Here is a 288358-nt window from a genome sequence, read left to right on the forward strand (position 1 = left end):
GGTAATTAAAGATTCTGAGGTTGGAGTAAAAGAAGATGTACCTGTTCCCTGGATAGACGAATTTATTTTCATTTAAAAATGTAAACCCCAAAGATGACTGTAACAGTACGTTTCCCTCTTCCACCCCAAACAACTGAATCCATTTACCTGGAGTTTGATCAAGTTACAGCACAGCAAATCCTGTTTAAAAACAGGCCCCTCCTTTTCCCTTTTTACTCTCATTTTACCGCTTTACAAAGCAAAACTCCAAACACTTTGTGAGTCACATATCACTACCAAATAAGTAGCAGTCATTGAATGGTGCCTCATAAAGGAGGCAGGAAACAGGAAAAGCTCAAAATAAAGCTGTTTGTAAATTAAAGAACTAAGGGGAAGAATGGATAGGAAATGAGCCCCTTATTTTTTCTTCAAAATTATTCTGATTAATGAGGAGAAAGATCAATAGTCTATCTGCAGCTGCCATTGGGAAGACAGGGTGAAGAGTGAATCCAGACCCAAGTATCCCCGTGGTGCCAACACATCACATTCTGCACAAGCTCGATATAATGAGCTGCAGAGTGAGATCTCATGCGACTGCACTACTTACCTGTCTGTCCATTTCGTCCTTCATTATAGCTTGATGTGATCAGCTATAGGGTACCAAAAGGAGAAATGTATGGCATATATTTGTGAGCAGTCAGAAGAAGGATTGCTTTCATTCCTGCAACACAGCTTTCCTCCTACTGTAACAAGAGCCCCAAATACTCTCAAATTTCTCTGTGCACTGCTGCTGCATGCAGCTCTGAAGTCATGTACATCGTTTCCACAAGACACGGCAACACCTGGGCCCATGGCCTGATGCAAAACATACTGAAAGCAGCAAAACATTCCCACTGACATTTCTGGATTTTGTTTTTCAATCAGCCCCTAAATGAAGTGCCTCAGATACTGCTGCTTCCTTTATTAATGTTTGGTTTGGGGACTTCATAATTACGTTTAGCAGCTTTTGTGGGCCAGCAGATTCCTAGGCAAAATGACCTGGCAGGCTGCTGAGGCCATTTCCACTGGTTTTGGAGCACTGCGTAAGGAGAGAATGACTGTTATTTGGATGGAGACCCTGGATGAAACAAGACAAGGCATCATGCTCCCATCCTCTTTGGCTTGCCCAGCGACAGGGAGAAAGTACCCAGCACTATTTCATTAAGGTCTTGGCATGTTCCTTAATCGCACTTGTCATAGTTACAGGCACAAAGGAAGCACTTATCCCCAGTCCCTTTTCCCATCTGCGGCCATTCATTTGCAGATCTGCCCAGAGATCAATCCACACTGGCAGGAGAGATAAGAGGGGACCCTGATGCTGGGCTTCAGAGATTACAGCAGCCAGGCATGCTCCAAGGGCCAATGCAGAGCCACAGAAGGGTATTGTGTTTTTGAGCATCCCCTGGTACATGCAGCCCAGAAACGCTATCACTGTTGGCCTGCTCCAGGCTCTGCAAAGACCTGATGGACACCAGCACTCAGATGCGGTTAGGGTGCGATTCCTCCTTTCTACGGCAACTGGGAACATACAAAGCAACACGCAGAGCAAGGCTAGTGCCAAAAAATATTACCGATACACATTTGTAAGAGAAAACTCTGCTTCCATTGCCAGCTCTCCAGAAGACACAGTCTTCTTTCTGGCATTACCCTGCTCCAAATGGGGAGGCAATCAAAGGGCTTTTAGCAGAAACCCATTAGCAAGAGGTACTGCTCCTGCAGCCACAGGAGTGACTAGCAGATAATGGGATACAGTTCTTAAAGAGCTGCCTCCTTGGCTATATATACATACATACATACATACATACAACATTGAGAAATGCTTCATGTGAGTATTTGTGAAATCAAGAAAAACAGATATACAATGCTCGTATTTAGACTTACTGAGGAAAATGCTTTCATTTGGTAGAGTACTTAACTGTATCCTTACACTTGGGCTTAAGCCGCCCCTAAAATTGGCTCGGGCTGCCACAAAACAACAGCTTAAACCAATTTAATTGCTGTCTGCTGCAATCCCACCCGCCTTCCCACCCCTGGTTGCACATTCCCCGTCTCCTTCCTTACGCCAGCTCTCGGTGCTTGTCTAACCCTGCTCTGAGCCATTTGTGAATGCAAACCAGACACACACCCGCGACACCCCAAACCCCATTCTTTTCTACCAATTTTGCATGCTGGAGTGACTCATCACCAGGTCAGATGCACACTAGAGCCAGTGTAAAGAAAGGGGTGGAATTGCTCAGTTGAGGCAGGGTGGGACCATCTGGCAGCTCATCGCTGTGGTCCTGCTCCCTCCACCTCCACCCATGCCATTCAATCCCATCCCTTGCTGAATTATCCAAATTCAAATTGGTTTCTGCAAGGTCAGTAAATCGAATCAGCTCAGCAAGAGTCCTTGCCAGCATGGAAATGCATGACTGGAGGTGAGAAGGGCTGCTCCCTTTCAACACCATGGAGCCATTAGATCAGCTAAGTGGTGGTGTCAAGCCGTACCCTCAGGCTTCTGCATGCATTTGAGTCCCTGTTACCCTAAGGCCCGAGCTACAGAAGTGGAGACAAAGCTTTACACTGAATAGGGCAAGGCACCCGCTGCAGCGAGGAGCTGAGCAATAACCATGCTGCTGCAACCGTGGCTACTCCTCCTTGTAGCAGCTGTCCTACCTGGTCATTCTAATAGCCCTGTTTTAAGATAAGGATACCAAGGACTAAGTCAGATCTTTCAGGAAGAGATGTAGGTTAATTTAAAGGAAATTCAAAGACACCGAAGCAGCCAGAACCTAATAAAAATAAATGGAAAGGGGAAAAAAAAAGCAGCAAAGCCCTACAGCAGGAAGGCAGCTGAAATTTCCGCCAGGATACCCTTCACTCACTGTCGATTTACCAGTGTTTTGTGACGTAGACAGAATCTTAAATATGAGGATAAATGCTCATCTGTAATGAAGTTTTCTGCATGCATTATGTAGCACTGTCTCTTCCACACTTCATATATAGCTGTCTGTACCTAAAAATAGAAATGATGCCTCATGTGCATTATCATATATTACAACCTCTGACGATGTGGTAAAGGAGAGGAAATGAGCAAAGGAAGTGGTGTGCTCCACCAGAGCATACGAACTTTGCAGGGCCTTGGTAAATCAGCTTTGGGCAAACCAGTGCTGTGAAATAGCCCAAAAAACATGTGGAAAAGCAAAATGATGATTGAAGAGACAGTAAACCGATGGGTTTGTTGCATGACAGAACAAAAGACCAAGTAATCCTGTGGAGAGCCTAAAAGACTAAAAAGAATCCTTGCACGCTTAAAACTGGAGTATTGCACAAAGTGGCATGGCAAAAGTAGAGAGAAGCAGAATAAACAGGCCAGAGCAGGCCTGCGGGGACGAAGATGACAGACAGGGGATTCCTGCAATGCTGAGGCCAAAGCCAGAGTCGAGCCCCAAAACTGCAAGAGATGGGAGGTTGGGGCTGGAACTGCTGATCTCTTCCCTTTTTCAAAATGTATCACCTTTGCATTGTTTGGGGGTTTTTTTTCCTTTTTGTTTTTTCTTCAAAAAAGAAGAAAATTCTTCTTCATTCTCACACATTTTATGAACTGATAAAATATCTTCAGGACTTGTTCTCATCAGTTTTTTCTTGTTTAGTATTTCAGACTGACCACTGTGCCTATGGGGCTAATGAGCTGTGACTGGCAATACAATTAAAGATAGATTCAATGGCATCCTAGCAGACAAAAGTGTTTTAATTAAACTGAAAGAAAATTGTTGTTTATCATAGAGTTAGCCAGGAACCCATATGAATAGAAGAAAGTAAGCCTTTTGATAGGAAAAATCAGTGCCACATCTAAGGGACAGGGAAACTGAAGTTTAATTCTTGTCTCTAGCAGATTTCCAACACGGCCCATTACTTTGGGCCAAGAGCATGTTTTGACTTGCCTTTTGGAAGACGTGGACAGTTCGGTCTCAGCCTCCTGGGAACTTCCTGGCTATTTTCGCTAGGGAGGGCTGAGCAGAGCCCGAAGGAGGCTCTGCGCTGCTTAGCATCAGAGCCAATTCCTAGTTCTCCCCACAACTTCATTTAATAGTAAAACTCAGAGGTCAGTCATTAAAAGGCCAAGCTAGATTTGAGTTAGCCAGGGTTACACTGAAAACTACAAGATTTATAAAAACCAGTTCCCTCTCTCAACCTGTTAATGCTCAAACAAATAGCAAAATTTGCTTTGACTTTACCAAGAGTAAAGTAAAGCCTCCAAATTTGCTATTTTAATCAACTTCAGGTAATTCTCATCAGCTTTGAAAGTAGTATAGTTTTGAGCAATGCCTGATTCATTGTGGAAGCAGCATATGGAGAGAGAAAGAATGGTAATGAATCAGTTCCTCCAAGATAGAAATATCACATATAGGCATTTCAAGGCCAGGTAGGCAGCATCCCCTACTGAAGTTGTGTAACACTTTTCATCTTAATACTATATCATCACTTGTTTCACTTTGTCAGCTTTTGCCGCTTGGTCTGAAAGCTCTCACTGGATGCCACAAGTTCATTGAGAAGATGCTTCTTCTGGTTTTATGCAAAGCATTTCAGTTTTCTTTAGACTTGTCAGGAAAAAAAAAAAAAAGAAAAAATATCTTTAATATTAACAATATATACACCTCCACAGCTGTGATGGTATACTTTATTTTCAGAGACCAATAAAACAATTACGTATGACCTATATAAAAGAGATAAGAAAACTAAAGTTGTTACACAACTGACAGGGTAGCCCATCTGTTAATGAGTTCACCATAATTGAGTGGGAAGTACCGAGGCAGAGGATCATTTACACAAGAACTGAATTTGATGCAAGGCCACCATTATCTCCCGATGGTCATCTCTCTTTTAATTCAGATTCAAAAGTTGCGGTGCTTTACAGGTCTCTCACACTTTCTGGGGGTGTCTTTTAAGCTGCATGTAAATCCCCCCCATTTACCATCAGCTTTCACCTGAAACAGAAAAAAACATCCTATGGTTTTATCCACTGAGGCACCTCCGGAGGCTTCAGTTGCTGCAACAAAACAGCTTTTTGTTTTGCAAAAAAGGCTCATTCGCAGAAATATTCGTAATCCTTTCTCTTTTTTCCCCTCCACTACGTGAGAAGTCAGGTCTCCTCCCAGACAAGGGCAGGAGGAAGCCAAGAGTGGGGCAAACCTGGGTGCCCCTCCTGTGGCCACCTCTCCGGAGGAAGACATCCCCAGCAGCAGCTGGGCAGCTGCAGCATCTCCCGAGTGGCAGAAGGCACCCCTCCTTCAGCACGATATGCCCGCTAAGGCGGCCCGAGGCACGCAAGTCCACAACCTCTGGTGATGCTGTCGCCTAAGTACGCATCAAGAATACACGGTTTTAATTGGAGCCAACTCGGGAAGAACAAGCACACGTTTAAGCTCAGAGAGCCAGTCTAAAGAAACTAAAAAAAAAGAATAAAAAAAGAGCTTCTTACAGCCAAATATCAACAAATAGAAAGGGAATCATGCCATTAGGCTGCTCTCCTTAATCTCAAGTAAAAGTCCTACTTACCCTGGCTCTAACTGTTGCTCCAGCACCCAACTTTTTTGGTAGTCTCCTATGCCTGACCTGGCCAGCACAGGATGCCTTCATCCCCTACCCGCTCCCCCTCCAGCTCCCACCTCGGGGGCTGCTTGTGGTGGCCATCAGCCCTCGAGGACAGGCCACTAAAAATCTCTGCAGCTCACTCCTCTGCTGCCAGGTTCTTTCCTCCTGGCAGAGGAGAGCTGCTCTGAGCACCAGAGCCAGGTTGAACTCAGCACATAGTAAATCAAAACCTCTCTTTGCTTATGCTACTAATGACACCTCAGATTACTAGCACTTAATTGAATTTACTTTTCAGTATGCTTTTTATGTTTTGTTTTTCTATCAGCTGAGACAATAAAAATCAATTCCTGTAGGGCAATTTCATTTAGGTTTATACGGTGTTTTATATTCAGATTTTCAATGCTGCAACATTTGAGTGGCAAATCCGTGGAGGACTGTTTTTTAAGTACTTCTATGAAATTAAAGCAGACCCATACTGAAGGTAGGCACTTTAACAAGCAAAATACTTTAAAAATAAATAAGTGTGAAGGAAAAACAACATCCTGGAGAAAAGTTATTTGGCCAACTGAAGCAGATCCATTAGAGAGATCTCATATACGTGCAAGAAATACAGTTACAGATATAAATATTTGGAGGACTGGTGACACAGATAAATAGTTATTTAATCACTTTTTTCTGTTGAGCTTTACATTAGACTTGATACAAGATACTGGTGAAATATTCCCCCTGGGCAAAACTACCTACCATATAAAAGGTCTTCGATTCTGAAAAAAGTCTTCACGTGCTCAGCTTTGTGCATCAAGGGCAGTTGTGCAGATTTACAAACTGTGTATAACTCGCAGTGCATGAATTTAACCATGGGACAGGTCAGTTGAGACTCTGCATGAGTCTTGTGGACTGTCCCTCCGGCTCAGGCAGGGTGGAGCAGTGTGAGAGCTGCTGCAGGGAGTAAGGGAAGACATCTGAACCATGAGCTAGCACCTTACCACTTCCCTGGAAAATTATTGACATAAACATATTTTACTTTTCCCAAAGGATTTAATAAAGATTTGGAGATATTTTTTTTCCCCTTGCTGATGGGCTTTGCTGATTTCTGGGAGCAGAAATGCTTCTTTGGAGGAACAGGCCTTTAAAAGACAAGTATTTCGTGTTCAGGAGTTCAGGATGGGGAGTGATTTTCATTTAGCAGTTTTTAATATTTCTAATAATTTTAATAGTTCTGATTAGGCTGTGTAATAACACATATGAATTAGCTGTCCATAGGCAACTAACATTTTAATAGGTCTCCCCCCACACTGGAACAAGGCAAGTCCATAAATTTCAGGGCTGTGTACTATGTGTCTAGTGGAAGTGGCTCATCCCTGTTTTGTCAAGGTGTAGTGCAATACTAGACAGGGAAAAGCTGCTCTGTACTTAGGGATCTTCATTTATGCCTGGAAGGTGACATTTTGATCCTTAATTCACCCATTTGTACAAGTTTATTTCTCCTAGACCTGCAGAAGGTTTCCAGTGACATTTGCCCCCTTTTTTAATTACTAAGTGCCTCACCATCAGTTCCCGTTAGTGTTATTTTCTTTATTTTACCCTGTGCAGTGCTGGAACCACCCTCATGGGCGGCACCACGGGTCGTTGCACGTCCACCCACCACCATGTTGTTGGGGGCACTTGGAGGTTGAACCAAACCCTCTTCGATCCTGGAGGTGCCAAGCGTGTGTCCAAAGCAGGCATGTGTATATGTATATAAAACGTGCATCAATACACATATATCACACATATATATACATAATATACATATATTTATACTCTCAGGTGGGCTGGGGAAGCACCAGGCTGGTACCTGATTTTAAGTTGGGTCTCGAAATTGTGAGTTTTCTTCTCCTCGGCACCTCTGCCCTGGCCCTCTGTATTGCCTCTCCTCCAGCCCTGTGTTGCTCTGCGTACGTGTCCTGGAGGCAGTGGTGGGATGAAGAAGGGCCTCGGTGAGGGTCACAGGGCTGTGGCCAGCAGCTGTCCCCTCTCCAGCCATCCCGAGCCTGGCTTAAAATAATATAGGAGAAGGATTTATAAATAAGAACACACGCAGCGTTACCCTTCAAAATACATTCATCCATTGGCTTGATATAACCTAAGAAAAGGCAGGGCACGTCCTCCGCAAATACGGTCCAGCCATCTGGGTAAGCGTTGTGTTGCCTCAGCTCTGCACACATTTGGCAGGCTCTGGAGGGGAGAAACTTCCTGCTTCTCAATTGTTTTCTTGCTACTGATTACATCTTTCCCCACTTCTCAAAAAAAATATCACTTCTAGATCCACATGCAGGCTCCCAGGCTCAGCCCACTGGGCTCCTGGGGGCATGGCAGGGGAGAGGCAGGGAGGGTGGGAAGAGAAGAGGAAAGGACCCATGCACAGAGACAGTGTGCACCAGGGGGTTGGTTTTTTTTTTAAAAGAAAAGAAAACCCGTTGCACCAAAAAAACCCACAACCAGTTTCCTAATATTGCATCTCAAGGCTCGCGATTGCTGAAGCTGTGCCATGAACACGCCGACTTCCTGGGTTTACGTGTTCCCATTCGCAAGCGGGAGCCTGGTACCCAGGGTGGAGGGGTGACAGTCCTGTCCTTGCGTGGAGATCTCGCGTGTCCTTGCGTTGTATGGGAGAGCAGTACCTGCTGGCAGTTTTGGCTCTACGTGTGGCTTCTGAATCCTGGAAAAATCCTTTTGGTTCTGTGTTAGATTGAAGTTGAACATGCCAGGGGCATGGTGGTACCTCTCGGGGGTCTGAGCGGTGGCAGGGGGGCTGCATGCGAGTGGGGGAGGAGGGGAGGGGGGGCTGGTCCCCTCAGCCCTTGGGAGCAGGGGTTTCTGCAGGGGGGACAAGCCAGGGGCTCTACCCTGAGCGAGCTGCAAGCTGGATTTAAAGCAGGTGCCAGCTGCCTCAGCTGCAGAGGGAGAACAGCATCACCCGGCAAGACACAGCCCCGTGTCCTCCTCCCGCTAGTTTTGCATCATTGCAGCACCAGCAGAACTGCCGCTGCTGAATTTGCCCGGGCAGGCTCAGGCCCAATGGCATCTGATGAGTGGGATCAAGAGGAGGAGAGGGAAGCCCCCTTGTTAGGGGGTTGCCCTCGTGGGACCAGGAGCAAGGGAGAAGGCACGAGTCCCTCGGCTTTGCCATTTAACACACCGACTTCCCGGGTTTACGTGTTCCCATTCACAGCCGGGAGCCTGGTACCCAGCGAGAACAGCGTGAAGCTGTCGGATCTGGATGAGGTGCAGCAGTATGTTTGCTCCAACGGTTCGGCATCCTGCAGCTAGCAGAGTACGCTTTGACCCAAGGGGGATGCTGCAGCATGTATACATCGCTACAGGAAATCTGTAGCGCGTGAGTGCAGTGTTTATTTCTGTAATTATTTTTCTTTTCATTTCTTCTTGGGGTTTGACTGCATCTCTTGTCCTTCTGCCTCCAGAGTTTCAGTGCCACTCTTTGAAAATTAGACAGAATTATTATGCCTAACAGCTCCAGCCAGCACATTAGCAGAGCTTGAGTGACTGCTGTCATTTTTTGTTTGCAGACTTTGCTCAATCTTTTTTACAAATTGAAAGAAAAAAGTTACGAATAGGATTATGTTTTTTAACACAAGTAAGTCCACACAGTACCACACTACTCAAGTAATAGAGTCTTCTTCTCCCACTAGAAAACTATTGATTAAAGATATTCAAATCTGTATTTATTTTAAAAAGATAAAATGGCAAATGTACCCAGTAATGAAATATAGTATTTAATGATGGATATTATGAAATAGAAGAGAATGAGATTATTTCTTTAAGCCTATCAATTATTCAATTATCATAAAAATGTATGTATATAAATAATTCCACGAGCCTTTCTGATTAGATTACCTTGATATGACAGAGCATGTTTTGATTATTCTTTGATGCTTTGCAATAAGGATTTAAATTCTAAGTAGATTTCAGGAAGATTTTCTTTTAAAACTGCAGCAAGAGCCTGTGGGTGGACAATACATAATGAAGCAGAACAGGAAATAGGAGAGACTTTTTAATTCACACAGTTATTTTCTTGCGTAAAAGATGATGAAGTTCCCACTGCACACAGATTTTTTGGAAAGTTTTGTTCTATTTATTAGATACGTAACATTCAGGGCATTTAATACAAACCATTTTGCTACTACTTACAATACTCCTCCTAGAAGACCAATGGAGAGTGCTGTTGTGAACTTTGATACCAGGAGACCTGCAGAGAGTATTTATGCCTTAGTGTAAGTGCTGAGCACCAGGAGCATTACGTGCTCTTTCACATAAAGGATGATAAAGCAGGTTTTCATCCCTCTTTTTGCAAAGATGGCAGCAATCTCAGGCGCTGGGGTGGGCTTTCCTTTCCTCCGTGAGATGTCAGTGCACCATGGTGAGACAGCAATGGGCTGTGAGGAGCCTGGAGCACAGGTGACTTTGGTGTTTGGTGTGTCGGTGGGCTTAGCAAGGGGTTTGGGTCCCTGAAGCCTGAGTGAAGAAGCAGATTTAGGAACTGGAGAGCAGCAGAGAAGGAGCAAGGATGAAGGTCACGTGGTCCAAAGGAAGAAGGAAGCAGGATTTTTGCAGGTCCTTGGTGTTGAGGAGTGATTGCTAGAGAAAGGCTCTTCTAATTGAGAGGTAACCCAGAAATGTAAATGGGAAGAGTTTGAAGATGGGCGAGAGCACAGTTAAGCTTTGCTACGAGCGAGCAAGGTGTTTCCAAAGCGCAATGGGCAAAAGCACTTTCTTTGCCTGGTTTATGACAAGTGGAGAAAGGAGCAGGGCTGTATTGAAATCTGTGTGGCTCCATTCATGTGAAGAGACTCCATTCAGGGTCTTACAAAGGGTATGAGTCAACTGCAAAGAAAGGAGGCATTTCACAGAAACTGAAGTGTGACCCTTTGTTTTTCCTGACCCCAAGGTCCTCAGTGACACAAAAGGGGACCCCAGCACTGATTCTGCAGCAACAAATGCCTGTTGTGAGTGAGTGTATTTGAGGACCAGTGACAATAAGGAATGACCCGAGGTCCTTGTTTCCAGCCCTTGTTTCCCAAGGGACTGCCAAGGGGGGAGTCCTGCGTGCAGCCCGGCACAGAGGTGGAGATGAGGGTGCCAGGAAGCTCTTCCTAGTGGAAGCATTTCCCTAGAAAACCTCTCCTGAAACGCATGATGTGACCATCCACATTTACTATTGGGACACCGGGATAGCGGTTTTTTTGGATTCGGTTCTGCAAAATCTATAGAAGTAAACACAGCTTTCATTTAGCCATTACGTGAAGTGGGATTTTTCTAATTCAGGACTGGCAAGGGATTAGGATGGCTTAGTAGCCTTGTCTTTATTTCAACCGTCCATTAGCCTGTGACTACTTTCTTTCACAACCAAAGTAGACATGAAAGGGATGTTTTGCTTTGCCCTTTTCATTATCCCGAAGTGCTGCAGGTCCCTATTAAAGTTCATGATGGAATTAGGGTGCAGAATGATGGATTTAAAGGTATCATAAAACTCTTCCTGGTAAATAGTAGTCCCCAAATATATTCCAGTTGTGACCTGAGAGAGGCTGCTGGAGGTGTCCCAAGCAGCCATGTGTTGGCTCTGCAGATCGTTTGAGCTGAGGAAATGCATTTGCATATGGATGTCATGCTAAGGAGGCAGGCCAGCCCGGATTTCATTACTGCTAATGACGTGTGTGGGAGAAGTGATTTAGTTTATAGCCAGTGCCAGGCGTGGCACAATGAGGAAGTACTTAATTCATACAAAGCTCTTTCTTGCTTCTAAGACCTAAAAATCAGGGGATTTCAGGAAGCTCCTGGAGGCCCAGTGTTATGTGACATGGTCTCGTTAGCACTAAGGGAAGAACAGAGCCCTGACTGAGGTGAAGGAAAGGTGGAGAAGGAAGCTTCAGGATTTAGCATTGATGTCGTGGAGGAAAGGATAGGAGAAGAAACGAAAGGGAATGAAAAGGAGAAGAGAAGAAAGAGCAACTGAGGATGGAAAACCAGCAGGCAGCTCTGGCTCTGCAGGAATCATGGCTGCGAAGGCTGGACCGTTGGACTTTGGAAGCACCAGAATTTTTACTCTGAGTCCTTGCTTTAGTCTGCCCAACTCAAAATGCAAGCATGTGCATTGGGCCTGGGGCAAGATGTCCAACTTCAGAGACAAGAGAAGTTTCTGCGAACGGGCAAGGAGAAAAGGGACCCCACATAACGCTGGGGGTAGAGTAACTGGGAGTTGCTGTGCTGTGAATCATTGCGTGGCATCTTTGTACTCCAGCGGACCCGCCGCTGCTTTTCCTGCTGCAGTGGGCACTGCTTTAGGCAAGGGGGAGCAGAGAGGGGCCTGGGGGCCCATTCTGGGCATGTACTTGGGGGGACAGAGATTACTATGCTCAGGCAACTTCAGGAAGAGCTATTTGAAATGGGATCAGTGTCTTGGGTGGCCTCTCAGCTGCGAGTAATGAATCAGTCAAGCAGAAGAAAGCAGCCAGAGAGAAGGAAAGGGTGAATGAGAAGGAGGAGTAAGTCAGAGGGATTAATGCTGGAGATAAGACAGCCAGCGAGAGGGAGCATGCTGTAACAGCATGCTGTAACAGCAGCTCAGAGCATGCACCGCACCCAGAGCCTGTGTTGGGCCAGAATTTAAAAGGTTGAGAGGGCCTTGAAGAGAGGCCCAATTTTGGGGTTTGTGGGGCCCAACACCTCTGGTGTTTCATACTTACATGGTATGGTTGCACAGGGTAGCAGGGAAGAAGGGCTGTGAGCTGCTGCCCGTTGCCTGGGCATGGGATATGACTGTGTATCCATCTGCAGCTCACAATATGAAAACCTGAGGAAAGATCTTTGAAGAGGAATTGTTCCTGCCTTATTCATGGCATGGCAGCTGGTTTTAATGGATTTTAACTGTTTGGCTGCAACCACTCACAATGCATGTAATCAAAAGGGTTATGAGCTGCTAAAACTCACTCCTGGAGCAGTCTGGAAATGCTGTCTCTGGAAATACAGGATAGGTTTGGGTACCTTAATTTAAGCTATGTTGTTCTGCAGTTTTCTGGAGAGGGAAATCAGCTGGTCAGTTGGACAGGGGGATATGAAGGACACTTCAATAATTCGTGAATGGGTAAATATAGTTTGGAGAGTTCCCTGATTTCAGCTTCATCTGAGTTGAACTCAAGAAGTATGGGACATATAGCTGGGGTTACTGGAAATTAAATATTGTTTACCTGATACTGCAATTGAATGCAGAAAAGCTGTAAGATGCCTTTAAAGAACAAAACCCAGTTTCAGCATTTGTGTGTCCCTGAGAAAATACGGAGATTTGCTGAAGTGATGGCCTTTATATGCTGTTTTAGGACAACTGTATGCTACTGAATGTTTTACTATGTGCGAATCATTTGAAAGACCTTCATACCCACTTGTAGGAGGGCAGCATGTGGGCTTCACCATCTAGAAGAAGTTAGAAAGATGGTTTGTCATAAAAGAGGAAGCAGGAATCAGCTAAATTTGCATTGCATCTGAAGAGCAAAAGTGAGACAGAATAACGTGCAATATTTTCTAGATGTAGGAAAAAGAAAAGGAGAAAAAGAGACTATGCCAATATATTGTTGTTCAGTGGGGCTCTGCTGGCAAACTGAATTCTCTTGGGGATGGCTCATTTCTCCTCAGCGACAACAGCAGGTTTCAAATAACGCTTCATATTTCCCAGGTTTAGCACATGAAGAAAAAGAATTTCTTGGGAGGCAAGTAGAGCAGATTTGCAAATAGAGGAGAATGTTTTATGGCCAGACTTGCAAACATTTGGCTCCTGCAGATGCCAGAAGACTCTGCATCTGCTTTAATCAACGTGGGTTGATCCTTTCTGATTATTTCTTTGAGATCCCCATGGTTCTTAAGGCAGTAGTTTTATATTATCTAGGACAAAGTGACTGTTCAGCTTCACACAGAGGGCAACTTACCTGCAAATTCAAACTGCGCAGCTTTTGATTGGTAAGAAAGGCAAGTGAGAGCTGATGAACTGAGAATAGTAATTTATTAAGAATTCTGTGATTCCCCCTCCAAGGTACCTCAGCTGTGTTTCAGTTACATCTTCATTAGAGATACCATAGGCTCTTCTGTTTATAATGTCTTCTTTATATTTTAGAAAAAAAAAATTAGTAGGAATTAAAGACTTCTTTTTTTCCAAGCAGGTTTAAAATGTACCTGGGAAATTACTGCATTTTGCTCAGATGAGTGTAAATAAAGGCTGTAGAGTGGCAGATATTTAAAGTAATTCATAAGAAATCTGAAATTGCCCATTAATTGTTGTCTCAGGGGATACAGGTCTTTTATGGCAGCAATCGCTTCAGCAGATGGGGTAAGAGGAGAAGTAATGCAGTTACTGTACTGGGCAAGATGCAGTTGTTCTTTTTAATCCTTTTATCCCTTTGTTGTATTTTTACAGCAGGAAGGTTCCCTTCAGATGTGGAGGTACTTCATGGCAAGTTGCATGGTGGAAGCAACTTCCAAGAGAAGCATGTGTAACAGTTGTCCTGAGAAGGTGCTCTGGCTCAGAGAAATCTGGTTTTGGGGTTTTGTTTTGTTTTATTTTTGAACTGTTATTGTTCTTTCACATTGGTATTTAGGATCTGTTGGCCTCAAAATGTTGTATGGCCAGGCTTGTAAACAGTTGGCTTCTGCAGACACCAAAAGACTCTGTTTGCTTTGATCGAAAGAGACTGATTATTTCTTTGAGATCCCTGTGGTTCTTGGGGCAGTAGTTATATACCACCTACAACAAAGTCAACATTCAGCTTCTCTTCACACACAGAGGACAACTCACCAATAAATTCAAGCTGTATGTGTGTTCAGTTATTAGCAAATGGCTGAGAGAAAAAAAAAACAGCCTGGAAATGCTGAGCAGCGCAGTGGTTGGCGTAGAGGCCCTGTGGTGTCACCTTGACTGCTTTAGTTTTCAGGATGGTTGGATTGGGTTGGAGCGTAATGGGATTGGGTCTCCCTGTATGTTTATACTGTCCCTATTGCAATGTATCTTCTTTAAGATAAGATCTTCTTTAAACATGAGGCAAGGAGAGAGGGGAGAGGGCAGGCAAGCACTGTGTATAGCATCTGTAACGTTTAATTATATGAGACAGGGATTTTCCAATATGCCTTGCAACACAAAGAACATTCAGATATCAGCATCACACTATATATTTTCTAAATCACAACACCCACACATTTCCTTAGCCAAGTAGAAGTTTTCCTCCTATGGCTGCGTATCTAAAATTAGCCTGAAGGTCAAATCTGAATAGTGATACTCTTGCCATTGAACGTGCTGGGAATGATTGGTGCAATGGGCTCAATTTTCCCATCGAAAACCTTCATTTATTTTTTTAAATAACAAACAGTTGCTTTTACAATTAAAGAGCTTGGAGAAAGGCAAAATGAGGCCGGCTGTATAAAATCATCATCAATATTCTGCTTTTACTGCAAGGCTATTTTTATAGCCAACTATTTTACATGTAACAAGATGGATATAGTGAAGCCATAGTATAAAAGATGTAGCAAGAGGCTTCTGAATAGCTGACCTGAGCACTGGCATGTGAAATAAAGGCGTTAAAATTTGGAAAATGTTTGTATATGAAAGATACACACAATGAAGAATTCTAAGTTAAGAAATGCATTGCTGAGAAGAAATGAATAGTTTAGGTCTAAAAATAGTTGCTTAACCTGGAGTTGTATTATGTGAGGACTATGCAGCCTATACTGCAAAAAGCACCGTCTTGCAAGAAGTGCATTTATCAGCCACAGTGTTTTATTGAGTGCTTTAATAATACAAGTGTACATCAACTGATCCACAGTCAAAAGTGGCAGGTCCCTAAGAAATTTACAAGCACTTTTTTTCTTTTAAGTAAATCAAAATACATATTAATTTGTTCAACGCAATAGCCTTTTGTGTGGGAAACAGAAGGCTAGTGATAAACACAGTCTTAGTAATGCACAGTGATTCTTGATTTTAAGCTTTTATACAAAACTTGTTCCCAGTAGCATGCACCCACCATTAAAGACTTCAGTACAAAAAAATAACCCTAAACACTACATTTAAGTAGAAACGAGATATAATTCTGAATTCATTTGTTTTCCCCAAAACCACATGAAAGAAAAAAAAAAAACCCCACACATTAATACAAAGCTTTGTGACAAAGCTCTATACTATTACAGATCCAACATTCTTTGCACTGATAACCAAAATTCCCTGCCTACATTTGAGGGAAACAACTTTCAAGTTAACAGAACAAAAAAACCCCAAAACAAATAAAAATAAAAATAAAACCAAAAGGAAAGGACAACCTTTTGTCACAAAATGGTTCAAAATTTAATAAAAAATAAGAATGAAGGGAAGGGCTATTGATGCACTTAGTGAATGTGCTTGCACAGGTCCAGCAAATCCTAGAGTAGGTTCCTATGTGGCATATCGCTTGGTCCACTGTCTGGCCATTCTGTCGTGCTCTGCTCTGTTAGTCATATACTGAGTGGCAATACTTCCAACCAGGGGGTCAGCTGGAAAGGAAACACAAACCGTGAAATACTCGTCAGCCTTGGAAGGATGAAAAAGTTATTCTTAGATCCACATTCATTCAGTTCTCTTAGGTTTAACTGTAAGAACAAGGTGCCTACATATACTAGTCCCATTTTGAAAGCATACAGGCAGAAAGGAAGAAGAGGATGGGGAGAAGTTGGCCGGCAATTAGCTATACATTTCTGGTAAACATAAAACTAAAACCATTTTCTAAAATTCTGCATCACAAACAGATGTTCCAATAATTTTATTTTGAGTTAAAAGTCACATTCAGGTGATAAGAATAAACATACTATGCATTTATGGTATTAGACTCCCACAAATATCTATACTATCACCTAAGAAGAGGATGGGCTCTAACTATTATCAGGTTCGATTTTTTTTTTTAAAATACTTTTAGTTTTAACGCATAAAGAAAGATAAGGAATTAGGACAGTAAGTACTATTTTCAAAGCAACAAAAGTTAATTCCAAACTTTGGGAATTGGTATTTAATTTATGAGATGTTTCTGAGCATTCATATGGCCAGAATGCTGCATGATTTGGTCTGAATGTACAAATTACTTCACAAATAATTAATCAAAAACAATCAGCCCTCTAAGAAAAACAAACCAAGACAAGGCTTTCCCAGAATTGACTACGTAATCAACATTTTTCTCTTTCAGACAACATTTTTCTCTTCTCAGAGAGATTTTCCCTTTTTTGGGGAAACCCATACTCTTGATATTTCTGCTGCAACAATGAATTTCCTGAGGTTGTACCATGCAAGTTCAGCAGCCCTGATACCATGTGTTTTCCTGACTTAGGACATACGAACATGAATTCTTCTGAAAGCCAGTTAATAATCAGCTTTGTAGTTGACTGAAGATGGTGCCATTGAACAATATGAATCTCAGCTTCCCCAGTACAGTCGTAATCTCAGTGTGGCATTTGCATTATTAACCACTGAAATTCCTGGGACTAGATGTCAGGCCTTCTGCAAAGCAGAATAAATCTGGGCTTGTTTGTTTGTTTGTTGATAAGAGTTTATGGTAGGAGAAATACATTGGTTTAGCCAAAAATCAATTGGTTGGCTTACTGCCAACATTACTGAATATTAGTGAATAACATCTAACAAAAAAATCTTTTGCTTTGAAAGTATACCCTGTACTTTCAGGCAGAGCCTGTGATTTGAATCTTAATTTTGCACCTTCTAAATTAGTAAGGCAAGTTATCACTATGACTGTGGTGTACTAAGTCCCTGTAGTCTCAGTCCTGCAAACACTTACTGCATATGCTTATCTTTAATATCTTAATATATCCAGAGGAGGTCACCAAGGCCTGGACTTTGCTATTTTTACATGCATGAGTGTCAAAGAAGCATATCTGATCTAAGATCCATTTAAAAAGTTTCATACTAGAAAGTATATCACCTTTAACTCCTCAGCCAAGGAGAAGAACTATATAGGGGATTACCAGAAGGATTTTGTTCTGTGCAAATAGAAGGCTAACAGTCTACGGGTGTTTAAGCAGCATTTAAGTTGTTCATGGCTGGAATGAGGTTTGAGAAGCACTGCTGGGTAAATGGGGAACTTGGGGAATGGGAAAGGGCAAAATGTCTCTCAGCAAAAAATTTAGGGAGTAGCCACAGGGGAACCTTGTCATAGTGTAACGTAGCTCAGGGATGAATAAGCCTGACAGCCCTGCTGTGAATTCCCACACCCTCCTTGGATGCAACACCACTGTGCGAAGAAACACTTTCACAGACGCATGGAGAAATGGAGACTAAGGGCTGAAGTTGGAAGGAATCCTTGCAGCAAAATTTGATGAATGCGCTGGTTTTCATGCTGTTGAGGAAGGTGGGGGTTGGCCTCTGAGGCATCTGGCTGTGATGGGCTGCAAGAATACCATGGCACTATCATCTGGAACGCAGCAAGTACTTAATGAGGTTTAGTGCGTATTTAAAGTGCTGCCGCTAAGATCTTTATAAACCCTTATGTGAGTCAGTGAAAAGTGATGTGCCGTAGTAAAGGTTTACCCAGTTCAAATCTGAAAGTCTTTTATGTGTGGGATGAATGTTTCTGTGAAAGCGTGTCTTTCACATTGAGAGCTGTAAATCAATTTCCTTGATATACTGAAAGGGTACTGAGGATCACATCATCATCACCAATCCTGGATGACAGATTACAATGTTTGGTTTCCTAGTGTGGGTTTCCATCTGTATCTCCTTTTGGGAGCAAGGAAGTATTTCAACAACATACATCTTTGGAAGGATTTGGAAGGTACAAGCTCTTCCTCTCACCTCCTCCCAGCGTGGGAGGGTATCTACTTTCTTTTGGGGTGGGGGAATCAGTGAGAGGAGTTCTTGATTAGGAAGTGGGGAAATCTGTTGAAGGCCGGTAATGTAGGGAATTGGGCTGTTTATTTTTCCATATGTTCAAGCCTTTGTCTTTGCAGTATTTTGTTTGGCAGTCGGGGAAAGAGTGGAGGTGATGGCCAGCAAGATGTCTGAGGTCTACATAGCTTTTGTCATAGGTGTGTAAATTCCCACCGAGAGAGTGACCTGTGAATCAACTATCATCTCGGGGTGCTTCCCTCGAGCCACTGCCTCCCTCCATCGGTGTCTGCCTATGTGAAGGAGGACTGCTGAAGCAAAGAGAGGTCCTTGCCTGCTGTAGCATGAGTAGGACCAGCTGCACCCACAGCCAGCTGCCGAGCTGACGCTACTAAAAGGTGCTCTCGGTAATAACAGGAGTAATGTTGTTCTTTGCAATTTGGCTATACATTTTATTGGTTATAACAATATTGAATAAAAGAACAAACCCATAGTTTGGCAAAACCACTTGCTCGTCTGAGAGTCCAAACTGAAGAAATAGAAAAACAGTTACTGCCAGAGAGGCCCAGCTATTTCACATCCCTGTCAGAGGGTCTGGAGGTGTGTTACCATTACATGTCGTTATTTATGAGGACTTTAACAAGGACTCTTCAACAGGTGTTTGAAGAGCTGGCTTTTTTTAGCAGTCCTGTGAAGCCATAAAACCATCAGAAGGCACAACTGCTTTCTTTGGGAAGTTGGGGCAGCTGGTGAGGAGGGAAATTTTAACTTCGGATCAGGGCCACCCAACCAGTGGCACACTGGCCAATTTGATACAGCACACTGCATTTGTGCCGGAGGACATAAGGATGGTGTGTCAACTCCAGAAATGCAAATGGTCCCTTTCTGCACCTGCATGGGCAGCTTCAAGCCCATGCCGTATTGTCCCCAGTGGAGGAGGGAGCCGGCTGGCAGGCCCAAGGAGACAGATCTCTCAACACTTAATGAGTCATGAATCACCATTGCCATGCAGTTCACGGGGATGGGCCATAAAATGGCGATTACAAGATAAATTGAAGCACCTTCATTAAAACAATTAAAAGATTTAATTCCCAACATGCACGAGCCCTGGTCATAGCGTCCAAGCCCTACAAAATATCAAATATGAGGAACAAACAATAGTTCCCATTTAACCCCCTAAACTAAGTAGCACATGGCTGAGCACCACCTGGTTCTCAGCCGGGCTGCACTATTTAAGGAGTATTGTGAAATCTCCATTATGGCCAAATGTCCAGTAGGGCCAAATATGTATTTATAAAACAACTGCTGTGTAAACTATCTAATTAAGAGATAAAAAGGAATACTGGATCTCAAAATCCATAACGGTACTCTTCCCATGTTTCCGTTTCTCATCACCGTAAAACTGTTTCTTATTTTCCATTTGTATGTATCTGTGGTTTTATTCTCGACGTTAGAAATTTGTTTCCATAACTAGCAAACTGCTCTAGCTTTTTCTTTTATTTTTGTCTCAGAAGTAGCGTGATTCATCAGTGAATCAGGGTTCATTTCAGAAATTCACTCCAAATGGGACTGTGTCCAAACGACAACGAAAACCAGGGGATCAGAATGTAAAGCTACACCAGAAATGTGTAATCAGGACAACCTAGTGAAAGAAATGAAAATAAACCCACAATAAATTAATAACAGTAACAACAGAACTCCGCAACTCCTAGCCTGCCAGGAGGTGCGTACTTTGGGACCTCTCAGATCACCAGATGCACGGTGCCTAGCTTGAGACCCAGGGGTACCCCATCCCTCAGGGCACTGGTGGCTGGAGAAGCCGGGATGAGGCAGAGTGACCCTGTGGGGCACTCGGCAGCACCGAAACCTGGAGGCAGCGTTGCGGGTGGTGCCGGCTGCAATAGCCACGCGTGGGGCGTCGTGCCGTGGCGCGTGCCGTCAGCTCACCAGAGAAGCTGCTGCAACTCTGTGGACCTGGAAATCTTTAAAGCCTCATAATTTACTGTTCGTTCTAGTCCCTGACTCTCACTTCTAGAAGTCCGCCCCAGGATGCCTCTATAACCTTTAGCTCGTTTAAAGAACATTTTTTATCCAATACTCTGATTAGTTCCATGTAAAATTGGAACACACCAGGAGTTACAGCATCAAATTTCATGTTAAAGGACAGCACAAGAGTAATGAAGATATATAAAAAAAGCACCAAATTAAGCAAGCATGGACAGAAGCTAAGATTCAGTGACGTAGCTTTCATGGAAAATGTCAATCAAGAGAACTAAAGTATGAAGAAAAGCTTCTGGATGATTTATAGGAGGACTGCAGCTGCTAAATCCCCCCTCACCTCACCATATGTAATCCTTATGTTATATCAGAATTCATGAAATTACCCTGTATTTAAATGTAGTTTTGAAAGCTGGGTGAACTGGAGCTTGTCCCTAGCTTAAAAAGGTTGGATGCACTGCTCTACAATGCCTTGTCATCTTCTTTTGCAGCCACTTAATATGACTGTATAAGGAAGAACATTTGTGTCTCATGTCTGTTGTAAGGCTAATCAAATTTACAGCCCAATTCTAGGGAGTTAATGCTATTGGGGATTTGGATGAGCTGAGGTTTGGTCATTACAAAATTTCAGCTGTGTTTAATGCTAGTTATACTGCTTTATCATTCAGAAGACAGACTATAATTCTTCTTTAAAACTACTTTTCCCCCAAATAAATGAAAATATATTGCTATACTGTATTTTTCTCCGCTTGTATTTTTACAGCTATTTCTATGTCAGCAAATAGCAATTTCAGAGCAGAATTCATCTCCTGGGCTTTTCAATGCTCTTTTAAAAATACAGGAAACATACTCCAGTGAAATAAAAAATGGAGATGGTATGTTTAACAGCTTGATTTCAATGTGCCTTCTCCATCAGCCACATCATATGCAATGAAATTCCAACTGGTAGTGCCAACATGGTTAAAGAGACACACATTTAGACTCAAAATGTACATTACGGGTGTTTGTATGCATTATATGTATATTTTTATGAGCATTTATAAACTAGAATTATATTTCTATTGGAGTATTTTACAGTTTTAATAGAGAACAGCTGATGGACCCAGTTACTACACCATCACAAGTGGGTTCTCAGAAAGATTTCTGGAGCACCTTAAAAAGTAAAAAAAAACCACAGCCCTTATAAAAATCTCACAGTTTCTTTAGCCAAATATTTACAATGTTGGTTTTTTTTTTTTTGGTCCAGGTTTAGATTCAGCTCTGTATCAGGGGGAATTCGAAAGAGCTGGCCTCCAGCTGAAGAAGCAGAATTAAACTGGAAGAATTTTCAAAGGTTAGATGCAACTTGAAAGGTCTTATTCCATCTCCTGAGCTATAAATGACTCCTTTCTCATAGCTGTGAAAGGCATCCCATTGAGAGGCTCTATGGAACTACCTGTACTGAAACATCAGTCTCCAATAATTAAATCTGCTTCCTTTTCTTTGGACAGGCTGTGTGAAATGTAGAAGAAAACAATCAAGTAATTTTTTAGTTATTTGGACTTCAGTTACACATTTAGAAGAGTTTTTGGTTTATGGAATACTAATTTTTTTTTTAGGGCTGCCTCTCTTTCCAAATATTCTGCTGTATTTCTTTTTCAATTAAAAAATAGGGAGTGCTTGGGTTTTTTGAGCTTTTTTTTAGGAAAAGTCCAGGTGGTCTGTATGTCATCTCTAGGATAGGTGCCTTGGAGTCATCTTTATACAGCAGTACAGGCAGGATTGGTTACCCTGAAATTAAACCTCCCCAAAAGAAAAGTTCATATTTTCAGTAGCTACATTTTGTTTGGTGATTTCAGTGCAAATAATAGCACTGTAGGACAGAATATATTCCCATATTGGCTTGTAGTGAAAGCCAAGTTTTCTGAATCCAATTTTTGTGGTTTTTTAATATTGTACCAACCTTTAAGAAATAGGTCCCAAAAGGCAAACTAAAAAAAAAAAAAAATTAAGATTGGGGAAAAAGCAGAAACTAATAAATCACTGAAACACCAGTTTTCTTAACAGCAAATGCTGACAGCTTGATGCACACCAAAAACATCCTCAAACTTAATTTAAAAAAAATATTTAATACCTAATTATATTTTCTTATGTTGTTTTCAGTGGCATCTGGGCTAGTGTTATAAGAAGACCAGTCAGTGAAAACTGCAGACAAAAGCAGTGAGAGACATGCTATACCAAATATGTCATAGAACAATTTAATACTCTGAGATGAAGGTATTAAGAGAAGATTAATTGTTTGTAAGTAATTTTATTTATAGTGTCACTTTGCCTCAGGAAGTTTCCATAGTTAGCCACGTGTCACCTGTTTTAAACTTAATGAACTCCTAGAAGACGACGTCAAGGATACTGTGAATCTTGATGTGGAAAATGAGGTATGTGAAATGCATCATGGTATCCTTCAGTGATCTTACAGCAGCAGCATTGCTCTCTTTTGCTATTGCTAATAATAATAATGTACGGACTAAGCAATTCTTTGGAGGGAGAGACAGATGAAGCACACTGACTTACTCCACTAACCTTGCAGCTTTGAAAAGAGTGCTCAAAATCAGCGCACAAGTGAAAACGAGTGCAGTGCAGCACTAATCCCTGTTTGTGCGGCAATAAAACTAGCCTCGCGGTTGGAAGTCTGATCAACACATGCGTAGGAACTGGAACAACAGAGTGATTCAAGTCAGAACAAAGGGCCGTAGCAGGGCTCTGAATTGTTTTACACACCCTACAAGCTGAACTACAATTTATTTCTGACTTTCATAAAATCACAGTTCCAACTATCCATATAGAATGTATTTAACCATCTACAAGGCTCTTTGAAAACTGTATGGATGAATGATAAAGTGATCAATAAACACTGTATAAAAAAAGAGAACTAATAAAATTAATTGTTTCAGTAAAGAAAAAAGGTAATCCTTAGAGGAGAAAGGAACAAATTCTAGAAAGGTCTAATGTCTACTAGGAAAAAAGTCAGTGAAGCTAATATCAATTTTAGCAATTATAGTTTACAGCAGAATTCATATGATATGGAGTAGAATGAAGTCTGCTTCTCATTTCAGGAACTAGTTTTGCAGCTTTGGTTGGTGACATCTCAACACTCAATAGAAAAATTCTAATATATATAGGCTACGTCAGTGCGCTAAAACCTCAAAATATTCCTGCCGAAATTGCCTTAGAGCTCATGTACCTCATTAGGCTGGCTACTATGGTTGACATGGCTTTGACAAATTGGACAACCATATGACCTTCAAGGGTTGCTCCCACCAAAGGGAAATAAGAAGAGATGCAGTAAGATATCCCTTGACATAGCATTCTTACATACCAGGGGATCCAGTGTGTTGGAGTTAGAAGAAACAAAGGCTGACTTTGTTATGACACTTCCCAGTTTCAGACAAAACCCAGGATTGTCTTTCCAGGTATAATATGGGAAATAAGTAAATACAGGGCAGATGCATAGGAACTTGAGACACAATCTTTGGAAACCGATCTGAATGTTTACACTAACCACCTCTGCATTTAGAGAACTAAGTGAAAACTGTGCTATACACTGTAGCTTAGAGACTGTGTAACTTTAAAGCCTAAGTTTACGAAAAGTTTTTGTCCCTACATAGGAAAGCTGACTTAACCTAGTGATCACTGTGCTAACGCAGGGCTAAAGGACTTCAAGTTTTGCACCAGGCTTCCTATGAAGCTGTGTTCACCAGTACATCCCACAGTCCTGGTCACTCAGTCATCCAGTCCTTGGCTACCTCTCTAGCTATACACCTAAAGTCTTCTTCCTGGGAGAAATCAGAGCAGGTGCAGGAGGAGAAAGGGAGGGTGAGATAAAGCATGGAAGACCCTGAGGTTTCGTTCTGTTGTATAGCCAAGGTGTAGCCACGGTGCACATCTGGGCAAGTAAGCAGTGAAGCGGTCATGTCGTACTGTTTGCAAGAGATGAAACTCTAGAGCATGAAGACTTCTTGGTCTTCATGGTTTGCAAGTAGTCATGATGACTCCAAGAAAGTGAAGTGGTCTTACAGTGATGCCTTAGTTTCCCATCTGTAAAACTGGACTAATGCTTCTCTATCACCCAGGATATTCTGAGAACAAATATGCTAAAAATTGCGAGGTATCTGGATACTGTGGTAAATGCGGCTGTGTAGACGTGTATCGTAAAGACACGGATATCCATGACTTGACTCTAAATTTTGAGCTCTGTAGAATTGTCAGAAACACCTTTGACTTCTGTTAGTTTGTACAATGATTGAAGTTACACAAATATTAAGGCATGTTTGACTTGATTCCAATGTCCAAACTGTTGTTTGGAGAAAAATGTTACCTATCTTCAAAAATAAAAGAGCTCTGCAAATCCAGTTTAGAACACATCCATTTACTAAAATACCCATTCTGGATACATAGAAGGAGAAATTCATTCCTCTCTCTGGACTTGCATTTGATTGCTGTCAGGCTACCTACCACAGATCTGTGTGAAATATGAGGCTGCCTAAGAAAAAGATGTTTCAGAAATAAGGAGTATGATCTGGCCCAATTTTATTAACAGGGCTCTTAAAGGAAAGCGTTGGCAGTGATTCATCTCTGTATCTTGCCAAGGGAAATCATTCTTGTTTAAAGAGTAAGGTTTTTTTCAGTCTTCAGTTTTTAGCAGGATTTCTATAAACTTCACTGGCTGACTGGGAGTTAGCTGAAGCAATCATGGATCAACGAGGCACAGTGTACTGATCTTGAAGAGTTGTCTTTAATTAAGGAAGAACGTGCACCTATTAGAAGTGCCAGCATGCTGGAACAATTAAAGTTCTGAAATAACACACTTCACTTTGATGCTTGGATGCATCTCAAAATTAAAAGCACAGATACATTAGCATGTATCTGTTCATAATAATGAACTCAGCTGAGAAACAGTCATTGTTACTAGAAAAAAATTAATAAAAAGGTGTTAGTAAATAAGGACTTGATATGAAAGATATTACATGGCACATGGCTTGATAACATTTGCAGAAAAAGTTACAGCAATATGCATTTACCTTGTGGGAGATGACTGTGAGTGGATAATAAGGAAATCACAGCACTCAGATCTCAAAATGCTGTCAAGCAACCAAAATGCTGAGATCCATAATGTAACTGGCATGTATCCACAGGGTCATAAATGTATTTTCAGAAAAACACTGGATGCTTTTTTTTGTCTGAAGATTTACTAAGGGAAGAATAGCTATTCTATAGGAATTCCAGTGTGTTTAGCATTTCTTTCTTTCACTGAAAGAAAAAATAACCAGTTTTCTTCTGGATTTGTTTTTTCTCACTTCCCACTAATCACCATCTCCAGGCAAAGGAGTGACCTATGGGTCTTACACATCCTGAACAAACAGGTTAATCCCAAAGGAACTGGGTGTAAAGGCATTCCCTGTGACCATGTTTTGTGCAGTGTTAGGCATCCTATAATCACATGTACCAAAGGTAGATTACTCTGCAAGAAAACCAGGAGGTCCAATAGGATCCACTTAGCATGTGGATTACTGGGGGACTGGGAGGGGAGCAAGTGTTACTGCATGGTCTGATCTTTGGTGGCATTTATACACAGAGGAAAATGAGTCCTAAAGGCATCTTCACTTTTAGTAGAAGGGTTTGAATGTGAGCAATACCAAAATCTTCAACTTAAACACATCAGGATCATTTTAGGTCAGATGCAGGAGGCATCTGAATCCTGCTCTTGAATTTATCCCTTTGTTCCTTTATTGCAATTAATCCTTGGAGTAACTAGAAAAGCCTACATATGTTATGAATGCTGCTTATTTTGGTTTAATCTGATTTTCTCCTTCTCGTCCTATTAAATCTCATTATTAATTTGACACATTTAAATCCAAAACTGTTATTAGGAATCCCAAACAAAATGTCAAAAGAATACAAGAGGCTTTTATTTACCAAAGCGGGGGGGGGGGGGGGGGGGGGGGGGGGGGGGGGCGGGGCGGTGATGAATTTTATCCCTACTAAAGGCCAACAGGACTCTTTTTCTTAGGCAGGGCCTGAAACAGGAATAGGAACTTAGGTGTGCCTCACATTAACACACCTCTTGCTGTTACCCAATAATAACACAAAAAAATAGTCAGGCCTCTCCATTGCCTCTCTGTACTTCCCTTTCTCCCAGGGAGCATGTGGAAGGAAGTCACAGGCTGTATCTGGCTCAGACGTGTCTAAGTTTATATCTGCATCAAGAGGCAGTGGAAGGAAAATGCCTGGAAACAAATTTGTTCAGGATTTTTGTTGGAAGGGCCCAGATCCTCTCCTTGATGGGGCTGGCTTCTTGGGGCTTTTCTGGGCTGCAGGCATGGATCGTTTGAGCCAGGTTGTGTGATCGCATGTTGGGACTGTGCCTCACATTGCCGTCTGCATCTGCGGTCCATACTATCCTGGAGGAGGCGTCCCAAAATGTTAGTGTGCTATAAATGTAGGAAATAGGTGCCATCTCAGCAGAGTATGGGGCAGGGACCTCTGAAGTCAGTCTCACTTCTAACGTGTACACTTGACAGGTTTCTGAAAGTCCAGCATGGTGAACTCTGATCCCTTGAGTGCTGCAGAATTTGCAGCAATACTGCCCTACCAAAAGAGGTATCCAATGAAGATGCTTGTACCAACACACTGTGGCTCAAGAAAATAGGAAAACCAGAGTGCCATCCTGCCCTGAAGATTCGTACAGGCCAGTTATGGCAATATTTCTGGAGGCTGATCACTGAGGTGACATGGGATATCATATGAAGGGAGCAGGGTGGTGCGAGCTCTGGCAATGACTGAGGAATCTGTGGGTAAGAAAATAACCTCATTTTAGCAACCACATGGACTATCCACTTCTAAATTAACTTCAGAACATGAATATAATTAGGCTTAATTACGAACAGGTTCTAATAGGACTAGAAGGAAAAACAGGTTAAAGTAAATAATTAGCATTCATCATGTAGGCAGCTTTAGCTCCTGGATTAGTTGCAATGAAGTTACATGGTAATGTTGAATAAAGATTGCATTTATGATACTTACAGCAATAATTTCATATTTATTAACAGGTAAAATAACTTTATTTGGAAATCCTATCTTTCCTGCGTGAGGGGTCACATTGACTCCATTGTCATGCCTGACTAAATGATAATCACTTTGCAAAATGATTTCAGGTGTTGGCATAAAAAGTCCTAAGACTGAGCCGTAGAAAAAAGCTATACAAGGTAGAGATGGAAAAGACATGGAAGGTCATGAAGGCATTCCTTCTGCTAGTATAATATTGTGTCTTACAGTAACTTCTACTTTCATGCCGCTTTATCTAATTGGTATTATAAAGACCCAAGCAATGAGGATTCCAGCCCTTGAGAATTTTCCAAAAATCTAATTCATCTTAAAGTTGCAAATGCTCCACTCCATAGAAGGGCCTTTTTCTAAGCCTTGTACAGATGGAAAATTCTACAAACAATTTACTAATCAGAGCTCTATTTCTGTATCCCATATGAATGTGAAATCTTACAGTACAGCCCATCCTCAACTTTGGGACAATTACACCACACATTTTGCTATTTAAGTAACTGTCTGCTACTCCAGTTAATGCACCTGAACTTAATTTGCTGTGAAAATAGGGATTCTGAAACACACACTGCATATAATTTGTTTTATTTGTTGCCTTTGACGGATCTGCAAAACTGTAAAAAACAAACAACCATTTCCTCCTCCCCTGCTGAATAATGTAGAAAATTAGCCACGCAAAATGAGAGAGACATGTCTTGCAGTAGTGTAGATCATCTCTGAAGGTAGAATCTTAACAACTCAGGAATACTAATTTCTGAAATCTTACTCAAGAAAGTGAGAGACTAAATGATTTAATAGCTAACTTACTTATATCCAGGATTATAAATTTTGCTTTTCAGGACTGACTCTACATTCTTGTGAATCTGCTAGAGAACCAAACGTAGCAGGCTTCTTTTCAGGAGCTTAAAGAATGTGGAGCAGTGCGATTTCTACAGTGAAACAAGAATAATTGTATTTTAAGAACAGGAAGAAGCAGCCTGAAAAATAGTTGTGCTAATCAGTGTCCTGAAGGTGGTTCATAGGCAGTTAGAAACATATGGCAAGAAATTTGAAAAATCTGTCCTTGCCTTCATGTTATAAAAGGTACACAGGAAAAAAAAACAACTCCCCAAACCCCACTTAGTAAAATGGAACAAAGTCTAAATGAAAAATCTGGGGTACAAAAATTGAGCAGGACTGATGCCAGTTTATTCCATCTTAGATTTGAGCTATTTGTACTAACCGGGAATAATGAATATTAGATTAAATTGTCATGAGATTAGAGAACTAAGTGTAGGAATACAGGTAAAATGTGATGTCTAAATTTATTGATTTTCTAGTTTTAATTATTTTTCCCTTAAATATATACAGTTCTATTAGTGAGAAAATATATCCAGTAGAATCCAGAAGTGTTGTATCTACTTCATTCAAAAGATTCTAATGTAATTAAGGACATGTCTGTATTGGCTAGAGAAAACCTGCATAAACCAAAGAAAATACATGTAATGACTGTAAATGATTGGAGTATATTTTGGAAGTAAAAGGCAGTTTACTTTGTATCTTGGAATTAATTCGAATTAAGCTAGGATTCGTATTTTATACATGAGAAATAACCAACAGCTTTATTTAAATACTTCACATTGTTAAACATTTAACATTGATGGCTTATTTTAGTCTTGGTTCACACAAAGATTTATTATGTGTATGCACTAAATTACCCGTCTTCTCTCTGAGGTAATGGGCATAGGAAACCTCCGCTGGTACTATTTTAAATTACACAAGTTTATTGGAAGGAAAATGAATTGTAACCTTTTGCATTTGTAGAATCCATCACTCGTGCATTTTCTCAAGTACTTTTGATTTAATGATGGGTAAGGTATAGCTCATAGAAACCCTGTGTTTCTTGAGCAGAACTGCACAAACTTTTAAAACCCCTGTATGTATATTTATCATATAGCTTTTATAAGCTTCATGTAAAAAAAAATAAAATCAAAATGCCAGGTGTATTTTCTTCCAGCTTTACTTCCATTTTGTGATAAGACTGAATTTTGTATGTTCTGGAAGCCCCTTTTGAGGAATAATAGAAATTAGGACCAGTTGAGGGTAGTGACAAGACTCTTTTCTCTCATGAGTGCCAATTACATCCCTTTATATTTATTTCTTGACACAGATGTACAAAGCCTCTTTACTGATTTGGGTTTTAGTCAATCTCTGATTTAATCAGATGACATTTAATAAACTGATGGTTGGGTATTATTATGTCTGAAGTTCAATTTTTTCTCACCTTGTCTTAAATAAAAACAAAATAGAAGTAGAAAACTTATTGAAAAGGACAAGAAATCATTAGCAGCACGATCAAACCTTTCCCATTTAGGGAATGGTTGAAAACTAAGCTTATTTCTTCTAGAAGAAAAGACAAAATAAGATGTGACAGGTAATGTTGTAAAGAAGATTATTAAAAAAAGTGGTCTTGCTTATCTTTTCCATAGTAAGAAAAGTACACAAACAAAAACCGAACATATTTAGCAAAAATTAAAAGGAAGTAGACGCTTCATACTCCAAATAGTTAAACACATCCAAGAATATAGTGTAGGAAGATTAGAAGGTGATTTAGGAAAATTAAAAGAGAATTAGAAAACACACTACTCATGGCACCACCTAAGTTACCATTGCAAAGGCTATTACTGCTCATGCTTCAACACATAATCTGATTGTTAGCTGTGGTTAGGAGGGAATTTCCTCTCCAGTATATTACTGTATGAGTAAAGTACTTTGAGGGAATTTTACACTTTTCACTGAACCACTGAGCAATGAGTAGTTACAGACAACGTACCTGACGGAACCGAGTTCTACTGGTTTTCTGCTAGAGAATGACTATACTCCTAGTGATTATTCTTTGTAGAGTTACAGATACATCAGATAAAAAAAGAATAAGGCAAGTGTGTGTGTGACTGGTATCTGGAGCCATAGCTAGTGACTGCTGTATGCCTTGGATACCACAAAATCCAGATTGCACATTTTATTTTTAAAAACTAATCTGTACCATTCACTTTCTAAATTACATAAACCCACTAATATTCTTATGTAAATAACTCCAGACACTTTTCAGAGAAAAAAATTACTCAGACTGTATACTTCTGAAACCATAATGGGGGTTTTAAAACTAAATATTTCTAAACAACCTTACTTCTATAGTTGTGTTATCTTTTTAATGATGTCTTGTGAGCTCGGAATAGCCTAAATCTAAACACATGAAATGCCTCTATGCTCACGAACAACGCTCTTCTACCCATAAGGTGTTGTCAGTGTGCAACTGAAAAGAGCAAAGATTTAGGCCAACATAAATAGTAATCCCGATCCAAGCCTCTTCCCCCGGCACACATAATTAGGAGATATTCCAAGACATATTTTCCTGAGAACTACTAAAGGGATGACAGTTCACAAATGTTTTTCCTGCTGTTATAATAATCCCCACAGTCATGGGTTCATGTTGAGGGGACTTACTCAGTTGATAAGAACAAAATCTTGTAACATTTTCATCAGCTCTTTATGGCAAAGCAAATTAATTCTCTTTCGATGCTTATCTATGCATCATTTTCATAATGTGCTGCTGCATTGCTTGCATTTACATATGTTTAATTTCATGTTTATAGATCACATCCACAGAGTTTAAGACATATAGGTGTATGTGTCTGCAAATATTTGAAGACCAGATGTATAGAAAGTCTCTTCCTGGCAGTGCAGAGAGACTCCTAGCAGGACTTTGGATGCCTAAATCCCATGGGAAGTACTGAAAACCCTGCTGGCTGGCTGCCGGCATCTTTAGGTGCCTAAATGCCTTTAACATATTGGTACTGTGTGCCCAGCTCAGAATATGAGAAACTCAAGAAACTGTAGTATAGATAGTATAGTACACTATCTTTCAAAAGGAATGGAAAGAGAAACCACTGACAGACTATCAATAATTTGTAAACATCAGCTCTAGAATATATGATACAATCAGTCTGAATATGTACCTATTACTTCAATAAATATACAGCAGGTTCTGCAAAATTGGCAGGGGAACATAAGAGTAAAGATAAATAGGTACTTTCTGGCAAAAAGAACTTTGTTGCAACTGATGGGGTCATTTTGCTCATGTGAATGAAGTTGATGGTGATGGGTCTTTTCCCAAAGCAATCCCACCTTTGACGCTGTTGTTCTGCACTCACTGAGAACAGAACAAAACCCATCAGTTTTATGCTGCATTTTCCTTTCATGCTCCTTTAGGACAACTTCTTAAGATGGCCTTCATGTAAAACATCCATCCACTCTGCTCCCAGTCCAGCAGCACCAAGACAGCAGAGCAAGCACACACTATATTTTGTATTTGCTAAGCAAAAGCCTGTGGAGTGAGCTCATTTCATTTGGAGACAACCCAAGGCAGAGATTTAAAAAGGGACAGAAAGGTTACGTTGCAACTTAGAACAAACCAAAAAAACATTACTACATGAATTGATTCCTCGCTGCTCTAACTTTTTTTACCATCTCTTACTTGCTGCCATGCTTGAGTGACATGGCATAGAGTATTTTCCTGCTCCAGATACAAAGAGAGCATTTTCCATTGTGCTGAAACAGCCCAGAAACCTGCCCGTTTCCTGACAGAGCACAGTACATAAACTCTGAAGAAAAGGGAAAAAACAGCTCCAAGCTAAAGAATATAAATAATCTCAGACAACAGAGCAATTTCATTGTTTACACGACCCTCTGCTGCTTATAAAAAGGATATATGGCAAAACGAGATTATTTTGTTGTATGTCTGATAGTACTGTGCTGTGACGTTGCACCTGGTGGCCTGTGGGTGCCAGGGAAGAATCAAAACAGCAGGGGTTAGCCAGCCTCATAAAATTGGACAAATTAAACATAATTTTGCCAATTTCTATGTATTTCATTCATTTTCCAGAATATTCATCACATTTGACAAATCTACTCAAATATGTTCTGGATTATTACAGAAGGAGTATTTATGATTTTCCTGTCTTCTATATGTCTTGACAAAAATGTTCTAAAAGGAAACAAAATTTCATTACAAACCAGCACAGAATACATTTGGGTACAGGAAAGACTAGGAGTCCTTTTTGATAAACTGAACAAAGCTGTTGAGCTCCTAAATGAGAAAGAAAAAAATCAGATTGGATTCTGAAGCAAAGTTTCTGATAGTGGCAAAATGTGCAGATTATGGCTTTAAAGAAAAAAATTACAAGAATGAGGAAAATAAGAAGTGGCTCATCCCTTGAACTTGCTGTCATCCAGAGGTTCTAAATTCACTTCACAACTGGGGGTGAGGGGAAAAGAAGGAATGATAATTGGGAAGTCTAAAAAATTGCAGAAGGAACATCTGACGTGAACTGGCACTGACAGAAAGCAGCCTCTGCTATGGAGAAGCACCAGATGAGGAGAAACATCATACACGCTTCCTGTTAGATCGAGATGTATAGAAGAACAGAGAGAAAAAAAGATACATCCAGTCTGCTGAGTGGTGAGGGGCACGGACCTGTTCTTCATTACCCAGGGCTGGGTAGCTATTTTAAAGTTTGAACATGGAAGCCAAACAGCAGAGCTGTGACCACAAGTCAGCCAAATCCTCACTTGGAGCCAAACGCTCCAGCATGGAACAGATTTTATTTTTACAGTTATATTACATTTTCCTTTATTAAGCTGCCTTAGATTTATTTTTAAACTTTTTTTTTTTGGACAGGCTAGTGCTTTCAAATCTCTCAGTAATTCTGAAAATAGATCTTTTTCATTGATACAGTGGACATCTATTAGTGTATTAAAATGCATGCTGGTATGGCTGGACCTTATCGGCTGAAAAAACAGAGCTATTCCTGTGGAACCTAATGTGTCGACACATGCTCGCTTTGCAAGTGGCCATGGCAATTTGGAATGTTAACGCCCCTGTACCAGAGATGATCAGTCCAAAGCAGAGTCAGGAGAATGGAGAGTGTCGGTGGGCATCACATTGAAGGCTGGCAGCCTCGCTCCAACTCCCAGTGGCAGATGGGTTTTCCTGAGAGGGTTCAAGGGAAGCTACTTCCCTTTGTCTGGGGTGTGCAGAAGGCAATTCCATGGGCTTTGCAGGGGGCAGGAGCTCCTGGCAGCATGGCAAGGGACTTCCTTAACTGGCTGATCTAGATTCACCTGTCAATACCTTACGCAAATTGGCAGAGATTAAGGAATTGCTACAAACAAGCATTTGGACGAAGCTTAAATTTCCCAAATACTAACACAAATTCAAAATGTGGAGGCGCTCAAAACTTTCTAAACGCCAGATCTATCCATGTTGCCCTTGCGCCCATACCCTGGGGCCTCCTGCTAAGCATGTGGGTACGCACCCCAGCCAGAGCGATGCCAACCCTGAGCGTCGGGGAAGGCTGCTGAAGGCAAACCTGCCAAGGGATGGGGCAGCGGCATTGCAGCAGGACACCAGCTTCTTTCCAAAAATGTGTACTGCTGGCTGAAAGGGAAACGGGCTGAGAAATCGAGACAGCATGCTAATTCAGTTCTTCCCCTCGCGTGTTGTCTGACTTAAGTCTCCCCACCTACCGCTGTTTTGCAAAGGGCCTGGAAACAGACAGCAGCAATTCTAGCAGCTTTGTAGCAGGGCAAATACCGTTCAGGCTTTTAGAGCTTTTATGCTTATGTTGAAAAGTCACTCTCCAAAGTGCTGTTTCAGATCCCACTGAGAATCAAAGATATGCATTAAATTACACTATTGAATCCTTTTCTGCAAAGGATGACAGAACTGGGATTTTATACTCTCAGCAGTAAAAGTACAGAACCTTACAAACCTTTAGGAAAATAACAAGGACAAAATAAAAAAAAAAAAAAAGGAAAAAAAATAGTGTAATAACTGCATCCCATCTCTAAAGTTTCCTAAATACCAGCACCCTCATGCAGGTAAGTGTGTTAATACTTTTTTGGCAGGAAATTTAGGCAAACCTAAATCATGCTAAACCACATGGATAACTTGTAATTGCAATAGAAAAACAACAATAGTATGCTATCCAAAATTGCCAGTTATACCTACTCTGTGATGAAAACAATAAAGTTTCTGGGGAAGATAAAGGCAAAACATAAGAATGACTCATATAAAGAAAGCCTGAAAGCAGGTCTCATGTCCCTTAGTGAGACAAGTAAAGATCCCCATAATCTTAGGATCTTGTTTGACTTTGTTTATCTATGCTTAGATGAATGTAAGTCATTAAAATGCAGAGCCACGTTACTTAATGTGGGTTAACAAAGTATGAAACCATCTAGTAAATACATGATTCATGGCAGTACTTGTGAAACACCAGCACATATACTTCTAACTGAGGTACATTATATTTGAAAACCACAATATGGGTTGCAAAGTTTTTTAACATAAGCAGTCTACTTTTCAGACGTGCTGAGCAACTGTAGCAGTCTCTGTCCAACTCATTTACTCTTATATTTACTGTGAGGACACGTCTCTTATATTTACTGTGAGGACATGTAGACTTCAATCTCAAACTACGTTCACAGCAAACTTTACCTGTAACACTGAACAAACCGTCTCACACTTTCTGGTGGGTTTAAAGGACAACAACAGACAAGCAGCTTTACACTGCTGATATAACATAACATGCCACTGAAGTGTCTGAGAGCAGAGTCAGACCAACTAACCTGGCTAGTGCTGACCCAGGTGAAGTGGGTACTGCTGTCAGTTATTTGTGCATTTCCTTTGCCAGAGGTTAATGCCCTTTTCTAAAAAAAAAAAAAAAAAAAAAGCTTTTTCTTTCTTTCACTCTTCCTTCCTTTTTTTCCTTTTCCCATCATTTCACTAGATTGGGTTGTAAAGCAGACAAAGAGTGAAAATGACAGGACTAAGAAAGAAATAACCTTTGGCAGGGCTGCCAGTGAGATAGGGACATCCAACAGGGAGCAGTAAATATTTCGGTGATGAATTATGACAGTGATGATGAGCGGGTTAGCCTGTCTAGCTGTACCTCATGCCCTGATGAACTCCACACGAGTCAGGCACGTTCAGGAAGGATGACTGCAGTGCAATGCTGGGGCATGAGAGGGCTGCGAGGACGAGCAGGGGAACGGAAAACCTCTCTTACAGAAGGAGGCCAATAGCCCTGGATCTGGTTAGTGTGCAGCAAATAAAGACCAGGAGGGAAGAGGATGGTTCTTCATTAATACATTGGGAATGAAAAACAGGAAAACAGTCACTCAAGCGATAGGATAAGAGTTGCTTAAAAACAAGTGGGTGTAAAATTCCCGCAAGTCAGTTCAGGCTAGCAGTCAGGCAGAGGTTTCTAAAGAGCAAAGCAAGCGAGGCTCTGTAGAGCCCCTCAGCAGTTACTTTGGTTACAGCTGCCAGCCAAGCACTCAGCCCAACCGGGCACATTTGTGGGAAAGCAATGTCGTGGCCGCTCCCCGACTCAGGCTGTCCCTCCTACCCTCTGTCTGCACCACTGTGCGCATCCCCATCGCAGGAGCTGGCAGCCAGGCACAGCCTGCCGCACGCAGGAGAGGGCCAGGAGCATCGCTGAAGCATTCGGTTTGGGAATGTCAATTGAGGGATAAAATCCCCACTGACTGCGGAACTTGTGTGTGGGAAAAACGGTAAGGAGCTAGAGGCGCAGGATACACCAAAAGGGAAGAGGCTGGTGTAAGGGAGATGTAGCAGGCTTTGTTCTGATGTCCTAATCAAGGCTTAGCTGCGTGTTATTAAGCAGACACGATTTGACGTTAGACTGTTCAGACATTGGGGATAATGAGGCCAGCCAAGTTCAGACTTTGAACATGTGAAGAAGGAGGCCACGTGAAGAAAAAAGTTGCAGTGCAGTCTCGTCGGTGTTTCAATTTCTTTTCTCTGAAGCATTTGCAAATGAGAATTTTCCTGGGGCTCAAGAACCTTTGGCAGGGCTGGGGTGGCAATGACCGACTGAGAACAGTAAGCATTTTAACCCAGATCAGCATCACCAGCTCTCTAAATATAAAAATAATTAATTTGTTTTTGTACTTCAAGCTCAGTAAAAATACAAAACCTCAGGGGCCATCCACACTTGAAAGCTCCTTTAGATTAAGGCAGTGTGGGAATTTACACTCCCTGGGCTCCACTTGAATACTTAAAGTACAGTTGACTTTTACTCCAAGTAAGACAGTTTTTCGTGACTTAATACATTTTCAAAGAGGGGAGTGTCCACATATGGAGTTACTCTGGAATAACTACCCACATAGGCAAGCCCTAGAAGCTAGCACTAGAAGTAAATATTTTCAGTGCTTGAGCACAGAGCCTATGAGCACTTACTCACATACTCGGTTTCATGCAGATAAACGTATCTATCAGGTTTCACAGGGCTGCTCATGCACGTGCCAAAATATTTACAGGATTGGGGCCCTGCTTTGTAGAAAGAGATGCGTACTGTGCCCCAGAGTGCCACCTTAAAGAAAAATACGAATCCCCGGATTGAATGCTAGTGTATCCCATCATCTCTCCCATCTCTCTGATACCATTCCAGTTGGCTCTCTTGCACTCCCAGATAATTCACACATGTTTACTCATACACAAATCCTACGGCACCCCTTCCCCCCATGAAAAAGTCAGCCAGCTGTTACAAAATTCAGACATTTCATTAACACAGTTTACTGGCTGATACTGCCAAGCAAAATAGAGACAATTAATAATAATCAGGACTGAAGGGTCTGAGACAGGTTATGAGTAAAGGATCGTATTAGTTGCTTAAAAAGGACAAACTCACTCCTGCCTGGAGTGATAGGGAACAAAGGGCGGTGATGTATAACCGGGGAGGAAAGAGACTCTCTCCGTGGCTTTTGTAGATTACTGTGTGAATGACAGGAGCGGCAGGAGCAAATACCTCTTTTCATTTGCTCAGCCTGCTGGAGAAGAATAGCAGCGCTTGCCAATGAAGCTGCAGCTGTGCTCCAGCTCCGTTTAATCACTGTGTATGACTGAGGGTTAATTAGCTGCCATTCTTACTTCTATTTGTTGTTCTAATGAAGATTTGCATAAATGTAAGACTAGGGGGTAACTGATACTTGATTTTTCCCTTCAGAGAGGTTCGGGGTGGAAAACTCGCCCATCCTGACTGTTTATGTTTGTGGGAGATTCAGTGTTGCCTTTCCATTTGACCTGATCTGCTTCTGGCTGATGAATGGTGAACAAAGAGTTCAAAGTTGCTTATCAAATCGAGACCCCTGTTGGGCTTCTGCCTTTAGAAAGGGGCAGACTAGTTAGATGAAGAGAGGATCGAGGGATTAGAAAACTACTCCCAGCTGACAGAGAGGAAAATACATGTATGCATGTTTCTGTATCCATATACATAGATATATATGTGATATATTTCAGCGATAGGTATCTCGATATATATATATATGTGATGTATATCTCTATTTATCTATCTATCTATCTACCTATCTATCTATCTACCTATCTATCCATCATGTTCAATCTGAATGGCAAGGAACCAATCATTTGTTAATGATAAAATGTCATAAAAAAATAATGGGACAGGCAGTACAAACAGAACAAGCTGTAGCGTATTAGGCAGTATGCTGAAAAGTAAGAACTTGTAAGTTTTTACAGGCCTTCTGTTGTACATCACTAACATTCAAAGTTCACTTTTTAATAAGAAAAGTATCTAACACAAAACAGGCAATCTCAAAGGAAGTAAAAAATGACTCAGCAGTTCACAGCTACCTGCCATCAGCTCCTCATAAGAGGGGAATTCACAATTCAAATCACAATTCAAATCAAGAAATTGCATTCATTCCTCCAAAAATTATAGAAAGATTTTAACATGAAGCAGTAACAACATCCAAAACTACTCTGTAATTAAAGAGAACGTTTGAAAATGAAATTTCATAAAATTGTTTTATTTACTATGGTCATGGGAATGCTCACAGCTACTGAAAGAAACTGAAGAGAAGAATAACCTTCCATTTTTAGTGTAACTTGTTGCATATGATAATATATTATGGGTAACTGTTTTCAGGGTTCCTCTTACACACTTGTTCAGCTAAAACTGCTGCTTGACAGCATCTGTAAAATAGTCTAAGGGAAAGAAGAAGATCGAGAGGGCAGAGGTAGTAAATTTCTAAATTTCAAATCACTACTGGAAAGTAGCCAGCTTTCAAGTTGACTGTATCCCTCCAAAGAGAGGTGACCACAAGTGAGCACATACTTACTGCCCATTTCTCAATCCCAACACAGCTTTGCAGTGTCTCTAGCTCTTTACCTGGTCTCTAAGACACATGAGCAAATATTAATTTGCTTTTCTTTACACTTCTGTCATCAATCCGCCTGACTTCCTACAGGCACCTCTGCATATTTTGGGATAGACACTACCGGAAATCAATCTTTCCGAGACCTAAGCAGAGAGCATCCAACACACCTGAAATAAATGTGCCTGAAATGGTAACACAGGGCTCCTCTACTGCTCCAGCTCTTAGATGGAAGGAACATCATGGGTTTTAACGCTATATACAGTAACAAACCCACATGAAAATAAAAGCAGTCAATTGCATTTTTGCCCACTTCCACCTTATTTTGAGCTTTGAAATAATTCAATCTTCTGTTACAGCTTTTGATTCTCACATTCTGCCCTTTGCAAAGCAATTTTAGCCCTTTGGTTGCGGAGAAAAATTTAAAAACAGGAAACCTAAAGGTTTAAGAACTAGATGGCAAATTAAAAAGATATTGAATTGTGCAATAAAAAACAAACCAGCAACAACCCTCACGACATGTAAACAGATCACTTAATTTTTCTTCAATGATTCTTCAGTAATTTCTATATACTACCATTTTCCAAGGCTACAGTGAGAATCATTCATTGGTAAATAGGGTAAGAGAAAGTGGAAATTACAGATCTAGTGGTCAATAGCAGAAAACAAATCTAAAAGAGCTGAGGGAAGAGGTTAAGTGCTATGCTAGTTAATAAGAATGACAGCTTGCTTTGAATACTCATACTGGCTGTCCAGGATATTGAATAAACCTCATTTAAATTAATTTTCATTATTTGTAGAGTCTGTGTTAGACATCTATCATTGTCAGCACTATTAATATTCTTTTCAGAGACCATATTATCAGCATATTTAAATGAAAGCTTTCCTTTTCAATATTTATTAATTCATTAATATTTCTTGGTACTAATATCCTGGTTGTAATACTCAAATTAGTGCCTACTACAAGGTATTTTCTACTGATTCAACTTTCTGAATTAGAAGATTTTTATTCTCAGGTACTAAAAATGCACTTGAGCTCCTGAAATTGTGCTTTCTTTCTATACTATGTCTTAATTTAAATGAATGGCATTTCAAATTTACATTTTTGTCTTTTTTTGGTAGGTAGCAGTAAAACAGTGCACTGACCACATCCTAGTAGCAGACCAAATATGAACTGCGAATGAACGCAAACGTGAAATTTAATTCGTCTTACCCGGATTGCAGTCTGTGAGGAGGGAGCAGATGGAGAGGAGAACTTTCGAAATGGTTAACGCTGGACTCCAGTTGTCTTTTAAAATGTCCAGGCAGATGACGCCTTGGCTGTTAATATTACAGTGGTAGATTCTTGTCCGAAATGTTACCTAGAAAAGACAGCGTGTGTAAGTACAATGGTGTTCAAGCCAATAATTACATGATTATTAAGCAATTAAAAAATTATACAAACTAACATTCTGCTTTAGTGGTTGAAATGACAGTACTCTGCTACTGTCAGTTAAAGACTGGGCAAGATAGGGACATTCAAAAGAAAATAAAGAAAATAAAGTCTGTCTCTTCCACTTGTGGCTAGCAGTGGAACTGGTTTGTGCAAGGTGAGAATGGGACATATTTCCCAAGCTTCCTCTTGCCTTGGTCTCATCAATCTCATTATTTTTGTATGGGGCCAAAAAAAACCTATTCCAGCCCCTGATGTGGACAACATTCATAACTCAGGCCCACAGCTACTTCACGCTTTGAAGGGAGGCAGAGGACAGATTCTTCTGCTGTCTTCATCAGTTCATCATTTGACCCAATAGATTAGGCTGGAAAAAAAATGTGGAGGCATCACATCAGTGACTCCTGGAAAAAGTAGAGTGAAATATCTTTGAGAAAGGGCGCTCAAATAAGATGTTTTTATTTTCACAATTTAAGTAAGTCACAGCTGAATCAGTAGAATTGCTTACAAATACTTTTTGGGGTTTTGTAGTTGATTTTGAGGATTTCTGTATCTATTTTATATTGTCTCATAGGTGATCCCATATGTAACAAACCAAGAAGATCACTTCTTTTAGCCCAGAATGACATGCTTCTGCTTCATGTTGAAGATACAGGCCTTTTATTTTAAAAGACGGTCAGCTATGAAAGTCCACATCATAGTTCAAAATGAATACTGGGGCTACTGGATAGGAAGGGACAGTATAAAAAAACATCTCTTGGGGGTCATCAAGGACTAATTTCTCCATCAGTTCTACCCAAATGACAAGTCAAACCAGATGTTTTTAATCACCTGTTCATAACTTCTAAAATTAAGATGCATGATTTCAGTGGTCTACACCAGCAATAACCCTGTCAACAGAGGGGCTGAGTAGGCAGGAGACAACAGCAGGCAAAGCACCCCCCAATTTAGGAAAGCTGTGCTCTTCACTAGAGTTGGACAGTGCTGATAACTGGGAGTGCTTATGCACCTATCCCTGCTCTACCACACAGATAAACCTGCTTCTGGAGTGTAATGGAAACTGATGACGGGCATGCTCCTGGTCTGATTTTATTCAATATCAGAAATCTCTGTGATTTCAGTGGGATTGAGATCAGGCCACTTATCAGAAGCAGAAGAGAGGATACAAGTGAAATAACACAGTACCTAGTTTACTTCTATTAAAAAAAACCCCCATACTCTAACACACTGAAAAATTCTGCCCCTTTGGATTAAATCAAGCAGTTTTAACAAAACAATGGAAAGAAAAGGTAGTAGATTTCTGGTATTAAAACACTACATTCAACAAGAAATACTTATTCTCATAAGTACTTTTCCACATAAATCTGGGAAAGAACTTTCAGAGCCCACTGTCATGCCCCAGTGAGTTTTGTAATCAAGATCCCAACAAAGCAAGTTCATCAGTTTTTAAGCACATCTATGTCTAAAGGTATTGCCAATTAATAGGGTAATTTAATTGTTTGCCACTCCATACCCTACATATTTGTAGGTTCTTTCCTTCTCCCCCCCCACTACAGTTGTGGTTTCGCCTATTGTTTTCCAGCCTAAGTGCTTCACTTCCGGAACTTTTATGAGAATTTAAAATATTTCTGGCACAATGAGCTCAATTCATCCAAACACTATAGCCAGATGATCTATTTTTTTCCTCTCATTAGGAGTCCACGCACATTCAGCATTTGTAGTGAAGGAAGTGTTCTGCAAGATCAAGAAAATAGTATTTAGTGATAAAATTAAATGTTTGTCTACAAAGGGAAGCTATTTTGAACAAGGAAGGTTACAAATCCACAAAAGTTGTAAACTACCTTACACAAACTCTAAGTGTCAGAAGTGTCCACAAAGGGAGGTGGTGTGGAGGAGCATCTTGAGAATTGTAGGTCAGTGCTCATTAAGTCCCCAGCTAGATTAACTCCAGGCACTCTTACCCTTGAGATATAAGCAAATCAGGGAATGCTTCCTAGCAGGATGTCCCATGACTCAGGCAAACAATTTAGCACCTACTTAATTTTAAGTACTGTATGCTCACTTCTCAGTACATTGGTGGAATAAAGTTTTTGCTTAATTCTTTTTCCTGAACAAAGGTGCTGCTTTCCTATGCTTCCATGATGAAAAATTTGAGGACTTTATTCAGTGGTATCTGAATACATCGAGTAATAAGATACATGTGGTCTCACTGAATGCAGGGGAAACACATGGAATCCATCGCACAGATTAAATTATACCCTCTAAATTATTTATAGACAGGTCAGTCTGAGCTTGTAACCTACTTAAGAGAAGGCCATCAATTTGAGTCTGTATTTTAACATGTAACTGTTTTGCTGTCAGCTGAGAGGACAGACACTTTGCCACATGTTCCCCTGCCTCAGTTGCTTTTGAAGCATTGAAGCAAGGACACTGGGAATTTGGCAGGATTCAGAGAGCCACTGGGATGAATGGAGGTAGTTCATGTGTTTCCTAAACTGTTCAACGCTCCATTGCCACCTTAGGCTATATGGTGGATAAATGTAGGTGGGACTATACCCCTTTGTAGTTGGAAGGCTATTTTTAGCAAATACTTAGACCTGAAATATAGCATTTTTTCACTATGAGCACATCTTAAACCCCTGACACCGAAGAAGGCGCCCACTCACAAGATAAAGGCTTGCTGCTTATCACTGATAAGTATGTCACTTATCGCCAAACATGCCAGTGCACTTTAAAATGCCTGCCTAAGTACACTGACACATTTTAATGACAAAAAAAATCAAAGTTTTCAGAATTTCAAAAGAAGCTGTATTAATGACAGCCTTAATACGCTTGGAACTGCGGACTGACATTGGCAGGTAACAGCGTTCTCACCCCAAAGCAGCACAGAGTACAACTGGGATGACATACTGCTTTCCTCATCCAGGTATTGCCTCAAATTGCAGCTAGTGCTGGAAATGCTGACATGTAACTTTCTGGATGTTGTGTTTACCATACCCACATTTTAAAGTTATGCAGGGTCGTTCCTATTATATGTGTAGAGAGAAACTAAGTGATAATACCATTCCAGGGGAACTACATTTTCTTTATTATGGTCATATTTTTACCTCTGATGCCACTTAAATCGTTCCTATAAATGGTGCACTCTAATTCTGTTTATCCCCTAATGAAAATACCTGAACAATCCCATGCAGGGGCTCAAGGGAGTGTGTGGGTGTATAGGAGAAGTTATCCTCAGACAATTGAATGGTAGAGGAGTAATTTATCTTTTTTTTGAACGATAAGTGTCCTCCATGGATTTACTCTCTTTGATTCTGCAGTTTTAAGAGGGTATCTCATTTTTGTTGAATAAAAGTGCAGGTCAGAAAAATGCAAATTACAGGAAACAGGGAAAAATGGGACTATCTTCTGAAAACTGTAGGAGTACTATAAACAAGCTTTTGAAAGGTAATGATAAGGAATTTATATTCAATCAGTTTTGGAAGTAAACAATAACAAACTCATCTGTTTATTGACTGCTGAATGCCAAACCGTTCTGAATACTGTAAAACAGAATTAAACAAATAAAAAACCCCTTTATACGGTCTCTAAGAAGAAAATGAGGTTATCTATTCAAAAGCGGGAGAAAAAATGATTAGAAGGAAAAGAAGTACACGTAAAGCTATGGCTGGCTGTTACTGAATAAGCTTTAGGACTGAAAAAAGACTGTTTATAAAACCTGGGAAGAGTGAATTAAGATGTATTTCAGTTGACTGATTGGAGGCAACTGGTTATAGGCAAGATAAATCACTCCTGGACCTCAGAGTGATTTTGAAGACCAGTTTTCCAGCACGATGTAGTCCTAAAATCACTCACTATCTCTCTTTTGCACTGAATGTTCCTCTGTTAGGTCTAAACCCAAGCAGCCACTGCAGCGCTGGCATCCACGTGTGTGACTTGCTTAACCTTTGCTGTGAGATTCAGAGACAGGCACGTAAAGGCACCACAGCTCTGAAAGGGCTGGTCCCACAAACACATCTCATGCACTTTCAGACTCCACTGAATTCAGTCGTAATTCTCTCCAAAAACATTATCAGGAGGAAGAAATGATTCTCCAGTTTTGCATATTAGCATGCAAGGGGTTACAGCGTGCACTCAGGAATTGCTTTCTTCAGCTTGTTTGGGTTCAAACCCTCACCTCCCGTTCCTCATTCCCCCCACTGAAGCCTGGTGACTGTGCAGGGAGAGATGAAAGATTCCCAGAGTCAACAGGAGAATAAACAAAACCAACCCCCTTTTGCTCGGCCAAGACTGGAAGCAGGGCTGAGATCCCAGGGCTCTCATTCCCGCAGTTTTGGGAAGTTCCTTTCAAGCTCTTTCATTTCTTACAAGGGTGCAATCCTGCATGCCTACCTGAGATGAAACTTCTGTCTTCCTCAAATATTCCCCAGGAGTTCTGTTTTAATAAAACTGCGGTGGCACTACCTGAAGTGGAAGAAGTTGTACTGCATACAGAAAAGGTTATATATATATTAAAAAATATGATGCCCTTTATGATGATGTTCATGTTGCTCAGGAGGGAGTAAGTAGTTCCCATCTCAGTTTGTCAGACTTTATGAGCAATAGATTTGTCTGCTTGAATAGAGAGAATAATAAAACCAAGATCAGGCCTACACTCTTCTAGTCATATTAGAAAAATACTCCCAAACAACCTAAATGAAAAATATCTATAGCTCTGAGTGACACGATGTTCATGCAACAACTTTTACACTAATTAGCATCCTTAAATCTGTTACAGAGTGCACTTCATTTTATCTATATCCAGCACTGAGGCTGCCTTTCTAAGGCAGGGTGGTCCATCTCTGGTTTGTAACTATAGATTTGCAGCATGCACATGAACAACTGCTGAGATACTTAGTGGATTATCACATAAAGTGCATAATAAATGACCAACCACATGATGCTCATTGTTAAAGAGCATGATTTAAATGTATGCCAAGAAATGAACTTCAGCCAGTTCTTAAAAAAACTTGCTCACACCTAATTTTAGTTGGTAAAGAACAGCTATAGTTTATTTTACTGAAGGAAAATATATGTCACCTGCTTGACTTACAGAGAAGTCTGATATGCAGACTACTCTGGGTTTCTGTGGTAAAATGCACCATGTGAGACATAGCTAGCCAAAAGTGCTAATAATTTAAAAGGGATATAATAGCATCCACGTGAGTTAACCTTTAATATTACTGAAAATGAAACAGTATGCCATATGAGTAATTATTAATTATATTCATGGTAATTATGAAGCTGAGTAACTACTAACACTGTGTCATTGAACAGACTGTTGCAGGGAAAAAAATACTGAATAAGCACAGCAATACTAAACAGCTACATTATATAAATGAACTCATTTTGCACACAGATTTAATAGCAGAAAAAGTAAAAAGGGACCTTGATAATCTTTGATATACCTGAGAGGGCAAATAAAAACTTATCCTAAACTGTACAAAGTTTTCTGAAAATAAAGGAAGAGCAGGAGAGAACAAGGGAAATGGATTACTGTTCAGGTTAGGGACGCTCAGAATAGAAACAATATTGCAAGATGCAAGGCATCAAAAGCTTTCTCTGACAAAGTCAATATGAGTTTTTATAAAATGATTTTCATTTAATCAGCATAATCTTTCTTACAATTAGTAATTCCGTATGGAAAGTCAGCAATAAAGTCCTTTTATAGAGAGGAAATTTTTTAAGATTTACTGTCCATTTAATTTTTATAAAATAAATCCTCCCTTTCGTAGTTGAAAGCATGCAGGCTGTACTGTCCTACACACATGCCTCTCTGAGCTTGCCAAAGCACTCCTTCATGTTTGCTTTAATGCAATCCAACTCTTCTCACCTAAGTGTGAGTAAGCCTAGCACATAGCAACGTTTTTATTCTACATGAAAACAATCGTATATCACCATGTGACAGACAGTACCCGGCATTTTACTGTTCTTCCTAACTCTGCTATGCTTCTGTAAGAAGGGAGCTCTGGGCTCTGCTGAGGGAATTGAGGCAGAGGCAAGCACTTCCACATCCTAAATTTTCTTCTAAGAAACCTGGGCTTTTTTTTTTTTTCCTTGCCCAATTTTAATATGCCTTTGGGTATTTAGGTGCTCCCTACATGAGAAATTCTAGGCAGGTTGACCTCGAAATCGTAGTTTTCTGTCCTAATCACTTCATCTGCTCTTATTCTATAGTAACGATGTACGTAAAATTCTTTCTCTCACATCTGTATATATATCTGTGGGTGTGAAAGAGGACAAGAAAGAACATCGATACATGATGTCTTTTTAGATAACGTGTGGATTTTATGCAGTAATAAAATGTACGTGATATGGCATAATTACGTAGTTTCTGAAACATCCAATAGACACCAGAAGCCCTCTTTTGAAAATGTATTTGACAGGCAGTATGCAAACCACTGCTGTGAGGCAGACATACTCCCCACAAGATGCCTCTACAGGCCCTTTTGAGGAGCTTCGTGTACTGGGTATTTATAGGAAATAGAAAGAAATTACGAACCACCTAAGTTTGGAGAGGGAAAACAGGAGGATTTTAGTTGGATAGGGACATTTTCATCAAGACTAAATAAATCAATACAAACTACTGATATAAATTAGTATATTAAAAACAGAGTGAAAAAGAAGGCTATTCATTAGAAGAAATGGCAATTCAATTTGGCAATTACTAGAAGAATTATCAGATAACTGAATCCAAAGGAAACCTCAGAGATTTACATGGTATTGTTCCCATCAGAAGTGACTTTTGCATTTATTCACAATAAAAGGTAGTTATTGATCCTTTCCTCAGCCTGACATGTACCTGCTTGCACCTCTGTCCTCCACTTTACGTCTCTGTGATTCTGTCATTTTGAGAGACGGTAAAGTTTCTAAAGGAGCCGCCTGGGTTTGACCTGTCCCGAGCCCTGCACCGCTGCATGCTGCCCTGTAGATTCAGTGTTACTTGAAGATACGGGACCTATGGAATGAACAGAGTTTCACTGCAGGTGGGAACCACACGCTGCGGTTCGTGTGCCTGGGAAGAGTCGCTCTGAGGAGAGCGGGACTCGGGCTGATACTGCTAGCTCTGACACCGGTCCGCTGGTGGGGGGTTGTCCATTTCTCCCTCTCAAAGACTCCCGTGCATCTGATTTCTGCCTGCGGCCACCCAAAGTCTTCGCTCGCTGGGAAGGCCTGCTGGCTCCATTTATTGTCATGGATAGAAGGATCCACGGGCTGCTCTCAGCGAGAAGACATAAATAGCAAGGCCGGGTGAAGAACAAGGGAGTGCGGAGGCACAGCGAAGGGTCCGGGGAAGGCAGCGGTGTGGGAGCGCCCCAGGTGAGGGACCACCAGACGGACCGTCAGGAGGAGGAGGATGGGGAGGGCAGGAGGCAGCTGAGAAAAGCTGTGAGCAGCACAGCACTGAGAGCTCATGTGATGTGACAGAGGCTACGAGAGAAGCATGACGAGGCAAATGAACATAAGGGATGACAGGAGACCATCGCATTTGAAGGCTGGTCATACGATGGCAATATCTGGGGGGGGGGACAAGAGAAGGCAGATTGAAGCCCTACCTGCACCAGGGTTGCAGAGGTGGTAAATAGCAATGATCACATAGGCTGTACTTCAGGTTATTCCGAGTTTGAGAGCTTCAAATGTAAATTGTGTTAATAGTGAGATATGCAAGTTAAAGTGTGGGTCTGCCTTGTAAGGTTCATTTTAACAATTTAGGTTAGAAATACCAAGGAATGCTTATTTCTTCTCATCTGCTCTTGTAAGTACTGTTTTTCTATTACACTGCAGATAACAGTGTCCTTAACGGCCAATCACATATAAAATAAGCATGAAAAAGTAGAGTAGAAGCTGGGAACAAAAAGAACTGCCCTCGTACATGAGGCAGAACTTATGAAACAGGTAGAAAGTTTCTACCACAAGAGAAGGATTCCACATAATGATATTTAGTGCATAGAGATTAGTGCTATATGACAATTACCTATAAAAAATTGAAGAGATGCTTAATATTGCCATTAAGACCAGATTCTATAGACACTGCATTATATTTACAAAGGAAAAAGACCCTCCTTGCAGTCCAACAGCTGATTTAAAACAGCTAAGCTTTCAAATGCTGAGAACAATTTTTCAGTCAGTCGATAGACATAGCAGATTTACAAGGAGGAAATGGAGTTTTCTGTTATTTTAATTTTGATTTAGGGCTGATTTAGCATGTTGCAGCTTTCAAGTCCTGCGAACCATTTTTCAGTCATCTGAGATTAAAGTCCCTAGCAAGATTAATTGTAGAGTTGGGATTAAGAGATTTTATAAATCACTCAAATTCAAAAATAAAGCTAGCAGAGTACTAGGATAATGATAGATATATCCATATTGTATCAGCTACAGCTGAATTGAATTGACACTCTAATAGACTGAATGCAGTCAAATATGAGAGTAGAAGTTATTAATAAAGATTATTCTTTATGAAAATGCAGACACCTCCGCAGTGACAATTCCTGAGGGGAAAGTTCTCCTGGAGAGCATTCATTTTTCTACAAACACCTGTATGAAAGACCCTGGTATGGCTTCCTGATTTGTCAAGGCTTCCTGCCCCAGAGGGACAGTATGCAGGATAATGAAATTACTCCCCTTCCTTCAGTAATGATAGTGAACATAATGATGCAGTGTTAATTTGTTGTTACTGCTAAACTTTAAAGGATCTCAGATCAAAAGTTTGCATACTTGGGTAACTCACCAATTTCTTCTGTGGACTGAGGACAGAAATTGAGCTGAAATTCTTTCTGTCAGATCAGGCTGACTAAAAGATGTGATACCTCCTAGTCATATACACGTGTGTGTGTGTGTGTATATAAGTATGTATACACATATGCACCCACAGATTACCCCCCCCCAGCTAAGAGACATCTATCTATGTGTAGCTATATATCCCATTCAATACCCCAACGAAAGAGACAGAGCAAGAGAGAGAGCTTTCCTTTGTTAAAGCCAAGGGGCAAAGTGTCTGAATCCATTAAGGATGAAAGGAAGATAGTTAGCAGGAAAAAGAAATCTCAAAGGTATTTCTAAAAATGGTTGAGGGGTCACTGAGGCACTGGAGAAATGTAAGGTTATTTCCTTGGCAGGCCGTCTAAGTATTTTTATTCATTTCTTTAAGTGGCTGCTCTGAACAGGGCACGGCTTTCTCTGTTCTTCAGCCCACTGCACCACAAGGGAGATGCTGTATTTTGGGGCTGAAGTGAAACCTCACCTTGTGACCAAGACTGAAGCCTCAGCAGCATCTGGCCTTCAGCAGAAGCTGAGATCACATCCACATCTACGCCTCACTTTGTCTGTTCCATACCTTCCTCCTGTCTGGCATCTCATAAAACCAACGTGATACTTAGGATGCAGCTGAAAAGAGAACGGCGATTCTGCAGGCTGCCTGCTTTCTTGCTGACTCAGCCAACTGGGTGCTCAGCTAATTTCCGCAGTGCTACAGAAGCTTCCTCACAGTGGAGGCGAGGAAGTATTTTTAATTGATTAGAGCCTCCCAGAAAGCCAAAGCTAATTTGTCAGTTCTCAGATGAGCTGTTCTAAAAATCATGTTCTCTGGTTGTAGAGATAAACTGGAGTTAGGCAGGGATGGCCCTCCATCACTCCTATTCAGGCTTCATCAGTCACACGTAGATAAACTTTTTTGGGGAAGAACAACTCCCTCCTCTGCATGAGCGTGCTGCAGTTGTGAGTGAAGCCAAATGCCATTGATTTAAAAGGAAAGCAGAGCTGAAAGGGTCAGTAACCTCTGGCTCGGAAAATCTGGAGTCCGGTTTCAAGGCATAAGACAAAGTTTGAAAGACTGAAATAGACTGACTTCAAAGGGGGGAAAAAATGAATATCACGACAGCAAATTATACTCCGACTTACCACATGGTATATTCTGTTTTGGTGAAGAATAACTTAGTTTGATATCACACTTATGGCTTAACTTTAGAGAGACACTGACAGGTAAGGACAGACAAAAAGAACCAGACAGACAGACCTGTAGGGGAAAGACTGGCTGGTGCAGACTGGAGGGGAAACCTGATGGCAGTGATGCTTGGCTATACAAAATGAGGAATGTGAACTGGACCACACAGTATAATTAGAGGATATACAGAATAGAGATAAAACTTTAAAATCTTAAGGGGATGTGATGTTGAAGGCTACAAAGGTGTAAAAACTGAAGAAATACATAAAAATGAAAGTTTGGATAGATACTTTTTCTTTGTTTAAACAAAACCTGAATGAATGAGTGATTCAATTTCTTCTATGTGATAAGGTGGGAAAGCAGGTTAACTATCTAGAAGAAATGAAAATTACTTTATATGTTTGTTAAAAATCCCCCCAATATAGGCCAAACATCTTTTCTTCACGTGCGAATGTGCTCTCAGATGTTTTAATTTTATTTTAGTTAATGTTTTCCAATATGCAGCAAGGTACATTGTTTATAGAAGGAATCTGGATCCTTTAGAAAACACAGAGAACTTTGTATAATACAAACCAAACAATGGTTACACCATGAATGTATTTTAATTATAATAATAAAAATAAAATATATTTATCCAGAATCCACTTTCAATATATTTTTCTTATTTTAAAAATTATTTTACCCTTCCCAACATCCATGTGCAACATACACATGCACGATAACAGAGTCCATAACATCTGAGCATAGATAAGGAAAAGGGATTGTGGAAATCTTTCTGCAGATTTTAATACACTTTGGATTAGGCCCTTTAACAGTAACTATGTTAACTGATATGGGCATTTGCCTTTGGAACCTCAGGCTGGGTCAAGTAATTGCATCTGGGAAATACAGTTTCTGTTTCTTCCCAGGTCTTTTGTGGTCACATTTTTGGAAGATCAATTTTGACAGTACTCATGTAAATGTTTCCTTACTTCATAGTAAAAAAGGGATGAAAATGGCCCACAGAAATCTCAGGAGTAATGTATGAATTCAATCATAGCGAGAAATGTGAATTAGACCCTTTCTGCTATGTACTTACAGGGAGGTAATCTTGCCAACACTCAGGAATACATTTTATGTCTTTCTCAGTACATTCCACAGTCTTGTACTTTATCTTTAGATTTTTTAAGATGATAAGGAGTGGGACTATACTCAGAAAAAAATCTAGGATGATCTATTCCCATAACCCTAGGACCCATGATTTTGAGAACAGCACCAAGTATCACAAATCTTGTGGTGAAGTAGAAGAGATGTCAACACGCAGTGACACAGATAGCACCGTATTGTGAGGCCATATGTTACGTTCCACATACTCACTACCTTTCTTTTGCTAGAAATAAGCGTGTGGAGAACATATTTAACCACCATTTTCCAACACTACCGACTGGCAGCAGCTTCCTTATGACAAGCCGTCATCCTCCCACGCTGCTTTATTCAAGGGATTTCCCAAACTATTTTACCTCTGAATCAGTTTCATAGGGTCTGGAAAGTAGGTGTAATGAAATAGCAACCGTTTGAGAGATCCTACAGCACGACTGAAAATAGGGGTCATTTACAACAGTGGACAAAGTAAATAGAATAAGAATCCATGTGTACAAAATACGCTAGCAACATAGTCGGTCATATCTGACATAGTCACCTCTGCACATGTACTCATTACTTTCTTTCAGATAACAATTTCCCTCATCATAAATACTGGCCTTTTAGTAATAAAATATGGCATCATCAACTCTCTCATCCTTTATCAAGCAGTACATCTTCATGTGATTTATATGCACACATTTCTTACAATGACAATTGGCATCAAGATAAAGGCAGACAAAAAGATCTGTTATAAAGCAGGACAAGAACCACCTCTTTGCTTGATATTTCATTAATAAGCAATGCACAGCTGCATTACTCATATCTCAAAATAATACAGTTACCAAACATAACTGAGTGTGGATTGAAAAAATCTTTACCTTGTGGTGAAACAGCAAACTGGACCTTCACCTTCTCTTTTAAAAGGATGCCTATTGCATATATTGCCTCAAGACTCAACAGATTCAACAGAGAGAATGACAAAAGATATCCCTCCAACTTGTATTTCACATCTAGTTCTTCACATATTAGGTTTGGATCTCTTAGAGAACTTCAAGTTCCATTTTATACTCAATAAATCCATTTAGTGGATATGCCAATATCCCCTAAATAATATAACTTTAATTTGCTGGTGGACTGAATGTAACCATTGCATTACAGCTACTACAAACAGACTAAGCCCAGCAAAGAAGCAAACAAAAGGGTCCTGTTAAGATGGACCTTGTATAGCAAGTAAGAAGTCTGGAGTGGCCTGGGCTGGGCGGGAGGCAGGAAGACTAGGGCATCACCCCAGCTCAGCGTGCCCAAAGCTTTAGCCAACTGAAGGAGAAGTTATAAAGTTTCAAATTCTTTCTTCACTGTGTAATCACAGTTACCTAATCAGAAAATGTGCAGTCAGCAAGGTGTACAACCCCTGCAAGACTTGTCATTGACCTCAAAGCTTCCCTAAACTGGAACACTAAAAGCGGGAAACAAAGTTAGACTACCTCTAATACTGCTATACTGACCCATCTTTAGGTGACTGGCTGGGAAAGTCCAATTTACAGAATGACAAGTACTTTGAATTCACATCTCTCATTCTTTTATTAAAACTTTTCCTGATAATATCAATGTTAACTGCTATAAACATTACTACTGTGGCATTAAAATTCTGTTTATAAAGACTTCTCTTTCAATAGCGTACTCATGGCAATCAAATAGGAATCAGCTACTCTCTCTTTTAATGCAATACCTTTCTATTATAGACCAGTGTGGCATACCAACCCTTTCACAAATGTGTCAAAAAGAAGGTAAATATTTTTGCTCCCATAGCTCCTCCCAGGAAGATGTTCTAGACCCTCACTCTCCACACTGGCAAGGTGCACAATTCACCTCTTTTCACTTTGTTTCATAAAAGACAGGCCCATCAATTTACTTGATTCTATTAACAGCCCTGTGGGGTAAATTTTCCCAGTTTCTGTTCCTGTTAGCAAACATGTAGTTAAGAATTGCATTCAGTCTTCCAGATAAGGTCTTGCAAGTGTCTTTATATGACATTGGTAATTCCTTATCTCTACAGGTGATGCCAGAGGATGCATCTTAGGAGTGTATTTGCCTTTTTTATAGATGCATTAGATGGATGGTTTGTAATAATCCTGTGATCACCCAATAAAGCCTCATTTTGACACCCTCCCTCAATTATTGCTACTGGTTGTCGATGCCACTCTGCACTACCGCAATTCATCCCATTTCTGTTTTTCCAGTCTTCATAATCACTAGATTTTTCCTGTTTGACATTCCGCGCCTATTCGACCATGGTAATGACTGGCCACCTTCGTGTTGTTAGTACAGTTCTACATCTGTGGTTAGTGTCATTATTGACAGCATTAGAAAATGAATCTGTAAGGAATTCCGTAAATCTCTGTCTTTCACTCCAGTTTCTTGCCTTTGCTGCTGTATTTCCACATTCTTCCAGAAAACAGATGTAAAGCAATTACTTATAACTTCATGAACAATAGTGTATCTTGCACCTGCAGAAGTAATTTATACAGGGTACTGCAAAAGGTGCGTATTTTTGTCAGACTGCCACAGACCCCTGATGAATGATAGGAAAGATTAAATATCTCCACCTGCTTATAAAGGGGTACAACTCCAATATAAATGCTTTCATATTAGAAACAAATCCAAATCAAACAAATAACTGCTGGAAATTATGCAACCATTTGCTAAATAAATCCATATCCATCCAGCTATACCAGTAACATGCAGGCAAATTTTAGGCAGTTATTTAAATTCTTCACATCCAAATACTCAGTTTAAATATTCATTATTGCCTTGAAAGTTTTATAGTTCATCCTACAATGATATACCAACATACACATTAAAAAATATCACGAGGACTCCTATCAGACTTTCAATATCCTCCTACTAACCTTAGGTGGTTTAAAAGGATAATCCGGTGAAAAGGTAATGTCAAGGAAGAAAACTCCACCTTCATATACAGACCCTGGAGGCCCCAGTATAGTTGACCTCCATTCATAAATGTTGTCTCCTTTGGGTCCAGCACTACAATAGAAAACAAAAATATAACATAATAACAACATATAATCAAGAATATACTGCATCAGTTACACTCTACTAGTAGTATCACTGGTTTTGCAGTAACACTACAGGTTAAAATTGTGTATCACATTCATTAAGTTAGTCCTGGATAAAACATGTAACTGGTGTCCTAAGCTCTGTCAGCGAAGTGATATATTCAGCCAGGATGAAGTATTAAAATCACATTATAAATTATTCAAATAAGCACAGAAAAATTCCCGACTGTCTTATGTCAAATATTTTAGTGGGCAGATGTGAAGTATTTACAGTGCAAGGATACAGAGACTTTGCTGAGATGTCTTGTCACTGTCTTGCCTCACAAGCCATCCTATTTTCACTTATCTCCTCATCCACCTACCTCATCAGTCAGTAGCAGTATAATTACACACATTATTATACAGCACAGACTGTACTAAAGACTGAGCAGGGTACAAACGACCTTGCAGCTGCACTTTCTAAGTTACTAACCTAAGGTCTCCAGTCACTAGTACAGAAGGCTGCTTTACTCTGCAATTGTTACCCTACCTTAAAAATATTAGAAACAGGAAGTGGGTTAAACTGTTGGATTATGTTAATTCAAAGTCCTCGTTTAAAAACACAGTACTGAAACAATATTTAAAATGTACAAAACATAATCCTGTATGTGAAACAAGAAAAATCTCTCACCCACACAGTCAATTCCTGACAAAATCAAATTAAAAACTAATAAAAGTTCTTGGACATGACTCTTCCAAAAGCCAACACAGCCTCCTTTCATACAACATAATGCTTGTCCATAGAAATACATATTTTACTCAGGGTGGCCTCTTAAGGAATATGAAGATTTCTTTTTTGGTTCACAGCCTGCTGATACCAGTCACTGATACAGGACCTGAATTTTAATTAGGATCAATTGGGATGGTGACTTCTAGATACCTGATTAATATTTTTCAGAGGAAGGCAGTGCTGGTAGATATTTCAAATAAGTGACGTGGTATTGTCTTAAGGCATTTCTTGTGAAACAATTCTTGTTACGTTTGCAATAAAGATTTCCACAGCATGCAGGGGTTTGTGAAATAACCCTGTGTGTAGAACAGATGAAAGCTCTTGGCTATGCTCCATGCCTCACAATGTACCCAAGGCATACAATTATTATACGACATCATGTCATGTTCACTGCTCAACTATTCATTTTGTTCACTGAAAGTTAATAAAACCCTCTTTCACCTGAAATTCCTTGGGCTCCCTTCATTAAAACTTCTGACTGCATGATTCCCGGCATATAACTGCGTGACTTAGTACTGCACAGTGTACTTCATTAGTCATGGTACCTACATCAATTTTCTGTAATAGCTGTTAATGCTTCTTGGCTTTCCAAACTACATGCTTTCTTAACAAAAATGGGTTACAGAGACTATAACATTATGGAACATTCATTTTCTATCGGCCATAGTAACAAAACTAGCAATTGTTTTAAAGATAAAATCTGGCTTTTTAAGTGTCACAATAGCAGAAGTGTTGCCATCCATATTTCACAGTGTCTATAATACATCAGGTTGCTAGCTGCCAAACAAATTTAATTTACCCAGTTCTCAGTTTGCATTAACCTTTGAATAATAAAGCACAGCTGAGACTGCTGTAAGAAACAAACCAGGGAATGAATAATTAAAAACATCTCCACTGCCTTTAGAAAGACCAATCCTGAGTCAACAGGGAAGGTTTAATTGTGACTGAACTAGGCATTAAGGGGCTAATTGAACTCTTTATAAGCCCAAATGAATGTGGTCCTACATCAGTGCTATGGTATACAAAGTTCATAGAAAGTAAAACCCTTAAAAAAAATAATCAGACAATTAGTTCAAATGGAAAAGGGGCAGTCTAAAATGTACATGAAAAAAAGCCCATAATATGTGAAGGAAATCCTTTCCCATTTTCTGTAGAGAAATGTTCTAATGCTTGGAGAAGCAATGACTCAGGTGATGCCAGCAGGTTAAAATGGAAGTGATATAAACGTCGATCCCAGAGAAATGGTTGGAAAAAGCAAGTAACAAAAGCAAGCCCTGTCTTTTTTAGACCTTATTTAGCCAGGAGGGGATGGTTGGGCCCTTTCTGGGTTTGAGCGAGGCTCACTTTTTTGATCAGAACTCTCTCTGATAGTGGCATTTTCATAACATATATTATTTTTATTTGTTTTGCCTATTTATTTAATTGCATTAACATTTGAAATGAGCAGTCATTAATTAGAATAGTTGGAAAATGCTCCATCTGCCAGTTGAACTGTTTCGGCACGTCCAGCTATAAGCCCAGCCTGATCACATTCTAAGGATGCTGATTAACATTAATTGAAGGTTTTCTTTGCAAATGAGAGATGAAGCTTTATTAAGTATTATTATTAATTTGAAGAATAGCTTGGATTGTATGGAGTGTGGGAAGACTGCTGTTATCGATGCTGCCTGTTAGAGTGCTTGCTGGCAGCGAGGTTGTTCAGCCGATGTAAAATACCGATCCATGTGCACAGGCAACAGCTGGTATTAAGGGCAACAGCATGCACAAGCATAACGTTTTTTCACTTGCACATTAATAATACAGAAAGTTTGACAGGTGTATTATCTTTGTTTTCCTTCTTTCCTAATTGTTAAGCCTTTTATTTATCCACATTATTGGCAACAAGAACGACAACTCATCAGGCTTCACCAGAGAAAACTCCCATATGTGCAAGACCTCAGCCAGAGCCTTATTCTATAAGGTTTATAATGCAAGAGGATTTAATTGCCCTTCTCTCTACATGGATATCTGCCCGGCACATTGAAGCCCAAATGTTTTACATTCAGTATGATTTATATTCCAGCTCTATTAATGTTACTGGCAATCAAACCACAGATCTCAAAGAAAGCAAACCAAACATCTCAGTGCCTGAAGTTCTGTTATCTTTGGAAGGACGGATTCAGATGTGCACCCGCTCGGCAAAGGGCAGGCTAAATCCGTCTTGAACTCAACTGACCGAGGGCCGGAGCAGAGGCGTGTTGTCTGCTACTAACCCGCTGCTAAATCAGTCGGCTTCAGGGCAGAAATAACGGTGGCGGTGGCAGCTCCGTGTGGAAGTGGCTGAACAGTAAGGATAAGGCGGTCAGGAGAAGGACAGGTCTGCTGTCAGACCAGCAGCACAGCCTCCCGGTTTGAGCCCTGGTGCTGAAACCCAAGTGAACCTGCAGGATGAGGCGATGACGGAGCCCAGCGAGAAGCACGCGGTGCGACTCTGGAGCTGGCACTCCCCACGCTTCCAGCGTGATCGCCCAAGTGGAATTTGTAGCATGGGACCGAGGAGGTGCAGCTGAGCATAAAGGCCCTGGAGACTTTAAGTTACCAATGGCTTGTCAAGAGCTAGCTCTCTGCTGTCACTATGCCCCTATAGCTGATGAGACGCTGCACAGAATATTGCCTGGTTTACCTGCTGTGGAGGCCTTGCTCACTGGAAGAGCTGGGGTGGATGGACATGGAGCCAGCCTTCTTCCTCTTCCAGAATGTGACATCAGTATGGGTGTATGAAATTCAGGACAAAGGAGTCAAGACATGTAAAACGGTCTCCTTTGCATTTCACTCTCCTTTGCCTCTCCTTACATACTTTAGTTCTGCCACTGCTTCCCACATACATGCTTGCAGGTGAAATGTATGCACATCAGTTACAGTTAGTAGCAAAATACTTTAAATGCTACTATAACTGAATTCATTTTGCTTTAAATATGCTTAACGTGCTGAGTACTTTCTATTCCCTCAACATGTTTTAGGCAGGCAGTCACTTGAAAGTAGTGCTGCTAAAAACTGCTTGGCCAGTACAATCCATTATAAACACCAAGCCTTCCCTGCATTTAGAATATCCTGAAATATTAAAATTTAAAATGATGTATTAGGAGAGTTGTGTGAGAACAACAGCATCTATGAGACATACGAGATGAAAACCTATCTGGAGAAGTTATGAAGGTACAGTTGATTTTTAGTTTTATCAGAGCTGCAATTTGTATAAAAATTTATTCAACTTCCAGAGAATAACCCAAAAAATAAAAATGCAGAAATTCAAAGAAACAACAGTATCCCATGTTTATCAAGGAGTCATATGGAATAAATTAGTCAAAATAATATTATTATTTTCTAATCTAACTTATGTTTCTTGATGAGGGATCCCCTACTTCCCCAGAGCCTGTAACTGGAGATAGCATAACCTTATACTGTAGAAAATGAGGGCTAGTTCAATGTCTTCCCTCCCATTCTTGGTCTCTGAATCTTGCTGGTATCCACATTTAAAGTGTAACTGTACTCTTTAACACAAGGGAAAGGCAAGTCTATAGCACAAACCAAGGAAGTAAGAAAAGGAATTGTAACTTAAATTGCCTTCTAGTTCCGACATGCTAATGGTGTGTGTGGGGAAGCGATCAGGCCAAATAAAACAGGAAAGCGAGACGGCTGGGAGGCCTTCCCATTCCTCAGGACTCAGAAAGAAATGGAAAGTTTCTTCTGGACTGGGTGAGTTTAAATTAATTTTTATCCTCATCCTTTGTTGCAGGTCAGAATAAAGCAGGACCAGGATATTATACAAACTTTGTCCACGAAGTTACTTTCCATGGCATTGTCTATGGCAATTAATTCTTATTACTGCATTACCTAATCTAAATTGCCTTAGCACACAGAAAAACACATCAGAACTGGGGTACTCCTGCACTAGGTGCAGTCCATGGAGGATGTAGACCCTCTCAACTAACTTCAGTAACATATGACAGCAGAAAGCAGAGGGGTACACCCAAGTCTCTTCCTTTCCTTTTATTACAGAGAGCCTTGACTTTAAGAGATTACCCTCTGAGGAGAGAAGCTCACCACAGAATTATCTCCATTTATAAGACATACAACAGTTTTTCTTACAATCCTGTTTCTTGCACATCTAACAGTTATGCTGGAGAAGATCCTGCCTCTAGCTGCCCTCTGTGAATGCTTCTGGGAAGCCAGTTGCCCAGCCAGCAAAGTGGATACGAAAGTATTGGAAGATTGGCAAAATAATTTAAGAGCACAGCTGGTGAGGGAAGAGGATGGATGTGACAAAACAGAAGACTGCAGATTCAGTTTTCAGTGAGATACGTCTCTGGAGAAGCTCATACAAATCTCATTAAAATAAACCCAGTACATACCTCTGCTCTCTGTTTTGAACATGGTGCCGGTACCGAAACTGGTCCTAAGCAAAAGCATTGCTTTGGTCTGTACCACAGATGGGGGCTGTCCCTGTGCTTGGGGACAGCCGCGAGACCAGCAGTGGGGCTGTGCTGGCAAAGCGGTTGCTGGGTAATCTCAGACTGGAAGAAGTCAGTCAGCAGGAGCTATGCTGACGCTAACATCACCCTGTGACTCAGACCCACCTGCGCACCCAGCCCAGCCCCGTCCAACAAAATGCAAAAACAGAGCCATTGAGGAGCATTGGCATCACAGCTCCGTGAGCAACCACAGTTCTCAACCCGCCTTTCCCACTGTTGTGTGCCAGTGGCTTTGGAACAGATACAGACAGTGCCAGCAGCACCGGTCATCTGCTGAATTTCTTCTGCTCTTCTCCCAGTTCTCTCCCCTCTCCATTCTGGAAGCCCACCTGATCCACCACCTCTTCAGCCTTCACCCTTTCTCTTCCCTTGTTACTGACAGTTTTTCTCGTAGAACCTGTATTTTGTATCTTCTGCTTGAGGGTGGTTTCCCTCCCACCCCCTCTCTGTATGGTGATAATTCATTGCTCCTTCTTCACGGTCCATGGAGGATCCTTCCTCCCTTCAGGTACATGCAGAACCCCCTCCCCTCAACATACCCTTTCTTTTTCTCTCAACAGCCATCAACACATCCTGCTATTTTTCACCTTTCTCCAGAAAGGAGGAGGGGGTGGAAAATAGTGCAGGGGGATTTTATTGCAGTACAGCAGTTACTCATTTTGCTTCTTTCCTTCCCTGTTGCCCTTCTTCTGAGACGTAGAAAATGAAGAGCAAGCAAGCAGAGCGGGTGCTGCAGCAACAGCGGCGTAGGGAAGGGAAAGGGAGTCACAGCTGCCTACCCAGATGCTACAGTGATATCAGTAGGTACTTTTATAAATGTATGTAATAAACAGTTGCCACTGCAGCCAAAGGAATACATTTCTACAAAACAAAACCAAAGAGATAGTAGCTAGCATTGAGACTGCCTGTGGCAATGGGCACAGTTGTATGGTTAATAACACCTCTGCTATGAATAAAATTAGCAGGCTAGCCTCCAAGAAGTAAAATCAAAGAACAATTAAAGAAATAAACCCCTTCAGAATTAGAGATAAGTGCTTAGTTCGGCTATAATATCGATGACTGCAACTCTGATCAAGAAATAAACCCTCCCCAAATTTGTACCTTTGGAATGCATAACCTTTTCTTCACTTCCTTTTTTTCCTGAAGATCTGCTGAAAACTCCTAAAATCGTCTTTCCTTTTTTTTACATTTATCCTCATCTCAATTCCTTCATCTAGATGGTGCAAAAAGTGCCATTATCAAAATACTGGAAGATGCTCATGGTTCTTACTCGTTATTATCTAGACCAAAGTTAGAAATTCTTCAGCATTAAATTTGAGGCCCAAGAAATCTGAATTACTCTAAGAAAATTAACAATATATATACATTTTTCAAGAGTTGTTCATTTTACTTTAACTAGACACTATATGTAGTGAAAAAGCTTGGCTTTCCATGATCTAACATGGAAATTTGCATCTATGCTAGATCCAGCATTTTTGGTCACCCTGCAATATTACTGGGAATTTATGTCTTACGTGTGTTGGAGTATCAGCATAATTAGATGAAATAAGCATGATTTTGGGGTAGGTATCTTTCATTAGACTTAATTATTCATAATGGAAACCGAGGGTGAAGCGACTGGGCCACTTGTAACCCAGAAACGTTTTGGCAGAAAGAGAAACTTCAGACAAATCCCTTACACCACTTAGTTTCCATTACAGTGAGAGAATTCAGCTGAAAAATTTGGATCAGACTTTCTTCCAGTTCTTCCAGTTTTCTGATTGAGACCATCTTTCCATAAGAAACTTTTTTAAAAAAAGTACTTTTAGGCAAGCGGTAAGGGAAGGAGGATATTAAGACATTTTTCTAACTCATGCTACAATTCTTTCAAAGTGGTTAAATCCTGCTTTTATCAAGTACTTTTTACTGAAGCCAGCTACCATTTTCATCTACTCTTTGGAACCAATATGTTTGCGGTAAATGCGATTGTAAAAATATCTAGGAAAACCGATCCCAATCACAAGATATTGCTTTTTATGCTTATTGAGAGTGACTGAATTCAGTACAGTACGGTATTTTTTCACTGTGAATCTTCTCTAGTTTTAGCATGGTGTTTCTAGAGGTCCATTTATCACCCAAAGCGATATGCAGTTTAACTCTGGGATTTCCTGCCGCTTCCTTGCAGCAAACCTGCAGCACACCAGGTCAGTGTGCTGAAATTCTGTATGAGTCAAATGCTTTTTTTCTTGTGATTAACTTTCTCTGCCCTCCTGTCACTGGAGCCATTAAAAATTATCGGCTGAAGCTGCTGAAGCTGTGTTGTGTTTAAAATTAGTAAGTTTTGGCCACAGTAAAAATAACAAAAAGATTAAGACCAAAGCGAATATTACTTCTTAGTTGATTTTATTATTCACTTCTAAATAATACCACTAAAAATTATTAAAAGTATCCTAGCACTTTAGCAGACTGGTATTATTCAAAAAGTACTTTGATGCTTTTGTTCTCTGAAGTCCTGTCTTCAGAGCGTTCCTGAGATAGAAACCATCATGAAGAGAACTGCTTCTTAATGCACAAAACAGTTATTTATATTATAGTATCTACAGCAATTTATTCATTGCAAACACCATTACACAGTGTATGATCACAGCATGCTGAGTATTCACAATGAGATTTTAAAAATGGCAATTTTGTTAAGTATTCTCCACTTTGTTCAGCTGAACAAAATTACATAAAACCCTTCACAGAAGGCTTTCCTTGTTCAGCGCCGGAAACAATCATTTGCCTCCTATTACACATCTATGGGTTCGATTCCCTTTTGCCACATCTTTTTCTTTCTTTTAAAGTAATACCACTAACTGTAGTTCCAGCTCTTTTATACCACCAGAAATGGACCGTATAGTTTAAATAAGATAAAATATTTATCAGCCTGATTTGCCTCGATGGCAAATTATGTCAAGCATGATTTGTAGCCATATTTTAGCAAAAGAGGAAAACACAAGTAACTAGGAATGAAAAACACTACAAAAAAAAATGAATAGATTGTCCCAGGACCTTGTAATATGACCTCCAACCTTGCAACTTGCCAAGTAATATTATTTCCATGTTACTCCTAATTTGCTTTTCCTTGAATTTTTTTTTTCTTTCCCAGGATTGCCATTTATTTTTCAAAACGTAACTACTTTTTAATTTCACAACATTCCCCTTTACCCACAACAGCTGTAATTTACCATTCTATCTTTTCTAAGTTAAACAGAAAACATGACACGCAACAGTGGGGTGGCACCATCAGGCACTATATTTTTAAATTCTAAATCTAATTTAAAAGGATGAGGTGACTGAGTGTGGACAGATAGCACAGAAACCCCATAGCAGCTGGAAGATTTAAGAGGTGTAGTAGGGAAGAAAGCACGCTTTAAAACAGCATTGACTTTTTAGTTTCTGTGGAAACCTTAGAGGCAACGCAGGAGAGAGAGGTAGACAAGGCTAAAGCAGACGAGCTCAAACAGACTAGAAAGACTTGTCACGAATGGGTGCAATATACTTGAAAGCTTTGGATTTGAAAACCATTTGATATGTTGATTTGATCACTTATAAAAAAATGATTCCAAACTCCTGCTCTTTATCACAAATGATGAAAAATGGAAAAAAACCCAACCCAAAACAAAACATGCACAACGTATTAGCGATGAATGGATCAGCTGAACTTCAGCTAACATCTCTCTCACTTTCTGATGAAGGACTGATGATTTCATGTAAGAAATTTTTAGAAGTCTCACCCAAAAAAGATCTCTACAGTATCTTACTTTAAGAAATATTAGTGTAAAGATAATTCTGCAGTAGTCAGCCATTTCAGTAATTGAGAATGATTTATACAGGATTATTTCTAATATATGTACACACACACTTTCTGATTATTATGAATACTATAAGCAAGGCAGTAATATTTTTCAATGACTGCATATTTTCTGTTCCTCACAAAGCTGGTTTTCTGTATAACCACTAGTCATTGTATCTTTCCCCTACTTGGAAATGATTTATCCAACTGCCTATAAAGAGGTTTGATTTGCTCAAGACTGTCATCTTTAATAATCCTGTCTACAGGCAGTTGTCTAAATAGGAGCCTGGAAATTTTGAAACCTTATGCAACAAGAATAATTTTGTAGCTTTTTTTCTGAAGGGGCCCGATTCTGAGATTTCCTTTTGTGACATTTTAGAGACTTTCGTTTCTACACATAAGCTGCCTGTAAAACTGTCCCAAAATATTTATGAGGGAAAGCAATGAGAAGAAAAGTTAAAGAATTAGTATTTACAAAGAGACATATCTCAAACATACATTACAGCTGTGTAACCAACAAGTCTGCTCTTCTGTCCATCCTGTAAACAGAGGAACAGGCTTGAATACAGACTCCCCTCGTTTCAGTGAGAGATTCACACATGCTTACACGTGAAATGCTTGCTTACACAAGGAAACAACTCTGTATTATGGTACAGATTAACTAACATGATGTTAAACACATTATAAAACAAGTCATTTCCTCCTGAGTAAACAAGCCTATAAAGCCAACAGGCACAGAAAAAGGAAATTTGATTCTGAAATCCATATACTTCAAAAGCAGATTCCTTTTATTTAGTCAATTTAGTTAAGAGGCTGTCTTATTTCTCCAGATCTCTGGTAAACAGAAGAAAACACACTTGGAAATTACTGGCAAACGGACATGTTTTCACAACATTTGTTCTTAATTTGAAATTATTCTCTTCAAATATGGAGACCAGCCATAGGTCCAAGGTGAAATAAACCTTAAAATGCCTCAACTTTTGATTGAGACTGATTGCCCCCACTGCAGCTCACATTCTGACTTACCAGAGGAAAACACTATTTATAGACAATTTTCTTTGCAGTGTCTGTGAGGACTGAGCAATTTACACCACTTGACTGACTAGTTGAAATAAACAGGGATCTGGCAGATTCTTGGGGAGCGTTTATGTGAGACTGGGACCCGGTAATGTGGCTTCTTCTACTTCATTAGAATATCATTAAGACTTTTTAATGTACTCCTTCCCTCAGGTGGGGGACTTATCTGGATCCATGACAGGGTGAACAGAAAATAAAATATACAGAAATCTCTCATTTTTCTATCAGGGTAATTTTCTCCTAGGATCTTTTGGGAGAGTCTTTGGGGCTGAGGTTAGGAAGGGTCTTATGTAGGACCGAGCTTTCTGTACTGAGGTTGCTGGAAATCCTCTCAAAGTCAGACCTGGAGTTACCAAGCGAACTTGCTAAAACAGTCCCAGAAACTGGTTATGCCACAGGCTTCACTATAAGAACGGGGTCATTCCAATGTGTTTTTCAGTAAAGGTGAGCTTATCTGCGACAACCGAGGCTACATTCTTCTCAGTACACAGACCTCCACTGTGTTCCCAGGATCAAGTCTTCTGATTAGAAACCCCTTCCCTATAAAATGGCTTAGTTTCATCCCTTGCTTTATTCAAAAGCATTAGGATGGAAAGATGTAAAGTGGTCCTGGGAAGGATGATGGCAAAATTGGTTCAAGAAAAGAAGGATGCTTGCTTGTCCTTTGAAAGCCGTAATGAACGCATATGGCTGGAAAGAGAAGTCCTCAGCCTGTGTTCTCAGGATGGGAAGGCAAACAACCGGTGTGCAGGTACCTGCTTGTGAAAACAGCCTTCACCTTAGAGCTGGAGTTGGGGAACTCAGAGGTCTGTAAAATCCCTCTCAAAGTTTCAAGTGACACTTTCACTGCTGTAGGCCTCACACATGATTCACTCTAGAAATGATGCCTTGTCTAATGAAGAATCAACATTTCTAATTAATAAGGGAGAACCAGCATTCTAATCTGTAAGTCGTAACCAACAACTCTATCGTAGAGGAATAAAACTTCATGTATGTAAGACCTGAGGTTTTTTATAACCACAGTGTATGTTGCCTACACCAAGATATAATACCAGCAACAGTTGAAATTGCCATTATAATTTCCTTGGCAGCAACAACTTGGAATCCTTACTCTCACAGATGTTTTTTGCATGAGAAAAATTACATTTGTGTTATTTTCTTTCCCATTTTCAGTTCCAGCTCATCTCCTTGGTTCAGCTGCCGGTGATACCTTCTCTCATCATTGTTTATTCACTCGTAGTATGACTGGTTGTGTGCATTAAGTGACAAATGACCAGTCTTTGAGTCACAGCTACTACCACAAGGAGAACCACAGAACACTGCACTAGTCATCCTGAAATTCGCAACACAAAAATAACATGTAGCTTAACCTATGAACACTAGAGTTATATTACTTATCTTCATCATGTGTTACTGCTTATCTTTATTATCCTAAACACACCTGTATAAGTCTTGTGTATTCAAAGCAAACAGCTGGAGCAAATGGCTATGAGCTACAGAAATGTTCATCTTGTGGTCTTTGGTTCAGCGCTCGCCTAGATGGCTTCTGTCCAAATTCTTCATACTTGGAGGCTCTTTGGTGGTCTGCATCAAATGAATAGGTTTTTTACAAATCTATTTCTTAGTGGACAAATGTCCCAAGTCATAAGAATATCATTGCTGATTGCAGCCTTGCTGGCAACTCTGAGTGGATGGAGGAGGAAATACTCTTTGGCTGCATGTACTAGCTCTTGGTTGAGGCCCTGAGAATGCTGCGGGAACACGTGCCAGACAGCTGCCTGTCTTTACTGGTTATTCACAGGTTAATTAGGAATGTATCTGTACTAATCACTGTAACGGTCAGTTGGGTACTCTTCCCAAACATCGCATTGGGTGGAAAAGTTTTAACAGAAAAACTTTTTTTCTAACACAGAGGGAAGGCATGGTGGAGATATTTCAAGTCATATTACTGTTTAAATAACTTGGGTATGATCAAGATCAGAAATGGTTCACCCGTACTGCTTGTGATAATTTAGCAGAAATCTAGCTGCCTGAGAAGGATTTAAATATACCACTTTATGTATTAAGAGGAAAAAGTGTTCCTCTGTCAGATCATATTGAATCACAACAGTGTGCATATGTATTCCTGTCACAGTTTCTGCACTTCTACTGGTTCTGATGCCTTCAAAAGAATCTTTTTTAAAATTAATGTACTTGCCAATTGTATGTTCTGGAAGGGAGAGCAGCTGTTTCCTCACAACTGTACACATAGCCTTTTGAAGAAATTTTGTTTATTAATGGTAATCTGTTTTTCATAGCTTCACAATTTCTTAGATAATAGGGTAAAACACAATTTTCCTTTCATGTTCTCTGTATACTGAAGAGACAGATGCAATTGCAAGAGACTACTTATGCTTAGGGCAAAACTTAGTACTGCTTAATGTGACTTAATGACTAAAAAATGTGTATCATTTATAGATGACATCTAGTACTCAGCTAAGATATTATTATGGTCAATGAGTACTCTTCTCTGCCAGTCAGTAAAAGGATTTGGAATTAAATCTGTTTTTATTTTACTTGTTCAAGTAGACGCACTGAAAGCAACCAAGCTAACCACATAAGTAACACAAATGGGATTTAATTCTTGCTCTTAATCTTTTTCTAGACAGAAGCTCACATATAACAATATATATTTTAACTTGAAACACAGAACTGAGAGAAAAAGGGAAAAAAAACCTCAGGACTGAAGAAAGGCTATTTTACAGCTACATAGACATGTAAACACCTCCAGGAACTTTGCTTAATAAGGCCAGCTACTTTCAGCTATCACTCCACGGCCCGTGACAGTCTTTGCATGAAAGCATTTCTTTCTCCCCCAGGCAACACTATCAAGTTAGTGCAGTTCCCTCGAAATACATAAATGCTGTATTTAAAGCTAAATGTATAGCATATGGAGGACTGGAGCTGCGCTCTGGAGAGCATGCCCCTCACCCCCCCGACAGCACTCAGCCACGCCAACAAATGTCCCTACAAAATGTGGCAAATATGACAGGGAAAATGTTAGAATGCAGAAATTTCCTGTAGGTTTTAACTTGTGTCAGGAGACACTCTTGTGTAATAGAGATACAGGGTCCACAACTGATCTTGAATTACCTCAGGACACGATGTACACAAAGAAGTAGTCAACTCAGCTGTGTTGAATGCGTGGGCACTGTTTCCCTTATGGGATACATTACTCAGCTTTCCCTAAAGATATCAAAGTGCTTTACATGTTCCTTTACCAAACTAGGTGCATTCAACCCCAGAGCAGAGAAGCTGTGAGTGACAGTCAACCTTCCTGGGAAGCGAAGGCTCAATTTAGTGCACTCAGGAGCTGATCCGGGGTTCAGCGATGCCAGTGATAAAACTCCCGCTGACTTCAATACGTTGAAATGCACAAAAAAGAGCACTTACGAGCCACTTGTAAGCACATAAAATGTGCATGCAGGTGTGCTTGCCATTTTAAAATCCCCTGTTTTTAGTCAGTCTTGTTTAAAAAAAAAGTCTTGCATGTGCAATTGTACATTCAAATTTATGTTGACCTACTTTAAATTGTTTTCATTTTATCATGTTAGGAAACATATTCTAAAACTGTATCCTCAGATGATCAAAAAACCACCACCCCAAACCTTCCAAATCAAAAAGCAGCAGGTGGTGGTCCGGTCCCCACAACCACCAAGCTTTGATGAAGGTTTTTCCATTACAGCAATGTTTTAGAATCATGCAAAAATATGAACCAAACTTGTCGGTTGACTTCCATTCCTATCACTTCTGTGGAGGTCTGAGATTGTGCAGAACAATTTAAATACAATTCTCTGACATTCAGAACTGAAATGTCAGTTCCAGTGTGAAATAAGAGAGTGCAGTAATTTGGGAAGTCTATTAACTTATTTGAAAAACTAGATTTACTACAGTTTCGGTGTACGTTCCTTCATAAGCTAATATTCCCTATTTAATGAATATTTCTATTTTCCTTTGCATTTTTACACTTATTTTCAACTAATTTTATCACTAATAGGGATTATTGTTGGCTTCAGGACTCAAATCTTACTACAATTTAAAAAATTGGAACACTTTTACATATAAGGTCACATGGAGTAGCAGTAGACACGAGAAAATGAATTAGCAAACTGAAGGAAAGATAATCAGTTTGGTTTCAAGGTTAACTTTCTGTTATTTATTGTAGGTTTTTGTTTTTTTTTTAAACTTCTAACAGTATGCCAATCCAGTGCTCCAGCTTGCTGTGCTACCACAGCAGAAACTGCACAAATAGAAACAATGTCTGAAAATCACAACCCCTTTCAGAAACCCACCCCTGCTCTGCAGCTACTCCCTCCTAAAAAATGTGGAGCAAAGAAATACCCTTTTTGTTGAAAATCAGGAAACTGAGGTCCTGGCAAACTGAAAGGTAAAGTAAATTTATCTTCCTCAAAAACATGACTGTGTGAATAAGAGGTGTGCACAAATGTAGAGCGGCCAGCTACCTCCTCGGATGTGACTGTAAATACTGTGTTTAAATACAGAATCATAATATTTACAAATAGAAATTACACACAGCGTGTCTTCCAAAATCTGTCTGCCATTGTCCAGAGGTTTTTGTGGGAAACAAACCAGCATAAACAGTGGGAAGTAAAAGTGGTTTAAAAATAATTTTATTTTTTGCAGATGAAGCAGTATTAGCAACATCAACAGCTACTACTCTTGTATTGACACTGCCGCCTTATTTTATTCTTCTTACTTTATCTTCATAAAACCAATAAATATATTTTACTTCACAAATAGAGGAAAGCCTGCAAAATACAACTTTTTCTCACTTTGCAAGCTTTGGAGAATTTATCTGAAAAAATATGACACTCAGAAGCCCAGAAGTTATGTCTGAACTTTCACGTATTTCCAAAAAATGACGAGAGAGATTTAGTGCAAGTTAGATGGCACTGCCACAAACACAATTTCAATTTATGGTTATCAATTTAGGCAAAATAGGATTTCCCAACGTTAATTAAAAGTTTTGTATTGACGTATCTCTTGTCCAAAAAATCAGATACTTTTTTCATCCCTTTTCATCTCTGTTTCCCTATTATAGCTACAAGTATTTTTCATTTGTGGGCTATAAAACATTACAGTTATTCATTACACATGGTATTGGCATACTTGTTATAGCTACCTAGTGTACATCTCAATACCAAAATACATTTCTCAGTTTAATACACTACTAATGAATCAAATAAAATACAAGTGGTTTGAGGCTTCAGCTGACACTTTAACTTATTACCCCGTAATCAGATCATGAGCAGAAGTGGCCTTGTACCTCTTACTCCATGTTCAGGCAGTTGCAGTGAAACTCACCATAATATTCTTGCTCTGTGGTTTATAATTAGTTCCGTATTTCAGAAAATGTATTTACATGCCCATTAATATTATTTTTTCAGGGGGGGTTCTGTTATGCTAGCCACCACAGATGCCCCAAAATAAACATCCAAAAAATGTATATTCAAATATACATCCAAAAATTTTTTTTAGCATTTTAAACAAAAGACTTTGCTTTGTTAAAATACTTCACACCACGCTTCCTCATCAGAGACTGACCCAGAACCAGAAACTCCTGACCAGGGAGCGGGGGCGGGCAGCTGTTCCTTGCCGAATAAATTTTCAAACCCTTTCACAACCCATGCTGAAGACGTTCTTCGTTCATTCAATAACATTACTTTAACAGGCACAGGGAAGAAAAAAGAGAAAGGTTTGGAGCAATGCCCAGTCCTTTGCTGTGGGCTCCCCTCCACTGCCGAGAAGAAGACCTGGACTCTAGGTGTTCGGGAATACTTTTATAAAGTTACTTCTCTGCAGTCACATGTAGCACAGCTTGCAGTCATTGCTCTACAATATTTAAAACTTAATAACATGTTGCTGCAAATACTTTCTACCAGGTGACGCCTATGAAAATATTCACAATACTATAAAGAGGAGTCATTAATTATCTTCAGGTCTTACAAAATGTTAGGACCTAGTACCAAAAATACACATGGACGTGAACAACAATGTTTTGTGCGCATAAAGCTACTTAAGGACACAAGCTCTTCAGGACTCAACACTTCCCAGCTGCAGCCTGCTGGTTTTGACAGCAAAATGAAAAGCTGCATTCCAGGAATTGAAATACATTTTTTTAATAGCGTTATTTTTCAGCCAGTACATTACCAGGAGGCATTAATAAGCAAGGCCTATTTAGTTCTGTTGGGCAATGAATAAACTCAGTTATCCAAGCATGGAATATTTCAGAACAAGTCCTAAGAGTTTCATGTTGGATTTTCAGGGGGTGTTCTAGAGCTTGAGGTGAAGGGACCAAAGTGACCTCCTCACCACAATGCCTCGGTGTGCTAGTGGCTGTCTGTCGTAATTGACTCTTTTAACTATAGAAATAGGTTCAGCCTCATTGCAATATATATATTCTGCATGGAGAGGAAAATGAGAAAACAGACTGTGGTACCTCTAATGAGTAGAATTCTTCAGTCCATATTCAGTCAGATTCACTGATTGTGAGGAATCTACTCTAAGCTGGGTGAGCAAAATCTCTGTCAATGGGTAGAATAAACACTATTTAGAGTGGAATCATTTGTAATATGCTTTAATTGGCAATTTTCCCCTAATGACTAATATAACATCTTTCATATGAGGATTCTGCTGCTCTGTGATTTTTTGTCCCTGTATTAAGAGATATGAAAACTGATGCACAGAATAAATTCTCTTAATAACAGTGCTTAGAATAATACATCCATTATCACAGGGATCACACTTGTCTCCTATAACTACATGAATGCAACCAGAGCAAGAAAGTAATATAAAACAGCCACAAACTTAAAATCAACATCTTTGCTTCAGAACAGATGGCAATATAAAATATGAATTAAGAGTAACATCACATAAATTAAGCAATAAACTTATATTGAATAGTAGAAGACACCTGACTGTTTAGGAGCTGTGCTTACACTTACAATGTTTCTTCTGCATGCAGGTATGGCCAGGAGGTTCAGTCAACAAAGAAGGAATTGCATATGTTTTTTGTAGGCTACTCAGTGGCTTGCAGACTAGACAGATTGACAATGCCAAAATGTCACTGAGGCTGTCTTTCAAAGGGACAGCTGAAGGAGTTCTGCACAAATGTAATCTGCTCCAGAGAAAAGGTAACATGAAATAATGAAGTCCAGTCGACTGGGGGCATCCCGGAGCTGGAACATACTCTCACAGAAAACTGCTGAGTGTTGATAAGGGGAGTTTCATTGGTAGCTATACTATACAGTTTAACTGGAAAGTCTCAACTGAAGAAAGTTTTAGTTCTTTATCTTTTAAAAACGCTTTTATATGCTCTGTTATTCTCACTTAAATTGGGCAGTACCTATCCCTCAAGGGTCTGTAATGGACCGATACCATCCAGTATCTTCATTGATGACATCGACAGTGGGATTGAGTGCACCCTTAGCACGTCTGTGGATGGCACAAAGCTGAGTGGTGCAGTTGATATGCTTGAGGGAAGGGATGCCATCCAGAGGGACCTCGACAGGCTCGAGGAGTGGGCCCACGTGAACCTCATGAAGTTCAACAAGGCCAAGTACAAGGTCATGCACCTAGGTTGTGGCAATCCCCAATAGTAACACAGACTGGGGTATGAATGGATTGAGAGCAGTCCTGCAGAGAAGAACTTGGGGATATTGAGGGATGCAGAATTGGACATGAGCTGGCAATGTGTGCTCACATCCCAGAAGGCCAACCGTCTCCTGGGCTGCATAAAAAGAATCGTGGCCAGCAGGTCGAGGGAGGTGGTCCTGCCCCTCTACTCCGCTCTGGTGAGACCCCACCTGCAGTACTGCGTCCAGCTCTGGAGTCCTCAGCACAGGAAAGACATGGACCTGTTGGAGCAGGTCCAGAGGAGGGCCACGAAAATGATCAGAGGGCTGGAACACCTCTCCTGTGAAGACAGGCTGAGAGAGTTGGGGTTGTTCAGGCTGGAGAAGAGAAGGCTCTGAGGAAACCTTATCGTGGCCTTTCAATACTTAAAGGGGGCTTGTCCTGGTTTTGGCTGGGATAGAGTTAATTTTCTTCCTAGTAGCTGGTATAGTGTTATGTTCTGGGTTCAGTACCAGAAGAATGTTGATAACACACTGATGTTTTCAGTTGTTGCTAAGTAGCGTTTATACTAAGTCAAGGATTTTTCAGCTTCTCATGCCCAGCCAGCGAGAAGGCTGGAGGGGCACAAGAAGTTGGGAGGGGACACAGCCAGGGCAGCTGACCCAAACTGGCCAATGGGGTATTCCATACCATGTGATGTCATGCTCAGGGATCGCTGCTTGGGAACTAACTGGGCATCGGTTGGTGAGTGGTGAGCAATTGCATTGTGCATCACTTGTTTTGTATATTCCAATCCTTTTGTTATTCTTGTCATTTTATTATTGTTGTTATTACCATTATTATTTTCTTCTTTTCTGTTCTATTAAACTGTTCTTATCTCAACCCACAAATTTTACTTTTTTTTTTCCGATTCTCTCCCCCATCTCACTGGGTGGGGGGGAAGTGAGTGAGGGGCTGCGTGGTGCTTAGTTGCTGGCTGGGGTTAAACCACGACAGGGCTTATAAGGAAGATGGAGAGATATATTTTACCAGGGCCTGTAGTGACAGGGCAAGGGGCAATGGTTTTAAACTGAAAGACGGTAGATGTGGACTGGATATATGGAAGAATTTTTTTTATGAGGGTGGTGAGGCACTGGAACAGGTTGCCCAGAGAAGTTGTGGATGCCCCATCCCTGGAACTGTTCAAGGCCAGCTTGGATGTGGCTTTGAGCAACCTGATCTGGTGAAAGATGTCCCTGCCCATGTCCCCTAGTCCAAGGGTGGGACTAGATGATCTTTAAAGGTCCCTTCTAATCCAAACCACTCTGGTTTTCTATGATTCTATCATGTTGCTCTGTATTAAAAAATAAACTGGACAATCATAAAACATCATACTCTATGAGGATATACACATTTCCAAGATTTCATTTTCACTAGAATAAACACCTACTCTTCTTTATGTTTCCCAGTGTGTTCTTATCAGAATATATACTCTTTCAAGAGTTCACCAGTACCAACTAAAGCTGCTTGTAGCAGAATGAAAAAACCTGCTTCTAATACATGAATATGTAAAAAAACCTCTCGTAAATTAAAGTAATGGGGCAAACATTGTCATGATACAATTCATTGACTTCAGTGGAGTTGTACTAGCTTACTTAAGGATTAAACTTGGCTCAGTAAGATCATTAGGAAAATAAAGGACTGCAGAAATAATTTTTTGAAATCATGAAAGTGGATTGTGTCAGACCACAATGGAGTAAAAATGTAAATAGCAGGATAAAGATAATTACACAAAACTCTGTATGGGTACCCAGACCAAAAATTGTCAGAATGTGATCTGATGTAAAGAAACACACATACACTACCATAAGAACAAGAATACAATAATTTCTCACAGGTTCAATGCAAAAGACATTTTCCCCTTAAAGAAAACCTTATAAAACGCTTCCTCCCTTCAGAGAAGGCAACTGAATGGAAGGGAATGAAAAGTGGTAGGTAAAACCTCTGCATCTCCAAACATTCTTCAAAGTTAGAAAATGAAAATGTTTCATTACAAGATAAGGAAAAAGACATAGCTGATCAAAGTCAGTCAACTCGCTTATTTATATCTCAGCAAACACCTCAGGTCTGCACTTTGTCAATCTGCAGAAAGCAAAAGATTTTTCTGACCTCATAAATTGGCAAGAAATGGCTTGTGTACTCATCTATTCAGCTCAGCAAATAGTGGGCACCATTTATCCTGGCTCTTACAGAACCAAATACACCTACCATGAGGTGATTGCTATGGAGTTTCTCAAAGTCGTTTAAGCAACTGGTACGTCACAGTGGTGTCATGTTGACTCTACTCTAATTGCCTGACATAGCTGAAGATGGTGACCACTGAATGCTACTATCGTCGCTATTCTGCAGAAATACTGACTCTGCACACACTTCTAAAAAATTGTCAGCAATGTCATATTAAAAAGTTATGAGGAGATGACACCTTGTTTATGACCTGGAGGTTTTGTTCAGCTTCCCAAATCATTTGCTATCTAGAGATCACCACTGAAAAGTTGCAATATAGTGCTGTATAAGCACAGAAGCATTTAAAGAGAATGCCACATCTAAATGTACAGGAGCAGCTGAATTTGTCCTGGTAATATATATTCACATTCACATTCATCAAGAATAACTTGGTATGTGAATAGGAAGTAAGGTGTTTATTCACTAGCCTAAATGAGATTTTGCAGTATCATATTCATTCCCTCTTAGCTAAGTATGCATGCTGGCAAGATCCATGTATGGATTATATGCTTGGACTAGACTGTGGACAGAAATTACTCTTTTTTAAATAATGTTAAGTTTCTTAAAAATATGTATCTTGAAAAAAACTCTTCTAAAATTTTCATTCTGTAGTTTAAAACTCCAGAGCCCCTCTCCCATTTGAACGGGGCATTTGAGAAATACAACTGTAATGTCTCCTGTTCTACGTCAAGACTGTCATGCCCATCCACTGACAGCGAGGCAAACATGTCAGACCTGTGGCTATAGAGGGAGAGTTTCTTCCATGTATTGTTTCTAAAATTAGTACAACTATTTTGCACCTTCTATATGCACCACCTCTGCAGAACAGATGTAACCTCAGACTCCTTTTCAGATAAGTTGGTCTTCTGTATCCTGATGATTTTCTTTAAAAAAATATCAGCATGGCCAATTAGCTCCACTACATTAATGCAACCTGTATAGTGAGCAGGACTGGCCACCAAGCAGATGCTGTGACACCTACCTTTTTAAGCAAAAATGAAAGGCTGTAAGAGAAGAATCACCTGTTTTTATTTAAGATTTCACATTACCTCTTCAATGGTTTCTGCATGCTGACAAGCAAACACATGACCTAGGCATCAGCAGCTAGAATTACCTATTCGCTGAAAGTGTGTATTTGCTGACTTAATGCGTTTAGCATTTGTCACATGCACAGAGGAGTTGACAAATACAATCTTCTTGTCCTTACTTAATAATTTTGTGGAGCAAGGGATGACTCAGTTCATTCTTCTTCCTTACTTTACTTGCTCCTAACTGTGGTAGCGTGCCAAAAACCAGCTCATAGCCATTTCCCTTCTCTAACACACAAAGTCAAAGTAAATTTCCAGCTGGCGAATGAAATGCAATGTTGATTAGGAATGCAATATATTTGAAACATTTGACCTTTAAAGCACAGAAACCCTTGCATTTGAAATATAGTAAGTTTGTCACATATCCACAAAGCCACATCAAATCAGGAAATGCAGTTGTTAGAGCTAATTAATGCTGACTTTGCAGTTTCCTGATTTTTTTATGTATGTGTCATAGTCCTAACTCTGTGGAAGAAACACTGCCAAGTACTTGACTTCCCAAATATGTTCTACTTTTAAACCACTATCCTCTTGTGGAATTATGTTATATATATTCCAATTATATTATGTTTAACTAAGATCTCTGATTTTACCTTCAAACTGACAAAGTGTATCAAAGAAAACATCTGAGAGCTTGACATTGAAATACACTAGATCTTACCAGTTTCATGCTATTGCTAATTGCTGTGTCAAAAGTCATCAAACTCTGAACTTCCTTCATACTATTTTCAGCTCATCCACTGAAAGACAAGTTCTAGAAAGAGCTTGACATTTTTTTCCTGTGCTGATACAAACTGATTTCTGTGCTCAGACATTGTCTATCAGGTGTCTAACAGTAAGAAGCACAAAAAATGAAACACTGAATATGAGAAGTGTTTAGTTATGTACCATTCGATCACTTAAATTCAGCTCATTTCCTCATTCTATGTAAGTGTGGAGTTAAATTCTCTCCATATGGAGGAAGGCTTATTCAGACCTTACGCTTCACAGATTACTGCACCAGTTAGTTCTTCCCAGGACTTTCTGCCTGGATCTGGGGGGAAAAAAAAGTTGTGAAAAAGGGGTAAGAGTTCAGGTACGCACAAGCTCTCCAGCTCTTCCTCTTGTGTTACAGGCTGCGACATGAAACATAGGGCTATGGTGATTAAAAAATAGCGGCACAATTTCTCTTACAAAGACTATTATGCCAGTGATAGGTTGAATATTATCCGTGTTGAATACAGGCAATTTGGCAGCACAGGCTCCTGGTAAACTGTATGATGTTTGGGATTCAGATTTTCCTCTTAGAGATTAAAAACATTCACCATTTGTACCAATCCTGCTTTAACAAGACTGGACAGAACTTTGTACCGATTTCAGTAAAAATTAGCTCTTCACAAACAAATACAGTTTTGTATTTTGTTTACTTGACTGCACGAGCATGTTTGCCAGTAGAGGGGGTATAGCTCACTCAACCGTTTCTCTTCCTAGAAGGGGCTGTCCAACTGAGGACAATATGAAACAGAAGAGGTAAACAGGAAAGCTGTGCAAATTTACATGCCTTTAGAAAGAGGAGCTGCAAGGGGAGAAGGGCTTCTGGAACACAAAAGAAAAAAGCAGTAGGAAAATAAATATTAATTTCAAGCTTCTAGCATTTTAATATAAGCCAACCAAATGACAGAAAAAATCACAAGTACCTTCAATTGATTTCAGACTGAAATCTCTTCTGTTAAGTATTTTAGCTCAACAGTGTACATATCCTACTTATTTTACAGAAATTTTGCCTGTTAAAAATTCCAGGAATAAAACCAAGAATCATGTAATTCAATGAGTTTCTGCATTACAGCAAGATAAGGTGTTGATGCATTCTCCTTGAGAAATGATGGGTAAAAAACTTAATACCATTATGTGAGTCCAATCTAGTTGAACTGGAACAGTTGTATGACACTTTGCTATGTCCCCATTGGTAACAGCAAATTCTGGTGAGGAAAATTCCCTCCAAAAATATGGAGCACAACTCAAAGACAGACAGAAGATGCATTTTTATGTTACAGAATTGCTGGCTGCCATCAAACCAACAGCAACTAGCTAAAGGAAATTTTTCAGCTTTCCAAAAATATGCTTCAAGAATGTTGACAAATATATGAGCTGCCATTAACAAGCAAGTTCAGGCTCAAACTACCAAACCAATCTCTCATTTAAGAGGCCTGGGGTTTTGAGTAACTATATTAGACATTTTTATGTGAAGACCTCACAAATACCTTTGAGGCCAAGGTGTGGCTGCCCAGCACTTCCCAAATTAGACTATTAGGTCATGATTCAAGAAAGCTCTTTAATAACTGCTTAATTACTAATCCAAATGCATGTGTGTTATCCTGACCTTCAAAGCCAGACTCCGGAAATGGCGGCACCCAACACAGGAAACCCTTTTTGAGTTTGCTCCAGCCCAGTAAGTGCAGCATGCCTTGCAGACCGTGTCCAGGAGGACGCCTGGTCAGTTTTGAATTCTGCAGAAGCTTTGTAACACTTCACAGAAATACCCATGTATTCTCAGACTCTTAACTGTAGCGTAGTTTAAGATAAAAAAACCTGCTACAATGTCTTAGAAAGTAAAAATGCTTTGTTATAGACCAAAGCAATTCATGTTTCAGAGACATAATATCCTGATGCTATATGCCAAGCTACTCCTATACTGTAAAAGTGAAATAAATTCTAGTGTTGAGTCTTACAGCCCATGGCTTCAAATGGAGTTAAAGGGGTGTAATTCCGGACAGCATTAGCTCAATTGTGGCCACTCAATTTGTATGACTAAAACCAGTACTAGATGGGCAACCGAGCACATCTGTTCTATTCATGTAAATGGCGGGGGGGGTATATACATCAATTTCGTGCATGTAATATAGGCATCTATCAGTTAAAGAAACAAAGTGTACCTGTGCTACCTAGTTCACTGTATCTCTGTTAATGATGTTCAAGGTAGTCCCAAGAGGTGCTTCTTTTTACAGGCCGCACACGCACGGGATGATTGTCAACCACAGGGATCCAAATATACTTAGAAATAATTTTGTCCATAGGAGGGAGTCTTTGCCCAGTGTACACTGCACAGCCACCTACCCAGCTGAAGGCTTATAAAACTCAAGTCTCCTTTTTCCTCTCAGAAACCAAAGGGAGGGAGGGAGGGAGGGAGGGAGGAAGCAAGGAAGGAAGGGGAGACATCGCTGCAGTAAAGAACAGAATTATTTATTTTCTCTCACTAGGCTGAACAGACACAAGTCCTGCCTGAGTGACTCTTTAATCTCCCCAGTTGCCCCTTTTTCCCTTTAATCTTTTGTAATTGCAATACTCTCAGACTGTTCTTCTCGCCTCTAGTAAACTGCACCTTGCAGCTCACATGCTACCCAGAAAGAGAGGATGAAAAACAAAGGCAGAAGGCCCCACTTTGCCCAGCAAAAGGTTACACAATTTTCTGGACCTAAAATGTATATCCATATTAAATTCTTTTCAAGTGCCAGGAGGCTAATTATATAATTAATAGAAGGTCTGACATTAAATGAGTTAATTTTGTTCTCCTCACTGTGGGTAACATCTAAATTTGAAATTTCCTCTCAAATCGTTAATTAATTTTTCTAATACAGACCGTAATTCCCCCAAGTGAAGGAAACCGAAGAGAAGCATGTTTGGAGCCCAGGAGTGCCGCTGCCTAACAAACTGCCGGGGTCAACGCTGAACAGAGGAACATCTACCTCTGCTGTAACTAAAGCAGTGGGGAGAACCATGGCCAGTTTGCTGCAAAAAGTTTAGATGATAGTTTCTGGAAAAAGCTGGGGGTAATCTGTTCAAAGGATATGTTCTGGCTTTAGGAACCCTGGCTGTATTTGTACCGGTCTGGATTGAAATCTGAGAGATGTGGGTTCAGTTCCTGGCTGTCACAGGCTCCTAGGTCATCAGACAGGGCAGAGGAGTCAATTAATTTCATTATGTCTCATTTCCAGTTGTAAAATGAAGATAAAAAGCTCCTTTATGAGGGGAAGAGAAGAGGCGGACCAATCACCTATGAAAATATTTAAGAATGAGTAACTGAAATGCTTCCATAACACCAAGTTAATAAACTTTCAGGAAAAAAAAAGCTCTTAATTTTTTAAAGAAAACAGAAGAAATCAGTATATATATATTTTTTTTTTTTTTTCCAGCAAAACCATCTGGTTTATTGAAGAAATATTTTTAGTTTAAAACAATGAATAGCAAATTTTACCCAGTTGTGCTCACTGAGGATTACCTACAAGTTCAAGGATTTGAAAAAATACATCTGTAATCTTGATTTAGACTTTGTCTCACACACAGGCTGCAGTTTCATGAGTAACATCACCTTATTTACTGCTACTGAGAGCAGCAGTCCTGCCCTCCCTGTTGTCCGTGATTGTGTGCTCCAGCGCCCTTGTTTGTGCTGGCATCAGTGCTCGGGCAGCTGTGCAGCTGGACTGAAAATTAATCTGACCACAGGAAAAAAAAGGGGTTTTTTCAGCTGAAGCAGCTCCCTGAACTGACAAGCCCTGTGCTGACACAGAGAGGGGCAGCAATGAATTACTGAAGGATAAAGCAGAGGGAGGGACAACCTCTTTCAGTGACCCCAGGGATTTAAATAGGCTTAAATCCATCATGAAACCACTTCCTCAGCCTTACCCCCACTGGCCAGAGGATCCTTTTATATCTTTGGTGCGGAAGAGAATCTTTGTACAGACAGAAAGCTAACAAGTTACTCCCCACAGATGCTATCGGTGCATACGTAGGAAATGCAAAGCTACTCAAGACAATTTGGCCTGGAATAAAACAGAGGTAAGCGACATTGCATTTACCATGGGACAGACTCTGCCCATGGTCAGTCACCACCACAGCATCACATGTGCTTGGCTTATGTCCCTTTTGGTAATACGCATTTTTACTTAGCATAAAATATATGGTAACTCAGTATTTTAAGTCCCCAAATAATGTTAGGAAAAGATTTATTTGACTCAAATTAATGCAGTAAAAGGGATCATAAAACTGATTTAATTAGGAAAAAAAAGTGGGTTTGGTCCACACAAAATAATTTGTCCAGGGAAGTACGGAAACATTCTAAAAGTAAAAATCTAAATATTCCTACAAGGGGTACCCAGCATTACAATTACAGCACTCCTAACATTTTTCCTTTCTATGCAACTTTGACAGAATACTGTTTTTAATACAAATACTACCATCATCAGGATAATCTCATACTTCATTTTGAAAAGACTCACTTTTCCTGAAATTCAATTTTGATAATAAATGTTTGGTCCTAGATAAACCTTTTATTTCTCAGACTCTGGTGAGAACTTACAAAAAGGGTCTCTAGTGACATTAGCTGCATATTCTTTGCAGATTTGTAAAATATTTTGCAACAGAACTGTTGTAGAAAGTAGAGTATCATTTCATTGAAAGTCGAACCATAATTCAGTAATATCCTCAACTTTAATTTTTAATGATGTCAATACCACATTGATACTTCAATGTTGTGTTGATTGCATTTCTAATACTCTTTTATGACCAGCTTAAAAATAACAGAGTAAGAACACTGTCTTCATGTGATTTAAAAACACCAACAACTGAAATGAATCTTCTGTGTAGTCATGCTTAAATCAATTAAATAGATCCAGATCTTAGGGAAGTTCTCTAATTATACTTCAATTATTACCCAAGCTTTAAAAAAATACAGAAAGAGAAAGAAAAAAGCTTGAAGTTATCAGGTGCCTCATCTTCCTTGTTATTACTTCGAATACGCAATGTTAAAAGACATCGTATGTTAAAAGACCCCAATAATGAGTTCTTCATTTATGCCAAGTGAGCCGATCATTTTCTTATGATGAAAGTATTTCTCTGAGCAGTAACACTTACTTAAATAGAAATATTCACAATCTTCTCCTCCATCTAATTAAAAGCACTCAGTCTGATTAAACATGAATCTGAACAGTGTTTTCCATCCCTATCCCTCCCTATTCCATTACAAATCAGTGCTCTCGAGTGAGTGGAGGCTCTTGTTTTAAGTACTGTCCCTACACTAATTTTATTTTTGTTATTTTAAGAGTTCTTAAAAATACTAGCTCAAGCGAAACATGAAGGTGTGAAGTCTTTCCATGAAGGCCTAACAGATGTTTGCCAGCTTATTGTTTCTAACACTTCAATAAATGACCACTTCCACAAAATGAAATAGGTAACATTTTGCGCTGTTGCTGAACGGTCGCATGGGCCATTCGGTAATTGGAAAGAAATTAGCTGACTCCCTCCGCAACACGTGTGCTCTTCTTAGACCTCACACAGCAGCTCGTCCTATGGCTCAGGGACTCGGGGCAAGTTCCAGACAGCAAACCCTTCATACGTCACGCTTCCCTTGCAGCCCCCGGGACCCCTGGATGGATGGTCTTCCAGTGGCGATGGCTCTGGGACAGCTACCTCGGCTGCCTGGCAACTACGGATGGATGTTAGTTTTCATCTGGTGCTTGTGACTTTCCCCCGACACAACATGGGGTCAGGCAGTGGTGGTGGCGGGGAAGTTGGCCTCGGCCGGTGACCGGACAGCCGGCTCAGCTTCGCCTCCTCCTCCTCCTCCTCTCGTTGCATCTCTAACTGCCGTGCTTGGCAGCAGCCAGAAGGTTTTAGAAGCCTTTGAATGGCTCTTGTCAGGCAGTCGTTTCTATAGATGGGGCTGGTAACCTGGCAGACCACAAGCAACTTTCCTGGAATTAAGGGTAACTGGAAGACCAGACTATGCTCTAAAACATAGAAAACGAAAGGGTACTAAAACAAAGACACCCCTGCAAGCACTCTGCATCGTGAGTATCAGAATAGGGCTGAGGTGGACACGGCTGAATTAACATACTACCTACACGTTTCCCATTTTTATTATACGAATTCACCTGGTTAACTTAGCTGTAAAAAACCCAAACAAGCCCTGCCACAAAGCCCAGTATTGCTACTTGTACTATCAATAAACTGAGCTTTTAAAACAGTTTTGTTTCAGCTAGTAGTGTTTGTAAACATGTCTGAAAGTCGTAATTCATTCTCATAATGTAAAAATAAAAATGTTTTTTAAAATACTGTTTTAATTTTTTTGAATGTTACCACTGTAAATACTTGAACAGGTTACTAAAAAAAGCCAAAATAAGACTTTGGTGCACCTTTTATTACTTACTATACCATTTGCTGTTAAATTTATAGTACGATGAAAAACCTTTTTGCTAAAACCCAAAGAATTAGGCATGCAGTATATTTTCAAAGGAAGTCCTAGTCCATGTGAACAAAACACCACACCGCCAGTTTAGCTCTCTGCAAAAATAGATGGCTAAAGATCGTGGCCTGCTAATGAAATCTTTTTTAATTTTGCCTGTGGAGCTCCCATTCACATCAGGCAGCCTGAGAGATGGTTGAGACACACATCCAAGAAATATGATAATTATTACTCTTCATAAAAGACAGAAAGCATAGCTGTAAGATTACCTTCTAAAATGCCTCCAGCTATCTGAATTTGCAGTAACACCCTTACAAGGGTAGAAGGTAACATCTCACAGTATCAGAGGCTGGGAGGGAAAGACAGGAGTTTAAAGGAAAATAGCAGCTCCTCTTTTTTGAATTTGCAGCCTAAAAAGTTTGAGGTAATTGTACAACTAACAGACCATGTTTAATCTTTGAAAGAACATTTGAGAGATCAAACACAGAAGCTGTAAATTACCAGTAATGACAGTAATCTTTTCATTTAACTATCAGTATATCAAACCACAAACTCACTGAACACAGTAATAACTCGAAGATAGGAATCTAAGGAGACTCAGCCTGTGTATTTATTTGGTTCTCAGGTACACTGTTAAGCTGGAAGAGACAAAAATGTTTGGTTTTCTCAGCAATAATAGGGATATACAAAGAGGTTCATGCAAGAACTGAGTGCCAAAATAATTACGTTTCCCAAACACTGCAGGTACAGAGCCAGGTGCAAAAGAGCATTTTATGCTGGAACACCGACATGAAGGGAACGGCTGAGGGTTATTTCAGTGCAGCTACCGAAACAAGGGGGAGCAGCCCAAAGGCTGATCTCGCTTGCGCTCCCATGCGTTCTGCCTGGCTGATCACAGCCTTGAGGGAAGAATGGGACCATGTGAAATATTGAGATGAGTAGCTCTGGGACACCTGGCTACGTCTTCTGTGCCACAGGCAGCACCCGTTGGTCTATTACTGGTATTCAAAACTCGGGATGTGAGCTCGGCATTTTTGAGAAAGTTTGCTGACATCATGTGTAAGCCTAGGAGTCTGGCCTGGGTCATACCTGAGAATTCTTCCCATGCAATTAATTTACTCACATGTGCATTATTTTGGTACCAAGACATTTCTACTTGGGAAAGGCTTAGTGAGCATATAACTACAGGGCTTTACTGATACCTGTAGCAGTCTAGTTACTTCCTTTTCTAAAGTAAAAAAATACACAAGCATAAGGAACCTCTGTATCAGTATAAGTGAACTACATGATGGCAACTGGTTTAAATACATGTATGGATTTAATTAATGTGATAACATTTTACAATGTAAATAATGCAAAAACAATCGATGATAACCAGCCATAATTTACTCTGTAACAAAATAAAAACAGGCAGTAAAACCATGTGCTATTTCAATTACAACTGCTTCTGTTTTTCCTGACGGTGAAGCACTTCATACAAATATTGCACTTTCAGTGCTCAGTGTTAAGAGTCTATAAGGGAGGATCAAGACCATACAGCAATCTGACTTTATTCTTCTCTTTTTTCTCTCCCTTGGAGTCTCTTTGTGAAAGCAGTATTCTCTAAAATTGTTTCACATCAATCAGAGCCCATGGTTTGCAATCTATACATCACATCCTTTTTAAGGCATGACTACTGTAACTTTCTTTAGATCTTTAACACTGCACTACACATCCACAAAGTCTACATTATGATCTAACTGAACACCATATCCATTTTTAATGGATGGGCTAACACCTCTCTTGCCTGTTTTTCTTCTTACGACATACACAGTGTCACTTACAGCTTGTGTCCAGTTTATTACTGAGTGACTGGGGATGTTTTCTGCAGCCGCAGGAGATTAGCATGTGTTTGGCATTAAATGTGCGAAGGGATTTGGGTCTAGCAATACTGAGGGTCATTACTTCTCATCCTAAATGCCTGGCATCCAGACGGAGCCTCTCAGGATTGGGTTAGATGCCTGAGGTCTCTGCCTGTGAGAGAATCGGATGCCTCGGAAAGGAATTCAGAGCAGACAGTAAGGCTGAGCGGGGAGCTGTTGAAACTAGCCAAGAGAAACACTAAGGGAAGGGTGTGCCTCAAATTCTTCTCCATTTGCAGCTTAGGTATCTTTTTTATGGCCTGCAAGGCAGTGCCTATGTCAGATAGGGTTTCAAAGCCCCAAATCCACCCTAACTTGTTCAAGTGCCTCGCTTCCTCCTTTCACAACCAAAACACAATAGATGCCTACTCTTTAAATACTGCTGTAGGTTCAGAATACAGAGGATGTGGGATTAATTCCTGGTTTAATGCCTTCTCTAGCCTGGCATGGTTCACACCTACACTTCTCACTTCCCAGCAGAATGTTCCAACCCCATTACGCTGGCGAAAAAACAGAGGTGGGAGAGAGGAAGGGGTTACTGGCCCCTTTCTGTCTAAATTGTGCCAGTACTGCAATGAAGGCAATTTACTTAGTTAAAGCAAAAGGCAGTTTACAGTAGCCTGTCGCTCTTTGGACAAAAGTCCGAAGTGTATTGTTTTTTAGATTATATTACCCATTACTTTCATACTCTTATTCCCTTGCTATGTGACAGTCTCTTGGGATTCTTCACAATTCTATTTAAATTCCAGGGACACACTGCTTAGCAGTGACATTCAATTAGTTCTCCACTTAATAAATAACTGTAAATAATTGAATATCTTTGTAAGTATTAAACATAGAATATATTCATTGTTAAAATTTAAAATCTTTAGTTATATGCTTGGAGCCAGTGAATGGCATTGTTCACATTAAAATAAAATCAAGGGATTACAACACGAATGCTTATGTTTAGAAATGGATCATTTGCAATTTCAGAAAATAGATAATTTACAAAGTTTGAAATAAAATGCATGATTGCATTGTTCTAGGCATTGAGGGACTGAACAAAAGGCTTCCGCTTTCTTATCAGCATCAATTATGGCATGCGTATGAATAATATGAATTGTGATTGAATCATTACTAACCATTTTTGCATAAATTTCCACTTTCACTTCACCAATATAACATTTTTATAAAAGATAAAATTATAATTCTTCTAAAAGCCATAAAGAAAAAACCACAGAGCTTGATCTGTGACAATTATTAAGAAGCAGATACAGATGATCTCTCTATCCCCAACAGTTACGGCTAATAACACTCCTGCGTCCTATTTCCCAGCCATCGCTCCCCACGCAGAAGGCCTTCACCTCAGTTTTGACGAAGCCAGAATTGGGACAAAGTTTTTCTTCTGCAGTCTCTTACGCTTTCAAGACAGTCAGAATCAGGGGACCAGGTCTGCCACACAAACTGGGTGCCAGCAGGATTTGTTCGCTCTTTCGAGAAGCCACAGTAGGTGCAGAAAGAGAAGCTGGCTTGCTTTTGGCCTGTGTTACAGGGATATACCCAGTTACACAGAAAACTGAATAGCATCTGGTGGGAGGACAGAAACTGTGGTGTTACGTGCGTGTGAGATGTAACCAGGCTGGGCACTGCAGCCTGTTAATGTAGGGAGGGGATGGGGGAAGAGTGATCAATCCTGTGTTAATTACGGAGCCAGCAGATCCTTCAGCAGCTAATACTTCTTTTGCCTGGAAGGTGACTTGAAACGGTGACAGCAAAAGATGATTACCATATAAACACTATAGATTTCTATACCTTTCAAACGTAAGCCTTAATTTGGACCAGGAAAAAGATGAGATTAAAAGAAACTTGCACTTAAAGCATATGATAACCAACCATCCAGAAAAAAAGTTTGATTATATGTATTGTGTTACTTAAGTGCTCTTTGAAGGCAGATGAGATGATGAAACATATGTTTAAATATGTCAAACGTGTTCAAGGAATATTTTAAACAGCTATTGTACACCAAGACGTCTTAAGGGATAAGCTCATGGGACCACAGACTTGGGCCCTCATTTCGAAGTGGGATACACTGAGAGGCTGGACTCTAGGTTGCATAAATCACTCCAGATATGCACATATGGGGACCAGGGACTCTAGCACAGCCTTTTTGCTACATCTTCAAGCAAAATTATTGTTTTTTCCAGAACTTATTTAACACACTGAAAGAACCCAGAGAATGCAGCAGGAATCAATGTAATACTGCATTTGATAGTGATTTCTCTCCATGTTTGTGCAGTTATCTCTCTAAGGATCATCTTTTGTGAGGTTTTCTTTAGGAGCGTCTGGATTGGTAAAAAGCTTTTAGTTTTTCTGTTCTCTGATGGTTATAATTTTTGTCATGTATCAAAGGGACTGCTGATGCATATAAATCATTAAACAAAATTTAATGAAGGACAATGCAGATGTTTAACTGTAAACACCTGCTATAAATCTTTGAAGGAACCCTGGGAAGTAGGGGGCACAGAGATTTATCAGGGTCTTACTTGTGGAGGCATCTTCATTTGAATAAAACTAAGCGAAGCATAAAGGAAAGATTTGTGAGACAAAAAAACTGTGTTATTACTACAAGGAGTTTTTTCTATCACATAAAAAAATGAGCAACAAGTGTAAGCTAGGTTTCCTGCTTTACTCAAATGAAAACAAAAAACTGCACAGTTACTTAATTACCTTCCAAAAGAAATTTTATATGAAGGTTCCAAATTTCTTTGTGCCACACAAAGGATAAAGCAGCCTAGGTGAACATTCAGACTTTTGGCACTCCCTGTAAAAATTAACTGTGTTAAGATGAAAACAGAGCCCTGCCCAGTAATAATGCCTGAAGATGCTGCATAGCCAATTCCAACCTACCAAAAGAGAAAAGAAATCACGTGTCCAAGAAACTTGCAGAAGACAAGGAAGAAGCTGATTACGGAGAGATGTTTTACAGTCCTGTTTTACAACCCAACAAGGACACTAGAAGGAACGCCTGATGATTGGAATAACTGCATAAACAAACACACTGATAATCAGTCAAGTTAACAGATAAATGAGTATGGCTTTCCTAGGGAATTCAGTTGTTTCGAAAGCTCAAATTATGGCAGATGGCTGTAGGATGTTCTCCATTACAGACCTGTGGTACCAAACTTAAAATATAACCTACTTATTCTACACCCTTGATTTAGGTGGATCTACCCTAGGAGTTGGATGGATTCCCCTTGAACATCCAGAGGTAGTGACACAGGGTCTTATCATCCAGAGCGCTGCCCTGATGTATCTGGGTTCTATGGTATTATTCAAAATGAAACAAGCGCTTCCTAAGTTTCCTCATGTTTAGCCATTCTGTATGACATTTGCCTTCTGAGCATTGCTTCCCTGTTGTTTTACCATGCTCGTGTGGTTTTATGCAGACGTGCTCATTTGCGCTGCAGCCTTCTTGTAGAGCATCTTTTGTAGGGTAGTATGAACGGCTGCTATGCAAATTGGGAAGCTCTTTATGGAGGACACCCCTTGTGATACTGCTTCCCACTACTTTCTGTGCACACTTCCGAAATTACAGCCAAGCCCTGTAATTTTGTATTCAGAAGCTACGTGCAGAGCTTTTTCCAACTCTAAGGATTCACTCCTTCCTGGAACTTGTAAGAGTATTAGCTTCTTAAAACCACATTTTTCAAAACAATTATTTAAGAAGGCCATTTTAGATATTGCTGTGGTGATTATTATGCCTTTCCATGAAGGTGCTGGCAACCAGCTTCATCCCATAGCGTATCAGGACCAACCCCACTGGCACATGCAGGCACAAATACGTACCTACACAAAGACACCTACAATCTCGGTAGTCCATGAAGATCTCTCCCTCCCCATGGTGCCGAGTATAGCCATCACCCTCAGAGGACCCGGGATGGGGAAGGGGTGTAGGTGCCATGACCCTTCAACCTCCCTATTGCCAAGCAGGTGGACCAGGTCCATGGAGCCCCAGGGAGGCACCGTACCCTGCCAGTGAGTTAGTGTGGGCCGGTGTCTTAGCACTTGCTATGGTCTCTTCTGCTTTTCTAGGATTTTTTATGGCTTTCTCCATGATGTTCAGCTCAGTACTAAGCAGGGACTGCAGTGAAACTTTTGGTGTGAATTTGTGGACTTCATTTCTTAGTTGGAGCGTTCTTCCTTTTGTAAAGGTAGTGCAAAAACCACGCCACATGTATGTAATGCTTTTTTTGGAATAGTCTTTACTAATCTTGAAAACGACTGCACCAAACTTCCTCATCACTGTTTTCTTTTATGGACACCATGCCCTACCAAGATGTAATTTGGTTTTCTTTTATATCCATTTTTTTCCCATAACTTTTTTACTGTAATGCTCAATAAATACTTAAGTGCCAGCATGAAGTGGATTATTGTTAACATGTTGCAAGAAAATTGCACAGTGCTAAAGCTTGCAATAAAACTAAGCAGAACGCCCACTGTTAATACACTGTAGTTAAGTGTATTAGCTGTTTTCAAAAGCATTAACTCCCACACAAATAGCAATGCTATTTTGTCCAATATATTATTATCAGACAGCGAAAATCAGTTGGGGACTATCTAAAGCCTTTATGCCCATATGTATTAAAACAAAATTGTTTCACAAAATTAGGAAATTGTGTGGGGACAGCACTTAAGATTTTACTAGGTGTAAACAAATAATAGTAATAAAAAATTATGAAATTACATACCAGTCGTACAAATGACTCTTCCCTGTTCCCCACCTGATATTCAAAATCATTGAAAAAAAATCTTTTTTTCTCCACCTCTCACTTTTTATTGTATTTTATGTCTCATTAGCTGGTGAGACTTCATAAATTTTGAGCTCTTGTACTTCTCCCTTCACCGGAGTGGGAAAACTAATATTGGATAAAAATGATACATAAGAAGAAGCAATTGTTAATGATCCTAACGCGGCAGTGGAAGCTCTTCATGAATTTACTGATCATCCTTTTGTTTCTACTTCCTGTTCATCTGTCTCAGCAGCGACATCATGAAAATAATAATAATTTGCACCCAGATTCTCAAAGTGGTTTGCAAATATTAATTAATTGCAAACCTAATTAAGCCTCTGAGACAGATTTTATGCTTCTATTGCACTCCAGAGACCTACGTGCATCTCTCCTTAAAGCGTATTTCTTCTCCTTATGGGGCTATTCAAACCCCTCTGAAGTTAAAGGGAAAAAAAAAGAAGAAAATTAAGGGCCAGGAGAGGGGGAGGGAGAGAAGGGGGGAGCAGGGGAGGGAGAGAGGGAAAGGGAAAGATAGATAGAACAAACCCCCTCTTATTTTACTAGGTGCTGTACTGGGCTCTACCTACCTGATAGAGGAAAAATGCTATGTTTTCATAGCATTTTCTGTTAGCAGTAATAAAGATGTAAAATAAAGCAGTAAAGATGACTATGTTTTGTCCTGAGGTACTGTTATGTGACAGAAGGTAAAAACATGACTAAAATGGTAAAACCTGTCAAACTGTGTCTTAATTTAACATGTTCTCAGATGACGACCATCATCTGGCACCCAGCAAGCTCTGCTTCACATGTGGCTGTGGTTTTGGGTTTGAGCTGAGCTGCAAGGCTGTGCTGTCACGCAATCGGGCATGCTGTCACATAGCAGGTGTAAACCCTGCCACATCCCCTTTCTGGTGTCAAACCATCACAAGCTCAAATAACAACTTTTCAACAACAACAACAACAACAACAACAACAACAACAACAGAGAAACTCTTGAAAATGTATCTTTTGGGGAAGCTACTGAGGATTTTCCTTTCTTTTTGGGAAGCATACTTTGGTATAAAGCCAGGATATGTGTCCCTTGGACTAACAATTATAAGAAATGCTTCTTTTACACCTCTTTTTGTTATGGTGGTCTTATTTCTCTTTCAGAAAATCCCTCATCCCTTTGAGGGATCAAAATATAGATAATACTGCTGGTTACCTTTTCCTCACTTTAACATCATAGGTAGTCTAGTCAGGTAATTCTGCCCTGCAAGCACTATTTTTCTGCCTTCAAAAATTAGGAAAGAATTATTTCAGTCCTAAAAAGCTGCTATTTAAGTCTCATCCCCTTACAATAAGAACAAGTACAAGAACAGGCCAATCAGAGCCAGCAAAACAATTAGCTTCAAATCTCAGATTGTTACCAAAATATCTGTTTGTCCTAATGGAAATACACATACTTCCACAACAGAGGTGGTTTACCAAAGGGAACAAAACTATGCAGTCCTCCAGATGTTTTACCAAAATTAAATATTCTCCCTGTAACAGCACACAGGCTGATGAAGAGCAACACAAGAACTAGAGCTCAAGCAATGTTTAGGACACTGCAGGAGTGCAGAAAATTCAAGTAAAACTGGGATGACAAGTTTAAGACATTTTCTTTAAAACTGAAGTAATTAAAAGTGTTTGAAATCACTTATCCTGACTAGCAGAATGTGAAAAAGTGAATACTCTTTGAAAACCTCAATCTTATTTTTAAAATTATTTTTTTTTTCCTTTCTTCACCTAATAGCCTTAAAGTGGACTGTGTAGTGGTCAAAAGGATTTACAAATAATCTATTCAATTAATTCTACCAAAAGCACACTCTATAATGAATATCTGACTTTTAAAATGAAAGCAACTTCTCTTGATATTTTGGTCAAATGTAGTAATTTGGTTTACTCATTTTGTTTCTGAGAAGAGTAGTTGAACAGCTGACAGCGGTTCTGCTCCTCCTAGCATTTCCACATTTTGGAATACAAAACCATGGATAATGTTTTAGAGGTGAAATTCATATGAGACAAAATAGCTGAATGCATTGAAGGATTTAATAAGATGATCAAAAGATAGAACAAAACAACGTGTAGCTTTTCCACCCAATCATTCCCTAAATCTGTAACCCCATTTTTTTTAATAAAAAGCAACTTACAGGCTTACAAATCAGAACATAATTCTTTAAGAAATTGAAAGCCTGAGATGTGAAGCTGTATCAGAGTCTTGCAGAAAGGGAGTTGTAATATGCTGGCAATGATCTCTGGAGCAGCAGATGGCAGGAGTAACTGTCTCTTACCTTTATTCACCATATGCCATTTGACTGATTAAACTGTATTTATGTAGCAAAAAATAATACAAAATAACACATGTAACTACAGCTCTTCAGTGCACATCATCCCACTAATTTTTTTGGTGTTCTGGTAATCCATCTGCAAACCTCACGCATTTTTGTCTAGGTTTCCCCTCCCTGCATGAACTTGCTTTATGTTTCTGCACCCCTGCAAAATAACACATACTCCAAACTGTTAAAGCTGTGACCTTCCTATCTGTCTGAGTAAACACAGCTGATTCTAGAAGAGGAGGGGAAACCTGTAGAAAGGATTGAGGCACTTCAGAAGGTCTTGGTAATTCAACAGGTGGCAACTTTCTTTCTCGGCAAGAATCTGTAGCGCCAAATAGTGTGGGATGAATACCACCGCATCTTTCATTTGAGAATGAGTTTCTTCTATTTTGACTGATTTGATTACCGCAGGGACCAGCCAGGTGAGCATCAGATCAGCTCGCCATGCACCTTACACATCCTTACATGATGGCTTTTCCCCTTCTCCTCCGGCTACCCAACACCTTCACTCCTCTTCCCCTTCTCCCCTGAATACCAGCCTTCATCCCCCCATCTCCTCCAGCAGCGGTCCCGCTCGCCTCCACGGCTAACACAGCACTGTCTGCCCACGACAGGCTCGGTGCTGCCAGGCACCTCCCGCCCCAGCCACCCACGGTACCACCGCGTACGTCAGTAAGACAACAGCTGTCAGGAGTGAAGAGAGAAGTGGACGTGTGTCACTGCTTTGGGTCAAAACTGTTGGTGATGCGCTCTAACTTGCCTTAATTAACACGCAGTCATCTGTTTAGCCAAACTCTGCCGAGCCCGGCAGGTAGTCTAGCGCATCCCTGTGGCTGCTGCTTTCGAGCTTGGTCCTGGCACATGGGCTAGCCACACCGTCCCCTGTGGAATTCACCCCAGCTAGGTCTTTTATTTGTAAAAATGGCAATTTTGGCAACTCTATAAGAAAACCGTGAATGGCCTGTAGATATGACGTGAAGCTTAATTTGCTTCGCTCTGACCTGATTTTCTCATTTCCCTGAGTGAGGTGAGGATCATTCCCACCTTGCTGATGAAGGCTCCACTGATGTCAGTTATAGCCTGGAGTCAACTGGGCCAGACTGACGTGGCTTGGTAGTAAAGAGTGAATATAGGAAGATTAAGCAAAAACTAGAGACCACCAGGACTAATGCAGGGGGAAGGCAGCGGGCCGAAGGAAGTGTGGGAGAAAGACATCAGATATCAACCCAGCCGATTCTATTTAAACCGGGCAAAACCTCATTCTCAAATAAGCGTGCTAAGACTTCTCTGCAAAACTGACAGAATCAGCAAACTGGGAACAACTGGTTCCAGTGATTGCACCGACTGAGAGCTCCTCCGTTTGACTTCAGCAGGGATTTACCATCTGCATCAGTTGACAATTGTAGCCCATTGTTAAAGACCGCTTCTAATAGCTTCGGGCCATTATGCTTTGTCTTGATATCCTCCCAGACTGGGAATAATTCCTTCCTTCATCTACACAGTTACTCTGAAAGTATTTATAGATGATAATTGGGTCCCTTCCTTCCATCCTACTGAGTTTTCTCTAGGCTGTAGGACTGTCTTATCATTTGTTATATTATCCTATCCTTCAATCACAATGCTATTTAAAAAAAATGCAGCTTCAGATATAAAGGCAATCAGAACCATGTAATTCTTCTGATGCTGCAGGATCCAATAACGTGAAATACACATTTATAAACTGTGGAAAACAAAGTCTAAAAAGAGAAAGTGAAATAAAGTAGCTCTCTCCACATTCAAAAGATTCTTTGGATGGGGTCTGTGAATATTCATTATACAGGTCAAAATTTCTGTTAGTTAACGCCAATAAAATACACAAAGGAAAAAATAACAAAGATTTTAATAACATTCAGCAATCAACTCAGTGAAGCTTCTGCTAGTTATTAAATCAGTTGCGGACTTTTTATAAAATATTCCAAATTACTTAAACATACAATTGAAATGGTGAATCAGAATGTCTTGCCAAAATGTCTTTAAGGGTACAGATAATTTGAACTACACACAGATCTTGTTTTTTCAATTCCAATATGTTATTAATTCTCCTTCCTCTGTAAGTAATAAATCAGATTCTTATTTTAGCTAGCTCTGGATTAAATGTGGAGTATTCTCATTGAAAAGTAAAATTTTAAAAGAAGGCCTAAAGTACTCTGATTAAAAAACCCGAAGTATTACCATTTTGCATTTGGGGTTTTTTTGTTTTGTTTTGTTTTGGGTTTTTTTTTGGCATTTGGTAAATAAAATTTTGACACCATATGTAAGGCTAATACAAATTTGAAAGAGGTGTACTAATCTGAAACAAGTATTTAAAAACTGGATTAATATTTCCCTGGTACATGGAAACCAACACAAACTAGCAAAGCTAATTAAACTGTCCCTATAAAAAGTTCCTCATTTCTATTTAACCCTGCCAATTTTCAGGGTATTCATGAACTATTTTCAATATTCCCAAAGATGGTTTCATGTTGCCAAGAGTTTTTCATCCTCCCCTTTCCAACAAATGAAATTATACTCCTTTCCATGCTGACTGTCTACCAGTTTATTTGGTGACAGATTATTATTAACTGTCTTCAAAAGAAGAAAACACTGTTTTATTTGCATACATCTGGTAACGATATTCCTGGGTCTAGACAGGTGAAACAGGAGTTAGACAAGATACGTTAGTGAACCTCGTTCTGTATTTTCAAAAGAATAAAAAGGTAAAACTTGAGAAAAGTGATGTAGTTCAGTACAGTTAAAAAAAAATTTAAAATGCTACTGAAATGTTTAATTCAAGCCTTTGAAAATTCAAATAGGGATTCTTGCCATCTATAGTGATTCAGTAAAATAAAACAATTCATATCAAATTAAGCATTAAACTGAAACAATACACCCACTCTAGTTAAGTGAAGGAATAAATAATGACAAACCTGTTTCGTTATAAAAACAAATAGAAAAAACTTCGTTAACTTTTATTCATAGATCTAGCAAATATAACATCCTGCATTCAGGAACGTTTCCCTGTCTCCACATTATGAGGCATGAGATTATTTCAGTAAGATTTACCCCTGACAAATCACAGACAAATTCCCAATCCACTTAAACTATTAACTCCATGGATTACATGTGTTATGTGAAAAAATTTAACAAACAAAACTGAGCCCTCCTGAACATAAATATAGTATTTTTTTAAAAAGCCCCTGACAGTTCTATCAAGTGAAAGAACAATTTGTCTCAGAGTGGATCAGTTTTGGACATAAAGCTCTTTATCCCACATAATGACAAAAATATTAGAGTAAGGTGGTATTATTAGGTATTGTTCTCCTTATTAAAAATCATCAACAGTCTGTTTTTATACCTATTGTAAAACTATAATGATCATACAACTATCTGACTAAGAACTTGCTCTTAGCTATCACTGTTTGGAATCTGTAATTATCTATTCATTTTTGATGAGCTGTACAACATTTAATTGATTTCATTATTTTATATACATATATTATATGGCTTTAGCATACCATACACTAGAAGTCTATTTATCTATAGGATTTATTTGTGAATTTAAGAATAATTGTACTAGATCCAATGCAATTATAATCCAAATTGCTAATTTGATAACAACTGAATTTATATAACATCCCAACTGCACTGAAGTCAGGTAAATACAACTTACTTATTTCCTCCCATCTGAGTCATGGGTCCAGTGACAGCTCAAACTGTGCAGAGACTTGTCAGATATAAGTCTATTCCCACCAGCTCCAAGTAGGTCACCTGCATAAACCCCATTTCTTAGGATTTGCCAAGGCAACATGGATTTTATCATAATATTTAGAATTAAACTGATTATCTTTAGAAATCTCCCCAAATCCTTCCAGCTAGTTACATGAGACTGTCATTACAGTGTCCTTCTTCCATGGAGGACTACGATCTTGTTTCTGTTTTTTTCAGTTTAGAAAAACCTACAGTGCTTTATTTCATTTACTTTGCTCCTGTAGTTTTAAATGAAACACTGCCTTGGGCTAAGGAACTTCTGTTAATGATAACACAAGGTTACAAAAATTAGTCCAGATAGTAGAAACCAGATTAAGACTGTGTTAATCTAAATACCAGACTCCAGATTTCCACCATCACACATTTTTATATGTATTTATCTCAATGAAAACAAATTACTATCATATCCATTTTTCCTGGAAAACAGATGATGCTCGGTGTAATCAACCCAAACTTCTTATTTACACAAATCCTCCAAGAACGATAACCCTGTAATTTAAAGTAAAACAGAGACAGTATTATTTATGTGTCCTGAACTGAGTTATAACCACCAGGCAAGTAGAGAGAATATTCCTGCAGAGTCTGGATCACACCAGAGACTGGCTGTGAAAGCAGAACGTGGAGCTCCAGCTTGTGTTAGGTTGCTGAGCAGATGTGTGCAGTCACTGAGCGGGGCCACGATACAGATATGGGATGGGGGAGGAAGGGGCAGGGAAGCCCAATGAGGACAGCTATTACTCTTAAAGAATCTTGCTAGGAACTTCTCAAACTCGTCTGTAATACGGACCTTCTCTAACCAAGCACACTGCAGTGAGGAAAGCCTGCATATTGCATCAGTGGGAACCAGCCTATGTCCTCATCTCCTAAGATGCGTAACACCCACGAGGACATTACTGCAGCTTTTGGAAAATGCACAATGTCTTAGGGAAGCATATATGTATTTTTAATCATCTTTCTATGCATGTTAGTAGGGATCAAAGCCAGCTGCTCATGAGTGGCAATGTCCATTTGGAACATCGCAAGCATTTCATCATTAGGTCTGGGGGCCTGTTTTCAATTTGATTAAGTCTTCTGGAGTTTGTTCAGCATGGTGATATTTTTAATAGAATCCTGTAACATTACATATATCGATGTACAAAACTGGGTAAGAAGATCTCAAAGTCAGCCCCTAAAAGTGATGTACCATGAGAGAGCATTTGGAGCGAGGGGCAGAATTAGTTGCTTACTATTTTCTAACTATAAGGCATTACATTCATGAATATGAATGATATTATTCTGTATGGATCATATGAGGCTCAAACATATCTGGATTCAGTGATCAGCAAACAAAACGGCTGAGCTAAAGAACAAAGATAGCAGTTTGTCTGTGAAATAGAAATTTCAACAGTAAGGCTGTAGACTCTTGCAACTGAAAAGTGTGCAAAATTAAATTAACATTCCTAAGCCCAAACCACTGATTTATAGCAAATTTTATATGTTTTATATAACTTTTATATAAGATTTTTATATAAGCTTTTATATATTGATCTACTGTTTCTCATGATTATATTAATATAGAATGATAATTCATTACAGGAAACAAGGTAATTAAAAAATGGTCCTAGAAAGTGTCTTATTTACATCTCATTTTGTTTTAAATCTGCCTCTCTCAGTCTAATTGTTAAGCGATTTTTCTATCTTATATCCTTTCTTTTTCCCCAGAATATTTTAAAATGGTCCAGGAATAAACAAACAAACAAAAGAAAACTACATGGCCAAAAAGAAACACATTTTTAAAATTTTTGACTCATCTTCAGCTAAGTTCTGGGGAATTTCAAGCACTCAACAAACAGTATGCAGGAAGAGGCCCATTGCTCACGTTTGGCTGAAGACTGCTCTTTGCCATCAACCACTTGATCTATATCTCTTCCTTTTATCATTTCTTGTCTGAACAAACAAGCTTTTCAGGAATGAAATTATTTTTGCACAAAACAAAACTGCACTCAAGATTTAAGTTATACAGCGGCACTTTCTTCAATGAATCAGCTTTAGCTTCTTTCTTCAACTACTTTACCATTTAAAAAACCCACTTCTTGTTGCACAAAGATGTTTTTCATGTAGTACCATGGATATCAGACTAAGCGAAATATTCTGCTGCCTGATAATTATCTATCTTTAAAAGATTAAATTATTTATTTGTACCTTCTATGGTATCCTGCACTTTTTCTCCTAAATACTTTTAAGGTCCCTTAAAAAAGCAGTAATTTAAACTTCTTGTGCTCCTTTTCATTTGTGGCACAAACTAACAACTCTTGTAAAGGTAGCTATGTAAACTTCCTTTGTGGTTATTTCAGTAGTATTATAAAAATAAAAAGCAGCTGACTTCTGTATTATTGTAATTGTGCTCTTCTTCATTTCTTGTAATGCCAAGTTACCAAATCGGTTGTGGTTAGTCTGAACTATTGACACTGCTTGCTTCTGATGACTCTGCACTAGAATTTGTTATAAAATGTTTGTATTTTTTTCTCTTTTTCACATTCTCAATTTATATAATTGAAAAGGTAACAATTGTAATTAAATTGATCATGGTATCTTCAGTATGCACATATAGAACTGGATTTTCAAATAAACTGATATTATGTATTTTAGTTTTCATATTTTTCCCAAGGCATTAAGAAACAGTGATGCTGATATTCAAGTACAGCATCTGTATCAACTGGGGGAACAGAACCTACCATTATATCAGAAAAGACTGTAATTTTCATTAATAAACAGTATCTCCTTATTAGGTATGCTAATCAGTTTCACATTCACCCATAAAGTAAGCATGAGGAGAAGTACCTTAATTTCCTTAGTGATCATAAATCATAAAAATGTTTTGTAATCTGAAAAATGAAATATGCCATTGAAGGTAAGTTTTCTTAACTAAACATTAGGTTACATGACCCCTATTTTTGTAAGTATACGGTTTATTAGCTCATAGTATCAAGGCCTGAACAATACAGGTATTGTAAAATGAAGATCTATGTTTAGACAGGTGCTATACTTTTTAATCTCACTTGTATATTGCTAAGCATATTTGAACAATTAAAGTAGCATTTGCAAAGTAATACCAAGTACTAATTTGAATATGACGAAATTTGGCACTTGGAGACATTAACACAGTCATTATAATATTGTACAACCTCACATTTGCTTTAAAAATTCATAGAAAACCTGTATTAGCATAAGCTTGCTTTTCACTGTAGTGGGGACTAAATGATCCAGCACTCAAAAAGCCTTTCTTAGTGCATCATTCAGTACCTAAGTGTGCATGATCCTTGGGTAGGTCCTTGACTATTTCCCTATCAGACATGGTCAAAGAACTCAAAACATAAATAACAAGGCTGAACATTTAACCCACGTGATACTATGCTAAACATATTCTGAGTGTTTCCCCAAATGGCAGTTATGGTCTTGAAAATATTAAATCAGCATAAAGATTGAAGTATGTCAAAATTACTGACAGCTAAAATTGAAACCATATTAATTTTTGTTTGCAGTTAATTGGGCAATAATTTTGAAGATTGGATTTTATTAAATATCTTGGGAAATGGTCTTTATCTTTCTCTGTAATGATGAGAAACATCAAACATAGTAAATAAATTTAAGAAATTTACAAATATTTCTGCAATATCCAACAGGTACAACTGAAATACTTCTGGACTGAGAAACCAAAGGAGTGACTCTCCAAAGAGCAAAACACAGAGTTCTAGGTACGTGTTTCTTATTGCATTTAGCGCTTATGGGTAAATACACTCGATTAGACAGAAATGCAGAGCTCAATATCAATTTATTCTCTTGTAAAATTATTTATTTCAGACACTCTCTACATATTTCCTGTTTGCTGCTGTAAACACATCATCTTTACTCTCCTGATACTCAGAGACTTCTTTACATAGTGATCCTCATGAGTAAGCTTAAACACGTTATACTGAAGATTTTTCTGCAAAAAGGAGCTTTATTAAATTAAATTGCTTCAAAATACCATTTTGCCAGAAACTTAAACTCTTTTTTGTGAGATTTAGATAGTTTTCATCCTACGGATGAAGCCAATAGCTTCCTAAAGCTTTTAATAGTAGTTGCAATTGAAGCAGAGTCTGCCAAACTCAATTTTCAGGCTATGAAAGCAATAGGGCTTTTTCGTCTGGATTTTTAAAGATATTCAGGCATCAATGGCCAAGATAATTTCAGTACCAAAGTTCTGTTTTCAAAAATGACACACGCAGATATCAAAAAAGATGCAAAAAATGACAGAGGCCTAACCTCACTGAACGTTATAAACCTTCACTGCTGAAACACTGTATAAAAAGTTAGTAAGGCTAAAAAAAAGCAGGACTAAATATTTTTTAAAACATGACAGCTTACTTCAAAGACGGGATTACAATATCTGAACAACACAGTTCAGACTGTATGGCTTAAGAAATTGTGTACCCATAACAAGGAACAAGACAAACAACTGCACAAAAGAAAACTCCTGCATGCATAAACACTGAAGAAAATAATTGTGTTTAAGATGCCTAGACTTAGTGCCTACACTTCCCTGTCCCCCTGACAAATTCTTTTTCTTGCTTTTTTCAATACTTCTTAATAAATGCAGTGGTTATGGAAGTCATAATTGCTATTTGGTTATGTATTTTACCTGCTCACTGTAGGCAAGCACACAAAGCTACAGAGATGGGCAGCGTCTTTATAGTCACTGGATACCCAGAAGCTTAGTTCCCCTCAGCTTCCAAAATCTGTGCTACTGAGAATGATTTTTTTCTCAAGCATCCTACTAAGTAGACTTGACTGACATCTTTGCAATTCTAACTTTAAATATTTATATGACATATATCCTTTTACTAACACCGACTTATCACAGGGTAGTCAAATAGGTTTAGTGCCTCATCTGTCCAGTAACTAGGGCTAAACACACTGATCTCACCAAATCCACGAGAGCTGCTTATTATTTTTCATGCAGCAATGACAAGAGGTCCAAACCAAAGGTCAACATCCCTTTAGGTAATACAGCCATTGCATTTAATGAAAACATGGTTCCAGTCCAAAAAGATATACAGTATTTTTCTAAACAAAGGAATAGTGAATAATACTAATGTGAATAAATCTTGATGTAAACTAATTCAAAGAAGCCAGTGTAAGCACAGGCAAATACAATTTCAAGAAAGAAAGAATTTCTTTCATTAGATCAACTGATGCAGGTGGAGAGAAAAGGCATGCTTTTAGATATACATGCTCTTCTTTCCTCTACACACACACACGCACATGCTTACCACAGGGCAAGGCAATTGTAAGTTATCAGGGATCTCCTCTACAGACACAGGGCAGGTAGAGCAGGGCACTGTAGGAAGTCAGCCAGTGGAGAAAGTGAGTGGACATGAGAGTTCAAAGCTCTCCTGGACAGGGTCACCATTCAGCTGCTCACGGCAGACCATGTTTCAGGCAAATGAATTTGGTTTTTGACTACAGAAACTATATCAAATGTACTTTAAACACTACCTTACATGTGCCCATTAAACTGAAAGAGGTGACACAATAAAAGGTTATAGGACTGCTTTGACAATCTTTAAAAGGTCTTATCCACTACACATGACATCTATAGAGGAAACACAGTGATACACATATCACAAGGACTAGTTTTTTCTGACCGTATTGTATTAATCACAAACAACAGTTACTCCAGTGCCTCTAAGGCTCTCATTATGGCAATTTCTTTCGTTTGGTAAAGAGGTGACAGATCTTGGCAACAGATGAAACATCAGACTGTTCATTTGCTACTTTAATTGAAACTATCACATCTGATATAATTATGATTTCCTTTTCCCAATCTATAACTGAAATTCAAGATCATAGGCATTGGCCTTTTTCTTTCCCAAATTTTAAAGAAACTGGACTTTTTGTGGTTTCCCTTGACCACGTTGGTGGAATTTGATTAGACACACTTACCAGAAGTCATATTTTTATGAGTCTATGAAGCTATGAAAGTATTTCTCAACCTGCTTAATGAAACAACTGTTAACCAGCACAAAGAAGATAGCTGTTGAGATACAACTGTGGTTGGAAAAATGACTAAGTAAAAACAACAATATTTTTTCCCAGCAGTTTTACTATCTGAATGAGTTCGCAATTGGTTGGGTTTTGCAGCAAAACTACCATCTTTTTACTGCACTTTATTCATTGGTACTGCAGCATCAGCACAGGCGTGAGAGACAGGGAGCAGTAACTATTATCACCTCACATTTTAACAAGTAGGTGGCAACCATTCCCCAATATGTCTTTGAACCAGGAAACATGAAGGTGAGGAGAATACTTTTAAGTGTTACTATCATCTTCTCTGCTACATCCCACAGAAACACTTAAGATGAAATGAGAATCTCCACAGGAAGGGTGTAGTAAATATAAGAATAGCCTTTTTGTTTATAAACTGACTATGCTATTTTATAAATAAGTAAAAGTTGGCCATTTTGAATTTTTAGAATACTGTTTTTTTACACTTACAACCACCACTGCAAAACTGACATACTCAGAGAATGTCACAGGTTTTTTTTAGTGGTGTTTCCGCACTATTAATAAATGTTTTGTGGAAAGAGATTGCTCAGCTTTTTTTGGTAGTACTTTTCAAAATATGCCACTTTTATTAAATTGACCATGGGTAATTCAGAGCAGACTAAACAATGCTCAACTACTTCCATTCATGTTCACTCATTTTCTAAAGGTATCTTAAATTTCATTTGCAGTATTTTTCATCAGTTTTTCTCCTCCTTGGACTCCCAGTCTAATTTGCTGACAGGTCAGTGATCTGCTTCTAAATGCTAACTACAACACACCTACACCCCTCCTCCCCCCCTTCCTGCCTTTTCAAACTTTATTTTATTAGGCTATCTTCAGCTGTCTTTCTCTCTCTTTTGGCCGTCGCTGAGGCAGACAGGTAGTGTAAATCTGGCAAATGTTCTGGCTGCATGGGTAAGCTTTTAAAGCTGAAGTTCTATAAATAACATAGGAACATTCAATTTAATGAGAAATGACAACATAAAAAATGGTAGATAAATGACACATTCATTTTTTACATGAGAATTACAGATCTCATTTTTTTAGAGATCAAGGAAGTCTAATGCTTCACAAGCTTAAAAAAATAGATGCATAGGGATGAAGGGAAATCTCATTTGTCTGTTGTTAGTCTTCTTGTGCCTTTTTTCATGCATCTTTCAATGCAAAGCATTGGCCTCCCAGTATGGCTGCTTACATGCTTTCTAAATATGCATCAGAATTAGATAGCCAGAATAAGTGCCCTTAAAGATTTTAAATAGTACTGGGGTAGTGAGGGGCTCACCAAGTTCATGAATCTGAATTATTTTCACTCAGTTTTTTACTATGTGATAATATCTGCAGATTGACTTGGAAATCCACTGTGGCAGATGTTATGCACACAGACAGGACAAATTGCTTCCTCTTCCAGGGAGTTTATGGTTGCATTTTGAAATTAATGGATGGTCTTTCTGGTCCTTCTGAAAAAAGTAGCAGCTCAAATGAAATAGGCATTAAAATTTCAACAGCTATGAAAATCAAAACATTCCTCCATAATATTTACTGTCATTGCTATATTATTTAAATATTTTGTTTATTACTTGATTGGACTTTAAGGTTTTACCTTTTCTCCTCAGGGTTAGGAACTACACACATTTCCTCCCAACAGTTTGGGCACAAACCATCATGTTCCGCTAGTCCATGTGAATATTAAGTATCCACGGGATTCTCTTTCCTTCACTTATATTTCCCTCTGTCCCTTGCGGCTTATAATTTTAAATAAATTTGGATAGAAAGCTGGGAATGAATAACACTATTGTTGACTAGAGTAAGACTTCCTTAAAAAAAAGCAAAACAAACTGCCCCCCAATATTTCATTCCTCTTGCTGCACAGTGCAGTTCGGATAAGGTCACCCTGGGATTTCTCCCTCTGCAAAGTGACAGCAATAAGGAAATGACAGGAATAAGGAAAATGTCAGTAAAGCAGGCATCCAGCTTTTTGGTTTTTAGATGACCTGCCTACCCTGGAAGGATGGATCTTTCTCTTTGCTTTTCTGCAGCAGCACCAATCAAAAACAAGTATATGCCTGTATATGAAAAGGGCAACTGATGTATATAGTCATAAAAAAAAGGTTAGCCAAATACCTGTGAAAGCATCCGCTGAAATCAATGTACTTAAAGATGCTATAATATCTGCCATTTACAGCATCCTATAATCCAGTTCCTAATCTATGAAATATTTAGTCTACTAATAAGATCTCAACGCCATAGTTATCTATTAATTAATCCATTTTAGTATCTTGATTTCTGCAATAAGGAAAAAAAACCCATTGCTTGCTTGTGTCATGTGATACTAGAAGCTTAATTAAAGCTCTTTAAAAATAAAATCCATTGGATGCCATAAAAGTGCCAGGTGTACAAGTCATTATCTCAGGAGAGAAAAAGACACATTTTACTGGCCATAAAAGATATATTTTTCTAATACCAGCACCAATAAACCTTTCAGTTAATCTGAAAATGCACAGTGCTTGTTAAAGGTAAGCACAATGAAAGTATTATCTAGGACAATTTTTCTTCTAATGAACAAAAATGTAAAATTAACTGCAAGAGATCTCACAGTATTGACTGAACATGAACAATTGGAGACTGTGGCTACTGCATAAGTACATACATTGTGGAACAGTCGGTTTAAATAACCCACAAGTTTATCAGTTCTTCTAGAGCAATCTTACACACTTAACAAGTATTAAGAAAAAAAAAAAGTAGTATCCCAGCCCTTTTAGTAAAAGGCAACTTGGGATACCCAGTGAAGAATGATGGTAAGAACTCAAAGTCTGTTAGTATAGGTAATAAGTCTAAAGCAATTACTACCTGCTACGGAAACAGTCTATTGATTTGGCCACTTAAGTTTGATAAATGGGTGTCATATAGCAAAAACCATAAGAAGGAAGAAGCTCATAATCCTGGCACTGAATCTTAATTTATTGCAAGAATGTCAAAGTCAATATTTTAAAAAAATACTGGTATTTGTGATAATGCAGACTGCTTTTCAGATGACACCCTCTTCCCCTCAGCATGCCAAAATGTCGCAAGCATTAATATTTCATTATAAACTGCTTCTTCCATCAGAGAAGTTGCAATATACACCACACAATTGTCTGCAATCCAGAACATAGAAATAATACTTGTTCTACTTATTAATAAAGATTATTTTAGAATTTTTTGTATCTTCTGCTGGCAACAACAACATCCTTATGCCATTAGGATTTTCACATCTTCAGTTTACTTCTCCCTCTGTGATTTACTATATACATTTTACATGCCCAAAGCACTGCACCACAGGACTGGTAATGAAAATGCTCTGCATGTATAGAAACTTGTTCTAAACTTTAACAGCATATTGAAATACCATGCCTTATTATTGGTGTAAGTAGTTAATACCTGTAAGAACCATTTTAAAATGTACATACTCAAATCACTATTGTATGCAGTTGCATGCTTTAAGAATTTTTGCAAATTCTGTGGAGAACTTCCAGGACAGCAGTTTGCAAAACCAGAATAAATAATGAATTCATAAACCTTTATGAGAATAGGAGATTTACTCCCTCAAAAGGGACTAGACAGTTTCTAGATCATCAACAGACAAGCTTGGGATGGAAATGGTGGGAAAGTGCACTGAAACAGAACATTTGAATAAATTAGCTAACGGTAGAGTCCTACATCTGTGTAAACTTCTGGTTCAGCTGTTAATTTAACTACCTCCCAAAACATCCACTAAAGGTTTTGCATTCACATAATGGCCATGAATGAGGAATATCTCATGATTAAACAGGTGTTTCTAATACTCTTTTCCAGGAGTCAGTTCTAGAATCAACACTATTCGATCATTTTCATTAGCGATCTGAAAGGCGATTTCTGATAAAACCACAGAATGCCACAAAGATTGGTGAACCACAGTAAAACGTTAAGAGGATATTGCAGTCACACAGGGCTTGTCCACAAGGTGCAGTGATGGTGAGAGAGGAACCCAAACTTCATGAAAACCTAACGGGAATTGGTAAGTATTCCTAGCGCATTGCAGTGTGGCGAGGACTGAACAGCTCAGATCTCGGAGCGGCACGGTATGCTGATGCCGACTCAGCAGTGCTAACTTTTAGATTGAGGCAGCTCGCAGGACTCCAGCTTAGGGTTGTCTAATGCAGACACAGCTGAAAAGTATTGGGATCTCTGGTGTAGAAGTGACTGCAGAGCAATCTGGATTATATCATAAACTGAGTCCAACCACACAGAGTGTATTTTAACACACTGAAAACGTTTAGGGACACATCATGCAGGCCAGGTCTTCAAAACGGGAGACTGTAAAGTCATGGTTCTATAAAATTACACTGGATAAGCAATGTTGCATCAATATTCAGTGTTGTGCAGTGGCAAAAAGGACATATAGTCAATAGAGAAATAACTTTACTTATATAGATGGTGTTGGAATACTATATAGTATTCTGGTGCTCATATTTTCAAGAGATATTGGAAAATCTGGAGAGCGTAATGAAAAGAAACATATATATGAGTCAAGGTCTGGAAAAAATGCCTTATTGTGAAAGATATAAACTGCTGAATACTGGACTCTAAAGAAAGCTTATTTAGCAAAACAAAGTACAATATGTATGTCAAAGCTGAAGCCAGATAATTCAAATTGGAAAGAAAACATGAATTTTTAGTAGTGAAAGTGGTAATTCACTGGAATAAACTGCCAAGGTAAGTGGCAGATTCTTTTGATATCTTCCAATCATGAGAAGATCTCTTTCCTGAGGACCAAGCGGAAGATCAGTCATGCAGTAAAGGTAAATGGTGGAAATGAGGGTCTGTGATAAACAGGAGGTTAACCTGCCTCTTAGTCTCCTCTGTCGTAAGCCCTGTGAATCTAAAAAAGTGAAAAGCAGGTAACAAGAGCGTAAGATTCTCCTGTATCCTTTCATTTAACAGTTATAGTGTGAGGTATTGATCCCATTGTCCTCTGGAGAGAAACGGATCAATAGAACAGGCACACAAAAAGAAAATGAAGTTTGGCTCCAAAATTGGTAACTACATCTTCTAAAAGTAACAAGCTGGCTTCTGTGTTTTGACTGAGAATACATTCTACAAACAACTGTAAAGTCTGATAAAACGGGAAGAGATATGAAACTTAGGGCTGATATTTTTAGGTAACTTGAGGCAAACTGGGGATTTTGAGACCTATCATTGATGCAGCTAAACAGTTGTATACAGAATTTATTTGCTATATCAGGAAAAAGAACATGACTTCAACCTGGTCATTGAGCCAGGGAATTATTTCAGTGGTGCATAACATTGTGAAGGTTGCCTAAGAACTGGTAAACAAGTACTCAAAATGAGAGAGGAAGAATGGGCAGATATAGCAGTGAGATATTTTTTCCACTGATAGCCAGAGGTCAGTAATTACATGGAAAATCTGTAAGCAATGTCACACAGGAGGTGCGAGAGGAAATGAAATATGATTAAGAGTCTTATTTAGGCACGCTGTGTGAAAGGCATGTCTGTTTGCCACCTCAGATAAAGTTGTTGAGGATATCACATTATAGACAGGCCTTTTTAGAAAAATATTCTTCGGATTCATATCTAATTGACTAGTGTTCCATATGCCTGTACTAAGTATATTATGATCTTTTGAAATCGGGTCATGTTAACAAGTCTTGTAAACTTACCATCTCATGCGTGCCTTTGTTGACCATTGATTTTACCACTGTTCTTCCATACAGATTAGCAGGAGAGACATCACTGCATAGCAGTTTTCAGATGCAGAGAGCCATTTTGACCAAGCCAATGGTGGGTACTGGGGCTGCCACCGCTCCGTGACACCATGTGACAGCCAGAGGAGTAGGTGGACCTCAAACCTGTGCCCAAACGATTCCATTTCTTCCCAGAAGTACATAAAGCTCTGTATTAAGCTGCTGGAACAGTCAATATAATTATATATATATTCACAGTGAGATGAACAGTGCATGCACCTCACCCTAAATGTATGGACTCTGATTTGCGTATCAGAAATATTGATGTTCTCCTAAAAGCACTTTATTTGTAACTCGAGGCAGCAGATTAACATGCCAAAATTTAGACGTGACTTATTTATTGAAAGGTGGGCAGATTTCCATACTCATTTCAGGACTTGAAAAATAAATTTCACTTTTTAAAAAGAAAAAAACCCACAACATGTTTATGAAATTCCTGTGGATTGTTTTCTTACCAGTGTAACACTGAATAAGTTCTTCCATTAAAGTGCTTTGGTAAAGGAAAAAACAGACTGACTTCTGCAGATTTTGGGCCAAGTCTTTTGCCTAAATAGTACATCCATATTTTCAAGTGGTTTTCCTAACAGACTGATCTAAAGCTCACCAAAGTTCATCAGATTCTTTCCTTTTGAGTACAGTGAAGTTTGAATCCAGCCTATGGAGTAATCACTCCACAGGCTCAGACGCATGTCTGAGAGGAAAGACTGCAAGTTTCACTTTAAAACTATAGGAAGAGTCAACTTCTGTCCGTAAGAGCGCTTAAAAAAGAGAAGTAGAACCATTAGACTACAAAGAGTGGTTGAACCCCCAAAAGCCTGGCACTCCTTACTACCCACACAACTCCTAAAAAGTAACTAAAAAACCATGCAGAAAGAATACCGGAATTGCTGATTTCTTTGTCTCATGCTGAGTCCAGCATTCACCATTGCTGGCCAAAATACAGCGTGTATCTTTGACAGTGTCGGCTACAGTCATGCACCTTCAGCCACAACGATTTTCTAAGTGACAAAGCAAGAGCAGGAATGTGCATTATTTTTAGGTAAAGCAGCCTTAAACGGAACTTTCAGGCCCTCACCTGGGTCAAACACTTCCATAGAGGAACTGAGAAAGAATTTCCTTAAGTAGTCATCAACATCAGGACCCCGCTGGGATAACCAGATTTAAGAATACACAATCCTGCCACACACACCACCACCACCCTGGTGTAAAATACATGATGTTAACATTTACAAGTTGATTCATGAGATTCCTCTAAATATTTTTCTTTTTCAGCCATGCAAAATGGAAGGTCAATGAAGACAGATATCTTTTATTAGATCAACTGATGCATCTGGAGAAAAAAGACAAGTTTCCAGTCACTTAGCCCCTTTTTTAGTTTTCAGTTAGAAGCAGTCATCTTCAAAATGAAATACAAATTAGGGACAACTGTTCTAACTAGATATATTGATCAGTCAGAGCACCCAAAATGAAAGGGATACAGTATCTGGGCAGTAGATGGAGCATTAGCAGAAAGAGGGCTGATAAGGTGCTCATCTCTATAAGAAGGAAAGAGGCAGGTAAATTATCAGGCACATGGTTCATTCTTCACTGTTTGAAGCTTCTCTATTTGGATGAATGGCCAAGACCTTGAGTAAGAGATACTACGACTGCTTTTTAGTAACATATGCCTTCGTGATGTCTATACATGCACAAAGAATCACTTCAAGAATTAATAGTTTATAGCAGCTTGGAGATCTACACAACATAATGAACACAAGCAACAAATCTGAACTTGAATCTGCTACAGCTGCAGTGCTCCATATATCGCTAAGCAATATACTGTTAATTTCATAGTAGCCTTTTTAGCTTGTTTTTTCAGTCTTAGAAAAGGAATGTAGTAAGAATCTTTGGACATTGAGAAACTGTGCCTCACTTTCCTGGATAACTTCTCTGGGGCACAATGTTACTGCAGAAATGCCTCTCTCTGTGTTTCAGGCTGAGAAGTTGATATTTGTACCTTAAAGGACACTAACCATCTAGGTCCTGCACCCAGGCACTAAAAGCACACTCATTTCATCAAGAAATGTATCACTGCAATATAGAGGAATAGGAAAGCTGTGCCTTTTTTTCAGTAAGAATCAATATTAGGATAAGATAGGCCTTTCTTTAATGTTTTTACTCCCAGCAGGAGTAGTAGGCAAGGTAAGAACAACTATTTAAATCCTGAAAGTTATGGACCTAAATCCTAAATTATCCTAATCCTAAATTATCCTCAACAGTTTAGGATTTGATTATTCCTTTTTATTGTCTTTCTCAATTTTGTTGGGTATTTTTGTCCTAAAACGTTCTTAATCAGAACACAAAGCATTGTTTAATTCTTATTTAGATTATTTTGATGATAACACTCTACCTTTTCTATTGAACTTACTCTGGTACTTGGTGTAACTGATACACTCCATGATATTTAAAGGATAGCTTTTAGAAGTTTATTAGATGATTTCCTAATTCAGATGTTTTGCCTAGTATTTTTCTTTCTGCATAACAAAGTAGATCATATCCTCACAGGAATTCCATTACTTCCATTCCATAATACGTCAGCAGTAGCTTTTAAAAATTATTTTTATATGACTGCAGCTTCTCTTTTTTTAAACATATGATTTTCACTGTCAAATGGGAAAAGTGACTGAAATAGCACAGACTTACTCTCATATCTGTTATGCTATTTTTTCATGCTTGGAAGTATTTTAATGTTCAAGGGAGCAATTAAAATTGTTCCACTGTGTGGTAATAAAGAATATGATTCTCAAGCCAAGTGCCAGCCAAGAAGGTTTCGTAAACTAAGAGAACACTGAATTTCTGGATGTTATAATATGCTATATAGATATTTACTCTGAAATTAACAAACTTCATTATAGTTCCAATTTTTTAATAAAAAAGTGAGAAAATAATTTAAATAGTGTCCACAGCATTACACCAATGCAATGGACCACTTAGAAGGCAAACCATTTGATCAATAAGATTAAAAATCTATAAATATAAATAATATTGTTTTATAACTGAACAAACATTTTCTTTCAGGAATGTTTTAATTTTGTATCACATACCATAAAATATATTTGGTTTCACCGTAAAATATATTTGGTTTCAGTGGCTTCACCAACCTCAACATTGCATTTTTCTATTTAGAGAGACAAACTTAATCCTATTTCTCCTTCTATTATATCTTAATGTTTACAAAAATATTGTACCCATGAAAGTTATATTTCTAGGATTCAATTTCAGTACTTGAAACAGCACTGATTCAAAGGCTTTTATAGAAATAATAGGTGAAAGCATTTCAATGAAACATAACTGATTTAGGATTTCCCTTCAGTCCCTTCATGACACACTTAACAGTATTTCTCACACTTTCAAAGAGATCTGATCTCTTAAGGAAAATACAGACAAAAACTGTAAAAAAAAGGAATTTTGACAGGTATCAAACTTAAAGCAAAGTGCAGTAACATTAACACATGGCAAAGCATACCTCTTTACTATGCACAAATCCTTTTGCAAGAAAAACAGTAAGAGGTTAGTATAACTTGTAACACCATCCCTTCCTCTCTGCCTTTTAATTATTCCCAAGCTATCAATTTTATGCAACTCCTGAGCCACACGCTCTCCAGCTTGGCATTACACACACACCTGAGACTAGGTATTCCAGATAATTACTCTGGGCTGAGCAGGCAGGACTGCACAAGACCTTTATTCCAAACTAAGCAACTTGCACACATTAAAAACAAAAGCTTTTCTAACTGTGCAATTTCAACGCGATGAAAGATGTCAGTGGACATGGATAACAGGGGAGCTAAGTATACATCAAAAGCTCCAGTGCCATTAACTGGTGTAGTGTGTCTAGTGGTGGCAGTGGGGTGGTCTAGTTGCATCATATTTCTTCAGCAAGTCTCCTTCTGTCTCCTATTTTACATATATGTCACAACCATCTGCAAGTTACAGTTTCTTACCCATAAAATTAGGAACGGCTTTTTCTACATGGGTTCTTTTGGTTGTCATTTTATATATGTATATTTATTATGGACGTACTGAGAACATTGCCAGTGTAAGTCAGATTCAACGTAAGCCTAGACAGGCTACCCTGGAACCACAGAGCCAAATAACTCACATATTACATTTTGCACTGAAGAGATGAAGCAGCACTGTTCAGAGTTATCTCGTTCAATTAAATGCTCCACCGTTCTAGCTTTGTAAATTTTATAAAAGTAATTCTGTTCTATGTAACTGTGTCTCAGAACGAGCAGACTAGGCACAGAGCACACTGACACTGGGATGGTGGATCATTTTACTTACAGTAGATATCCCTTCAGCAAGGTACTCGGAACATACACTTGTAGATAAATAAGCAAGGCCTGAACCATATGCTGAACAACTATAGACTTAATCTGTGCATCAGGCTCAAGACTCCCCCTGCCTGGGTCTGGCAGAGAGATCCAAATTTTAGGTACCTCCACAGAACTGCACATACTTCTACTGCTCTCTCCAACTTCAGCAATGGAGAAAAAAAGGGACTGGCCTGAGGAACGCAACCAGTTGCTCTGCTCTGTTGTCTTTAAATTTGTGGAGCAAGAATCCCTTGCAGCGAGTGTGAGGTTGGGCACTGAAGTATGCAAAGGGATGGAGAGGTATTACACAGTAAAGAAAAAACTCGAGGAGGTTATCTTTCTTGTATTTTAGTATTACTATGTTTTGAAATAACAGTACATAAATGAAAGTTTTGGAGAAGTATCTTTCCATATAAATAAAAGGTAATATCCCAAAGAGATTAATTTCTATTTAAAAATTTAAAAAGTAAAGATGAGGGTATCAACAGAAGGATCTAAAGACAGCTATAGTATAGCCATACTAAGAGTACATATAAATTAATACTACAGAGTCAGCACACGGCATTGTAGTTTGGCAAAGAGCTCAGAATTCCTGAACCCTGGCCCAGGGGATCAAAAGGTGAAGATCTGAACATCTGGCTGATGGTGGGAGAGAAGATAGTTTAAGTTTCCAGTCTCTTCAAGCTGGCTAATATGTCAAGCTGCATTTTCAGCACAGTAATTGATCTCTTGATTAAAACAAAGTGTTCCAGATTTCAAGGAAAAAAAAAGCAAACACCCATATTTAAAAAGAGAATATTTTCAAAAAGTTTGGAATCCTCAGAGCCTACAAATCTTTTGTGTCTAACCAAGTTCGACTTGAAAATTAAAACGAAACTTCTTGTGAAGTTCACTGTATAGTTTTTTTTATTTAAACATTTGAGGTAAATTTAATAGGTATCCTTTGCTTCAGAAACATTAAAGAATAACAAGTAGTATTTTTGCATACTAAAATAGCTTTGTTTAGTGTTTGTAAATGGCATAGAGAAAACTCAAACTGAATGTACATTAGGGCAATTTCACACCATCTTTTTATCAATTTTACAGTGGGTCAATGTAACAGTGGGTGAGCAAGTAACACCTACAATGAAAAAATCCAGTGGTAATGAAATAACCATAACTTTTCATCTTTTCCTTTGTAATATGCTTGTATGCTTACACAGAAAGTGTTACTCTGTGATTTGAGTAATGACTGCAAGACGGAGGTGTCAAAATAGTCACTGCCTAAACCAAAATAGTATCTAATTTTCCTTCAAACAAAACAAACAAGAGTTGCATGAAAGAAAGTATCCTATGCTGTGGATGATGGCTAAAATGGGATGGGAAAACCCAAGCATTTAAATATCTTTGAAGATATCCTAAGAATTAAAAATAGAATCGAGTTGGCATACAAATAAAATTCGAGTGCTAGACTAATCACTAAGAGCACAGCTGGAACAGCAAGGACAACAAAGATCTGGGTCTCTGCCATTCTTCATAAAGTAATGCTTTCCATGCTTTTTTAGCCAAGGTTCCCATGCTTTTTGAGAGCTGCCTTACCATTATGCAGAGGGCAACCAATGCAATAAAAGATCCTCTGACTTCTCTAGGGTCATGTAACCAACCAGTTAAAGAAAAGAAAAATCCATCCCATATCTCTTCTTGCCTACTCCCGTGCTCTCAGGTTGTGTGCTACTCCACCCCACCTTTCAACACACGTTTCGGTTTGCTTAAACTCATTTGTCAGGGCAGCTAGAATGAAGTCTTTGGACCATGCCGCTACAAGAATGTGAGCTTCATAGCCACAAACACACTTGAGCAATTAAAGACTGTATAAGTAACACAGAAATGTGAAAACAACAAAATAAATACTAAATAATGGGCTAGATTAGGTTCTGTTGCTGGAATTTTAAGCCTTTTTGGGCTCTTTCCTCACTGGCTGTTTCAGAGTAGATGGAGTTCTACCAAAGTCTGCATTAATTTCCCATGCTTACCAAAGCCAGGGAAACACAGCGATAGAAGAAAATTGCATTCTTTTAGGACTGAAGTATTCAAATGGCATAGCAAATGCCCAGGGATTGGCTCTGCACTTCTCAGGCTTACTCAGGCTGGCAGAAAGGAGAGGTTCAAACTGGGGATCAAAGGGATGATTTCATCTGAGATGTGACAAAATGCAGAGAAGGGTGCACCTGCTGAAATAAATTGTTTTGGTTTGTGTGTGCTGTTTTGTTTTTGTTTTTATTTAAGAAAGTAAAGCTCTCATTCAAAGAGAGGTTTTCTTAATAAAAATATTTTTTATTAGGGATAACTGTGACAAGAGGGCTTTCTACTTTCTAGATGTAACTAAGATCTCTTTGATTTATTCAGCTCCTTTATTCTAACCTTCAAATGACTCCTGCAGTCTTTTTTGCACAGTCTGAATACAAGAAATGGAAAGCTTCACAAATAAGAATAAACTGTCATCAGATGAAACTGGAAATTTGGAACTCAAATTCCTCGGACTGTAAATGGCACAAAAACTCAGCCTCCCTTATCCTTGGAGACTCATTTGTGTAGCTACAAATCATAGGAAAAATCTTTCAAGATGAAATATGAAAAATGATAACAGAAAATAATTGCTTAACACATGCATAAAAGTATGACCTGAGCAGTAATGCTGTGATTACATTTACTACCTGAATAAACACTTGGCTTTGAGGAAAAGAGATTCTCTCAAAAGACATATCTATAATTACAACTCCTTTGAAATGAATGTTGTACAAGTCCTTAGAAAACATTACACACCACTAAACAATTTCTGTAGCTAATATACAGCAGAGCCTGAAAACCCCCTGGTACATGTTACATGAAAACACCAAGTTTGTCTTGTTGTGAATTCCTTCTAAAATTCTGTACCCCTCTGGGAATGATCCTCTCTTTACTTCATTCTCTTTACATACATAAATACTACTAGAAAGAGGAAAAGGTGGGTGGATACCTTTGGAGTATATGAACGCTAACTATCCATAACTTTGCTAAAATTTCTGTAATAAATGACTGAAGCTATGTGAAAAAATTTGCATCACTTTATGCTGCCTGTGCAAATACATCTTCGTAACTGGTCCTTTACTATAAACGGTTATGCATTTGTTATTTTTAGTTAACTCTAAGCAGGATGCCCTCGGGAGGCACAAACTCCAGTTATAATAGCAGCTACAGTTTTGAATCTATCTTCTCATGTGTACAATGCCTTACACTGACCATCAAACAGAAGTCATATACAGAGATTTCTCATATGCTTCAACAGAGCAGGGTGACCTCTGCCTGGTAATTAATGTAATTCCACCGTTATTGTAGGCTCTGCTTGTGTGTTTCTTTGTTTAGTCCTGTCTGGCTGACTGGAGGATGCAAGCCCTCACGTAATCCTTCTCCACCTTTGAGTAGTCCACCACCTTTCCCACTGAGTACCTACCTACTCCTTCATCGGACAGCCGCATAGTCTTGATTCTTGGCAAATGTGGCAAGAATTTGTTTCTAAGTTATATAATGATCTAAAAATGTATCTTACTGGTTGCTTCAAGTCAGCTGGTATTTCACAAAATAAATTGTGTGGGATATGCTGTGAGGAGTCTGGAAGAAAAGAGCAGTAATGCCTGAGAAATGCAGAGAAAAGCTGCAATACTTAAGATTTTTAAGTATTTGGGGGGATTTTCAGTCTCCTCTTCCATGATGCAACTTTTTCATGAAGTTGTAAGTATTTTCTCAGTTCTTAAAAAATGACCATGTTAAGTATGTGCATTTCTATTTTACACAGATGTAAAAATCTCTGATATATTGATATATAGGTCATTAGCAGTGTTTTGTGGTATTCAGCCTATTGCAAACACTAACTGAGAGGAGAGTTGGTGCTTTCTGAAAAGACGCTGTGGTCTAATCCGGCCAAACCCTTCTGACACTTAGGCAGGATCTGCCACTTTTTCTGCACTTGGACAAAATCTCCTACATGCTTCTTTCAGCCTGGCATGTACTCGTAAAGAAACCACTCCTATTAATGAAATGCAGATGAAATGCAGAATAAACAATATACTAAGTATTAAATACAAAGCCATTTCAAGTAAAATATTCCCAAATCTAACACCAATCCTATGATCGTTCCAAGCTCCTTACAGCAACTACACACACTGCACTCTCTTTTCCACCCTTCATGTGGACCATCCAGAGTATTTCCATCAGAAAGTTCCTATGCGAACCATACACCTCCTTCTCTACAGATTTGGGAGAAATCAAGCCTTGGTTACACCTTCAGAGGGAGCACTCCTCATCCCCTGCAGACCCTGTTTCTGTAGCTTCCTCATCTATGCTGGTGTAACTGCTTGACACAGCTATATGATGAACTGATACAGCTACAAAACAATAAGCAATAATAATGGCAATGACAAGATTGAAGGTGAACTTAGTAGATAGAGGCTGGAGGTGCTGTTGAAGAAAGACCTGGATAAGTCTGGTCATAGTGGGAGAACATCTGCAACAGTTACTTGTGCACCAGCCAATGCAGATAAATCACACACTCCAGGTGTACACAAGTATTTGCAAGACAGCAGCAAATGAAGGTACCTAATATATTGGCTTGTAAACTTGACAATTCTGAGTATAACCCCACTCCCAGCTCCTACTACATTGATTTTTTATCCACATTTCCCTACCACAGGATCCTAGCACTTTCTTTCAGAGGGCACAGCTGGAGACAAGGAAAATGCCCGTGAAGCGGGACCCAATGTGATTATTTCATTCTAGTTTCATTCCAAGCTGGAGAGTTGTAATTTTACTGATTTTCAGTTAAAGTCAAAATCAGAAGGTTCTCTGACCTCTGAAATGTTACATGGGCAATTTTTGCTAAATTAGGACTCAAATCTCCATGAGTTGGATGCACATATGTTGTGCGACAGGTATGTTTTACGACTGATAAATTACTTAAAACACACGCAGTATAAAATATGGTTAAGTATTTCAGCAAAACTTAAATAACAACCACAAAGCACCAGAAAAATGCTGTAAAATACCCATAAGGGCTTGGTTCAAATAACAGAAAACAAGAAATTAGGGGGTTGAGGCCTGAAACTATCAGAAAATGCCTTAAAACCACATGAATTTCAGGGAATTAAAAGATGGTTCCAGGCTATACTTTGAATTTGGAGGCATCTATCACTATGAAACAGGTCATTAACAGTATTTAAAACTAATCTTCATGTGAACGCGTGGATGTTTTCAGTTGCATAACATTATATAAACAAAAACAACCAAGGGCAAATTTGATGTTTTAATTTATGAAATGGTAGAAATCCTGCTTTGCTTATGCACCTGACCTTGCTATGCTCATGGTGTCTCTTTGCAAAACTGCTGAATGCTAATTTTTAAGCACGTCGTTCTTCAAGTGCTGTTTTAAGCACCCCCTACTACATGAACAGATGAAGCAAACTGCCGACAAGCTGCAATGCATGTAATACACACAGTGTGGTTTAACAAACAGCGTTCTGTAAAACCACAAAGACCAACTAAGTCTCTGATTAAGTCAAATGAAATCAGTATTATTACGCCAGGATTACATTTATATCTAATTTCTTAAGTTTTAGGCATCTCTATCTATTTAAACACAGATGTCTTGAAAAATTTCTTACCCTCTCTGCGAAAATATTAGACAAAACTAAGCCTGACCTTGGAGAAAATTTGTAGAAGGGGAACAAAGCAGCAATTAACCCCTAAGACTTGCACTTCCATTTTCTACCCTCCCACTGCTGACTATGTCATTCCTTTAACAACATAAGGATTTTCCAAATTTCTAGTCCATTAACCAACAGCTTGTGGACACCAAGAAGCAGACGGGAGAAGGCATATTAAAATTAGGTTTTGTTCAGGAAGGTAAAAATAGAAAATGCTGCACATAACTGTACAGAAAGGAAGATGATATCAGACCAAGTCATAATCTGAAGCTTTTAAAAGTATTTAAGGATGTTTCTATAGCTTTACAGGACTCAGGCTTTGGAGTCATGTTGATAACCAGGACTACTTTCTGCAGAATTTCTACCTTTTTTACCATGAAGAGATAAAATATATTATTCAAAATCTTTGAAAAATAATATAGAATCAGTCTTAACATCTGATACCTTAAAGCTAATTAATACAGATGTACTGAATTTTATAAATTAAATGTTACTTTAATACTTTACTGATTCAGTGTGTAATGTGATGTATCTATAGATATTAAATTTTACAATCAAATGCACTAGAATAATTAATTTGTAAAAATGCCATCCATTTTCATGGCTTTATTTTATATATTTAACTGAACTTTCTACATTGTAAATTACATTCTTAAGGGACAATGTCTTCCATTTCATCAGATTAATGCTCTGCCAATTTAATATGCTCACTAAGAGTAGTAGTTTTCATAACAATCAACTAGCTCTCTGAATCCTCTTTTGGATGTTAAAAAGACATTATTCCTATTCTTAAGATCTTTGCTATTACTCTCTCCAGACGTAGCCTTGCTCATAATATTAGCTATCAGGAGATTAACATAATGTGCTAAACGCTAATAGAATCTTTTATATGTTTTGTATTTATTATTTGAGAATTTCTACTTTCTCTCTTTATCAACCCAGTGCTGTGACAAAGATTTGGACAGCGATTCTATGAATTGTCATAAGTTTGTGATGAAACATTAACCGAGATCTGTGTTCAGGTTATACTTTGACTCCACAGAATGTTCTTCTTGAGCTCCCTGTATGGAAATGAGAATGAAGAAATAGAAATTCCTCTGAGGTTATAAAGTTTCTGGTGTCTGATAGAGGAGAGAGGGAGAGAACAAGAACTGTTCTTCTAACCCCCAAGTCATTTCACACACACACACACACACACACAAAATCAAAACACACACACACAAAATCAAAGATAGGCAGCCCTGAAATGCCGAAGCTCCATTTCCTGCTCCAGTCAAGGAGTGATTATTTATACAAATCCAAGCAGCACCCCGGGGATACAGCAAGGGTACACCTCCTTGGAATATGCCATAGCACAGGATTTCCCCAGTCATCTTCACAGGAAAAGTCAAGTCTACTCAGGCCATAGAGGAAACTGCTCAAGGCTTTCCTGCATCTGGATGCATTTCTCCCTCCTAAGGGATGGAAATAACACCAATTCTCCTTCTTCCGCTTTTATACATATACTCGTTCATTTTTTTGGTTTTCTTACAATTTCATGAGGGCAATTTTGAAAATATTTGAATTTTTTTAAAGAAAAAATGAAAGGAAATCAAAAGAAAATGGAAAGAATCTGAAAACTTTCAAGTTTCTCCCTCTCTGCCTTCCCAAACTCTCTTCTCCTGCTCACATTTTGGTTCGCATGTGAAATTACAGATTCCCAATCAGATTTCCCACTGTATTAACTTCAGCATCAAACATTTTTGAGTGGTTGCATTCCCTGCATGTCAGAGTGCAGCATGAACACTATAAGCCTCATCCAAAGGCTCATAGCCCTAGAGTTCAAGTTCAGAACTTTATTTTTCATTTAAATGACCAAATATGTTTTTGTCCCTCATTTACAAGGAACCTGCATTTCATGCATTTACATTTACACAAATCTACAAAAAGTCCAAGATGACAGCTTTCTGGATGTTAATTCCAAAGCCCAATGCTCTAGGGAATCCCACTAGAGCACAAGCAGGGGGCCAGACATGTGCCAGGAGATTAAGTAAAAAACCCCTACTACCTATAGCTGGAGATACATTTCAACTAATAAGTTAGCATTTAGAAGGTTTCTTTTGCAGATGTACCTGCTTAAGGAAATCTGCTTTTTCCAAGGAAAGCAGACTATTGCTCTATTGGATGTTGTTGCCACTGCCCCCGCCTTCGACATCAAGAGTCTCACAGCAGCTCTTGGATGATTTACAGAGCCATGAAGCAACGGCTGGTCTTAAGACTGCCTTAATTAACCCTGATTCCCCTCACCGCTTCTTTTACCTTTGTGATCCACAGATCTGAGAAAGCACTTCCAATCCCCTTCCACACCTTCAGAAGTCTCTTTTAAAGGTGGCAGCTGGTAGTGTCACTCTCCTCAAATTAATCTAAATAGCTTCATGGGCATATCCATCGCTTGGTCTTGTGACGGCAATGGTCTCATTACTGCAGGACTGAAATTCCCACAGCAAAGTGCAATAATTTTAGGAGGAACCACTCTCAGCCTCTGAAGTATCTCTCGCTGTCGCAAGGACACAAAGCTACACAAGACAGAGAGAATCGCCTTCCCCCTCCCCAATCTCTGTGGTAGTTGCTCAAACAGGAAAAAGCTCACAGATCTCTTCCTCCTCTCTTTATCAAAGCAGAAGAGAGCAGGATACATTTTTTGCTCCTTGCACATAGTTGAATGGAGAAAAAGCATCAGCTGGATCCACACAGCTCAAAACCACTGCTAACAGCAAGAATGTTGCTGGTTTTCTCAACATGAGACAACCACAACCTAGCAGATTAATATTCAGACAATACTTAACCAGTGAACCCACAGACCAAGGGGCACTTACCTAACTACTTATCCTCTGCATCAATAAATATCAGAGGCTGTATCTCCCCACAACAGACAGTTTTTTTCCATGAAAAGATTCATGTTACTCATTTAGTCACACATTTCTTCAACTTGTTAAATTCTATGAGGCACTTACACAGATGCATACAAATACGCCATTTATATATCAACAAAGGACTAAAGCAATTACAGAGTGTTTTTAAATGTTATAGCACATACTGTATTATGCAAGTGAGGAACAATATATCAGTCTCACTGTTCTCCTAGTTGAATATAAATGTAGTATCTGTATAATCCAACCATTCATATCTCAGACAAATATTGTAATTACTTACTTTGTCTATGTTGCTCTGCAATATCTTATAGCAGGATGGTATCACTTAAAACAAATGGCAGGGTACAGGCATTTATAAACACCAGCCTTGGAATATGTACATATAGCATGGTTTGGGGAACCATTCTTAACATAAACTGCAGGACATGTATGGGAAGATCACCTGCCAGATTATCCCAGGGGGAAAGGAGCTGGAGTACTGTAGATCATTAGATATGACATACTCATCACCATTACAGCTGTGAAGAAAATGAGGGGAGAAGAACTGTCACAGGAGATCCTACAGAAAGAACTCAGTAATACAGTATCATATATAGGCAAAGGTAAACAAGAAAGAACCACCCAGTGTTCAAAGAATCCTAATTAAGTTAAAAAATCAAGTGCTTGAAAGTTTGGGAATGTCAGATTTACAGTTTTCTGTGCACTTGTATTTTCTACTCATTGTGCAGTTGTCTTCTGTACTATGTAAAGATAACCCACCCATCTCGCCACTTTATTTACACAAACACACAGAAGAATTATCTCAAGTACTTCTTTGTTCACATTTTCAGTGCATGGTTATCGGTTCCACTGAATTTATTCTGCATTTACTACTAATTGACATGAATGTCGCATATTCACCAATTTAATGATAATCTAAGGACTTTTAGAGATAAGGACAGGAAAGAAACAAATGTAAAAAATACACGCACAATCTCAGAAGCATTTCTCACTTTCTATTTTCTTTTTTCTCTCAAGTGAATTGGAACTGAAGCAGAGTAAGGATTTACTAAAGACACTCACTGTTCTGCTGAGATGAATCATTTCACCTCACTCTCAAACTTAATTAGCAATATGTTAGCGGGTGGAGAGAACAGATAACAGGCATCTAATCTGCCAAATGCTGCACCCACAGAGGCCCATTTATCTAACCTGCGTGGTGTTTGGTGAAAATCTGGACAGATTGCTACGCCCTTAGAGAAGACCGCCTTTGTATCAGACGTGACCTTGCAATTTCTGAAACACCAGGTTTAAGTTTCAAGTACTGAATATTTGGGTATAAAATACTGAGCTCTGAGGTAACATGAAAAACTGATTCACAGTGATGCATATTATACTGAAAAAAAAATCTCATTGGTCATTTAGGAGCCATTACTACTATTACCTCATGAAGGTGATTAATCTCTTCCAAAATTACCGGATTTATACTTTGGGACCCATTTTATTTCATATTTTAGTTAATGACCTTGGGATGAAAATAAAGATGCATGAATGCAGTTTGTTGAGGATACAAAGTCAGGAGGTAGAGTCTTCCTAGAGAAGGAGAATTTGAATGTCCTGTGGGGGGAAATGCATGATCTTGAAGACCCCAGAAACAGAACTGGGTTGAAAGTAATAGTCCAAAGGGCACACGGGACTAACAACAAGAATCCCTGATATATACTGGGAGCTCATTAGTTGGAAATAGCAGCCTATTTTAGTCAGTCACAGGATTACTATGAGCCACTAATTGAATCTGACCATGAAAAGGGCAAGGCAAGGTATTTTCGTAAAGAAGACGGAGTATTCATACCACTGTATAGCCTGTACTGAGACCTCATCTGATGCATTTTGTATAATTCCAGTTATACATGTTCAAAAAAAGAGATGAATTCCAATTTGAACAGGTGCCGAACAGGACTATTACAGAGATCAAACATAAACCTATCTATGGGAGGAGACTGAAGGGACTTGGGTTTTTTATGCTGAAAAATGAAGCCTGGGAGGAAAGATGATTGCTTGCAGCAAATGCACTGGGGGCAAACGATTTGTTAAATCTATGAGAGAATGTTGGTGTTAGAACAAATGGGTAGAAACTGGTCATGAATAAATTAAGGATGGAAACTGGAAGAAGGTTTGTAATCATCATTACAGGAGTGTGGTCCTACAACAACCTTCCAAACGGAGAGATTGGAGAAGGAAAAACTAATAGGTGGAACCTAACCAGTCTATGAAAAAGACTGTATAATGTTGCATGCCACAGCAGAGGACTGGATTTGGTGACCTCTGAAGTCCCTTAAAATCCAGTGTTTCTATTGGCTTAGCTGAAAGCCCTCATGTCTCTAAAGAGCTGTTTGTAGATACAAGCACCACAGCCACCACAGCCCATACAGTGGTTAAATTTGTTTTAAACAGCCTTTTTCATTCTGAACTATATTTATACTTCAGAATAGCCATTTGTAAAACCTTAATGAGGCACAATTGCTCAGTCATACTTTCAGCACTCACAGCAGAATTACGGTCATGCAGTTCAAGATCACATTCAGTGTCACAAGCTGTCTACATCTAAAGCGTACAAGTTGGAAGTGCTCTGCATCTAGTGGGCATGTTTGGCTTTTAAATGTGGTATCTTGTTTGAAGTGGCCAGCCCATCTCAGGAAAAATTAAGACCATAAAAGAGAAGCCATTTTAACTTGTAAAAGGGAGGATGCTAATAGCTAGGACAATGACCTCTAGGTATTATCTACTTAATCAACTGTTTACTAAATAAAGCCTCTAAATAAACCAAGAGTGAGAGAAAAAAGAAACTCTTCCAGCATGATATATGATAAACAATAATTCCATATTAAATCATTATCACCAATCTCCTCTTGCTTAACCAACTACAGCAGGTGCGCTTACAGGCTTTCATAATCCAAGCTAAGCAATCTATATATAACCAAAATTTGATGAATGCCAATTTCCAGTACTATTCCTTTTTGTCTCACTAACATAGCTTTTTGTGATTTTCTATGCCTCTGCTATATAAAAGTTCTTCCAGATAAAATATGGTATCTCAAGATAGAAATAGTTTCACACAATTATTAAAAGGAGTCAGTCATTTGCTCAGTTATGAGTTATAATATAGGAGGAAGAAAGAAGCTTCACAATGTCCTGTAATATAAGATTTCTAAATGAGCATTTCCATAATGTTGACTGAACCTTCTAAGTATTTAAAGATGTGAACAGTTAATATCACAATGTCTAAAAGGCATCAGTTAGTCAATGTTCAATTTCAGAGACCATTAGAGAACTGCTTTCTCATGTAGAGGAAGATTCATGGCAGCCTAAGTAATTTCTCAAGACACGAAAGAGTTGTTCGAACTGTTGTGCTGTCTGTACAACACTTATATAAACACAACGGGAGAAGATAAGCACTCAATAATTTAGTTCAACAACAATATAATTCCTTCTAAAATAGCTTGTTGGAAACACTCTGATTTTAACTCTATGGAAAGAGCTTGTCATCCCATTATTAAGGCCTGCCAGAATAAAGTAAATCTGACACAAAAGCTAGAGTTCTTAATATTTATCCAAATGTAAATTTTCAGCAAAATTATTCTCTACTCAGAGAGTAATTCCTCTTTGTTAGAAGATGATACAGCGTTTTTCATACAGCACAAACCACTTTGATTCCTGTTCTAAGTGTAAAGTAAAGCTATTCAGTCAAAGCCAGTTGGTACCTCCAGAATGCAAAGTCATGTCACGCAGCTTCAGAATACGCTTTGAAGGCACATTTGGAGCTTTACCCAAAACAGAACCGCATATACACAGCCTGTGACTCTCTTGCTGGGAAGGCTTATGTTTCCATTCATCAGAATAGAGTAAAACATTTTAAAATACTAAATTACTAAACAAATTTTAAAAATCTAGCTAAACAATATGTAATTTCTTCACAGACAAAGCCTTCAAGTACTATCTGAACCGAGGGCTTGTGTCTCTTAAAAAAGGAGACAAATCATATCAGCTAATTTTTCTATACCATCCAGTGCCCAACACAAATATTTTTATATATTGAAAAAATCTGTACATATGGTGAAACTTCATAATACACATAGGGATGTGCCTGTGATTCTGAAGAACTGGGTTTACTTTTACATAATGAGATCAAATTGTTACATTGGAAAAAATACAGTTAACTTCGCTAGATTTGCTCAACTAAGGAAACTATGGGATCATGTCAAATACATGCCTGTCTATAAAGAATTAAACTGTGAACTGGCAGTAGCAGAGGTTCACCCCAAACTCCAAATTATTTTGCAATTGCAAGGGTCATGTGCTACCCCTATAATCATTACAGTTTTGCCAAACTGTCTCAGCAACTTACTAATAAAGATATAAAATACATTCACTTGACACAGTGACTGATGGAAATACTAATGGTATTCTGCTTACTTATAAAAAAAAAATTACTCTGGCTCTTCAGGCAAGTTGAATTTTATGAAACTGAGGTATCACAATGTCAGTTTACAGTTTACAATTTATATTAAAGGATCCCTCTACAATTAAAGACTACCAAACCCCCAAGTTATTATGTGATCAGTGGATATAAAGAAAACTTGCCCCTTCCTGATATGTCTTATATCCTCCAAAACTCTTGCCGCAATAATCTAATGTCCTGTCAGATGTCCTCCACAACTGCTCTCTGGTTCAGTGCGATACTGTCAGCGTCTCCCCACTCGCTACTCCTCAACCCACCCAGCTTATGCCTTTCAGCATTCTTCCATTTTCTTCCAAATAATTTTGGGCAGGAATATCTGCATGTGCACAGAGTGGCTAGATATTGAATGTGGGCCAAATTAACTTGAATTTCTCAAATTTATGCTGCAGACCTTCACCAAGCAGAAGAGTGGGGGGAGAAGTGGTAAGAGAAGCTCATCAGCAGCTCTGCTGAACTGTTTTTTTCATGAAACTTGTAAAACTGACTAATGAATGTACAGAGAGGCAGCAAAATAGTGTACATCTCATTAAATGAGAAAAATAAAGTTTACAATTGTCCAGACCAACTCAAAGAAGCAGAAGAATTTCTAAGAAGAGTATGCTGTATTTATTTTGCCATTTGTGGTCAAAATTACTTAACCCTGATAACTTAATTTACATTTATTTCTTATCTGTGCTCATTGTTTTTCTTCTCATGCCTGAGCTTTTTTTCTGTGTTTTAATTTTAAGGCACAGCAGGGTTCCTGCTCTGTTCCTAATAGCTCTCACTGACAAAAGAACACATGCCCATAATACAATAGTGAAAAAAATTATAAGCAGAAAGCAACCAAACCAAAGCAAACCAGCACCCAAACACGCACACATATCAGTAGGGGAATTCTCGCCGACTTCAGCTGCTGCTAGCTTTTTCTTTGGCAGCTTTCTGTTCCCCTGCAAAGCTCCAACCTCATTTAAAACCTGGCCGAGTACATTCAGCAATAATTCTGCTTTCTGTTAGTTTTAAGTGGCTAATAACAGGATGTTTCTATACAGATGCCTGGAAACTCTGCAGTGGCCCAAGGCATGATGTTTGATTCAGTTGAGGAATTGGTCCCGGAAGAGTCAAGTTCAAGTCCCTAAGACAGTGGTGCCCCAAACAAATTAAGAAAAGCAAAAGGATAGTCCCTTATTATACCACAGGCAAGCAAGGCCCCTAAAAGAGCTTCTAGGTCAGCTGCCCTTCAGAAAAGAGGATTTTTCTACAGAGGAAGATTCTCCACTGACTCCTCTAGAAACTTTAAGTCCTGTCATCGTGTTTATGCAGTACAATATAGCTACAGTAGATCAAATAGTCTAGTTTCTATACTCTGCCACTCGATAACTGTATATCTACAGTACACAAAGAGCTGGGAAGTTTATATGGCAGTATTACAGACTGACAAGCAAAACACAAATATATGTTTCCATGTGAAATGCATCTATTCCAGTAACAAATTTTATGGTGCATTGTCTACATCAGCCATTTCTCAGTCAGCCATTATAAAAGCACAAACTTAGATTGACTTGAAACACCTGCACTTGAAATTCCATGTCAGCAGCAAGCTGATAACATAAGTCTTTCGTGTTAATAAACAATGTAATGGAACTGATACAATGTGTGGCTATTGTCCTTTCAAGTTGCTTTGAGAACATCTGCATAAATTAAATGCTCCTTTTTTCATTATCAAATCTCTGAGGTTATGATGTGCTGTATTTTATTAGTTCAGCAGTCTCATTCAAATAGTAGCTATCTAACACGATCCTTGCAATTAGTACCTTATGTACATTCTTGAACCAAATTCCTCCTCTGGGATTTAAAGAAAACCCAGGGTCTCATTTGAGTCTCTCTTGTAATTCAGCTACACGCTACACTTTTAAAGCTATGCAAATTAGCTTCAAGGAAAACTGTGATGTACAGCAAAGGAAGAGATCTGAAAATTAAAATCCTGCAGGAGAGAAAATATTTAAAATTTCCTTTACATTTTTTCTTTTGTTTAGCTAATCCCTAAAGGCATTAGGGCAGCATGTTCCATCTTGAAAGTCCCTGTAGAATCATGTACTGTTGAGCATAACTACAAATGTGATGCTTTGAGCAGCCAGATAATGGTTTTTAATTGGCTCATCATTGCAGCTTCACCCAAAAGCACAAAAATGAATTTAGAACCAATATTAACAGGTGATAATTAAATTATGGGGTCTGCATGCTTAATATATTGGAATAAGGCAGATGAGGCAACTAAGACCATTAACTTTAATAATGGAAATCAGTATCTACCTTAAGTAGTATTTTATAGCACATTAGCAATGGTTGATTAGTGTTAAATCATAAAGTAAATTTTGTTTTCTTACTGAAGCTTTTTTTCACTTATTCTACTCTGCACCCATGTATTTAGCATGCACACTAAACTAAGGATGCCCATTTAAACCATTGGGCAAATGGGCAAAACCCACAAATAAACCAGCTAATTAATTCACTGTGATGACTCGAGTACTTTTATTTGTTACTTGAGTAAGTTATTTACTACCACTTAATATTAAAGCATATGTAGATTGAACAATGAGTACAGTGGGAAACCGTTTGGAATCAAATAGTTTTAATAGAAGTATTCATCATTCAGTCAGCAAGCTCCATAACCCGGGTTTCCCGTTCTCCCTTGGTGAAGCAGAAATACCTGGGTGCCCTGTTGTTACCACTGTAAGAAGTGATGCCATGTACAGATTAACCCTGCACTTCCTCAGAGCAACAAAAACAAACTTCGATGATGTGTCAGTATCACTTGAACTCAACAAAAGAAAGTGCTGTTTTCTCTTTTTTCATGTTTTCTTTTCCATGCCTTTACACCTGAGGAAAGAGGCAGGCTTTGAATTTTCCTGTTGTCTTCAGACAGGCAGTCCACTATGTGTCTTTTTCTCCACCTCCACTCTCTCCTCCATTCAATTTACCTTATCTAATACAGCACTATCTCCTCAATCTTGCAAAACTCTGTATCATCACCTATTCTAAGGCTCCCGTGACTGCTGTCTCCAAATTAAAGCTTTCATTCTGCTTGCTTTTCTGCTGCTACCTACACTCTTTTGTCTTTTCTGCAGTCTATCCTGTCAACTTGTTCTTTCCCGTTACACCGAGTGCTAGGGTTCCTTTTTCTACTTCTATGTCTGCTTCTTTGGCTTGAGTTCAGCTATCAGCTTCCCCTATTTCCACTCGTACTTAAAGAGTGTGAGCTATCAAGTGCTTTAGGAAACAGTTTTTCTGTGAGACTTTTCTCCATTTGCGAAGTCTCATTTCTGCTTCTCTCTTCCTGCTCGAGCTCAGTTTTGATCAGCACTTGTACCTTCCATGCTATTGAGGATTTTCCACATTCGGCCTCCATCTGAAGTAGTCTTCTTCAAAACCTAGCCATTCATTCTCTGTTACTTTCTTTTCCTGCCTTTTAACTTTTTCTAACATCTTTCATCTGGATGGACACATATGAATTCCCTTCCTCCCTATAAAAAACAACATAAAAATGGTCCATGAATCTATAGAGTGAACCAGGCATAAAGTTACTACAAAGCTACCCATTCCCACTAGTGGATCCAGTAACATAGATAAATTAAGCCATGGAGGAGAAATATGGAGGTGTAACCACTTGTTTAGGCAGCTAGGTATGAATACAGAAGCCTGGGTACCTAAATCTTTGAATGAAAGCACCTATTAAGCTTGAAGGATTGAAATAATCTGCGGACCATGAACCACAAGGTTATCACTGGCCCTTAGGTAATATATTCCATAACTCTTTTCAAAGGTGCATGGTTTATTAATACATACTCTTAATATCCTAAGTACTGAAGTCAGACTTTATGTAAAATGCAGAAGCCAGAGGTAAGGAGGTGGAAATGGCGCTTCAGAATATGAAAATCAAAATCTTGAAGCAATTACCTAGAAGTCAAATGTGATCCACACAAGTTTCTTATGACATCATTGCCACCCTACGGTTGTTAAGGTCAAATTCCGGTGGAGTGCTATATAAGCAACTGAACAAAGATTGAGCAAAAATCAAACAATTGAACTAAAGAAACAACAATTCTTCAAAAAACAATAATTCATTTCAAACTGTAAGTTGAATTTTATATCCAAATAACATGAAATTGTTGCAACACCTGTGATTTTCACCAAAACCAAAGTAAAACAAATGCTTGATATGCTTAATGCAGCTGTGGTGAAGGCTAAAGATAGACCAGATCTTGAATGAAAATGGAGCTTGTCAGTTACATAACGAAAGTTTGATACACATATGTGACTGTAAAAAAAAGAAAGATTGTTACACTCACCCCAATGAATTGTACAGCTAAGGTTTTACCATAAATGAGCCCAGCGATATTGCCTTATTTTAGTGTAGATCATCCCAAGGGAGTGTTCATAATACCTGTTTTGCACCACCGTTTATCATATTTATAACACATATTTTGCAGACAATCTATTTTAGATCCATGTTAGAGAGATTTACTTTTTTATTGATAATATTTCTTATATATCTACATGTAAAGCCACTTGATTTTATTATCATGAGTTCAACTTTATAGGCCTTAAAGGGAGAATAAAATGATAATGAATATATTTCAATAACCTATGAAAATTATTAAAATATATTCCCTATAAGTCATGGTACTACAGTTTTAACATCCAATAACTCAGAACCTACCATAAATTGAAAAGAATGTCTTGCAATACCAGAAAATGGAATTTTCAGCTCTATTGATTAAGCTTTTAACGGCTTACAAAATATTGGCTCTTAGACCACTGAGTAAGGCACAATAAGACAAAAGCATTTTAGATTTTTTTCAAAATGCATATGGTGCAGGGGAAAATAAATGTTTCTATGTTACAGGGTGATACTTCAACATAACACTGAGTCCAAATCAAAATGAATAGTGATGAGAATGAAGGTGAGGCAGGCAAACATGCATTGTAAATTAAATTTATCTCATGGTTCCACAGTCTGTCACAAAAATCCCACTGTCAAACATACAATGTATGCACAAGGCATGTCCCATTTGCTGACTATCCTTCAAAAACACTGCAATACTCAGCAATGAGATGGCATTTGCATCCAGCATGCAGAGAAACACAGCAGAGAAAATGAATTCTAAAGAAGTATTTATGTATCTTTCAAAATGAACCAGCACAAGCTTGGAAACAAAGTTCATTAAAGAACCTCCAGCTACTGCTGAAGAAACTCCTTTGAACTTCCAGCAGCAGGATTGAAAGGTCTTTCAATGCAACTACTCTGTAGTCATTGTACCATTCATACAGAGTACCTTACATGGTACCATGGTCTTCTGTGACCTGGTAAGAAATAACAGCATTATGGGGCCAGTAATACTTATGTGAAGTGACAGCAACACAGAACTCACTGAATTCTTCTGCAGTTTTCATTGATTTTGACAGCAGTGTCATCCATGCTCCTGAGAGACATATCTATTTGTTTTTAAATGCACTTTTATTCTCACTTTGTAGAAGTCTTAAACACACAGTGTTCAACCCAACATTGCCAACTCCAAGTACTCAAATAAAAATGATAAAATAATAACATGTATTCGGAATTCCATTTATTTAACTTCATGACTAACTTTTAGGAGCATGTTCTTTTGGTTTTCTCCAAAACCATAGGAATTAGACATATTCTTCTTAAACAAAGGCTGAGTTTTTAATGTGTGTGCCTATCTCCAAAAGTACGGCACATGCACGCACACACACAAGAAATATGAGAGTCCCAACGAAACTTAAAGATTTGTCAACATTGTGTAAACATACATACATCTTCTCCAAAGGGAGAAGGTATAATGAAGCTAAATAGTAGCAGAGCTTATATAAAAAGTTAAAAAAAAAAAGGTCAGGCATCATAGCAAGCAAGATCAAATCAGTAACAAATCACGTGTCAAATAATGTGAAGTGTTGTCACTTCTGAAGTCCAGCAAATGTCCTTCCTCTCAAACACTGCGGCAACGGAATCTCAGGTTGTTCACAAATTCCTCTGATTGAATACATTCTTTGGGCTTGCCGTTCAGAAAATATGTTTTTAATTCAGAATGGTGAAATGCCACATTCAGAATTCCTGTTTCATCTATGCCTGGAGCTCACAAAAATGGAAGAGCCCAGGGAGACCCCTGTTTGCATGGAAGTACTCGTGAGTGGAGGCAGGTTTTGGCCACTCGTGAAAACAGGATGTGGGATACTCCATTTGCCTTTTCTGGGGAACAAGGCGTGCTTCTAATTGGCTCCAAAAGCCCTTTGTTTTTGACCTCTTTATTGCAGATTCCTCTTCACAGGACCTTCCATGCAACACTGCAAGGAATCTGGAGAGATCCCAAACCTCCTGCACAGCCCCAGGGCAGCAAATGCTGGAGCAAACGAAACCTAGCAGAGAAGAGTGAGCAGCTAGAAGGAGATCAGAGTAGCAAAGAGAAGAGCTAAAGGATATACTTAGATAAACAGTTCGCAGATAAAGTATCATAGAAGGAAGTCAAGGCTATGTGCCTCACTGGCTTTTGTCGAATCAATGCATCTTGCTGTACACAGCAAACGATTGCCTCCATGCAGCTTTTCACTTCAGGTCTTAATAATGTGAGACTTGTATTCCTCTTCAATTATTACCTAATATTACTATTATTGATTTATATACCACTGCCAGACAGAAAATTTAACAGACGGAGCTGATTTCAATAAAAGCTTTTATTAAAATGACAGTATATAATTATAAAATAAAATTGAAGTTTTAATTTTAAAACACTAAACAAATGGAAAATGAAGAATTCATATTTATGAAAAAAAGGGGATTGCAGTTAATACACAAAACCTTTACAAATCATTACACTCATAAGTTTAGAAATGGAGAATCCCTGGCAGCAAAATTGTGGAGACAGAATGTTTATTTATTAGTGTTATTTTTAAAAGGATGTTCCAAGTGAAATTCGACAGCTTGTTTACAGTGGGGTCCTGCCCAAGGGTGGCTTAAAAGATATTAAACAGGCATACAACCAGAATATCATGTTACTGTACAAGATACCAGTTCGCCCGTGGCTTGATTTTACCGTGACTGCTTTAGCAATTTCTTATTTATTTTTCAGGAAGCACTAATCTGTTCTAGCTTCCCCTCCCTCTGAAAAGAAAAAGAAATGCAAGACAAAACCCTTCAGGTATATAAATATATATAAAATATATAATTCTAGAATCAATAGAATATATATACACACTTATATTTCTATATGAACGAACTAACGGGATGATGCATAGAATCCATGCCAAGTATTGCTGCTGTTTCCAGGTGTTGACTTTCTTCACAGAGCATTAGCTTCTTCATATCTGTAATAATTTTAAGGAAGAACAAGATTTTTTGCAGATTTCTCAATTTCCAAAATGGGTCTTAAAAGGATGGTGATTTCATTACAGAATAGTGTTTGGTAGTCCTTCCCACAATACAGGTTTGAAAAGGAACAGCTTTGAGAAGGGAAGAATTTCCAGCAGGCAGTACTCTTGGTAACATCATATAGGTGAGAGTTATTTTGGAAATACAGCAGCTGTTTCTGAGGCTGAGAACATCAAGTTGGAAACCAAGAGTGGGCTAATGGGAAACTACCATGCCAAACCTGACAGAATCACTTTATTTTAGAAAAACTTGTCTTCAGGGAGTATTTAAGTCATCATATAAATATTTTCCCTATTTTATAAAAATGGGTTTTCTTAAGAGATCTACCAGTTAAAATTCTCAATAGGAAAAAGAAAAATGACTTTGCAGAAGATAGCCCCCTGATTCCAGGATCTCCCATCTAAACTGGCCTCAACTTTAAATTATTTTAGAGCTGCAGCTTCTGAGCAGCGTTTGGCTGAGCAGAGCTTACTAGAGGCTGATTATTAAAATCCCACAATATTTCCCCAGCACTGTGAATGCTTCATCCCAACATCATGCCAGATGCTGCTTGCTAAACCTTCAGACAAGACACAGGTAAAATATTATGGCACAAGGGGTAAGTTTAATGTTAGTACTTTCTGATTTTTTGAGGTGTGATTATGCAAAATGAAAATTCAATTCATGTAGATGATGTTACATGTGACATATGCCAGGTAATTTTCGTGTGCACATATAGTGCATATAGCTACAACATTCAAAACAGGGCTGGTCTACAGAAGAGAGAAGGTGGAAAGGAAACCATGTATCAGAACTTCTAAACCAATACACCAGAATTTCCTCTTTTACTACTGCATTTGTCTATGGAAATAATAGATGTGATGCACAACACAAATCCCTACAGGGCTTGACAATAAAATACTTGCATGAAGCCATAGATGGCACAGATTATATTAAAAGATATGCAATAATGAATGCTTTGTATGCAACGACTAAACTGAAACTTTTCAGACAAAATTTTTGCTCTAAATTATTTTAATCAGCATCACTAAAGTAAATGGGAATACACAGGTATAACTGAGGCATAATATGGCCCCTTGTAGCTATGTTTGGGGTTTCCATTTGAAGGAGAATCTAATTTGCAATATTAAAATAGCATTATCAGTCATTTATGAAACATAACAATAAATTTACCACCTCCCTAACCCAATAATAATGTTTACCAAAGAATCAGACAGTCCAAATTTAAAAAATGAGGTTTGCATTCTAGATCAATTTGTCAAGATGGTAATTTCTACTTTGACAATAACAAAGCTTTCCTGAATTACCATTTAATGTTGGTATTTAGATGGAGCAACCTTTTACACTGCACTGGAAGTTTACATTGAAAACATGGCCCATCATGCCTCCACTTCAATAGTATGCTGGCACTAGTTCTCATTTTTTCCCTACTTTTTTGTTGCTGCCTCCAGTTTGCCAGTATGGGGAACTGATCTACCTCAAAAATAAACTTATTAATTTTTTTTTCTGTAACTTGGCTCAGATGCCTGATCTGGTTCGCTGCATGGCTGCATAAATACTTCTACCAACACACCCAAGGAGCTACATGGGCTGTATAAGCCTGAACTGCAGCCAAAACCAATTACGTGTTAAACTATGGTCTACGTTTGAGCAGACAATTTTAATGTACTAGATATAAAGGATGTTGAGAGGTCTGTAAATGTTATGATTACATAGCTAGCTGATAACATTGATTTATGTTGTCTGCTGTCAGAAGAGTGTAAGGGGTTAATTCAAGTGCATTATTTAAAGGGGCTGGGCACAACAGCTTCACATGGGCCCATTTGAGAAAGCAGATGTCACCGAGTTTTAAGTTTTACAACTATAAATGTTTCATATATATGAACTTTTCAAGTCTGGGTGAGTTCTAACATAGACCATGCCAGAAGAACCACAGCAGCAAGGACTTTTTGTACAAAGACTCTGAGAATGAATAAAATGCCCAGCCTTCAGAGACAATACTAGGAGGCTGACAGTGAACAGTGTAGCATTAGAGAAGAATGACACCTCTCCCACTACTTTTTTGCCTTTTTTTCCTGATCGCAGTTCCAAACTGCTCTCCTAGACCTTTTTTTGAGCAAGAAGCCAGGGTAGAAAAGTAAACCTTTACTAAACTAACTCAAAAAAACCCCAAAAGCAAGCTCATGCCTTACTACCAAGTACTGAAGAATCCACACAAAGAAGAGAGTTGGTTAATGTGGCTACCTACTGTCCTTCTGTCACTCACTTCTCTGACATCAAATCCTCATCTGGAAATAAAGAACACAAAGGAAATGACTTGCTCTTCTCCACGCTCATTCCTCACCAACTCTTCCAGTGTGCACTTACTGTTGGGTCTAAATTGCGTTTTATAAAGGCTAACTTTAGCATACGGAGACTAGTTTTCCTTTTCAATTAGTGGTTAAGAACCTCAAGAGAACAATTAATTTAGACACCTGCTCTCTGAAATTGCCTTTTGGATATATGTCTCTTTTCACTTGTTCTAGAGAAAGACCAAAGGATAACCTACCCAAGGAAGGCTATCCACTAGTTCTACCCATCACCATGTTACTATGTGCTCTGTTACAGAGCAAACTTAGTCTGAAGGCCCAACAGCTTAGCAGTCACAGTTAGCACTTAAAAATAATCTTAGGGCCCAAACCAACAGGAAAGGAATCACAGGCTCCTTTCCCTTGAAACAGAGAACAGCCTGTTCTCTGCAGACAGAACAATGTACAGCTGCTCTAAGAATCGCAGGACGCCGAGCAAGTCCATGCAGGTGGCTGCGCAGTGAGCTAAGGGTGTGAAATTGCAGCGTGCGTACAATGTGAAGTGTCAGGAAATTTGCAAATTCACAACCTCAGCTACTGTGCCTGGGCCCCAAAGCCCTGAGAACCCAAGACGACACGGAGCCGGTGCAAGGCATATAGCCTCCCCGACACCGCCTACTCTGGCAGTACAATACAGCACTTCAGCACTATCTACTTGGGTCACAGCTGACCATTTTAGAGTCTAGATATTGTTAACTGCAATAGCTGTGTTGGCTGCATGTGACAGAAATGGATCTGAACATAGTTTTTTCCTTTTACAAATTCGATCTGTAGTGTGCTTTTGAAAGATATTATTTCCTTAATCTAAAATGATCACAGGTAGTACATCTCTGTTAGTTTCAAACGTGAAAGCCAAAATTCATGACACCATAGTTTAATGCTGCTCTTATCAGAAACCCGTAGAGATTAGAAACTGTAAGAAAAACACTGATGGACGTTTTCAGGCTTTCTGGATTAGTTTGGAATTAACCACCGGTGGCTTGCTTTCTTTGACAACTCTTTTATAATTGGGCACAGATGGATGAAAACACAGTACAAACACAGTGAGATTTTCTTTAATCATTAATTTTCACTTAATTTGCCAGATGGCTTTGGTTTCTAGTATACACTTTATTTGCTGTTGTGTCATTTGCAGGGTAAGTTTTACTTTTTTTGGTTAAAGTTTTACGTCGCCTGAAACCCTTATTTTAGTATTGTCTTCCAATCTCTTTCTAAAACCTAAAGAAGATGAATTTGTGTATTTGATTGTTTTACTGTTAATTTCTTGTAAGGACTTCAGTTTTCCCTCTCAGAAACAGAAGACTTTTACACTACCAATAAAGTTTCAATACTGAAAGTTAAAACGTAATATGTTACTTTCCTAAGCTCATGTATAAAATGTGACTCTATAAGTAGCCTGATTTTTAAAACATACATGCCTTTCCTAACCATACATGTGTATTGTTTGTGAAAATGGGGCATTTTCATTTACACATTTGCATTGCTTTTCCTGGGTACTCTTCTCTCTGCCTTGCCTCACACTGTAATTGTTGAATTCACACCCCTTTGTGAAAGTATGTGAATAGAAAAATTAAATACTCTGTTCAGAAAAAGAGTGTTTCTTAAACCTGCATTTATTCCACAGTTAGGAGTGACTTCAGAAACCATTTGTGTTTCATGCCAATTAATTTTCTGAGGCTTTGCTCATTCCTGACATAAGCCAAAATGCTCCTTTATAAGCTTTTCATTGAAAGTCCTTTTCTTTAACCAGGATGACAAGATGCTGCTGCTCTTTTGGGTTAAAAAGGGAGACAGCTGTTTAAGTAAGTGGAAAACTTTTTCTGATGTTGAACTATGTGTATTGGAGTTTCTTAGTCTTTTTATAGCCCAAGATTTACTCCGAGATGTATGTTGTCATACTTCCCTGCAGGACAATGTCTGGTTCCATGAGAAATGTGTTGGACACCAGAGGGGGCAGCATGTGGAGTGAAGGGCTTCTCATCATAGGTGAAAGCAGCAGAATCTTTTAAGAAGTGTCAAGTCTCTGATAAGCAAAAGGACTAAAGGAAATGCTAAATTTGAACCCGCGCATTTTGCTGCAATGGGGTTCTCCTCTGTGTTTATACAACCTTGGTTTGTTCTTAGCCACTCTTCCTTCAATGAGGCACTGATGAGATTATGTCTGAAGGTCTTTGTTATTCTTTCTGCTGATACATTGGATGTAACATTATTCCAAACTGATGAATGAAGGCAGAAAGAAGAATGGAGAAAGTGTTAAATGGATATGAAATGGAATATTCAGAAAACAGCCCCAGGCAATCAGAACAGGGCAGGGATGAGTGAACAAAAAAACAAGGTTATCTACTCTCATACGTTAAAAATTCTCAGGAGGCTCTATGTCAACCTTTAAAAAACCAAATCAGAACAATGCAGCAACAGAAACAAGCAAGGAAGAAAGGAAAAATTTCCCATTTCTTTCCTGTCTGCAAATGCTACTTTATCTTCCATTGCAGCAATGGATGCCTTTACAAGAACAAAAGGGAACGAAGAGAAGGTATAATTAGACTTTCCAACACTTAAACAGTTACAAAACTCTTTTTTTTTTTTTCCCCCTAGAGAAAGATGATTCAACTTTTTTAATACATGGTATTTAACTTAAATAATATAGGGAGCAATGCAGCTACAGCACAGGCTGAGAGCCAAGATTCTTTGCACATCAAACTGATGGGCAAAGTCATTCTGTAGAGCAGTCTGCCTGCTTAGGTATTGTCCTGGTTTCAGCTGGGATAGAGTTAATTGTCTTCCCAGTAGTACAGTGCTATGTTTTTGAGTTAGGTATGAGAAGAATGTTGAGAACGCTGATGTTTTCAGTTGTTGCTAAGTAATGTTTAGTCTTAAGTCAAGGATTTTTCAGCTTTTCATGCCCAGCCAGCAAGAAGGCTGGAGGGGCACAAGAAGCTGGGAGGGGACACAGACAGGGCAGCTGACCCAAACTGGCCAAAGGGGTATTCCATACCATGTGATGTCATGTCTAGTATATAAACTGGGGGGAGTGGGGCTGGGGGGATCGCCGCTCAGGGACTAACTGGATGTTGATCGGTGGGTGGTGAGCAATTGCACTGTGCATCACTTGTATATTCCAATCCTTTTATTATTACTATTGTGATTTTATTAGTGTTATCGTTATTAGTTTCTTCTTTTCTGTTCTATTAAACTCTTCTTATCTCAACCCATGAGTTTTACTTCTTTTCCCGATTTTCTCCCCCATCCCACCAGGTGCGGGGGGGAAGTGAGTGAGTGGCTGCATGGTGCTTAGTTGCTGGCTGGGGTTAAACCACAACAGGTATACAGGCAGCTCTCAAAGTGAAGCAGCAATCTCAACAGTATCAAAATAAGGAGTGTGCATTTCCACTGAGATTCCTAAGGCTTTTACTGGAAATTCCCCTTTGATATGCACTTATATTTATAATATTAAAACAAACTCTCTTCCTTGATGAGTTAGAATTACAACTATGAATGCAAGTTTCTATTGATTTTCACACAACTCCTATTTCTGTCCAGTTTCTTTTTGACAAAAAATAAAATCACACCAAGAAAACACCCCCCAATATAATCACTAACATTAAAATTCCAGTGAAATAATTCAAATTATTTCTTCTGTAAAATTTAAACAATATGTCAGAAGTTTCCAAATGGTATAAAGAAAAAAAAAAAGAAAAGCACTTCTATGCAGAATCCAAACGGTAGAGGCAGCTGTATCAGTTGTACTAGTCAAACCATGTCCTGCAGAAAGCACCCTGGATCCTGTTGACATCAATGGAAGCTCCACATGCAGAACTGAGTTTTGGCATCTGACTGCAGTTGATGGCAAATGTTTACATCATTTTAGTCACATCTGATTGATACATTCATGGCAGATATGGATTTCAAGGTATGTATAAATCAAGAATAATGAGTGCTGGGCGTGACACTTCAAAGAAGGGGATTAATAAGTATAAGAAATGCGCAACTGAATTTAAGTAGTTTGGCCTTTCTTTTTACTGAGGAGAGAAAATTTAAGGCTCAGCAAACTAATAGAATTTTTATTTGACTAATATTAGCTTTAAATAGCATGTGTTGTTAGCAATAGCATTTAAGAATAGGGAAAAACCAGAGTTAGTGAGGCTTAAAACTAGCAAGAGAGTAGAATATGTTCCAGTAAGAAAGCATATGAATCACAGAGAACTGCTTTCTGTTATAGCAACAAGATCAATTAGATCTGCAACAGCTGAAAACCATTAACTGCTGTTGGCTGCTGTTAGTGTAATGGGTTTTTTTCTGCTCAGTATTCTGGTGTCAGTTTATCACTTTACTAACCAAACAGTTCTGCCTGAAGCCCTGGTAATCTTAAATATAGAATTGTTAGGAACAGAAGAAAATCTCCCAGCATACAAATTGAAGTATTAAATATTACTAACCTGTTTATAGATTAAACACAGCTTCAGCTGCCAAAATTGTTCAGTATAGTGTCAGAGATGTCTTTGTTTTATGTTTTCATTTTTTTATTTTGTGAGAGGCAGAGACGGTTGCCTAATGTTAGTCACGTTAATTAATTTCTAGCCAGACATATAAGGGGGAAAAAAATTGGGGCAAGAAAAGCTTCCTTAGAGCAGCCAGCAACAACATTTCTTCTTGCATCTCCCACTTTATGGAAAATAATCAAAATTAAGTTTGTGAGACTGCTGTTCTTCTCATTGTCCTGGGGTTCCTGCACTGTCCCCAAAGTTGTGTACCTACTGTGCTTGGTCCTTTTCTCTTTCAAATTAACAACACATCGCCTTCTCTAAAACCATGGCATCTTTTTACATAGTTTATCTACAGCACAATTTATTAGTTTCTGATTTTCAGAAGAGAACAATAGTATGTCTTTTTTTATGTTTTCATTTAAATATTCATAGCATAACATTCAAAGTGACAGGCGGTCTTCTTCTAGATGAGGTTTGTTTTCTTTTGCTCATTAATGGTTCAACCTCAGGCAGCATTATTTCTGTAACTTGTCAACTCGTTTTTCTCAGTTCAGTGCTACTCCCTTTCTTCATCATCTTGGTGGCTGCTTTTACAGGCTTTCCAATTGTTGGGTGGGAAATATCAGGAACACCAGTGCTTACTCTAGGCTAGATTAATGCCTCCCATATGAGGAGCAATGTAAGCAAGTGCTGGGGTTTTTTTTGGTAGCGGGGGGTAGGGGAAATGAAATGCCAACACTGATTTATGTTCACAGGGTTCAATTGAGAGATAAGCCTGTCTGCTTCAAACAATGAGGTGTGGTGAAGAGATCCACAAGATGATAGTACTGAACCAAGAGAAATGTTTGCACAGGACACTCAGACACTACGCTGACCTAGCCAGGGGGTGCGAAGTACAACAGAGCCCAACTTTGATTAAGAGGCAGCACAGCTAGCATTAGCATGGTGCCAAACTGCAGCTAGTAAGCTGTGTCTTTTAGGACCCCGCGGTTTAGGTACCCACACTGCCTGCAGCTTTGGAGTAAGTCACCAGCAGTTTGTACAGACAGACCTCTGGTGCCCAACATAGGCGTGCTTGGGTGACAGTCCCCGCAGTAGGGATATGCTTAACACCCCTATCTCTGTCCCAGGCACAACTACATTATGACCCTCTCCGACTAGAGGGGCAATAAAAAGCTGTTTTCTTTATCGTCTTCATCGAAATTCTCTTCACCCTATCCTTGTGTCTCAGACAGACCTCTCTCTTTGGTTAGGACAGGACTGAGAAGTACAAATATCTGAGGTGTGCTTTCAAGCCCTCAATACATAAGTATTTAGAGGAATACCCTGGAGCTTCTCCTCCACTGCACCACTTGGCTGCTTGGCATCATCAGAGTACCTGAGTACCTATAACTCAGCAGAAATTGTATGAAATTATAGGAAATCATGTTGCCAAGAGCCACCTGTAAACACAAAGAGGAAATCGGTAGCAAAAGACTCCACCATCCCTTTTGTGCACGAATAATGACAGACAAATAATAAAAAAAAGGAAAAATTGCAATATTTCATGATAATTTATATAGCAGCTAACCCACTTTTCTTTACTTGTCCTAACTTACATTCAAACTTACAATGCTATAGCTTCACACTTCAATGCCATTTAGTATCTACCCGTGTCTTAGAAAGGAAAACAATTGGGGAAAGTCCTTGTGCAGCTGAGGCAATGGGGTGGAGAGAAGACAAGGTGGAGACGGAGAATAATGCAACCATCTATCTAAGGATCAATTAAATACCAAATTTTGTTTTCACCTCACACATATAGTTGTGGTAATTAGTGAAGTGTGCATTTACAATAGCCAGCCGGAAGTGTTAACAGTGTTTCATTTTGTTTTTCTGCATAGACATGGATTTTTTATAAAAAAGGGAGAGTATTTTCAAAGCTTTCAAGATCCATCTCTCAAAACTTGTCCTCAGTGCACAAGGCAGTCCCGTAAGAAGGGACCTGTGCTTGCTCCAGTGTTAGAAACACTAGGTATGATAATGTGGGCTGAGGCTTGAGCTCTCCCGCATGAAACGCAGGAGCCTTCTGCCAGCTACGAGGTCCCCATTATCACAGTCTGCACGCCTGAAACTAGATGACTAAATAAATGTTTAATATCCCCCTGAAGTATCCTGACTTTAAAAGGCAGCTCGGGAGCTTAATAAACATGCATCCCAGGGGCATTTGGAATTGCCCCAAATGGGTGATTTTTATCTTTTCTGGAAGGCACTGAACAAGGGCTTTTGTAGATTTTATGTCTCAGAGTTTTAAAGTAACAGCATTTGTACCTACGAAAATAACCACAGGCAACTTCATAGATTCTTAGGTGTTCCAATGTCATGTGTTCAGAGATCTCCTGCCATTGAATTCTGCAAAGAAAAGGGACTATACCAGAGAGACAAAATACTAAGCCAATCTTTTTTTTTTTAAACCATTATTAACTGTATAAATTACACAGAAGATAAGCAAGCGGCTGTGTAAGCCTTTGCGGGGGGGGGGGGGGGGGGGGGGGGGGGGGGGGGGGGCTAAGTCACAATTCCCCCCCCCACTCCCAATTTAAGAAAAACTTCTTAATTCAGCTGGTGTGACCAGGGTCTTGAACCACTGCCTAAGACCCTTTTTAAAAAACGACTCCTTAACTGGGGACAGAAGAAAAGTTAATGTAGAAGATCTGTTCCCCAACAGGGCATTTTTGCTGTAAAAAAAAATAACGTATCTGTCTTGTTTAATATTGAAGGCTAAAAGTGAAGAATTTCAAGAAGCGATTGCAACCCTTCATGTGCAGGTTTAAATAAACTTCAATCCATGGTTAAAAACAAACCCCCAAAACTTCTTAATGCAGATGTTACAAAAACAGTTTAATGCTTTCATTCCTTAACATAACTGAATCTAGTCTATTCTAAATTAATCTTGCTTTTTCTACATTTAAATCTGAAATCTAGGAGGCATTCTTTAAAATTCCGATGGTGGGCAGGCCTTTGAACAACATGAACTACTGTGAAATGGCTGACAAATAGATGCTTATAAATTACCATGAAACAGCAAAGAAATCACTCCGTTAGCTAATGCATATTGAGATGTTCCTTTATATTGTATCTGTTAATCAGATACTTGAATGGCAAGGCATAAAAACAGAGAAGATATTGCCCATATAAATTGGCTCATGATGGCCTGTTTTTAAATCAAAAATTAAATCTATATTGACAGAATGGTTACAGATAAAAATACAGATCTCTGGCATTCTAATACAAAATGGTGTGTCTCAGTGAAATAATGGGTTCATTTTTATTCTAATTAATAAGAAAATACCAGTTTACTTTAGGAAATGTACGATCACGGTGCAGAAGTATCCTGCTCTGCAGTAAGCAGTATAAATCCAACTCCTTACAACAAGAACTAAACAACTATTCAAATACCAATGACTGAAGTTTTAGTGAAGACTAATGCATTGTATCACATTTAAAATTTTAAAGTGTTGGCTTATTTTAAACCTAGGCAGAACATTTTAAATGAAAATGAGATAAAAATGGTTTTTAATAGGACCAACATAATTTTCACACGCAGAATCCTAGCTAGCTCTCAGTATCTTCTGGTGTAGCAGTGCTCTATTAGCATGCAGTTAAATATTACGGTATTGCCTGAAAAATTTCACAAATCCTTACTCCTTCCTGGCATTATTAATAGCTTGTATACAGACTTTTGTTTGCTATAACAAGACAATTCATCTAGTAAAACAAACAAACATCTACTAAAACAAATAATTTCATCTGTTAAAACCATCATAAGCAGAGGCAAAGTATATGCCTGTGTTGATTTCTGAAAACATAAAGTGAATGTTGAATACCATTAAGCCCTTGACCTCAGGAAAATTATTATGCTAGACTTTGGCATTGGAAGGCTTGCAATCCTTAAGAAATTTAGATACAGGATGAAAAAAGTGGTCTGTTGTTTTAAATCCCAGCAAATATATCACATTTTCCAAATTTCATCTAAAGAATAAAGTAGGAACCTAGAGCTAAGCTGGAAAATGCCAACAAAACTGCCTAGAGATAGCCAGGTGGATAGACATATACATACGTAATTAGTGTTCTGCTAAACAATCAGGCCTGCATTAATTCTGTTTTAATAGACACATGATAACTGAATTTTTCTTGCAACCCTTCTTTTTCTCAAATACACAAATACTGGGAAATCCTGTCTCATCACAAGTAACACACAAACATTTTCTTTTTTAATTCCTTACTGTTACCAGGAACAGAATAAAAGGAAGACTTTCATTTGGTAAAAGCTATTTTAAGGTTTGCACCATTTTTAGCAAAATACTTCTTAAGCCGAATACTTATATTTTGAAAGCATCTTGTTTGTGAAGCAATGTGCAAGTAGGAAATAAAGCAGGTGCAAACAAGTACATTTTCTCAGGAGAGAGTGTTCAAATTTGAGTCCTGGCCTCAATCCCCCTGGCAGCTCACAGAGTAATGCTGCCCAAGTTAGAGAGTGGTGATGATTCTCGATTGCTCCCAGTACAAAGAAAGAGACGTTACAATGTTTCCATGGACTTTTTACCCTCCTTCCTGCCTCGAAGAACATCCACTGACTGACTAATCTGGTAACTATACAACTTGATCAGCTGTTTTACGTGATCACTAGGTTAGATTAAAATGAGAACTGCTTTGGAACTTGCAGAGTTGGCATCCTTCCATGTGTAGCATTTCAAAGGCTCAAATAAATCGTTCTGCCAAGATAACAACAGCGTAGACTGAATAATAAGAAAGTATTTCAGACATGAATTTAATTTTCAGTTCATGATTAAGCTTCCATGAAAGTTACTGTTTGGGGAGAAATCCAAGCTTCAGGCCATTACAGTGCTGCCTTACCTGTTTGCAAAGGTTCCTATCACTGTATACTTAGTTTACATCATTGGTACACGGTTTGATGAGAACCTGTACCGTACATAAAAGAAAGAAATCACATTAAGGTCTTTATTAACTGCCAACGTAACCAATAATTTCTGTTAGAAATTTGTATGTGATGCCATTAAGGGAAAATTATCTTGTGTTTGCCACTTTGAAGATCTTCTATCTTCCCCCAAAGCAAGCAGTTTTGACTCTGAATGACATGTCAAATTCTACATCCCCATAGCAAAGAACATATTAAGACAGCAGTAGAATCAACTATGCAAAACATAATAAAAATAATTTTTAAAAGTAAGGAAGGGAGAATTAGTTCATTTGATGAAAAGGAGCACACAAGACTTGGGGAGATGATACTCAAATTTACCACTCTGGTGACGGTAGTCTTGCCATCCTATCTAGAACAGCAGAGTAAAGGATCAAGACAACAATTTTACATCTCTCTCCTTGTACCCAAAAGATTATAATAGGAAAGGAAAAAGAGACAAGCTTGTTGAGGAAGGGAGAAATTATAACATAACAAAGAGACAGCCCATGGCTGTCACTGAGGAACCAGTCTGGAAAATGTTCTGGTATATTACCATTTTCTGCAAGGTTTATTTTTGTAAAACTGAGGGTAATCTCAATGTCTATAATACCAGATACAAATACCAGGAATAAAGCATTAAACAACAGCTAAAGTATAGTACCTAAATAAATACCATTTTCAGAAGTACATTCACCTTGTTATATTCACCTACCTCTATTTTTTAAATCTATGCTTCAAATTTAAGTGTAAATAGTTTAAGCACAATGCTGAAGCCCTCCTAAGTGTATATAAAAAAGAAATACTCATCTTGGTTATCAGTCTGTTTATAGGATTTAAAAAATCACCTGCAATCATAAAAGATTTTCTAAGACCTGTTCCATGACAGTTGTATGAAATATCTTCATTCATAACAATGGAATTTTTATTTGAAAACTTGATGGTATTACTTAGTTTTAGTATCTGACTTCATGAAGTATCTTGTGTTAAAAACCCTTAGTGGACTTCAGAAAGCATCACCTAGCATTCCTCTCCTGTAAAAGAAATGCTATGCCAAGAGTGTTCTTATGAATTCCCTCCTTTGCCTGTTAAGACAGGCAGGAGGATTTCTTGCAGGTAAGGGTCTGGGGCGGGAGGGACCCCTGTTACGAACACTGTCTTTTGTGTGAGATGAAGCTTTTTTTGAAGAGAACGGTTTTGCAGATGTTTCCTAAGACTCTTTACATTCTGGCTTCATGTAATTTCTCAGGGATGTTTATTTTTACATGGAGACTGTGTTGGTGGAGGTTCTTCATCCCCACTTCTTGCATGCTTTGCCTTGGATATTGTCCAAGTAAAAACTAATCATTTCACTGTTGATCACTTCATTAAAGCTGCCATCCGAAATAAAGTATATCCATGCTTGAGAGACTATGGCTTTAAAGGAGAGTAAGCTGTAAGAAGGGAAAAGGAAAGCGTTTCCTTGCCCTGGAGCTTACACCAGTGTCTTGGATGGGATACAGCACTTCATCGGAGAGGGAGCTGTTTTCACGCAGTCTAAACTACATCTCAACCAAGAGGTTTTGCCATTGGAGCTATGCCTGGTGGTGGCACAGTATTTTCCACCTTATGACTGAAATAATCACAATGGCAGAACTTGAAAGCATAAACCAGCCAGAGTCCTGTGAATGAGATCAAAGCCACATCTTTTTTTTTCCCCTCTCCCTTTTTTTTTTTTGCTCGAAGGCTTTGTTCTAATAGTAATAGTCAGCAGAAAAGCAGAATAGCCTGATGATTACTCTGTTTTTAACAGATGACTCATCTTTTGATGAATCTTGAGGGAAAAGAGCACTGGGTTTGCTTATGTCTTTCCTGGAGTAGCTTCAGGCCTGAGTGAGTCAAGTCTCATGCGCTTAGAAGCACAAGTCTACAGCATTTGCCACTGTGTTAGTAATGAGCATGTTTTGCATCAGCTAGCGTACATTTCTTCTTGAGGCATATATTTAAACCATATTACTTCAGCAAACATTAGATAATTGGCAGCTCTTAATTCTAGTTTCATTTCTTACCTTTTCCTTTAAATTTTAAAATGCTATCAGAAATAAAAGCTGTTTCAGTGCTTCGGAGTTGTTCCATCTGGCATTATTCCATCAAATATATCTGTCAGGAACCCAGTTAAAATATTTTGCAAGTTCCTCACTGGGCTACAAAAGGGTTAAATAACCAAGCCAAAAAGCCTTTAATGAAAATGCTACAATGACTTTAATTTAGTTTCACAATAAACCTAGATATTTATAGATTTTCTGTGCACTAAGAACACAAGATACAGTTGGGCCAGGTAACAAGTGTGGTTTAACCTTACAGTTCAGTGTGTTTAGCTCTGTAACATGTGCGGGCACACAGCATACAATTGTATCGCTGCTCTCTCTTGACGAAGCCTACGCCAGCTCAGATATGGTTATTAAGTACATGTGGTTTGAATAGGGAACACAGCTTTTTACAGTGAGGAGTTGCTTGTACTAATTAGGCTCTCATATGTTCAAGCCACTTTTGTGATTCAGTTACATAATATGAATGTTCCTTTTCAGATGTGTCCTACACATAAGATCACAGCAAAACAGATGCACAAGAAAAATGAGGAAAGAAGGGGGGGGGGGGGGGGGGGGGCGCTTTCTCGGTCATTTTAAGTTCCTACCATCGCCTTTGATTTTTCAGCCCCAATACCCTCAAGATTCCAAGATCCTTTTTTAATATGTTGCATTACACCAGTCTATTAAGTAATTTTAATAGCAATTTAATTATATTAAGTGCATATTTCAGTTGTAGTGGAATTTTTTCTGCACATTTACATGTACTAGTGACCACTAAAGTCTGCTGTTAAGTATTCTTGCAGAATATTTCAGTTGCTGTTTTGTTTGCTTGCCAACTCTCTTCTTAAAAATGGCAAATAAAAAACCCCAAATCTGTGAGGGTCTAATTGTTATCTAGACTTTAAAAAGCAAACAGGGAAGTATTTGAATATGTTTTTTATATGAAATATTATTGGAAGATAATGTATTTATATGACTTCCACTGTTCTAGCATCATTGCATATGAAAAGTTTCAGGAAATTTATCTTTACAGCCATGCTGCAGGATAGGAAAACTCATTATTCCCATTTTACACATAGGCAATTAAAACACACCAAGACTAAGCAACATGCCAAGTTATGAAAGAATGTGGGACTGAACTTTTGTCTTCCAAATCACACACTAGCACTCACATCATACAAGCCTGATTGCTTCTTTTTCTAGAGATAAATAGCAACCAGCTCAACTGAAGGAGTATATTAGAAGGTTCAACTGCAGAAATCACCTTTCACACAGAATGTATTCCTGACATATTTTTGAGATTTAACAATTCTTAACTATCTTTCCCCATCAACTTAACCCATCCCCAACAATTACCCAAACCTACAAATAAGGCCAACCAAAACTATCTCAGCCATGAATCAAAGTTACAAACTGACCATATAATAACTCGGAATGAGGATGTTAGCCTTTCTAAATGATTGTATTGGGAGTTCAAGTTCAGAAGATCTCCTTTGCTTGTTCCCTCAAAAATGATGCACTGTATGTAAATATTTCACTTGCTCACATCCAGTTTATGTTATCTATGTTGTTCTGCAAGAATAACCCATGCCGTTCATTACCACTCCCCCAATCACTTGTGTGAATCAAACAGTGCAAGTAATTTTATTTCTACCAGCTTATTAATTAAAATGTTATGCAATACAGAGTGAAGAACTGATTCCACAAGATCCCAATAGAAAATGTACCTTGTTTACAGGTGTATTGACATCCCTTCGTTTGCCAATTTCTAATCCAGTTAGAATGCCAGATTGATCTTGTATCATTATGTTTAAATAGAAATGTTAGACAGTACTATTTCAAGCCTCACAGAATTCTTTATATCTTATAGTAACAATATTAGCTTTCATCAGCCAAAGTTTTAATGTAATAAAGACAGATGTACAGTTAAATGAATATTGATTGGCGAATGTTACACCTTTCTCCTTTTCTTTGTATCAATGGAGATCTGCATCAGCCTTTCCATTACTTCACCTCGGAACAATGTCAAGGACAGGCTATAATCACATCAATAATTTTTGTTAACATTAAATACTTGCTTACAGACAAGAGAATTTCAGCTAAATTAAAAAGAGGGGAAAAAGACCTAAATAAGGGCTTGCTGGACTAAAGACTTCTGAATGTCAGCTTCTAATTTTGAAGTAGTTTCCTCATTTTTCCAGGAACTTATGACATGCCTCACACCAGGAAGACAGGGCAAGATTTTGGTCGTTGTTATCAGTCATTTGTGATGCAGCATTTGCCAAAATGGTGCAGGGAATTATCTGAAGAGGGAGGAAAGAAAGAAGAAAGAGGAGAAATACAGAGGAAAGAGGGAGAACAACTTCTTTTAAGTCCCCTCTTTCCATGGAAGCAGAAATACCTCTAAGGTCAGGCTTCAAGAGTTTCAGTTGTGGGCTAGACTGGTCTCCCCATCTGTGAACTTGCTGAGCACTCCCATGGCATTAACATTAAAGTTTGCTAAAGTGGAGCAATTTCAAATGACCAAAAGTCATATGCGCAGTTACTCATTTTAAGTGAATACAATGCATTTTCCTTGTCAACCTTGTTAATGCTCAGTCCTGAATCTTATTTCCCTGTCTTTATGAATATGGTTTCTACATCAAGATTCACGCAGGAAGTAACCCAAAGCAAGTACTGTACCTAGGCTGTATTTTAATTCTCCACAGTGACATGTACAATTCCCAGTTATGCCTTGCTTGCACCCAGGACATGGAAGGGAGGACCCAGATGCATGTTCTTGAACAACTCTGTAGAATAATAAGGTAACACCTTGAAAAAACTTAAGACTGCCTTCAAATCAACTATGTATGCGAAACACATTATCTAGAAACTCCTATACATGGGAAAAATAATTAGGCCTAGTTGTGTTAAACAGAAGATAAAGAAAATACTTACAAGGATATTATTATAAGGAATGTGAACAGATTGTCCTCCTTCATTTAGAGTCTTATCATGGAAAAGAGTATATGCTAGATGTAAAGCTATATTTGGCTAGACTCAGACTGGCTGAATGAATCTAAGCCACCATTTCAGTTTATTTAATTTAAAAAGCAGGTCAAAGTGCTGCTTTTAGCTACCTATTAATATTGAAAGGATCTTCTGGTTATTACAGTTATGCTCCAAAATGTCTTCAAAGCATTACAACTATACTAAATTGTATGTCTTGCTGAACAAAAAGAATGATGACTAAACAATTTTTTAAGACTTAAGAGTGCAGAAAGATCATTAGTAACACTAGACTAAAAAGAACCAACTTATTGCTGCCTGATGTTTTCAACAAAATGTATCTGAAAACACCACTTCGGACTAATCGGAAAGAAATGTTTTCGTTAAAAATAAATTCTCCCTGCTGTTCTGCCTTTTCTCCTCCCCTGGTTGCATTTATTTACTTTGTGAGCATCTCTTTGCTCCATACAGTGAGTCCTAATAAAATTATTAACCAGAGAGCATAAAATTCTGGAAACATTATTTAAAATTACATTCTAACAAAAATAATAACAGCATTAAATTTAACCTTATACAACTAAAAAAGACTGATTGTTTTTTAATTTGAGGGATCAGAGATCAAAACAGGGGACAAGTCGAATTTTAGCAAAATTACATCTCCCATATTACACTATCTATCCTGTAATACCTTGAGTTCCTGCTACTCAATTTCATTACATCCTTCTGCTGTTCATTCATACTTTATTTAGAGTTATGTTAAAATGGGTATAAAAAGCTAGAATACTTCCATAGTAGAGCTTGATACACACTTTGCTGCAAATGGTGTAGGACTGAGTATTATTAACTGAGTATTATTTCAGCTAATTATTAGCTAATCAAAACAGAAATTCCCAGGCTATTTACCATTAACAGTATAAGCAGATTGCTTTGTGGAGAGAAAACCGGACAATCATTCAATATTCTTGTAATAATACTGCAAGTTCCTGTTTCATAACCGCAATAGTCTCATTTGTTCAATTTATAACTAATCAACGGCAATCATTTAATATTTTGAAGTAAAGAATTCTATTAAGAGAATGCAGTTGTGTGCAGGATGATAAAGGCTATCTGTTCACAAATTAATGCTTTGCTTCAGGATTAAATATCAAGAGTTGTCCTCCAAACAAGGACAGATTTGATGGGGAGGCTGAGGGGAGTACAGTACAGCCTGTGTGCTCTAGGCAATTTCCCCATCTGTATCATAGATGCATCCAGCCCTGTCCAACCCCAAACTCTCTAAAGTCTGAAAAAAAAAAAAAAAAACCAAACCTGATCTAAGTGACTTTGAACTTGTTTGCTTTACACAGTTCCAACAAAACCTCACCTATTTCTACTGTAAAGAAAATGACACATTTTTGCACAAACTGTTCTGCCTATTGTAAAAAACCATGTAATAAAAAAGGGGCCATACCAAAATTGGTAAAAATCTGAAATCAGAATTTTACTGGCAAATAAAGAAACAAAGGCCAATCCAGATGTGTTTTCATGCACCTTTGGTTTGCCTGGGCAGATTCTGAGATGCCCAAGCAGTCCCAGAGTTCTTATATGAAACTCAAGTGTGACTATCCACAACTTAAAGCAAACCATTCCTTTTTTTTTTTTTTTTTTTAAAAAAAAAGACAGTTGGAAGAAAATAAAATGTTACAGCTTTAAATTGTTTTCAACCTCTTTTTGTACTAAGTAGTCTCTGTTTCCAGCAAGCAGGACAAACTTAAGTATTAACCGTTCACATGAAAAAAAGGTTTGCAGAAGCAATCTCTAAACTATGTAACTAAATTCTTCTCAGACAACAGAATGAGTATCAAGCATCTTGTTGGACAGCACTGGAGTAAAATCCATCTAATTTAATAACTACAGATTTGTGAGAACTTAGAAGGGGCCTCTAAATATATATCTTCACATTTTCATCAGACTGAAAGGTCTTGGTTTGACTGTGTATTGGGATTTTGCGTGGCAAGGTTTTGGTATCGGGGGGGGGGGGGCTACAGGGGTGGCTTCTGTGAGAAGCTGCTGGAAGCTTCTTCCATGTCCGACAGAGCCAATGCCAGCCGGCTCTAAGACGGACCTGCTGCTGGCCAAGGCCGAGCCCATCAGCGACAGTGGTAGCGCCTCTGGGAGAACAGATTTCAGAAGGAAAAAAATGCTGCGAAAACAGCAGCCGGAGAGAGGATTGAGACTATGTGAGAGAAACAACCCTGCAGACACCCAGGTCAGTGAAGAAGGAGGGGGAGGAGATGCTCCAGGCGCCGGAGCAGAGATTCCCCTGCAGCCCGTGGGGAAGACCATGGTGAGGCAGGCTGTCCCCCTGCAGCCCAGGGAGGTCCACGGTGGAGCAGATATCCACCTGCAGCCTGTGGAGGACCCCACGCCGGAGCAGGTGGGTGCACCTGAAGGAAACTGTGACCCCGTGGGAAGCCCACGGTGGAGCAGGGTCCTGGCAGGACCTGCGGACCCATGGAGAGAGTAGCCCATGCTGGAGCAGGTTTGCTGGCAGGACTTGTGACCCTGCGGGGGACCCACGCTGGAGCAGTTAATGAAGAACTGCAGCCCGTGGGAAGGCCTCATGCTGGAGAAGTTTGTGGAGGACTGACTCCTGTGGAAGGGACCCCACGCTGGAGCAGGGGAAGAGTGAGGAGTCCTCCCCCTGAGGAGGAAGGAGCAGCAGAGACAACGTGTGATGAACTGACCCCAACCCCCATTCCCCATCCCCCTGCACCACTGGGGGGAGGAGGTAGAGAAAATCGGTAGTAAATTTAAGCCCAGGAAGAAGGGAGGGGTGGGGGGAAGGTGTTTTAAGATTTGGTTTTATTTCTCGTTACCCTGCTCTGATTGGATTGGTAATAAATTAAATCAATTTTCCCCAAGTCAAGTCTGGTTTGCCCATAACAGTAATTGGTGAGTGATGTCCCTGTCCGTATCTTGACCCATGAGCCTTTTGTTATATTTTTCTTTCCCCTGTCCAGTTGAGGAGGGGGAGTGATAGAGTGGCTTTGGTGGGCACCTGGTGCCCAGCCAGGGTTAACCCACCACAGAGTGTTTATACGTTGCTGCTTATAGTGCTAATTTTTTATATATCATCACAGCATCTAAGAAACACATAGAAAACCGATTTCCTTCATATATTTGAACTGACAAAACACTGAAACATTAAATACATTATCTGAAGCAAGTTATTACTTAAGCATTAAGCTAATGAGACAGTCAAAATACTGGAAAATTATAATCTTATCACAAATCAGATCACAATGTAACTCTGCTAATTAGCAGCAGAAAAGCAGTAATAAATTACTTGTATTTCTTGTTGTCCACTAAATCGGCTTTCAACATATTCTACACAGTTCTAAATATGAAACCACTGCTTCTCACTAATAAAGAGTTACTAAAATACCAGATTTCTATTGTTTTAAAGTGTTTAGTCTTGGAGAGCTCTATAGAAAATAACAAAGTTTTTTCTGAGGGGGGGAGCAACGGATGCTTTCAGAACATACGGTAATAGCAGCATTTATCTAACATACCTAAAATATGTGCTGGTGTCCAATAACTAAAGGCATAAAGACACTACAGACAACACTTCCCAAGCACTTTGAGCCCAAACTCAAGTGCAGGTCCCCAAGGCAGCATGAACATTCATTCAAAGTTCAGGTCTGGGATAAGGCTGGTAGCTCTGCTGTTCCCATCAGAGGCACTGCATTTCTCATACCTCCCTAAACTGGGGGTTCTCAAATCAAATTACGACTAAACTTCCGCTCAGTCCAATGTTTGGAGGTAATCCAGGGGTTCATTTTCACCAGTTGTCCTGTGTAAAAATTTGTTTCATTGCACGGCTGCAGATTGGTGTGATGACCTGATTACCTTCTTGTTATTCCAGAATACTATTTTTCAGACTTCCATTCTCATTTACTGCTTTTTACATGATGGTACAGAAAATGAGGCAGTAGTCTCTCAAGAGTTAAAAAAACAGAGCAGAAGGACTGTTGCCTTGTGTGACATTCACCCGTTGAAGAGCTGCACTACTATGGATGAAAGCACTAAGCAACAGCTTTTGGTGAATTTGGGGAAGGTGAATGAGTAACAGTCAATGCTGATCCTGATGGGGAAAAAAGTTATCTATGAATTTTATTTAGACTCTACAGGGTAAATAAGGAGATCAGTGACACATACTTCTTACACAGACAAAATATCATTTAATTGGGGACAGGAATGTTCAGAGGAGGAATGTTAGTGTTAAAAAGCCTAGTGAAAGTGGTTGTGGTAAAGAAACAGTGAGAGAAAACGTTTTCACTCTGTACCACATTTCACTTCTTTCGCTGTTCAGCTTCACGTCCTTTTTCATGGGAGCATCTGCCACACGAGATGCACTCACAAAGGGAAAGTCCCTAACCCGAGAAGATCCCTGCGTCAGGACAGAGAGAGACTGGTGAAAGAGGAACAAAGACGATGACTATTACTTTTCAGCAAAGCGAATGGAAACACTTTATGAGGTTGAGTCAGAGCACTGACACACTTTCCAGTGCATGTGTACTCCCTCCCCCACTGCTTCCTACACAGACTCACCCCGCCGACAACAATAAATAAGTCAAAATCAAACCCAGAAAACTGCTCAGTTATCAATTCAAAGTTGCAACTGCCTCCTGAAATCAATTAAAATAGCCAGACTTGCCAACCTTCTGCTTGTCAGTTCAGGGTCTCCCTCTCCTGTACCACAATCTTTCCCCAGTTTGCTTTCTTTTCAGTCACTTCTAGACCAAGCATCCCCAAGTCCCCCAAGTGGGTTTATTTTCCTTTTCTTCTTGCCATAGAGCTGGTATACCCCAGAAGACTTTATTTGCATCTGTAAATGATAAAGACCCTTCAAAGGGTTAGCAGCGGATGGGAAATGAATGGTGGCTGGGGAACTCTGAAGAGGTGAGCAGTGCTGAAAGCAGAGAAGCAATTGGAACAGACAATTCAACAGCGTAGGAGAAAATACTTATTTTAGGCTTTTAAGCTGTGCTGGAAAGGGTACGGTTGCCCCCTGCAAAGGAGCTCCCTGAGGAATAGCTCATTGTACTAGGAGTGGGAAACATGAAGGCAGGGGAAGTATGAGCTCAGATGCAGAGACAATGAGCACAAGGCTCCTTCCAGAGTGACTCATCCAGCCTCTGGGACAGAGGAAACCAATCACTCCATAAATCAGCATCTTTTGCTAACTATCCAAGTAGTGGCACTTGGCAGTAGGGAAAGCAGCTGTTCACTGCTTCTAACAGCACATGGGATGGTGCTGGGAAGCGGCAGTTAAATAGAGGTTTGGGGGAAATGACATTTGGTGACAAGCCGAGAAGGAAATAATACAATAAGATACTTAAAGGAATTAATTTGCCTTTGCATAAATAATAGGCAACTGGATCAAAGTAATATTCCAATAACGCTAAGGTTCTGCTTCGAACTTGTGGGCCACTGAACATTTTTCTTGTACGCAAGAGTTCATTTTTACATAATTTATGTTGCAGTAATGTAGTTTTCTCATAACAAAGCCCAGTCTAATATCTGATAGAAAGGAGACAGAGATTTTGGAAAAACGTGCTTTTTCACATAGTTATTAGATTTTATGTAATAAAACTACATACAAACTAATTGGGAAAAAAACCTAGTATTTATTCCTCAGCTTTACTACTTTTAGCATGGTAATACTTAGGAGTCCACAGGGAGGAGTCCCTTTTCTCATGAGCATTGCTGTCATCTCCTGCCTCAAAAAGCTAAAGAGCTTCTACTCTTACGGAAGGCAAATAACACATCAGAACGCTGAATTAAGTGATGCACCAAATATTACGTTAGTTTCACTATCAATTAATCAGGACCAATGGTTTGAGAATAAGATTTTTTACTAGAAGTGGCTGCTTTCACAGCTTCTCTTACAGCCTAGCAGTTACGGATGTCTCTTCTGAGCAGTTTCTCTCATCTCCCTCCAGCCCCAGAAGGATTGTTAAAAAAACCTCAAAACTGATTGTTTTTACTTACTATCTTCTCAAAACTATCACAGATACAACCTAAAGTATCATGAAGTTTTCAATTATATTAACCAAACAAATCTGATGTAGATAACTGAGCCAGGAAAGCTCACCCCAGACGTTAAGAATCAGGCTGGGTCATCTGTAGCTTACCTATCACCTCTGGCTGCATATAGACCCCTACAACCCAGCTACATATGCAGCAGCTCTCAAGGAGGGCCAGGACTACTGATACTTGAAGTTCATTGCTTCTACAACCATCAGGAGGACCCAGGTGCCAGCTGGAACTGTTCAATCCCCTATGATCTTGTTTCACACGTGGGGAGCTGAAGCAAAGGATAAGTGGGATTCCTACTACATCAAAAGTTTTGAAAAACAGAAATCCTCTCCCTCCCATATTCTTACCAGGGAGCCATAAAAATAATTAAAAAAACAAACCAAACCAAAAAACCAGAGAGAGGTTAGTTTGCAAGCAACGGTCGGTCCTGAAGAACTGCACTCGGCCGTTTCAGAGGTGACTAAATATTCTGAAAACAATTTAAGTGTTTTTGTGCTGGAAAAAGGCAAAGAAAGGCAGGCAAAAGACACAAACGCTCCCTCTCCCCCTCCCTCTCCTCCCCCCCCCCCAGGAAATGCAATTTCCTTTAAAGAACTGGGATAATCTACCAAAACTGGAGACTACTCCTTTAGAAACAGAAGCCTGTGGCTAATGAACCCAAGCCATTTTGGCTGAAATAGCCATATTTACAGATAAATAAACAACTGCCCACCAATGTCACATCCCTGAAACCAAGAGAAACACTCCTAATCTGAATACTGAAATATCTAACTTTTTTCAGAAAAGCTTCCTAAGGCAGCCTTGTTTTGAGAAAGAGAACTCATAACATCATTGAGAAATCTTTCTTGGGCTGGGAAAAGTATTTCTTCAGTTTTGACAATCTGGTAAAACTCTAGCCGTGATAGTAAGCGCAAGATGAAAAAACAACCCCGAAACAAACAATCTCACTTTTAGCCTTTCACACATTCTCAGTGCTTGAATTTCTCCTACCAAGAGTAGAACAGACTTGAGAGGATGAGCAGCAGTGTCTGAAACCATGGAAACTGTAGTTTGCCTGTTTTTCTTAAGAGTTGGGCAACAGGCCCTGTCTGAAATCTAGTTTCCACAAGGTTTTGCAATTAGAGAAGTTGAGTATGAATGCAGCAAGTTAGGGAACAAAAATAAACAACATTTCATACTTCATCCTAAGAGTTTCTGAGTTGTTATGAAAGCCTTTGCAGAACCACCCTTTGAAACTGAAATTACTGAGTTACCACCTGATTTTCTGCCCAAGAGCGCTTGCAATTTAAAGAAAAGCAGGATAAAGAGCTGTACTGGTGTGACACAGGTACTTCGCAAGACAGAATTTATATACCTTCTTTTTTTGGTATTTGACGTCTTTCTTGAAATAAAACTTTTATTGAGACATTATAGAGCAAGAACCCAGTCCTGCAATTTGCCCAGAGAAAGACACACGCAGACCGATGGAAAAGATGAGCAATGGACAAAGCCTTTCAAGACAAAATCCTTCATGAATGTTGACTAGAATTTCCCCATCACCCACACAGAAACTGGTTAGATGTTCAGAATGGGGCACCACAGAAAAGACATCAACTATCGGACAACTACGGGGGTAACCTACATTTTTAGTTCTCAAAATTGCAAATAAATCCTGCACTACCTTTTGCCCTGTCCTTCAACTTCCTACTTTGAATTTTACAGAAAAGAGGACAAAGAAGATAGAAGACATCATTTATGACCTTCAGAGTACTATGGTTTGTTGCAGTTTCTTCTGCACTTCTTTGTATCCTCTAACATGCAGCAGCTGGTAGAGGGTAAGCAAGATTCAGCTACAGAAACCAGAGAAGGACTTCCAGTTTCTGTTTCACCCACAGACCTTAAGTCCTTCTTCAGAGGCGTAAAGACTTTGCTGTGATACTGTCGTGGCTTCAGCCCAGCCGGTAACAAAGGACCACGCAGCCGCTCGCTCGCTCCTCCCGCCCCGCTCCGGTGGGATAGGGGGGAGACGGAGGAGAGAAAAGAAAAAAACTGGAACCTCGAGGGCTGAGATAAGGGCAGTTTACTGGGACAACACAAAAAAAGTTACAACAACGGTACTAATGAAATAGTACACAAAAAGAGTGATGCACAGTGCAACTGCTCGCCACCCGGAACCCGACGCTCGCCACTTCCCCCACCGAAAGTCGAGAGCCCCCTCCCCCTGGCCCGCTCCCCATTTATATACTGGGCATGATGTCACATGGTATGGAATAGCTCCTTGGCTAGTTCAGGTCAGCTGCCCCGGCTATGCCCCCCCACCTCCCAGGTTCCTGTAAAAATTAACTCTATCCCAGCTGAACCCAGGACAGATACGTATACAAGACTCACCACTGTAAGTCTGCTGACACTGTCAGACTGAACAATTTCATCTCTTTGCCTCTGTTTCTTCGTATTTTGCAGCTTTTTAATAGAAGGACTGTTGTTTTGTTTCTGATTGTACCTGAGACTTATTAGTCCATTGGGGGCCCAGTAAGCACTCTACCGTAACAAGAATGGATAGCAGGAGAAAAAGATCAGCTGGCCACTTCCTAATACCCTATGACTCTGCTAATGCTTTGAAACTTGTGTTCTTGTGGATAGTACTGCAGTTTCTTTCCCTCTCAAGAACAGGAGATGTACAGATGTGTAATTTGCTGACCCATTACATCCAATGCATGGGTCCATAAAAAGGAAAGTGGTAAATTGAATACGCAAAACTACAAGGCGGCAGAGTAGCATTGTGGCCTTTCTCTTAATAATTTGACTACTCTGCTCTTCTGTCATAGATATAAGTCACACAAGAAGGTATTTGTTCCCATTAATTAGCCCCCAGACCAAGTATCATGCCTTGCATTTCCACTACTATGGAAAGTCTTCTATGGATAACTTTTACTAATCCCTAAGTAAATTTATAGCAAAGGAAGGAAACTATATTTGAGGTTTATGAATATGAAGTTATTGCTTCACTAAAGACAAAAGCCAGAAGAACAAAGCTGGCATTCTGCTGAAGTACAAATGAATAAAGAAGACTTTTTAAGAAGCTCTGCATGAGCGGGATTATAAGCATTACAAATTTGAAGGTTTACTTTGAATCATGGTGAAGTGCAACAGAAAGCAGATCTACTGAAGAGAAAAAAAGTGCACAAGCCAAACACAAACATAATCACCATACTTATTCCTAAGACCATTTATTTTTATAACACATGCACGGCAGTTGTGCTTATCTGTAAAACTCTTTACATGTAACTTAAAAATTTATGCAAAAGGTATTACTACATCAGTGCTGGATAAAGGAATTCTTGGATTCCCTAACTTGTTCATTAGAGAGGTGCATCTCATGTCTGCTAGAACAGGGACAATAGCCACTAAATCTTAGCACAGACACCCTCCCTTATCAGGTAGAAACAAACTGGAGAAATAGCTGAAGACTAGGAAAACCAAGTTTGAAGTGATGTATGAGAAACTGAGTTTCAAACCATAGGAGTGAAAGCAACAAAGAAAACAGCAACCTCCCCTCTTCCAGCATTTTTACTGCTGCCCCTTCAACTCAGAATTTTTAGAAAACTGAGCAATGCTATAGGGCATTTCATTTCATATATATACCTTAGAGTCAGCTTAATAGACCTTTTAGTCTGCTGGAATAAATAGGTTGCAATTTAGTAAAGATGTCAATTAAGATTCACAGTTCACTTACATTCCTTAGCTGACCAGACCTTAAGTGCCAAACTTTGGACTTTTCACTTTTACTCCCCAAAAGCTTAACAGACAACGTGAAGAACATGCTTGGTTTCTCTTTTCTTTTAAATAAAGCAACATCTTCAGGAGGAAAACTGTTCACAGACTGAAAATATCAGCAAAGATCCAGGAACAACGAGAAAGACTTGCATTCAAACACTGACCTACTTCCTATTATAGCTTTCCTCATAGCTGAAGAACACACAGTGCTTCTTTAGTAAAACTGAAATGCTGTGGCATATGCTTCTGTAGACAAATAAAATGCTGACAGGCAATGCAGTAAACTGAGCCATGCCACTTTTTCCTCCTGTGAAAGCCCTTTAAACATCAGTATTACATTATTCACTCGGATAATGACTGAATACTTTATAAATGGGACAGAAAGTCAATTATTCTACACATTCACCATCACAAGCAACAGTGTAAGATCAATGTGCCTATAACCTATTTTATAAATACTTTAACAAAAAACAAACAAGAGAATTAAGTTCGTAGTTTCTTAACATTTTCCAGAGCTGCTAATGTATGCACTGTAACTCACAAAGGCTATTTATAGAGGCGAGCTTCTGCACAGCATTCTTAGAAAATCGTTTTTATTAACCCTCAGATACCATGTTTGTTGAAGCCCTGAGGATGTGTTACAATTAATAACTGGTGTGAAATTTGAATTTCAACAGTGTTTTTTATTACCCAGACATAAAATGCTGGTTGACACTTTGTGATTAAGATGAAACGCTACCTATTATTTGATTAAAATTAAAAAAAGAGCAATAAAAGCTACCAGTCCTAAATACCCCAGTGTTAAATGCAACACGTCTCTCACTAGGATGTGCAGCAGGCATACTTGTTGAGAAACCTGCACAGCATGGCTGTGACTTGCAAACATGCAAATTTAAAAGATCAGGATTTATTTTGAAGCAAAGTACTATAGGTTTAATATTAAATACCTTTTTCTTCAGCAGTTTGGAAATGAACCCATTTGCTAGCATTCATTGCCTCAATTTTCATTTGCAAAAATAAAATGTTTGGGTTTTTTTGTAGAGCAGAGTGTACCTTAGTTGTGCTATGAAAAATAACACAAATTCTATGGAGATCCATTTGTCGGTTTATCCTAATTATTACAGTAAAACATGTTTATTGTTTTGTTGCCCGTATACAACACATTAAATCTACTTACAGTTGCTAAATTTAGGATTATCCCTAGATGAGTATATTAAGCCTGAAAATGAAATGATTCTAGAATAGGCTACCAAATCTCTTTAAATAACTGAAATGTATATTCATTAAGTATTATGCTGTTCCAATGGATAACTCCTCTATTTTAAAGAAATTAATTAATAAAATATATGCATAATGTTTAGGGGTGCAATTATGAAGTCTAATTAAAGAGACCTTACCAACAGTTTCTTTCTGCAAATTCACACCAACCTTTTAAAGCTAGACAGAGCATAGTTAAATGTATTTAGTAAAGAAACATGCCAGAGGGAGGTTTTTTGTTAGCCTTCTAAAAATACTCTGTGCTAAATATTTTTGCCATATACTTAAATTTCACTGGGAATGCTTTTAAGCAATTTCCTCTCAATGCATTGTCTAAAAATACAATATAGTATAGTAAAAATACTGTCTAAATAATATGGAATATTTAGGAAATTTCGTTGAGTATTTTAACAGTTCATAAAAATCTGCATTAGCATTTTTTGCCATACCTTGCTAAACCTGCACTTAGTCTTGCATATTAAAAAAAGGTAGCACTGAATTCCAATAAACATCCTCAATAATTAAGGACAGATGAACAAATGCTTCTGAAAATAGTTTGAGTAATAAAAAAGACTAAAAGAACATTTATGCAAAAAAAGAATTAAAATACTATTCAAATTCTTGAATATGAAAGATATTCCAACAAGTACTGAAAGATATTCCAACAATTCTGGGCATAGTATATTTTCTCCAGTATGAACACTCCTGCGTAATGGTGAGGCTATCAGAGTGGATTATTGATATATTAACTTCCTCATACGGAAGCACAAGTAGAACCCAAGTATGAAAATCTGTCACAAGAGCATATGAAATCCCAGACTATATTAGTGATTCTATGCTCTGATACCAATAATTAAAAGTGAGAATTTGCAGAACCTACTGCTTGATCAGTACAGATAATGAATTATAATTAGAGAAGTATACTTAAAAAGCATTGGTGACAATGACTAGGTAATTTGTAGTTATGCTTTCAAGGCTTAATTAATAATTTGAACTTCAACCATGTCTGCTTCAATATGCGCCAGCTGCAGCCATTATATGATAAGGTTTGGGAAAGAGGAGCAGGCAGTTTGCACCTGTAAATCTAGCCCCCATTGAGACTGTGCCAATGCATGCTGGAGCAAGTGCTGTTTTGCACACTAGGATTTAGCCCAGAACAAATAGCCTTGGCTTAGCTGGCTACAAACATGCAAGCTGAATCCCAAAATAGGCAGGCCCAAGTATACCATTAATGTAATAAAGTGGTATTTTGAAAACCTCCACCTAACCATAGCTATAAGGAGGATAGAATCTGCTTTAGAAATTCAGTGTAGCTGTATAAATCAAAAGTTAATAGAAGCAGATAATTCAGCCCTTTTTACATTCAGAAGCACTTAAGAAGGTGAAAATATAATTTGTTCAGGAAATAGTTAGTTTAGTTTAGTTTAGTTTTAAACACACCCACAGGGAAACTGATGATAAAAAGCAAGAACAAGTTATAACTGAGTAGACGCATATTTCTTTAGAGAAACAGATTCACTATGTGCAAATATTGAAGGTGGTTGTAGATTGGTATTTAGGAGATGTGCCTTTTTAGGTTTTGCCTTCCAAATGTTTTATGTGGTTTTTTTCAATTAGTCAATACATTTGCTGTAACAACTTAACATCTTACTGTTGCTTTTTTACTAACAAATAACAAACACCACTGTGTTGGGGGACAAATAGCACAGGCACATGGTAGTACAATTCACAGGAGGACCAGAGAATAACTCAGAATCATTGGTATCTGTAATTACTCTGGTGGCCCTCATGGGTTTGGAAACTACTCAGGAAAATTCAAAGTTGGAGGAGTCCATCAGCATCATGCTGTAAAAGAGCTATAATTTCTATAACAAAATCAGGCAGAGGCCAATTCAAAGTGGAGTAATTTCAATCCAAAATGAGTAAGGAGTCAAGCTGCTGGTGATGTAACTTGTGATGGCCAGAAGACCTGAATTTTCTATGTCTCAATAGAAAAAAATGTTTTCACACTATTTGTTTTCCTTTTATTTTAAGCATGACAATATTATTTATTCAATTTTTAGAAGTATGTAACTTGGACTTGACCCCAGTCTGAAATTATAAAAGAAAAAAAGAAATCTGTATCTATCAGTTCACTTTTAAAGGGTAGATACTGCTGATTCTACAACTACCATAGTCAATGTTGTAAAGATTATGAATCTCAATGGAATAGTCTGACCATTATTATTGTTCCAAAGGAAATTTAATAGTAGTAGTAGCCATGTAGAAAACCATGACTCCAGGAATAAAGTCAGACAAACAATTCTTATTTTTTATACTTGAATTTTGTTTCTATATACCTGGCTTTAAATATTTTAACTATGTTATAGTCTTTGACACCCTGTCTCATGAAAGCACCTCTCTTTCTGAATTCTGATGACAGGAGATGAGACTGTGTCTAACAGAATCCAACACCACATCAGCTAAGAACTCCACTTCTACAGCTCCCTGCTTTTATGAAGAAGTAGTGAGCGCTTTGTAAACAAGCTTTAAACGTTAAGCATCAGCATCCAAAAATAAATGCTTCTCTATTCAGAAACAACAGCCAAAAAAAGCTTTAAAAAGAAAAATAATTTAAGGGTTTATTTTTAAACAGTTATTTTTAAAGTGATCAGCCTTGACATCAGAACATTCTTCTGTCATCATAAGAAAAGGGAGTTTAATTCTGAGGGATCAAGCTGCTTGCTTTACTTTGAGTTCCATAATTCTTCCTTTCCAAACTTAACAAAAGCTACCAGAGTGTAACTGCTCAGCAGTAATTGACTTAAACATCTAGAGAAAATAACAATTAAAAAGGTACAAAGGGTTCCCCGCTGTACAAATACATTAAAGTAGGTAAATATGAATTCTGAATAAATGAATCTTTAATACATTCACTCTTTGAAAAGAACTCTTTTATTCTGTATACACAAGCATCACAAACTGTTTATGAAAACAACTGTTTTGAAAAGTAAATAAGACACTGAGTGTGTTGTGTCCTACTTCTGTGGCTGATCTATAATTCACTTCTGTACTTTGTGGTTTCACTCCTTTAGCTCAAGTATTACAGTGGGTGGACTGAAGGGTCACCTTCAGGGAGACATTGTATTCCAATAACTTATTTCAATGTTCATAATATCCAAAGCAGAAATACTGATAGACAATAGCATGTGATGACATATGTCAACCATGGGAGGGAGGTTTAATAAAGCAGGACATGCCATAAGGAAATCTGGCTTCAGTTTCTGGCTCTGATACAGCTTTTCTTTATGTGACAAATCATTTCATCTGCCTAAAATGCTTTTCCCACAATTTAAATTGGATAATATTTGTTTACTTTTCCAGATAATGTGAGAATTAATTTTTTCATACTTGGGAAAGCATTTCAAATTTGTAAAATGGGAGCCTCTACTGGACCTTAGCAGAAAGTTGACCTGGGACTGGGAAGACTTCTCGTCAACAGCAAGCAGTCAGGCTCAGATACCTTTATCACAATTTGAAACCCCCTTCATGCAACTTCTGCCACAACTATTAAGAGAAAATGTTTATTCCTGGCACACTGGCATTAGCAGTCTTAATTATACCAGTCTTATATGTGAACACACAAGAACAGTAACCAAATTAAATTTATTGCACTGCAACTGGATTAAATTTATGGCACCTTCGTGGTCTCTAGCACAAATATAACAGGTCTTTTTAACATCTGGAGAATTTCTCATTCTACTACCTATCCCTACTTCATCCCCACAGTCCCAGAGCTCCTTTTTTGCCTACTTGGTAAAGACTTAAGGCTCAGGTATAATTGCCCCAACATGTGGTACCCCCCCACTAATGGTCTGAGTATAAGCTATGAGTAGTAAAATGTAAAAATACACGTAACGTTTTAAAACTCTCCAGATCAAGGCTAAAGATATTAAGGAAAAAATATATAAAGATACATTTGTGGCACATTGTGGAAACAGAACCTCAGAACTGTCCTGAATCATTGTCAGAACAAACTGTCTCAGCAAATTCACTGGAGACTGAGTACACCACGAAGGTTCCCTACATGCATATCCCATCAACCAAAAGGAAGATGGATTTGCTCATTAAATTATAAATAAGTTATCAGTAACTGAGCTCTCAAGAAAACACAAATTAAAATGATGACTTTTGAAACTCCAAATATACCTAGTTTAACAGCTGCTAAAGAGTAGGAAACATATAAAGAGGCTTACCGTCAAGTGCGCAAAATTACAGAATCTAATAGTGTGAATGGCCGAACAATTCTCCTGATATCACAGTTAGGTGCTGATAAAAGAGACAGTTTAATCCTAGATTAATTTTTATTCCAAATAATTGGAAGAAAGCTCTTGATAACAGTTGTGCATTCCTGGCAATTATCCAGATGGTCCCAGGTAAAGTATTTATCATTCACACGACACTTCTACTATCTATTTAGAAGAAAGCGTGCCTATTTTAATCAACTGAGATTGTATTTCTATACCAGCAGTATCACATTCACTTAGCTTAGAAGCTGAAACTAATGTAAGTTGGTATGAATTAAGAAGGAACCATATGTTCTCCTTGTAAAAAATAAACTAAAAATTTATAATTACAGTCTTTAAAGAAAACAACTAATTTTGAAAACAAACAAACAAACTTGTATCCCAACCAAAATTTCAAATTCTTTTTTTTCTCTCCAATCAGGTACTTTTAGAAAAAGTGAGATAATTCAAATCAGTTGACTCATATTTCATTACCTTGAAAGACCTTGCTTTTGCCACTGGTTAACAGCACATATGTGGACAGATCAACTTGTGTTCCCCATTTGTTTATCTGTCTAAATCCACAAATGAAGACTAAGAAAAAGAAATAGCCACAGCTCCAGTGTGCATGAGTTTTAGCCAGTCTGCCATGAAATATGGGTTCAAAACTGTTGCTGCTATTCCCTATTCTCCCTAAAATAGTAAATGGCAAGAAGTGTCAAAAGAACGAAGTACTCACTGAAAAAAGGCCAGCCCTGGTGCAAATCCAATGCTATTAAATTATGGAGTGGCAGTAATGAAGTACAGATTGTCACCTGCTGCTGTTTTATTCTTAAAAACTGAAAACAAAAATTAATTAATTCTAAATTAGAAATGGATGTTCCAGTCACTGAAGGGTTGCAAATATACACACCACAGAAAAGGCAAAGCAAAAACATCAGCACAAGATGGGATCCTACTAGTTGCTGCTGCTTTTGGAAAAAAGTGGTGTTTCTTCAGAAAGAAACAATGGCCATGAGCAGCAGAGGTATCACAAGATGTGCACTAACAGATGCTAGTGTAACTGCTGATCAGGACTGAATGACAGAAAAATAATCAACCCTTTCTACAAACTTCAGAAGAGAGGGGGATACAGAATGCTCAGCAGGACAGTTTGCCTGAAAAGGTCCAGACCATTGAGTCCCAACAGAGATCATGACAGTATGTGTACCTATTTATCTTTTTTTGTCTACAATGGAGACATACAAATCCAACACAGAGCATTCCCTATGCTGTTCTTTGGTTTGTTTGGTTAAAAAGTATGTTGAATTCTGTGTTAGACTAATGGTGATTTGTAATTAGTATTTTATGCCGGAGTAGGAGTACGGTACCTGTAAGGTATGCTGGTCAAAACCCCGTTTCCTGTGCAGCGGCTGGTGGCACAGAGTCCTTTAGAATTCAGACAACCAAGGAAGCAGACCTCTGTGAGATGTCCTGCTCTGAAATATCACTAAATAACTCTAATACTCCCAAAATGAAAAGATAAATTCATATCTAACTATCCTCAAAAATTTTTTTAAATGTCTCTATATGATTATCTTATCCAGCTAAGAGCTCTAAAATTCTGAAGAAAAGAAGAAATCTTTGGCTGTGTATTTATTATGCTTATAAAATGTGATGGGACAACCTTTATCCAAAGGATGATGTTGGACATCCTTCACTGTGCTGTGAAGCAGCAGCAGCAGAGTAGCTCACCTTCTACCTTGAATTTAACCGGCACACACTCATTCCATAGGGAAACACACCTAAGGAATCCATATAGTGATGGAAGTGGGCCAGGGCCTAATCATAAAAGCTGGGAGAGTATTCAGTTTAAGGATCACACTCTCATTCACTCTCTGTCCTCCCTTTCCATTATGTTTTCTATGGCTTTTCTCTACCATCAGTCCAAGTTATTGCTAGGCAATAATAAGAAAAAAGAAGGACATAAAAATACTTCAGCTGATGTTCTCCTGCCTTGGATTCTGAACAGAGCAAGAGATTCTCATTTTAATTTAGTGAAGTAGAATTTATATAAAACTTCAAACACTTAGAGTTATTTGACCACATCAAATGCCTAATCTGCACCTAACAGAAAAAGTCCAAAGCACAGTCTTGATGTTACAAAGAAAACTGAGTAATTTAGAGAAAGTACTAGAACCCTCTTACATTCTGGAGAGCTTTTTAGGATGTGGCAATGCTGGGTAGCAGGGATTAACCTGCACATTTTCCTCATTAGATCACCTGCTTTTGGAAATTCTGTCATTTACAGAGCTCTGTCACCTAGTAACCCCTCCCCCCCCAAACTCAAAAGAAACCCTAGATGATTTGCGTCATTTTAATTCTTTCTAAAAAATCTCCAGAAACTTATCAACTCATTATGGATTTAAATTGTCCTTAGTTTTAAGGGCTATGCATGCTGGCAATTTATGTTTCATAACACTGAAGAAAAATAAATGTACTATCATTTTGTTACTTTCCTTCTGTAGAGTATAACCATCCAAAAAAGACTATACTGAGGAATTTTTTCCTTGTTTCTTAATGTAAAATACTTCAACTGTTTTCTCCCCCCAAAATACCAATACATAGGCAGCCAAACTCTCACGCACAACCTAGATGCAACAAATCCTTATATAGGCAATATAGGGGAAGCAAAAAGATCAGGGAAATATTTCAGTATTAAGCTTTTGTTGATTACAACAGATGACAAAGTTTTGAATGAGTACAAAAATAGTAACTATGTCGTGGTTTGTTAGAACAACAAACTCCTAAACAATGATATGTTTTCCGAGTGCCTGAGCTAGTGATACCATCAGCTGAGAATCTGATGACTCAGAACACTGTCAATTTTGTTTGCCGACATTGTTAAGCTGAGTACCCTATGTCACAACCTCTGAGTAGTTTATCTACAGTAAGCCCAAAGAATGCAAACTTTATTATTCAAAATTAGTTGCTGTGCCTAAATATTTAGGAAGAAATGCCAAGTTTCAAACACACCAGAGTATTTCTCATAATTTAAAATTAACCCTACAGCTGGAGGCCATATAAATTCAGTACCTAAAGTAGAATTACTTGCATGAAAGATGCCTTATGTCATACACAACGCAGTGGGTCTGGGCTGACCCATCTGAGCAACTGCTGCCTTGTCCCGAACGCAGCTGCTCAACAGGTTCTGCCGGCCTCAGCGGAGCAAAAAGAGGGAGCCCAGCTGCTCCCCTGCCTCGCAGAGCACCAAGACACTCACTGAAACCACCACTTGCTTACGGCACGTGCTACCCTGCCATGAGTTGTTTCTTATTTCACCCATATAGCCAGCCTAGCAGAAGGCCAATGCAGAACCTGGGAACCAAAAAGCATTGCCCCCTCCTCCTTTCCAGGCAGGCCATACAAGCAATTATTTTACCTTAGGTCATCAGAGAGCTGTGGATAAAACCAGAGATGCTCTCCTTCCACAGCACCCCAGGTTCTGCCTGCTTCTGGGTTTCAGCAGTGTTGCCTCTGCACTGCTGGGCTAGCTATCCTTGTTGGGGTCTTTGGTGTAACTCGCATTCCTTTTATATTTTGTGTAAAAAATAAGGCAAAACATGGGAGAGAAAGCATGTCAAAATATACTTTGTGGTCTCTTAACCTTTCGCTAAGAGGAGTACGTTCAACCCTCAGGCTGCAAACCATGAGCATCACTATAATATATGCTTCACTGATATATGTGATAACATTCTCCCTATGCATCACTTTTTATTGTAGCTAGGGAAGGGGAGGAAGCTAAAGAAATCCATTTAAAAGAATTGCATATTTCTTTTAGCTGCTGATTTTCCTGACAATTACTAATGAAATACTTCACGGTCCTGTTCTTTTTATGTAAAATATACTCCCAAATACAATCTCTTTCTTCTTCAGCCTTCTCATTTATTTTATACACATGGACAATTACACACTTACATCTTCCTGGTACCTCACCATTTTCTCTATCCTACCAATTTATGGTGAAAAGCAAGGTTGTTGAGATAACAGGGATGGGGAAGATGGACAGATGAGTATGAACTGTATATCCAGCCTTTCACACTTTCATCCACACACACCTCCCCAATCTCCCTCTCCATCTTCTAATCTTTGTTTCTCTTAAAAAATAAATGTCACACATTTTTCATTACGTAGTATAGAAAGAAACTTACCCTTCCACATCCACTTGTCTCTCAGAATACTTTCCTCCACAATGATAAACTGACAAATGACGAGTCTTACAAGTAAGGAATCTTCCTGCCACTCTTACAGTATAGATTTGCATTCTGACTTTCATCACCGCTAGCCTCCACCACTGTCAAAAATGATTGATTGGCTGTTGAAATATTAATACTTTCATCTCCTTTTCCATTTTGGTCGTTTGAACTGATGTAAAATGAGATCACAGCCCAATACTGTAGGCGACACGTGACATAAACTGTCACATCTTCCGATTTCCTACTCCTCCAATCAATCGTTCAAGCATCTCCTTAGGAAGAGCTTCTCCATCTGGACTTCAGAACTACCCTCTTCAGGTAGAGAGGACAAATTCTGTAAGTCTTTTTCTCATTAATTCCCTTCACTCTCTGCACATTATATCTAGATAAAGCCAGCACCAAACTCAACTACCACTTTTCAAAGACCACTCAGACATCTGCCATTATTTTGGATACACTGCATTCTCTTGACGAAATCAAAATACAGCTCCATCTCTCTAAACATCTGCCAGCTCACATCCAGCCACCAGTCCTGTCTCCTTCCTTTACCTCTCCAAGCACTATCCTCACCCTGCTATTACGCAAGCTGATAGTTAAGGCGATGTTTTTTTATTTAGGTCTTCTGTCGTATTTGAATCATATCTAAACGCTTCCTTTGTCACTGCCCCATGACTTATATTTTTCCTACCCTTCACAAAGCATATTCCTATTTGGGATCTGATCATGTCACATTTCTTTATTGCACCTTCTATTTCTCTGGCCTTTTTCTTTCTCATTTCTTTAGCAAATACATTTTACCACATTCACAACTGCTCAGAGTGCACCTGCAAGGATCAGTTTCCTAAGCTCTTTGAATCACCATGTAACCCTCTTTGTAAGTTCCTCCCACTAACACCTGCTCCTCCATCTTATTAAATACAAACTATTTGCCTTCACTTCATGCCCTATTTCCACTTGACCATTTCTCATTTTTATTAGCTCTCACCTCCAACTGGCCAATATTACTTCCCTCCATCATTCTCTTGTAAAATTCCTAAGTGCTGTTGTCTACGGTGCTGGTCCACGCTTACACTGACCAAGTACTGTGGTAAAGTTAATAATGTTAATTCTATGGCATCCATTGAGCATTGTCATGCAGAGGTAGTAGAACAGATCTCAACCTAATTAAAAAAAAAAAAAAAAAAGTCACATTTACTGTTCCTTGCCCATTTCTGGGCAAATATGTCCTGCTCTTCTTTTTTAAATCTGGCATTCCGACCACTGCTGACAATCATCATTGATCATTTAAATGTTCCCATTTTCTTTTGCATCATAGGCAGGTATGCTGTATTTGGTTAGGTGACAGCCTGTGCTTACCTGAGGATGGGTTCATTAAATGTTAGTCATTCACCCACCTCAACACTCTTTGCTTTTATTATAAAGCCTTTTCAACTGAAATAAAGACAAGCTGTTTTCAGTTATGTATTGAGTTTGTGTGGTGGGGTTTTGGTAGCAGGGGAGGGGCCGCAGGGGTGGCTGCTGTGAGAAGCTGGTAAAAGCTTCCCTGGCTCCAAGTTGGACCCACCTCTGGCCAAGGCCAAGCCCATCAGCGACGGTGGTAGCGCCTCTGGGAGAACAGATTTAAGAAGGGGAACCTGCAGCAGAAAGGGGAGTGGGATGTGAGAGAAACCCTTGTGCAGACAGCAAGGTCAGTGAGGAAGGAGGGGGAGGAGGGGGTGCCCCTGCAGCCCGTGGTGAGGCGGCAGGCTGTCCTCCCCCAGCCCATGGAGGGGAGCGGGGGAGCAGAGGCCCACCTGCAGCCCGGGGAGGACCCCACGCCGGAGCAGGGGGATGCCCCCAAAGATGGCCGTGACTCCATGGGAAGGCCCACGCTGGAGCACCCTGTGCCTGAAGAACTGTGCCCACAGAAAGGACCTGTGCCAGAGAAGTCCATGAAGGACTGCAGTCCATGGGAAGGACCCACGTTGGAGAAGTTTGTGGAGGACTGTCTCCCATGGGATAGACCCCGCGGCAGAACAGAGGAAGAGCGAGGAGTCCTCCCCCTGAGAAGGAAGGAGCGGCAGAGACAACGTGTGATGAACTGACCCCAACCCCCATTCCCTGTCCCCCTGCACCGCTGGTGAGAGGAGGTAGAGAAACTGGGAGAGGAGTTGAGCCGGGAAGGAGGGAGGGGTGGGGGGAAGGTGTTCTAAGGTTTGGTTTTACTTCTCATTATCCTACTCTGATCTGATTTGTAACAAATTAAATTGACTTTTGTTTTTTCTCCCCAAGTCAAGTCTGGTTTTTGCCCATAACTGTAATTGGTGAGTGATCCCTCCCTGTCCCTGTGCTGACCCACAAGCTTTTTGCTATATTTTCTCCTCCCCGAGGAGTGAGCGAGCGGCCTCATGGTGCTTTGTTGCTGGCTGGTGTCAAACCACAGCAACTTAAGAACTTGAAAGTCACATTGTAAATGACAGCAAATATTTTAAAACACTTTTATATCTTGTTATATACAACATCCTATAACCTTATGGAGGGTTTTGTTTACAATAAACTATTAGTCTATCTGTACTCAATTATTTTTAAAGATTTTCAAAGATTTTCATAACATATTCTACTGCATTCCCTGCAGCAATATCTCAAAATCTTTCTTTCAGTCTTAACTTTCTTTCTCCATTATAATCTCCACTCAAACTTACATCTTTGCAGAAGAAAATGGTTGCAATGATCTTTTCATTTGTTACCTCCAAATAGCCTGGACTATTGCAATTCACACAAGCAAAGGCAGCAGAAGGCCTGCATGGATGAACAAGTAGCTCCTGCCAAAACTCAAGCACAAAAAGGAAGTGTACAAGAGGTGGAAGCTGGGTCAAGGTGACCAAGGAGAAATACAGGGATACTCTAAGCTTGCAGAGATGGGGTTAGAAAAGCCAAAGCAACCCAGAGTTGAGTCTGGTGAAGGTACATGGAAGGCGAAAAGGGCTTCTACATGAGCAGCAAAAGGAAGACAAGGGAAAATGTGGGCCTGCTGCTGAATGGACACGGGCCCTGGTTGCAAAGATATGGAAAAGGCTGAGGTACTCAATGTCTTCTGTGCCTCAGTAAAGAAGGTAAGACCTGCCTTCAGGAATATGAAGCTCCTGAACCAGGGGGAGAATGTGGAAAAATGAATATTTTCTCTTAGTGGAGAATGATCAGGTTAAGGGACACTTAAACTGGACACACACAAGTCCATGGGACCAGAAGGGATGCAACAAAGAGTGCTGAGGGAGCTGGCTGATGTCGTTGCAAGGTCACTCTCAAAATTGTCTTTAAAAAGTCACGGCAATTGGGAGAGGTTCCTGATGACTGGAAGAAAACAAACTGCGCTCCTATCTTCAGGAAGGGCAGGAAGGAGGATCTAGGGAACTACAAGCAGGTCAGCCTCACCTTGATTGCATCTGAACACAAGAAAACACTTTTTTTTACTGTGAGGGTGGTTGAACACTGCAACAGGCTGCACAGAGACATTGTAGAGTCTCTATCTTTGGAGATATTCATCTAACCGGACACTGTCCTCAGCAAGCTGCTCTAGCTGATCCCGCTTTGAGTGGAAAAGTTGGACTAGATGATCTTCAGAGGTGCCTTCCCAACCCAGGCAGGCTGTGATTCTGTGAAATACTCATCTTATTTAAGAGTGAATACTGAGTCCCAAATACGAGCCCTTTTCCATACCATCTTTCTATATAATAATCCAGAACTATGCTATCTTCCATTAGATGCTACTGGTTTTCATTTACCAAATCTTAGGCCAAGTGTCCTTACTTTCAAAGCCCTCAGTGGACCTAACACTAGCTACAAAGGTATCTGCTGCTACCAGAACAAAACATTGTGGTTTTCTTCAGCAAACACAGCTAAGAAAACTGGCACAAAACATGGGACAGCAAGTGAAGACATTCACAGTGGAGGGAGCCTGGAACAAACTTGCAAATCTAACCAGATTAAAAATGCCTCGTTAGTTTTAAAACATAACAGAAAATTGCTCCTCTGGCTACAGCTTTCCTAACATTATGAAGAAATTATACAAAAGAGAACCCTATTTAATTTTTACTTACAAAAAATACATCAAAAAGATATTCAGAATTGGAAAAGGCACCATTCCATGAGAAAACCTGCTGGTATTCCAAAACTACTTAAACCACAGTATGAAAGCAGCCCAGAAGGTACTTTAAGGGATTTGATGCTGCCTGCTGGCAAACAGCTATCATGGTGGAACAGAAGCTGGTATGGCCTCCACAGCCGGCAGCTCTGAAATTATCACTGCAAGATTTTATCTTCTTCATCAGGGCAGATTTTGCCTGACTCAGAAATCTGGGTTTGTTTTCAATTAAAGCATTAAAAAATGAGGGCAAAAATTTTAATCAAGAAACTTATTTATCCCATAGCCAAAGAATACTATGTGGATTAATCATTTCTGTTCACATGCTTTTTTTGTTTTTGTCAGGGGCAGGGGAGTTAATAGCATATTTGGGCATAAACAGTGAGCACATGGCAGTTGAGATGCTCTAAAAGACAACTCATGTATGACCTTATTTCAGACTAAGACTTGGATCCATTTAGCAGATTTAACAGTGCTACAATAAACATCATGGGTAATTTCCTGCTTTGTCTTAGGTAGGAGAAGCTGGCAGCTATCTACAGAATGAATCAGAGATTTTTCAGCCTTACAATTTGGGGCATAACAAGTGCAGCAAGTATGATGGAGCTTGCTTTCCCCTTTTATAAAGCCTTAAAAAATTACTGTAAATATTTTTCAGTAAATAGATAACTAATGCTATTGTTATTTAATAGGCCTGTTTTTCAGACAGTTATTTTTATTTTGTATACCTACACAAAAGAAATCATTATTGAAATCATGTAACATAATAAGCCAATGAAAACAGATACTGTGAATTTATACTTCAACTGAGTACAAAATAACAGCATCCAGAATAATGATTTAGCAGTCTAAAAGGATGTGATATTTCTTAAAAACAAAGCCCCCATACCCTGATAGAAAAACCTATCAATATGTAATGCAACATTCTCCGGGCTTCTTTTTTGTCAAACTGCTAAACTTTAATAAAACCAAATTAATATTTTCAGCGAAATAAAAATTATCTGATATTACTGTAGCAGACACTTAAAAATAGTCTAAATGAAATTGGCAGCTGTGTATAAAAACTCATTTAATTTTCACGAAAGCTTTTAAGTACTGTTGCAGTGAGAAATCAATATTACCTAGCTGACATAACAGTGAAATAGTTGGGTGCAAAGCAAAAAAAAAAAAAAAGCGCAATCAAAGTAAATGAACTGTGATCATACCAGCAGGCCTAGCAAAATTAGCTTTAATCTTGGGAATATTTATGAAGTCTATGTGTAATTTTTCATGATAAAATTTCACCTATGGTTCAAAGCATACCAATAAAACACTTTTTGATAGGTACACAAAACAGTTTGATTGGAATTACTTATCTACCAAGTGAACTTACACTAGAAAATAGACAAACTTCACAACCAAACAGAATGTTTTTGTCTCAGATTCTGGTTTCACATCTGCTTATGAGGACTGTCTCCTCAGTGAATTAATTATCATTAAGGAACCACACACATTGTATCCAGTCCCATTAATAATATCTTTTAAAATAACCCTTCAGGTGTCTTGGCAGGCATGGCAAAATTAGTATTTAATATTTCTCCATCGAACTAATTAGGATGAACATAAAATATGAGATACAGGATTTGTAAAAATATTTTCTTATGAAATTACACATAATTATAGTCTTTTTCAGCTATGTGTGCCTTTTAATATGGTACTTAATCTCTCTTCTGTTCTATGAAAAATGTGAAATAATAGCAGGACCTATAAAGCTTTTCTTGTATCAATGAGCTGAAGAAAACTCATCTGTACTTAATGCAATATTCCCCTTGTATTTGTTATTATGAACATATTTATAGTATAGAAGTTGCACTAAATTAGAGGTTGCATGAATATTTTCTATACATTATTCACTACAGTTTCTGTGTGCCAGTAATTTCAAGCCTCACCAAATAATTTTGTGTCTGTTAGAATCAATTTGACCTTTCTGATTCCCTCTTTCCCCGATTTACTTCATAAATAATATAATCATATTGGCTAACTACACTGCCATTATATTAACTTTTTAAATAAAAATATTTCTTTGCTGAAGACTAGTGATAGGCATTCATTCTGCAACAAAGTAAAATGGCCATCACAGCAATAAAAAAAGCACCATAGCCCTGTGCATCTTCTTTGCTTTTTCTAGTCTTCTTTTCACCCACCTGACAAGCCACCTGCCAGCGGAGCTTTGTAGTGGAGTACCTACAACCCTCATGACTATTAGACAAGCAACCATTTTTCTCCTATATAAACGTTCCTACTTCAGTAAGAACCATACAAGTCCTCAAGAAAGCATTTGTTGAGAGCAAGATTCACTTCAGGGAGAGATTTTGGCAGTGGAAGTAGAAAATACGCTACCACATATAATGAAGAACAATGCAGGGAGTAAACTGATGAGATAGACAAACAGACAAAAGTAGGAAAAATTTGGCATTTCCTTGGAAAAGAGGGTTCTGGTTTACTAACAAGGCGACATACACCTTGGAATAAGCATCTGCTAGTTATAAGTGCCAGTAAAGAGAAAATTGAGTAATTAAACTATCTACAAACAGAATGTAGAATAAATGTGGGAGAAGAAAACACGACTTTTTCTGGTGTGGTACTACACTATTTAAATTTACAGTTTCGGAAGTACCTGTTCCGGTGTCTGGCTTTTGGTGTGTTAAGTGGCCATGCAAAGGAGGGCCTCTGCATCCCATGGGAGGCACAAGTCAGGGCAGCTTGGCTGGAAGAAGAACTGAAGCCCTCAAAAGAAAGGTCTGGGCCAAAGCAACTCATTTCACAAGATGGAATGAGAGAGACTCTCATAATGATTATTTGCTGACACTCGGTTCTGATTTTTTTTTTTAAATGATACAAAAGAGCTGATAATGCTGTCACCATGGTAAGTCTACAATTGTTCCCATGGTATTGCTGAATCACCTTGTTTGCTCCTTCTGAAAACCAAAAAATGATAGGTGATTCTCACTTCAGACAGCAACCCCTTCTCTTCTTGCAAACTTCTCATACGTTTGGTGGCCTTTTCTCCGCCAAAACCATACTATCTCCATACATGTAAATATTTTTCCCTGACTGTGAAAATATCATATTACCAGATGATCAATTTAAGCGGGAAGATATATTGTTAAAACTGCATCTGGTTGTAAATTCTTGGTGTTCTTTAAATACAAAATTCCACCTAAATTAAATGTAAAGTGGCAAGTGGAAAGATACGTTATGTGAAGAAGAAATGTTGCCTTACAGAGCAGAGGAGGAGATAAAAATCTACTGTATATGTAGAAGGTGATGTTCTGGTGCTAATGTACTCTAATGTAACCGAGAAGCAGAAAGCAGGGGGAAGGATGAAAATTCCAAACTCTCCAAAAATTTCCTCTGTTCTGATTACTGTTGCCTGCTCTAATTTCAGTAAAGCTTTCATTTTGAGAAGGCGGGGGTAGGGAGGAAAAGGAAGGCAAAAAAAAGCAACACAGCAAAAGAAGAATTTAACTTTCAAAAATTGCAAAATCATCTACTTTTCATTTTTTGCAACAGATTCTGTAAACCTAGCCAAATTCTGTGCTTAGTTAAAAACAGAACAAGTAAAAATAGATGCTAGAAACCAGGCAAGATACTACAAAAGTGAAGCCAAACAATGAATTCGTATAAAATCATGGGATATGCTTTGTGAACGATAACACGGTGGAATAACTCAGGATGATTTATCACCAAAATAAAGTTGGTCTTCCTAGAATGCATCAAATAATAGTGGTTGCTGGTAGTAGGATGAAGTTGAACTTCCTCAATGGTTATTTTCTGTGGTTAAGGGAAAATGTTTGCATACCCTATCAGTAACTCATGCAGGCTATCAAGTACCTCACTGTATTCTAATATTTCATGACAGCAGATTTTAAACTAATCCTCGTGAGTGTCCTTGATGTTAAATTTTATTACTGCTATCAACCTGACATTAACATTGTCACTAGGCTTTTTGAGATTTTGCGAACTATGCTTTGATGGCAATAAATTATAATAGAAAAGAAATTCAAATGGTCAAAGTAAGCTTAAGGTACGAGCTGCTTTCTGTGTTTTACTTACCCTCTCTTTTGCCAGTTTTTCTATGCTAACTTCCTTACAGATTATTCTTTCTTTTGGTACGTAAACTGAGCTTGCTTCTCAAAAATAATGAAAAGCAAAACTAAAAAGATATCCCTCTTTCATACAAATGTCTAGAAGCTGTGCACTATTGGTAACCACAGAAGGCCCATTTAGATACACAGTTGTGAAGAGCTCTGCGCAGCACTAGGTCATTCCACCTGGATGATGGAAACCTGATTCAGCTGCCGTGGCTGTTTGCAGGTGGGGAAGAAGGGAGCTTGCAAGCCTCCAGAAATACGGCAGAGAAGGAAAGCTCCAACGTTAAGTGCTGTACGAGACAGTCTAAACATGCTCCTGTATTCATATACACATAATGCCTTCCAGTCAATTTTAGCATTTGTTGTGTCACTGGGATTTAAATAGGATACTTAGTGAGGACTGTCAGGATTTTGCTCTGCTCCCACTCATGCCAACAAAAGGCAAGGCTTAGGCCTCAATTAAGCAAATACTTACTACAACTTCTATTTTAACTACATCTCCTAAGTTAACAATTTGTTCCACATTAAATGACAGGTTACATGCTACTATGCAAGACAACACGATAAAGGTTTGCTGTATCAGAAACCACACAGGATAAGCTCATAAAAGTTTCTGCCCCCCAAAACGTGAATCAAAAAACCCCCAGAACTATGGGTTTGATTTCATCCACCAAGGTTAGTATTTTCTAGGAAAAAGCAATCTACCAAATGCATTCAAAAATGGAACATGGCTCTCAAGTTGTAGAGACTACTACGGTCAGCAGTGTCCTTTCTTCCCAGTTAACCCACAGAATTTCCACTGGTGTTAATGTGAGCAGAACAATATTGAACGTACTCTCACCTCTACCTATGAGCATAAAGGCAGCCAGCCTAGGTCTGAATCTTGTTTCTGACAGCGGCCAAAAGGGACGTGCACATAAGAGATCACAGCAGGATCACTATGTAAAATACATTTTCCAGTGCTTCCCATTCTGCAACCGAGGGACCTTCTGCAGCTAAGGCAAATATGGTTTCTATATGCATCATGGATGTAGCAAGAATTTCTCTTCTGGGCACTTTTCCAGTCTCTCCTTGATTCCACGTGAAGTTTTAGCATCCACAGCAACTGCCAGAAAGGACTTCCCTAGCTTAAATAGGTATTCTGTGAAACCCTCCATAAATGAGTCAGCTGTTAATTTCACTTGTCCTTAATTCCTGTATCTGAAAATGTGGAGAACTACTACCTCCTTGTGAAACGCGTGATTTTACACAACCCCATAATATCAGCTCTTTGGTAGTCCTTATTTCACACTGAAGAACCTTATTCAGGTTTTGTTTAATTGGGAGAAACTGTTCCGTACTTTTCCAAATACATTAGGAGAACTTAGAAATCTGACCTTAATTCACAAACATCACAGCACATATTCACTTGAGCATCTGCAGAGGTGGAAACATGAAGTTTAAAATAATAGTTAAAAGTTATATTTTAACAGTTGGTATGTTCGAAGTTTTGAATCTCTTAAATCCTCCAAAAATATCAAGTCCAATTTATATTAGTGCCAAAGAAATTAAACTGAATTCCAAAATGGGTGATGGTTATTCATAGCAATGCAAGTTATTGGACGTGGCATCACAGAAATCTCTTGACATGACTAAAATAGAGTTCTGTACTACACAAAAAATGGTAAGTAAGGGGGTGTTAATTTTCTTGCTGTATGAAACTGAACTGAAACTAAATGATACTTTCATTATTTTTTCAGTTTCATTATTCTTGCACCAATAATAAAATTAAATAAAATAGTTATTGTTGCTATTTCACAAGTTAGTATGAGAGCCTGTCTCTCTAATTTAATTCTGGAGGACAGAGGATAACAAGCTTTTTCAGTTCTGACCACAGTTCTGATTATGAAACCCACTTCAGATGGCCTTACAAACCCAAATATTAATATAAACAAATCATTTCACTTCCCTTGGGTCACAATCTCTGATGTGGATCTGTTAAAAATGACTAGCACTTTCATGAAATTTTTTTCATGCAAGCTGTAACCCAAGACAAATTGAAATCTTGAAAACTTCTCAAAATACACAGTAAACCAGATATATTTCTCCATCTGATGAATATGAAAAACATGAAGCAAAGTTTAAATCTGGAGACTGATATAAAAAGAAGAATAAATAGGGTTAATACTGGTGTAGACAGCAGCTAGTAGGTGAATAGTCTTGTAACAAACTCAGAATATACCCAAACCATGAGTAATTGCTTAATGGCTTCACTATTTACCTCATTCAATTATTTATTCACTTTGCACTGAAAGCATGGATGTTGCCTAATTATTAAGAAAGCAGAGACAAGCAGCACACAACATCAGTTGATTATATTTTATATATCCAGTTGCATTCGTTACATAAATATAAATTGCTTAATTGGCTAATTCAGTAGACCTTAATGTGCCTTTGTGCTGCAAAGGCGATCAACAGCAACCTTCTTGGCAATTATATGACAGAAAAACAGAACAGGCTGCAAATGAAGCATTAATCATTTCAGTTTATCCTTTTGTCCTGTCTGCGTTTGGGGGAAACCACTAGAAAGTTAAATACGATGTTCTGAACTTATTTTAATAATACCATTTATAATTTAACATGATAAGCAGTAGTCGCTTTTCCAACTTAAAACTGCCTTCCTTGAAACTAGGCTTTGAAATGTTCATGTATTTTCTTGCTGCACACTCTGCACAACTGCCTCTCTCTTCTGTAAGGTTGCACTTACATATGCAGAAGACTATGTATATTAGAGAAACAATATTAGCAAGAGTATCTTATGTATTAAAACAATCAATTGTGAAATAAGTTTTTTTTTAAAAAGCTAATAACATTTTATGACAGCAGATGATCTGATGACATGTTGGCTTGGCTGCAGGAACCTTATCAAGTGTAGCAAGGGAACAAGAGCTGAACATAGTAGAGAAATGATGCACTTCCCCATCAGGGGCAAAATGAGAAAGCCAGTTGTCCATAAAGCAGTAGTAGACTGTCTGAACCATACTAGCCTTACGTTAGTAGTTTTTCTAAATTTCTTTGCTTGCTTATCATTATAGATGAAGGAACAGTGCTATGATGCAGCCAACCAGGAGTAGTGAAGCTGAGAAAATGTATGCCTGAACATACATCAATGCCACAGTATGACAGCAAAATTTTCAGAGCAAATGAAATGACTGGAATTACGCAATCTATCCTCTTCTTTCTTTTCCTATTTTGATTAGTAACCTTCTGCCATGTTTATTGTGAACCAGAAGACTTCTATAATCTCTGAGGGATACAGATATTCTCTTTATTTGAATAGATTTTGTCTTGGAAAAAAAGTCAGTATTCCAGCAAAGGTGCATAAATTTCTTAACTTGTTTTTCCGCAAATACAAAGTTTGGGCTTTGGACTAATGATACAAAACAGCTAAATGCCAGAAAATTAGATAGGTCATTTTGTGTGAATGAATGTTGTCACTTCTAATAGAAAACCAGAGGTAAATCCCTAGTGAAGGTCTAGCTGTGTATGTGTTAACAAACAAGCTTAGGTATATTTAGTAGAAAGAGTGTGAGACAAACTCATCCTCAGCTCTCTGCCCACCGATCAATGCCACAGGAAAACAGGGCATGTGTCTACGTACCAAGTCTTGCATTTTACACCATGGCATCATGGTGAAAAAATAATTTTTATCAAAGGGCAGCCCTCTCCCAGGTAGTAAGTGCCAGCAGAGAGATCAGAAGCATCTGGGGATGGTAACACCTTAAGCTGTTGCGCTACGATCTGCCAGAACTCATTTGTCAAGCGTCCAGAGGCAGCAGGAAGCTGCTGTCGTCTCTCCAGATGTGGGTCAGATGAAATGTGTATAATCCCACAGGCCTGAGGGATGCAGCATCCTTTTCCAGGCTGTTTTTCCCCCTCAACCTCTTGGCTTCCAATGTCAGTTGTAACTAAAGGCAAAAGCTAAAGATTAAGTCCCAGTAAAAGGGTTTGTCTCAGCCAGATTCCTACCTCCACCCCTAAATAGAAAAGGCAACCTAATGCAGTCCATAATAGGTCATTCACCCCTTCCCTCAGAACTATTTTAATTAATTTTCATGAAGCAGAGCTGGTTTTAGAGGACCAGCTGGGAACACTGTGGCCCTGCAGCAGGGCACCTCCTCCCCGTTGCCACCCCTGCGCTCTGAGCGGCGAGGGAAGCAGCTGCGGAAGGGGGCCAAGCCCTGCAGCCCTGCCGGAGCCCAGGGGCAGGCAGTGGGGCAGGCAGCCCCAGCAGAGCTGCCTGAGGAGCAGAGAGTGAATGGGACCAGCCAGAAAACACCCACCACCACCCTGTAACAGTCTGCTTCACCAAACTGTCTAAACCAGCATCCTAAAGTCCCCAAACACAGATTTATGAACATCTAGTGTGAAGGTGTGAATATTTCAGAGGAACTGAAGTCGAAATCTCCATAAATGGTCTCTTCTTTTGATGGATTGCATGTATTTATTTTTTGTAAATCAACACCTGTTAAGAGTTCTCTGAGAAAAGCAGGGGAATTACAGCAGATTTATTGTCAGAAATCAGAGGATGTCCACTTCAGATTCAGAATGATTGTCTATCATGCTACCGGGCAAGTAGGATAGATTTGCTTTCTTATCATAAATAGAACAGTAAATTAATATTACAGCATTTTAAATGTGAATTTTGTAAAACACACTTTAAATTATAAGGAGCATTCACAAGCTCTATTCTGAAGTTATACCCACGTAACCAAAGATTAAAAGAAGAGAAAATAAAGTACTTCCACCCTAAGCTGTCTTTTTGAAAAACTATTTACCTTGTAAATCCATACCCTTAAATCCCTCGAATTTACACATTAGAGATTTAAGAAGTACTAGATGTTTAAAAGTCTGTTTCAGTAGCACTACTAGATATATACACAAAGAGGTTCCCTGGTTTTGTTACCCTAACACCTTCATGACAAAGAGAGGAAGAGACTGAATGACTGGTCACAGGTCTGGCAGAAATACATCATCTTTAAATTACACCACTTCACATCGTTGTATTTTTATTTGCCAAAGGGCACTTACTGCACAAATAGCACCTTTGAAGATGATTGTGCAGAGAAGGTAACTGAACAAATACTTGACAACTGATAAGAAATTAGGTTGTTTGATTTAATAAAGCTTCCAACTACAGTTTTGTAATACAAAGCCAAACAATATAAGCCTGAAACTTGCAACAGAGCAGGTTAATACAAAGGTAAATTAGCAAAGCAGATTTTGTAACAAACTATACCTAATAGCTAGAGTTAACTAATATACTAACTATAGCTAATGCATTTATTACCTGTGTGCAATAAATACATCAGCAAATGAGCCGCTGAGATACGTGTATATACATATACGCATATACACGTGCATGCAGTTATCAACAGAATGGAGCCTTGAGAGGGAGCTTACCATTCTTGGTTCCCTACTCCAATGAACGCCTTTAATACCGCCCAGGGCTGACGGCATTCACCAGTGTACAGGCTCTCTAATGCACCTGTTCAGAGTAGCAGAACAGTAGCACGCAGATTGGAACAGTACCTTCTTTACAACTCTCCAGCCCAAAAAACATATCTGGAAACTATTCTGACCTACAACAGATGACAAGCCCCTGCCCTTTTCTTCCAGTCCTTCTTTTTGTACCAGGCAGCTAAAATCAGAGGTCAAAAGCACTATAGATACATTTCCACCACGGGGACCATGGGGTAGGGGAGCAGCTTTATAGTCAATATGAAGTTTTCTTCCTCTAACAGTGTAGGCAGAATTTGCAGCCAGGCAAAACAAGCCAGATCTTGTGTGTCAGGGGCAATAATCCTGCCTTAAATTATTAAAAAAAAAATGTTAATAGGAAGAAAAATAAATGTCTGGACTGGAAAATGATAAAACCAAGGAACGTTCAGCATAGAATTTGTAAAGCGTATTTGAAGGCTTAAAGCAAAAGGCCCAGTTATTTTTTTAAGAATAAATTCATTACTTTTGGGATTGAAGAATTGATACAAATCCACATTTATACAGACACACTACTGCAGAACTATGCATATATATCACTATAAGTAGAAATAGTTATACTGGAGTTGCCTGTACTGAGAAATTATGCAAACATACAACAGTTCATGTGCAGTCATTTTTTGTTTGTTACTTGAGGAGTGATTCAAATCAGAGTTAAAATTCAGTGCATTATCTGACATTCGTGATTGGTACTAAAAAAAGTAAAATCTTCATGGATTAGTTAAGCAAAAAGCCAGCAGCCTGGAAGAGCAAACAGTGTCACACAGAAATTGAGGGAATATGTGTTTTATCAGGTGACCCATCTCTTTTGTATTGACAATCCAATCCAACTGCAATTTTGCTTGCGAAGTACAGGTGAAGTTAGAAAGGCCTGCTTAATCATCTAGAGAGGTGCCATAAGCCAAAAAATTGCAAAAAATTCAGAAGCGATAGCTAGTTTCACAAGGCAATGAGGGAAAGAGCAGAGACAACTACAACAGCATACTAAGTCCACTGTTGGAGGCTCTCCTGATCCGTGTTACTCGTCTGCTTGCTGGCCTTTGTTTCGATCAACTGCTTCCACATTTCAGCCCGGTCTTGTGAAGGCTGTAGGCTCTGTGAGAAGGGGTGACACAAGCTACTACTGCACTGAGAATGCTCTCGTGCATGCAATCTTCTTTCAGGTAAGAAAGAAGGAACTACTTCACACCAGTGTTATGAAAATTCCCTTCCCTAACTATTATATCAATCAGTCTTTATAGTATGAAAATGTATTAACTTTGTTAATATATATATTAGTTCACATTATACACTGTCATGTAACAAAGTAGTGGAATTTTACTGGAGACTTTGGTATTGTTCATGCTAAAGTGAAACAAACTAAAGAACAGCCTGGCCCTGGAAATAAGGACTTTGCTTCTTGGAAGCTTAGAGCTGTCCATGAAGGATAAAGGATACCTCTGGACAACCAAGATAACGCCACCATCCTAGCCCCTCTAACACATCTTTGAAACCCTCCCAGCATCATCTGGTGTCATAGATAAGTAACTCTAGCAAGACTGACTCCAGGGATGTCTGAATCAATAGACAAACAGCAAGAATGCTGCAGAAACACAGTTGCTTTGCAAAGTTTTACTATGATTAGTAATCACTAGTGTGAGTGCTAGTAATTAGTCATCACGTTTGAATGTGTAAAACCACATTTGGGGTGCCCCAGTTTGGCTGGCACACCTCATGTGCATGAATAAATATTTACCCTTGTAATTTTCTACTTTGTGCCCTAGCCTCTCTCCTCGGTTGGCACTGGCCAGTTGTGAATTTTTGTAACACCAGCCATTGCTGTACCTGCTCCACAAGGAGGGAAAACCCCCCACAGGGATGGGATGCTTCCCATTTTCTGTGGCTGAAGGCTGCTAATGGGCTTCCTCCCAGGTATTACGCAAGTCCACAATATCACGGTTATCAGTATAGAGGGAAAGTATAAAGTTATCAGTATAAAGGAAGAACAGGTGATATTACAGATCCAAGTGTTTGCCCATGATTCATGAACTTCATGTGTGAAAGACACAATTCCTATTTCCTCTCACAGGACAAAGTACTTAGAGAATATTCGTGCAGACTGAAAATAACCAGTGTTAAAAAGCTTATTATTAATTCACACTACCTGTGTTCATTTTTCATTTTATATTTACAGAAGAAGAATAAAAGGCCCGGTAAATACTTGCTTAGAGTTTGTGAAAGTTGTTTTATTGGGCCAGTTAACGACAGCTAACCTAGTTTGTTTACTCTAGCCATCTACTTTATTTACATAATACCAAAGCCTTTTTTAAATTCTTGGAATACGTTAAGTAATTTTGTTACAAAAAGTCCTTAGAGAGAATTTGCAGAAGCCATTTTTGAAAACAGGATATTTCTTTTCTGTGTTACTTTCCTGGAGATACTAAGCAAGAGAAATTCACAATATCAATACATAAAATACCATGTATGCTTTTAAATCACAGTACCAAAAAAAAAAAAAAAAATCATAATTGAAAAAAGATTTATGCTTTTTTAACCCAGCCTAAAGCAAGGTGAACAGCTGAACTGCAAGCCAGTGTGAAAATGCAACGCAAGTGTACAATACTATGTATTAATAACTATTTTAAAAATAAATATGGTAAGATTTTAACAATATGGTACATTTAAGGACTATGTTTTTTTATTGGAGACAAAAAAAAAAAATCCACCTATGTAGAATTATAGAATAGTTTGGGTTGGAAGGGACCTTTAAAGCTCATCTAGTCCAACCTCCCTGCAGCTAGCAGGGACATCTTCAACTAGATCAGGTTCCTCAGAGCCCCGTCCAACCTGACCTTGAATGTTTCCAGGGATGGGGCATCTACTACCTCTCTGGGCAACATCTTCCAATGTTTCACCACTCTCATCGTAAAAATTTCTTCCTTATAGCTAGTCTGAATCTATCCTCCTTTAGTTTAAAACCATTACCCCTTGTCCTACTGCAAGAGGCCCTACTAAAAAGTCTGTCCCCATCTTTCTTATAAGCCCCCTTTAAGTACTGAAAGGCCACAAGAAGGTCTCCCTGAAGCCTTCTCTTCTCCAGGCTGAACAACCCCAACTCTCTCAGCCTGTCTTCATAGGAGAGGTGCTCCATCCCTCTGATCATTTTTGTGGCCCTCCTCTGGATCCGTTCCAACAGGTCCATGTCTTTCCTGTGCTGGGGGCCCCGGAGCTGAACACAATACTCCAGGTGGGATCTCATGAGAGTAGAGCAGAGGGGCAGGACCACCTCCCTCAACCTGCTGGCCACGCTTCTTGTTATGGAGCCCATACCTACATACATTTTTCCATTTTTGTTAGATAGTAGTAACACGTAGTACTACTATTTCAAAATTACATTCCTGCTGGTCTGAGTCAGTTCCTACCGAATGAAATCTAAGTGCTATTATAAATAGACAATTATGCTGTTAATATTGTCTCAGAAAGTATGACTGAATCCAGTTACCTAAGTATGGGAGCAGGGGCTTTAGTCCTTTGGTTAGATCACTTCTCTCAAATGCACTAATTCTGTAACCCCCGTTTGTTCAGGCAGTCGTTTCTCAATCCATCCGTTCAGAGAATATACATACGTATAGGTTGAGTTTGGCATAAAGATTGCATTTGGCACAAAGCATGCAATTGCTGCCTCACATTTTGAAACTCAAGTGCATAAACGCTACCTTTGACACCACATAACTGTGTATTCAGAGTTTGAACAGTCCTTTGCAAAACTGGCACTGTAATTTTAATATCTACATTTGTCCCCTATATCTTGTTTCATTTTTGCGATACACTTAATTTAAGATGGAGTCATAAAATGCATGCTACTTTACAAGGGTGCTTAAACCCCTGCCTGAGTCTAAGCTTAACAAGAAGCAAGAAAAATAATGGCATACTCAATAGAATAACTCCAACTATTGATTGCAAGAACATAGCTTTTTAAAATGGCATGTTTAGCATATTAACTAGGATGCCATTACTGTTTTGTTGTGTTGAAATCCAGTTGAATCATCAGCAGTATGACCTGCAGAAGGATCAAGCTTAACATTTCATTTTTGAAACATCTGATTTTAGTGTGCTTAGCGTATGTAAGAAAAGAAGTTCATGGCAGTAAGCAGGAACTTCTTCCATCTGAAGGCATTGCTGCATCACTAGACAAATAGATTACTTTGTTGCCTTCAACTATAATGGCTATGTTAATTATTACACTCTAAAGACATCCTGGCATGATGAAAATCGGGTAAAATCTTGTACGAGCTGGTGTGCAAGGCATACTCTCTTTATCTGGAATAAATATAAGAGATAATTAGCCTTCTCGAAGTGAGCAATTCGAGAACAATAGGAACCACTGGCTCAACCACAGCCTGTGAAAAGCTGACTAGAGGTGGAGCTGCATAGGCTTTTGCTGGAGGTTGAATGCCACCTTAAGGATCGAGGCGTGGTTTGACATTCCTCTGATACTGTGGTCATTGGCAGACAAAAATGTCGGGGTGCGCAGGATACTCTCAGGAAAGCATAAATAGTGTGCTTCCCATAGCCCTAATAAAACTTTCCTTGCAGCTAGGACCGTGCGCTCTGGCCTACAGTATTGATTCATCCTCTCTGGCATGCTTCCTGGAGACACAGGCTCTATCTGAAAATCATTCAAGAAAAGACGACCTTAGGTGCTGGCTCACAGATGCTTCAGCAGTCTAATCACACTTTTCCAAGATTCATCCTTGAGGACACTGCATTTATAGCTCATGTCTCTTGAGACACGCACGCACAAAAGTTAAGCAAATGGACATTTTGGGCACTATACGGAGCCTTCCAGAAATCATTCTGCCTGTATTTTAAGCAGTACAGGATATGCACAGCTCTAGACAAAGCAGTTAAATGCCCACTTCGCCACTTCCCTGCAGGTTTCACTATTTCCCAGTTGAATAATTTTAAGGTTCAGAAAACAGGATCCCATTCTATACACATTGCTTTTTCTCTCCCCCTTTCTTCTCAGCTGCCAGTTTTTGTTGTGATTTGTTATGCAATTACAAGCACTGATCTGCAAAGAAAACATTCCTATCTGCTCCTTTCTTTTGTCCATGCTTTTTCTGCCTCCTGTTTCTTCCAAGATCTATTTTCGTAGCTGAGTCCCCTGACTAGCCTGAGTAATCAATACTTGCTTTTGTTACTCTCCCTAAGGATGAAACTTGAAAAGTTGATTTGTACAAGATAATTGACATCCTTTTGTCCACTGATATTCCATCTGAAACAGGATCAAAGTTTAAAAATTAAACTAAAGCAACTCCACCCTCCCCCGAAACTTTGTAACAGTATCCATCACAAAAACTTACCCTGACACTGTCTTGCAGTTTGTATCTAAACAGAGAGACAAAATGCAGCAGGGGATGCAATCTGCCCTCTTAATGAATCTGTTAGTGAAATTTGCATGCTAACCCAGGGAGACCTGGGCAATCCTCAGTACTGAGCAGAATAACAATTCTTAGGATTGCCACAGTAGCCTAGAAAGTCAAAGTAGAACAATTCTGTGGAAAATAATTAAATAGAGAGAAACTTGTAATTATTGAAAATGTTTTCCTCATTGTTGAAATGCTTATTTAGAAGATTCATAAATAAAGTGGTATCAAAGAAACATGAATTTTTCTGAAAAGACATCTTGGCAATGCTGAATACTGCCAATGGTTTGAGTAAAAAAAAAAAGGGGGGGGGGGTAACAATGTGATTGATAAAAGACTCTTAACAGTCAAAGCCTCAAACAATACAGTATTGGTACTTAGAATGTTTAATTGAAAAAAGTACTTGAATCTGGCTAAAACATATTTTTAGAAGCTGTAACTATCTGAAACACTGTTTAAGCTACTTAGATCTGCATCTGTAGATGTTACTTTTTGGTTTTATTAGTGTGTCTTTCAGTGTATGAAAAAAAATCAACGTCTTAACATTTTCAGATGACTATTTAAATCTTTGTTTATTTTCTTCAGTACTTAAAGTAACAGCATATAAAAGCCGAGCACTGTAGTTTTGAAAGTTAAATAAATAGCTGCAATATAAAATTACATAATAACTATGTTACATGTAGTAAGCTACTTAAAATTGTCCAAGAATGAATATGCTCATTTAAGATAAATTGTTGATTAAAATATGATCCTGATCAAGAATTCTAGAACTCTGACCTGGAACTTCACAGAGCTGCAGGGAAGCCAGCTGAGATTTGAATTAAAAAGGGATACACAAAAACCCCAGAAGTGATACATATATTAGACATACTACAGTTTTCATTTCTTACTATGGTTTTCATTCTCTTAAAGCACTTTTATTGGTGTAAATTTGGAGCAACCAATATCAATGTGTTAATCAGCCACCCATGCCTATCTCTCCCTGAATCCTTGTCTAGCTCCATCATTTTACATAAAAATGGTGATTGCTTCCTGGATGGACACGGTTTTAGTTAGTTTTAGTTCTATGAGAACCCTCAGGAAGTCCAAGATTGTTAATAAAAACATGTAATGAGAAGTCCTCAATGTTGTTGCAATCATCTTGCCCACACAGTTCTCCTGTTAGCTGTTTATTTTGCCACAGTTGCAATCTTTCAAAACATAATTCTCTACAATGCTGAGATCAGATCAGCTTACCCTCACTTAGAGCCAGCTTCCTAGCCACTGAAGGGAGGAATCAATTATTTAGTTGAGGTAAAATGCCACCAAATTCTTGATACATTTTCCCAAGAGAGGAACAATTTAGCACTTTTTATGATAATACAATATAATTCCAATGTCCTTCCTGCAAAGTTAATGGATATAGCGCACCTTGACTGACATTGCAAGCCATTTTCTCTCTCCTTTTTTTAATAAAGCTTGAAGAATACAGATTTTTTTACATCCCATGACAGAACTCTTCTAATCTGTGGTGACATTATTCCCAAGGATCAGTAAACATGTGAACAGATGCATAATCGATTTTGCTCTCCCGTACATTAATGGATTTTCAATAGTATTCTAGAAAACAATTAACAGCTGCTTTATTCCAAATGAAAATTAGCATTTGAGCTTCAAGACTGCCACACTATCAAAATAAAAGTAATCCTCTCCCCCTCCAAACAGCAGAAACCTTTTTCACTTTTGTTCAGTGCCCAAACTTGAGGAACAATGTTTGACACAGTAACGATTGCTCCATTGTTTCACAACTTTAATGTGGATTAAAAGTATTTCTAAAAGGATATTAAAATTAATAATTCAAGTGCAATGACCTGACCCAAATTACTAGAAATTATTTCTAGTTATTTTAGAGATATAATTCATAGCAAAAGGAAAACCTTTTCTTTTGATGCAAGACCTACTCCCGTAAGTAGATTGTCAATGTATCTCTTATTGTGTTTCCTTCAATATTGGAGTGAAAATGCCACTTTCTTTAGAGGAAAGATGATCTATTCTACACATCTACCAGCATGCTGAGTTCACTATAACACATCTATTGATGAGAGCTGTTTGCTCTCATTCTTTGTCCTTTCATATTCAGTTATTTTTTCCCTGGATTTTATACAAGAGACTACTGTTGCTTTCTCTGACAATTACAAGCTTTGTCATCAGATATAAAGTTCTGCTATTTTTAAGACACTACATAAATTGAGCCTTCCATCCTACTAGAAAGTGTATGATCTTTTATTTGGGATTACATTTCCAGGATTTATTTGCCCTATCTTTGAGTCCCAACTCAACTGCCTAGAACAAAATTTGATGGTCCATGGCAATAGGGCTGTAAAACCCCAGTCTTCTGAATAGTAGCGACAAGTGGAAAATGGTTTATAACCCACCTTGTCATCTAACTCAATAATTGTTTTTATGAAAAATAATTACATTTTGCAGCAAAAATAGCTTCCTCTTTTTCTAGGGTAAAAATGTAATTTTCCAATTATGAACTTAATAACCAACTGTAAACCAGTAAGGCTGTATTCCCAAGTCTAAAGAAAATTCTATCTTGCTGCACAGAGGAGCAGAATGAAGATTAACTTTTTTTTTTTTTTTTAGTGATTCCCTTCTTCAGTCATATGCCAAAACCAAACTAGCAATAAGTATGTGAATCACACTCTACCAGTGAAAAAAAACCCCCAAAAACTTATCATGAGTAGTAGCAATGACTCATTGGAAAGAGAGATAACTCCAGATAACCCTGATAACCCTGGGGAATGGTGTGAAAGACTTCAAAAATCCCCTTTTAAAGCAACAGCAGGCAGGCTGCAAAAGAAGCAAGCGATCTAATCCTAGCATTCAGCCTCACAAGCTCCAAAATACTTTGGACAGCCTGTTCCTTCCAGCTGCTAGAGGCAAGTGGAGCTTCAAATTTGTAAGATACTGTGTATGCAGAGACTGATAGAAAAGGCAAAAATCCTTTATAAAAATCTAAGCGGCAAGGGAGGAAAGTGTCTAGCTGGGCATTTCCCTAAAATCTGTTTTAAGTACAGATAATACATTATCTTCCAGTGATTTTAAGTAGCTGGTTAGTTATTTGGCTGGTCTGATGCATACATGAAATTCTTTTTTCAATAATTGAATTCATTGTTTTATTACTGACTTGGTTTTTTAATTTATCGTGGTAATGCGATTTATTTTATTCTCTCCAGAGCAGGTGCTAGTCATGGGGACATGGTGCAAAACACCTACCAGCAAGTAGAGAACATGACTAATCCATCTTTGCGTCCCATACGTTACGCTATTAAGTAAGAAGTGAATCTTCCCTGTTCTCTCAGAGAATCTGATCTTTCTTCTGCCTTACTGATGACAACTGAATCCATGTTACACCACACTGGATTATCTGAACCCCTTCAATGTAGCCTCCTGTACTAAATTAAGTAAGTTTGACCTGATAAAAATACCATAAAGATACTAGTGAGGAGACCCTAAACAGTCAGGGCTATTCAAGTCTACCCTGAACAAGTCAAAATAGTAACTACAAAAACTGGAAATACCAATTTAGGTATAGCAATTACATAACACTGTGTGAAATATGTCTGTAAAAGGTTTGTTTGAATCGCCACTGTTATTTGTATTGTTATTTTTTTTTTTAGTCTGAGGACTCAGCCTGATCCACAAGCCAGTTTAATTAGGCCTTAAGTAAAACTGAGAATTAAGACATGAAACAACAAATGAGAATTGTAAATAATACACTTTCTCTAGTTCACAGTAAATACATATAAGCACTCCCTATAGGGCTCCCAGAACAACAGATTGGTAACAATTTTATCTATCGTGCCATGGAACTGTATTTTTCTGTCACATGCAAGGCAAGTAATCTGTAAAACAATGTCATCCAAAAGCAGTTTCAAAACACCTTCATGATCTGCAAGGCAGGCCCAGAGGTACTAAACTGGCAAACAAGGGTGGATGTGAAATGAAAAAACCCACAACAACAAAAGCACAAGAAGAATAAAAAAAACCATTTTTATGCACGTTTTTATAATCTGCTGCCTTCCTGGGCAAGTGCTACTTAAATATACATTGTCATAAATTACATGACTGCCAGATGCCAATGTCTACTGCAATGTTAGTAACATTCTGCTTAAATATTTGCTTGTTTTCAGAAGCATTTCCTCTTTGTATCTGACATATTCATCAACTTACTGTCTTTCCCACCACCCTCCCCCTCAAGTATGCAGAAATACTGGAGAACTATCAGCATTTCTGATGGTTCTTACTACATCTTATTGAAATCACAATATTTATTAACTCCTCAAATGCTAGTTTAATTTGTCTGCATGTATGTTAATACTGATTCTCTTTCACCTATGCTATAGTGATCAATACTCATCTATTTCATAGGTCTCTGACAGCGCTCTCCTGCGTAACTACAAATATATTCAAAACAATTTCTCTTTGCTTGCTTACACTATAAAAATGGAATTTCTCTGTGATATATAATGAAGCACATACAGTTGTTATTGCCTGAGATGTTTCTATTATAAACTCAGCAAAGCAGCAGTATGATTGCAGTAGTTGTAATATCACTTCAGTAATCATCACTAACATTTGGAGCGAGAAATGTGGTATTCTGAAAAAAAAAACTAAATTAGATTTCCATAAAGTAATTCACATATTTCATCACAATTTTATTATTTATGAGCACTTTTAATAATTTCCTCACCTAACTTAAAACCAATGATTTTGTTGTTTCAGCAATTATATTCCAGGTAGACATGAAACTCTCTGAATATGAAGATTTGCCAGATCATTGAAACATAAATAAGGATTTGTCCAAGAAACAGTTAATTGCCTCATTCCCTCTTCTGTAAAGCTCACTCATGTAGCACCTATTACCAAGAATCTGAGACAGGAACAAAAAAACAGATAGGACACTGAAGACTCTACAAATTAGAGACTAACTTATTCTTCCATTTATGTATTTAGCAATGTGAAGGCTATTTATAAATAATTTTCCACAAAATTTGAAAAAAAGATTCTAATGAGAAAATGATTCTTTAAGCACAGCTCAGTCTAGCATATCAGCTATGGGATGTTAATCATCTAAGACTTGCAATCTGGAAGACGTTATGAGAAGAGGAAGGAAGAGAGAAGAGGCCATACTCTTCCAACCCTCTTGCAATATAAGAAATGTAGAAAATATGATAGCAGGGCTTTTTGCTCAGTCAGAAAAGGAGGAATTGAAACAATCTAGGAGCAACCAGTAAGATCAGGTCTTGGTGCTCTGCGGTTTCACATTTATATTCATGACCTGAAGTAAACTAAATCATCACTGATAAAAATTACAGTTTCAACAGAGATGGAGGAAATGGAAAACACTGAATTGCCTAGGTAAAGCAACCTGAACTTCTGGATAAGGTAAGTACAAGCAAATAGCAGGATTTGGAACATGAAGAAACACAAAGTCTTACATGGAAGATACAAAAAATGCAGGCCATACTTTCAGAATAACAAAAAAATCTGATTTGGGAAGGAAGACTCATAAATGTGCCACAACAACCAGCGGAACACAAGCACCTTACATGGTAATAGTTAAAACCTAAAAAGCTTACTTTAGAACAAGAACACTCCAGGAACTTGAATTATTTTGCTTTCAAGGAGAAGGTTAATGGAGAAACACAAAGCATGGAAAGTTAATAGAAAACACAAAGTACCAACAGCAGAATCAGCATTTAACTATACTTTAAAGAAACTTTAAAGTAACTACAAAATAACAAACAGTAGCATATTTCTACTGTATTTTAACTATGGTAGGAAGGTAGAATGAAGTGTAGTATCTGGAAGTTAAACAAATCCAGACTGCAATTCACCTGAAGAATAACTAATTGCTGAGACAAAGAGCCAAGGACTGTGGTTGTCCCCTTCATTAATTTGTTTCAAGCAGAAGTCAATCTTTTCAAGAAGAGATGCTTTAGTTCAAACAGGAATGAACTCAGAAAAGTCTTAATGTCACGCAATAGGCAGAAGGTCACACTTGATGATCACAGTTGTCCCTCCTGACCTATTGATCTATGAATGAATGTTACATTAACATCTTTGAGGCCTGCATTTTATTTATTAATACTATGAGTATTCTGCATCAAATGAAACTAAAGCAATGTGTCATAATATGGCATTTGACTTGAAAAGGACAAAGCAGAAAACCCAACTATCATTACTTTGTCACATACACACATGCTTAAATCTGTAGCTACAAAATGTTTCTATTATTTTTCTGCTTAAGTCATTGAGTCCCAAATGATTTATTGGTCTTCGAATCTTAAAAGAAATAGCTATATTTAAAATACACTCCCATTAACTACCAAAGCAGAATCTGAAGAAGGTCAGTATTTGGAACTGATGACAACAGAAAATTTGGGAAAGCATGATCCAAAAGAGACCTGAGATTGTGTGAGCAATGTGCAGGTTTCACTTCTCATTGCATTAGTACTAGAAATAATGATAATTTTTATGGTACATTTTTGAGTTTCATGTTTAATACAGCTTATAAAAGAAGTTCAATATTACTCCCTGATGTATTACTATTCTGCCAGTGTACAGCTGCCAACAGTAGTTAAATCTGATTAAAGCCCCCTGCCGAGTTAATCAATCTGATAATGTCAGACATTATTAAGGAAGCATACATGATACGGTCACACTGTCTATTATCAGTGGCATGTACACCAGTGCCTTTGTCTTCACAGAGCACTGAAGCTACTTAAGATAGATAAGCATAAAAAGGATAAAAGGCATTATAAACTTTCAGTCTCAAACATTTGTATGCTAATTCCTGCTAAAATACAGCTATTTAATACAAAATACCTGCATTTATTTTCAGGGTTTGGGGAATAACAAAAAAACCTTAAAATTTTAGAGCAACAAAGTGCAGCTTAAGAACACATCATTCTGATCAATGCAAATTTGTTTCTAAATAAGAAAGTCTTTTCATTTTAGAATAAATTCATTTTACAGAAGCTATGTCTCACTTTGAGCCATACTCATGCACAAAACCCACAGGTCTTCAAAACACTTACATACTACTTGACCTACTCAGAAGTCAGCAGACATTGCTGCTACACTACCATTTCACTAATACATCCTAATGCTGAAATAATTTGCGTTTTCAAAGGGAGCTGCTTCTTTTCTGTTTACATTATATTAAAAAGCAAAGTCATATCTATTTACACTGAGCTGCATTTAGTCTTTGGAGTTCAGCACTATCAGCAAAAATATCTATCATTAGCTCTAATGCTAATCAGCCCCTCAACAGATGAAGGCTTTGTAACACCTCACCCAGTACAGTTCCTCTGCAAAACGTGTGAAAAATGGCAGAGGACAGAAGGACACACCATGTTATTTCAGAACAACAGACAGCATACGTTCATGGGATGCGGGGGCAGAGCGGGGGGAAATAAGGGCAAAAGCAAGGTGGCCAATGAAACACAAGCTGCAACTCTAAGTATTCAGCAATTACATGTAGCATAAAAGAGAGGTTGAGACAAATTCCTCTCCTACAACTGGTGGAAAGGCAATTCCTGCAGTGGCTTACAATCCACGAAAAGTTGGAGGCTGATCCCTATTCTACCTACAGACAATTTCCTGGGTACCCAGCTGAAGTGCTAGAGTCCCAGATAAATACCTGTAATGAAATCTATTCAACTGTTCCTGACTTGTTCAGTACTGTAAGTAACATCAATTATCCCCTCTATATAGCTATCTATCTTATTGATATCACCTGTCAATCTACTCTTCAATCCAGAATGAAATAATCAGTAGCTCGCAGGTCACCTACACCTGAGAATCATAAACGTAGGCCAGATCTAGATCTTCTAGTCAAGAAACAGACTGCCTAAACCATTATTGAGGGGGGGACGACACACATGACATGACAGACTATTGCATCACAAACTTGAAGACTGAGCATATATAGTTTGGTAAAAATTCTATACAGCATCTTCCTATGCTCCACTAGAACCAGAAATTATTTAAACAGTGTTATGTAATGTACATACAGGGGTATGTGTCTTTGGTAGGGTTTTGGGTTTGTGTGGCAGGGGTTTTGGTGGCGGGGGAGGGGCTGCAGGGGTGGCTCCTGTGAGAAGCTGCTAGAAGCTTCCCCGGCTCCAAGTCAGACCCATCTCTGGCCAAGGCCGAGCCCATCAGCCATGGTGGTAGCATCTCTGGGAGAACAGATTTAAGAAGAGGAACCTGCAGCGGGGGAGGAGATTGGAATGTGAGAGAAACCCCTGTGCACATACCGAGGTCAGTGAAGAAGGAGGGGGAGGAGGTGCGCCAGAGGAAGGGATGCCCCTGCAGCCCGTGGTGAGGCGGCAGGCTGTCCCCCCCCAGCCCGTGGAGGGGAGCGGGGGAGCAGATGCCCACCTGCAGCCCGGGGAGGACCCCACGCCGGAGCGGGGGGATGCCCCCGAAGATGGCCGACTCCATGGGAAAGCCTGTGCTGGAGCAGTCTGTGCCTGAAGGACTGCAGCCCACGGAAAGGACCCATGCCAGAGAAGTCCACGAAGGACTGCAGCCCGTGGGAAGGACTCACATTGGAGAAGTTTGTGGATAACTGTCTCCCATGGGATGGACCCCATGGCAGAGCAGAGGAAGAGCGAGGAGTCCTCCCCCTGAGGAGGAAGGAGCGGCAGAGACAACGTGTGATGACCTGACCCCAACCCCCATTCCCTGTCCCCCTGCACCGCCGGGGGGGGGGGGCAGGTAGGGAGAACCAGGAGTGGAGTTGAGCTGGGAAGGGGGGGGGGGGGGGGGGGCGGGGGGGGGGAAGGTGTGTTAAGATTTGGGTTTACTTCTCATTATCCTTGGTTTGATTTGATTGGTAGCAAATTAAATTGACTTTTGTTTTTTCCCCAAGCTGAGTCTGTCTTTTGCACGTGACTGTAAGTGGTGAGTGATCCCTCCCTGTCCTTGTCTCGACCCACGAGCCTGCCTTTACATTTTCTCCTCCTCATCCCACTGGGGCTCGGGGTAGGAGTGAGCGAGCGTCTTCGAGGTGCTTTGTTACCAGCTGGGCTTAAACCATGACATTCAAGATCCCTGTGCATTAAGTCAACACCTGGACTAGGAAGAAGCTCTCAGTTTTGGTGCAGGGCAAGATAGTCATTACAGACCAATCTGAAATATATCCCTATGTTTATATGGATATAACCAGCACTTTCCATAACTGCAAATCACAAACATAGGATTTAGCAGCATAGTATTTCTTTCTCCACCATTTTTTGCTTTAGAAGGTTTTTCTGCCCCATGTTTGTTTCCTAATATTCAGCTGCACTTTAATTGCAGTATTTTAATTTTTTTTTCCCCATTTAAGAATAAAAGAGAAATAAACCACAATCCTGCTTAACTGCTGGATTAACTCTAGTTCAAGAACTGAGATGCAACAGGTATTTCCAGTTACAACTGTCAGAGAAAGGCTAAAACATAAGCTTTTTCAAATAAAAGACCGCAACCTATGTTTAATCAGGGACATCCAATCCTTATCATATTGCCTTTTAGAAGACAAGGCAGATTTAGTCATGTTAGTTCTTTAAAGAACAGCAATAACATTTTCAAAACTTGCTACAATTTTAAAAGAAACAGAAGTGCAACAGTTCCTTATTTTTACAGAGCATCTTCTTTTCCTCATTTTTCCCCCCTGCCCTCACAAAAAACCCAAACTGGAGATCAACTGGTAAAAAGAGAAAACAAGCAAGATAGTGCCAGTAAGCAACACTTTATTATGGGTTTGTGCCTCAAGGCTGAGTTCCCATGTGGATTCTCTAATGTCTAACATGGTTTGTATTTGCATATTAATATTTCCACAGGGCAAAAGTCTCTTCTTTATCAGGCATCTTATTTTCAGTAACCTCATATGACTTTAATATACCTTAAACCTCTTTCACTCTGTCAAGTTTGGTTGAAATTTGGCCAGTGATTGGGGCAAGGGACAATACTGAGAAGAAAGGAGCAGCTGACAGGATTGACAGGCATATGTAGGCAAACTAAGTGTGTAAGTTGCTTTTCACAAGAACACTTACCCAAAATCACATCATTTGAGCAAGACATTACAAATTCACACCTCTACACAGACCAAAGGTAAGAAAAGAAAAGCAGAATTGAGGACTTCCTTAGTTTAACACCAGTAAAACTGATCCCCTCACAACAGGTAGATTAACTAGGAAGTGTATTCTGAAATTCCAACTTCCTTTATAATAGTAAGCACCTTGTTGGCTCTTCTTCCTTCTCCGGAATGCATGAACCACTGCAACATAATACAATTTTTTTTTTAATTCTCTGTTCTACCATTAAATGTGGTCTATGCTAAAGTGATATAGCTGTATGACTTGGAAGGTGAATATTCATTCCACACACCTGACAGCTAAATTAGTAACAAATGTGGTTTTGCACATATGCTCAAATACAGGGAGAGTATGCTATTAATTCCAGTCAAGCTTTCTGGGAAGTATAAAAATTGTAATGGAGGGCACTTTTACCTCACTGGCTACAGCATACCAAAACGTATTTCACTATCTGTCAATCCACAAAGATACTGCCAACTCTTTTTGTCCAAAAAAAATACTTACAGAACTTACGGAGTGATGACAGTTCTGCAAGAACAAATATCTTCCCATCCCTGTTGACCAAAGGAATCATGAATCTCACCTGAATCAGGCACTTCACTGACAGTCAACTGCCTTACCAGAAACCAGCCCAGAGACCACAGCCCCTCACAAAAGCACACCTTTTCTTAAAATTATTGCCTGCATAATAACAGCCCTATCATACCTCTGAAGGCTGAAGTTCAAGTAAGAACTTCATAACACCGAAAGAACACCAGTCAGCTTACTGTCCTCCCACAATACCTGGTATTTGGCAGCCTGAGGCACAGAGAAAGAGAGAGAAGGTACTGGGAAAATTGTCTGCTCTAGCTCTCTCCAAAACAGCAGATCCCTCTTAATATTATGTGTGGTGAGCGCAGATGGAGGTACTTCCAAAACCCAGCTCCCTCTTAATATTAAACATGTCCCTAAACAGGAACTTTCTGCCTATCCAAAGAAAGTTGAGAAGCGTGTTTTGACCCTTTGTGTTGCTTCTGAGCTTATTTCACTAGAGAAGCTGTTGGAAGAAATCAGCTCTCTTGTTTTCCGGACAATCCATTGAATATGTGATGAGAGGGAACATGTTGCCCCCTGGCCACTGGCACACGAAAGCAATAGCTGCAAGGATTACGTGTGGGCTCTGGGCCATATGGTGTGTAGGCTTATTGTGGGAATTTAGCATTTTTTAGACTCCTACTTTCCTGTCAAATTGGTTGAAATTAGCCACTGAGCTTCCTCTCTAAAAACTTCAGAAACAACACTGTGATTGTATAATCTTTTGCCATTGAAAACCAGATTAAAAGGTAAATAAAAATAACATAAAAACTGTATTTCTGTTCTTCAGAAAGGCAAGAAGGAGAAGTTATAGGAGATGCTTTCACAAACAGGGATATTTACTGGAAGCTGGAGCTTTAATAAATGTAAGCTTAGCATTACAGAAATGAGTATATATTACAGCATACAAGCTTACTGCTATGAAGGTTTAAAATAAGAGTTCAGAAGCTAAGCCAGTTTAAGCCACAGAGTAGTATTCCATTATCCTTCCAGAGAATAGTACAGAGTATATATGACTGACATAGAAAAACATCATCTTATTTGCTATTTAGCTATTTCTAGAAACTCAGTATTGTGCTTGGATGTCTGCAAATACTACAAATGCTGTTTTGTGAATGAAACAATACATCAAGTAAAATAATACAGTATTGAGGTCTATACCTGATGAAATGCTTCTAGCCTCCAGATAGTCATGTTAGAAATTAATTTTTTTAAAATGTGACTACATCTATTCAAGATATTTATGCTTTATTGATACTCAGTCTGGAGAGAATATACACTGTCAATCGGGATTGTAGACAAAGTTGAATGAGCGTAGACAGGCGTGGGGCAAGGTTGTTTGTTTTAAACAGGACACAGTTCCTTATCCACTGATGCAAACAGCACATGCTTGGCATTTCATTTTAGTTGAAAAAGTTTCATCATGTGGCAATCAACAATATTGTCTATTCATCTGTGCCAGTGTTCTGAATTATTTTAAAGGACCTTCAATTGTCTACCAAAATGCCTTCCCATCCTGTTCCCCATCAAAAGGTGAAGTTCAACTCCACAGATTTTTCATTAATAAAATCCAAAACCTAATCCTGAAGTCAAGCTTGTTTTGGCTTTAACAAAAGTTTTGCAATATGCCCTAGTATTTCGCATCCCTCACGGTGAAGGGAGGTGATCAAGCCATCAACCCGTTCAGATTACAAAAAATTTATGTACTACCTGTGCACTAACCTTCTGGCCTCTACTGGAACACACATAGGCACAACAAATTTAAAGCTACGAAGAGGAATAATTTCTGGAGCATGGTATGGCATTATACAATCATTTAAGACCAACTTGGCAATCGAAGATTTCTCAGTTAATGTATGATGTGTAATGCGTATAGCAAGTACGCGCCTGTTGCAGGCAGCTTATAGATGCCAGGGATAAAAATACTCTCCTTTGAAGATAGTTTGGCCAAATGGAAAAAACCTACAAACCAACCAAGCAAAAAACCCACAAACCAAAAAAACCCAAAAACACCCCCAAAACAACCACACAAAGACAGAAAGATACATCAACAGGAGGGTTACAGGGACAGCACAGAGGAATTGATGTCCAGGATATTACTCCCTATTGCTGATGCTCAGGAGAAAAAAGGTCCTGCAGTGGGAAGGAAAGGGGACAGGGGACTAATTATCAAACGCACAGCTAGCTTAAGGATGCCAGGGAAGACCATATGATGACCAGCATTCTAAGCACCAAAGTAGCAGACCTGACATGGTATCTGTGTGGTATGCCAGAGAGTGTTTGGGGTGAACTAGTCCCCACGGCTCCTAAGAGTATCAACAATGCAGGAAGGGCTGGGAGAGATCTGGAAGCAAGATTTAGGAGTTAGGCCGAAGCTTGGGGCTCAAAGTGCAGAGCTGTATGCTCTGGAGTGTTCCTAGCACTATACCCTGGGCTATAGACACACAGCACAGTGGAATAACTGGTGTACAGAAGAGTTCAGTTTTCTTTTTGAGAGGGAGAACTTTTGAACTGAATAAAGTTGATACAGAAAGAGGAGTCGGGGGATGGAGAGGGGGGTGGTGAGTGGAAACCACTCCATGTGCAACCTTTTGGAACATGGAAGAAGCCAAGCTTTCCATTCCATGTCTTCAGGCAGAGCTTCTCTTTTATGGGAAAATACCTAAAAGGAAGTCAAGCTTCCACTATAATCCCTGATCAAATCAGTTCCCAAAAGTAATAATAATATATTCTGTCTCAAAGGAGAAAAAGGTTGTTCAACTTGCAATTACATGACATTATCACTGGCTGATCTATTTTAGGTTAGGGGAAAGGCTGGTAGGGCAGAGATAATACTTACCATGCTCCAACCCTATTCAGGGCTCAGTGAACCCTGAAAGGAAAGTGATATAAAAAAAAAATCTCCAAGGAAAAACAAGCAAGAAATATGGTGGATAGAAATGGTTTCTTGCTCTCCCTGCACACACCCAAATAGAGAAACATCCAACAATATTTTTATTGCTGGACATCACCATACACAAAGGTATGTCTAAGAATCAAGCAGAGTCAATCAGAATTCCTATTAAGACTGAAGATGAATAGAGAGTGGAAAAGACTCCAAGCTGATGAATCATGAATTACAACTGAGGCAAAAAAGAGAGAAAGAAAAAAAAATGGTAGTTAGGCAGAATAAGCCAAATTTAGCCAAAGATATTTATTCTTATGTCAAGCAAAGACACACAGAAGAATAAATGCTATTATAACATCTTAATTTATTGACCATGTCATTTTACTATAAAGCATTCATCGTAATTATTAGAGTCAAATAAGCTCTTTTTCACCACACGAAATGATCAAATACAGTTTGACTTCAGAACAGTAAATACAAGTGTAAATTTCTTTTAAAGCTAAACTACAAGAAAATTAAATTCAGAATTAAACAAGTGAGTTTCACACTCTCCATGTAGTAAATAAATAAATAAATAAAATCAGTAAAGCCAACACTGGAGCTATGTAACTTGCATTGGTTATTTCAGGCACAAAAAGTTTAATAATTACCTTCTAAGCATGTTTTTGGTTCACACACAGTGAGAGGACAAATATGCTGTGGGATGGTCAATAACTCAAATTCAATTTTTACACATGGTAAAAAGTGACAAGATTGATAGCAATATGCCATCCATTCTCATCAGTCACACTTAGTCCTCAGACCTCTATTATCCACAAATCCTGCTATACAATCAAAGAGAAAGAACTACTGAATTATTTATTAAAACTGACACCATCAATTATATTCCCATGTAAAAAGTCACTGAGCAGCCATTTAAAGAATTAGAATGCACATTTTGGTAACTTTTGACCAGGTTAACAACTGCTCTGCTTTGGGAGAGGATGGAAGCTCTTCTCAGACATTTTACATCTGAGAAGTTAACTTGCAAAAGCATAATTTTCTGCCATTGCAAATTGAAGTCTTATATTTCTGGCCAACAAAAGCTGAAAGTGTGATACCAATACTCTTTTTTTTCCCTCCCTCATATCACCTTTTGACATAATCTGAAAAGTCAACAGAGGCATACCTGAAGTGACAGCCTTGAAACAGTCTTCCCACATCGCAAGGCCAGCAACAGCAACCATCATCAATGCCAACAGCCCCAAATAATGAAATGGGGTATGGGTGATATTTCTTGGCAGTCAGCTGGACTCACACGCCAAACTTCTGATCTTTCGGTACAAGCCAGGCATGCAGTTGCCTTGTTCCCTTTTGGCACATGGGGTCCTTTTTAATTCACACACGATTTTCATGAAATTTCTATCACCTTTTAATATCAGTGTCATTACATTCATGTTTTAAGAGACATGAATAACTATATTATTGCTGCATAGCAATACCAAAACACTAACACAACATTGCATTCAGAAGAGTGGGTTACATTCCCAAAATATCCTGTCTAGACAATTATGCAAAACCACGGCCCAAGGTATTTCCCAGCATCACCTGGTGGCCCTCGTTCTGAGTAAATACAGCCCAATCATAGCTATGAAAGTCACTCTTTCAACACCACCCCGCAGTAAGGGGGAAACCTAGAAGTAATCTAACAGACAATTTGTATATAACCCCTCATATATATGCCCTCAGCATGGAAACATGCCCAGATTTGCACGGTTTCTGTTCATGATGGTGTATAAGACAAAGACTGTGCCTATAACAGTAAATTAAACATGCCAGGACTGTCTGCTGGCACTAAGGCCAGCTGGCACAGAACAGACTGTGTCCATACTCCCTTACCCTTCAAAGTATGCAACTGTTGGATGGGAATGTCTTTTAGCCTTCCTTCTCCCTAGCCATGCTCAGGATTTGCTCAGGAGAATACTGGTTGATGCTGTCCAAAGCCTTGCCGGATTGTTCTAATAACTAAGTAATACTAAAAACTGAGTTTCATAGTCCAAGAACACACTCTGGTATTGTTCATTTTACCTGTATAGACCTAAGTGACAAGTCGAGAGGGCTTGCCTCCCCTTTGTAACAAGAAGTAGCAGAACATAAATAAACAAATAAAGGGAGGTAACTGAAGTGGCTAGAATAAACCATGAAACACCACAAGGGATGGACATCTTGTTACCAAAAACATTAAACAGCTAGTTTTCCAAGTACTTCGGAAGAAAGAACGGAAGCTATCAGAGTAAGAAAGATGCTCCAAGCTTTGGGTACCCAAGCTATTTTTCATTTGTCTTAATGCCATTGGTATTTTGGGGAATTACATTACAAGGAGTATTTTTCCCAAATTCTGCTGCAGACAATCTACAGTCTAAACGCAACTACAATTCAGTGGTTGATCTAGATATAAATTCTTGCCATTTTCATAGAACCCAGTGAAGTCCCAATGAATACCCTCAGTTTTCCCCCTAATTTCAACTCCTATCCAGATTACTTGGTTAATATAGTTTCTTCCAGTTCCTGTGGTATGAAAAGGCCACTGCTATGTCACACGCACTGGCATTTTTAATGATGAACAGGTTCACTAACTACAAGGTCTAAATAGAGTTCTTTCTTAAACATATGACTATTTACAATATGAATGTTTATACAAGAACAAATTGGCAGCAAAGGTATTCTTGTTAAATTTATCCTCTGGATCGGCTACTTCAAATTGGATAGCAATTTAAAAGCTATTTTCAAAAGGTTTTTTAGGAATCTTTACTTCTTACATGAGGAACCATGTGGCTCTTTAGACAGGGTTAACTCAGGAAAATATATCTTTTAAGGAATACTTGGACTGTCAGCAACAGCACATTCCTCTCTCAGTGTTACCCTTACATAAAATAATGTTGAAGTTACTCTGTCTGCTCTCCATTAAACTGTAATTAAATAATAAGATTTCAACTTTAATAATAAAATTACTGGGAGCATGACACAAGCATTAACTGTTAAGCCTTGAAAATTAGAGAACCAAAGCTTTGCAGTAACAAGAATGGACCAAGTTGTCCACAAATGAAATCCAAGTGGTTTATAAAGTTAATGGACTGTAAGGAACAACTGATTTTTTGTTTTTATTTGGTTAAATTAAGTTGAAGGAAGGAAAAAAAAAAAAAGAACACCAAAATGATGCAAACACTGCATTCCAGACTGATCAATATACCTAGCCTTAAAGTGCAGCCCTTCAAAGGGACCCTTTAAAAGATTTAGAGTTTGGTTTTGTTTTGTTTTTTTTTTTTTTTAAACAAAAAGTGCTGAAACAGAAGAAACATTGTTTTTAAAAAAATACATGGCCATCATTTTTTAAACTTTATTCTTAGACTTTGTGAACTTTTAAATAAATTTCAACCCCAAATCATATGTATATTATATTAATCTGAAACAGTCTTTCAAATGAATGTATGCGTGTTATTTGTCAAAGAAAAAATCATTGCATATGTGTATTTTTTTAATGTAGTCTGCATGCTAAATTAGTGTCTCCCAACCTTACAGAAGGTGAATTTCTCCCTACAAAATCAGTAGTGTTCCACACATCCCTCAGATCATTTCTTCTTCCTCATCTTTGGTGAAAGATGCTTCTATTTGCCATCTCAGGAATGCCACTCCTGCCTCTTAAGAATCATGTTCAGAAACTCAGTACAGTGGCACATGACATGACTCTGTACAGAGCCAGTACAGGTCCAGACTTTTTATTTGCTTATTCGATGCCAGTTCTTCATCTAACCTACAAGATGCTCAATGTCTCATCAGCAAGGACTTTTTTGCTGATTGAATGCCATTGTAAGGCAATTAAGGTTGATAATTTACTCCTTTTTTTGCTGAGCTAAACTAGAATGTTTACTGTTCTGATATAACAGAACTTTTTGAGTAATATGGGTGGGGTTTTTTTAAACCACTTACTACCATTCCGGCATGCCAGCAAGAGAGTGTTAGGGCAGACAGGGATCCTCTGTCATGCAGCCCAGGAGCCACACCACTGCTGGTAACAGGGGGTTGGCAATTCTGCAGGATCCCTCTGAGGTTAGTTGTTGATTGATCTCTTCCTGGAGGAAGATGTGTCTGAGTATATATGAAACTGGTTACATGTTTAAGAGGGATTTCAGCTGCATGGATTTAGAAAGCCTTAAGGAACTGGCTGGCTCTTGGTTTTTGATTCAAAAGGAAATGCAATAAATGCAAAGGAGTCCAGTAACTTTCAAGTGTGGGAAAAAAAAATTGTTCAGGATAAAGAACAGAGTTCTTCATGACTGCATATATACTTCATTGAAACAAGCAAGCAAAAGCACTTAACAGCATTAAACTTTGCTGTTACAAGACAACAGTTGGCCAATTTCATTTATTAGAATCCTAAATATAAAATAGTACAATCCAGGTGAGTACAGTAGTTGCAAGTTGCTCAAACAAAACAGTTCTGCAAAATTTTCAAAGATTTAATTAGTGAATTTAAGTGTCAGGCAAAAAAATTAACAGTCAATTCGAAAAGGGCAAAAGTTTTGCACATCCATTCCATGGCTTCTCTAAGTCCATCCTTTAGTTGTCTGCAAACACAAGCTATACTCAGCTGTAACAAGAAACACTGCACAGGATTTCTTAAGGTACAACAAAAGCAAAATTTGCAATGAACATGTTTATATACGGAGTAAAGCTAAACTCACAGAATGCAAGCCAACCACCATGCACAGTCTATTTTTAAACCCCATCTCACCCTCATTGTTTCAGTCAAAAAAAAAAAAAAAACAAACTGTCCCTAGTTTTTTTAATGACCTGTCAACTCAAAAATGCTGGAATATTCATGCTTTTCAACAAGAAAAAACCCAAACAATGTAATTATCACAGAATCACAGAACGGCTGAGGTTGGCAGGGATGTCTGGAGGTCATCTGGTCCAACCCCCTTGCTCAAGCAGGGCCACCTACAACCAGTTGCCCAGGACTGTGTCCAGACAGCGTTTAAATATCTCCAAGGATGGAGACTCCAGAACTACCCTGGGCAACCTGTGCCAGTGCTTGGTCACCCTCACAGTGAAAAAGTGTTTTCTGATGTTCAGATGTGGAGCCTCCTGTGTTGCAGTTTGTGCCCAGTATCTCTTGTCCTGTCACTGGGCACCACTGAAAAGAGCCTGGCTCCATCATCTTTACACCCTCTAAGTATTTATACACTTCAATGAGATCCCCCTGAGCCTTCTCTTCTCTACAGAATGTCATTTTAATGGCAATTGTACAGCAGATGCCATTAAAAATGATGTTGTACAACATATGTTGACCTTCCCTCCAAAAAGTATCTTTTGTGTTAAAATAAGGCTCCTGTCAAATAGAATCATTGAAACCAATAAAATTTGTAAAGATGAAGAAGTTAGCTATGGTTAGTTGACATTTCTCCAACACACTACTTAGTTCCTGGACTTTCTGTTTTTTCTTCAGAAAGAATTAATGAAGAAAGAAGCAAAATGGACACCTAGCTGAAGGCTTGCCTATGCATAAACTGGCACCGTTCAAGAAAAACACATGACTTAAGACTATTTCTAGCTAAACCAGTCAAAAAGCTACAGGAACATTTAGAAACAAGGTTTACATTGATTCAGTTTAAAATCAATAGCCTTAATATAACCCTAAATAAGACAGAAACTAAAGATTTCAAAAATCTATCTGGACACTTTTTAATTAAAATCAGTTTAAAACTAATTCAACCAATTCATCAGCTTTCATAGCCTGCATATTTAGATAAAGCTGATTCAAGGCACTGTATCAAGGGGATGAAAGAACACGTAGCAGAAGCTGGAAGAAACAGCATGAGGCTTGCAAGCCAATTGTTTTGTTAAAGGGTGAGTGAAATTGTGAGCAAAATTAATCTGTAAGCTCAATGGAAATTTTAGGATTGAATGGCATTTACTCTTGAAAAACAGACACTAATATATTGTCTCTCCACAGATAACAGCAAATATACCTTTTTCTATTCACTATACAAGCATTCTATATTTGATACCGAATTCTCAAGAGAATGACCACTTTCTAGGACCTAGATGAAGCCAGGAATAACTCACAGTGGAATGCTACTTTCAAACCTGCCACAGAAAGACACAGAATGATATCTGAAATAGTTAGGGAGAATTAAAATTCTGAAGTGAAATACAAGAAGTTTCATATTTATTCAACTGACCAAGCAACAGCACAGTTTTATGAATCAAATACATTCGGATTCTTGCATAAACTCAGTAACAGTTTGGGGTTTTGTTTTGTTTTTTCTTCCTGGTTGTGTTTTGGGTTTTTGTTTTGTTTTGTTTTAAAGCTTGCTTCCAACAAATTCAGCAAAATAGACTGAAAAGCAGTAAAAACAACTATTATGCAATTGAGTCTTCCCTTCATTACTTATCACACTGCATTGCTATTTCTGATTCCATTTCTTTAGTTCAATCAATACACTGTCAGAAAGGATGCTCATTTGGCAGCCTTTGTAATTGCTACAATGCAAATCCTGAAGTTGCTTATCTTTGATAAACATCTGATAAACATTTTATTAAGTAACTGTCTTCCTGCCAGATATTTTTCACCTTCTCATATTTGCGTAAAGTAAGCTCTAATCGGTTTGGTAGTTTGTACAACATATAGCATGTGCTACTCTTCTACAACACATCCATTTATCCAAGCAAAAACCCCTTTCATTTTTCTTCTTAGTAACTCAATGTAAAGGGCTACTAAAATTAGACATTATCAGTGCCCCTTAAGTATTTATATGAATAACCCAGCTAGACTGCTTCTGTAGTTGGACAGTCTCACATCACTGTGGTACTTACTAATCATCTCCGCGTGTTTTCTCTTTGAAACATTGTTCTATTGCTGAGCTATAACAAACAAACCGTGTATGCCTGATTATGCTACTGCACTAACAATTACAAGTTGGCCCTTTTCCATTTTGTTTGTTAAAATCTTCATTAGTCATGTGGAAAGCTACTAAGCAATACAGAATCTAAAAATGTTACAAAAACGTATGGAACTGTTTAGGAGTGAAACAATCCATTTAAGAATTTATGCTTCTCAGCCGCAGGACTATAATGCATATTAAATAACAGAATTAAATTAACAAGTAAGTGGTCTCTTACCAGTAAGTAATGAACTGTCCTCCTACAAAGTAATAATATGCAAACACCTTCGCCAGGAATTTATGGATGGTCATGGCAAAAATCATTCCCTCTACATAAACCACTAAGGTAAGTTTATTTTATCTTTACTTCCTGAAGTCTTAAAAGTAACTATTCTATCATTTTACTGTGCTTTGTGCAATTTTTTTTCATATTTACAGCGTAGTCTGTCTAGTAGAGTTACACCAGTTATTAATTTAGCCCCAAAATTGCATCAAATTAACATTCTAAATAATAAAAAACCCTAAACAAACAGAACCCACTTCACTGAAATATTAGCAACAAACAAATCACTAAACATAAACCAGAAGTTTCCATGTGAATCAGGAAAAAGTCAGTTCAGCAGTGCGGAAAAGAACAGCAGTACAAGTATCAAGATAAAGCTACTACTGCACCAAAATAAATTAAAAATTCTCAAGGCTAGGAGACCCCTGCAGCTCATAATTTTTAAACAGCACAGGGGGAAAAAAAAATCCTCCAGGGTAGCAGCAGGTGGAACAAAGCACATGCATTCTATTCAATTAAAATATTTCAAAAAGAGGGAAAGCTACACAGTAAAGCCTTAATTTTGAAGACCCTAAGGTAAAAGAGGTTATGTAAATTGAACAAAGCCAGTCCCAGATTTTGGGACAGCCTCATGGCTCTCTGGGATATAGGACTACACTGTTGCATACAGCTGACCAGCTCTCTTAAAAAGTTGTGCAGCTACTAAGAAAACCCAACCTGGCAATTTACAGTCATATTTGCATGTTTCTGCATTATTTCTCTGGCCACTGGGCTGCTTACAATTCCCCAAATCTAGAGGAAAAAATGTAAGTTATCTTTAGAATCAACGATGTGAGATATGTGGAGCATGGAGTAACCCTAAAAACTTGCAAGGCATAACACAAATTGTAAACCTCTCAGATGAGTCAGTAAGGTCAGGTCATAGTGCATAAGGAGTCATACATAAGGTAACAGAACAACTGCTAAAAGCAACCACAGACATAAAAGAATTAGGATGTGTTGACAAGAGGAACTCAAGCTTAAAGTATTTCCCCACAGCCCACACGGGGGGAAACCCACTCCTTGTAAATACTCAGCATGTTTTTACTACAGCGTCCATTAGTGATATTTATACATAGTGATGACCTCATTCTCTAGCACAGTGAATGAACATGAGACAAAAAAATAAAATATTTTGGGTGTATATTTATCAGCATTTGGGCTCATTTAAATACTACTTGAATAACAATTATCTTTCTCAGCTGAGCAAAGCATCAGGTTGGCAGACTGTGCTTCACTTCTTTTCAAAGTGACAATTAACCTTGATATCAGTCTGCAAAGTGCTCTGTACTGGCAGCAGAATAAAATTATCATTATCATATAAATCATAAAGATTCTACTGAAACCGAGATAGCTGTCATCCCTCCGCTATTTGTATTCAGTAAGGAGCAAAGCAGGTTGCTGCAGAACATCTTAATAATGCGTCACCCTACAGCCACCACGCTGTGGGCTTTTGAGGCTGTATTTGTGGCTACCTGAAAATGTATGCCACACATACATGCCAAAACACTCACAGTTAATATACATTATTAATTAAATGTCTCTCAGGGAGGTTTGCAATGCAGGAGGTCATTATACTTGAATCATGAATTTAAATCTGATTTACACTACAGTAATTCCAGACTCAAATGAGATTCTTGAGTTGATCATGTGGTGCCTATCAGCTAGACAGTTCCCCATCCCAATGACACTTGTGATCACCTGATCTTATTCTTTGAAGACTACAGTTTACAAGTTAAAAAAAAATCAAAATCACAACAAAAAACCCAAAACTATAATTCAGTTAATGCTGGATCAAAATTCAAAATAGTCCTCTTGCACTGATGCCTAATCGCTGTGTTGATAGACTGTTGAGGAACATACTCAGACAACCAGGATTATAGTAGTCGTGCCCACAACAGCCCATTGAAATGCCGTATTAAATAGATGCTTCTTCCCTTCTAGGCAGCCCAGACATGCAGGGAAGGAAGCAAATTGAGTCATCTTCTCTAAAAATTTCCCACCTTCAAACGTGCAATGACAAGTGACTGTGAAAATGTTTACAGCCATTTTTGATATGACACTTCATTTTTGTAATGTGCACACTGTGTGTCAAAGTGTTTTACTGTTCTTCCTGCTACCGACAGGACATTGCTGTGAATAAGACATGGCAGCGAAGCAAGCCCTCTTTTAGAAATATTTTTATAGATCGACAGGTCTTATTTTATCTATAACAGAACACAAATAAGCAAACGGCTAATGGGGGGGAATTGGGTGTTGGGGTTTTCCCCCCATTAGAGCTGGCTATTTTCTCTGAGCCAAACTATGGCAGATCTTACACAAGTACCTCAGGAAAGGGAGAGGCAACACAAAGAACCTGCTCTTTGTACCCTAGTCACAAAGTGATTCCAGAGGACTTTTTTTGGCAGGCAATGTGGCAGACTGTATACAGGAGATACAAGAAGCCATGACTGTGTTTCTGACCCAGCCAGCAAAATCAGTCCTTCAGGATGGGAGAGGTACTGTGCCGAGAAGCGCGCTCCTACAAAGTATTGTGAATGAGCAAGCCCGAGTGTCTCCTATGATGCCGGCTGCAGAAAAATGAATTTACTCCAACATAACCTGGATCAAGGCTAACGCTTATCCAGCAATCAAAAGCCAGATACTCTTCTGTAAGAAGTCCAGTCAAGAATGCCCTTCTTTTCAAGCTGTCCAACAAAATCTGAAACAACGGCAATGGTCCATTTTCATGCTAGATACTCAGTCAAAATTCCTGTGCAACATTCAAGCCCAGTTAACTCCAGCCAACCAGTTAAACTCCAGTTTAACCCAGAACACTTAACGGATCCCATCCACGATTACTTTATGTTACTGCAAAAGCTAGCACTGCATTTACCATAGCGGTTCTGAAACTGTTTTCCTGTGAACCCACCCTGGTTGCAAGTCCCAAATTTGAAACTATTTTTTATCCCTGGTTTTCAACCTTAAATGCCACAGCTATGAGCTTAGCAATCAATTATTTATATTAACAAATCTGAAATTGCATGCTAGGCAGACATCTAATTTTTCAATCACAGACTTATCTGAAAATTAAATGCATTCCATTCCATCCATCCTCTTTTGAAGGGTTATAACATGCCTAATTTTATAGGTAATACACATATTTATCCTATTTAGGCTACCTAAGATACCAAATAGTGAGACTGTACAGCATTTTTAAATTCTCTGGATCACATCTTTAGTAAAATGACCTTACAGCTGACACTGTATATTTATTCTAAGCATACTGTAATTATCTTAGGAAAAAAAAAAAAACCAACCTATTTAGCTCTGAAGTATAAATTCTTTTATACTGCCTTCTTATGTGTAAACAGACTAAACATAAATTAGTGTAATAAAACACTTATTTGTCATTTTAGAATTACAACACCTTAAAATGTAAAATAAATCCGATTTGTTACTACAGGTTTCTATACATTACCCATATTATTATGACTGATGCAGAAGATACTGCACTGGTGTCATAGAAAGAAAAGAATTTCCTTTGACAATTTTGAAGTTATAATAAGAAGGATAATAATTTCTGTTAGATTTATGATGTATATTTTTAGCGGTGATTACTGTCAATACTTCCCAAACAAAAGTTAAATCGAACATCAGCTAATCTTGCAGAAGTAAAAAGCCCTCCTCCCTCAAAAACCAACCTGCACTAAAAATAAGGCAATTGTTTTGAAAGAATGAAATCATTCACTATTTCTCTACTGAACAACAATATTATTTTCTGATAAAGAAATTTCATTATGAAGAGTCACTACTGAATTTATACAAAAAGACTGTCTACAGCCAGACAACACAGAACAAATGCCTTCAAAAGCTCTAAATTTCATAAAGGCTATACTAAGCTCCAAATTTCATAAAGGTTATACTAAGTTTTAAATTAAAAAAAAAAAACACCAAACAACAGAAAACAAACAACACCCAAACCAGAAAAAACCTTGAGAAATTTAAGCTTTAAGTTGTCAGCTGTGTCAAGTGTTACTCAAAGAGTAATTGCTGTAACTGTGTACTGCTTATTCTTGAAAAATAACTCCATCTCCTAAACTAAGTGCAAACCCTTATATTACAGTTTTAGCTACAGAGTCACCATCATGGCCTCTACAATATTTACAACATTAAAAGGCTAGAAGTGTCAAGAAAGTATATTATCACTCACCTATAGCCTTCTCTAAGCACAGTGTGCATCTCAAGTTAATAAAGGCCACATAAATATGGCTTTTGTGCAGAGGAGACAGTAAATTATGTATTTAATTACATATTTCTCCCTAAAAAACAGAAACAGTTGGCTCTCTGCTATTTTTGTTAACATTAATCAGAGGAAACTTCAGATTCTGGCATAAATTTGACTATCGTATAAAAGGTAATATTTAAAATACATAATGCCTTACCACACAAACACGAGCTGCCATATGTGAGGCACTGCTAAGCATGGTTTCTATTAAGCCCATACACAGTAACTGGCTTCTTTCCAAGCAACATGGAAGTGTTTAAAAAACCCTGTTTAATCCAATTCCACAGCTTTGAAACAAAAATAAATTAAAGTGCTGCAAGAACTGTTAAAATGAAAAATTAAAGGCATGTAAATAAGTGAAAAAAATAAATTGTCAGAGAAAATGAAAACAAAGATTATTTCAAGTAGATATCTTAATTGTAATTAGCAACATTTGGCATGTGTTATGATATGATTCAAAGCTGCAGCCAATTAGATACCCCAAAAAGCTTGTAACAAAGCTGCAAATGTGTAACTACAGCATAAATAAGTTTTATTGCACACCAAGAAACAGCACCCAGATCAATTTCATAGTTTGTTTCTGAAACACTGTAAAGCGTGCTCTGTTATTAGTTTGTAACTTCTTAGTCTTAAACTGCAGCTTTTCTGCCAGGAGATTTTGGAAAACAGTTTCAGTGAATTCAGACTATTAACTGTAAATCTGTACACATTCTGTGTATACCAAGAATAAAAGATAAATTACAGCATTGCCTTAGACTGTCATGCTTATGTAAATCCAAAACAAAACCAGCAACACCAAAAAGCCCCCCAAAAAAGTGCGTAAGTTAACAGCTGTTAAAAAGCTATAGAATTGTGGTATTGGAACTGAGAAAGATTTTTTTTTTTTAATAGATTTCCAAGGAGAGAGGAAAACACTATTTTTTTCTATGGAAGGAATAAGAGGTACACAATGGCATTCAGGAAATAACATGAATTCATCAGACGCTTTTAAAAAATTTTCTTAAAAAGGAAATAATTTGTAAGTATTACATAGACGATCAGAGTTCAAATTATGATCAAATATGGATGTACTGAAGACGACAGCATTAGGCACTTCTGAGATTGTGCCATTTATTTAAGGAAACAAATACTTCATTATCAGTAATGCTGTCAGTCCCAACCAACAGACAAAGTACCTTCCATTTCCCCCATTTATTCAATAATGAATAATTTACTAAAGGGTAATGAGTTGCTAATAAAAGCATGTTTCTTACATGATTATCACGAAATGGCAGTGATTGCTTGTTCAGTGCAATAGTACCTACTACAGTCACACTTTCAAATAACTCTGCTCTATCAAATTTCTGTAAAGAAATTGTTCCTTGTGTAGTTTTTATACAAGACATTAGTCTACATTTAGGAAAAAAAATAGGACAAAACCCCCACAGAACTAGCTAACTAAATTTAAAAGCTACACATTTAGATATTTCTTTGCAAAGTCTCCCAACAATGATGCAAAGTCTCAGCCAACGTGGTCTTGTTTCCCTCACTGGCAAGCAATGACTGTTTATTTAACACACTTATTTTAGGGTTTGGTGGGGGAAAGTTTTTTTGGGTGTTTTATGAGGGCTGTATTGAAGAGATTACCAAAACATGCATACATAATATCAGTTTTATGTTATAAACCAAATTCAGGCTCACAGGGAAAAAAAAAAAAAACAGCTTTGTTTAGCTATGTAGATGAGAACAAAATAAATGTCTATGGAAGGTAGTCCTAAAAATTCTGGAGCTGAAAGCATTGTGGATTGCCCTTGTACTTCCTAGGAGACCGACTTACAAAGAACAGCCGCAACTCAATGAAACCACTGGAAGAAAATTTATCTGTTCAGAATTCCCCACACTTAAAAGCATCAAAGTGTTTCTTTTTACCCTTGTTACAGTCCTCCACTCTACTTTGCCCACACTTGCAATTTAAACTAGAGCTTTACTAATCTTAGCACTAAGCACATTGCAAATATCAATGATCCCTTCCATGTCCTGTACAGGCTCCTTTTTTGGGCACTTTTCTGCCCTGTCCTGCTTCAAGGAATGTGTGATCATCAGGACTCCTCCTTATGTCCCCATCTCCACTCATTTCCCTGCTTCAGCTGTCCCATGGGACGTGCTCTGGCATCCCCCTGACCTTCCAAATCTGCACTCACAGAGTGCTTGCTTAAGTACTCTTATTCTTCTCTAATACTATTTTCTCTTTTCTTTTCCACCTGGGAGGGGAGTTGTCATAATTCAAAAACTGGGAGAACTGGCAGAAATCATGTGGAAGTATTGTTATGCTGGGAGGTATTAATGGGTGTTGTCAGCCAGTTCCTTACTTCATCATCAGCGAGTGAAGTTGCTAGTCCTGGCAAGCAGCCAGTGCCAGGCTCCCTTTACTGACCCCCCCCCCCCCCCTCCCCCCCGTCTTCATGAAAGTTGCTAAGGTTTCTAGCCACCAATGCCTGCAATGCAACTTGAAGCTTTTGAGTGCTGCATCTAATAAATCCTAAAATCATCCCACGACCACAAGCAGAAGTGGAATCAAGTAGATATTCAGAATTCAGTTTATTCAATAATAAAAAAAAAGCTCAGTGCTTTCATGATAATCTTTCATATCAAACATACATTTTCAAAGATACCATATCAGTAAAGAAACATCAGCTATACTTCAGATGGCCTACCACGTACACTGCATCTTCACGCATGGAAGACCCATGAAAAGAAATATCTGTGTGTTATTTTTTAAAAACAGATGCTTTGTGAACAATATGACATTGTAAGGTGACTTTTACAGTGAAAATAAACAGGTATTTAAAAAAAAAATATCTTCTAGTACAGTTACATGCTTCAGACCTTAAAACACAAGTGACACCGTCCTGCACTGTCTTAAAAGAAAATAGCAGAAGGAATTAAAAGATTACACATTAAAAAGTAACCTGACACTTTTCATCTGAGGTACTTCAAGGTACCAAGCTAATAAATCTAAAAAACTCACCAGTTATAAAAAACAGGCAAGCTAACTCAAGTGATAAAATATAGCATAGTTGCTATTATAAAATATAATCCCAGTGCGATCGTTAACTTGCATGTTTTTGGGACATGTTTCTTGCTGCTTTTCAAGCAGAAAGGGAATCAAAATTAAAAAATAAAGCAGTTGCAATGAGCACTCAAATACATTTGACATTCATTCTTATCCTCAAATGAATGTTGATACATCACAGATTTAAAAACAACAGGATTCTGCACATTAATATCAACCGCTTCTATGCATATCTTTTTGATTAAGTTTTGCTGTTTGCTGTAAATTCTCAACAAGGCCTAGCCAGGCAAAGTTCTATACAATTTTCTGTGTCACATTTTCTCTAGAAGGTTATAGAAAACTAGCAGCAGATCAAAGGAAGCCTATAGAGGCAGAAGGTAAACTCCATGGGTAACATAATGTAACGGGAATAGAGCCCAGATTCATACTAAGGAGGCTGGAAATGTTTGTGAGGAAAAACGTTCAAAGAAAGCATTCCTTATTCCGATTTTCATCCCGCTCACACATTAGCATCGCATGCATTGCAGTCATGTGCCTATGGCAACAGATTGATGCATCCCTAACTCAAGCAATCAAAATCACTGATCACAGTTCCTTTTAAAATAAAAATATAAGCTGCTAGACCTTGGGGATTTTTTTCCAATTGAATTTTGTGCCTAGGTCCTCCTTTGGTGAAATCCCTATCAGAAGAAATAGGATTAAGCCTTTCTTTAGCCAGAGGAGCCACTATACACCTATACTCCTAAGTGATACAACAACCATGAGTATGATGCTGATCACCCTTTGTGCTTCCAGAATTTTATAAAGGAACCAGCAAATAAAGACACACTGTTCCGTGCCTATGCTGCCTTGAAGTTTCTTCTTTGGTTTCAGGTCAAGGAAGCACCTCACTGAAGTAGCCTGTGTGTTCTGCACAAGGGCAAAAAGAACTCAACAAGCATATAAAGGCAGTGAAATAGGTAGTGGACACTACCTAAGAGGATGCAGTGTTACTGAGCAAGCGCTTAATGCTACCAAAATCATTATGTAAATTCTCTGTGCAAGCTAAAGGAGATTAACCAAAAGATAAGCAAATTTAAGTTTAGCAAATTGCTTTAAAAACAGAGTCCTTCCAGCTCCCAAGAGGAATTGTTTTTGCGTTTGGAGAAGACATTGCTCTGCTCTCTCCAAATATTTTCACATTTATTCAAATATTTTAAGGAAACATACATAGCCAAAGTATTCAGACCCCCCCACTCCCAAGTCAAACTGATGCCATGAGCATATGATCTAAAAAATGGCAAGGCATCTCCTTGCTCACATCGGAAAGCTACGTGAGCGCTCCTGTGCTTGTGTGTGTGCACACACACAGGGAAGAGGGGAAGAGTCCTCAACAAGTTCCTCGAGTGAGAGGGAAGGAAGGCGACTCGAGTACACCAGGGCAGCACGATAAATACTTGCTGCAGCTGCTGCTCTAGGTCCCTACACTTCCATCGCTCTGCATCCTAGAGCAAGGCTGACAGTCTTCTCCCTCACAGTCTTCCCATGAAATTGTGCTAACATTTTTCTGCTCCTGACACTTGTGCCATCTTCTTAGCTTTAAAGTAGCACTAGGCAAGAGTTTAAACAAATGGCCCTGAGAACAATAACTTAAATTGATGGAGTTCACATAATCCCTTAAAGTTGTGAAGATTCTGGCCTCACCATTTCAGCAAAAAGAGAGTCAGAGCAATATTGAACAGGAAGGTCGGATTCCATACAGTCGTTAATAGCGCAAGAGGCATCCATGAGGCACGCTGACCTCTCTCCCTAAGCCAAGTTGAATAATTTGCCATTCCACTTGGCTCTTCTCTACATCACCCTAAAGAGAACTGGTTTTAAGTCTTTTCAGTGTAATTACTTTTCACAAGCAAAATACTAGGATCAGGTATGTTGGTTGTTCATCAGTTTTGCAGATAGTATAAGAAGCAAGGAATCAATGTAGTGATTCCAAACTAATAGAAGAGATAAGACTACATGCAGGGTTTTAAATGGATTGTTTTGGAACGAGAACCAGTCAATTTGCCCACTAAGCTGCACAGCCCTTTAAAGTATATTTCTGAGCCTCAAGCATCACCCATATTGCTACAAGGAAAAAGAAACAAAATGTATAACACATAAAAGGAATTGCAGTAAATACACAGAGAAGAGAAGAATGGTGACAAATATGCTACAGAACATCAAAAGAAAACATGAAGAAGAAGATAGGTAACAACAGTGACTTAATAGGAAAATTTTAAGCAGTTGCTCCAAGCGGTGTCCACAGAGAGCTGCTATTCGCTTTGTGCTGGCTCTCCTTGTTTCCAGCTGCTAAGTTCACATTGAAAGAAGCTAAAAATACATTAAATACTTTCCAAATATTTTTTTCCCATGTAAGCAATTGGTGTAAGTTGCCACAGAGATGTTGTTCTCTTGCCAGTGAGAAGGGAAATAGTACACAACACTGACAATAGAAGTTGTACTCTATGAAATCTATTGTCTTGGACAAGACGCAGTTCAAAATATGGGAAAATTTGAAAAGGCATCATTTTAGCTACAAGAATTCCCAACTATTACCCTCTTCCAGCAAAGCAACATATGAAAATGATACTTAAAGATGAGGTTTTTATCACCCATGAGAAAAGGTAAACTCTGCACTACTCAAAGCTGTAGTATGTGCAATATTTCTAGCAATCGAACTTTGGTATTTCAATGAGGAGGGAAAAAAGAGAAGAGTGGCAAATGTCTACAACTTAAGTATACTGTCTCCTGACAAACTAAAATTTCACAACGCTGCAGACTTAAAATACAAATGTACCTGCTTAGCATTCAGGACTCTCTTTGACAGTAAATTCAGCTCTATACAAAAGTAAAGGGTGGGGGGGGATGACAGAGCACACACCAAAACCTATGCAGTTCTTTCTGTTAAATGTGAAGTATAACAGGCTTTTTTATGACATGCCTTCCTCCAAAAATAGCAATGATTACACTGCTCAACTCCCACATGCCCCCCAGATTGACTTTTTGACACTTAGAACATTATACATCTCAGTCCTGAGGAATGATCCCAAGTTTGTGGAGTCAAAAGGACTCTTCCCATTGCCCAGAACCCAAACTACAGAATATGAATACCTAGGGAGGCAGGCAACTCTGATTTCTTATAACATTAAATCTTCTTCTAAAGCCAAACATGACAGATTTTTTTAGGAACTCTGAAATCCACAGCTTTCTACAGTTTTGGAAAGATGCTGCAAGTCGCAGCAGTGATAATCTGCCAATTACAAGGCACATGTGTGAGCAAGACTTTTTTTGTCTTCCAGACAAATAAGAAGATTATACAGCCTATTCTCTTAGTGGGGATGAGGCGGGGGAAGCGTTAAGATTGCAGCTGCTGCAGAAGTAGAAGCTGCAACTCCCTTGGAGCTTGTACTGACTGTGTAGCCTAGCATGCCATTAAGGGATGCTACTGTACTACAGATACAGTTCCATTTGGGGTTTTTTCCTGAATGAGACAAACCTGAAGCTTTGGCCTGCTGTAGTTAACAGAAAGCTTTGCAACACATCTTGCAATATTCCACCAAGTTCCAATTCAGCTCAATATCCTACCTATCAGAACTTCCTAAATAACTACTTAGAGAGTATTCTTGAATAATACAGCTTTCCTTCACATCTTCTGTGATGCTTAGTTTTGAGATTTATTACATTCCTACTGCCCATACATGATTTATTTTTTATATAAAAGAGCACACATAGTGAAGGTAAGCTGGAATCACAACCATTTCAAGTAGCCTATATCTGTAAGGAACTTATCTTTATGAAATATGTCTTTTTAATAGAAAATCTAACACCTCTTATAACAATGGTCTAAATTTCACTAAAACCAAGAAAGGACATATCAATACTTTAGGGTAAGATATGCTGTAGTATAGCTTGGCTTTCTTCATTATGCTGAAGAATCATGTCTGGCTGATGTATTTATTTTGTAATGTTTAACTATAATAGAAAATAGATGAAGTTCAAATGAAAACACTGTTTAGACTATGTCAACAGAGCATAAAACTAAATGAAGTGATTCCGTATTGACTATAAAAACATATTTGCTAATAGTAAAGTTACTAATGGTTATCTATCAAGATCACAACATGAAATAATTCTGCATCTTAAGAACTGTGTTAAAGCAGCAGACACACGAAGTTAATGTAATTTTTTGATTTTGCAAAACAGCATCATGCAGTGCACTTTATTGCTATTTTATCATTAGTGTAAATAATTTAAAAAAGCAGGAAATCTCCAGCTCACTTTTTTTTAAATTGCAAGTCAACAAAGGGCCTTCCACTAAGACAGCCAATGCTCACTTTATACTTGCTAGCAAAAGAAAATCAAATTAACAGTATCTTGTATACTAAAACAACTGCTTTGTTACAAAGGATTCAGAAAACTAGAACAAATGACACTGCCGTAAAAACTATAAGCCTTTTAGACTCAGTTCAAAGACTCATGCATTCTTCTACAACAGACTGAAGTTTTATATTCATCTCAGCAAATCAATCCACTAATAGGCATCAGTCATCAACACCTAAGTAAAATCTGCCATACGAAACAGCTTTGATGTGATTGAAGACTCGCACACAGTCGTAAGTATGACAGAACAGCTTAGCTATTAAAATGTTTTATCTAGCAAAGAATTGTTCATCCTAATTGACTGAAATACTCTTTGAACACTATTATTGCAAGGCTACTTCACTACGCAGCGCTTTAGTACATAGCCACTTGACTTACATCTTGAGATCCAGCACAACCACATCAAATCTTGTTAGAATATTTTCTCACACATACTTTTGTCAAGAGACCAAAACAATAAAGCTGACTGTCATTTTTACTACCAGTTGCTTAGTTAATTCGATACTGAAACGTACTGGGATTCATTATAAAAGCTGCATGCAATCAGCCATTTCTATCAATCTTTCTTTTTACTGCACTAATAGAATGAATCCTACTAACCACATCAGTTGAAATGGGTTGGCAGGACTGTATGGAAGCTATTCTTCTGCACCGAGACCGACCTCTCACTGCGAGAGGTGCAGTGGCAGAGGCTCCTTTAAGCAGCACTGCGCAGCCCTGGCCCAGCTCCAACACTGACCATATGTCAAGCTGACAGATAAGAAGCCCGAGACAGCCATCTGAAAACAACTGTATACCGCCCCGGCCACCAGGCAGCAAGGGTTTCTAGGCCTACCTCATTACTCATTTCAAAGCCAATTTTAAACACACCGAAAGTAAATGTACCTGACAAAAAACCCAAAACAAACAAGCGCAAAGTCATTATTAGAAAGCCTATGCGATGATACACTCTATTGCAGGAATTTTCCCCTGAATATCGTAATTGATCACCAGAAACACAGTTGGAAGATGAATAATAGTTTGTGCCTATAACATTTTTCCTTCTCCATTATATTCACAGTGTGTTAACAATTTGCAAGAAAAAGGAATCAAACATACCAGCAACTGCCACCAAGATTACATTTTACAGAATCAAACAAAATGCTATTGATTTAATAACTCAAGTTAAGGGTGATTTGATTTTTACCCTGTATCTGTTAACACATCGTAGGGTTCATCAGTTTTTACCATGACTTTTGTTACTAAGAAGTATGTCATATCGATTACTTGTATGTAGGCAAACATGTTATCTATTGGCTTTTATTCCAAAATTACGAAGTGATCACACAAAGGAATAGCTAAAATTTACTCCAGTCCCCTATGCAATTTCCATAATTCCATATATTCCATTTCCATATTCCAAATTAATAAAATCCAGGTGAACTTACCTACAGTTTGGAGGAGGGTCTAATGTAATTTCTGCAAGTTCTTTCTGAATTCTTAAGAGGGGGAAAAAAAAAAAAGATTATCAGGACTTTTTTCCAATATCTTTCAACTTTACAAACATTTCTACAGCAATCAATAATAATAAAATATAATTCTTATAATTTCTGATGGAAAGCTGATGCTATAAGGTTTCATGAAACTGCTCAAAAAAATGTGGAACTAAAAATCCAATCTTTTCAATCTTTTCTGAAAAATGAGCCTCCAATCTGGGACAAGTTATGCCATGAGCACCCACCCAGAAAATCCCACTTCTTCTATACATCGAGGTTCTCAGCTCTTTTCCTCACTTACACAAAAATTAAATGTCTTGTATACCCTCCTTCTCTATTTCCCCTCTGCCTATATGTCTCATAGCTTTTGTTCTCCAGAATATTTAGCTTCTTAATGTATCTCGTACTAGCAGGGCAAAAAACCCCAACTTCATAGGATAGTTGTCTCTCACCCTGCTGGAAAGAGCCCATGCCGGTCTTCTCCATAACCTCCTCCTCTAGGTACTGGGGGGCTGCTATCAGGTCCCCCAAAGCCTATCCTCAAAGTGAAGTGCTCCAGCTCCCTGGCCAGGCTGGGAACCTGCCGCTGGACTTGCTCCAATGCATGCCTTCTTTGTACTGGGGGGCCCAAAACCGGGTACGTGTTATTCCAGATGCAGTCTAATGAGAGCTGAGTAAAGGGAGATAAATCACTTTCTTCTACGTATACTGACTATGCTCCTGTTAATACATCCCAGGAGGCAGTTAGCCTTTGTTGCTGCCTCGTGTCCAGCTTGCTGTCTGCCAGGGCCCCCACGTCCTTCTCAGCAGAGCTTCTCCCCAGCCTGTATCATTACAACGGGTTAGCCCTTCCCCATGCATGATGTTACATTTGTCCTCGCTGAATTTCACTAGTTCCCTGTCAACGCTCTCTTGCAGCTTGCTGAGGTCCCTCTGAGCAGTAGCCCTGCCCCTGGATGTACCAGCTGCTCCCCCCAACTTGCTGTCATCCGCAAACTTGAGAGTGCGCTCTGCCATGTCCTCCAGGTCACTGATAAAGAGGTGAAGCTGGGCAGGTCCACTCCAGATCCCGGCAGTACTGCACTCGTTACAGGAATCCTGCTGGAGGTCCTCCTCCAGGCAGAGCAACTTCGTTGTTAAGGATTTCCGGATATTCCCAGGCCGACGTTTCTATGCCAAGTCCTTGAATTCCTGATCTCTGCCACATCTGGCAATATGGGCTCTTTTCCGTTACACCAGCGTCTGATTGAGAGCCAGTGTCATCCCCTCTGAAGAAATTTAAACATGCAGAGTAGGAGTTTACAGAGTTCCCAAAGGAACTTGTAGGAGTTTACAGTTCCCAAAGATTTGCCAGAGTATGATGCCATAAGCAGGACTGCGATGGCCACCTTCCCTATAAACTACGCCCAAGGCTTTTTTATAGGCTACTTCAGTGCAAAAACATGCACATTTAGAAGGAGGAAGGAAAAAAAAAAAAAACCAAAACAATTCAATGTACCTTCAGTATTTTCTTCTTCCTTTCTCCTTCACAAGATTTCTTGTGCAGGAGCAGATTGCTATTCCTGTTATTCCCTACACTAAAAAAGAAAACCTGCCATGATAATACCACTCAAATGCCTAAGAAACATGCTCAAGCCACAACCCAAAAGTTCAGGGTTATCTTGTTAAAAATGACTGCCCTATCTTGTTAAAAGTTACTGCCACCCATTTTGCACATAAATACAGGCAAAGAAAATGGTTTATCAAAATAAACATTCAGGTATATTGGCATATATAACAAAAATGAGCAGTTTAATTCTCTATGTAATGTTAAGATCCAAATACAATCTTACATGCTAAGGAGTCTCACAGCCACTCTCAAAATTCCCCTTATGCCACTATGAGTTGATTTTGTGGCTACAATGAATAAATGAACCAAAGGCAGTAGAACTGGCCTGAACCAGAAACTCCAATCCTTTATCATTCACATTCTGAAATAATTAGGACGTATGTGGGGAAGATTTGTAGGCAGAGGCAATAATCATTTATTAGACCAGCCGATATAGCTGAAAAGATAAAAACACTCTTTCAGATGCTTAGCTTTTCTTCTAAACTCTATGCACCCCAACCCTACATACATACAAACTAATTACCCCTGTAGAGGGGGAGAAATTCGATGCTTATTTGCTTTTTCTACTCATTGAAATATTTACATCTCCAGTACATAGAATTCGCCCAATAAATATCATTCCTTTTTTGCAAAAATACAGGCACAGGCTGCTTAATCAATATTTGCAGCAAGTCATTGTAGTAACACTGAAAATCGACCACATTTTTTAAAAGGGAAAATCTGATTAGTGAAGTCTAAGCAGAATGAACATGTTGCTTTTTAAAAGTTACTCAATTCTAACAATTCCAACAGTTCGCACCTTTTAGAAGGGAGATGTTACAAGTGTTGGAAACGCTTAAAATATTTCTTCTGTATATGTCAGATTTCTCCTGTGTTTTAAAAATTTATACTATCACAAATTCAAATCACAGAAAACCTAGGTAGCATGGAATCTCCTTCAATTTCATGTTTTATGGGTTGTTTTTGCTTTTTCTGCCTTTTGGGAAGTTACAGAATGATGGCATTGCTACAGAGTCAGGGATTATTCCTTTGCTTTACATATAGTAGTGAGAGCAGTTAATATTTCACTGCATGACAATGAGTCCAAGACATATCAAGAATGGATTGACAAGAGTAGCTTAAGTCCTAGATCAAAAACCTTCCGTTCTTCCTCCTAAATCCTAACCCATGTCCCTTCCATTCTGAAAACAAAAGGGTACAGAGCTCTCTCCTTTTCTCCCTCTGTTCTAGTTCAACTCAAAATTTCTAACTTCTAATGCCAAGAGCACTAAAATTGTCCTTTATCAAGCTTTTCCGGTGACTGTGCAAACAAGAACAAAACACCTTTCTGCCTCAAGCGATAATTGATCAGATAGTACTTTCTATTTATGTTCAAAAGTCCTAATTGCTTTTGCAAGCATCTAAGATAAAAGAGATGTTTCATTCATGACTATTTTTACACAAACAAAATACAACATATGAATACGATACTGTCCATCAATTGCTCCTCAGCAAGCTGTCCATATTTATTTTCCTACTCTGTGGCATCCCAAACTAAAATTAATATATACACCTTACACCTCTTTTGTTACAACCTTAATTTACCTTGCATTCATGCTGAGAGCACATTCATAAACAGTTTCTGTAGAGCAGCTGACACGCAAGAGCTTGTTCACGTGTCACAGCATTCAAAGTTACAATTAAATCGTCAGACAACATCCCAGAGAGCCTTGCACTGATAGATACCTCCAGTGTGCAAGCTGGCCTTTGTCTGCACGAGTTATTCCACTGCTCTGGCACTTGTTTCATATCTCCATTGAGTTGCCCTGAGAATCTGGCACGGGTAAAGGATGTGCCTCATTTCCTTCACTGACCACAGAGAGTTCACCGCGAGAATATGTGGCCTCTGGCAACAAAACATTTTTTGCAGGGTCCTTTCTGGCATCTCTTTCTTTGGATTTTCTGCCTCAGTACAGTGTCAGAGAGTAAAAGGACTAAATTAAAATCATTGTATATATCCAGTTTATATTTAAATTAATGACATACTGGTTTACTATATATTGGGGAGTGGAGTGATGGCATGGGGAGAAGCCCCTGCTAGTAATCAAAGCCTTGGGCTGTACACATAGGATATTTAATTTGCAACGTCTGATCTGATACTCTTTGTTTGGTCTTAAAGAAGTCATTTGACCCCTCACTCTCTCATATATATATATATACACACACACACATATAAAAATATTTTTCCCCTCCACTTTACTAACAGAAAAGAACAAACATAGTTGCCTTCCAGTAATAGTGCAAAGGTTAATCTACCCCTAAATTCAGAAGCATGAAAGTACATTGTGGATTTCAAATATTATTAATTCTCAGAGACACATATTTACTACTGTTCCAAGCCTAGGGGGACTGTGTGTTGTTTCCTTCATGAAACAGTTGAAGTTCTCTAAAGCTAAGAAAGAAATGAACATGTCAGAGGATTTCCCAGGAAGATTAATAGGAAAAGAATTAAAATAAAGGACTACATGACAATGGGCTATTTTTACGATGCCTACTTTTCTAAAATATATGCCTCTACTCATAAAAGCCAGATGAACCTATACTCCATACTGAAGAATACGCTATTTAGAAAATACTAAGAAATGCAATCACTGGTATGTATTTCAATCTTACGTAAACTGTGACTGAGCAGGAAATTGATCTAAAGATGGTTAGATTCATGCTGGAGGAAAAGAAATATTCTCGCCTCCATACTACATACACAACAAATGACAAGGATATTTCTTATAAGAAAAAGCACTCCATATTTTCCATCATATTCAACATGCTAAATATCATTCCCAGATTCCTTGAAAATAGTGCTATGATAAACTTCTCTGAGAAAAAAAGAGAGAGGGGAAAAAAGCTCATTTTTATTTTGTTGAATTTCAAACAAATTTAATCCATTACCCATTTGCTACTCCTTAAGTTTGTAACTTCTTTCAATAAAGAAAAGATTACAACTAAAGTTTTAAAGTTCACAATTCATTGTAGGCACAGATATTTATAAAAAAATTCCAGGACTGGACACAAAGGTTGACAGATTTCAACTATCAACTTCAGAAACCAAGCAAAACAATACATTTTTTTGTTGAGCTACTATGTCAGCCAAGAATGGTTACACTTCTCTCAATCCAAAGGTCATGCTAAGATTTGCTACTTAAGAGGTAACAAGATGCCTGCTGTTTTCAAGGACAGCAATTCAATTCCATGTCTGAACTGTAATTGTGATGTGCAGCGAGTTTCTCAATCTTGACATGTTAGGTAAGAAAGGTTGCTATTTAAGGTGATGCCCTCTGGGTGAGGAAAATTGAAGGACCGTTACACTGTATGACATATACTGTAAACTATTACACCTGTATAGCAGCTAGCCCTAAAAGTATTAAGAGAGAAGGACGGCATGTGATGGCATTCTGCCTTCTTGATGCCATCTACAGCAATGCTAAGAGAAGAAACTCCGTATCTTAAAAACAAAAATCTTACTCAAAAATGAATCAAGTGGTTTCATATAGCCTCCATAATCAGATCATTTTGGAAAGCAGTAAGCTGTGGGAGTAGTATACTCATACACAAGACATGCTAGCAGTTTACTTTTACACAAGCAAAAGTCAGCACACTGCTAAATCATGATTTATATAAAAACCTAATGCTACTGAAAATTCTTTAAATCTGACTACATAAACATACAAATAAAAAGCAAAACAGAAGTATTCCAAATACAGATGCACAAACCTTCATTCTAATCCAAGATATACAGTAGGTATCATAATGTAATCCAAAAATACTATGACTACAATTCCATATGCATGAAAAAGCTTTCCAAGTGAGAAAACATGACTTCCAGACTCAGGTTAGAATCAAGTCTGCAGTCTGTGACCTTAGCTCCAATGCTATGTTAACTTGCTGGTATTCTCTGCTTTAAACAGGAATTAAGGAATCTTGACCAAAGCCACAAGTTCAGTACACTCTGTTGTTTGGGGTTTTTACTGATTTTAGCAGAGTTGACTCCTTTAACTATAATGGAGTTATTAGAGGGAATTGCATAGTAAAACACTTAAGATTATTGTGACTTTAGAGTAATGCCATACAAATCCACAGAATTAAAAAACTAGAAAAGGAAAAAGTCGCTAAACATATATTCAGTCTTTTTTCACTAGGACAGCTGAATTACTTCAATTTATTTCAATTTTTAAAAGATCACTATTTTAACCTGGTCAATAACAACATTCCCATTGAAGGAGTATAGCCTTATTCCTGCACCATTTTTCATTTCTAATGAACAAAAATAATAATATTACTATGAAGATATTTTATGTAGACAGTTTCTGTAATACTTATCACATATTGAGGACTCCATGCCATTTTGTTTCCTTCATGTTACTCCTCTCCATTTTACCCTCTACTTTAATTTCTGATTTTCCTTTCTTGAGGCATTACTGATTTTAATTAAAAAGCAAAGAAACAAAACCTGTGATATGAAAACCTGGCCAGGTTAAGAATGTTTATAGAAATGTAATCCCAATTCTAACACAGTGACAAACTACTGAATACTAAATAAAAAAAAGAAAGAAAAATTACTATGATACTATTAAAAAACCCTGTTACTATAAAAAATGTGTTGCTGTGATCCTTCCACAAAGTGCTATGACAACTACCACTCCTAAAATACATTTTTTTCAAAAATATTATTTATTGTGCACATACCTACAGAACTCTTATAAATCATCGCAGCTTTTAAAATGCATAATCAAAGACTTTCCTTCAATATTAGTACACATGTGAAACTGGCTTTAGAGTCTAACTGGCAAACATACTGATGTCAGCAACTGGCATAATTAGGTTCAGCAGAACCATAAGCAGATATAATTAAACTTTAAAAGGTTTAAGTAATTTTATCACTGTGAAATGCATGTTGATAAAAGCTCTAAGCTTTGAAGATACAAAGCTAAGATTAATAGACCAATTTCTGACATATCATTATTAATTTTTTAATAGGAAAGTGTCCACAGGCTCTTGTCAGAATTGTGGCATCATTACATTAGGCATTGTACAAAGTTCAGAATACATAAGACTCTTTTCTAAAGATGTTAAAAACTGTTTTTTATGACCTTAAAAGTCATGAGTAGTCCAATATTCCTAATATTTAAAAAATAACAATAGCAGGAAGCAGACGAAAGAGAAGAAGGCCAGAAACCATAACGGCTATGCGAATTAACTACATGAATAACACCATGGTTTGAAGTTAAAGTTGTTTTGGGGTTTTTTTTTCCCTTTTAGTCATAAAAGGAAACATGGGCAAGCTTTGCTGGCCATCCTGTAAGTGGTATCACTAGGTTATCTCCTAACAGTGTCACAGTAGGAATGGGTCTCCAGAAAGCATTTCACCGGGGAAGGAAAAAAAGAAGAAAGGCTAGCTGTAAGGAAGGTGTCTATGGCAGAAGGAAAGCATGACAATACTTCAGTGGAAAGACAGAAGAGACTTCAGTTCAGAAAAGTATGTAAATGGTAAGGAACAGATTAAGCCAAGACAAAGACTTGAATCCTGAAGGATATACACACGTTTATATACTGGTATTTATGGACTCCTACCACATGCATATGTTATAAATTATGGCAATTGGGCCTTGATGCTTCTCCTTTACCACAGCACCACAGTGGCACAACTCCAATGGTTTTTCTTGTAGTTTACATGGCCTTGAATTAGCAAAGAAACAGGATCTGGGAATTCTGCATCAGGACAGTCTGCAGAACTGGTCTCTTGTCAGATTATTTTAAAAGTGTTTTTTAACTTCAGTCACTATAATCCCATTTGAATTCTGTTGCCTAGACTAGCACCCCTACATGTACTAATGGAGCAACACTAAACTGTAAATTCCTTCTGTCTGGTCCAAGCAAGAGAATCGTTATCTGGAGATTGACATGATAGCATAGAATAATTTAAATAGCTATTCTACAAACCCACCTTTCCTCTCAAGCAGAAAAGAGAAGGAAAAGAAATGGGTATTTAAACAGACCACAGTTTAAAGTAATGAAACCAACGTGCATTTGTTGTTCACTTAAATATTTCTGACCTGACCATCTGGGAAAAGGAAACGCAGTACTTTACAGCAATAGGTATTATGGTAGTCCTAACATGCTGAGTTACTGAACTGTCTGAAATGTTTATGGGTAATTAACTATAAGTTACACTGACAAGTTTCAACATCAGTCATACATACACATACAGAGATATATTTTATAAGGCTACAAAACTGTCTGAGTTTTACTAGCAATAAAAAAATGTCAGCTTTTATCATGCAAGCTACTATTAAAACCATGTGAAAGAGCCAATCTGTCAAAGAAAGGAAAAAAGTATACAAGTCTCATTATTGTGACCAGTCTCAAAAGGCTATTACACTGACATAGTAGTGTTATAATAAAACAATAAGAAAATTAATATACTGAGTCAATACATACATCTGATAGTCAGCTGAAAAAAGAGGAAGGAAGATAAGCAGCCAGAAAGAACACTGTACCTTTTAGCACTAGTTGACAGTTTAGCAGCTGTTTTGCTTGATATTTTGCCCTCTTTTTTCTTGGGTTGAACTTGCTCCCTTTCTTGTTCCTGCTGAACACCTTCACGCTGATCTCCATCAGAGCTGCCTCCACTAGTGCTTGGACTATCATCAACTCTCTGCCCCTCTGTAGACATGGCAGATGCTGCACTGAACAAAAAACAAACAGCAAAAGTTAGCTTTTTCAGAAGAAACTGTCCAATAGTATTTCTTACATGCCTTAAGGAAACAACACATGAGATTTATGTCTTTGTCTTAATACATAATACTTGTGTCACAGTACTTCAGTAATCTTAGTAATGAAGAGTTTTGCCATAAGCACCTTAACAGTAATTCAGGAGTTGGTAATTTTAAACGCCATACCAAATAAATAATAAACCCTTTTATATATGAAAAGCGTAAGTTATTGTAGTTAAGCTGGAAACATAATTCTGTAAGTGTAATACATTCACTGTGAATTATATTTTTCAACCAGTCAGCAATATCATGAGTTAGCTATCTCATCACTATGCCACCGGTTGAAATCTAGTATAGTTTGTTAAAAACTGAGAGTTATTACTATCTTAAGACTCTCTGTTATCCCATATGAAATGAATCTGTAGGCTCATTCCAAGTCTATAATGTGGGTTTCCACATTACAAAATCCACATCTTGGCATGCTTGATGGAAACATTAACAGAACCAAAAGGCACTAACACAGGACTGTTTGTATTTACTAAAACAGTACGCTTCTAGAGCAGTAAGCACGCTGGTAGAGGATATAAGGAAGTTTTTTCCTGTCAAATTCTGTTCAGGCAACGTGAGGCAACAAAGCTGTCAGAGAACACGAGCGACAAGAAATTTCAGTATATTTCAGAAGTCAAGTTAATGCTTTATTTGCATGCTTCTGATACTAGTTAGCTATTTTCATTTCTTTCTTCATTTTAAATAGTACAACAATATGCCGACAGATGAGGAATTACAAGCCCACTGTTACAGCTGTCACGACTTCTCAAACTGTTCTAATGAAGGGCAGATGTCCATGAAAAACTCTTACTGAATTAGCCTATGTGGTGGCAATGACTGTTAGAAAATTTTACAGAAAACCCCCCCAAACGGTCTTTCCTTTAACTCCAAACCTGTAATTTATATACACATTTTATATATCGTCCTCTAGGTATTTTAATAAAAGAACCGCCTTCAAAGCGCACAGGCCCAAATGTTACTTGCTTACACCCACGCAATCCCCATATATCTGGATGGTTTTCTGATCGAATCTGTCTGAATCAAGAATTTGCTCTTTCATACACAAAAGAGTTTTAAGTTGCTGTGAACTTCAACTTGCTTTTCCTCTTACCAATGTACAGACACCATCACAATTAAGAACAAAACTATTCACCTTGACTATTATATGTTTTAATACTCTCTCAAGGGAGAATAATGAGATTGCAGGCTCAGATTCAACCATGGTCATTCAGTGGATCAAAAAAAGTTCATCTCCCTGCACATATTTATGGAAAGAGATAGCAAAGGAAAACTAAAGTAACATCAATGCCAACAGGGTTAATGTTGAAAAGGACAATTTTTAAAAGGCCATAAGTGTTCTAGTTATAGCTGCATGTAAGAAAATAAATTTACTCCTGTTCTGCAATTTGATTCTATCAAATAGTGCACACTGTGTAGTGGAAGAACTAAGCTTTTCAGGCATTATTGACACAATCCAACTAACTTCAGGAGGAATTAGGTCTTTTTTGTCTAATTTAGGAAGCTATACTGAAAAGGAAATCTGGAAGTATGGCATCCCTTCAAAATGTTCAGATGCTAAAAGAAATAGCAAGTAATAGCAAGTGATGGATATGGGACTAGGTTTCCCTTAATCAGCTTAAGCTACATTTTGGATTTTATTATGGAAAAGAATATTTTATAAATATATTTTCATATATAAATTTATATAAAAACGTAACACCTAGCCTGCTCATTGAAGTAACTGAAATAATGCATAGTTTGCATCCTAAAATTAAAAAACAAAAATTGTTCATTCTTAGAGAATGATTTTTCATACAGTACAGCTACAATACTATATGTAACATAATTCATATATTTACACAGGTTAATGTTTAGATATTTACATCCTGGTTGACAGATTTTAAGATAAAAGCAACAGAAGATTTAGAGGTAATAAAACAAAAAAGCATTGCATTCTGACAAGTCAAAATATGCATTTAATAACGGTAATGCAATTTTGATAGTAGGTACCCATTTTCTTTGCTGCTACATACAGCTAAAATACAATCTCATCTTTTTCTGTAACACTTCTGATGGCTTTTATTTACTCTAGATTTTAGTTCTGATCTTAACACATTTGATTTTAAAGAGAAAAATCCTCTTCACAATGTACATAGGCTTTAACGCTGCAGGCCACAAAGTTACAAGCATATTTAATAAAGCCTATATGCATAGGACATCTGCTGTGAATAACCTTAGCTATAAATATTATTATTATCCAAAACCAACTGTATTCACTTCGTAAGTTCAGGTTACTATCCAGCAAACAAACACTACAACAGTAGCCCAGAGCATGTAATTACTGTAACATGTAATGCCAGCATTTACAACAGGAAAATACTTAAATCTGTCATTTGATGTCTGGCTAGTTTCTTGGGGTTTTTTCCTCCCTCCTTCCCTCTCTATCCCCCTTTCTGACATCTGGGCAGTTCTTTCCATTGCCTTTCCTCGTGATATCTGCAATTTTAGGGATTTTGCATAGTTCAAGGCATGCTCAGTACTCCAGTAAAAGTGTGTTTTAAAGGGCCCGAAGTTAGATACTTCGAACATGGTCAAATGTAAAAGACAAACAAGCACGTGAACAAATAAGAGAAGGGATTAAAAAAAAAAAAAATCAACCGAGAGGGTGACACTGTTAGGAAAACATTTCACTGCCACGAACACAGACAGAGAAATACAAGATACTCCTTGAATCTGGACAGCCATGAGTGTTTGCAACTGTCACACGGAGTGAGAGGAAAGACACACGATGCCCAGGTCCCCGGCTGCCAGGCTGTTCTACATTCAGACGAGGGTTGCTAACCTCCCTGCTGTTTTGCTGAGAAAAACGAGCCGAGGGGACAGAGGAAGGAGTGAAAGGGGACTTAAAAGTCTCTCCCTTGACGTGAGATGATTCAGCAGACACACAGATTAATAAGCCTAACTAGAACTATCAATTCTAAGTGAAGAGTGTCCAAAAGATCCTGCTTCTGTCATATATATCCACTGGCACCTTGCTCTCCCTCCTCAAAAGGGGAAAAACCAAAACCAAACCACAACAAAAAAACCAACCACCACCGGCCCCCCCGCCCGCCCCCCCCCCCCCCCCCCCCAAAAATAAACAACAACCAAAAAATCCAGCAGTCAGGGACAGAGAGATCCTGGCAATGTGCAGACGGGTCCCTAGGGCCGCAGAGCTAGTGATGATGTCTTTCTAAAGCGGTCTTAATTTCCTATAAGCCAAGATAAATTGAATATTTCTGCAGGGTCCACGACGAGCAGCAACAGCAGCAGCCGCCTTACTTCATCTTCATTAGAAACCGTAAAGGGCAAAAGACCAAAACATCACCGGAGGGGACGCAGAAGGACCCCGGTTTCTGTCCGGGCACGGTCCGCCTCTGAGAGGGGCACCCGGAGGGACGGGACGGCAGCCCACGGCTCCCACGGCCCCACCGCCGCGGGTGGGCACACACGCGACTCGCCCGTCTGCCCCCGCCCGTCGGGGACACCCAGCGTGCAGCATCGGGCCGTACCGGGGGGTGGGGGGGACATGGGCACCCCCAAACGCGACAGGCACCCCGCAAACCCCGGCCGGGCAGGAGGCGGCCGGGCCGGGGTGAGAAGTAGGAGACAGCCGGGCAGAGGAGGAGGAGGAGGAGGAGGAGGAGGAGGAGGAGGAGGAGGAGACTGCGAGAGGAAGACGTCGGGGGCACATGAGGGAAGGGAGGGGGTTGGGCTGCGGGGCTCCTCGGGGCACCCCGGGGGGTGGGGGGGGGGCGAGTAGTGCTCCTCCCGAGGGGCTCCAGCCCGGGTCGCCCACAGCTGCGGCAGGGGTGTGTGGGGATGGCGTACCCCAGGAGGCTCGGACATGGCGGGGGGGGAGGGCGGGGGGAGGGCAGGGGGTCCGCCGGAGCGACCCAGGGGCGCAGCGAGTGCCGCGGGGACCACGCGATCGGCGCGGAGCGGGGCCGGGGCGGGGGGGGGAGAGCGGGGGTGGCCGCTGCTCCCGCCCGCAGCGGGGCAAGCAGGACAAATGGACACGGAAGAGTTGTTGAAGGGGTGTGGGGGTGCTGAGGAGCAATGGAGTCTGGAGCGATGACCGGAGGATGGATGGATGGAGCCGGGGGGAGCGGGGAGCGGTGGCAGAGATGCCGAGGTGGCAGGGGGCGGCGGGGGGCGGACGGGACTGTTGCTAAGAAAGGGCACGGCCGGGGATGACGGGGGGGGAAAGGGGTACCAGGCAGCGCCGGGGGGATGCGGAGGGGGAGGGGAGATGAAGGATAAAGGTAGAGACCGGGGGTCGCAGTTAAAAGGGGGTGAGGGGCTGCCGTGAGGGAGGGATGGCGAGGGACGGGGGGGTAGGAGCCTGGCGGGGGGAGGGGAGGCAGACGGGGACCTAATCCGGGGCAGAGGTGTACCTCGGGAGGGACGGGGCGGGCGGGGGGGAGGACGGACGCGACCTCTGCTACCTGCAGGCGAGCGCAGGTCTCAGTCTCTCTCTCTCTCTCCCCCTCTCCCTCTCTCTCGCTGGTGCCGGGCACAGGCTGCGGGACAATCCGACGCGGTCGCCCCGACTCCGGCCGGGCGCGGGGCTGGAAAGGGGCTGCAGCCGCTCACGGAGTCATGAGCCCGCTCCCCGCGCTCCTCGCCCTCTTCTTTCTTCCCCCTTTTCCCCTCTCTCCCGAGCAGCAGCGGCGGCCGCTGGTGCTGCTGCTGCTGCTTCTCCCACCGCCGCCGCCGCCGCTCCTGCCCCCGCTGCCCGAAGAGAAGTGAAGCCGCTGCCGCGCGCGCGCGCGCGCCCCCGCCACCGCCGCCTCCGCGCGCGCCCCCGCCCCGCCCGCCCGGCCAGCGCCGCGCGCGCGCACGCCAGCCAATTAGCCCGGGCGCTCGCCGTCCGCCAAGGGAAGGGAGGGGAGGGGCGGGGTGGGCGGGCGCGCGCGCGCGCTTTCGGCGAGGGGGCGGGCGGGGAGGGGGGAAGGCGAAAGTGACAGGCGGGCGGGCGGGGGGGGGGGGAACGGGGCGCGGGCACGCGCCCGCGGGGGCCACTGGAGGCCGCGCGCGCCGCCGGGGCGGGGGGAGGGGGAAGAGCCGCCGGCGGGAGCGCGCGTTAAAGGGAAGCACGGGGGCGGGGCCAGCGGGGCCGAGTAGGAAGGAGGTGTGAGGGGATGGGGGGAGCCCCAGCCAGGGGTTCTTGCGGGGGGGGGGGGGGCTGCTGCGCAGGGGGATGGAGGTTAGGGTACCCGGCCCTCTTGCCTCCCGCGGCCAGGTCACCGCGGCCCCACGCCGCCGCGTGTGCCCGGCTGCGCCGCCGGCCCCCCGCGAAAGTCCTGGGGGCGGGCGGGCCGGGACAGGGCAGGGGGGCGGCGGGGGTCGGTATCAACTTTCTTTGCTCTTCTCGTCTTTTTCTGCCTCTTTGTTCCCTCCGCCCCCGGTCCTGCCGGCCCGCTGCCCGCACCTCCCCGCGGCCTTTGTCTCCGCGGAGCCACCGCGCCTCTCCGTCCGCCTGGCGGAGCAGCCGGAGACACGCCGGGTGGCCCTGGGGGAGCGAAGGGTGCGGGCGGCGGCCGGCGGCGGCCGGGCGGGGAGGGACGAGTTACCTGGCAAGGGGTGGTGGGAGGGCAGACGGAGACGGGGCCGAGGCCGGTGCTTGGTGCTCATCCTGTTGTGTCTGTCGCGGTAGTTTCGACCACAACGCTACTGGGTCGCGTTAGCACGGCTTGATGGCACGAACAGCCCCTGGCCACTAACAACGCCGGGTGACCTGCCGCATCCCAGTTAGAGATAGGCGCTGTAGCGCGGTTGTAGTCCGGTAAATGAATCTCGCCTCCCACGCAAGTAGGCATTCCCTCCGTGGGAAGCGTCGCAGTAAGGAATGGGAGAGGCCAAGACAGAGCCCACACTCCAATGCTGGATTTTTAGTATGAATAATATTAACCTGGAACGAAACAAACCTCTGAGAGAGCTGGCTGTCAGGTAACCGGCTGTGTTGGCCTGAGATACTTGGGTCCCTGTCCTGACCCTGCTGCTTTAATCTTTACATAACCTGCAGTTTACGCTTAGCTACATTATGTAAACTTTTACCACCTCAAACCTTTCTTCGTCTAACAGGGAAATAGACCAGACGAGGGTAAAGAGGTCATGACAAGTCAAAATATTTTCCCCCTTTTAGCAACTAACAGGAATTAAAAAATAAAATGTACGAGGAAAAGTTTCTCCTTGCTTGAGCTGTAAAGTATTGTACTTTTTCTGACTCATGGTTACGGTGTAGGTGGAGTCCGTGCTACCGAACATGCAGAAATTGAGAACTGGAAGCACTGCTGAGATATTTAAGGATTAGAAGCATTATTGGCACCCCTGCTCTCATGTTATATCCAGACAACAGAAGTGATTTTTGCAGTTGCCCTGTACATAAAATTAATCTTTGTTGAGTGGTTGTTTTGAAATAACTTCGTTTATTGTCTCTTCCTATTTCTTTGTTAAATAATCCCAGTGACATTTTCACCTAAACTTAAAAATACTGCAGTCAGCTAGTTCTTCCTATTTCGTGTGCGTTTACAAGATACTTTCCTACTTCTGATGAACTCAGGGAGAAAAGCTCCTAATGTCAGCTAGGTGGGTTTCTATCTGCTAGCATGCATTGACTTTTCACAAGGACTAATAACTAAGTAATTAACAGAATATGATGTGTAAAAATCCTTTAAAGAATGCAAATCTCCTGCAAGTAATGCTTCTCATCGCACTGAAAGGCTGCTGGCTGCATTGCGTGCTCTCGACATCACGGCCCCCTCTTCTAAGATCATTTAAATCGTGCCTTCTCCTTTCAGTCATTCCAAAACAGACCTCCTGAAAACCACCTAGAAAGTGATGACATTTACTTATAAATGAGTCTTCTACCGTATTTTCTTAATGTTGCTCTGATTGCTTAAAAGTGCCTTAAAGGAGGCATAAATTTTCCTGTTCGGATACCCCATCTATTGAAACTCCTCAGCCTGTGTCAGGACTGCACTTCAGTGACAGTTCGGTGTGCTTCATTATAGTTCGTCTTTTCTGCTAGGATCCGCAGGAAGCACAGAGAGAGAAGCTCAGTGAATAGCTTAATTCAGACAGGGGTAGGACGGGGCCGTACAGTGTCCCAGAATCTGGGTCATAAATTCCCAGTGCCAAAAAAATCAAGGGAGCTCTGAAGTGTTTTCCAGTACCAAGTGAAGGGTTTGAGTCATCAAGAGTCAGGCCCTGATTTTTCTTTCGGTGTGTAACCTCTGGCCCAAAGCCCTAAATAGTAGGGCTTAAATTAAGGACTCCCCAACTAAACTAGGGAGAAGGTTTGTACTGCCTTATGAATAGAACATGCATACTGAGGTGTGCCCTATGCAGTGTAAAGAGAATAGGGCAGGGTAGTCTACTGCTCCCAGTGTTATCCTTTTGACCTTTCAAGATAATGTGTTTGTGGCCCTCGGATGTTAAAGGTTGCATAATATTGTATTATTCAAAATCCTTCAGAATACTTTTGTTAGTTTGGATCATATAGAGTGAAATCCTGGCCCTTTTGAAGTGAGTGGCAATACTCCAGTGTTAGATTTCCCCCATGCTGGAGTGCTAAGGAGCACACATTACACTCCCCCCCCCCCCCCACCCCCCCCCCCCCCCCCCCGCTTAGTTTTATGTGGTTTCTAAAAGCTGACACTATTTACAACACCGGACGCATCCAAAACAACCTGAGTTCTTTACTCTCTCAGAAGCTTGCTGCTTCCTTGGAGAGACACACCGGAGTTCAGCTCACCTGGCACAGACAGTCACGCTTTAAGACTGTTACAGTTAAGGACACTTTTGTTAAGGCCTCTTGATTTAGAGTGTCTGTTATAAGGACAGATATGTCAATCAAAATCCATGGAGCTGGAGAAACCTGAGCCAAGTTTCCATTTAAGAGTGTTTAATTTAAAGAAGTATTGGATCAATTTAGACTTTTAGACTTACTTAGCTGTACTGAGATCTCATTTATGGCAAGTTTTATCCATTTCTGTTCAGTTAAAAAACAGGGAAATTAAATTATAAGTTATTGTTACATGTCAAAATAAGAAATAGGAAAATGCAACTTCGAGGTTTCTTCTGCATTTCTGTTTATGAAGTATTGTTCGTTCCCATTTAAAAGGACACTTCATTTTAATACTTAAGTTGTTAACTGTCATCAAGTTATAACTGATAAAAAGGGATCGGTTCTGTGAGGTGGAGAAAAGATGAGGAATTCTCTCAACTGTGATACAGCTGAAAATGTAACAGCATTTCTCTTGTGATAGCATATCTCTCTTTCAAACTTTAATATTTTATATTAAAAAGTGAGATGGAAATATTCAGTTTTCCATGGCACGCCCAGTTGTTCTATCAATCTCTTTCCACCAAATCCTAATGAACCAGATCATTTCATCCATCTGAACTATTATCAGCAGAGGATTGGAGGAATAGGGACAAAGGTGCCTTTATTCATTCTTTACCTGATTCCACTTTTCAGCTCCGCAGGAGCTATCTCAGCTTGTGTCATCCCCCCCATTTCTTCCCTGCTGAGTCTGGGGCCCCATGGGGCTGTTCGGAGAGCAGACAGCACGCAGCTCTCAGCAGCAGGCCCTCTCTTTCCCAGTCTTGTCCTGCATCCTGAGCTGAGGTGGTGTCCTGGTTTTGGCTGGGATAGAGTTAATTTTCTTCCTAGTAGCTGGTATAGTGTTATGTTTTGGATTTAGTATGAGAATAATGTTGAGAACACACTGATGTTTTCAGCTGTTGCTAAGTAGTGTTTATACTAAGTCAAGGATTTTTCAGCTTCTCATGCCCAGCCAGCAAGAAGGCTGGAGGGGCACAAGAAGTTGGGAGGGGACACAGCCAGGACAGCTGACCCAAACTGGCCAAAGGGGTATTCATACCATGTGACATCATGCCCAGTATATAAACTGGGGGGAGCTGGCCTGGGGGGGGGATTGGTGCTTGGAAACTGACTGGGCATTGGTCAGTGGGTGGTGAGCAATTGCATTGTGCATCACTTGTTTTGTATATTCCAATTCTTTTATTATTATTATTGTCATTTTGTTATTGTTATTATTATCATTATTAGTTTCTTCCTTTCTGTTCTGTTAAACAGTTCTTATTTCCACCCACAAGTTTCACTTTTTTTTCCCCCGATTCTCTCCCTCATCCCACTGGGTGGGGGGGAGTGAGTGAGTGGCGTGGTGCTTAGTTGCTGGCTGGGGTTAACAGACAGACACAGAATGGCATGAGTCTCTGCAGTAGCTTTATGCTGTTACAGGATTCTTTTCCTATAGCTGGCTTTCCTTATACTACTGTGATGGCACACAGCCATAAGGATAGTCCAGAGGATCTGGCCTGTTCTTTATTCTTTTTCCTTCTCTGATAATTCTCTTTCTCCCATTTGTAGATTGTTGATTCTCACACTGCATCTATTTTTTTTTTTTTTCTACAGTCTTGCTTTGCTTTTGTTGCCACTTGGATGAATTCCACTCTGTATGTTGGCAAATGTAAACTGAAATTCACAGGTACCCTGATCTCTGAAGTACCAGCTGTGTCTGAAAATACAGCATTTGAGCGATTCAGAGATCAGGATTCTTCATTTTGTTTTCCCGCTATCTGCATGTAGAGTGGAGTAGCAAGGAAGGTGTGTGCAGCAGAAATTTCATTAGAGTTTCCAGCTAATTGCGTATGTCCTCGTTGCTTAAAAAACGACATCCTATATCAAGGAAAGCATGATTGAATCCTGAACACCAGGTAAGCCTATTGTTCAAATATTGCTTTGACAGAAATCTTTTTAAAGTGTGTTCATGGCATTCTGAAGTAAAATGATTGTGCAGGCACAGAGACAAGGTATCACCAGCCTGACTTCTTTATTTGCTCTACAATAGTGTAAACCCCCAAATCATTAGAATTTATTCACCCTAATCTTTTCAAGCCATTAAATATGAAAAGAGTTGCAAGTTGTGAGGTGAACAACTTTTAAGATCTCTTTCACTCTGCTCTAACCTAAAAAGCTAAGAATTTGCAGCTCCTCCTCCCCTTTGCTCAGAAGCAGAACAGTTCCCACTGTCATTCAGCTGGAACCAGAAGAAACAACTGGGACGATAACCATGTTGCATCAGAGATCCTGATGGCTCTCGGCTGCTTTGCTATCCAGGATTGTAAAGAATAAAGATAAAACATATTAGGGATGGGTGGGAGGGAGGTAATAACTTGCTTCCATGTCCTTAATGAAAGCCTGGCTTTTTCTTTAAGATAGGGAATAAATCACTGCTTAGTGTCCGGAATAGAGGTTTGTTTCTATGTGCTTGTTTAGAGCCCAACTTAAGATAATTGCACAGGATAATTCTCTGATAGTTTCTAGACAGAAATCGTTGACAACTGAATCCTAGAATAAACCACTGCTTTAAAAATCTCATCTTGTATGTACTGAAGGGAAAAATCTTTATTTCCAAAGCTATTGTAATGCAGTGACCTGTAACTGGAAGAATTCCCTGCATTGCCTGTCTTAATTCATCACCATACGTGGGAGAGAATGTTGAAAAGCGAAGATAGGATAGAAAAGAAAATCGGGGGTTTTTAGGTGTTATTTCCACACGCTCTTCAGCACCTCCGCATTCCTATTATTTTGTGTTGGTTTCATAACATCTTAATTCACAGGATCAGAGCTTGGTTTTCTGATTAAAGATAGGTAAAATTCTGAGGATCTCTTGCGGTTCTGTAGGGAAAGTTACATCTTTATGCAGAAAGAGAAGCCGTGGGCACTCAAGTTCCCTTTTAATAAAGTTCAGGTTCCAGAAGAATGTGGGCTAATGTCCTCTATGGTTAATGCATGATTAATGCATGCTTAAGGAGTAGGCTAGTGCATCCACCACAGCAAACCAAACCCCATACAGCAGGCTTGTTCAGTCCTTTCAATATGAATGACCAAATATATTTCAGGAGCCCAAGGGACCACAATCAGTCTGAAGCAGATTGTCTGCCTTGTACAGAGTGGAAATTACCCACGTGTTCTCTGCAGGGGATTCCCCCAGTGAAATGGAAGTCCCCTGCAGCAATAAGTCAGACTAGTCATGTTTTGCACTTCTTTTCTGAAGATCCTGGCCAACCAGCCTGATTTGGGCTGTACTTGAAATGGATAAAGGGGAACGTCTGCAGTTTGATAAACCTAAATTATCCCTTCTGCTTTATGGAACCTTATACCGAACTAGTGCCAATACAGCAGCTGCCAGTGGCTAAGTCCAAGGACAAACAGAGGAAGAAAAAAACCAAACATCTTTTGTCTCGTCCTTGGTGGTAACTGTTGCAGGGAATAAATGACATTTTTTGCCTATAGGTCTAGGCAGAGCCTGACAAACTCCTGCCTGCTCTTCCCTAAGCATCTTCTGCAGAGCCTCAGGGAGCAGGAAACAGAACAGCTAGTGCTCATCTTCCTCACCTACCCCAAATGAAGCAGGCAAGCAGTGGAAGCAGCAACTTCAGGGAAGGGACATACTCTCTTAATCACACTGGAACTGTTCCTGAGACTGCAAAGGCATGGGAAGGCAGTGGGGAGGACACAGGTAAGGCTTTTAAAAGCCTTTACTTTAAAGGCTTCATTTAAAAAAGCTGCAAGGCACAGCATGGGAAAACACATCTACTTCCTAAGTAAGCAGACTTTTTTCCTGAGTATCCTTACCGCAGTTCAGAACCCTGAGCAGCACCAGTGGGCTCTTGGACCTCTTAATCTTATCATAATGAGTATTTTAAGGAATTTTGCTTAACCTTATACCTAAGTTCAGGGCCTACCTAGCCATAGTTATTACTGTTTTTTAATCCAAGTACACCCTTATTTTGACCAGCTTTGCATCTTACATAGCTATTTCTACCTCTGAAAAGTGGATGCTTCTTGTATTTTACAGTTAATTTGGAAAAGTGGAAAGTAATTGGAGAATCCAGCGCACAGTTTCTCTTTGAAATGTTTGTCTCAATTTCCTGTGTTCGGCAGAGTTCTTTGAACGGGAACACATGGCATAGCTGAGGACTAGGCCCACAAAGGAAATTTGGTATCTTTGTTGCAATTTCTAACTATTGATGCTGTGTTGGCTAGTGAAGTTCACAGTTCTCAGGGAAGGCCATACATTTCAAGTGAAATACATTAGCAGAGCTAGATATTTAGACAATGGAAGTCCTCAAATATTTGGCTGAGTAGTGAGCCACATAACCTAGTCATTAGGAAGTGAAAAGGAGAGAGGTGATACCAGCACAGTGTCTTTCACAAATGTACATACCTATCTCCAGCTGGGGCTTCTAGCTACAGGGTTCCTAGATCCATCTGGATCTAGCAGAAGACCCTTGCCTGTTCAATCTTCTGGTGATGGAGGCATCACTGATAACGTGGGAAATGGAAATTTAATTCTGTCTACTGAATGAAAGGACAAAACTACGCTGTTTCTAACTCCCAGAAGTGTGTCCTAACCACTACAGCATTTTGGTGCTTGGCTTATTTGTTTTCTCTCATTGCATCTCTTCTTCTCTCTAAAAAATACCTATGTCTACACTGGATTGGAACTGCAAATGCGAGAGGTCTAACAAAAAGGCTAAAAGTCATTCTCTATCTTTTGATCTTTCACTCTTTCAGTATTTAATGATCCCATTCAAAATGGAACAGCATTAGCAAAAGAGATTAAGAAGTCCCTCATCCCCTTCCCATGCCATTGCCTGTTTTCAAGACAGCAACCCAAGATAACATGTCCCTTCAGGAAAACGGGTGGTTTGTGCCCATGTCTCTGACATCCTCAGTGAAAGGTCTAACTGCTTCACATTTCGATGAAGTGCTTCTGCCTGTGCTTTGGTGAAGGTGAGAGTGCTTGCTCTGCTAGGCCAACATCCGCAGGCAAGATAGCAGGATCCTCAGCTTGTGAATCATCATTGTTGGGATCACAAATAGGTGTTAAATTGCTCGGCGACATCAGGACTTTGAGTTTCTACTTGTGACACCCAAGACATGACTTACTTGAAACCAGAAAACACCACAATCCACCATTACCTGGAAAAATACGTTGAAGTAACAAAATGCATGTTACTGATTCGAACATGTTGTGCAGCCGACTGCGTGCTGATGCAGTGGTGAGATTTTCATCAAGCACCCAGTTCAGTCCGAGCGGGACTGACGGACCTGGCATGACAGGTGAGTGGTCAGTCTCAGTGAAGACATCTTTGTCCGAAAATTCTCGCAGTGCTCTGCCCTGCCCTGCCCTGCCCTGGGCATCGGGCACCTCCCTGGGACGGGGACAGGCCAAAGCTGCGGGCCAGGCTCGCAGGTGGGCCTTGCTTGGCAGGGCCCGTGGCCAGCCTGGGCACGGCTGCGGGGAGATGGAGACCGGCCCTGCTGTGGCACGGCTGGGGCAGGGGCTGAGTCCCGGGGGCCTGGCATGGGGCCTGGGGCCCGGGGCCCTGGGCAGGGTGGGGTGGGCTGGGGTGGGGGAACCCCCAGGGGAGTCGGGCTGGTGAGTGCCCTCGGGGCCCTGACGCTGTGTCAGTGGAAACCGCTTTCAACAGCCGTGTATTTTTGCTAAAGAGCATTTTATTTTGACTATAAACACACAAGGAGTCTAATTCTGAATATCACCGCATCTGAATTTCTTAACTTTAGCTTTCATGTAGTTATGTATAGAGAAGTCCTGTTTTTCAGGTAAGAAGAACTGTTATCTCGGAAGAAAAAAAATGCTGTTTGGGAAAAGCAGACATCAGTCACTCCCAGGAATGCCCACTAATTCAGCTAGATGATTATTATATTCCACAATCAGCCAGCCAGGGTTTATTATTCCTTTGAGACAATGGAAGACATGATTTGGTTTTGGAAGAGTTTCAACGATTGCTTTTCATTCCTGCACGCCGGCAGCTTGGATCGCACCGTGTTACCGGACCAGAGTTCCCAGTTGCGGGGGACGCCAGCTAAAGGGTTTGCTATGCTGCATCTCCCGTGAGGTGAAATGCCACGGAAGCTGTGAGCTGCCCAGCTGCCTCGGCATCTGCTCGCAGAGCCCACAGATCTGAAACAATGGACCAGAAATTGGCTGGCAATTTAAATATAATGGTCTGGCCATTACTGGTAATTAAAAATCCATTGGTGAGAGCCCAGAAGGTAAGGGAGGCATGTGAAACATACACAGGTTTCCTCTCACCTGGGTGGACTAGGATAGGCCTAGAAATGAGCGTACATCTTTTTTTATGTGGACCTACTTCCAACTCCTTTGAAATCAATGGAAACATTCCCATTGACATTAATGGACTTTGGATTAAATCCTAATTGCCACTATAAAACATTTTATTGATGCCATACATTATTTGCCATGTATGTATTTTAATAAAGTGGTCCTGAATGTACCATAGGGAATGTGCTTCTTAAAATGGATATCTTTTTTGAAACTCTAACAAGGGTAAGCCCTCTGACAGGAGAATTTAGGTTTACTTTATTTTTGAAGGAAGGCTTAAAGCATGGTTTAATTTTGTAGGAAAAATAGAGAACTGTGCAAAAGTCTGCGGGTTTCTTTAGGAAGAACCTCACAAAAGCATTTTCTTTATTCTGATTCATAACAGTTCATTCCCTCAACTATGGCTTTGGTCTGAAACTCAAAATGCAAACCAAAGCTGACTAAGAAGCATCAAAGCTTGGGTGGTCTGGTTTCATGTTCTTTGCATAGTTTGGTCACCAAACCAGATCTATAGGCAAGTTTGCTCAAAACAGTATCTAGATTAATTCAAAAGTTCATAAATGTCATAGTAAGGCTTTTTCTAAAAATGGGCTAAGTTTTAAACTTACACTGAAACTTTAAACCAGCCTAGTTTCATGTGATTTCAGATTTTGCTATGAGTGTCTTGGAGGAAGAATGGTCTTTCCTGGTAAAACATAGGATATAAAGTGAGGAGAGCTAAGATAACTTGTGTAGCTACACAAACTAAGTAACTTTTCCTCAGTTTCCCTTTCACAAAAGGTACATAATATACATGGATGTCAAAAAGCTCAGACCCCCTGATATTTGTATAGAATTATGAGTCCTTCAGGTCAAGATGCAAAATATTAATATAACTCTTGAAAGCATCAGTGAATACTACAAGAGCTTTCATTTTCCACAGCATAGCTGTAAAGGTGAATTGTGATACCATTTTTCACTCCAGGAATAGAAGGAAACATACATCCGAGATCTCAGATTGCAGCTGTATTTTTGATAGCAACAATAATGTACAGTTTTAAAAATGATATGGGAAGACAGGGATCCTAAGTAAGCTACAAATGATTTTTATCACAGTTTCAGACTAAGCTGTAACTTTCTGTTTGGTTGGGTTTTTTGTGGTCTTCTCCACAGGGAACTCCCCATAAACGTGTTGGCACACAGCTAATGGTAGTTTAAAATTCAGCGGCTGATGCAATTAATGCCCCCAACCCCCAACCCCAGCCCTGTGGCAGGGGTGGCTGAACAGCTCGTGAATCAGCTCCTGAACCTTACAGTTTAGCATAAACCAAAATCAATGTTGGTTTACCTTAATAGGCCAAGCTGTAAGCTGTGGTGGTTTAGAGCTGATTCATGAGCTGTTCAGCTCCCCCCTGTTAAGAGGTGGCAACCTCTGGGAGAAGTTTAGTAACCTCTGTAAGGATTCCTGGGAGAAAAGCAGCCAACACTTCAACCTCTTCAGTTTAGTTTGCCACCATTTACCACAAGCTGTAGATCTTTAGCTATCATATTCTTTTAGGTGCAATCAAGATTAGGACCTGTGTTCCCCGCTGCTCATAGCAAAGATTTATGGCTGCATGCCCCGATGTGTTATCCCAGGAGGTCTCAGTTTAGATCAGCATCTAGCCTTGAATCTGAGGGTCAAAGATAGAATTAATCAACTACCAACCAACTTTACTGTTTGCTGATGGAAAAAATTATTATGGAAAAGATATATTTCAAAACACTAATCAGTCAACAAACATGTTTCACTTGCCAGATACTGCCCTTCTGCATGAGTGCCTGGCAGGTCCCATGTACAGGTCTGTCAAGTTTGTCCATAATGGATCCCTCAGTGTTTCAGATGAAGCCTATTTCTGTTTTCTTTTTATTGCCAGTCTTTCATATCAATCCAAGAGTTTTTGAAATCTCTCTGTGTCCAAACCTCATTTCTACCAGTTTATGTTCTAAAGCCACATACTATTGGAGAGCCTCATGGTACCAGGTGCACCCTGGGAGGGCATATGCCTCAGCAAAACCTTCCTTTTCTTTTGCCCACAGTCTCTTTTAGATTTTCCAGGTACAAAAAGCACCAGGTAGCCTGCTGTCTGCTTCAGAGGACTCTTCGCATAGTTACCCCAGTAGCAAAGCCACAGGCCCGTCTCACTCCCCTGTGCTTTCTCGCAATGCTTCACATTTCATCATTTGAAGACAGGGATTGCTTTTATAGCCGGCCTTCTGCAGCCAATGTGACTGTTACGGCAACTCTGTATAATGCCTGCTTTCCACATGATGTTGCTTTAAAAGGTTGTGAGCCAAGGCAAAATGTGTCTTTGCACGAATAAACTATTTTATCCCTTCTATCCCTTCAGTGAACAGATGATAATGTATAATAAATTTGACTTGTCTGTCAGCTTATGGCCTTATTCATTTATTTATTTAGTAGCAAACAGATTTTGGCATCTGGAATGAAGTTCTCTTTCATTAACTACCTTGAGAAAACTGACGGAGCTGAGTATTTTAAGCTTTAAAACCCCACAAAACTAAAGCAAAAAAAAGGGCCCCTACAGCAAGTGGAGAAGAGTTGTACTAGGGAGAAAAAAAACTATGGTGAGTAATAACAGCAACTCACAGTCTAATTCTGTTTGAGTAAGCCTCCCGTTGTCTTTTCACACATTTCTGTACCTTTGTCTTTGCTTTCGTTTCACCTTTTTTGTCACTTACTTTTACCTTCTATTTTCCCCGTTTTTCTTTGAATAAGGCTTTTGTACCTGAACTGCTTGTTATTTTTCTCCCTCCCTTGTTCCCTTTCCTTTTCCAGCCACTCTATTTTTCCCTGTTGTCTCTTTGCACATGTTCTTTTTGTTGACTTTGTCCCTGGATGATCTTCCCTCCCCCAATCCATTTGTTGTGCATTTTTTCCTTCCAGATGTGTAAGTGCGTGCCTTAGTCCCTCACTTCACAAACTGTAACTCACAAACCGTTGGTTGATGATGAATTGGGAGGCTGTTGATCAGAGAAAACTGTTCTTTTCCAGATATTGAGTATCTAAAACCACCTTCAAAGACAAAGCACGTCAGATACCTAGCTGGTATTATTTCCTGCATAACTGTAGATGTTGTTATAACATCATGAGGGTACAGATCTATGCAGTTCTGAGTAAAAGCAGGTATTTATGCTCCTTGCATGAACTCTGCTAAGATGCCATCCACACTAAAAGTTGGAGTTGCTAAAAATCCGAGGCAGTAGTTGAAATTTCAACCCTCTCTGTATTGGGCCATTTAATAATCTAGTGATATAGTGCCTCCCAACCTCTCAAAATATGGCATTTATGATTAGGTGGTCGTCTTTTTTAGTCTGAAGACCTCGTGGTGGCCTTGGTTCATACTTTTAACATATCTGCAAACCTACAGATGGGATTCTAATGTACAGTAGTAGCAGTCTCGTTAATGACCGATTTCAGAAGTGGAAAACATTTCTAGATTAGCAGGAACTCCCAAAGATATTACAAGTATTGTAAGGGGGAGAGTTTGATTAAAATAGGAATAGTAGTGTCAGAAGAGGATCTTTTGTAACTAATTATAATATTATGGGGTTATAGGGGTAATGAGCCTGACGTAAACTATACATTAGATCTGAGCTGTGTGGATCTGAAAGGCCAAAGCAAAGGTAACTGCCTTATCTTTTCATTACTTTCTTGGGCACTGCCCAAGACAAGAAGAGCGTCAGCTCTTGGTAGACTCTCTACTCCCTTCAATGTACAGGTCAGCAAACTGAACAGGTCAGCAGTATTAGAGCAAAGAAAATAACAAGGATACTTCTCTCTCTGGGTCCTTTCCTCTACTGGCCTCCAAGCGATACCTGCATGTTCTGCCATACCCAGGCTCTTATTTTACAGTTTAGCACAAATGCTTTGGTCCAAGGCACTGTTTAAGTGCTGAACTGGAATGCTTTGATAAATCAGTCTAAGGAGGGAGACATTGTGAAATACTGAAAAAGAGTTTCCTTTAACTTTGAGCCATAATAAAGTGATTTCTTAAAGTCAGTTTACACGCAGAACAAACCCAATCATAAACACAAAACACCAACCATATTTCCAGAATCAGTGCTTTGCAATATTCTTTAATCAAATTTCAGCGAGACTCACAGAGTAAGCATAGGTCAAGAGGAGAATTGTTTGAACAAGCTAGCCCCAAGTATCTTATTGCTAATTGATTTATCACATCTCCTTCAACACGCTTTTGGGGGGGATTCTTCCTGTTCTGTAAAAGAAATATTTTTAGGTTTAGAAATGAGATATACAAACAAAGGGCACATAACTCATTTCAAGCTGAAGTAGACCAGTTTTGGAAATGTGATGTTATGGCAAGCCTTAACCATGCTTGATTCAGCTGGGTAGTATGCCATTCCTTGGGGAATACTTCAAAGAATGACGCAGAGCAGCAGCAACTGGGAGGATACAGACAATTCACACAGACTGCATGCTTTCACACCCTTGTCTCAGATCAGCAATCCCAGATGGTGATCACCCAGAAGAGTCTCAATCTTTTTATAGTCAATACTCTGCAGTCACAAAGTGATTTAACACATAAACTCAGTAAACTCAGATGGGATTGACATTACCTTCAGTAGGCTGAGCACTCTTCTACGTCCACTTACTGAAGGAAATTAGCATGATCACTCAGGGACAGTTCATACCTCTGTAATTAATGGTAGTACGAAGTGGGTACAAGGACACATTCTTAAACACTATTGCTGGAGGGATCTGGGCATAGGAAAGTAATACACATCTCAGCATCAGTAAGGCTAGCAGGATATAACAATCGATTACACCAGTGTAAATCCAGATTAATTTAGCTGACTCCATGAGATACATGTCATCGTAGTTAAGACCAGAATGGTACTCTCAGTAAAGAAAATAGCAGAGTGATTTTGGCATCTTCTCCGACAGAGTGAAGCACTCAGCTTCTCTTCCAGTGGGCATCGGTTATCGATATTTATTCCTTCATGTAGGTTAAGCCTTAGCCTTTTCCCCCCTTTCTTTTCTCAAGTCTCTTGAGAACGTGTTAAGACAGCAGAAATAGCTGCAAACTAGTGTCTAGTGTGACTATTTTGTGAGGTCAGAGTAGAAAGGGTATGAAAAAGAAAATGGTAATATTTCTTATTTTCTACACCTTTTATACAAACAAAAAATTCAACAACTTTTTACTCTTAGCTGCTACCCAGTTCAACCTGGCCATTGTGGATTCGGTCATCTATATTACTGTGCAACATGATTCCAAATTATTTCCTACTCTGGTAGAAAATGGGTTTGTCCGTAACTTATAGTGGGTAATGTTTGCCTGGCATGGGCGATCCCATTGGTGTAGAGACTCTTATCTCCAAGCTAAACCACTCCTTGGCAGAAAGTCGTCGTTCACAGCACCATGATAATATGAATCTGTTCCTCCCAGCTGTGGAACCAGTGTAGCTTCCTATACCTCAAACATCTTTACACCGCCCTCCACTGAGTGTTTACTTCCACTGAGAGGTCTCTGAAGCACCATAATTCCTGATAATGGAATGCACATGTTAAACAGGTTATTAATTAAGACAAATCTCATTATCAAAGACGACTATTACTAAAGCACCAGGTTTTTCACGTGAAAACAATGGAATTCCTACACCACTCTCTGGTTCTTCCAGAATGCCTCTCCGTCCCATATCCTGTCATTTAAAAATAATTCTACAGTAAAAATACATTTTCTTTAATAACTTGTAAGCTTTTTATGAACTGATTCCATTTAAAATTCTATTTTAATCACTTTTTCACAGCAAAGAGAAGATATTAAACCATGTAATTCGTATTCATGACAGCAGCCATCATTGCATCCAGACAATGCTGGGGAAGTTTTGTGAGACAGAGATAGGCAAATCAGTTATAATGAAACTTTTGTTTACTGAATTCTTCTTGTTGGATTTTAATGTCTGGACATATATCTCACACGTGTATAAGCTATTTTGGAATTATTTAAAATTATTTGTGAGACTCATTAAAAAAATAAATTACTCTGAAATTTGTACTTTTGGGATTAGATTTAGCTGTCTGCTCTGTCCCCTTTGTGAAGTGCAAAAGGGGAGATATTGGCTAGAAATGCGCTGTGTTTACAGAAAGCCAACATGAAAGAGTTGTGGACAGATCCACTTTGAAATTTCAACAAATGTCGTAAGTGTTCTTTTATTCAGACTCTAAAATGCTTTGGAGCCAAAAAATTACAAGCATTACAAAAAGCAGCAAGGAAAACAGAAGTAATTTCCAACTTTCCACAAGGCAGTTATTATTGTGGCTGCTAGATATTACATTATTTAGACCTCCATTCTCCTCTTGGGTGCTCACATTGGATTTGTTTTATTCCACCCATGCAAATAATGTTGGGATCATCAGAGCTCATATTTGCATACTATAGAAATTAACTGCACTGTTTAAAACAAAGATCTGTAATCAGACAGGCCAGGTATAGTAGTAGCAGGGAATCCTGTACAGCTTATTTAAGCAGATTCAATTTTTTTTCTATTATAAAGACTGTATTCGCTTGTGTGTTCTGGGAGGAAAGAGAGTTAAAGGCATAGATGTAAAAGATACTGGGCCAAATCAGATATCTTTACTAACTCAATAGTTGGACAAACACACTTTGCCAGTAGTAAAGATTTGAAGATCTGGCCCATAACAATCCTTACAATAGTAGACAGTATTTTGTTCTGGCGGAGAACCAAATCTAATTTACTCTGAATTTACAGGAGGGAAAAAAAAAAAGCGCTCTGCCTCCCATTTGTTACAGCAGCAATCTCGAGCCGTGAACTGCCGACCTGAATGGCAGCAAAAGAACCAGAAGAAGAACGCTCTGCTCTGCCCGTGTTGGTGCCGGTGACGTCAGGAAATCAGTCTCCTGAGGACAAACAGCCAGCACAGCAACCAGCCTTTGTTCTACTTTCCCCCCCCCCCCCCTCCTCTGGCACATTAGCTTTAGCAGACAGATTTAAATGTTAACAAAACACTAGTATTTACACGTGTTTTCCACTTGATCTTCAGAACTAAACAACAAGAACCGTGAGCCCCTCGCTGCCTTGGCTTGTGTGCTGAGGACTGCGGAGCCGTATCACAAGTGACTTCACATAAAAAGTGCCTGCACATGCCATGCGGCAGGAGAGAGGGCTATGATGTGATACCGTGTGACAACAACAGTTCCTTGTACCTGGGGCTCGCAGGCAGGGAAGAAGGGCTGTGTGGTCAATACAGAAATGCAAGAAGCCAAAGTCAGTATAATGCCCCTGAAAAGCTGCCCAGCTCTCCGTGGGGAGGCACAGGAAGCTACTGCTCTTCCAAGCAGTAATAATTTGCATGTAGCAGCCTATGCACCTAGATATCTCTCAGGACCAGGGGAGCAGTGGCTGACTGCTGGCATAAAACTCGTGGGACTAGTGTGAGAGTGCAGGCATCGTATATATGCAGATGCCCGATGTTTGAAGAGAGTGGTACGCCTTGCCTTCATTCCTTTATTTTCAATAACACTGAAGTGCCATTTTTGAAGGCAGACTGGCTTCTGAAAGAGTGCCTGCAGGAGCTCAGCAGAGAGGCAGGATGCAGCTGATCAGCTGCTCCCCACAAGGCAATGGCTGCAGCTCCTGCTAAATTCCTGCAGGCAGTGCAGAGCAGCCTGGTTTGACAGTCACCGTGTAGGTCCAGAACCCTATCCCTATTGAAGCACCATCCCTTCACTTTACTTTCTCTAAAAATAAAGTAAAAACCCTATAGAATTCAGCCATGTTTCTCTAGTTTTATGTCAGCATCATTGATTCCAAAATCTAGCCCACCACCCTTTTGCTGTTAAGCATTTTATGATGATTGGGTACATGTATTTTTAATATGAGGCTCTCTATACTTTCCCCACTGATTTCCAGCATTGGCTAGCATAAGTCTTCCTGTATATCCAGCTACTCACCTCAAAGGATAAATTACTGTGGAAGCAAAAAATGTTGGAGGAATGCACATCCTAAATTGACTTGAGGAGACAAGAGTTTAAAAAGAAAGTAATGGAGAAGGAGCTCCCTCACAGACAAAACCAATGAGGTGATGAAGGGTCTCATCATCTGGGGCTGTTCCTGCAGGAGTTTTCTTCAACTCCCCCACAGACACATCAGTATCTTTAAAAAAAGAAACAATTCTATCCTGGCCCACTGTGTTCAAGTCAGGTTACCTCAGTTGTGGTTTGGAGGCTTGTGAATTTCTTTGCCATTGGTATGGGATATAGAAATTTTTAGCCCAGGATAAAGACATCTAATACAGAAGAGATGAAGATTTATTTGAGCACCCGCTAAACGATAACAGATTTGCAATTCCCTGCTGTAGAGCACTCTTTTCCTTTTCGGCCTTGTACTATATAATTTTGGCTGGGCAGATTTTTAAGTCTGTATTTCCTATCAAAAAGACAGCAGGTCCCACTGAAGCAACTCTGACTGCGTGTTCAGAATCTTTATGTCTGGTCACAGACTGGAAGCTGCTGGTGGCCTTTGAAGAACCACTGTCAGCTGTAGAAGTTCAAACTGGTTGGGGGTTCTTGGACCTAAGATTTCCCTCCACACCCTTTTTTTTTTTTGCTAAAAGTTGTGGGAAATGCACCATTTTTTCTTAGCTCTCAGATGGAACAAAACTTCAGTCTTATAAATTACCTTGATAAAGAATTCTGAACACCTAAATTGTCAAATTTTATTCCTTAGTACTTCACATTGTTGGATGTGGATTGAATAGTTGCCACAGTTACATTTTCACGACATAAGGTTCTCATTTGGCACCATTCATATATTTATATTAATGCAATCTTGCTGTGTGACTTTGTGTATCTTTGTATTTTGAAGCCTTCAGATGAAATGGAAAAAAATGTTATTCACTCATTTTATTAGCACTGTAATCAGATTTTCATAGAGTTCCACAATAAGAGGAGAAGCTTGAAAAGTAATTAAGAGATTCTCAAACACAGCAGGAGTTTTTGTTAAAGGAGAAAACTAATTCAGACTGTAGTTTGCAGATACAAGAGGAGTTAGGGCTTGAGTCCAAGAGACTCCTAATCTTCAGGAAAAGTAGATGCTCTGAAAGCCATGGGGAGGGAGAGGTCATTCATATACTTTTGTTTTCCTTTCAAAAAAGGCAAACTTTTAGGAGCTTATCTAACAATTAAAACATCTGCTTCACAAAGGAAAGCACATGTCAGCTTGCATTACCTTGATTGAAAGGATGCATGTTATTACATAACTTAATTTGGAAATGTAAAAAGTAGTATATTAATTTGTGTTTGTAAGAAACACAGTTATTTCCAAAGATTAATAACAGACTATACACGTGCCTTTGAGAAAGCACCCAACCACATAAATGACGGTTTCCAAATGCACTTTTATTTAGATTTAACCAGATCCCATATACCCTGCTCTATGTAATGCACTTGTAAGTCATGCCAAAGATTTTGGTGTTTAGTGTTGATATTATCATAATGCACTGACATTTTCAAAACTGCGAATCTTCTAAACAACATTTTTCTCTGATGCAGATATAGATGGTAACGGATGGCAACAAGTAACTTATTTGTAAATCTTTGCTATCTCCGACTATCTCATGCCTTCCTTGTTACTGCTTTCCCTATCTCATCTGCCCTTTTCTGTGGCTAGCTGCCACCTCTACTACTGCTTTGATTCTGCTACACAGACACAAGTTTCATTAATGCTTTTCAGCAGCTGTGCTTGGCTTTAAGCTTTTATTTTCTAACAAAAAAGAATTGTGAAGAACTGCTTTAATAGAAAAAAAAAATTGGTGCAGTCTCTTGTGCTAAATAAGCTACTGAGATCATTCAGAATGTGGTTTCATTTCTTTAAATGTAATAATTACCTTTTAAAATGTGCATGTGGCTTAATCTTTTTATGGTGTATGATAATGGAGGAGTTTTATATGATTCACTTACGAGTGATGATAAGGATGTACATTGTAGATTATTGCTCTATCACCATACATTTGAAGAGAACTCCCTTATGGCAGTAAAATAATAATGGGTCTGATTGTCTTGTCCTAAAACCCACCGGAAAGCTTTGCCCTGGGTTATTTTAGGGCATAACCCAGAAATTTGTTCTCCTGTGTGCTTCCTTATTGCTCTTAGGAGGTAAGAAGATTCCCCTGCCCTGTGGAAGGCACTGTGCTCGGCAGTTTGTCTAGGTGTCCTAGTCCACACCAGAATCCCCCTGCCCAAAAGCTGTGCATTGGCTCTTACTTTCTCACCGCTCTCTAGGACTGGAGGGAAGGAAAAACATATGGAAGGAAGCAGAAATTTAAAATATAATGTAGGAGGTCAATGGGAAACCAGTGTGCACCCAGTTGCTGCTTTTGTTCCCTCCCATCTCTCTCTAGCGTCAGAGAGGACTGCTCTTCAGGCATGTGGCATTTCCTACAGGAATGAGTGTGGCTGAGCCAACACCACTGGAGTCATACGGACTGAAATATGTAGATTTAAAACAGCTTTTCACACTCACCAAATGCCGTGTCACTTTTAACTTGCAATACCCAAGAAATCTGTGTTCAGGAAGTGCATTATAAAGTGCTAATAGAAACTGAAGAATGGGCAATGATTTTATCAGAAAGGTTTATTTTAAAAGCAGAACAAATCAGACTGTTGAGGGTTGCCAAACATCTTTCAGGAGACACTTGCCACAGATGCTGGACCACAGCAGGAATCAGTCACAAGGACCAGGGCAGAGAATATGGCCAAATGTGATACAGCACATCAGTACCGTGTTTGCACGTGTAATCCTCTTAAAATCCGCTTCAGGTACCACTGTAAAACCACACCCAGCCCATCTTTATCTCACCTTCCTCAGCCTTCTTGGCATCTTTGTCCAGTGATATCCACTTGGGATGTAAATCAGAAAAGAAACATTGCTGCCACCTAAATTTTATAGGGCAATCAATTTAGCTGGATTTGAAACATTGAAGCTTTTCAAGCCAGAACCGAATATTGATGCAAAAAGCATGAAGGGGGACACGCAGTAGTGTAACCATCCTTTGTCACAGAGGCAATGATGTGTGTGCTTTGCCAGGAGGTGCTAAGAGGAGCTTCATCTCCCTTCACTGCTCCTCTTCCTCTCTTGCCTGCAGGAATTCCTGCCATGCTGCTCTGTTGCTGAACCAAATTCCCTGCAGCCCCAAAAGAGGATTTCTGCTGGTAGCGCTGCAGAGCCAAGCTGACAGTTTGAGTATTAATATTTTTCGTGATGATCAGTGATTTCCTGAAGTCATCACTTCCGGATGTTCTGGAATTCTCCCCGTCTCTGTGGGGAGAATCTCAGATTTATATCAACTGCAAAGAAAAGTTTGAAAAAGTGAATCATATAGTTTCAAAATTCTTAGTAAAAGCACCCACTCCCCACCTGCCAGTGTCAGGTTTTTCAAGCCAAAGTAGTGATTTTTGCCTCACTGTTTTTGAATGCTCAGGGGTAGCAAGTTGTGTCACTATAGCTGCTGCCTTAGGCCTGTTTAGGAGGATTTAGGTCTAAGGTTAAATCAAAGTTTGTATGCACAAACCTGTTTCTTCTTTTGCAGCGTCTTTTATCTAGCTCTGTTTTGCATCTGTTCAGTTAACCCCTAATTGCAGAGGTGATTTAGGGTGAATCCTCACTAGAGGCTGTTTTACATGACATGGGGAAGTGCTGGAAAGAGGCCAGGGTTTCACTGACATAATCCTATCTTATGGTTTGCAAAAGTTTACCTTTGCTGGAGTTGAGTCAGTATCCACGACTTTGATTTGAGGAGGCTGCTGTTCCAACACAATGATTCACAAAAAAATTCCATGAAAATGTGAATTTGCCAGGAGTTCAGAGTATCTTTTGAGTTCCCAGGGATCACTTTAGATTTTCAACTGGCTGGTTCAGAGGTTTTCACCTTCTCTACCTTCAGGTGTGTACTATTTCTTCCAGGAAGACCTAGAAGTTTTGTAATAATGCTTGTCCCATGCTTTTGAAAACTACATACCAAGCTGAGGGATTGTAATATGCTTTATTCCAATTATTGTAAAAATATACATATTTCTTTCATGAAAAAGGTAGAGTCATGCAAAGGATTGCTTTCAGTTGACTGATTTTTATTTCCTGCCTATAAATTTGTGACATACCTCAGAGCTGACATAAGTCAATAGCTGGTAACGTAGTTATACTATGGAAAGGGACCAGGCAGGGAATAGTCCTATGCTGCTATTACTGCTGGAATGAAACTACGTTGTGCAGAAATGACTACCACATGTGAGGGACATGAGTCTTGGAGGAAAGCTGTCTGTATTTCTGCATCCTACAGTGATGGTTTGTAGAAACAGCACAGTGGTCTTTAAAATATCCTGTTAATTTGTCATGCTCTCTGGCATTAGCAGAACACTTGTTGCATAGGGAAGTTATATTGGAACTGAGACTGGCAAATCTTCCTATTCTCCTCTGTTTCTTTTGTTTATCCTGTAACCGGTTTACGCAGTATCGCCGTCATCTGCTGTCCTATCCTTCAGTCTCCAGGGCCACATTTGTGATCTGCGTATGAGGAGCAGAGGACGAGGAATTGTGCTGTATCTGTTTTAGTCTTCCTGCTGGTGATGAGGGCAGCAAACACCTCACACAAACCTCTGTTGGTGACAGCTGGATGGTAGGTCACTTAGGGAAAATGCATATGTCTGAAGCTTGGTCCTTTATCTTTTTATATAAAAGTATTGCAGTCTCATTCATGCTAACCCTTCAGTTTGTGTGTTGACACAGTCATTTGTAGTCAACTTCATATAGAACCACAGTCAGTGAATCACATTTTAAACTCCTATATCTATCCAGATTTGCACTGCAACTTAGTTATATTTGATCAGTGCAGTATTGTTGAGAATCATTCAGAAATCAAGTCAGTGAATGGCAGTGTTCAGATTCATTAAGAAATCATATTTTCTCCTATTGCTTCAATACTTTGATATTAAACCTTATCACATGCATAACAGCATGGTACATATTAAACAAATAAGTTCATACTGAGTCAAATAACTTACATAATTATTAGCAGGTCTCTTTGCTAGTTGTACAACCTTGTTTTAAAAAAACCCGAAGAGTATAATCTCTTTTTTAAATGCTGCAGAGGCCTTTTTGTATTTCTGAGAGACTTGGGAAATCTCACTGTCTCTTTATGAGATATATCTAGGGATAATCTAAAACTGGAGTTAATTAGTGGAATGTTTATCATTCTGATGATAATATTATTTTTCCACTCAGAGCCCTTGGTCGGGTAAATCTATTAAAGTGTGATGTGTCACTACATTCTGTGTCAGCTTAGGTCTAATCCACCATGTTCTTATGTATCCTTTTACTTTCTGCATGTGAGTAGCTTCCTTGGTTTAAACAGGAGTAGGTTTAATCAAGTGTGTAAGTGTTTACAGGGTATAATGAAGATATAAAACATTAATACTGTTTTTGCTAAAATGTACCTCTAACATTGTCCCTTTTCCACAGCTGTCAACCACGTACTTGGTTTTCTTATCACTTTGCCTCAAGTTATTTAAGCATAGCTGTACTGAATATTTTACAGTTCATATGTAAATAAAAATATGCTTTAAATAACCTTCTTAAATTGCTGAGCAAACACATGACTAAATGGAGAATAAAAAAAAAAAAAAGGAAAACCAGTCAAGCACACTTATATGAAACTCAACCAATGAACTGGAGCTCCAGCATGGATAAAAGGTGCAGGAGGGAGTTGGGGAGGTGGTTAGAGAAGGACTGAATGGCCTCTGTCCCTGTCTTTGTGCTTCTGAGGATGGTTTCACCATAGTGCACCCCTGAGTGTATTTCAGTGGCCACTGGAAGGATGTGGACACTGGTTTCTCAACAACTCCAGAAGCCAGGCAGTGAGCTATTGGTAACTGAAAGCTCTTTTGCCCCATTCCCTCGGATCTTGGTTAAAAATAACTTTTATTTACAAGTTTATATTAGCTCCTGGTCAGTCCCTGATCTGGTTCACCATACAGCCAGACAAACCATTGCATCGACCCAACTGAGGCATTGCTACAGGAACAAGAAGCAGGAATTACCTAAGTTGGCATAGCTGTCAAAAGTAATGGGCTTCAGTTACAAAATAACGTGGTGGACGTCCATACTGTGGCCTTGCTCCCGACTGGAGTGCCAGTGGCAAGGGCGTCCCTCTTCACTTTTGTGGGGCAGGAGTACCAAGAGGCTCCTTTCACGGCCCCCGCAGGATTGATAGGAGGGCTCTTTGCTGTAGCAACAGTCTTTTCCCTGCAGAAGAGCACCTGGAAGGAGGGGAGTTTGTAGATAAGCCTCCCAGTCCTTACCCTCTCCAGGGCGACCGGCTCAGACCTGCCGCGGTGTTCGTCACATACATACTCCTCCCGAGGGGCTGTTGACAGGATCCCGAGAGCACTTTGTTAACACACTATTGAGATTCATGGCGCACTTCACATTTCCCAAAGTTAATGATCCAGACTCTCTGCAGATGCAGGCAGACATCACTTCTCAGACCTATGGTGCTGATGAGCTATTTACAAAAAAATCATGTTTTATCTGAAGTGACCAAATACATGTAAGCTTTATGAAAATTGACCTTTCTCGTTGGATAAGTTTCAGGAAACAGTTTTTCACTTAATGACTGTTTGAATCCAGGCCAAATTGGTAAGTCTATAAGTCTGGACTGAGCAAATAATTTTGAACAAATTATTTATTCAGTGAAGATAGCTGCTTTTCCTCACCAGTACATAGTTCATGGACAGACTGTGAAACTCTTTAACTTACTTGTAATTCAAAGTTATTCATACATTTCCTCACATCATAATTCTTGGACTAAAACTATTTATGAAAAGATTATCAGTGCCTGCCATGAAGAGACATGAAGGAATGGAAATTATGTCTGGTTCAGAATCAGCTTGGAAATTTAGATGGATATGCTCTAATGTGAAGAAACTCTTCACTGTTCAGTGAATGTGGCTGGTTTCCCTCAAATCATTTTTTTGACACACCAGTTTTTCTGGTGTTTGACCAGCTCCATAATTCATAGAGAATTTCCTTCCCTCCTGCCCATCATTTTCCCAGCTCTGCTGAAAGCCTTGCAGCCAGACAGCTGTTTTGAATGAAGTGTATTTATGGTCTCATATTGGTTCCTAGTAAATAGGTACACTGGTGATGAAACCCCAGGTACTACCTTAGGGCCATCTTTGCAAAGAGGAGAAAAGGACGTGGATGCTTGCCTGCTCACTTTGTACTAGAACTGGCCCCTCTGGTACGAGCTGCAGTTAATAGACATTAGTAGAGCAGCACGAACTTTCTGGTGTGAAGGGGCAACACCTGTACCTGCTGTGCTGTCAGAACAAAGCTAGCACACAGTACGTTTTAGCATTCCCTAACTGCTCACAAAGAGAAAGGTGGGGAGGAGACCCGCTGTTTCCTTCCCTAATTCTCTCCTGCACCTGGGCAGTGCTCCTTTGGGCATCGCTCACTGAATCCTTCAGCTTTTTGCAGAGAAGCTGTCGCTGCCTGGGGTTTCTGCCTGGTGTCCCAGCCCAGGACATTTATTTAAACCTTCAACTCCCTTTCCTCCGGTGCTAACATAATCCCTTTAGTTAACCCTTTAGTTAACCCAAAACCAAAGAGACTAATTCCTTTCAAGTCTATCATCTTTCCTGCCTTCCCTCTCCACTATTCCCCTGCTGCAGCCCTCACCTTGTTCTTTTACCTGCTTTGCTTTCTTCTTTTTTTTGCTTTTCACGATTGATATCCTTTCTCTTTAGCCTTTCCTATTTTGGGGAGGAGGTTGCTTCTCCTGGCCCCAGGCAGTGCTCTTTCAAGGTCTGGCTTATTCTACCCTCCTGTTCTTATTCTTTATTTTATATTATGACAGAGCCTCCAGCTGGTATTGATAATCACTGAAAAGAGAGTTCCTACCCAAAGAATTTAGAATGTAGGTGAATTAATTCCACAGGTTACACAGACCAATCCTCTTCTGTACATTGTTTAAAAGCAGTAATTAAAAACATTAAAAATCTGATTTGGTTGTATCAGGATTATAAGTAATAATACCAATACTCATTTAGGCAATGGGCCATTTTAAAGATCCTTACTTGCCTATAGGTTATTTTTATTCCGGCTTTGCAAGATTTTTTAACCTATCTTATCTTCAGTGTCACAGAGTGGCAATAAAGTCAGTTATCCTGGATCTCATCTGTATTTTAAAATACTTTCTTCCTTCTCACTCAGTTCTGCTTTCTTGGTTCTGGTAGCCCTCTGCAAAATAGAATAAATATTTTCATTCAGTTCTGCAGGTGGTGAAAGACATAAAACACTAGAATGGGTCCTTTAAAACAGCTGTAAACTAAAATGATGCTTGTAAACTGAAATACTGCAGTTTTGTTCGCCCTGAATTTTAAAATAGTTTCATGAGGTAATTGAGCCTTAAAGGATCTGGATTTTTTTAACTATATTATGTTATTATGCAGTTGCCACAGGGGGAGCATATGCTTGCTGCCAAAAATCTAAAACTGGATTCTTGGATGTTAAACAGATAAGATTAAGTCATAGACTTCAGCTCTACTAGAAGCAAGCACAACATTCATCTGAAGCATGTGACAGCTATGTCCTGGAAAACTGTTTCTAGACAGACATTCTTGGCTGCTTACATAGACCAAAATAGGCAGTTCACATTCATTCAATCTACTGAGTTTTAAGCACCTCTGTAGAACTATTCAGTTGAATATTTTTCCGATTTTCCTGAAGTGTGCCATTGCTTCTTTCAGGATACTTGTAAATTAAGCCTTTCTCTTAAGATGGTTATACTCTTATGGATTTCTGCTATTCTTATTGGTCACTGAGCACATACTGTGACATTTGGGTTTTAAGACTACTTTTTCTTAATTGTATTAACAGGTTTGAGTCTGCATTAGATTACAGGTATCAGTTTGTGTACATTCTGTATTACATTTTATTGTGCCCTAAACCATGACAGGCACTACACTGAACAAAAAGAAAGTTATAATCATTTCCCTGAAGAATTTACCATCTAACTTTAGATTAGAAAGAGAGTAATAAACAGCAGGAGGAGATGGAGTGAGGAACTACCTCACACATTACAGCAGTAAGATCAAGCTGTTAAGCTGTTGGGGCTTGTAAACACCTCGATTGCTTAACTAAATGGTTTATTTAAAATAATTATGATCAGTGAGCCACTAATTGTAGGCACCACCAAAATGAACTTAAAAGGAGGGATTTGAATGAAAAGTTCAAATCCAGTGAACCAGAATCAGCACTGCATCTCACAAACTGGGCCGAATGACATAGAAGAGCTTGCAGGAGAGGTAGATAAGTGGGACATCAAGACTGATGTCAATGGTAAGTGGAGAGAGCAAAACTGTATACACAGAAAGTGTGCAGCTATGCGGGGCACTGAAGGTGAGAGCAGAAGGTCTAAATCTAATGTGGTAGGTAAAGAAGAGCTAGTGGAGTGATTTAAAATGGACTTAAGTGACTGAAGTGTTTCAGCTGGCTTGGCGAGGTCAGCACCAGTGTGTTAGGGAGAGCGTGGACCACTGCCAGTTGGACCAGACTGACAGGAGGCATGTAGCTTTCAGTGATAAAGCCTGGGATGAGTGTTTAACCACTGGAGCAGAATAAAAGGCTGGAAAATTACTCCGTAAGCACTGCAGAATGTTTCTTATCTAGTCGCAAGTCACCTGTCCCTGACCACTACAGTAGCCCACCTCTTTTCCTATCATGGGTCCACAATAATAGCCTCCCTGAGTTTCCTTCCTACAGTGTCTATCCTGAAATATCTATCGGAGTGGTGTATAGGTGCTGTCTTCTAGGTTATATATAGTTTGGTGGCACTAGTTCAGTTCATACTGGGTACATGAACGTTGCAGCAAGTGCCATATTTGCTCAACAGTGAGGTCAAAGACTGCCTGAAAAGATGGCTTAAAATTATCTGACTTCTGGAGTGATTGTTTCACATAAAGATAAGGCCCAGTGACAGAACTGCACCTGGAAATCTTTGCCGTTGCTGTGCACAGTCTGTTATGATACTAACATGAAAATACAAGCAGCACGAAAATGCAAACTTGCAATTGCCCCATCTAAAACACAGTCCAAACCCACTTGTTTAACTGTTGTTAAAGAAGAAACTTGGACATCCCAGATGACCCAGTTTTTGTGCTATTGCAAATCCCCAAAGCTCTCTACCTCCCTCTTTGATGGTGTCAAATGGTTAACATCTAGATTTTATTATGTTGCTGAATCTTGTATGCTGTCAGGCAGCACCACGTCGATTAAATCGCACTCAAGAGAGAGTTAACCACAAAGCCGTAAGTATTCTTGACAGGTCATTCTTGCTTGAGCCTGATTCCTTGTGTATAAAGATTAAAAATCTTGTCACAGATGGTAGTGAATGAAGTACATGCAAAACAATGGAGCATCAATAACTCATAAAAAGCACTTAACAGAAGTGGCAGAATTTGAATGAGATGGTGTATACGTTAAACAAAATAAGACCAGTAGTAATGTTGAATATAGAGTACTGTAAAATAATTTCTTTAAGTATTGAATGCAAGTAGTAATTGACAGTGATTGTTCATTTCAGTGATGAATGAGTGTAAGAATTTTATCTTTATTCAGCACTGTAGCGAACCCAGGCAAATAACTCCTTTACATTTTGCATCGTTTGCTTTTCTGAATATTCCATATTAATGATATTTGAAATTAAGTGGTTCTCATTCTCTGCTCTGTTGGGTCTGGTTTTGCTCTGCTCCTTTAGGAGAAAGCAACCCTAAAGTAGGCAGATGCAGCCATTGGCACCTAGTAGATTCTTGAGTTACATGGTGGCAGCTACTTTATTCCTTTATCCTGGTTACCAGTGTAGGAATTTTGGCTTCAGAAAAAAGGGTATGACCAAAATACCTTTGCATTAGGGTTTGTTTCTACCTGCTGGTCTGCTATTGGCAGCTGGGGTAAATTATAGCAGCATTCTCAAGCAATGAACAGGCCAACTGGCAAAGTTATGACTTGTTCAGAGGCCCAGCCTGGTAGCCAGGTAACTCTGGGTAAAGAGAGTAGAAACAGCCCAATGCTTTTTGCCTACCTGCCATCTCTCCAGATTTCCCTCAGGTGAACGGAAGCTTGAATAGGGTAGCCATCTGAGATCTGCATTTTTCCTCTTTCTAGTGCTTTTGATTCTGAACTCTCAAAAAAGGTAGGCAGCCCTGATGATTGAAATGCAGCCTATGCTGGGGATCTATGTTGGGAAATAAATGGCAGTGGTTTAATTGGACTTAACAGTGTTATCCTATCCCATAACACACACACAGAGGGCAAAGAACACAGCATTTTATTGACAGCTCTTGAAGTTTATGATTTCAAAATGTAGTTTTCAGCAGCTAGATTTGACTCAGATGCCAAGATTGAGAAGAACACTGACAACCATAAGTGACTTGAAATGGTGATTTTTGGGGGTAACTTTCAGTCCATAGACACCTTTGTTTTTATGGAATACTAAGAGATCTATAAAAGCTGATGTAGGCTTCCCTTCATCACACAGAGAGGTACACCTCCATAGAAAAAAAATAAATGTGGAGCCACAAAATTGAAAATCATTGGCCTACAGCTTCTTTGGTAATCTTTATCTGAGAGGCAGGGCTGTATCCCAAGATATGTGGAAGAACTCTTACAAATACAAAGAGAAAAGTGTTCTTTCCATAACTGGGTAATCTAAATGACTGCTATGGCTTCCCTGTGGATTTCCTATCCAAATACCAACTCAACCTGTTCATGATTACCCTGTGAGAGCCAATGAGTTCACAACCTGCAGCGGGAAGACTGCAGACTATGGTAAAAAGGAGCCTAGAAAAACTGAGACTGCTTTACTACATTATTATTATTTTATACATTGTTAAATTGCTGCAGTCTGAGTGAAGGTGCTCATAAGGCTATGTTTTTCCTGTTCTTTTTAAATTGTTAAAGGATTTGAGTCACTTTAAAAAAAAATTGGGTGGAACAAAGTGTGCTACAGAAGACTTACCACTACACTTAAACAGTCTCGTTGTACTTAAAACAGGCCGCCCCTCAGGCAGATTTGTGTAATCTACACAACACGCAATTTCCATAGGTGTGGACATCTTGTAGGGCAGGATTAAGATGAAGATTTACACTGCTGGAGAACAGTCAGGCTGCTACTTCTAGGGATGTGTTCTGGAGCTGCTTGGTGTTCTCAGTATTTTTGGAGGACAGAGTAACAGTTTTAAACTGTGTTTAGCCTAAAGTTTAGAGTAACAGAGGGTGCTAACTAGTCCCAGGTGGTCTCAGCTTTTTGTTGCTGTAGGCAGGATGGCGGTTTCAGGGAATGCTTGTGGGCTGATGCAGGAATACAGGATGTGAAGGGGCTTGAAGTGCTCCAGTCCCTCTGAGTTTGCAAGCCAGGGAAGGAAGGAGAAATGCCACAGGCCCTTCAGGGGGATTTGCAAACCCTGCCTTAGAGGATGTTTGATTTTTGTCTCATCCTTGGCAGAAGAGTACACAGGCCCGTACTACTGTTTGATCTGCTGTGGGTTGCTCTTTCACTGCTGCTAACTCTCCCTGCTCTGCACCTCTGGTGTTTACAGCTGCAGCAACAATTGTCTCAGGGACACAGTCAGTAGGGCTGTAGACCAAAGGAGCAGCTGCTGCTGCTGCAGATGAGGCTGAACAGGATGGATGAGGATGACCAGGCGAGGAGCTGCTGCTGCCTGCTCTTTCTTAGGCTGCAGTGGGTCCCTCATCCCTGCTGCCAGCCCAGCAGGTAGGGCAATACTGCCTGCCCCAGCTGTGCAATGGGAACAACCTGTGTGCTAGATGTGGCCCAGCTGGACCAGACCCAGCTTGCTCAGCTTAAACTGTGCTGGTTTGAAGCTCTAATTAAAACAAAGTGAGGATAATAAACTTCTGAAGCCATAGGGTGGAATCAAAGCTTCACATGAGCCATTTCAATAACTGGTAAAATTTGACTTTTACTTTTGTCTGAGATTTAAGAAGGTGTTTGTTAGATCAAGATAGCTAATATGACCTAGTATTGTGCCTCAGAATCCCCATCCAAAAAAATCCTAGGTGAATTTTAAGGTCAGGAAAGACTTTTGTAACTGTGAAGGAATAGATCTGTTCCAGTTCCTATTTCAAAGAAATGCCTTGAAGTCAGAAAAGCAGTGAATTTTGTGCCCCTTAAAGAAAAAATGGTTATGTTTGACATTTTATCTGGGGATGGCTATTTGGGACAGGCACATCTGACCTAAATGTGGGTGGGAAGAGAGGACTTGCAAACACAACTGAGTCACATGTGTTGAGTGTTTGCATTGTGCTAACTAACAAAGAAACTGAAGCTATCATACCCATAGCTATTTCTGCTCCCCTCTGACTGGCGTGCTTGCGCATTTGGTGTTTTAGCAAGTGACAGGGTGCAGAAGGGTTGGCTGCATAGGTTTGAGCAGGTGCTAGAAAAAAGTGGGCCAACAATGTATGCTGGTTCATGTCTGCATTGATATGCAAATAAAGCACAGCTAGTAATGAAATGTATGTGTTGTTTCACACTGAGCCAGGTAAATCCAGTTGGAAAAAAAAAGAGTCTGGTGGCATATTAGATTGCTTATAGGAATAAAGTACCTGCTTTGTACTCTCATTTTCACGCTGGTAATTAGCATAAAATTCCTGTTTTGGAGAATGGTTGGATTCTGCTGAGGTTTTTTGGAAACAAAATGAAAAGTTACTGTACTCCTAAGTGCTGACTTCTTCTGTTCTTTGCATAGGATAACTGTTGAAGGCTTTCTGCTTCATGCTGAATTTGACTCAGGTTTAAATGTACTTTGCATATTTCCTTATCCTGTAACTGTAATTGCTTTCAGTGAGCCTTGATTACTGTCACCTACTGTCATGCCCTACTGCATCTGACCAGTTATGATTGCACAGTAAAATAGCAGATTTTTATCTGTCTACAATTTTTATGTTGCAGTTGTATAATACTCTGTACCTCTGATAGTTTAATACTTACTCCCTTAAGTGGGTCTTGAAAAGATCCACTGAAGTCCTGTTCCTTAGTAAATTACCTGGAACGGATAAGCAAGTAGAGCACACTTACAGACCCTCTTTTGTTTTCCTGCTTATGCTAAATCCACTTCTTTTTTTCTTGGCCAGCTGTCTGAGATGTAATTATCCAGAATTGTAACTATCAGACTTAGGTGAAGCTTTTATGTGGAGATCAAATGCCTTATATCTCATAGAAAAGCTTACACTAAAGCACAGAAGAGCTCACTGAGAAGCTTTGAGTTACCATCTCTGCTCCCTTGCAGGTAGGGTGATGCTCTCCCAGCTGCAGAGGGCCCTCCTCGGGCTCTACCTTCACACTATTTTGCAAACAATTTTGTTGTTGTTATGGTTACCAGACAGCAACTACTCACCACAGCCCCCCGTCTCAATCACAACTTTAAACTGCCTTATCTCTGCTTCTGTGCCTGTTTCCGGATCCATTTTGCTTCCTCTTTGATGGTTCAGTACGCTTCTTTTCCCTCCACTTCCCAGTCTCTTCTATCTCCACTAGGACAACTTTGGATCCTGCACACACCATGATTTGTTCCTCCTCCTCCTGACCTCCACAGATGCCTGTCCCTGCTACTGCCATCATCCCTAACCCAGTACCCACCATCTATTCTCCCTCTTTCTCTTGTGGCCTCTCTAACACCTAAAGTTTCTAAGAAGTTTGCAGCCTTCCACCCTCTCATCGCATTTCCCACACTCCAGCTCTCTGGTCCCTTTTTATATGACATAGGCATATATATGTTTATATAAATGGTTTCAACATGATGGTTGGTCCCTTGAGGGATCCTCTGCTACCTGTGGCCTATTTAGCTTACGTCCCAAGGGGGATACAATGAACCAAGACACATAACGGAGTAGGTCATGTAGCTGAAGCAAGCCTGGAGCTGCAGGCCCGAATATGGGAGGCTCCAGGTAGGAGGCCCCTGAATTAACACTTTTTGTGGGGAGGTTCAAAGGAGCAGAATGGCTCTATGAGCTGTTATATCCAAATGAATTCTTCTCTATTGCTAGGTAAAGGATCTAATGATTTAAGGCTGGAGTGTGAAGGCCAATCCTATTAGCAGAAGCTCAACTAGAGAATCTTATGAAACCTGCGCTCAGTGTTGCGTGGCTTCAGCTGGAATATTTGTGTCTCCCTAAGCCATGTCTCCTCCTTGATGTTTCTTTTCTGCTTTTTTCACTTTCATTTGTTTTGTCCTTCAAATATAAAAGAATGCTTCATTGTAAAGTGGTAACTACCTGCCCTTACAAATGTGTCTATTTCTAAATGAATTACATTATTTAATTAGCAATTATTCTGTAAATAATTGAACTGAGTCATACATAAATTCAAAGTCTGAGGTGCTATTCAACTTGATGTTAATTAATATGGCTAATAAAATAGATAAGAAAATATGAATAATGAAGTCAGTCTCTCTACCACATCATCCATGCCACTTTCATGGCCTTGGTCATCTGGAGATGTAAAATGACAGGCTCTTTTTCTCAGTCAAAGGAATCTCTGACTATGTTTTCCCTGGATCTGTATTTTAAGCTATCCAGGACACGCTGATCCACATTTGCATTGTGCTACTGAGAGCAATTAGTTTCATTTAACTTTCCTTTTATTTGAGATAAACTAGAATATAACTGTGATTTGTTAATGAACTTCTAAGCATTATTTCAATCAAGCTTGTATAAGCAAGGGGTTTGTTTATTTTAGTTTTTCTTTTTTTTTAATGTGAGAAAGAACTGTTAGTTTCTGAAACTTTTTTTATATGTTTCACATCAACTTCTAAAATTCTGTTTGTTTGAAAGGAACTGCCAAATGCTTGAAAGCTTGCTCATCATTGCTTTCTAGTTATCCTGGCATAATACCAGGTATAAGTCTCAGATGGTGATTAACTCTCAAAGAGAACGAAGATCCAGAATTAGTTGCTTGCAGGATGTCATACCTTATAAACACCAGGGGAGAAATAAATTAACACATCTCAAGATAGATTATGGTACAGGTCTAGAATACATAAATAATTGTTTAATGATGTGACATCTACATTTCCTGTATTAAACTATATTAGCCGAATCATTAACAGAATAATTAGCTGAACCAATACAGATAGTAACAAGCTGTTGCCCTGGTGAGGCAGGAACAACGTATACAGCAATAGGTCAGGCAAAAAGAAAAAAATTTAAAGATCGCTTTACTTTCCAGTGGTAGACCTTGAAAGCTCTGGAAAAGAGATATTGAGCCTGCTTCCAAGCTTGGCATCTGTAGCAGCACCCCAGACTTGGGAGAAAGATTTATCAAGAGCTGATCTTGACAGTTTTTACTACTCTGTCACAGACTGTCTCTACCCACAACTGAAAACTCATATCTGAAAACAGGCTTTGCTCTCTGCTTGAATGGGCAGCTTGGCACGTCTCTTCTCCTGGATCCTTGGGTGAGAATATACCACTGTGCCCATGGTCTCTCTGCTTCATAAGGTAGGGACCAAGTATTCCTTAGCTAGAGCTTACGGGTTCATCAGAGTTCACCATCCAAAAGGCTGGAGTTCATCATCCAAAAGGCCATGGCACAGGCTGACAGATTTAAAATCTTCTGAGCTGCAGGTCATGCTAAGAACAGGATGACAGGAGACAAAACAAATTCATCAATTGCCATATATTTTATTCCTGAGTAGTCTAATGCTTCGATGACTAAAAAAGAGCAAAAACCACCCCCCCAAAATAAACCAACCACTCCCCCTACCAAAACCCACCTCATTGATACAGGTCATGGTGTGTGGGAGAAGGCTTTCTCATGGTCTGATACTCCTCCAGAAGCTGCTCAAAGGTCCCGACTGAAGTCTGATCTTCTGGCTATATTTGGGGTCACCTAGCACTTACTTAAAGAAGAGCTAAAGCTTCACTGCCTGGTCCTTGAACTAAAATAGTGCATGAATGCAGACGCAAGCAAAGGCATTAGAAACCCCTCTGTTGGGTGTCCCCAGTATTACTCATACCTCTACTCCAACAGCATTTCATTTTAAACAGCTCTGAATCCTGTCAAAAGGGGCAATAGGTGTCTTTCTAGGTTAGCCTTCAGACTAGATAAAGGGTTGTGTGCTGAGCCACTTTTTACCTAGAAAGAACTACATCAGCTCACTCACCTCTTCAGATGAGACCACAAAAGAAAAGCTAGACATGAAACACTGATCAAAGCACCTAAATTGTTTATAGCTTCCATCCTTGCTCAGCAGGTTTCCAGTGTTTCAGGTCTGGTGTGAGTCCGTAGCTGGCTTTGGAAACGATCCCAGGCAGGTCTGGGAAGACCTTTTCCAGACATATTTCTGGAATGAATACAACAAATAGTTGTATCAGTCATGCCCAAAGCCTCTGAACTCTCCTGATTCCTGGCTGAAGAAGTGCAGCAGCCAGGTTCTCCGAATATTTCCTAGAGCTCCTACTTATCCTTGAGGGCCTCCATTCTTCCTGGTCGACAAAGCCCTGCTCTTTTCTTCACAGTATGGCAAGTTTGGAGAGATTATGGAGTTTCAGCTTGGCATTATGGACAGTGGTTAAGGCAGGTGGTTACTCTTCAAGGTGTGGGAGAGGGAGGAACTGGGAGTTAAAGTCAGCAGGCGGACCATATTGGCCACTGGCAGAGCCTGTAGTCAGGTAGAGAGCCCTCTGCTTGCTTTTCGCTGTAGTACCAACCAGCTGCAACAGCAAGGGAAGGGAGAAAGAGGAGTTCTCATGAAGCACTGGCACTTACAGCGGGCTAGGCTTGCCTGGCATCACTCCTGGCTCTGAGTCAGCTGATAGCTGGGTAAAATTAGGTCACCTGCCAACATGTTCTTGAGTCGACATGCTCTTGGCTTTTAACGTAAAATTTGAGGTTAGGTAAATAGATTAGTCAGAGAAAACTGTCTCTGAGAACTGAGTGCTTGATGGAAGAAGGCATGGGTGCCTTAATTTGGTTTTATACCAGTCCTAATGGTCCTGAGGAAGTCCTGGCTATGATCACAGTTGCACATTTAGTCCTTTTGCTGTGGGAGAGGCCGCCACGAAATTGCTGCAGACTGGAAGCTGCCACCTCAGGAAGTGAGGGGGCAGACGTGCTGCCTCCACGGGGGAGACTGGCAGGGCTGGGTTTTCCGGTGCGATGTCGGTCCGACCACGCCACGGGGTGCTCTGTGAGGAGTGAGGTTTTCCTGCTCCCACGGCTCCCTGAGCCCTCCCCAACAGCCAGGCAGGGAGGGTGCTCGGGGAGGCAGGTGGGTGCCCCCCACCGCCCCGAGCTGCGGGTACAGCTTTTTTACCAAAAGTGAATGTTGTCCAAATAGGCACTAGCTGCTCTGCGAGGAAAACAGAGGTGAGGTTTCAAGTAAGAAGTGGGATTTTAATTCAGAACAAATGCAGAAGACCACAATATGTGTGGTATGTTCAGTACAGCTTTGAGGCTTAGCTGTCTTGTTTTTAATTATATCCTAATATGATAGCATGCCACATTATTCATGTTCTTAATAATGGCTTGTATTGTTTAAGGAGATGCAAGCAGAGAGACCCTGGGGATATACAAAGCTCAGACATTTTAAAACTAGTAAGATTCGACTATTTCAAATGTTTGTTTCTTTTAAGGTGGTATGTCTTTATCTGCAGCACACCCAGTACCTCATGGTCCAGGCCAAAAGGGATTTCAATGGGACTGCAGGAAGGATGAACAAGACTCTAAGCTAAAAATCAGGGATCCAGCACTGACATGTTCAATGTAGGCTGCTACAAGATGTTTTGCAAAATGTTTCTGGACCATCATTAAGCAGAAAACTTGCTTGAGTGTTACTCCCTATGAATAAAAATTATTTACCCCTGGCAGATTGGATATGATTACTTTACAAATCAACCAAGGGACTGACAGTCATGTTTATGTGAGAAATATATCTGGGGCTAGAACACAATACTCTTAATGGCATTTGCTGAGGAAAGTTTTGTCTGCAAACTGCTTTTTCTTTTTTTTTAAACACCCTTATTTAATTTCACTGTTAACATGAATGAATTCCTAGAGGCCCTAGTGTCATACCTCCAAGCTGCATGCCCTGGTGAACAGGGCCGGCTCTGTGATGCTGTAGGATGGGGAGAGTCTCAAATAACTTATCTGGCAACAGCATGGAAATTAATCTGAAAAAAGATTATATTGTGTCAGGATTTAGAAAAGGAGAGCAGATGAGAAAAGATTGGAAGAAAAGTCAGGAAACAATTAGCTGAACTAAGTGATCACAGAAGGAAATGTTCAAAAGGAGGTGGAGATGACTGGATGAAAAAAACAATACTAGTGGGAGACGACATACAGTAAACTGGAATAAGAAAGACAGAGGGTCAAGGGAGAATGCTGTTAGCATGTACATCCAGTGATAGCAAACAGTGATGCATTTTCATACCTCACTGCTCTGTCTGAGCTCTTATAAGCGACTGCATACAGAAGCCTTAGCCTGTTAAGATATGCACAATCCAGGATCAATACTGCACTTACAGCTAGGGCCAAATCCTGTTTGCCTTACTTTCCTGAATAGTGCTATTGTTTAAGTAGAATATGGCTGCAATATGTTATATAATTTTATGGATCGCTGATTCCTCTTGAACAAGGAGGCTGAACGCCAAGTAAAGAGTGGGAGAATATCAGTGGGAATTAGAAAATAATCAACAGCTTGAGCTCCTCTATGGTACGGCTCAGTTTTCAGACCCACCTTAAACCATAATTCCATACCTGTATGTAGTGATTACCAGTGATACCTGTTTCTTCATCCAATTTGGAGGAAAGCATCATGTATCTGCTTAACGATGCAGATGCAGACTGGGGTAACAGTGTGTATAGTCTAGATCTAACTTTAAAAAAAACATTATTTTTTTTTATGATTGGCATCTTAGCATAGCTGCAGGATCTAGTTTCCTGAAAATCACAAGAATTGACCCTAGTCAAAGTATAGAGTCAGGTACAATGATTATTTTTTATATGATTGATTATATGAATGATTTTATTGATATATGAATGATTGTTTACAGGAAACAGTTTTAAAATAATAAAATAACTTACACCAAAACTTATATCTAGTAGCAGTTCAATATTTCTTCCCAAGTCTGGATGTTAGTTTGGCTATCAAGAAAGAGATCTCACAAAATACCCCGACAGATGATACCAGTTATCTGTAATTATTTTTCCCTTCTAATTTAAACATTGAAGTACCTGACTGTACCCATAAAGGACTTATACCTGCAATGACCTGATTTTGTAGAGCAGGCTTGCTTCTACCTTTTTTTTGTATAAGGAATGCAAATGAAAGTAGGCTTGTGTTTTAAAATTTTGCCTGAAATAGTATACAAGTTATTTCATCTGCTAGTAATGGAAAATATTACAATGCCATGATAGTCACATATGAAGTATCAACCCTGCATATTGGTATGGTGCTCACACAGGGCTCCAAAATTCTTTCTAGCCCCTTGCAATACATCTTGGAAGTGTGGAAAGGCATATCTCTTCCAGTTGGTCCTGGCATGAAATTGGAGAACAAGAGAGAAATTGGGAATGAATCACAGTTTATGTTATAAATATGAGACTGATAATGACTCAACCGGCAAATTTCAGAGCTCAGTTTTATGCTGAACAAAGAATGAGTATTGCTGAGTAGACCACTTGTGCATCTGCTTAGTCAGTTTACAGAAGAGTTGTGTGTGACCATGGTCTTGGCTTAAGACAGGCGGCATCACCAGTATTGTGAAAATGGGTCCATTTTGCAAGACAGGAGGCTCTAATCCTCTGGTATCACCTTTTGGAGGCTGATCCAGCCTTTTCTGCAGATACTGGATATTTATTTCCTCCTTGGCTTTTAAGGAAATAGGACTGTTTCTTTGGTATGTGGTGGGGACAAAAGTCTGCACTTTCAGAGATCCCTGTGATTAAAGTGGGGTGAGGTGCTCAAAAAAACCTTTTTTTTTGTTTTAATTTGGTCTAAGAAAGCCTCTGTGATTCTGTTAGAGGAGTAGGAGTTGCAGAAATGAAAATGTATGCAGGCTAAAGGGGAACCGAAGGGAAAACCCACCTTTGATTCAAGTGCAATTATTATTGCTAAAATGTCAGACATTTGTATTATGCAATACTTCTATAGTATTTTAGTAAATAGCATTTCATGTGAAGACAGGGAATGCCCTCTGCCTGGTAAGTCTGCAGCCCTAACTGAATGATTAATGAAATCAGAGTCTGGGTATTTAACTGTGTATAAAAATGATAATGTGCCAGCTTGTGTCTTGGGATAATAGAGGCAGACTAGTCCTGACAGTCATCCAAAGGGATTTCATTTCCAAGATATTTAATCCAAGCCGTTTTGTGCCCTGGTCTGCACACCATTATATTTCAATGCAATGTTATATCACAAAGACATTAACTTCTTAGAAGGTACATCATATGTGATGTTTTTCATTCACGAGAGCCACAGGACAGCGCCAAAATGCCATGTTGTAGGTTTTGGCTGTCATGATCAATTTGTAGAATGAAATAAGTATCTACTTTATTTCTTCTAAATCAAAATCAGCAGTGAAACCTATTTATTGCCATAGGGACCATATTTAAAATTCCAGAAGCTGCTCAGTTGATTAATTTGATCTGGGAAGTTTACAGATCTCTTGAATAGTAAATATCATCTTAGCTACAAAAAATATAACTTTGATAAGGAAATGTGATATAAAAACCTCCAACAAATCAGGTTTCTGAGAGATGATCAAATCACATCAGAGAGAAGCTGAATGAAATGAAGATCTTACACTGAAAATAACAGTACTATCTATAGCTCCTCACTGTGAGTTTCTACCTAGCTAAGGACTCTAAATAGCACATAATTATAACGTATAAGCGTTTCTCTAGATTATTATTCTGTATAGCATTTGAAAGATAATGTATTCACCCATTTTTACAACACATTCCTGGATTCAGTGTAAGCCTCAGAAGCATGAGAAGACACTCATAGTCTCCATACAAGTTGGCTAGCATATTAAAAATAGCTCATTTAATATGTTTCTAACTTAATATAGAAAAGCTGTTCTTTATTTTAAAATATGTTTTCTGATAAAGGAGCTCAATAATGTGTAATTTCATTCTAGTAAAGTTTTACAAGAATAGACATTTTCTGTTTTAAATTATATTAGTCAAGATAGCTGGCTGAAGCCGCCAGTGGGAGTCGGAGAAGAGGGCGGAACAGGCTGCTGATGGTTACCAGCTCAACAAAGCTATGGAAAAGGCCAACAGCAGTATAGTTAGGAACCACAGCCCCCTCCGAAAGAGAAGTGGTTATACCAAAGCATCAGGCTTCCACAGCTTGTGTTTTGCTTGCTTCTCTTATTTCCCATTGGGAAGGACATGCATCCCAAATTCTTTCATTTGTGTGGCTCTTACCTTTTTCTTTATGTCTCAGTGAGACGTGGAAGACAGGAAGGAGACCCAAACTTCCCCTCCTTAAACAAAATACACCTCTTCCCCTTCCAAATATCTACCACAGCTGTGGTGGGTTGACCTTGGCTGGATGCCAGGTGCCCACCAAAGCCACTCTATCACTCCCCTCCTCAACTGGACAGGGGGAGAAAAAATACGACAGAAGGCTCATGGGTCAAGATATGGACAGGGAGATCACTCAGCAATTACTGTCATGAGCAAACCAGACTCGACTTGGGGAAATTAATTTAATTTATTACCAATCAAATCAGAGCAGGATAATGAGAAATAAAACCAAATCTTAAAACACCTTCCCCCCACCCCTCCCTTCTCCCAATATCTCTACCTCCTCCCCTCCAGCGGTGCAGGGGGATGGGGAATAGGAGTTGTGGTCAGTTCGTCAAACATTGTCTCTGCTGCTCCTTCCTCCTCAGGGGCAGGACTCCTCACTCTTCCCCTGCTCCAGTGTGGGGTTCCTTCCACAGGAGTCAGTCCTCCATGAACTTCTCCAACATGAGTTCTTCCCATGGGCTGCAGTTCTTCATGAACTGCTCCAGTGTGGGTCCCTTCCATGGGCTGCAGTCCTTCAGGCACAAACTGCTCCAGGGTGGGTCCCCCACAGGGTCACAAGTCCTGCCAGAAAACCTGTTCCGGTGTGGGGTCCTCTGTCTCCACGGGTCCACAGGTCCTGCCAGGACCCTGCTCCAGCATGGGCTTCCCATGGGGTCACAGCCTCCTTTGGGCACCCACCTGCTCTGGTGTGGGGTCCTCCAGGGGCTGCAGGTGGATATCTGCTCCACCGTGGACCTCCATGGACTGCAGGGGGACAGCCTGCCTCACCATGGTCTTCACCACGGGCCGCAGGGGAATCTCCGCTCCGGCACCTGGAGCATCTCCTCCCACTCCTTCTTCACTAACCTCGGTGTCTGCAAAGTTGTTTCATATATTCTCACTCCTCTCTCCAGCTGCAGTTTCTATGCCCACAGCAACTTTCTTCCCCTTCTTAAATATTTTATCCCAGAGGCGCTACCACTGTCACTGATGGGCTCGGCCTTGGCCAGCGGTGGCACCGGCTTGGAGCCGGCTGGCATTGGCTCTGTCAGACACAGGGGAAGCTTCCAGCAGCTTCTCACAGAAGCCACCCCTGTAGCCCCCTGCTACCGAAACCTTGCCACACAAACCCAATATAGCAGCTCATTCTTTCCCCCTTCCTGATCCCTGTCATTTCCCATCCGAGGTGAGAAGCTTGAGTCTAGGGCACCTCTCCCTTCTGCACAAGCTTCATATATGAGGGCAAATAAAAGCAGAGCTATGTCAGCTTTCCCTTGAAAGGAAAAAGAAAATACAAAATCCAAGGCCAATTCTTCTTCCCCCTTTGGTGGGTAACTGAGTTTGGTATACCCTCCCCTTTTCTGACTGAAGGTGGGATGAAGGCTGACAGGCTGGGCTCTTCCCTGTGCCACAAAAGCAGGACCTCTCAGCAGTGAGAGTGCCACAAACTGATCCAGATAAAATCAAGTACTTCATGTCTGAGAACAGGAAGGCAAGGTAGAAAAATGATCATTAGTTTGTAGATGAGCCAGTGCTTTTCACAGGTGTATTGAAGGAGTACTGTCTTACACGTGCTGTGCTTTTTTAAGAACTTGGCCTTCTGTGTAAACTGAAATGATTTTAATATTTTTTCACTGAAGTTAATTGAAGGTCAGAATAAATGATTGTATTGGCTTTTCCTGGCTTTATTTGTATGTGAGTCCGTATGTGTGTGTATACATGCGTGTTTTAAGCCAAGAGAAAATCTCAAGCTATCAGTAAGCAATTTTTATTTATTTACATACAGCCTCACTCCATTCATTGCTCCAGCTGTACGTTGCTAGAAACTAAGGAAGTATTTTCAGCTCTCTTTCATGAAATAGCAAGGGCCTGGCACGCCACCCACGGACACTGTGGTTAGAGCTCTGTATGCTGGAGTGGCTCAGGTGCCCTTTATGGCCTGGCATGGCACCTAGTGCAGGCACAACAGCAGTGATTGTTCTTGACATATTTAAAAGAAGTAACAGCACTCTCAAATATTGTTCGGTATCATGGAATAAAGGTGTGAATAGTGTGTAAATGTTGGGATTTTGTCTTCTGCACATCAGATCTTTAAATTTCAGGGTGCTTACTGTCTATAGGGATAGGTACCATTTTGTGAATGAGGTTTTGATGCTGTGTGTTATGAAGGCAACACAGAATGATTTACTTTTTCCCTACTCTCATCTTTTTCCCCTTCGTCCAAAATAAATCATTCAGGATGCAAGTGTAAATCTGCTGTTTGCATACAGAAGCATGTGTGTGCACTATCATGTTATTATTTAAGCACATGGCAGCCCACGCCAGGAAATGTGATAATTGACGGGTGTGATACATTAACCTCCACTGGTGGGAAATGGCTCAGAACCAGTTCAGCTGCTGGCTGAAGTGAAATCCCAGCCCCGGTAGCAGTAGATACTCTGTTACTGTCCGAAGAAGAAAAAAAACCTGTTGCAGTTTCCAAGGGAAAGAGGAAAGAAAAGCTCTATGAGCTGGCTCATTCTCTCCTTCATTTGAAAAGAAGGAAAACAGGTAATTGTTCAAGAAATTTAAGCCTTATTTCTGATACTTCTTGCTAGAATTGCTGGGTGGAGCTAAGGCCTATAATTGGCTCTCATTCGTTTTCCCTTTGTGCTGATTTTGGCTGGGATAGGGTTAATTTTCTTCACAGTAGCTAGTATGGGGCTATGTTTTAGATTTGTGCTGAAAATGGTGTTGGTAACACAGGGATGTTTTTGTTGTTGCTGAGCAGGGCTTACACAGAGCCAAGGGCTTTTCTGCTCCTCACGCCACCAGCGAGGAGGCTGGGGGGGGCACAAGAAGTTGGGAGAGAACACAGCTGGGACAGCTGACCCAACTGACCACAGGGATATTCCGGACCATACGACGTCATGCTCAGCATATACAGCTGGGGGAAGAAGGAGGAAGGGGGGGGACATTCGGAGTGATGGTCTTTGTCTTCCCAAGTAATCGTTAGGCGTGATGGAGCCCTGCTTTCCTGGAGATGGCTGAACACCTGCCTGCCCATGGGAAGTGGTGAATGAATTCCTTGTTCTGCTTTGCTTGTGTGCACGGCTTTTGCTTTACCTATTAAACTGTCTTTATCTCAGCCCACGAATGTTCTCACTTTTACCCTTCTGATTCTCTCCCCTATCCCACTGGGGGGGGAGTGAGTAAATGGCTGCATGGTGCTTAGTTGCTGGCTGGGGTTAAACCACGACACCCTTTTATGTGGAGTCTGTGCTTTATCATTTCTGTGGGTTCCCAAAGACTTGTCACACTTTGTAAAGTGAAGATATGTTTATTTTCACGTTGACAATGTAGGAACAATTAAAAAAACCCTTTAATGTACTAACAAGATACTCTGATTAATAACTACAAACAGAACATTCTCCAGGCATTTTGATCACTTTCCAGAATTTTGTTTCTCTTTATGTATTTTTTAGGACTTCATGCACATACAATGGTGTTGGAAGGGGTCTAAAAGTGATAAATCTGGCAGTTCCCCATGTGGCTGTGTCCCACAGTATGCTACATCCATGTCTGTTGGGTGAGTTAATCTGTCATCCAAATGGTTAGATATTTGTGTGTATTGCAAGAAATTTAGCTGAGCAACTTTTTCTCTAAAATGCAGAACCATCCAGAAAGCTTTAAGTTAGAGGTGGGAAATTAGAATTAATCAGATGGTGATAGAGAAATTAATGATCTTGGTGTTCTAGCACTCACGTGTCTTCTAAGTCAGCATGGAAATAAAGTGCCAGGAAGGTTTTGAAATGTCTGAAATCTGACAGAACTGAGATTGAGATGAAAAATACCTGATTTTGTAAGCTCTTTCTTCCTCCCTCCCTCATATTTTCTAATTGCTGCTTCATAGTGTGTGTGTGTGGGGGGTGTTGTTTGTTTGTTTTGTTATGTTGTTGGTTTTTTAAAAATTTTTTTAAAAATAAGTGATGACAGAGCACCATATAGCTTTGGGGAAATGTGCTATTAGGGTCTCTCCCTTCACTTAGAGGGGACACCTCACACCAGTGTAATTTCCTCTGCCTGGGTTGCAATAGAGCAATTAATCATAGCTATCATACTGATTTTTGTGCAAGTTTTGAACACCTAGGAACAGATTTAAAACCAATAGGCTACTTTGCATACTTAGGTTGTTCAAGTAGCCACAGCCTGCAAAAAATTTCAATAGGTATAATGTGGGTTGAAGTTGAACTAACAACTTAATGATGTCATTGCTTATCGTTACCAAACTGAGCTACTCAGCCTTTCCTTCTGTTAGCAAAATTACTGAATGCCTGAATTAAGATGTGGATTTTTTTTTTAAGTAGGCTTTTTTCCTCACTAAGTCTAATTTTGTTCTTCTAAGCAAACTAAAGCATGGATCTGGTTTGCTTTTGTTCAGATGTTCATTATATTCCAGGCTATGAAAAAGCTTCAGCAAGTGTGACAAAAATATTGCCTAAAAATTAATTGCAAGGTACTTCTAATTATTGTAGTGTTACAGTTCTTTTCCCAGATATTTATATGAAATGGTTATCAAATCCTAGATACTTGCAATAAACGATGGGCTGAAAATTATTAACTGGAAATATATAGCAAATCTGCGACTGAGAGTCATTAATGAGAGTCAAGACTGAGTGCTATTTACTAAAAGATAAGAAAATAATCTATGTACATAGTGTAATATGTAACTGAACTGTCCTACAATAATGAGGCCAATCAGTTCCTCATTTTTTCTCAGTTCAGTTTCTGAGTTTGGACTACTTGCATTTCTGAAGAGAAGTAAACAAGTTAGATCATTTTTTTTCTTTTCTTTGTTATGAGGTAAGAAAGGATCTGTTTTAGATAAAAAAAATTACAGAAAATTGCAGACTTGAAACTTCATCTCTGTTGCAAAGTCTGTGAACTTTAATCATGTCAGTTTTAAAATATTGCTACACTCTCTAGTGCAGATTACCTGTTAGTAATTAGAGAAATTTCTTTTTTACGTACGTGAAATTGGCAATAGTCAAAACTAAGTTAGGCTTCCCTCCTCCTTTTTTATTCTGCAAACCAAAGTACTATGCATGATGAACAGTTTCTAAAGGCTGAGCTCCTGTTTTAGGATCAGCCATCCCCTTAAATGCCTGCAGTCCATTTACCAAGTGAAATAACAGAGTAAAAATAAACTCATGACCCTGAAAGCATTGGTGTCTGCAGAAAGACTTTTAGCCCTTTAAATTACAGGTTGCAGAAACATTACACTGAATCATTTGATCCTTAAATTGCTGTCTAAATTCTGGATGCCTTGCATCAAACTCTAACTCCCAGCTACCAAGTGATCTTGATGTAAAGCATGACAGCTAGCTAGTTACAACTGAGTTTGGTATGAAATAATAGAAAAGCTTGCCTTTGAGAGAGCAGGAAGAAATCTGACTGCAAGAAAAAATTTGTGAAGTATCTCTTCTTCCTTAATCGGTAGTTTAGCTTCTACTTTGTGTATTGTTTTGCTGAATCTCTGACTTTGTACAGGCAGTGTCAGATCTGGTACACACATCTACCTACTAGCACACTTTGTAAATATAATCCTAGCTTCCTCAAAAGCGAATTTCCTCACTCACCCCATAATATATACTGCGCTTTGTAGTGCGTGAAATCCAGGGGTCACAGTAGTCAGCTGTGCCTTGACTGGATCAGATCAGTGTTTTGGGTGGGGAAACTGCCTTTTGCGTATTCAGTCAGAAGCATTAGAATAGCTTAGGAACCAGGGATATGTCATGTAAATGAACTCAAGCAGCTCTACTACCTATTATTCTCACAGTTTCCTTCTATTCTGAGGGGCCTCGTTGGGTCTTGGAATTAGTACAGCCCTAGGGCTTCTCTATTTGATTAACCAGAGCCTGGATTTGTTAAATTCCCAGACATGCTGCAAAGTCCTTTTTCCTTCCTGGAAGTTTTTGAGTAAGGATTCAAAGGTGAAAGGGTAGGAGGTTAAAGTTCTGACCCTCCTCTCCTCCAAACCCTTTCCCTTCAAGAAGGGAACAAAACAAATCACTTAAGCATGTGCCTATCTAACTCAGTATTGCCATCTCTCATATGTTTTGTGTTGATCTTAAGGCTTTAGCTGTGGGAACTGAGATTCAGATGCTCAGCTTTAAATGAAAACCCAGTTTTGTAGTCCTTGTGGTTCTGGACTACAAGTTTGAAAATGAGTCCAAGGAAAAATAATATCTTAGAGAAAATACTGCCCTATTACTTTGGAACGTAGTGTTTGAATCAAGATTTTTGAATACCTGTGCAATATTGCTAACTGAAAGCACGGGATTACTTCCAGTAAAATAAATGTGACTTAACATATGTTTTATAAACCTTGCTGAGTTGGGGTCTGAGAATGACTTATGGACAATTTTACAAAAATTTGACATACTACTTACGGGAAAGTTGGCTAACTGGAAAAACTAACTGCATTTTTGTATTGTGAGCATAACCCTTTAAACTGTATTCTGCTATTGCGGGGCTGTGATGATTTGGAGACTTTACTACACAGAAGATCAAATTTCTGATTGCCTTCATGAAATTGCTGTGTGATGGAGTGTCTTGTGGTCAGTGGTGGTCACAGGGAATGTGTCGCATGTTTGTTGGCCAGGAACAACGTAATTTGCAAAAACATTACATAGCTACCTATTTCAGCAAAGAAAATCTTGGATAATGATTCAGACTTAAGCTGTGGATTTTAATATTCCTCCTAGGATTTTTCTATCTCCTCTGCTCATGAGGGGGAGGTAGAGAATTGAACAAGGTGGAGTAATGGATGAGTGGAGTACTTTGTACTTGGCAGGGTTTACAGTCTGGGGTTGTATTTTTCCTTTCTGCAGCATACCCCCTAGGGAAGATGCCTGTATGCAGAGTGTTCAATTATCTAAGCTGTCAGGAACATGCGTGTTGTAAAAATGTAGGCTTGCAGCAGATTCCTGGTGATCTTTACAGATGGCCTAGGTCTCCTTCTCATACCTTCAGCTTAAGCACTGGATTAATCATTTCAATCATTCACCCTAAATGGGGTGAATAGTGAGTGTGTGTAAGACAGAGAGGTAAATTACACAGGAAAAAGCCAAACTATCATGGAGGTAGGGTTGTTCTTTTGGCTTTGGTTTGTTTGGGGTTTTTTTGTTTGTTTTTTTTTGTCTGTCAGCTAACTAGGTACACTACAGCAACAAAACATAGATCACTTACCTTATTCCAGAAGATGCCAAGGACATTAAGGACATAAATGTCATTGTGTTCAGAGAGAGAGAAATCAAGATATTCTGAATGAAAGAGCAAGAAGTGTCTTAGATAGGTGGGCTGAAGGAATTTGGTAGGAAATCTCCTGACCAGGAAAGATGACCATGTGCTCAGCTTGAGTTATCACTGTCAGTTTAAGACAAAGGTGAAGCAACATATTCTGTAGCTTCAGTAGGACGTCACAGGCAGGCTCTGAGAAAATATGTGATTTGAATTAGATAGCTGTGAGTTTGCTCGGCAGGGGTGTCTGGCTCTCAGAAACTAGGTTACTTAGTGGTCCACTTTATTTTAGCGTGAATAAAAATAAGCAATGTAAGTAATGGGACTACCGTTGGGGAGAAGAGTGGATATTTGCTATACTCCCTACTTGTTTCCATCCAGAAGTTCCTATTATCAGCCTCCACTATTCCTTGGAGGAAAATGCTGAAAGAGATAGACAGCACAGAGAGCAATTTGTTTTAAGCTTTCAGGAAAATTGGCAACACTCAAACCACATCAGCATTCAAAACTGTGAAGCTGGGGATGACCTCTATCTGAGAATAGAGTTCATAGCTGAGAGAGAGAGTCTAAATCTGGCCACTTTCAGGTAGCTACTATAGCGAACAGCAAACTTTGTGGAAGGATTGTGTATCTGTGTGCCAGCCTTTACTGTCCCCCACCAGACATTAAATGAGACAGCAAATTCTTACTTTAGGCTCTGACTTGGCAAAACAGGTTACATTGCATTGTTTTCAATTACTCCCATGCTGGAAGCTAATCTCTTGCTTAAGTACTTTGTAGACTTGAGCCTGTGTTTCTTTTTGAGATTTGGTTGTAACTTTCTTGTAATATTTTGCAAGCCATCCATCAACTACACAGATAAAAAAAACTTAGCTGCACAACCCACACACAAGGTAGAGAAATTCACACAGCTTTTACACTGGTGAGCTTGATTCCCCTGACAGGGTGAGCTTTCCTTCCTGACCCTGTGTTACAGCTCTGCTTGTGACATGCCTTTCTCCTTCTTTCCAGGAGCAGTGTGTAATGTGAAGTCTAGGACAGAGAGCCCTGGCAGGAACTCACAGTCTTTTGACTTGTAAATGACTCCTTTTTTCAGTAATATGAAGGTATACTAGCTACAGACATAATAATCTTTCCCCATCTTCCACAATGATTTTGGAGGCTGTTAAATATTTGGTTACATTTGGAAAACATTTTGACATTCTTTGCAGAAAGGCACCATAGAGAAGCAAAGTATCCATATTATTGCTTTATAAAAGACCCCTTTAAACTAATGAGGCATTAATGAATGGACTGGTATGTTGAATCTTTCTCATGTAGGAAGGGTGCAAAGTCATTTCACATAAATTGCAGCCCATTATTATAAATAGTTTGGCATGGGTTTCCCTAGAGGTGGAACTTCAAGCCAAATATACAGCAGCAGCTGTGGTGACACGTTATGCAGAAATTGTTCCAGGCGCTGTGCTGGAGGAGTTGGTGTTGCAGGATAACAGCACAACGGCACGTATTTAGAACCATCTTACAGCAGCAATTCTGGTTTATACTGAAGGTCTAAAAAATACCTGTGTGTGTCTGAGCTGAGCAATGTGAGTCTTCCTCCCTATTGTCATTTCCCAATGATTTTGTACCTGACTGAACCAACAACATTCACTGTATGTCAGATTTTAAAGATTGAGAAGTATCTCTGAATTATACTTTCTTATTTTCATATGAAATAGTTGTGTAAATTGTTGCTGCGATACTCCTGAAAGTATGAATTTTCTCTCCTATATCTGACTTTCAAGCTCTGTGCTAAACTGGAAGCAATATCAGGTATTGCCCAATAACTGGTGTCCAAATTGATGCCCAAGGCATATAATTATATTTAGGTCTCTAGGAGCTTTCAAGGAGAATTTTGCTCTCCTTTCAGGTGAATTTTAGGAAGGTTACACAAATTCTTGAAAAACTGGGGAAAAGGGACAGTCATTTTTTTGTTTTTGCAGCAACAGTCCATGCTTACATGGCTTAAAGGTGCCTATAGGCACCAGGCTTTGGGCCTGGTCTTATGAGGAGCGGCTGAGGGAACTGGGGCTGTTTAGTGTGGAGAAGAGGAGGCTGAGGGGAGACCTTATCGCTCTCTACAACTGCCTGAAAGGAGGTTGTAGTGAGGTGGGTGCTGGTCTCTTCTGCCAGGTGGCTGGAGATAGGACAAGAGGAAATGGCCTCAAGTTGCGGCAAGGGAGATTTAGGTTGGATATTAGGAAAAATTTCTTTGCTGAGAGGGTTGTCAGGCATTGGAACAGGCTGCCCAGGGAAGTGGTTGAGTGACCATCCCTGGAGGTATTCAAAAAGCGCGTAGACAAGGCACTTCAGGGCATGGTTTAGTGGGCATGGATGATGGTTGGACTTGATGATCTTGAAGGTCTTTTCCAACCTAAATGATTCTATGATTCTATTCTACTTTTCTAGCAGGCCAACAAACTTCCAGCCTTTGTCCAGCATGCTGACAAATCACTAGAAATCAGTCTGCCATAGATTTGCCTGGCTTCTACAGAATAGTTTCCCATACTTTTTAAATTCCTACTGGCTTTACCCCTGACACCAGCTCTGCTGAGCCTTGGTACTCAGCTTGTCCTCAGCAGGAATCCACAATGAAAACTTATTTGAGTACCTTCGAACACTGGTGACTGGGAATAATGCCTGCCAGACCTGGTACTGCGCCTCACCTGCTACTGGCAAGCCTGCAGGTATGAATCCTCAAAGAAGCATTTTATTTCTTCTCTTGTTTTCACAGCTGAATCCCGCAATGCACATGTATGAATAGCGTGCGTGTCGGTGTGGTGTGGCAGAGGCGTGAGAGCAGCAGTCAAGGTGGAGACTGTGCATCTTGTAAAGGTGAACAGCAATATTTTCTTTCATTATATTTTCTTCCTCATAATAAAGGGTCTTGGATATTCACAGAATAGGACATCCTTTCTCTTCTGTGCTTTGCAGGAAACCGAGGCCACCTCTCCCTGACCCAGCGACACCACGGCAGGGCCGGCCTCCAGCTGCCCGCAGCCTGGCCTGGCCTGGCCATGGGCCCCGCCAAGCTGAGCCCAGCAGCAGGCCCATGGCCAGGCCCAGCTGAGGCCCATCCCCAAGGAGGTGCCTGATGCCTGGGCCTGCCCTGGGTGCCCTGCTCCCGGCTGGGGCAGTGGGACAGGCCCTGGCTGCTGGGCCCTGCCCTGGCGGACCCCCATGGGGGAGTGTTTGGTATAATTGCTGCTTCTCTACCTGTTCCTCAAATTTGCCTTCTCGCTGTGAGCTTTGGGAGTCCCTGTTTTCCTCTGATCGATGGCGTTGACTTGCTGGGTTTCTCCTCAAGGTCCTTGTCTCCTTTACCCATGCATTTTTTCATGTAGGGGTAATTTAGTTATTGATTAAATGTATTGCACTAACATTACCTCATGTAACTACACTTTGATGTCAGGGAGTCTGGCATGTAGCACCAGTTACATGTAACGCTGCTTGTTTTTCCAGTGAAGGACTCTTTTTTTTCTTTCTTTTTTTTTTTTTTTTTTTTTTTTTGTGGGGTGACTCAGCGCCTTGTAGCTGAGTAAGTCCTGGTGACGAAGCCTAAAGAATGGTCCCTGTAACTATCTAGGGATTTTTTTCTCCCCCTCTTTTCCTTGTCACACAAACTCTGGTTTCTGTTTTCTCTCCAGCTTTCTGTCTTTCCAGTGAAGTGGAGTGGTTTTTAAAGTAACAGAGGGTGATCTATTCATCTGGAAATAAGGTTGAAAACAGTTTACTTGCAGTATCTTCAGTCATTTTTGAAGACTGCTCATGATTTTGAAGAAAGGAGGGGAGAGCTTATGGCTTATGATGACTTGGAATTGACCAAATGTGTAGTTGATACAGATCTCATCCTCATAACTGTGAAATAAATTGTTATTTTATTTCTTCTCACTTGTATATAAAGATACTTTACAGATGGTATTTGGTTTAGAGGTTGGGAATGATTTTGCCTGGTGTTGCTCTCCGTCTGCTCTTTTTATTCTCACTATTTGTAGGTCTTTGAACGTAAGTGACTGAGTGTGTATCACAGATTGAGGAGGGATTCCCAAGCCGCCTGAATGCCCGGGCTGAAACACTTAGCAGGAATTCCTCCTTTTTTCGTCTTTTCTTTTAAATGAAAATCCTACTGTTCATCTGTGCAGCTATGAATACACGCCCTAGAAAGATCCTGATGGTATTTGTATTAACTTCTGCGACTGCTTTCGATTTGAGATGCGAAGCAAGGGTTACACACCATGTACAGTTACAGAGGGCAAGCTGTTGTGCTGCACCTCTAGTCTGTAACCTGTTCATACGTGCAAACAGGGCAGTGGAGGGAGGCTGAGTTTTGGGTTTTTTTTTAGTTCTTCTCTGTACCTTTCCTGGGCTGTTTAATGCAGCTTTGGGTATGCTAACGGAGAACTTGGCTCTGCTGACCGTCACTTCCATTGAGGTGTCTGAGAGGGCTTTCAGCCGTACAGCTGTGCTAGCAGAAAGTTCATTTTGGGCTTGAAAAGAAGTGGTGTAATTACATGAGGGGAGGTTTGGAGGGGTGAGCGCCCATGACTGATGGGCATGCTGGGCTCTGTGCCTGGGTGCTGCACAGGGTGGGCCCCAGCTGCAGCAGCTTGCCCCAGCCCTGTGGCCTCCCAGGCCAGCGTGTGTGGGACAGATTCAGAAGGGTGTACAGGAGATTAGGGTAGAAAACGAGTGCGTAGCCCTGAGGGGACTGCATTGAGTCCCGCGCTCCAGAGGCTGTGCTAGGGAGATAGGCAGCTTGGAGCTGACCCTCGCTGTGGTAGGGTCAGTGCAAGCCTTAGCCTTACATCCAGTGTCCTCCTTGTTGAACAGTCCCTACTACTCCACGGCTCTCTTTGGTGAGCTACACACTCTTGCCCACTTAATAGCTTTCTACCTTTGGCCTTGCTGCTGTCACATGCCTCAAGCTTTTATCCAAAACAAAAGTTGCCATTGCAAGTAAGGTGAGGAAGACTCATCTCTCACCTGCCACCCTGGCAGTGCTTCTGTGCTGCATTGTAAATGGGCTGTAATGGTGAGGAAAAAATGCCCTGAAATAATAACAAAGTGCTTGCTTTGATATTTTTCTAGTGGGGAAGGAAGGGAAAAGGGAATATGAGTGCTTTGGAAAGTCCTGCTTTTGCCAGCATTGTTTCCTGTGGGAAGAGGGATTTTGGACCCTAGTCGCAACGGGTATGAGAAGGGTGGCCGGTGAGCTGCCTTCCTGGGCTGTGCCCGGTGGGAGGGAGCCGGGAGGCATCCTCTGAGGCACCAGCTCAGCTGGAAGGCCAGGGAACAGGGCTGGGAACAAAGGAGCATCAGCCTGTGCAGACAGGGAGACAGCCAGCCCATCAGTGAAGGGATTGATTTTTCCCACCAAAAGATCTTCTTTGTTTTTCTCTTTGCAAAAGAAACCACCCCACCACTCCCCACCTTATTTAAACATGTTCTGTTTATTTTTTTTTCTCACTGAAAATGTTTCATTTTTATTTTGAGGAAAAATATAGACAATTTCAGACAAAATATTTTCTTTACATGGTTTCATTTTGCTAAGACCACTTTCTGTAAGAGAGGATGTTTCTGTGTGTGATGTATGCACATTTATGCATGTGAGAGCTTCATCAGCTTTATCTGCCTATAAGTATGAGGGGGTGAGTGCTGTTCAGTTAGGTTCTCTCTCCCTCTGCAAAGCAAGTAGAAATCATCAATAGAAGGCAGGCTGGCCAGTGCTGCTCTGGGATGATACATGCATGCAATATTTATTGGA

The 288358-nt window shown here is 39.5% G+C and overlaps 1 protein-coding gene across 6 annotated transcripts; it reads right to left on the minus strand.

Moving 5' to 3' along the window:
* Positions 1–15388: 15388 nt before the first annotated feature.
* On the minus strand, positions 15389–236642 carry LOC115339732 (ubiquitin-conjugating enzyme E2 E2). Of its 6 annotated transcripts, none has more exons than XM_030010122.2 (6): positions 236043–236642; positions 230164–230352; positions 221974–222024; positions 54252–54384; positions 40023–40170; positions 15389–16152 (listed from the first exon to the last, which is right to left on the minus strand). In XM_030010122.2, the coding sequence occupies exons 2-6, from the start codon at positions 230337–230339 to the stop codon at positions 16055–16057; spliced, it is 606 nt and encodes a 201-aa protein (XP_029865982.1). In that variant the 5' UTR covers positions 230340–230352; positions 236043–236642; the 3' UTR covers positions 15389–16054. The 6 variants fall into 6 exon arrangements, with proteins under 6 accessions (XP_029865982.1, XP_029865981.1, XP_029865980.1 ...); XM_030010121.2 differs by lacking the exon at positions 236043–236642 and adding an exon at positions 234915–235207 and having other exon boundaries at positions 230164–230347; XM_030010120.2 differs by lacking the exon at positions 236043–236642 and adding an exon at positions 234915–235205.
* Between the last annotated feature and the right edge of the window lie 51716 nt (positions 236643–288358).

The sequence above is a fragment of the Aquila chrysaetos genome, chromosome 3, assembly GCF_900496995.4.
Source record: "Aquila chrysaetos chrysaetos chromosome 3, bAquChr1.4, whole genome shotgun sequence".
Lineage (NCBI taxonomy): Eukaryota > Metazoa > Chordata > Aves > Accipitriformes > Accipitridae > Aquila > Aquila chrysaetos.

Bases quoted from the DNA above. Each gene is read 5' to 3' on its own strand.
- LOC115339732 (XM_030010122.2), bottom strand. From the start codon at position 230,339: ATGTCTACAGAGGGGCAGAGAGTTGATGATAGTCCAAGCACTAGTGGA. The intron at 222,025-230,163 runs GTACAGTGTTCT...CCCCCTCTTAAG, and splicing joins CTGTCAACTAGTGCTAAAAG to AATTCAGAAAGAACTTGCAG. The intron at 16,153-40,022 runs GTAAGACGAATT...TTTCCTTTCCAG, and splicing joins CCTCACAGACTGCAATCCGG to CTGACCCCCTGGTTGGAAGT.